The sequence below is a fragment of the Myxocyprinus asiaticus genome, chromosome 13 (assembly GCF_019703515.2).
Source record: "Myxocyprinus asiaticus isolate MX2 ecotype Aquarium Trade chromosome 13, UBuf_Myxa_2, whole genome shotgun sequence".
NCBI lineage: Eukaryota > Metazoa > Chordata > Actinopteri > Cypriniformes > Catostomidae > Myxocyprinus > Myxocyprinus asiaticus.
In genome coordinates, this window is record NC_059356.1 from 16,184,322 (window position 1) to 16,466,770 (window position 282,449).

General features: G+C 38.4%; 6 protein-coding genes across 14 annotated transcripts; 2 read left to right on the plus strand and 4 right to left on the minus strand.

Annotated features, from left to right (window-relative positions):
- Positions 1-1,446: 1,446 nt before the first annotated feature.
- LOC127449947 (non-receptor tyrosine-protein kinase TYK2-like) lies at positions 1,447-76,616 on the minus strand. The gene is made up of 24 exons (XM_051713589.1): positions 76,450-76,616; positions 73,382-73,575; positions 70,652-70,775; positions 70,410-70,548; positions 66,929-67,092; positions 65,768-66,146; positions 62,928-63,098; positions 62,375-62,532; positions 60,541-60,655; positions 57,254-57,437; positions 56,956-57,074; positions 55,294-55,461; positions 55,108-55,195; positions 41,607-41,734; positions 40,595-40,730; positions 30,557-30,708; positions 27,440-27,590; positions 26,713-26,807; positions 20,284-20,476; positions 19,325-19,443; positions 5,535-5,707; positions 5,029-5,146; positions 4,027-4,137; positions 1,447-3,918 (listed from the first exon to the last, which is right to left on the minus strand). The coding sequence occupies exons 2-24, from the start codon at positions 73,554-73,556 to the stop codon at positions 3,775-3,777; spliced, it is 3,504 nt and encodes a 1,167-aa protein (XP_051569549.1). The 5' UTR covers positions 73,557-73,575; positions 76,450-76,616; the 3' UTR covers positions 1,447-3,774.
- Positions 76,617-80,128: 3,512 nt separating this feature from the next.
- Positions 80,129-91,811, minus strand: LOC127449974 (hemicentin-1-like). Its single transcript, XM_051713643.1, has 6 exons — positions 91,699-91,811; positions 91,149-91,178; positions 90,638-90,904; positions 89,555-89,884; positions 86,844-87,095; positions 80,129-80,475 (listed from the first exon to the last, which is right to left on the minus strand). Exons 1-6 carry the CDS (start codon positions 91,745-91,747, stop codon positions 80,468-80,470), a joined length of 936 nt encoding a protein of 311 aa, XP_051569603.1. The 5' UTR covers positions 91,748-91,811; the 3' UTR covers positions 80,129-80,467.
- Positions 91,812-105,089: 13,278 nt separating this feature from the next.
- Positions 105,090-118,141, plus strand: LOC127449979 (cell death-inducing p53-target protein 1-like). Of its 4 annotated transcripts, none has more exons than XM_051713648.1 (6): positions 105,090-105,284; positions 107,005-107,077; positions 107,525-107,658; positions 110,278-110,430; positions 110,909-111,176; positions 115,636-118,141. In XM_051713648.1, the coding sequence occupies exons 3-6, from the start codon at positions 107,574-107,576 to the stop codon at positions 115,745-115,747; spliced, it is 618 nt and encodes a 205-aa protein (XP_051569608.1). In that variant the 5' UTR covers positions 105,090-105,284; positions 107,005-107,077; positions 107,525-107,573; the 3' UTR covers positions 115,748-118,141. The 4 variants fall into 4 exon arrangements, with proteins under 4 accessions (XP_051569608.1, XP_051569610.1, XP_051569607.1 ...); XM_051713650.1 differs by having other exon boundaries at positions 105,091-105,284; positions 110,278-110,385; XM_051713647.1 differs by having other exon boundaries at positions 105,094-105,284; positions 110,275-110,430.
- Position 118,142: 1 nt separating this feature from the next.
- On the minus strand, positions 118,143-124,793 carry polr3k (polymerase (RNA) III (DNA directed) polypeptide K). Its single transcript, XM_051713664.1, has 3 exons — positions 124,542-124,793; positions 121,848-121,935; positions 118,143-118,632 (listed from the first exon to the last, which is right to left on the minus strand). Exons 1-3 carry the CDS (start codon positions 124,650-124,652, stop codon positions 118,505-118,507), a joined length of 327 nt encoding a protein of 108 aa, XP_051569624.1. The 5' UTR covers positions 124,653-124,793; the 3' UTR covers positions 118,143-118,504.
- A 214-nt stretch (positions 124,794-125,007) lies between these two features.
- snrnp25 (small nuclear ribonucleoprotein 25) lies at positions 125,008-129,024 on the plus strand. The gene is made up of 5 exons (XM_051713653.1): positions 125,008-125,412; positions 125,585-125,675; positions 128,142-128,247; positions 128,345-128,419; positions 128,854-129,024. The coding sequence occupies exons 1-5, from the start codon at positions 125,203-125,205 to the stop codon at positions 128,945-128,947; spliced, it is 576 nt and encodes a 191-aa protein (XP_051569613.1). The 5' UTR covers positions 125,008-125,202; the 3' UTR covers positions 128,948-129,024.
- A 5,077-nt stretch (positions 129,025-134,101) lies between these two features.
- On the minus strand, positions 134,102-190,245 carry LOC127449949 (myocardin-related transcription factor B-like). Of its 6 annotated transcripts, none has more exons than XM_051713593.1 (17): positions 190,108-190,245; positions 175,844-175,927; positions 167,005-167,247; positions 156,255-156,320; positions 152,704-152,759; positions 152,388-152,463; positions 152,121-152,282; positions 151,647-151,825; positions 151,218-151,355; positions 147,839-148,080; positions 146,890-147,049; positions 143,611-144,327; positions 142,863-142,991; positions 140,571-140,720; positions 138,675-138,791; positions 138,334-138,394; positions 134,102-138,216 (listed from the first exon to the last, which is right to left on the minus strand). In XM_051713593.1, exons 3-17 carry the CDS (start codon positions 167,156-167,158, stop codon positions 137,759-137,761), a joined length of 2,865 nt encoding a protein of 954 aa, XP_051569553.1. In that variant the 5' UTR covers positions 167,159-167,247; positions 175,844-175,927; positions 190,108-190,245; the 3' UTR covers positions 134,102-137,758. The 6 variants fall into 6 exon arrangements, with proteins under 6 accessions (XP_051569553.1, XP_051569551.1, XP_051569555.1 ...); XM_051713591.1 differs by having other exon boundaries at positions 138,675-138,809; XM_051713595.1 differs by lacking the exon at positions 142,863-142,991 and having other exon boundaries at positions 138,675-138,809.
- Positions 190,246-282,449: the final 92,204 nt, after the last annotated feature.

Consider the following 282,449-nt stretch of genomic DNA (forward strand, 5'->3'; position numbering starts at 1 on the left):
TCGCTACATTTTCACATTACAAATAAAAAAGAAAAAAAGAAAAGAAAATAACACCTTAAAGGGATAGTTCACCCAAAAATGTAAATTCTCTCATCATTTACTCACCCTCATGCCAACCCAGATCTGTAAGACTTTCTTTCTTCTGCTGAACACAAATGAAGATTTTTAGAAGAATATTTCAGCTCTGTAGGTCTACACAGTGCAAGTAAATGATAACCAGAATTTTGAAGCTCCAAAAAGCACATAAAGGAAACATAAAATTAATCCATATGACTCCAGTGTTTTACACCATGTCTTCAGAAGTGACATGATAGGTGTGGGTAGGAAAAACAACATTTACATATTTTTTACTATAAATCTTCACTTTTACTTTCAGAATGTGAAAATAGAGATTTAGAGTAAAAAAGGAATTAAATATTGTTCTGTTTCTCACCCAAACATATAATATAGCTTCAGAAGACATGGATTAAAAACCTGGAGCTGTATGGATTGTTTTTATGCTGCCTTTATGTGCTTTTTGGAGCTGCAAAGTTCTGGTCACCATTCACTTGCATTGTATGGACCTACAGAGCTGAAATATTATTGTACAAATCTTCGAGTTCAGCAGAAGAAAGTCAGTCATACACATCTGGGATTGCATGAGGGTGAGTAAATGAGAGAATTTACATTTTTGGGTGAACTATCCCTATAAGGTGTGTTTTTTGTTTTTTTTATGTGAAAATGTAGCGACATCTGCTGGATATTTTGAAAAAGACAGCTAAATGAATCTGTTTTCAGATATATTACTCTCTGAATTTGTTTTGTGCAATGTTTGTCAGATACAATAGTAGACTTCTCCCTAGACTCTCATAAATGTTGCACTTACTTGACCTTTGACTGAGCATTAACTCACTGACAATCAGTTCCTTATCCAAACACATTGACCAAGCGAAAGAATGTATTTCTAGATTTAGAAATGTTATTTCTAAAGGGATATCATACTTCCGTCTCTACTGGAGACCAAAAGTTCTTAATTATTTAAACACACCAACTTACTGCATTTATGCAGATCTCGCATATAGTTTAAACATAAATATATGGCTGCATAAATATTTTTAGTGTGGAAAAATGATCCTGTCTGTTGCAGTCAAGGCTGTGGTGCATAAAATTCATATTTTAGATGAGCTTGTAAAGATGATTAGGGATGTGTATATATTTTTTTCGTCCTACATGCCAATCAAATAAATTGATATGTAATGAAGAGCTATAGTCTTTAAAAGACGAGTAGGGAAGTATTTCATATCTTACTGACACTCTGGAGTATCAAGTAGATTGTATGACTCATATTTTGCACAGTATATACCGTACAACATTAATAATTAAGTAAAAAACACTATAAACTTTATTCAAAATTATAATTTTTAAGTATACAGTAGAATGTATTTAAAAATAAAATATTTAAATTTTTTAGAACAAGGGTCCCTCACAAGGGGATCATCATATTTGGGCCTTCGAAAAGTAAAGTAAAAAAAATAAATAAAATAAAAAAATACACCTTGGTGTAAGCAACACAAAAGCCAAAATACAACTGTTGACTGTCTAGGCAAGGGCCTTCAGTTTAAGGTTCTAAACTCTATCCAGTTTAAGTTAAAAGTTTTAAAATACACATTTCACTTTATATTTTTTTCTTAATACCCTTCATGTAGACAGTTCATCCTTTCTGTCAATATTTTAATTTCTCACTTTTTTTTTTTTTTACAATACATACCATCTAGGTTGCCAGATTACAATAAAAGAGGCTTTTACGAATATCAAGGGTACAAGCTGTAAAAACAGTAGAATAATGGTCCCCAATAGATCCATGGATATATTTGTTGTGAAAGTCTTGTGGGTTCTGCTGTCTTTAAAATGAGTTTTGCCTAGCTGGTCATCCAATGAAGACCTGGCCTAAAGTGACAGGTTTTGCATGTTTTCAATGTTAATTCTTTTTGAAATTATAAAAAAAAGAATAGGCAATATAGTCAGTACCCACATCATATAAATTGCAAAATGCTTACATTCACTAAAACCACAATCACAAATCTAGTATAAAGTTCAGATACATTCAGAGATTGTATTTTGGTATACACTTTCAATATTTATGTTTATTAAAAGAGTTTATATAGGTACATTCAGTGAGACATTAAGGCAAGGCATTTCACACGAGGAGTGCAAAAGCCCATTAAACTTGACTGAAGAATTGCACATTTTACAAAAAGAAGAAAATAAATATAAAAAATCTGACTAAAAGTCATATTTTAAGGCCTTCCAGGATACAGCCTGTCACAGCCTTTGGTTTTACTCCCAATTTTTATCAGCAGGTCTGGGGAATGAGGACGTAAACTCGAAAGCATCTAAACACACCTGAGAGTATTTACATTACACTATATGTTACACTGATTAAGGAATGAATTAGGTCCAGGACCAGGCATTCTTTGGTTATTATGTAGCTGATGTGTGTAATTTTGTTAAATTCTCATATCCCAGCTTCATATGCAGAGTCAACTATAAGTAAGCCATTTGTAGGTTGATTACATGTAAAATTGAAACACTGTGCAGCAATCAAAACATTCTTTATGTTTGTTTTCAGCCCGTACTTCCCGACACATTAACACTGGCTCAAATAATGGCGGGAATGTTTTTGGAATCTTTTTGAAAATTGATTATTTTTGCCATTCTGTTTGGTGATGCCAGTGACACAGAAATTACACACTTCAGCTTTCAAGAGTACTTCAGGTCACAGTTACCCCTTGTCTACAGACAGAGTGCCAGTGCTGGTGCAAGAGCCCTATCCGGAATCATTCCACACTTTTCTACTGAAGACAACGTGATTTGGGGCCAAAAATTATCTCTGCAGCAGCCCCTCAAACTTGCAGGTTTTGAACCAGTAAGTCAAAAGCTGTGTATGATTGTGGGCAGGTTATGCAGTAAGAGTTACGCCATCGTTCCGCTCTTAAGTCAGTGGAAATGTGGGCCGGTTTCTGGGAAAGGTTCACACTGCTCTACAAAGGCAAAACACAGTAACTAGACCAACACTGAAAGCAAGAACATTTTTCTGTTCTGAAAAATTCTCTGAATTTCTCTGAATGAGCAGTGTGCGCACGTGGCTGGAATTATTTGCCGTAAGGTGGCAACACTCACAATCGAGCCTTTGCTTTCACGAAGAAGCGCTAGATGTTATCACTGCTAAACAACAGGAGACGAAGCTGGAAACAACAATAGTGGATGTGCACGTCAAGTGCGCATGTGTGAGGAAGTCAGGAGACACCTGCATTTGTATAACTTGAGATCTTTATGGGTCTAAATTCCTGAAGAGAAATAGTCCAGTGTCTCATAGCAGTCATAGCGCGCATGCACCAACTGCCTTTGTCAAATGCACACAGGCAAACAAAGTATACTTTGAAAGGCTGAGCATTAGACTGTACACAGACGCTAAGCGTTGGTGTCAAAACCGAAGAATACTTTGGCATAAGAGACCCAATTTAGGTCATAATTCAATTTTGACAAAATGTGTAGTTACTGTGTTTTGCCGTTGTGCAGCAGCACAGATCCAATGGCCGAGCACTGGCTTCGTCACAAACACTGGTCTGGTTTTTGTGGAAAAGTAGTATGTGGGTTCGCTCTTAACTCAAACATACAAAAACATCCTCTTCTCGAAAAGCATGCCCTTGTGACATTATCAGCCATGTGAGGCCAAACTCAAAGTGAAATGTTGTGGTTAGAGGCTGTGTGAACAGCACAGAGAGCAAAAGCAGGTCAGCGATGGTTGATCTGAGTGAGCTGCACAGAGGGTTGCTGTTCGTATGTTCGTCGGATGTCCTCCAAAGACTCAACCAGGGATTTGAAGGATGGACGCTGCCCAGGGTTAAAGTCCCAGCAATGCTCCATCAGTAAATAAATCTGCAATTCAGGATTCAAGCAATGAAGAAGCGATGGGTAGTTCAGACAAGCATGAAAGAATATTTGTGCAGTGTTTATAAATGTTTGTGCCGCTTGGTTTCACACTACCTCACGAGGACAGTCTCGAGGGCAGGGCAGTCTTCTGTTTTTCTCTAGTAGAGTAATAAGTTTAACCACAGTCATCTGCCCTTGGACCATTCCCATCATCTCAAAAAATTTCTATGTAAAACAAAGTCATACACTTATCTATTCAAGAGACATTGTAACATTAAACGAATAGTTCACCCAAAAATAAAAATTCTGGCATAATTTAGGCTACTCATCTACATGTCGTTGCAAACCTACGACTTCGTTTCTGTGGGACACAAAAGGAGATTTCTCTTTTCCACATAGTGAAAGCAAATAGCTGTCAAGCTCTAAAAATGTAAAAAACAAGCAAACATAAAGGTAGTCCATATGACTTGCATGCTGTATTTTAGTTCCTCTCAGCTTTGTGAGAGGAACTAAAATTTATGTTGTTACTCACCGAAAATCTTTCCCTTCATCGTAGCTCTCAGATCTCATTTGTTTTTGCATATATTCATATGTGATGCATCAAGACACATCAGTGATGCCAAATGGCATTGGTTCTTACATGTTCTGACCAATCGCAACTCGTCAAGTTTGACACAAATGTGTGAATTAAATTTAAGAGCTATGGCAGAGCAATGTAAAAGATTTTCAGTGAATAATAACTTACATTTCAGTCTGTTCCTTACACAAAGCTATTGTATGGCTTCAAAAAACTTGTTTGGAGCACAAGTCATATGGACTACTTTTATGGTGCTTTTTTGTCCTTGTTGTTTGCTTTATTACTATAAACTATAGACAAGAACAGCCTGGGCATTTTACCTAACGTTTTTGTGTTCCACAGAAGACAGAATGTCATGGAACAACATGAGGGTGAGTAAATGACAATTTTCACTAATTATCCTTTTAATGAAATGGCTTCAAAGTTCATAACCAATTGCTATCAATTCTTATGTGTGAAACCTATTTAATGAGAAAAAAATATAAACATTACAAGCCAATGTTCTTGCAAAAAAAATAAAAAAATAAACTGAGACTTACCGAAGGAGGGCTTTGGCGATGGTTGCAGTAGGTCAAAATCTCATAAAGGGCCACAGCAAAGGACCAAACATCAGAGGCAAAGGAAAACTTGCCCTCCTTTAAGCACTCTATAGCATACCTAAAAACCAAAGGCATAAATTGGTTAGGTATAACTTCTCTTGTTGTGAACCGAGAGATGCTGTAGATTTAATTCTCTAAAGATGAACAAGTCCAAAGATAATTTATGTTTGGGAACAAAGGTTTTTTGTTATGAAATAATTTTATTTTCCATGGAATCATTCAATTTTACTAATGCTCTCTGAGACGATCGATATCAAACAGACTGATGCTTTTATTGAGAAACACCACACTAATGTCTAATGATGTTATATTACCCTAAATCCATTAACAGACAGGATAAGGATCCAATTTTATCGATGGAAGCACACTCCAGCACAAGAACAGGATATTATCACCATTACAGAAACATTAACCATCTCCCCAAGCCTCCAGCAATTAAAGCTTACCAGAACACAGGGCTGTCTCCATCCTCCCGAACACGATAGTAGATCTCCCCTTCAGGAATGTACTTTGTCAGGCCAAAGTCACCAATTTTGACCACACCTTCATTCTCCACCAAAACATTTCGTGCTGCCAAATCTCGGTGGACGTACCGTTTGGAGTGCAGATAGTCCATCCCCTTTGGTTACAAAAGACAGATTGAACAGAGGGACCATTAGGCTTTGTTTACACATCAATCTGATTTTAAGGACTGACTGTCTGCACTATGATTTTGCAAGTGGTGAAATCTGATCTGTTTGTTTAGACAGTGTGGTCACCATCTGCTAAATCTATATCAGTTGCCATTGTAATGACTTAATGCCAAGAGATACAGTTGTGTTCAAAAGTTTGCATACCCTGGCAGAAATTGTGAAATTTTGGCATTGATTTTGAAAATAAGACTGATCATGCAAAAATGTTTTATTTAAGGATAGTGATCATATGAAGCCATTTATTATCACATAGTTGTTTGACTCCTTTTTAAATTATAATGATAACAGAAATCACCCAAATGGCCCTGATCAAAAGTTTACATATCCTTGAATGTTTGGCCTTGTTACAGACACACAAGGTGACACACACAGGTTTAAATGGCAAGTAAAGGTTAATTTCCTGTGGCTTTTTAAATTGCAATTAGTGTCTGTGTATAAATAGTCAATGAGTTTGTTAGCTCTCACGTGGATGCACTGAGCAAGCTAGATACTGAGCCATGGGGAGCAGAAAAGAACTGTCAAAAGACCTGCGTAACAAGGTAATGGAACTTTATAAATGTGGAAAAGGATATAAAAAGATATCTAAAGCCTTGAAAATGCCAGTCAGAACTGTTCAATCACTTATTAAGAAGTGGAAAATTCAGGGATCTCTTGATACCAAGCCAAAGTTAGGTAGACCAAGAAAGATTTCAGCCACAACTGCCAGAAGAATTGTTCGGGATACAAAGAAAAACCCACAGGTAACCTCAGGAGAAATACAGGCTGCCAGAAAGAAGCCTTTACTGCACCAATGCTACAAAAAAGCCCGGTTACAATATGCCCGACAACACCTTGACACGCCTCACAGCTTCTGGCACACTGTAATTTGGAGTGACAAGACCAAAATAGAGATTTATGGTCATAACCATCAGCGCTACGTTTGGAGAGGGGTCAACAAGGCCTATAGTGAAAAGAATACCATCCCCACTGTGAAGCATGGTGGTGGCTCACTGATGTTTTGGGGGTGTGTGAGCTCTAAAGGCACGGGGAATCTTGTGAAAACTGATGGCAAGATGAATGCAGCATGTTATCAGAAAATACTGGCAGACAATTTGCATTCTTCTGCACAAAAGCTGCGCATGGGACGCTCTTGGACTTTCCAGCATGACAATGACCCTAAGCACAAGGCCAAGTTGATCCTCCAGTGGTTACAGCAGAAAAAGTTGAAGGTTCTGGAGTGGCCATCACAGTGTCCTGACCTTAATATCATCAAGCCTCTCTGGGGAGATCTCAAACATGCGGTTCATGCAAGATGACCAAAGACTTTGCATGACCTGGCCAAGACGAATGGGCAGCTATACCACCTGCAAGAATTTGGGGCCTCATAGACAACTATTTCAAAAGACTGCACGCTGTCATTGATGCTAAAGGGGGCAATACACAGTATTAAGAACTAAGGGTATGCTGACTTTTGAACAGGAGTCATTTCATTTTTTTTTTGTTGCCATGTTTTGTTTTATGATTGTGCCATTCTGTTATAACCTACAGTTGAATATGAATCCCATAAGAAATAAAAGAAATGTGTTTTGCCTGCTCACTCATGTTTTCTTTAAAAATGGTACATATATTACCAATTCTCCAAGGATATGCAAACCTTTGAGCACAACTGTATAAGAGATTGGCAGTCATTGCGAAAAGAGAGACGGAAAACGTCTCGGTTACGTACGTAACCTCAGTTCCCTGAGACGAAAGGAACGAGACCTTGTATTTATTAATGCATATGGGGAGTGCCTTCTTGATATTAACAATTTTTATTGATTCCATTCAACAAATTAAATAAACGTCGCAGAAAATTCGGAATCAAATTATGTACAATGAAACCTTTCCCCCGAACACCCCCATCCGACACAAACACTAATAACATAAATATTAAAAAAAAAAAAAAAAAAAAAACACGCACACACAATAAATAAATAAATAAAAAGCATATTTGAAAAAAACAATCAAATTGCACACACATTTTTAAAACTAGAGATCCCTCTCCACTACCCCTCCCCGAAAGCCTTCAGGGGCAAAGTGAAAGCCAAGTGCCCAATACATCACATATAAGACTCTGAACTTTCAACCAGAACTCCTGGATCTCAACACACCACCAAAAGACATGAGTTATGTCTCCAACCTCTGATTGACATCGCCAGCAGGTGGGTGTGTCTTTAAGACCAAGCCTATACAATCTGGAGGGGGTCCAATAAAATCTATGTAAAATCTTAAATTGCATAAGGCGAACCCTTGCATCTCAAGATACAGACTTTACATTTTTTAGGATCCTAGCCCACACCCCCTCCTCCAATGTCAAGTTTAGATCTTTCTCCCATAATATTTTGACATAATTCAGACTCTGAATTAGCAGTAAGTAATACACTGATGCCTCATGATCCGAACTGGGGGGGAGGGGGTGCGTGCCACTCCCAAAAACAGTGCAGAGTAGGTGGCGCAGCTGTAAATACTTATAAAACTGAAATCTGGGAATGCCAAAATGTTGAACCAAATTTTCAAAAGGTCTCAATACTCCACTCTCATATAGGTCACCAAGTTTATTAACCCCCCTCACAATCCAATCTGACCAACAGAAAGGGGACTTATTAATACATAGTTTAGGGTTCAGCCATATGCTCGAGGCTATGTTTAAATAAATATTTAACACTCTGGACACTTTTATCCATATCGAGTGCAAATGCAAAATAACGGGATGCGACCTCTCCGGCTAGTTAAATCGAAAGGCTTTGCAGTGGCGAGATAGGGATAAAAACTTCCTTTTCAATACAAAACCAGGGAGGGGCTCTCTCAGGTGGAAGCGACCAATGAGCCAAATGTCTAAGACCGAATGAATAATAATAAAACAAAATCTTGGGTAGGCCTAACCCACCTTTGTCAATCGGCCTATGTAACTTATTGAAATTTAACCTGGGACGCTTACCATTCCAAATGAAGGACTTCGCTATGTTATCAAATTGCTTGAAATAAGAGAGGGGGACATCTACAGGGAGAGACTGTAGCAGGTAGCTGAATTTTGGAATACAATTCATTTTAATAACATTAACCTTCCCAATCATCGATAAATGTAATGAAGCCCACCTGTCCACATCATTCGAAAACCTTTTTATTAAGGGATCAAAATGGGAAGACAAATTTGCTGGGAATAAAATTCCCAAATACTTAATTCCCTGTTTGGGCCACTGGAAGGCACCTGGCTGGAAGGCCGTTACTGGCCGTTAGACCAATTGACTTTGTATCCTGAGAACTTGGAAAAGGAGGTAATAATTCTGTGGAGGCAAGGCATAGATCTAGTTGGGTTGGAGATGAATAATAAAATAATATCTGCTTAAAGCAGAAGCTTATACGCCACACCTCTGCGCAATCACCCCTGGAAAATCATCCTCCTTTCTTATCGTGGCTGCTAATGGTTTCAGACAGAACAATAATGGGGAAAGAGGGCAACCCTGCCGGGTGCCCCTATCCAGAGTAAAATAATCTGAAATTAATCTGTTTGTTTGTACCACCGCTACAGGGTGTCTATAAAGTAACTTAATCCAAACAATAAATGTACTCCCGAACCCATACATTTGGCTGTACTTGCCTGTAGGCAAGGCCTTAATTACCTCATCAAGCTCCTCCAAGGTTATCTCAGAATCAAGAGAATTTTTTTGCTCAGTCGTCAGTTTAGGAAGATCTAATGGTTCCACAAAGTTCCTAATATCTTCATCAGTAGATGAAGACATGGAACTATAGAGATCAAAGTAGAATTCTTTAAAAGCATTATTAATATCAATGGCCGAGGTAAATATTTCACCAACCGCAGATTTCACCAAGGGAATGGTAGAAAAAGACTCTCTCTGCTTTATATATCTAGCCAAAAGTTTTCCTGCTTTGTCCCCCGACTCAAAGTATGACTGTCTTGCCCTGAATAACCAAAACTCCACTTTCTGTGACAAAATAGTATTATATCTATATTTCAATCGGGTCAATTCTCTGAGGCCATCAGATGACATACAGCGCTTCAGCTCTGCTTCTTAAGTGCTCTGCACTTTTAATATTTCCTTCCAACTCCACGAGTTCTTGTGCTTTGGATTTTTTGGTGAATGAGGCATACTGAATGACCCGACCCCTAAGAACCGCCTTAAGTGCCTCCCAAGCCACGCCCACAGAGGATACTGAGGACCAGTTGGTCTTCATATAAACATTGATTTCAGTCTTTAGCATTTGTTGGAAATCAGGATTTTGCAAAAGGGACACATTAAGGTGGCAACTATATGATTTCTTTTACTCTGTATATGGCAAGACCTCTAAACTCACCAGGGCATGATCTGAGACTAAGATATTTCCAATTGAGCAATCAACAACAGATGAAATGAGGGATTTTGATATAAAAAACATTTTTCTCTAGTATAAATCTTATGGACTGATGAAAAATAATGTATAGTCCCTACCAGATGGGTTCAAAAGTCTCCAAATATCTGTAAGACCAAGATTTTTACACATCCTGTGAAGCGTCAATGTTGCTCTAGGGGGTTTACACACTTTTGCTTCACTATGATCAAGGATTGAGTCCATCAAAAGATTAAAGTCTCCTCCCAATATTATATCATGGGGGTACCAGCGGTTTGCAGCATCCCTTCAAGATCTATAAAAAAGCCCTGATCATCAGCGTTAGGTGTGTAAATAATAGCCAAAATCAACAATTGCCCCTGAATTTCAGCTAAAACAATTGTAGTTGTTTATTAATCAATATACTGACTCCCTTGCGCTTAATTGAGCCAGCACTAAAGAAAACATGTCCACCCCATATCTTCCCAAATTTTTCAGCTTCCTGCGGGGAAAGATGTGTTTCTTGAAGAAACACTTTATCATATTTCATACGTTTTTATGGGGTGCCCCAACCCATTCACATTCCATGTGGAGAGAGATAGTACACTCATATTAACATTTGACATTTTGATATAGTAGAAAAAATAAATTGCGTGTCAAAAACAAAATTATACAGACCACATTCCCCATTAGTGAAACAATCAAAGCCCGAACTTTCCCCCCGAACAAAACAAACAGAAAAAAGAACAATGTGCACATTAACCCCGCGCACGAAAGCGCCAACCGGCGACAATCCCTCCAAACTCAAAAGGTCCATGAACGCCCATGAGCCCCCACGACAACTTTGCCATCGGATTGCTCAATTTTGCCTCACAAATTTGTGAGGCAAAATTACATAACAGAAAATACTTTGTAAAATAAACCCCAGCCAATAGGAAGAATGAACACAAAGAACATGTAGATTAATTCACAGAACTGTCTCAAAGGTGTGATCTTCCACAAAACAAATTCCAGCTGATATAAAACCGTTCAGATTCCTCGGACAGACAAACGAATGTTCAGTGAGCCAGCTGTTATGAGTTCAGTGGATGACGTGATCATTCCAATGTCCCGTTAAAATACTCAAAACAAACTCCAGCCAGCAGGAGGAATAAGCACAAAGAACGAACCCACAGCTGTTCCAAAGGAATGTTATTCAATAGAACAAGCTCCACCCGCTAGCCGGAACCAATACAAAAGAAACAAAACCGGCATCCCGGTTCCTCGGATGGTCGAGTCAATTCACTCGGAGGCTGGATAAAGTATATACCATGACTTACACAATCCGTCAACTTTATAAAAGACATCCTTTGTGTGAGCATGTAGATATTTTGCAGTCATCCATAGTGTCCACTCTCAAACTGGCCGGGAACTTCAATGCAAAGTAATCTTTCGTCAATGCAAAAGTTTTTTTAAGGAAAAATGTTATTCACAAAACAAACTCCAGCTGCTTGGCGGAGCCAAAGCAAAAAGAAACCAAAATGACACCCAGCTTCCTCAAAAGCCAGAGTAAGTACAGCGAGTCGACCCACTCACATGAGAAACACCCAAAGGTTTACTCACCCATTGATTCTATAAAAGACATTGCCTGATTGGGACATGTAAATACTTTGCGACCGTCCTTCGTTTCTATTCTCAGTTTGGCCGGAAACTTCAGAGCAAAAGTGATCCTTCGCCGATGTAAGAGTTTCTTACATTCCTTGAACTGATCGCATTTCTCTCGTCGAACTCGCAAAGTCCGGGGACAAGAAAATATTATGGTTCTTCCAAGAAAGCTTCCCTTTGCTCCTCGCCTGGCGCAACACAAGATCTTTATCGGATGATCTCAGAAATTTGGCCAGAATCGATAGGGGCCTTTCTCCCTCAGCAAATCTGTGAGCTCGCTCGATTTCCAGTTTATGGCCTGTTATGTCGAGCAGACTCGGGAAAAGCTCATCTAGGAATTTCACCATATCTTTGCCCTCCTCATGCTCAGGAATTCCAACAATTCGAATGTTATTCCTGCGGCTTCTATTCTCAAGATCTTCAAGCTTTTCAAGGAGATGTTCCAAATCAACTTTGGTCGTGGGCGGATTAGAGAATTTTATTTCCATCGCTGTAATCGATCAACGTATTACAGCGAGATCCTCCAAGTCAGCAAGAACCTTTGTCAGCATCACTGACATGTTGGACAACTGACGCTGGATCACCTCTCCCACCACGCCATCCAAATAGAGTCCCCGGTCTGTAGGCCTGTCGGAGCTTTCATCCTGAACACATAAGTGTCTTTTAATGTCTCTAGAGCCCGAGGATTTCGACTTCTTTGCCATGTTTTGCCTCAAAGAGCAAATGTGTAACTGGATGTATCGAATTTCACCAGATTATAACATGAAAATAATAAAAAATTTAGCAAAGTCCACAGAGCTCGTCGCTCACACGTCTGCGTCTTGCATGGCGTCACGTGACCCCGGGAGTGCCTTCTTACACAACCTAGTTGAAACCTCTCTACAATAACGGCAATATTCTAATATTGGCTATGGTGTTTGAGCCCTGCCTGTTTTGGCACGAAGCCGTCCGCTATAAAAACAGGTGCACAAACACCATTTCCTCAGAATTTCTGACTGAGAACAAAGAGCGCACCGCTTGTGCCTTATTGAGTCTTGTAGTGCAGCTAGGGTTTGCAATGTCTCGTTCCCTTCATCTCAGGGAACCGAGGTTACAAACATAACCAAGATGTTCCCTTAGGACTCAGTACACTTGACATTATATTTATTAACGCATATGGGGAACAGAATCCCATCACGCCGCACTACACAACATAACCTCCCAGAAAGGAAGCGTGATGCCGCAGTCTCGTGGGATGGCAACCGACATAAGTATGCCGCAGTGAGTGACCCTCGTGTTGGGCCAGGAGGGGAGCACTCAGAAGGAATATATGAACTATAGGCATATATTATTAACTCCTTCACTAACCCAGTCGGGAAGGGTGTTTATTTATAATGTAAGTGCTGAATGCAGGCAGTTGTGTAAAAAGATGGGGAGCTCGTCCTTAAAGGGAGGAGCGTAAGTGTATGTTTGGCCAATGAAATAGCAAGCGCTCTAAATATAGAGGACTTGTGAAGAGAGAGACATTACCTCTAGGTTGTAAAACCTTGCGAATGTGTTTTGAGAAGACCATCCTGCTGCAAAACATATGTCTTAAAAGGACACACCATTCGTCCATGCCCATGAGGAGGCCATGCCTCTAGTTGAGTGTGCTTTTACACCAATTGGGCAAGTCTTACCCTGTGACTCATAAGCCAGGGCAATAGCATCGACAATTCAGTGAGAAGGTCTTTGCTTGAAGACGGACATTCCTTTCATGCGTCCTCCATAGCATACAAAGAGCTGATCAGACAGTCTGAAGTGGCGTGTATGCTCAACATAGGCATGTAGCGCCTGCACAGGGCATAAGAAATGCAATAATTGTTCCTCATCCGAATTAAATGGAGGAGGGAAGAAGCCCTGAAGGTGAACTCCCTGCACTCTGAAGGGCATGGTTAGGACCTTAGCCTTTTCTGGGTTTGACAGTGGCTTTGAAAGACCAGGGCCAAACTCCAGACATTAACTTTCAATAGATAGTGCATGCAGGTCACGACCCATTTTACTGAGGTCAGAGCCAGCAGTAGTGCAGTCTTAAGTCCAAAGGCTCGAAGGGGGGCCCTGCGAGAGCTTTTAGGACTAAAGTTAAGTCCCAAGTCAGGACTGTAGCTGGCCGAGGTTGGTTTAATCATCTTGCTCATTTAAGGAACTTTATGATTAAATCATGCTTGCCTATAGTGGCACCAGCTTCATGTGCGTGATATGCAGATTAGCGCCCAGAGCTGTACATCAGCCGTAAGCTCTCCTTAAGGGAGACAAAGTACAGCACCGTGGAGAAGGAGTGTCTGGCCATCAAGTGAGCGGTCTTCACTCTCCGGTACTACCTGCTGGGGCGGGCCTTCACCCTCTGCTCGGATCACACCCCACTCCAATGGCTCCACCGCATGAAGGATACCAACGTGTGGATCACCCAGTGGTATCTGGCTCTCCAGCCTTTTAAATTCAAGGTGATCCACAGACCAGGGACGCTGAGGCTCCCCGGCCTGAGTCGGGCGGTGGGGGTATGTGGCAGCGGGGGCATGGTCAAGCACCCGTCCCGAGAGAGAGAAAGCGGTAAGGGCTCATACACCTGAGCAAAATTATGCCTAACACCTGTTTCTAATTCCAGTGAGCATGGGGAGAGCGGCATAAAAGCAGCCACACAACCAGCAGACGAGAGAGAGCCTGGGTCCAGAAAGTTATTATTGTGAAGCTGAAGAGATTATTATTGTGAAACTAAGAATTTATTTTTGTGAAGCTAAGAATTTATTATTGTGAAGCTGAAGAGATTAATGTGTGAAGCTGTGAGCGCTGAAGTGTGGTCATTAAAATCCTTACCTGTGAGTGGAGCAACCTGCCTCCCATGTCCTCCTTATCAACGCCTTCACAAATCATTTCCTTGTCCTCTCGGACTTTGCATATGACAGAGTGAATCAGGCACACCCTGGGAAACGCATGTTTGCGTTTCGCCGGCCATTTGTTGGCCATTGCGTCCGCTCCCAGTGGGGCTTGGGACTTTGAGTACCAGAGGGAACAGTGGGTATTCCCCACTGAGGCAAATAGATAGATTTCTGCTTTGCCGAATATTTCCAAATCCTCAGTACAGTTTGAGAATTAAGTCTCCATTTGCCCGGTATCACCCTTTGGTGTGACAATAGGTCCACGCCGTAATTCAGGCGGCCTGAGACATATGTTGCTCTCAGGGAGAGGAGATGACGCATCAGTCTCAGCAGCGGCAGTGAATGAATTCCACCATGGCAGTTTATATATGCCACAACTCTCATGTTGTCTGAGCGAACCAGGACATGACAGTTCGCCATTTCTGACTGAAAAGCCTTTAAGTCTAGGAATACAGCCGATAGCTATAGGCGGTTGATGTGCCACACTTTCTTCGCACCTGTCCAGGTGCCAAAAGTCGGGTGTCCATCGCACACCACACCCCAACCTGTGTTGGAAGCATCCATAGTCACCACTTTCTGCCAGACAATCTGCCCCAGTGTGACACCTCGCTGGTAAAAGGCAGGAGCTGTCCAAGGTGCTAAAGCAGCTATACGGCAGCGGGATATAGTGATGTGCATGCGCCCCTGGTGCCAAGCATTTCGTGGCACACGGCGCTTGAGCCAGCACTGAAGATGTCTCATGTGTAAGAGACCTAATGGAATGATAAATGCTGCTGCCATAAACCCCAATGCTGTTTGAAACAGCTTCAGTGGAAGTGTTCTCCCCAGTTTAAACTGAGACAGACACTGTAGAATGGCCTGAACGCACGTGAGCCCGCTCGTGGAGTTGAGGCGGACTCCCAAAAGGGAGATTTGTTGGCTGGGGGAGAGCATGCTCTCCGCCCAGTTCACATTGAGGCCCAAGCGGTTTAGATGTTGAAGCAGTAAGTCTCTGTGCTGGCATAACAGCCTCTGATTGTGCCAGTAACAGCCAATTGTCGAGGTAGTTCAAGATGCGCATGCTGCTCAGTTTCAGAGGGGCGAGAACCGCATCGATGCACTCTGTGAACGTGTGAGGGCCAGAGACAGTCCGAAGGGCAGGACTTTGAATTGATACACTGTTTCCTCTAATGTGAATCTCAAAAACATTCTGTGATGTCGTACAATTTGGATATGAAAGTACGCATCCTTCAAATCTATTGATGCAAACCAATTGTGTGGGCGTACATGCGATAAGATCTGTTTCTGAGTAATCATTTTGAATGGGCGCTTTGTGAGTGCGCAATTCAAATGTCTCAGATCCAGGATCGGCCGAAGCCCACCATCTTTCTTTGGGACAAGAAAATAATGGCTGTAAAACCCTTTTTGGGCTGGACAATTTGGCACAACCTCTATCTTGGTTTTCACGAGGAGTTTGTGTATTTCGGCTCGTAACACGGCTCGTCTTCGGACGAAACCGTGGAAGACAGAACGCCATTGAAACGGGGTGGCCAGCGTGCAAATTGGATCATATAACCACGTTCGATAGTTTTTTGCACCAATTCTGAAATACCCGTTAGGGCTCCCCACGCGTCTGCGTAACGGGAGAGAGGACAATTTGGTTTGCTCACCGAATGATATAATGCGTCGCTCACCTTAGGGAAGCGGTCGCGCATAATGTGTGGGCTTTGAAGAGGAAAAGGAAGTGGGCTCTGCTTTCCACTTCAAAGGGCTGTGTCCGTCAGGAGTGCTTTTGCTGTGCAGGTTGGGGTTTGTTCCGCCGGCACGATGTGGGCACTGATACGGCTGCTTCCGTTTGGGCCACGGCTTGCATGGCCACACCAGTGGCGGCAGGTGCTGGTGCTGAGGCAGCAGGTATGGACCTTTTAGTCGGGTGCTGGCTCAAAACAGAGCTAGGGCAGACTGGCTGTGATGTACTCTGTTTTGACATAAAGTGTTTCATAGTCTGTGATTGCTGCTGAGTCGCAACGTAATGCTCAGCAAATGTATTCACAGGGCTGCCAAATAGGCTGGCTGGAGACACTGGGGCATCCAGCAGAGTGGCTTTTTCCCTATCACTAATTTCTGTGAGGGTCAGCCATACATGTCGATCCAGAACTGCCAGGTTGCCCATGGACTTGCCGATGGCCTGCGCAGTGACATTCGTGGCACACAGCGCTAAGTCTGTAGTGGTGTGGAGCTCTTTGAATGTCTCTGGATCGAAGCCTTGCTTGTCCAATTGCTTGAGGAGCTTGCCTTGAAATACCTGGAGCACCGCCATTGCGTGGAGTGCTGATCCAGCTTGTCCTGCCATTGAGTAAGCTTTTCCAGCCAGTGCGGACGATTGTCGACACGGCTTGGAAGGTTGTATGGGGCGTGATTTCCATGCCCTGTTACTCGGTGGGCAGAGGGTGTGCCGCTACCGCCTCCTCCACAGGGGGTAGTTGAGCATAACCGTTTTCTTCCCCATGATCCACATTAGAGAGGATGCTGTCACTGCGCGAGCGTGCTGAGAAGGGCGCGCGCCAGGACTTTATTTCGTTATGAACTAAATAAATATATACACTACTGGTCAAAAGTTTTGAAATTTTTCTCATGATCTTAAAAATATTTTGACCTGAAGGCGTATGCTTAAATGTTTGAAATTAGTTTTGTAGGCAAAAATATAATTGTGCCACCATATTCATTTATTTCATTATAAAACTAAAATTTAATATTAAAAAAAAAAAAAAAGTTTTTGAAATTGATGACTTGGACCAAATAATAAAGAAAAGCAGCCAATAAGTGCCCAACATAGATGGGAACTCCTTCAATACTGTTTAAAAAGCAACCCAGGGTGATACCTCAAGAAGTTGGTTGAGAAAATGTCAAGAGTACATGTCTGCAAATTCTAGGAAAAGGGTGACTACTTTGAAGATGCTAAAATATAACACAGTTTTGATTTATTTTGGATTTTGTTTAGTCACAACATAATTCCCATAGTTCCATTTATGTTATTCCATAGTTTTGATGACTTTACTATTATTATAAAATGTGAAAAAAAATTATAATAAAGAATGAGTAAGTGTTTCAAAACTTTTGACCAGTAGTATATTTATATTTGACACAATATACAATACACTATATGCAATTGCTTTGTAAGGATACACAACACCTGCGGAAGCGCTACAGGGAATCAGGATGCTGAGGCTTGTTCCTCAGAGAAGTGTCAAGCGGCGAGGTGGAGTGACGTTCGCCAGAGCACTGCAGGGGAGCAGAGAGTCTTCTCGTTGCCGTGAAGATTCCGACTTGTGTATATCGACGGCGAAGGGTAGAGGGCTTCTAGACAAGAGATGATCACTGTCTTGAAGGAAGAAATTATGAGGAAATGGTGTTTGTGCACCAGTTTTTATAGTGGACAGCTTCGCACCAAAACAGGCAGGGCTCAAACACCATAGTCAGTATTAGAATATTGGCATTATTGTTGAGAGGTTTCAACTAGGTTGTGTAAGAAAACACTCCCCATATGCTTTAATAAACGCAATGTCAAATGTACTGAGTCGTAAGGGAACTAAAATATTTAATTAGTACTTATTTATATTTTGTCTGTGTCCATCATGGCATCAAGCCCACAGTGCTGAACTCAAGAGGTGCAGAGACAACATTGGCATCAGAGACATTACTGTATGTCCGAAACCGCTCACTCGTTCTTTCACGACAAAGAGAGTGTGAATGAAACAGCTGTAGACAATACTTTGCTTTGTGTATGATGTCCCAAATGATGAAAAAAAAAAAAAAAACTGCTTGAAATCCAACCTGAAATGCACTCAAAAAGTTAAAAACAATTTTTTTTGTAAAAATGTGGTTGTATCCCCACATTTAATTGTCAAACAAAAAAATACACACTACAAGTGAATGGATTTAAAGGGATAGCCCACCCAAAAATGAAAATTCTCTCATCATTTACTCACCCTCATGCCATCCTAGATGTGTATGACTTTGTTTTCTTCTGCTGTTAGTCCTTACAATTCAAGTGAATGGTGTTCAGAACTTTGTAGCTCCGAAAATCACAAAGGAAACATTAAAGTAGTCCATATGACTCCAGTGTTTAAATACATATCTTCAGAATATAAGCGATATAATAGGTGTGGGTGAGAAACAGATAAAAATGTAAGTCCTTTTTTTTTACTATACATCTCTACTTTCACTTTTACATCTGAAAGTCACATGTGGTGCCTGTTTAGTTTCACTTTCACAGTGGAGGTTTAGGGTAATGTTTCTCAACCACATTTATTATATCGCTTCTGAAGATATGGATTTAAGCACTGGAGTCTTATGGATTAATTCTGTTTCCTTTATGTGATTTTTTGGAGCTACAAAGGTCTGATCATCATTCACTTGCATTGTATGGACCTACAAAGCTGAAATAGTCTTCTAAAAATCTTCGTTTGTGTTCAGCAGATGAAAGAAAGTCATAAACATCTGGGATGGCATGAGGGTAAATGATGAGAGAATTTTCATTTTTGGGAGAACTATCCCTTTAATTCAGATACATCAAGAATCAGATTAGCGCTGTTTGAACAAAGCCTTCGTTTTTCTTTATTAGCTTCAATACGAGGTTTGATGGTAATTTTTGATGGGTCTAAACTGCTCATAAATACTCACCATACAGATCTGCTGAGCAAACAATAGACTTTTTGCGATTCCAAGCCGATGTTTAGGTAGATACTCTCTGAGGCTTCCCAGCGGAAGATACTCCATGATTAACTGAATTACCTGTCCACCTAATGCAACACAACACAAAACAATGAGTGTGGCAATCATCCTTAAAACTAAGTCCTGTTTTGGATAAGTGGAATTTTAAAACCTCATGAAATTGCATTACTCTTCCCTGTATTGACGAATTTCCTACTGAAACAAGAAGTTAGAGCAGGACATACCATTTAAAGGTGCACTCAGTAATTTTTTGAAGTATATTACATTGGCTTAAACTGACACCTAGTGGTGTGGATGCTGTATCATTCAAACACAGTAGTTTTCAATTACCAATGCCATTGTAGAAATTCACTATGCACAGTAACCCATGATTAATTTACTCCATGAATGAAAGTGTCCAATAACAAGACGGAGTGGTATTCAGCTGGTCATGTGATGCTAACATGGCTGCCCCCATGAGGCGCCCCTGCTCCATGTAGAATAAAAGAGCTTTTATAAGGTTACTGATGACTGAACTCTTCATCTCACGAGTGGTCATGATTTCATACATATGTTTCAATATTATTATTCATTTCTTTAGAAGTAAAACTTTTGTATCTTTAAGTATCAGATATCCTTTAGTGTATGTCACAGCGGTAAACTATAATTTGATACTTGTTATGGAAGCAGGTGGTATTTATAATTTAGGAGGAGGGGACATTCTCATTCTACAGAGCATTTTTGGTCCGACTTTCTGGCAGAGAAAGACTGTATGTTTTAAATGTGTATGTCTGCAACTTTTCTGTTTTTAAAGAGTACACTAGCATACAGTTGGACTCAAAGCTAGCAGACATGGACTATAAGCCACAGAAGCTCAATTTTTATTTTATGGGTTCTTTAAAATACAGGCTACACACAGCTCTGCTTACCCAGTTCAGTACAACAGCCCTTGTACTTGACTATATTGTTGTGGTAAAGTGATTTGAGTATTTCAATCTCCTTCAACCAGGAATCATGGAGGTTACTGCCACTCTCTTGTTTCAAGGCCTTCACTGCCACGTATTCTCCTGTTCCATCATTGTCTGGGTCATACACGTACAGCATCACCTTTCCAAAATGTCCCTGAAAGCAGGTCACATACATCACATGAAATTGACCTATAAGGGTGTTTCTTCAACTTCAGGTAATTTCATGTCCCAATGGTTGATTTTTGAAACTAACAGATTTAAACTTTTTTTCTGTTTTATTATATGAAGGTCACATTAAAACAGTCTTACATATTTTGTACCATATCTTCATTTATTTTTGGTTTGAAAATATTTTCTACCTTTTTTCTAAAAAAAAAAAAAAAGGTAAATATCACTTGGGCGTCATTTCCAATCAAGCTGCAATTTTGCCAAATTATATACAAAGTTTGAAAGAAGTATTATTTAATTGTGTGCATTTAGGATACATTAAATTATAGCTACGAAATTAGGGACTAGGGATGCAACGATCCAATACCTGGATCAGTATCGGCTCTGATACTGAGGTTTTTGACTGGATTGGGTATCGTCCCATGAGCCCAATCTAAATCCAATACCACGTGTTAGTAATGGTCGTGACCATCAAGCTCAAAAAATGACATAAAACCTTTAAAAGACCTTAAAATACCAAGTTCATATGACTTGTGCATTTTATTCAAAGTATCATGAAGACATGTTTAATAAATAAATAAACAGTCTGCATGTGCAGCGTGCTTCACTGAATGAGCACTGCTCCGTTGACACACTCACAGCACGGGTGAAACTTGTGATGTGCTGCTATTTTGTAGCTTTCAGAACAGTGCGCAATATGTGGGAGCTAAACATGAAATCCATTTCCGATGTAGATGCTCGATAATTTGCTTCTTACATCCAGTAAGAAGGGTGCCGGAGGAGCATTTCACCAGATTTTGAATGAAAAGCGAATTAAACTCCTGTGAACAGGCTTACAAACAAACACTCAAAACTCTTCCTGGAGTGTTACACCAAAATAAAAGCCAGAGGGGTTTAAAGTTAAGAAATAATGACTGAAATATATTATATTTGTATAATACATTTTAGACTCTCAAACATTACTTTTGCAAATAGAAAAGATTAGAATAGAAGAACAGGGAGCCCTGCAAGAGATGGCATTGCCCCCACAGAGCCCCCACTGAACATCGTGTCAGTCTGAGATTACATGAAGAGACAGAAGCAATTGAGACAGCCTAAATATATAGAAGAACTGTGGCGAATTCTCCAAGAAGTTTGTTACAACCTATCTGTCAACAACCAAGAAAAACTGTGTCCAGGTGTACCTAGGAGAAATGGTGCTGTTTTAAAGGCAAAGGTGGTCACACCGAATATTGATTTAGCTTTTTTTATGTTTACTGGATGTAAGGGGGTTCAGTGGAAAGTAGGAGGCGAGAAGCAAGATTTCCTGGTTCAGGTAGGAGTTTAATTATTCACGTTAACGCTCACAGCTTCACAGTCCACAGCTTTACAATCAAACATTCATTTAACATTTCACGTCAACAATATGGCGTCATGGCCTTTCTTGCACCAGTCTCTCTTTCACCGCGTCTACTGGCGGTGTGGCTCTTTTATGTCGCTCTTCCCGTGCTCACTGAAATTAGAGACAGGTGTTAGACATAATTTAGCTCAGGTGTAAGCGCCCTTACCGCTTTCTCTCTCTCCGGAGAGATGCTTGACCACGCCCCCGCTGCCACATATCCCCACCGCCTGACTCAGGCCGGGGCGGCATCCGGCCTGTCTACCACTCCCCCCCCATTCCTGGAGAGGAAGTCGGCGACAGCCATCTGCGCCCCGGTCTGTGGACCAGCTTGAACTTAAACGGCTGAAGAGCCAGATACCAACGGGTGATCCGCGCATTGCTTTCTTTCATGCGGTGGAGCCACTGGAGCGGGGCGTGATCGGAACAGAGGGTGAAGGCCCGCCCCAACAGGTAGTATCAGAGAGTGAGGACCGCCCACTTGATGGCGAGACACTCCTTTTCCAGCACCGGGCGCTCCTCCACCACCTGCGAGAGCATTGCCCCCAGCCCTCTGTCTGAAGCATCTGTCTGTAAAACAAAAGGGAGAGAGAAGTCAGGTGAATGTAAAAGCGGCCCCCCGCAAAGTGCAGCTTTAACTTGCGTGAACGTCCGCTGACACTGCTCCGTCCACTGGACCGGGTCTGGAGCTCCCATTTTAGTGAGATCAGTCAGCGGGCTGGTGACGTCCGAATAATTAAGCACGAACCTTCTATAATAGCCAGCCAGCCCCAGGAACTGTCTCACCCCCTTTTTGGTCTTGGGCCTTGGGCAGGTCGCAATCGCCGCTGTCTTTTCAATTTGGGGACGCACCTGCATGTGGCCCAAGTGGAACCCCAGATACCGTACCTCCACCCGCCCAATCGTGCACTTCTTTGGGTTTGCTGTGAGTCCCGCTCGGCGCAGCGATCTCAGAACTGCCCTCAGATGTTGCATGTGCCGCTGCCAATCATTGCTGTAAATTATGCTGTCATCTAAATAGGCAGCGGCGTAAGCTGAATGCGGTCTGAGGATTCGGTCCATGAGCCGCTGAAACGTAGCCGGGGCTCCAAACAAACCGAACGGAAGTGTCACAAACTGGTGTAAACCAAACGGTGTGGAGAAGGTGGTTTTTTCACGGTAAATTAGTGTCAAGGGGATCTGCCAATAACCCTTCGTCAAATCCAATGTCGAATAAAATCGAGCAGTGCCCAACCGATCGAGCAACTCATCAACGCGAGGCATTGGATATGCATCAAATTTAGACACCACGTTGACTTTCCTATAATCCACACAGAACCGTACAGACCCGTCGCTCTTAGGCACTACAACAACTGGGCTGGACCAATCGCTGTGGGATTCTTCTATTACCCCCATATCAAGCATTGCATCTAATTCTTCCTGAATGATTTTCTTCTTGTGTTTGGGTAATCGGTAGGGGCGGCTATGTACCACGACCCGCGGCTCGGTCTTGATGTGGTGGTGAATGAGGTTTGTACGCCCCGGTAGAGGGGAGAACACATCCGCAAACTCCTGTTGCAACCTAGCAACCTCCACGAGTTGACTCGGTGAGAGGTGGTCTCCGCAAGTGACCGGGGTGAACTGTTTATGTTTTGAACTCACCTCCAGTCCGAGCTCCGCCTTCTCGGGAACTACCGTAGCCAACATCATAGGGACTGCCTCCCTCCACAATTTCAGGAGATTGAGGTAGTATATTTGACGTGTGCCTCCTCTATCGGTTCGTTTAACCTCATAATCGAGATCTCCCACTCGTCATGTGACCTCAAAGGGTCCTTGCCACTTGGTGAGTAATTTAGAGCTCGATGTGGGAAGCAATACAAGCACTTTATCTCCCGGTGCAAATTCCCTTAGCTGAGTTCCCCTGTCATACAGTTGGCGCTGTCGTTCTTGGGCTTGGAGCAAATTCTCCTGTGTTAGCTGTCCCAAAGTGTGGAGTTTTGCACTAAGATCAAGAACGTACTGAATTTCATTTTTACTGTTTGAAGGTCCCTCCTCCCAGGCCTCTCGCAATACATCAAGCACACCGCGTGGGCGTCGCCCATACAGCAGCTCAAATGGGGAGAAGCCAGTGGAGGCTTGTGGGACCTCTCGTACTGCAAATAACAGGGGGTCGAGCCATTTATCCTAATTTCTAGCATCGTCGTGCACGAACTTACGAATCATGTTTTTGAGGGTTTTATTAAATCGTTCCACCAGGCCATCCATTTGAGGATGGTACACGCTGGTGCGAATTGATTTAATACTCAACAATTCGTACAGCTCACGTAGTGTCCGTGACATAAACGTTGTGCCCTGATCGGTGAGGATTTCTTTCGGAATCCCCACCTGGGAGATTATTTTGAAGAGTGCCTCCGCAACACTGCGTGCTGAGATGTTGCGAAGAGGCACTGCTTCCAGATATCGCGTTGCATAGTCCACTAGGACCAATACAAAGCGATGTCCGCGTGCTGATCGTTCTAATGGCCCGACGAGGTCCATTCCAATTCTCTCAAAGGGGACCTCGATCAACGGAAGAGGGCGCAATGGCGCTTTTGGGGTGGCCGGTGGGTTAACCAGCTGGCATTCGCGGCATGCCGCACACCACCTGCGGACATCGCCGCTAATGCCCGGCCAATAGAAGCGGGCTATTAGACGGTTCAGTGTTTTCCTTTCTCCTAAGTGACCCGCCATGGGATTATAATGAGCCACCTGGAATACCATTTCCCGACAGCTCCGTGGAATCAAAAGTTGGGTTGTATCCTCTTTAGTCTGAGCATCCTGTGAAACTCTATACAATCGCTCATTTATAATCGCAAAATAGGGGTATGAAAGGGCAACGTCAGGCTGGAGTCATTGACCATCGATGACTCTCACTTGGTCGAAGGCGGGTTTCGTCTCGTGACTGCTCCAAAGGGAAATCCCCCTCAGGGAATTCCCTGAGAAGGAGAGGGGGATGAGACAGGGGGAAACACATGGGGAGGGGAGAGCGAGTAGGAGGGCTCTTCCGCCCTCGGGATCACCGCCATGTGGTCCTCCGCAAGCCGGACAGCTTCCTCCAGCGACGCCGGGAGGTGACACTGGACCCACTCCGCCGTCCCTTTCGGCAGTCGATGTATTAATTGCTCCAGTACCACCTGGTCGATGATCCCGTCGACGCTGCGGTCCCCTGCTAGCAACCATCTTCGGCAGGCATCGCAGAGCCGTTGGGTGAAGACAAACGGGCGGTCGGAGCTCTCCAGCTTCAGGCTCTGGAAGAGTTGACGACTTTCTTCCGGACTCCGACCAACCCGTTACAGGATGGCTTTCTTCAAGTCTCCGTAAGCCAGGAGGCTCGTCGCCGGCAGTTGTTGAGCCACGAGCTGGGCTTCCCCGGACAATAGTGGAATGAGTCGGGCCGCCCACTGGCCGAACGGCTATCCCCAGATCTAGGCGGTGCGTTCGAACAGGTCCAGGAACGCCTCAGAGTCGTCCGCCGTCCCCATCTTCTGTAACGCAGGCAGGGGTAACGGCGTGTGGGTGTCCGGGGTCGCGGCTGGGGTGCCTCCTGGCTGAGGAGGCTCCGGATCGCCTGTCGGTCCTCTGCTTGTGCGTGCATGAGCTCCACAAACCGGCGGTTTTGATCTTGCCGGAGCTCAAGCAGGGTTTGCTGGTGGTTCCGATGTAAGCCAGCGAGGGCTTGGAGGATCTCAGCCAACTGGGAGGACTCTACGGAGCGACTTCCGTCCATCTTCAAACCTTTTCCTGGGTTTCGGCACCAGTGTAAGGGGGTTCATTGGAAAGGAGGAGGCGAGAAGCAAGATTTCCTGGTTCAGGTAGGAGTTTAATTATTCACGTTAACCCTCACAGCTTCACAGTCCACAGCTTTACAATCAAACATTCATTTAACATTTCACGTCAACAACATCATGTGGCATCGTGGCCTTTCTCGCGCCAGTCTCTCTCTCACCGTGTCTACTGGCGGTGTGGCTCTTTTATGCCGCTCTCCCCGTGCTCACTGAAATTAGAGACAGGTGTTAGACATAATTTAGCTCAGGTGTAAGCGCCCTTACTGCTTTCTCTCTCTCCAGAGAGATGCTTGACCATGCCCCCGCTGCCACACTGGACTTTGTATGACATTAAGTGATAAATGAAAACTTATTTCATTATTTTTGAAGACATCCTCACTATGCAACATTTTTCACAAGTGCCTAAACCTTTTGCACAGTACTCATATATATATATATATATATATATATATATATATATATATATATATATATATATATATATATATAAATATGATTGTAATTTTTTACAAATTACAATTATATTTAAGTTGATTGGGTTCAACTTAACATAAAAGAGTATCACTTCCACACAGTAAGGTTTAGATATTCTAAACTGATAAAGGAAAATACAACACTGGTATCGGATCATGATCATTATCGTCCGATACTGAGATTTCAGGTATTGGAATCTGATCGGGAGAGAAAAAAAATGGTATCGTGCATCCCTAAATTTTTATTTCAAAAACATAACAATTGTCATTTCTATCACAGTCATTTCCAACACGGAATTCTATTAAACACAGTACAGGTTTTGAGATGTGCTAGCAATTAAATCTTCATGACCTTCTGAAAAAATTGCAAAAATGACAAATCTCCTGTGATGTATGTGCATACACTGCTGGACATTGTTAGTAGACAAGCTGAACTAGTGAGTGTGTTAAAATGACTTTACTTTCCAGAAATCCACAATGCTAAAAGTGCCTGAAGTTTAGAAACCCCCATAAATGAGACACATAGAGGCCTGAAGACAGTAATCTTTAGAATAAACTGTAAACTGACCTCTCCCAGGTCCCTGATCTTCTTAAGGTACCGTTTGTAAAAGATACTGGGGTCTCTGTCAGGAAGGGACTCACAATCCGAGGAGATGTCTGGATCTTTGATTGAAGAAAACAAAATCATTATCAATTGCTCAAATCAATTACAAAAATTACCATGATATTAAATGGTACTCTTTGAAGTACCTTGGAGTACCATGTAAATACATGGTAAAAACATGGAACATGAATATGGTAATATGAAATTAACATGGTATTAACTATACAGTAGATGCACTTATATTGAAATTTTGGTTGATTCAGAAGGTTATTTATTATGGCAAATAACCAAAATGATATTACAATACCCTTTTTTGTTATTTTAAAGTATCTAACTTCATGACATATTATCTAGATATCAAATGCTTCAAGACATCACAATGTAATGGTGTATGAAATAACCGTTTAGTACTTTTGTAACCTGGAATAAAATAAAATAAAAAGTTCTGTTTGAATAAATGAAGCCTGACATTTTATACATAAAAAATATTAGTACATTTTTTTGTAAGGAACAGAACAATGAGCAATAATTGACGGAATCACTCGTCTGGCTTAATTTTATTTGCCTCTGCATATTAAGTAAGGACAGAAGAAAATATTTTATCATTATTAAAAAAAAAAAACAACAACCCACATCACCTGTACAAAAAAGCACACAAACAAGCTTAATTAAACTGTGTTAAAGGACTCACTTTTTATCTGAATCTCTGTTAGTTCTCTTAGTATGGTCCGGAAGGAAGGTCTTGCTGCAGGGTCATACGTCAGACACATGCTGATAAAGCTTGCCAGCTCTTGAGATGAAGGCACTGCCAGGCGACTCTGAGTCTCATAAAATCGCTCTTTCTGTAAAGAGAGGGGAGTTTAGAAGACACTAGCAAGAGCAGGTTATACAGTATAAGAAATAATGTACAGTCAACCGGTCATTATTGAAAAACTGCTACTTACCAAATAAATAAATAAATGAAATATTGATTTGCATTAAAATGATGATTTGCAATTATTAAAATTATTTAAAAAAATGTTATTATATGAGAACAAAGAGAACGCATAGTCTCCAGAAACACAGATTTTTTTTTTTTTTAAATGACAACTTAGTTGAAATAAATAAATAAATGGACATGAAATATTGATTTGAGTTGAAATTATTTTATTAGCTTACTTACGGATATCAATTAGTGATCTGAGTGAACAGGAGCACATAAAGCAAGAAAGAAAGGTAACCCACAAAATACCTGGATGATCAGTGAAATATCACTTTGCTCTGGTTTCATAGTGCTCTGGTGTGCGATCATTATTTATAAATATTTGACTGCTGAATGCCACGATTGACCAATTAGAATTGAGCATTTAAAGAGTAGGGTATTGTATATTATAAAGCTTATGATATTTACTGTGACATTGATATCACCAGAGAGTCTGTGGAACTCATTCAGTCTTACCAAGAGCTGTGTTTTTGGCATTTTTCCTTTTATTCTGCTTTGTGAAAGACAATGCGATCTTGTCTTCTAGTCACCCAACTTAATGAAAATGTCTAGTTTTTATTAGAATCCTATACTGTGGTAATATTTCTTAAAGGGATAGTTCACCCAAAAATGAAAATTCATCATTTGCTCACCCTCATGCCATCCCAGATGTGTATGACTTTCATTCTTCTGCTGAACACAAATCAAGATGTTTAGAATATCTCAGCTTTGTTGGTCCTCATAACGCAAGTGAATGGGTGCCAACATTTTGAGCACATAAAGGCAGCATAAAAGTAATCCATACAACTCCAGTGTTTTAATCCATATCTTCAGAAGTGATATGATAGGTGTTGGTGTGAAACAGATCAATATTTAAGTATTTAAGTTAGTTTTTTGCTAGAAATTCTTCTCCCTGCCCAGTAGGGGGAGATATGCATGAAGAATGTGAAAACAGAAAAAGATGAATATGAAAGTGAAAGTTAAAGATTGACTGGGCAGGGAGGAGAATTTAAAGTAAAAAAGGACTTAAATATTGATCTGTTTCTCAGCCACACCTATCGTATCACTTCTGAAAAAATTTATTTAACCACTGGAGTCATATGGATTACTTTCATGCTGCCTTTATATGCTTTTTGGAGCTTAAAAATGTTGGCACCCATTTACTTGCATTGTATGGACCAAAAGAGCTGAAAAATTATTCTAAAAATCTTCATTTGAGTTCAGCAGAATGAAAGTCACACATCTGGGACGGCATGAGGGTAAATGATGAGTAAATGATGAGAGAATTTTCATTTTTGGGTGAACTATCCCTTTAAGTAAGGAAGCTATAAACCAGACATCTTATTTTTGCCTATTAAAATAATGTTAAGAATGGACTCTATGCACGGTCACTTCTGCGTTTTGCTTCAGGGGGCACACTTACATCCTGTGCAGTACCAGAAACTATTTCTCTCTACGCTGTCAAGACTACTCTACACACACTATTTACAGGAGTTTCTGCAGATGACATTGGACAATATCCATTGCACATTGAGACACAGAGCTGTTGCTCCACCCAGTAAAAAGGAGGAGGAGTTTAACAATGTGTATTTCAAGTTATCTCAACCACAATGAGGGTGAATATTCACAAGCCATCGACCAGCACTGGATTAGCAAGGTCCCTGTTTCCAGCTGTATTACTCATGTAATTATTCTGATTCATTTTGCTAGATAAAGTATATCCCTGTGATATTTTAAGTTAATGTAATATGACAATTGATGATACTCCAGCTTCACAGCAAATGCAACGATAATAGTGAATGATCATATATTTCTTAACATAGTGACCGTTACTTAAACCATACCATTTGTCTAATAGTGGTCAATATTAGTTTATTTTATTGTATTTATGCAGTATAATATAATTTTCACTTTCACTATAATGTACGTTAATAAATATCACTTCCTTTTTCTGAGAGATTTGTCATGTGCAGAGTTCTGCCGAACTGAAGAGAGCAGTGATGATGGACGATTGCATCGTGAGAAGTGAACTTTTATTCTCCTTTTATTCTTTCTTTTTGCAAAAAAGCAAAAAGGGACAATGACACAATAATTTGACAAAATAAATATAGATTCAATTGTGTTATTGTATCTTTCCTGTTATTTATGAATATTGTGGTGTAATATTACAGTTTATATGAATAAAAAACAAATATATCGAACTTCAACTATAATTTTTATTGTTGTTGTAGTTTTTTTTCAGAAGAATATGGTGCTTTACTTATGTGTAATCTCATGCTTTGACAGTACAATATATCAGTACTGTGTGTAGTGTTCTCAGTGATGTTTTGTCAAACAGCGGATGGCGCTGAAACCTCAGCTGAGCAACGGACTGTCCCTAACGTCATCTGGTGTTTGTTTGTGCTCTCTTTGATATGAATCGCTTGTGTTGTTTGTATTTCTCACTTGTAAATCGCTGTACAATTGCTAAATGTAAATACTTTACACACAGAGGAAGCCATACACAATGGTAAAGCACTGCTCAGCCGTTCTGCAAGCTTTAAATCTTTTTTAAACATACTGGACCTCATTACTGAGATGATTTTTTATACTTTTACTAAATAAATTCACATTTGTTGTGATCAGTCGTTTTATTTTAGAAAGAAGAGTAGTTTGCTGCAACTCTCATGACACCTTCGCTATGGCTGAATATGATACCAGAAGTTCCTTATAGCCCTGAGATTTTACCAAAAATACCATTTAGAATTTTCTATCAATGTTCCTAAATTTCAGTTACTGCTGCAAAATTGTCGGTTAACTCAACCTCTCATTGAGAGTGCACAGTGTCAAAGGTGAAATTAGCAGTACCTCAGTCAGTGTGCTGCCACTGATGGGAAGATCTCCATTGTTGCAGATTTCAAGCAGAGTGGCTCCAAAGCTCCACTGGTCAGCAGCACTTCCTATACGAGCTCCATCGGCAATACACTCAGGAGCAATCCATGGGATGCGCTCCACACGTTCTTCACATTAAACACAAACATAACACAAAACTAGATTCTTATATGTGCAGAAAAGGTTCTCACACAAAATTAACAATTTCATCAGATTCTCAACAGGTGCATTCACACATAAATTTGTTCTTACTCTCATTATAATATTGATAAATTATAGTTGGTATAGTTAGTAATTAGCATAATACATGCCAAACCCTTATCCACTACAGCACTCTCACCTGAGAGTAAACGTATCAAGATCTTCGAGTAAAGCCAAGTGTGCCACCTCATGTGATGCATTTTTATGTACATGTGATCGGCTAAATTTTTATGCAGAATCTTACCTATTTTTATTACTTGAAACTAAATCAGACTTATTGTAAAAGTCATTACATTTTTCAATTCTTAGTAATTAAATTTTTTATAATAATAAGAACAATAATAATAATAATATAGCTGCAAGCAGCAATTCAGGGGCCAAGCACATCAACCATTATTAGGCACATCAATGGCAAAAAATAAGTAATTAAAGCAATCTGGTCATGATTTTAGGTAAAATGGTTGAAAAAACTTGAATATTATCAATTGCAATGGGACATAAAGGCTTATTACTTTTGACCAACAGGTGGCGCTGTCACCAAATTGGTGGTCAAGGTGCGGTCATGATGACACAAATCTCCATGTCAATACGCCAAAGCGTTGTCGAGATAGAGCCTGAAAACCATTCTGGCACCATGCCATCAAATTCATTGTTGTGTTAAACGAAAACAGTTTGGTCTATCAACATGAAATCCATAACTTTTTGTTGGCATGATCTGAAGGTAGTCTGATTCGATTTTGGTTCAAATTTGACATGGTTGTCATAACACACACCAAGTTTGGTGTGAACACGCTAAAGCGTTGCAGAGATATATCCTCATGTCCAATTTGCCGTGCTCTACGAATTTGTTCACGTGTTATTCGAGAACCGTTTGACTAATCAACTTGAATTGGTCTGAAGATGATTTGATTACATTTTCATGCAAATCGGACAAACAGTCTAGGAGGAGTTAGAAAAAGTAGGTTTTTCGAAAAAGTCCAAATGGCGGAAAATTTTAAAGACGGTTTTTTTTATTCTAGCACTTACGATTCAAAAGTTATTAGCCGCTTGCTTGTATAAAAATCAGATCATGATGCTAGGGTGTTGTGGGTGGTTGCCAGGGCATTGCTATGGTGTTCTGGTTTTTAGTGCACTATCTGGCTGCTGGAGTGTTTTGGGTGGTTGCAAGCTTGTTGCTTACTTAAGACAAAAAGCCCACTCCTAAAGGCCCGTTCGCACATGCAGCAACTTCTAGCGAAAAAGCGACCTGATCACATTAATTTTCAATGAGAGCTGTGACTTCTGGAGACACAAGCGACAGCGACCTCTGGAGACTAGACGTATCTGATAACTTCAGAGAGTTTAGAAAAGATTAACTTGAGTGATTTTGACAGTGACAACCAATAGAAGTGAAGACGCGTCAGTGGAGCTCACCTCATGTCGAGTGAAGGAAAGACAGAGAAGTTTCTGAGAGTGATTTCACTGTTCTATATGATTTGTCTGTAACCATATACATGGATATAATAAAAACTGGTGCGTGGAAAAGAAACTGTCGGCAGTCTGAGTGAGTTTAATTCATACATTGATAGATCATTCATCTGGTTAATGATATAATGCACTGAGCACTGCTGCAGATATGGTGAAATTCCTAGAAGAGTTATTCCCGAGTCTGCTCAACAAAACAGGCCATAAGCTGGAAATCAAGCATGCTCACAGAGTTCTGGCTCAGAGATCCGCTGAGGGAGACAGGACCCAATCAATTCTGGCCAAATTTCTGAGATCATCCGATAAAGATCTCGTGTTACGCGAGGAGTAAATGAAGGCTTTCTTGGAAGAACCACAGCATTTTCTTGTGCACAGACTTCGATTTCGACAAGAGAGAAATGTGATCGATTCAAGGAATGCAAGAAACTCTTACATCAACGGAAGGTCGCTTTTGCACTGATGTTCCCAACCAAATTGAGAATAGATACTAAGGATGGCCGCAAAATATTTACATGCCCACAGCAAGCGATGTCCTTCATAAAGTCAATGGAATGAGTAGGTCATTGTGTGATACTCTCTATGCAGCTGAGTGGGCCTGACTCACTGGACACTCCGAGGAAACTGAGGGCCTCCTTTGATTCTTTTTGTGCTGGTTCCACCTAGTGGCTGAAGTTTGCTTTGTGGAATAACACTCCTTCGGGACAGTTTGTGGACGAATCTGCACGTTTTTTGTGCTTATGCCTCCTATTGGTTGGAGTTTGTTCTGTGGAATATTTCTTGCAAAATATTGGAGTGATTAAGGCATCTGTTGCTCTCATGTAACAGCCAAGTGGGCCTGACTCACTGAACATTCACTTGACTATACAAGGAAACTGGGTGCCTTTTATTTGTTTCTTTTTGTGCTGGTTCCGCCTTGTGGCTGGAGTTTGTTTTGTGGAGGAACACACCTTCGGAACAGTTAAGTGGATGATTCTACATGTTCTTTGTGCTTATGCCTCCTATTGGCTGGAGATTCTTTTATAGATTATTTTCTGTTGTGTAATTCTGTCTCACAAAATTTGTATAGAAGCACCTGACTTGAGCAATCCGATGTCAAAGTTGTCGCGGGGGCTCTTATAGGCGAACATGGACTGTTTGAGTTTAGAGGGATGGACGCCAGTTGGCGCTGTTGTGCGTGGGGTTAATACACACGTTTTTCTTTTTTTTTTTTCGGGGGGAAGTTCGGGGTTTGATTGTTGCACTAATGTTGGAATGTGGTTGTTATAATTTTATTTTTGACAATCTATTTTTTCTAATATGTCAAAATGTCAAATGTTAATATGAGTGGATTTTCTCTCTCCACGTGGAATGTAAATGGGTTTGGGCACCCTATAAAAAAAGAAAGATTATTTATTTTCTTAAATGTAAGAAATATGATATAGTGTTTCTTCAAGAAAAACATCTTTCCCCGCAGGAAGCTGGAAAATTTGGAAAGATATGGGGTGGACATGTTTTCTTTAGTGCTGGCTCAAGTAAGAGCAGGGGAGTCATTACATTGATAAGTAAGCATCAACAATTCAAATGTCTCAAACAGATTAAAGATAAATTAGGGGTAGCTCGGCGAGTATTGTCGCTGACTACAACCCCTGGAGTCGCAAGTTTGAATCCAGGGTGTGCTGAGTGACTCCAGCCAGGTCTCCTAAGCAACCAAATTGGCCAGGTTGCTAGGGAGGGTAGAGTCACGTGGGGTAACCTCCTCATGGTCGCGATTATTGGTTCTCGCTCTCAAAGGGGCGCATGGTAAGTTGTGCGTGGATCGTGGAGAGTAGCATGAGCCTCCTGTGCTGTGAGTCTCTGCGGTGTCATGCACAACGAGCCACATGATAAGATGCGCGGATTGACTGTCTCAGAAGCAGAGGCAACGGAGTCTTGTCCTCCGCCACCTGGATTGAGGTGAGTAACCGTGCCACCACGAGGACCTACTAAGTAGTGGGAATTGGGCATTCCAAACTGGAAGTAAAGGGGATATAATTAGGCAGGGTTATTATTGTTTTAGCAGAAATTCAGGGGCAAATGTTAATTTTGGCTAATATTTACGCACCTAACACTGATGATCAGGGCTTTTTTTATACATCTTGAAGGGATGTTGCAAGCCGCTGGCACCCCTCATGATATAATATTGGGAGGAGACTTTAATCTTTTGATGGACTCAGTCCTTGATCATAGTGAAACAAAAGTGTGTAAGCCCCCTAGAGCAATAGTGACGCTTCACAGGATGTGTAAAAATCTTGGTCTTACAGATATTTGGAGACTTTTGAACCCATCTGGTAGGGACTATACATTTTATTCATCAGTCCATAAGATTTATTTTAGAATCAATTTTTTTATATATCTAAGCCCCTCATTTCATCTGTTGTTGACTGTTCAATTGGAAACATTTTAGTCTCAGATCACACCCTGGTGTGTTTAGAGGTGTTGCCACATATGGAGAAAAAGAAATCATACAGTTGGCACTTTACTGTATCCCTTTTGCAAATACCTGAATTACAACAAATGCTAAAGGCTGAAATCAATGTCTATATGGAGACCAACCGGTCCTCAGTATCCTCTGTGAGGTGTGGTGCATAAGCTTTTGCTTTACGTAGATGATATTTTATTATTCGTCTCATTAGATCTATGCCTTACCTCCATAGAATTATTAATTCCTTTTCTAAGTTCTCAGGATACAGAGTCAATTGGTCTAAATCCGAAGCATTGGCTCTGACAGCATACTGCCTGGTAACGGCTTTCCAGCCGAGCACCTTCCAGTGGCCCAAACAGGGCATTAAGTATTTGGGCATTTTATTCCCAGCAAATTTGATTTATTTAGAGTTAATTTTGACACCTTAATAAAAAGGTATTCGAGGCAGATACTCTGGGAGAGGAGATTACAACTTTTGGAAAAGGTCATGAGGCATCAGTGTATTACTCCCTGCTAATTCAAAGTCTGGGAGACAGAGCTTTAACTTCTATCAAGAGATTATGGGAGAAAGATTTAAACTTGGTATTGGAGGAGGAAGTGTGGGCTAGGATTCTAAAAAATGTCAAGTCTGCATCTAGAGATGCAAGGGTGCACCTTATGCAATTCAAGATCTTACATAGATTCTACTGGACCCCCTCTAGATTGTATAGGCTTGGTCTTAAAGACACACCCACCTGCAGGTGATGCCAATCAGAAAATGGAGACACAAGCCATGTTTTTTGGGGGTGTGTCAAGATCCAAGAATTATGGTTGAAGATTCAGAGTTTTATATGTGACGTTTTGGGCACTCAAATTTCATTTTGCCCCAGACTCTGTATTTTGGGTAATGGGGCGGTCATAACTTTGGGGGATAAACACATAAAAAAATTGGGTTCTGACCAGCATTATGATTAGCAGGCAAATTATTTTAAGGGGATGGAAATCGGATGGAGCGCCCTCATTTCCGGAGTGGTGTGTGGAGATGGGGAGGGTGGCTGCTTTCGAGAAGGGGTCAAGCAGAAGGCTGTGCGGTTAGAATTTGTTTGATAGGAAATGGGGCAAGTGCTTGGTATTTTTGGGGGACTCTCAAGGAAGGGCTGTGGAAAGAGTAGTTTAGTTTTAATTATACAGGTGCTTCTCAAATTAGAATGTCGTGGAAAAGTTCATTTATTTCAGTAATTCAACTCAAATTGTGAAACTCGTGTATTAAATAAATTCAATGCACACAGACTGAAGTAGTTTAAGTCTTTGGTTCTTTTAATTGTGATGATTTTGGCTCACATTTAACAAAAACCCACCAATTCACTATCTCAACAAATTAGAATATGGTGACATGCCAATCAGCTAATCAACTCAAAACACCTGCAAAGTTTTCCTGAGCCTTCAAAATGGTCTCTCAGTTTGGTTCACTAGGCTACACAATCTGCTGATCTGACAGTTGTCCAGAAGACAATCACTGACACCCTTCACAAGGAGGGTAAGCCACAAACATTCATTGCCAAAGAAGCTGGCTGTTCACAGAGTGCTGTATCCAAGCATGTTAACAGAAAGTTGAGTGGAAGGAAAAAGTGTGGAAGAAAAAGATGAACAACCAACCGAGAGAACCGCAGCCTTATGAGGATTGTCAAGCAAAATCGATTCAAGAATTTGGGTGAACTTCACAAGGAATGGACTGAGGCTGGGGTCAAGGCATCAAGAGCCACCACACACAGACGTGTCAAGGAATTTGGCTACAGTTGTCGTATTCCTCTTGTTAAGCCACTCCTGAACCACAGACAATGTCAGAGGCGTCTTACCTGGGCTAAGGAGAAGAAGAACTGGACTGTTGCCCAGTGGTCCAAAGTCCTCTTTTCAGATGAGAGCAAGTTTTGTATTTCATTTGGAAACCAAGGTCCCAGAGTCTGGAGGAAGGGTGGAGAAGCTCATAGCCCAAGTTGCTTGAAGTCCAGTGTTAAGTTTCCACAGTCTGTGATGATTTGGGGTGCAATGTCATCTGCTGGTGTTGGTCCATTGTGTTTTTTGAAAACCAAAGTCACTGCACCCGTTTACCAAGAAATTTTGGAGCACTTCATGCTTCCTTCTGCTGACCAGCTTTTTAAAGATGCTGATTTCATTTTCCAGCAGGATTTGGCACCTGCCCACACTGCCAAAAGCACCAAAAGTTGGTTAAATGACCATGGTGTTGGTGTGCTTGACTGGCCAGCAAACTCACCAGACCTGAACCCCATAGAGAATCTATGGGGTATTGTCAAGAGGAAAATGAGAAACAAGAGACCAAAAAATGCAGATGAGCTGAAGGCCACTGTCAAAGAAACCTGGGCTTCCATACCACCTCAGCAGTGCCACAAACTGATCACCTCCATGCCACGCCGAATTGAGGCTGTAATTAAAGCAAAATGAGCCCCTACCAAATATTGAGTACATATACAGTAAATTAACATACTTTCCAGAAGGCCAACAATTCACTAAAACATTTTTTTTATTGGTCTTATGATGTACTCTAATTTTTTGAGATAGTGAATTGGTGGGTTTTTGTTAAATGTGAGCCAAAATCATCACAATTAAAAGAATCAAAGACTTAAACTACTTCAGTCTGTGTGCACTGAATTTATTTAATACACGAGTTTCACAATTTGAGTTGAATTACTGAAATAAATGAACTTTTCCATGACATTCTAATTTATTGAGATGCACCTGTATATGATCATTATATTTTCTTTTTTGTTTTCTTTTTTTTGTGTGCGTGTGTGTATTCTTATTTGTGACCACAGGGGTGTTCTTTGGGGGTCAGGGTGGGGCTGGTGACTGGGGAGGGGTAATAGTGGGGGTTAAATGTTGATTCAATGTTTATATGTTCATGAATCGATAAAAATTTGTAATTGAAGAGTATTAATGAAGCAAAGTTTAGCAGTGGCGCATCAAATTATGAGCACCACTGCTGAAATTTTGTTCATTAGTATTCTTGACGCAATGTAACACTTGCAAGGTCTGTTCAGATAGGGTCACGGACAGTAAAGAACGAACAATGCCATGGTTCTCCCTCCATAGAAAAATTTTCGGCGGCCTCCCAAGCAAACAGACAGAAGTGTAACCAACGTGGTCTTTTTCAAAATATTTGACAGTCGAAGCAAATTTTATTATAATCCTGGGTTCGGCGATATACATGCTAAGTATGCTTCTCATCTGCAACATGCGCTCTGACTGTATCTCTGAGGCACACACATCGGGCGTGTGGGCTTCCCTCGATATCGCGAAGCAGACCACAAAACTGATGCGACCCATTTGAATTCTAGTGAGAATTTTCTAGTTTTCCAGCTGCAGTGGTCCTACCATCTGTGTAGAGAAGCAGTAATCGAGATTCAGACCAGGCTATGTTTTTCCAGTCTTTAACTGTCCAGTTTTGGTGAGCCTGTGCCCACTGCAGCCTCAGCTTTCTGTTTTTGGCTGACTGAAGTGGAACTCAACGTGGTCTTCTTCAAAATTTTGGACAGCCGAGGCAACTTTTATGGTAATCTTGGATTCTGCGCTTTATACACGGCAGTATGCTTCTCATCTACAACATATGCTCTGACTGTATCTCTGACATGCACGCATTGGACACGCCGGCTTCCCTCGATAATGCGGCACAGACCACAAAACTGATGCAACCCATTTGAATTCTAGTGAGAATTTTCTAGTTTGAAGCGCTATAGAGGACGTCAAACCTCTCAAACAGTAAATGCTCCAACATGCTAAACAGCACTGAGGAGGAAAAGAGCAACACTGTGCTATACGTCAAAATAAAGGATTTTTAAATAACACATCATCATCCTTACAAAAATGTATCATGATTTTACAGTAGTAACAGTAACTGTGATATGTTGACAAAAATGTTAAAGTTTAATTTTAAATAATCTATTTGGTAGACTCAATTAGACCTTATTTTTATTACAACTGTGGCAGTTAAAGTTTCTAAATGCGTTTATGCAACTATTTTTCCATAACAAATACTGGCATTTATTATTATTATTATTTTAGAAAGACTAGCTACAATGAGTCAAGCACAGTAATAAGGAACCATCCATGGTCTTACCTGTGCTTAATTGAGATTGAGCTTTAAAGTCTGGATCTCTAAGATTTATGGACAAATTATGGACAAAGTTTTCCTCCTGTTTAATATACACTCAGTGAACACTTTATTAGGTACATCTGTACATCTACTTATTCATATGATTATCAAATCAACCAATCATGTGGCAGCAGTGTAAAGCATAAAATAATGCAGATATGGGTCAGGAGCTTCAGTTAATGTTCACATCAACCATCAGAAAGGTGAAAAATGTGATCTCATTGATTTTGACCATGGCATGATTGTTGGTGCCAGACAGGCTGGTTTGAGTATTTCTGTAACTGCTCATCGGCAGTTAGGCTACGGTAACTAAGATAACCCCTCTGTACAATTGTAGTGAGCAGAATAGCATCTCAGAATGCACAACATGTCGAATCTTGAGGCAGATGGGCTATAACAGCAGATCACCACGTCGGGTTCCACTTCTGTCAGCCAAAACAGAAAGCTGAAGCTGCAGTGGGCCTACCATCAGTGTACCTCAGCACAAATCCAGATTTTTCAGACCAGGCAATGTTTTGTCCGGTTTTGGTGAACCTGTGCCCACTGCAGCCTCAGCTTTCTGTTCTTGGCTGACAGAATTGGAACCTTCTGCTGTAGCCCATCCGCCTCATGGTTAGACATGTTGTGCATTCTGAGATGCTATTCTGCTCACTACAATTGTACAGAGTGGTTATCTTAGTTACCGTAGCCTAACTGCCTATAAGCAGTTACAGAATAGTCAAACTAGCCCGTCTGGCGCCAACAATCATGCCATGGTCAAAATCAATGAGATCACATTTTTCACCTTTCTGATGGTTGATGTGAACATTAACTGAAGCTCCTGACCCGTATCTGCATTATTTTATACTTTACACTGCTGCGACACGATTGGCTGATTAGATAATTGCATGAATAACTAGATGTACAGATGTACCTAATAAAGTGGTCACTGAGTGCATGTTCTGTTTGAATGATGTTTGATATCAGGAAATAAACCAGACAATAAATATAATAAGCTCATAAATAAATAGGCTCACAGATTTTTAAAAGGGGGAGAGAAAACTTCCTGTATATTTTGTTGTTGACATAAACAACAAAAATAATGGCACTTGATACATGCCCTTATCCTTGAAAACTATTAACAAAACTATGCAAAATGAAAGAAAATGCCACCCAAGCTGCATTAAATACAAGTTATGTTTTTTACTGTGTTGAGTCACGACTTAAGGTCCCATGTAAAATCTGAGTGCCAAAGCAAAACCAGTTGAGAACCACTGGTTTAGTGATTCAGTAGTGCTGACAGTTGTTATATGCGTCTGTTCTGTTATCTGGGCTTCCAGAGCCCTAGAAGTGTCAAAAGTTCCCAGTAAATAAACACACACATGACTAAGCGAACATGAATAACCCATCTATAATGACTCTAAGGTCGTTTTTAGCTATTCCTCCACCGATGCACATAAATATGGGTCTGGCATTGTGGGCTCGTGGACATGCGCACAACAGCACAGCTACTAAAACAAATGTAGGGGAATTCTGGTCATCTACCTCAGTGCTGTAAATATCATCATTCTGACATTAATAAATGTGCTTGACAAGAGGAAGTGAGCATCACCAAGGGAAGTGGTGTTAGAGCTTAGCTTCCTGTTCTATCAACCATGAGAGAATCTGATGAAGTAAACAGTAGTGATGAGCAGAGCGATGTAAATAGAGAAATGGCACAGATACAGGATGTACATGTACTTTTTCTACAGAACATGTGAATAACAACATAATTCTTGGTTACCTCCACGAGACAGAGCTGTCAGTGCAATGCCTGGGTCACTCAGCTTCACAAAGGGAGACATGCCCTCCTCCAAACCCTTCCTCACCACCAGGATATTCTTGCCACAGACATTTCCGTGGACCAAACGCTTTGTCTCCTGCAAAGAAAAAGGTGAAGAATGGGTGAATCTCATGAAGAAATGTAAAGAAACAGCGCTTTTTTTTTCCACATAATTTTGGACATTTAAAAAGCATGCTGACATCTATTTCCTTTTTCTGCATGAAGAAAATGAAGCATTTTGCTTTTAGGATTATTCAAATATTTTGCATTGTGACATTATTTGCATTACAATACAATATATTTTCCACTAAAATTCTCATTACTGTAATGCAATAATTAAATTCATTTTGTCAAGACACTTTTTTATTGAAATCAACATAAATTAAACCCAGAACAACAAAAACTACCATGATGTATACTCACAATTCAACTTTACAAATTTACTTTAAATAACACCCTTTAAAATAACTTTTATAGTCTTTTGCATTACAGTAATAAGAAATGGAGGGTAGGATGTGCTACTACACTGACATGAAAATAATGTCAAAAGTAGTCTTAAAATTGGCTATATTTCCATCATGCAAACTATAATTTTGTAATTTTTTTCTTTTGATTTTTTGGGGGAAATATGACCCAGATCTTTGAGTTTTCATGCGATTCACCAGACACTAAGGGGCCCGTTCAGACCGAACAAGTTTTTGCTTCCATCTGAGCTGTTTTTAATTATGTTTCTACGTAAACCTGTGATAGACAGATGTCTTTGTTGCAGTGTCTCGACAGGGTCACCACGTTCATTTAAACCATGTCAAGTTAAAAAGAACTTTAAAAACTATTTGTTGTGCTGCATCTAGCTTTTTTTAGTGCAATAACACATTCGGTCTGAATGGCCCCTAATCATATAGAATGAGAGCTCTATCAATAGGCAATCACTGACGTAAACTGTTTTACATCTCATTTTGAATTCATCACTCACAAGATAGCAAAGAGCGCTGGCAAGCTGTTTAGCAACTGTAAATTTCCACTGTGCAGTGACACGGGCCTTCTCTTTGTGCAGGAACACATCTAATGGGCCGAACTCCACAAACTCCTCCACCATGATGTCTGCTCAGATAAAACAGTACAGACAACAGATACAGTAAGGTTAAAAAATCCACTTGTGAAAATGTCTGTTTTGCATTTTTCTAATTGAATACAATGCTTCATTTTTTTCATTACAAATCATCCTGACAATTTTAATGAAAAGTTGAATTAAGGTCCTGCTTCGGACGCATCTGCTTACTGCTCCGTGCTTTGCTCCCTTGCTTTTGCATTTTAATCTAAAATTTTCATATCAGAAGTTCAGCACAGTGCTCAAAGCTACATAATTTGGCACCCACTCTACAACCAGAGACTTCTGGGACTGATATTTTACTACAAAAAGGGAGTTTTTCTGTGAAAGAGGTCTACCAGCCTCCTACAACTGGCAGCTTACATTCCTGAAAAGGGACAACACAGCTGCCTTCACACAGACAGACGAGAAAGAAAATACCTCCTTTCAGATCAAACTCCAGTTGCTGCACAAACTGCCATAGACTTCTACAAAAAGTCACAGTTCTTGTAACAAAACTACTTGCTGTATTGCCAACTTTGACGGAATACACAGGAGAGTGTCACCGTGGACTCCCTCAGCCTACAGCCGGTGAGTCCTGTGTATCAAATGTTTCTCGACAGGCTATACTGAGCTTGGAAAACCCAGCAAAACAGATGGCAAAAGTGATTGGTGAAAGTGAGAGCAAAAACCAATGGCATAAACAGGGAGTTAGACCCAAAGGTACTCGACCCCCACCCCATCACAACAACTATTATATTATTTACTAGAAGTATAAAAATTATCTCAGTGAGTTCCAATAAGAATGGCCAGGTACTGTTGTCCTTTTGTGTCAGGCTTCGGTGTACAAAGTGTTTCGATTACATTTACATCCAGCGATTGCACAGCAATTTACAAGTGAGAAATACAACAATACAAACAATTCAAATAAAAAAATGGCACAAACAAACTCCATAAAATGAAGTTAGGGAGACAGTCTGTTGCTCAGCTGAAGTTTTAGCGCCATCCGCAGGATTAAACATCACAGAGAACACCAGAAAGTTTAAACAGAAGCCTACTGATTTTTTATAAATTATTATAATTTCCCACTATAGTCAAAGCATGAGTAAAGCACCATATTTTTAAGAAGAAAAATAAACAGTTGAGGACTGATTAATTTGTTTTTATTTGTTACTATAATATCACACTATTGTTTATAATTAAACTAGAGGAATCATACAATAACACAATTTAATCATTCTTTAATCTTTAAAATTATGTCATTGTTAACTGTCACTTTTTGCTTTTCTGCAAATAAAAGGAAGGAAGAATAAAGTAGACCTATTCCTACAGCTCTCTCCCTTTCAGCAGCAGACAGGACACGATTTATATTTACATAAAGGACAGTTACACTGAAAAAATATATATATACTACATAAATACAATGAAATCATTTAGACCACATGGTATGGTCAGGGCCGTAGCAAGGTAATCTGGGCCTACAACCACTTGCTGCATTCCTTGAGCAACAGATGTAAATAAGGAACTTATGAACATTCTGATGAACCATAAGACTGTGAATCGAGTTATTATCCATGTGGGGAAAAATGATATTCAGAAAGAGCAGTCAGAACTCCTTAAGAGGGATTTCAATGAACTCTTTGAAACTGTTGGGAGATTAAAATTTCAGTCGTTCATCAGTGGACCACTCCCAGCCCAAGGAAAAAATATGTTTTCTCAGTTGCTAATTCTTAACACTTGGCTGCACAAAAACTGCAACATGAGAGGACTGGACTACATTGATAAATTCAATCTCTTCTGAAGTCAAAGAGAACTGTTTAAATCAGATGGCCTTCACCCAAACAAACTTGGTGCAAAAGTGCTAAAGGACAATATCTACTTCTCCCTCCATCCATCTGCAATGTGCACAAATCCACTCAACCTGGATGGCACACAAACACCACTGTAGTGTCTGGATAACCACAGGATCGCACTTCAGCACCTGGATGGACATTTGATCGACAAATCCCTCAATAACACAGTGAAGACATAACATGGGGCTGAGCCCCACACACAGAGCATACTACAGTCAGACTGTGACGACTTAAAACTGCTCCAAGATACAGGACCCAAGGACGATTTCCAGGGGAAAAGCCAAGGAAGCCAAGATAACAACAACATACATCAGCCTCCAGAAACACCAGATCCACAGTCTCTGTCACCACACACATTCTCCCTCTCGTCAACATCCCCACTTCTGAGCTTCTCTGAGAAAATGGATAAACTAGTGTATGCTGGTAGAAAGCTCTCCCACTCCATTGCTGCGAGCCCCCAGATACCAACCAAAAAACGGTGGGCCCCTCTACCACCAAAGCCTGCAGGCCCAGCTCACCCTCCCTCAGAGAGAGCTCTCCAGTCACTGCCACAACGCAAGGGTACATCTCATTGTCCTTCTGCTCTCGATGAACAACAAATAACTGATAACAGCTCTAATTGATGTGTATCGGGTCCCCGCTACGGTAGCAACAACACTCACAAATGTTTACAGAACAAGCTGGAGCCCGCTGTGCCAGTAGCTTTTTAAATATCTGTTATGTTAGACGACGTGACGCCATGCGAGAAGCAGACGTGTGAAATACGAGCTCTGCGCACTTTGCTGTTTTTTTTAATTATTTTCATGTTATAACCAGTGAGATTCGATACACCCAGTTACATATTTGTTCTTTGAGGTAAACATGGCAAAGAAGTCAAAATCCTCCGGCTCTGGAGACATTAAAAGACACTTACATGCTCAAGATGAAACCTCTGGTGGCCCTGCAAGCCGGGGACTCGATTTGGACAACACGTCGGGAGATGAAATTCAGCGACAACTGTCCAACATCTCGGTGATGCTGACGAAGGTTGTTGCTGACTTGGAGGATCTCGCTGTAATACATCAATCAATTACGGCGATTGAAGGAAAGTTCTCTGAGTTGACTACAAGAGTGACAGAAGTTGAGAAACGAATCGATTATCTGGAATCATCCGAAAGGGACTTATCCATTAATCCGCCTGCAACCAAAACAGTCGTGGAAAAAGAAACTGGAAGATTTGGAAAATAGGAGCCGAAGGAATAACATACGAATTGTTGAAATTCCTGAGCATGAAGAAGGCAGAGATATGGTGAAATTCCTTGATGAGCTCTTCCTGAGTCTGCTCGACATAACAGGCCATAAATTGGAAATCGAGCGAGCTCACAGAGTCCCTGCTCGCAGATCTGCTGAGGGAGACAGGCCCCGATCAATTCTGGCCAAACTTCTGAGATCATCCGATAAAGATCTCGTGTTGCACGAGGCGAGGAGCAAAGGAAAGCTTTCTTGGAAGAACCACAATATTTTCTTGTTTCCGGACTTTGCGAATGCGACGAGAGAAACGCGATCGGTTCAAGGAATGTAAGAAACTCTTACATCAACGGAAGATCGCTTTTGCACTGATGTTTCCGGCCAATCTGAGAATAGAAACGAAGGATGGTCGCAGGGTATTTACGTGTCCAAAGCAAGCACTGTCTTTTATAAAAACAATGGATGAGTAAGCCATTTGGGGTTTTTCATGTAGCTCCAGAGTGGATTAACTCGCTGTACTTACTCTGGCTGTCCGAGGAAGCTGGGCGCCATTTTTGTTTCTTTTTGCGTTGGCTCCGCCTAGCGGCTGGAGTTTGTTTTGTGGCATGACTCCTTCAAGAAACTTTTGCATAGATGGATGACGCTTTTACAATGAAGTTCCTGGCCAGATTGAGAATGGATATGGAAGAATGACTGCAAAATATCTTCATGCCTACACAAAGGATGTCTTTTATAAAGTTGACAGACTGTGTAAGTCATGGTGTATTTTGTTTATGCAGCCTCCGAGTGAATAATACACACTTGATCATTCGAGGAACCGGGATGCCTGTTGTTTTTTTTTATTGCTGGTTCCGCCTAGTTGCCGGAGCTTGTTTTGTGGAATAACACTGCTTCGGTACAGGTATGGATCTGTTCGTTCTTTGTGCTTATGCCTCCTGTTGGCTGGAGTTTGTTTTTGTGGAGTATTTTCACGGGACATTTTGGAATTATTACGTCATCTGCTGTACTCATAAACAGCCGGCTCACTGAACAATTGTTTGTCTGTCTGAATAAACTGAATGGCTTTATATCAGCTGGAGTGGAGGAACACACCTTCAAGACTAGTTCAAGTTCTATGAATGAATCTACATGTTCTTTGTGTTTATTCTGCCTATTGGCTGGGGTATACAGTATTTTCTGTTATGTAATTTTGCCTCACAAAATTTGTGCAGAAGCACCTGACTTGAGCATTCCGATGGCAAAGTTGTCGAAGGGGTTCTCGCATGCGTACATGGACTCTTTGTGTTTTGAGGGATTGACGCCGGTTGGCGCTGTCGTGCGCACGTTTTTCTTTTTTCTGTTTGTTTTGTTCGGGGGGAAGTTCGGGGTTTGATTATTGCATTAATGGGGAATGTGGTCTGTATAATCTTGTTTTTGACACACTATTTATTTTTTCTATTAAATCAAAATGTCAAATGTTATTATGAGTAGGTTATCTCTCTCCACATGAAATGTCAATGGGTTGGGGCACCTCATAAAAAGAAGGAAAGTTATTTCTTTTCTTAAGTGTAAAACATATGATATAGTGTTTCTTCAAGAAACGCATCTTTCCCCGCAGGAAGCTGAAAAAATTGGGAAGATATGGGGTGGACATGTTTTCTTTAGCGCTGGCTCAAGTAAGAGCAGAGGGGTCATTATACTGATAAATAAACATCTACAATTCAAATTTCTCAAACAGATTAAAGATAAAATAGGAAGAGTCATTATTGTTTTAGCAGAAATTCAGGGGTAAAGGTTGATTTTGGCTAATATTTACGCACCTAACGCTGATGATCAGGGCTTTTTTATAGATCTTGAAGGGATGTTGCAAGCCGCTGGCACCCCTCATGATATAATTTTGGGAGGAGACTTTAATCTTTTGATGGACTCAGTCCTTGATCATAGTGAAGCAAAAGTGTGTAAGCCCCCAAGAGCAACAGTGACGCTTCACAGGATGTGTACAAATCTTGGTCTTGCAGATATTTGGAGACTTCTGAACCCATCTGGTAGGGACTATAAAAATTTTTTCATCAGTCCGTAAGATTTATTAAAGAATAGATTTTTTTTTGTTATATCTAAGTCCCTCATTTCATCTGTTGTCGATTGCTCAATTGGAAACAATTTAGTCTCAGATCACGCCCTGGTGAGTTTAGAGATGTTGCCACATACGGAGAAAAAGAAATAATACAGCTGGCTCTTTAATATATCCCTTTTGCAAAATCCTGATTTCCAACAAATGTTAAAGGCTGAAATCAATGTTTATATGGAGACCAACTGGTCCTCAGTATCCTCTGTGGGCATGGCTTGGGAGGCACTTAAGGCGGTTCTTAGGGGTCGGATCATACAGCATGCCTCATTCACCAAAAAATCCAAAGCACGAGAACTCGTGGAGTTGGAAGAGAACATTAAAAGTGCAGAGGCAGAGCTGAAGAGCCAAATGTCGTCTAATGGCCTCAGAAAATTGACCAGTTTGAAATACAGATATAATACTATTTTGTCGCGGAAAGTGGAGTTTTGGTTATTCAGGGAAAGACAGTCATACTTTGAGTTGGGAGACAAAGTAGGGAAGCTTTTGGCTAGATTTATAAAGCAGAGAGAGTCTTTTTCTATCATTCCCTCAGTGAAATTTGCTGGTGGTGAAAATTTTACCTCGGCCATTGATATTAATAATACTTTTAAAGAATTCTATCTTGATCTTTATAGTTCCACATCTTCGTCTTCTGATGAAGATATTAGAAACTTTGTGGAACCATTAGAACTCCCTAAATTAACAACTGAGCAAAAAAATAATCTTGAATCTGAGATGACCTTGGAGGAGCTTGATGTGGAATTTTTTAGATCTTACACCACAGAACTGGCTCCACTTTTGTTAGAAGTTAATACAGAATCATTAAAGAATGGAAAGCTTCCGCCAACCATGACACAAGCCCGGATCAGTCTGATTCTTAAAAAGGACAAAGATCCAAGCGAGTGTAAAAGTTACCGTCCAATTTCCCTGATCCAGCTAGATGTAAAAATTCTGGCAAAAATTCTGGCTAACCGATTAAGTAAAGTTAAGACATCTCTTATACATATAGATCAGGTGGGGTTTATTCGGGGCCGCAGCTCTTCTGATAACATCAAGCATCTAATCAATATCATGTGGTCAGTGGTGAATGATCAGACTCCGGTCGCTGCCATCTCACTTGATGCCAAAAAGGCGTTTGATATGGTAGAATTGGATTATCTTTTTAAGATGCTGGAAATATACGGGTTCGGAAATACTTTTATTGGATGGATTAAGTTAATTTATAGACACCCAGTAGCGGCAGTACAAACAAATGGATTAATTTCAGATTATTTTACTCTGAATAGGGGCACCCGACAGGGTTGCCCTCTTTCCCCATTATTGTTCTGTCTAGCCCTGGAACCATTAGCAGCCGTGATAAGGAAGATGATTTTCCAGGGGTGGTGGCAGGAGGTGTGGCGCATAAGATTTTTACTTTACGCAGATGATATTTTATTATTCGTCTCTGACCCCACTAGATCTATGCCTTGCCTCCACAGAATTATTAATTCCTTTTCTAAATTTTCGGGATACAGAGTTAATTGGTCTAAATCCGAAGCTTTGGCTCTGACAGTGTACTGCCCAGTAACGGCTTTTCAACCGGGCTCCTTTCAATGGCCCAAACAGGGCATTAAGTACTTGGGCATTTTATTCCCAGCAAAATTATGTGATTTAGTCAGAGTTAATTTTGACCCTTTAATAAAAAGGTTTTCAAGTGATCTGAGTAGGTGGGCTTCATTAAATTTATGATGATTGGAAAGGTTAATGTTATTAAAATGAATTGTATTCCAAAATTCAACTACCTACTACAATCTCTCCCTGTAGATGTCCCCCTCTCTTATTTCAAGCAATCTGATAGTATAGCGAAGTCCTTCATTTGGAATGGAAAGCGTCCCAGGTTACATTTCAACAAGTTACATAGACCGATTGACAAAGGTGGGCTAGGCCTACCCAAGATTTTGTTTTATTATTATGCATTCGGTCTCAGACATTTAGCTCATTGGCCACTTCCACCTGAGAGAGCCCCTCCCTGGTTTGGAATTGAACAGAAGGTTATTGCCCCTATTTTACTATTACAAAGCCTTTCTATTAAACTAATTGGAGAAGTTAAGTCGCACCCCGTTATCTCGCATCTGCACATGCTATGGTCAAAAGTGTCCAAAGTGTTCAATTCAGACATTTATTTAAATGTTGCCTCGAGCACATGACTAAACCCAAAGTTGCATATTGCTTTGTACTGGTCGGAGTGGATTGTGAGGGGTGTTAATACACTCGGTGACCTACATGAGAGTGGTGGGTTGAGATCGTTTGAAAATTTGGTCCAACATTTCAGGATTCCTAGATTTCAGTTCTTCAGGTACTTACAGCTGCGCCACCTGCTCTGTACCATTTTTGGGAGTAGCATACACCCCACTAAAAGGGCAGAAACTCTAGAAGTGGTGATAACTGCTTTTGGAAAAGGTCATGAGGCATCAGTGTATTACTCCCTGTTAATTCAGAGTCTGGGGGATGGAGCTTCAACTTCTCTCAAGAGATTATGGGAGAAAGATTTAAATTAGAGATATAAAAAGAGGAGGGAGTGTGGGCTAGGATTCTTAAAAACGTCAAGTCTGCATCTAGAGATGCAAGGGTGCACCTTATGCAATTTAAGATTCTACATAGATTTTATTGGACCCCTTCTAAATTGTATAGGCTTGGTCTTAAGGACACACCCACCTGCTGGCGATGCCATTTAGAAGATGGAGACACCACCCATGTTTTTTGGGGGTGTCTTAAGATACAGGAGTTCTGGCTGAGGGTCCAGAATTTTATGGCCGATGTATTGGGTACTCGGATCTCCTTTTGCCCCAGGCTCTGTATTTTGGGTGACGGGGCGGTCATTGATGTAGGAGATAAGTACAAGAAGAATTGGATCCTGGCCGGTGTTATGGTGGGCAGACAGGTTATCCTTAGAGGATGGAAGTCAGCTGGAGCCCCCTCGTTTCGTGAGTGGTGCAAGGAGATGGGCAGCGTAGCAGCTTGGGAAGAGTTGTCATATAGAAGGCAAGGCAACATGGATATGTTCATCAGGAGGTGGGGCAGCTATCTGGCCTTTTTGGAGGGCTCTCGGGGAGGGAGATGTGTTGTTTTAAATGTGTATGTTGTAGCATTTTTGTTTTTGAACATATACTTTTTTAAATGTATTTCTAAATATTTTCTTCCGTTTTATTGTTTGTTTGTGTGTCTTTGTCAATTGTATTTGACCACTGGGGTATCTGTTTGTGTTGGGTGGTGGGGTGGTTAATATTCGGGAGGAAGGATTGTAAATAATATAATGTGATTCCAAATATTCTGTTATTTTTTTAAATATATATATATATATATATATATATATATATATATATATATATATATATATATATATATGTTATATGGAATCAATAAAAACTTTTAATAAAAAAAAAGATGTCTTTCAATGCAAGTAAGTGTCACTTGATCTTTTAATATCTAAGAACATTTCGTCCACTATTATGAAGGACATTGCGCTATCTGACCATTTCTGTATTTTCTTTGAAATATTGATTTCTCCAGCCACTCAAGTTAGATCTGTCTCTGTCAAAGAGGTACATAAATATTGTGCAATTTATCAAGTTTATATCTTTGAAACCGAGTATATCCGCAGACTGCTCCTGTAAAGGTCCGGATGAGCACTAGCAGGCGTAAAGCACCTTGGAGAAACACAACAGCATTGAAAAACATGAAAAGAAAATGCAGGAAAACAGAACTAATGTGGCAGAAAACACAACTTGAAGTCCAATATAATATCTATAAAGACAGCCTTCATGCTTTCAATTTGGAATTAGGCACAGCTAGGCAGACCTTCTTCTCAAACATGATTAACAACAATATAAACAACACCCGCACTCTTTTTGCTACTGTAGAGAGGCTAACAAACCCCCCAACACAGGTTGCCTGTGAAATGCTCTCTGACAGAAAATGCAATGAGTTTGCATCTTTTTTCATGAAGAACATAAATTATATTAGAATGACGATCAGCTCGTCCTCATGTTGTGCAGAGGTCAGACAGCACCCACCACAAAAAATAAATAAATCAGAAATTAGTCACTATGTCTGATTTTAAGGAAATTGATGGCAAAACCCTGGAAGAAATAGTACAGCATCTTAAAACTTCAACCTGCTGTCTTGACACACTCCCCACAACATTTTTAAAAAATGTGTTTAACTGTCTGGAAAAAGATCTGTTAGAAATAGTAAATGCGTCACTCAGGCACAATTCTGAAGTCCCTGAAAACTGAAGTTGTCAAGCCCCTTCTTAAAAAGAACAACCAAGATAATTCAATATTGAACAACTACAGACCAATTTCAAAAAAGAAATTTCAAACCTTTCATAGGCAAAATCATTGAAAAGGTTGTTTTCAATCAGCTGAACAAATTCTTAATCTCGAATGACTACTTGGACAATTTACAGTCTGGTTTCCGACCGCATCATAGCACAGAGAAGGTGCTCATAAAGATCCTAAATGATATTCGGCTAAATACTGATTCAGGCAAAATATCAGTGCTGGTATTATTAGATCTCAGTGCTGCTTTTGACACTGTTGACCACAACATTCTCCTAGACAGATTGAAAAACTCGGTAGGGCTCTCAGGGATGGCCCTCAGCTGATTCAGGTCATATCTAGAAGGTAGGGGTTACTATGTGAACATAGCCAACTATGAATCTGAGTGGACATCCATGACATGCGGAGTCCCACAAAGCTCAATTCTTGCACCGCTTGTGTTCAACCTGTATATGCTCCCACTAGGCCAAATTATGAAATAGAACCAAACTGCATACCATAGATATGCAGACGATACCCAGATCCATCTAGCCTTATCGCCAAATGACTAAAGACCCATAGAATCTCTGTGCCAGTGCACTGATGAAATTAACAGTTGGGTGTGCCAAAACTTCCTTCAGTTAAACAATGACAAGACAGAGGTCATTGTAATTGGCAACAAAGGTGAAATTCCAAACGTGAATACATACCTTGACTCCAAGGGTCTTAAGACAAAAAATCAAGTAAGAAATCTTGGTGTCATTTTGGAGTCAGACCTTAGTTTCAGTACTCACATCAAAGCAATAAGTAAATCAGCCTACTATCATCTAAAACATATAGCCAGAATTAGATGTTTTGTATCCAGTCAAGACTTAGAGAAACTTGCTCATGCATTCATTACCAGTAGGGTAGACTACTGCAATGGACTCCTAACTGGCCTTCCCAAAAATACCATTAGACACCTGCAGCTCATTCAGAATGCCGCTGCCAGGATTCTCACCTGAACCAAAAAAATCAGAACATATTACTCCAGTCCTCAGGTCTTTACACTGGCTTCCAGTTACATTCAGAATTGATTTTAGGGGGCCTGGGTAGCTCAGCGAGTAAAGACGCTGACTACCACCCCTGGAGCTTGCGAGTTCGAATCCCAGGGCCTGCTGAGTGACTCCAGCCTGGTCTCCTAAGCAACCAAGCTGGCCCGGTTGCTAGGTAGGGTACAGTCACATGGGGTAACCTCCTCGTGGTCGCCATAATGTGGTTCGCTCTCGGTGGGTCGTGTGGTGAGTTGTGCGTGTATGCCGCGGTGAATGGCATGAAGCCTCCACACGCGCTATGTCTCCGCGGTAATGTGCTCAACAAGCCACGTGATAAGATGTGCGGGTTGACGGTCACAGACGCAGACGCAACTGAGATTCGTCCTCTGCCACCTGGATTGAGGCAAGTCACTACGCCACCACGAGGACTTAGAGCGCATTGGGAATTGGGCATTCCAAATTGGGGAGAAAAAAAAAGAATTGATTTTAAAGTACTATTACTCGTTTATAAATCACTCAATAGCCTAGGACCTAAATACATTTCAGATATGCTTGTTGAATATAAACCTAACAGACCTCTCCGATCATTAGGATCAAGTCAGTTAGACATACAGAGGGTTCACTCAAAAAAAGGTGAGACAGCGTTTAGCTATTATGCCACCCACAGCTGGAACCAGCTTCCAGAAGAGGTTAGATTTGCCCCAACAGTAGCCACATTTAAATCCAGACTGAAAACACATCTGTTTAGCTGTGCATTTTCTGACTGAGCATTGTGCTGCACTTATTGATTTCACTGACTCATTTTGCTTTCATCTTTCTTTCATTTTAATTATTCTATTTTATTCTTTTTATTTTATTTTTATATAACTTTTTTTCAATGTGTGTGTAAACCATTTTTGGTTATCCTCTGTTTGATCAGGGAAGGTTAACAACAGTTACGGATGGTGTTAATAACTTAGTTATCCTCTGTTTAATCAGGGAAGGTTAACAACAATTGAAGTGTGTGTTAACAATTTTTGGTTATCCTTTGATAAGGGAAGGTTAACAACAGTTACGGATGGTGTTAACAATTTAATATTCTTTTTCTTATTCATTTTAATCACTTTAAAAGAAATTCACATTTACTTTAATACTTTTTATTCTTATTTCATGTTCTTAATTGGTTTTTATTTTTTATGTATCTTGAATTTTCTTTAAAATATATATGTAAAGCATTTTGAATTGCCATTGTGTATGAAATGTGCTATATAAATAGACTTGCCTTGCCTAACTGAAAAATGTATGCAAATTTCAGAATTTCTTGGTACTTGGTATGTCCCCCTCTTGCTTTAATGACAGAATGCACTCGAGATGGCATGTAATCCACAAGTTTGTGCAAACCTGATGATCCATATTATCAAGCATGATTTGAGAATATTCCAAAGACCTTCTCATGTGCTTTAATGAATGCAAAGAAATCTGACTGTTCGGGGCCTGGGTAGCTCAGCGAGTACTGATGCTGACTACCACCCCTGGAGTTGCGAGTTCGAATCCAGGGTGTGCTGAGTGACTCCAGCCAGGTCTCCTAAGCAACCAAATTGGCCCGGTTGCAGGGAGGGTAGAGTCACATGGGGTAACCTCCTCATGGTTGCTTTAATGTGTGGTTCTCACTCTCAGTGGGGCGCATGGTGAGTTGTGCGTGGATGCTGCGGAGAATAGCGTGGGCCTCCACACGCGCTATGTTTCCACGGTAACACGCTCAACAAGCCACGTGATAAGATGTGCGGATTGACGGTCTCAATCGCGGAAGCAACTGAGATTCGTCCTTATCCACCCGGATTGAAGTGGGTCACTATGCCACCATGAGGACTTAGAGCGCATTGGAAATTGGACATTCCAAATTGGGGAGAAAATCAAAAACAAAAAATAAATAAATCTGACTTTCATATAAAGGAGATAACATGCTCAATTTCACAAATTTGGTTAAAGGGATAGTTTGCCCAAAAATTAAAATTCTCTCATCATTTATTCACCCTCATGCCACGCCAGATGTGTATGACTTACTTTCTTCTGCTGAACACAAACAAAGATTTTTAGAAGAATATTTCAGCTCTGTAGGTCCATACAATGCAAGTAAATGGTGACCAGAACTTTGAAGCTCCACAAATTACATAAAGGAAACATAGAAGTAATCCATAAGACTCCAGTTGTTAAATCCATATCTTCAGGAGTGATATAATAGGTGCGGGTGAGAAACAGATACAAATTTAAGTCCTTTTTTACTCTAAATCTCCACTTTCACTTTTACATCTGAAAGTCACATGTAGTGCCTGTTTAGTTTCACTTTCACATCTGAAAGTGAAAGTTAAAGAAAAAATTCAAAATTGCTCGGTTTCTCACCCACACCTATTATATCGCTTCTGAAGATATGGATTTAAACACTGGAGTCATATGGATTACTTTTGTTTCCTTTATGTGCTTTTTTGGAGATTCAAAGTTCTTTTCACCATTCACTTGTATTGTATGGACCAACAAAGCTGACATACTTTTCTAAAAATCTTTGTTTGTGTTCTGCTGAAGAAAGTCAGTCATACACATCTGGGATGGCATGAGGGTGAGAACTTTCATTTTTGGGGTGAACTATCCCTTTAAATCATTAGTGACCTAGTAATAGTGCAGAATATTTCTATTTCTTTAGCATTTTACATTATAATATTTCTTGTTTTAATTTTTTTCCCCGTAAATAAACTAAAACCTGTTTTATTTCTAGGCTTAAATTAGATTTTAAATCCCAGATTTTAAATACAGTTTGTTTGCATTAAAAAGAAGCTCAACATTAAACAGTCCCAAACAGCTTTTGATGACACTTTTGGCCTTTAAAGAGGAAGGAAAAAAGGGCACGGCACTCACTCTCAGATCCTTTCACTGAAACTCCATGCACAAAGACCAGATGACAGTGCGACACCTGACTCATGAGACTGGCTGTCTCAAAGAACGCCTAAAGGCAAATACAAAACAAAGGGAATGAGATAACATCTGTGCTTTAGCAGTTTTTACTGGCACATTAAGTCCATAGATAACAGCCATGGCTCTTACTAGCGCTATATCCTTGTGACTCTGGTCAAGAATTTTGAGAACAACTCGGATGCCTTTCTTGTCGCTGTGATTATTGTTCGACTCGTCATCATCATCCTCTGTTGTGCCGTAAACCTTCAGCCGACCTGCATAAATGTTAGTCCTTGTGCCACGTCCCAGGTGCTGCTCCTGTATCCATGAAAACAAGAGGTCAAGATTTGGCTTGTTAGAATTGTCCAATTAGCCTTGGTGCAGCAGATACCTTAACTACCCAATTTTGTAGCCAATAAGTATCTCTCTTCATTGACATTAAAAAAGTAGCCATGTATACTGATGACATTTTTTGTTGTTGCAAGGAACATATAAATTGCAAATATTTCATTATGTTACACTTTAAACCCTAATAAGTTGACTTTACTCAATTGAACTGAGTAAACTCGTTCACTCAACTGAATTGAGTAAACTCGTTCACTCAACTGAATTGAGTAATGGCATCTCCGAAACTTGTGTAATTAAGTCACTTAGTGTTCATATAGTATGAACTTAACTATTTAAGGAAACTAGATGCAAGCAGACAACTCAGATTTGCTATTTAAATATGGTTGTTTCTACTTAAAAATTATAGCTGCATTGACTTACTGTAGATCATACAATAACACAGCTTAAATAAAGAAGATTAGAACTAATTATAGGTCAATCATTAAATAAACATATTTCTCCATAGAAACGCATATATGCCTGTACTTCAGTTGCACATGCATAAGATAAAGAGATAGTGTTAACATTGTTCAACTTGACCAAACACAGATCACCCAAATGGTGTCATCACACGAAACAACTATTTGCAACAAAACACCAAAAATAATACTACAAATCTGAATTCTTAATAACAACTATTTCAATGCCACCTTTAGTTCCCATTGACCAAGGAAACACAATTAAAAAATTCAAGCACAAAGGACTATGGGTATTCCCTATAGCCTCAATTTTGTACTCAATAGTTTGAGTTATTAACACTCAAAATCTAAAGTCTATAGATTTTTAAGATAAATAAGTTCAAAGAACACAACTATTTGAGTTATGAGCCCAAAACTTGACATTTCAAGTAATGTTTATTTAAGACAACTAGATTTTTCCAATAATGACAACAGTAGCATTCACAATTTGGAGTTGCTGTTTAACCAGTGGCAAAAAAATATATATTTTGAGGGCTCTTAAAAGAATTAAATTGACGTATTTTTCCCTGTCTGCTACTCTGATGTCAAAATTCAGGATAGTCGCTAATGAAGGGCTTGGTACTGTGGGTATTCTTGTGGTGACATTAGCCAATCACTGTTATCATGATATCATTTCCCATGACTTAATTGGCTCAAAAAAACGGAATGTGGAACTGAGTGCCAATAAGCCAAGTACTTCCACCGAGCAACTGCCAATGAGGAATGCTAACAGATCACTTTCTCAAGGTATTATGCACCTACTTACACAAAAACTATGAATGTCAACACATTTGGAAAATGATGAACTACATGTCTGGTACTGAGAGAAGTTATTTCTATTTCATTTTATTAGTGCAACCAATGTGTTGAAGTGGAATGCATTAAAACATTCCTCTTATCGAGATGGTTCAGTCTTGTAGTATTCAGCTCATGGAGATAAAGGTGTGACTACTGTACAATCTCTTACCTTTACAATCTCCTTGTCTTTAATCTGGTGGAACCTCAGTTGACTGAGGTTGAAGTTTTCAGACAAAGGTTCAACACTACTTTTGGCACCCTTTCTCATTACGAGTAGGTTTGAGAGCTCTGCAATACAACCATAAAAACGTTAGCAGGATTAGTCATGAAATGATAAGAATCGTGTCGATTTCAGTGGAATTTTTCCTAATCTGAGACACAGTCCTGGGTGACTCAGAGGGTTCATAGTAAAGTCTGCCAAACAGAACACACACACACACACACACACACACACACACATTAAATACCTCCTGGTCTGGGCAGGCAACACTTCTTCACAGTGAAACTGTCTTCACCAGACTTCAGCACAAAGGACTTTAAGCTGTAGGTGAGCTGTTTTATGCTTGAGAACTCTTGGTCCCAGCCCTCGAGTTTGAACACAGAGCCCCTCTGTATGATTCCGAACTGTTTGTGAATTGGACTTTCTCCATCCTGCAATTACGTTAAGAAATATGATTCAGTCATTGAACCACTAATTACTTATCAGATATCTTAAGTCATGTGTTGAAAATCTTGAATAATCGATAATGTAATAAATTATTATAATTACTATAAATTGTTACATTTTCTAAAGAAAATGTAAGTGGCACTTGGCTGTGCAAAACTTAGCACCATAAAGCCAGGGTGTTGGTATGCAGTTGCTTTAGTGTTATGGGTGGCTGCTAGGTGGTTGCTTACTGGCCCAAGTCAAAAGAGCCCACCCCTAAAGGCCCAGGTATACTTCATTTTTGCATGTTCCGGATCGGTTCACACCTGGTCGACCGCGTTGCCTTTGTGAGTATACTCTTCTGACCACGAGCTAATACGAACTCATTTGATGCATGCCCACTACAACTTCTTTGTTATACTCTTTTAGTAGAGTCAATGGCTGGCGCATGCACTGAAGATGTGCACAAACGATGACCGCGTCTGCGAGTCGAGAAAATCTGGCCATGTGGAATGGATTATGATGAAATTAACATCACGCATACTATGCGCAGATCTATCCACAACACGGACGCGCGAAGTATACTTTGGCCTTAATTATCTATGACATTCCATTCCCATGTCTATGGAATTTTCATGCTCGTTTTATTATCCGGCAGGTAAAAATTGTAAATCTGATCGCTTTTGTTATTTTATAAGTTACTGGACATTTAATGGTAAGTAAGGGGTTTTGAAAAATATGAGCAATAGTAATAGCAATAATTTGCCTTAGAAAGCACCACTAATAATAATCAGGAGCGGCTTCACTAAACAGTTGCTCCACTTATGCGTGTGGTATTTTGGTGCAAAAAACTGTGTCTTATTCAGTAACCAACCACAATCTAGTTTAATAAGATGCAGTCAGTGCTTATATTGTGCTGCATCTCTTGAGTATGTAAATGAAGTCATTGTCATTCCTTTCCGCAAAAACACGCCTCCTTTTCTTGTAAATAAGATTCATTATGGATTGCACTTCATTCACAAAAATTGCCTGCCATAATTTACATTGTGCTTTTACTGCTAGATGAAAGCAGGTGGTAAAATTAATTTTATTTAAAAGAGATGTTTGCGTACATTTCCTATCGATCATTTCCTATTGATGTGAAACTCCGGGCTCTGGGCTTAAACAGCTCGCTGTGCAGCTGGATCCTGGACTTCCTGTCAGGCAGACGCCAGGTGGTTAGAATGGGCAGCAACATCTCCTCATCACTGATCCTCAACGCTGGAGCCCCGTAGGGCTGTGTTCTCAGCCCACTCCTGTATTCCCTGTACACACGACTGTGTGGTAACACATAGCTCCAATGCCATCATTAAGTTTGCTGATGATACGACGTGGTACTCTGATCACTGACAATGATGAAACAGCCTACAGAGAGGAGGTGCACACTCTGACACGCTGGTGTCAGGAGCACAACCTCTCCCTCAACGTCAGTAAGACCAAGGAGCTTGTGGTGAACTTTAGGAGAAAAGAAAGAGAACACAGTCCCATCACCATCAATGGAGCACCGGTGGAGAGAGTCAGCAGCTTCAAGTTCCTGGGTGTCCACATCACTGCGGAACTCACATGGTCTGTCCACACTGAAGCCATTGTGAAGAAGGCTCACCAGCGCCTCTTCTTCCTGAGACAGCTGAGGAAGTTTGGAATGAACCACCACATTCTCACACGGTTCTACACCAGCACTGTAGAGAGCATCCTGACTGGCTGCATCACCACCCGGTACGGCAATAGCACCGCCCACAAACACAAAGCTCTGCAAAGGGTGGTGCGAACTGCCAGACACATCATCGGAGGTGAGATTCCCTCACTCCAGGACATATATACCAGGCGGTGTGTGTGAAAAAAGCTTGGAGGATCATCAGAGACTCCAGCCACCCCAGCCATGGGCTGCTCTCACTGCTACCATCAGGCAGGCGGTATCGCAGCATCATGACCCGCACCAGCCGACTCCATGACAGCTTCTTCCTCCAAGCAATCAGACTTTTGAATTCCTGATCTCTCACGATCAATATACATCAGCACTGCACTTTATTAATCTCACACTGGACTGTCATAAATTATATTCTCTCTTAACAACACACTGGCAACTGACTATCAACCGACAGCCTGAATGTCAATACAACACTATACAACCTTACTGCACATTTATATATTATTTTTATTGTATACTGTGTATTCTATATTGTGTGTATTGTATACTGTACATTGTATATTATTATTTGTATATTGTGTTGTGTGTAATTGTGTATATTAGATATGTAAATTGTGTTGTGTAAATCTGATGTTTATTTTTAATTGGTATACATCTCATCACTGTCATGACTGCTATGTTGCTCAGAACTGCACCCAAGACTTTCACCCACTGTTGCACTTGTGTATATGGTTGAGTGACAATAAAGTGATTTGATTTGATCAAATCAGCAGTAATTCATCAAATAATGATCAAATGATGGAAGGGCTTCAGATGTCTGTGGTAGGGATCGCTCCTCGCAGAGTATGCATGATGCAATTTTGTCATCAGCACAATCAGCAAAGATTTTCTTGACACGCTGACAGTACTCGTCAGTGCATTCAGATTCGCTCTTTGAAAGGCAACTCGGCCGACCGGGCGCAATCCGAACCGGTACATAAAAAAACCAAGTATACCTGGGCCTGAAGAGCATTTTTTTCCTGGCATATATCCAGATGTGTGGTGTAGTCCAGCACACTTTTGGCATGTTAAACAGATGATAGTTATCTGAATTACAGCAGTCAGTGTTGCCAAGGTATGTCAGATATGGTGGTCTGCTGCATCCTCAGTTATATAGCGCTCAAAATCGCCCTGCACGCTTGGAATTGCAAGTGCTAGTTGCGTTCAGCAGCAATATTGTAGATGTGTTTGCGCCGTTGCCTGATCTACATAATTATTTTAATGAATGGGATGCTAAACCACTGCAGACAGCGCATGCAAACAACCAGTGCTTTTGCAAGCCCAATTCATTCTTAGTGAATTTCCCCCTCAATGTAAAAATACCCAGTTCTTCGATTCATCAAATGGAACAGTTGTAAAAGCAGTTTAAAGTTGACCAGTACCTGATTCTTACTCAGAGCTGCAAGGATTAGACGATGGTAATCCAAAACACTCCAGCGCACAATAAACGCTCCCTCCTCTGCTTCTTTCTTTAGTTTCTGGAGAACAAACTCATCCCTAGGGGCAGGATAAAAAAAAAAAAAACTCAGCAAAAAAAGAAACGTCCCTTTTTCAGGACACTGTATTTTAAAGATAATTTTGTAAAAATCCAAATAACTTTACAGATCTTTATTGTAAAGGGTTTAAACAATCTTTTCCATGCTTGTTTAATGAACAATAAACAATTAATGAACATGCACCTGTGGAACAGTCATTAAGACAGTAACAGCTTACAGATGGTAGGCAATTAATGTCACAGTTATAAAAACTTAGGACACTAAAGAGACCTTTCTACTGACTCTGAAAAACACCAAAAGAAAGATGCCCAGGGTCCCTGCTCTTCTGCGTGAATGTGCCTTAGGCATGCTGCATGGAGGCATGAGGACTGCAGATGTGGCCAGGCAATAAATTGCAATATCCGTACTGTGAGATGCCAAAGACAGTGCTACAGGGAGACAGGAAGGACAGCTGATCGTCCTTGCAGTGGCAGACCACGTGTAACAACACCTGCACAGGATCGGTACATCCGAATATCACACCTGCGGGACAGGTACAGGATGGCAACAACAACTGCCTGAGTTACACCAGGAATGCACAATCCCTCCATCAGTGCTCACACTGTCCGCAATAGACTGAGAGAGGCTGGACTGAGGGCTTGTAGGCCTGTTGTAAGGCAGGTCCTTACCAGACATCACCGGCAACAACATCGCCTATGGGCACAAACCCACCTTCACTGGACCAGACAGCACTGGCAAAAAGTGCTCTTCACTGACAAGTCGCGGTTTTGTCTCACCAGGGGTGATGGTCAGACTCGCATTTATCGTCGAAGGAATGAGCGTTACACCGAGGCGTGTACTCTGAAGTGGGATCGATTTGGAGGTGGAGGGTCCGTCATGGTCTGGGGCGGTGTGTCACAGCATAATCGGACTAAGCTTGTTGTCATTGCAGGCAATCTCAACGCTGTGCGTTACAGAGAAGAATCCTCCTCCTTCATGTGGTACCCTTCCTGCAGGCTCATCTTGACATGACCCTCCAGCATGACAATGCCACCAGCCATCCTGCTCGTTCTGTGCGTGATTTCCTGCAAGACAGGAATGTCAGTGTTCTGCCATGGCCAGCGACGAGCCTGGATCTCAATCCCATTGAGCACATCTGGGACCTGTTGGATCGGAGGGTGAGGGCTAGAGCCATTCCCCCCAGAAATGTCCGGAAGTTGCAGAAATTGTAAGTGCCTTGGTGGAAGAGTGGGGTAACATCTCACAGCGAGAACTGGCAAATCTGGTGCAGTCCATGAGGAGAAGATGCACTGCAGTAGTTAATGCAGATGGCCACACCAGTTACTGACTGTTACTTTTGATTTGACCCCCCCTTTGTTCAGGGACACATTATTCCATTTCTGTTAGTCACATGTCTTTGAAACTTGTTCAGTTTATGTTTTAGTTGTTGAATCTTTTTATGTTCATACAAATATTTACACAAGTTAAGTTTGCTGAAAATAAAAGCAGTTGAAAGTGAGAGGATGTTTCTTTTTTTACTGAGTTTATATATATATATATATATATATATACACACACACACACACACACACACAGACACACACAGACACACACAGACACACACAGACACACACAGACACACACACAGACACACACACAGACACACACACAGACACACACACCAATAAGAATGGAAGAACACCACGTGGCTGCACTGATTGTGGAAACGTGAGTTACGTACAGTATGGGACCATGTAGGCCATTGGTCTCACTGAGAACCACTCTGGGCGGAGCCACCTCATGACACAGATAATGATGTGCATCAGCTGTAAGGCGGAAATATCCATCAAGCAGTGAAACCAGAGAGCGAGCCTCTAGGCTGGAGCCCAAACGCATGTCCTGTAACACAAATAGGTGTAGCAGGGACGCATATCACACACAATGCAAAAGATGAAATCTAACTTTAACAAGCATTTTAAGGGTTCTGCACCAACGGCCATCTTTTTCCAGCATTTAAGTTTATGAATTTATAGCCACTATGGACTTAGTTTATAGCAGCATAATTTCCAGAATTAAAAATAATACATAAATACATTAATTGTTGTAAATTGTTTATTTTTGCAAAGAAAAGAAACTTAAAGAAAATATAGTATAAAAATAAGTATATTTTTTGAACACGTACAAATGTAGCTAAAAAATAACATTTGTAATTTTTTATTCTGGGAACAATGTAAATGTTGCCAGGGCAAGTAAAAATCTTAACTACTGAAGGAGCCCTGATTCCAGTTTCTTACCATTGACATGTTGTCTTGGCGACTGATACAGATGTTGACACCCGTGATGGCAATATGAGAGATCTCAGGGAAGTCGCAGAAGGAGTTCCAACTGTCTATTTCCTGCTCGCCATGAGTCTGTGCATCTCTGCTCTGGTTATGATTGTAGTCTTTCTCCATGTAGTTATTCTCCTAAGAGTGTACAATGACATTAAATTGAGAAGAAAATACGGACGTTTAAGACTAAGCTACACTTTGGTGACTTGTTAAAAAGCATTAAGCACATTTCTCATGTTTTTTATCACAAGATCTATTAGATAAACTATTATCTAGAACTTTCGAAATTAACGCATTAACGCCTGCGATGCATTTAAAACGTGTAACACTTAATTTTACTTAATAGCTATTGACTCATTACTGATTTGACATTAGATTCTGACATTTCATTCAGCTCTGCGTGAGTTCTGAACACTGGTTGGAATGGGTGGAACATTTGCCATATGTGTGGGGTCATTACACTGATGCACACATCACAAACACACACAAGAGTGATTCTGTGTCAATGATCAAGTGATGGAGAAAAGAGCTCTTAACTGTATTTTTTGTACAAAACAAACCAAGATGTGTACCAAACCTGTATTCAGATAATGCATCATTTACCTGTGCAGTGCCAGCACTAAAAGCAAAACAAGACACTCTCTGCAAGCACTTTTTATGTGGAGTTCAAAACAGTGCGAATCATGTGAATGTAACTATACAATTGCTGTAGCAAAGTGGATAGCCACAATTAATATTGTGGAGGATGAGGGTTTAAGAGATTAAATGCCCATTGCAATGAATGCTTAACCTAGTATTTTTATCAATTAGTCAACCTGCCACTTAGACTTTGGAAAACATTTAATGTTATTTGAATCGGTGCCATTTTAGTGCATTTCTGTCTTTATATTGTGGAATACTTTGTTTGGAAAATGTCAATAAAAAATAGGGCTGTCAGTAGATAATTTTTTTTAATCGTGATTAATCTCATACTTTTCATAGTTAATCGTGATTAATCTCAGATTTTAGTAAGTACACATTTTTAAAGTAGTAAAATTTTACTCTATATACTTATTTCATTCATTACGCATTTATTGTTCTTTGGAAAGACCAACACAATAGAACAAAACAATACAGTATGTAACAAAAATTCTTTATTACCATTTTCCAAACTCCACAGTATAAAGTATTCAAGTAACATTTCCCAAAGTCTAACTGGGATGTTGACTGATTGAAAGAACTAGTATTCATTGCAATGCACATTAAGCCCTCATTTAATATTAATCAGTCGGCAGGCTGTCTTTTCACTTTAGATATGGAATGCACATGATTTGTGTCAGGGCATCAAGCGCCACGTTGAACTCCATATGAAAAGCGCGTCTTGTTCTGCTTTTAGTGCTGGCACATCCATTATAAAGATAATTCATCCGAACTCTCCGGTGATCATTAGCTGACACTTCAAAAGCTCAGCGGCAACAGGTACAAAGTTTAAATTATATAAAATTTGAGAAAAACTAGCTGCACGGTGGGCTTGTAGAACTGACATGCTTATGTGGTAAAATGCTGACTTAAAAAAGACGTGTGAAGGACTTCAGTGAAGTCCCGTGAAATCCCTTAAGCATTAGTTTTGTAAGAGGTTCTTTCTCCAGCACTTGATCATTGGCACGGACTCACTGTTGTGTGTTTGTTTGAAGTGTGTATATGAGTGTAATGTCCCAATTAAACACATCGCAAAGGCCCCACCCTCTAACAGTGTTTACAACTCACACAGAGCTGAATAAAATGTCAGAATCTAATGTCAAATCAGTATATGCCTTAATCGTGATTAAGAAAAATTAACGCATTAAATATTTTAAATCGCATTAATTAATGCTGACAGCACTAATAAAAAATTATAGTTACATTTTGTTTTCTTTTCTCCCTCTCTACATATATATAGTATATATATAGAGAGAGTCAAATTTAAGCACTTTAGAAATCAGCGAATAATCGCGATTAACTATGAAAAATGATGCGATTAATCGTGGTTAAATATTTGAATCGACTGACAGCACTACTATTTTCTAACATGAAATTCACCTAGCATTAAAACTAGCTACTTTACATATCCAATGTCTGTTTTCACCCCCTTGAAACAGTGATTTTGGTCTGTCCCACCTAGGAGGTCTTTGCCTTCTCAAACAATTAAAATCATTTAACATATGTTACTAAATGTAACTAAATTAGACTACATTTGCAAGCCTGTTAGTCATTCTGGCATTTTTCATTTAATTTTGATATTTATTTCATGTTAATTGCTAGTTATTTCTTAAATGTTCATTATCTAACATAAAATTAACTTTTAATGAAAAGTAGCTAATTTTACATATCAAACATCTGTATACCCCCCATAAAATGGTGATTTTGTCCTGTCCCACCTCAGAGGTCTTGAGCTTTTTGAGTGTTTAACAACTTAAATTACAAAACGATGTTGTATGTACAGCTTATTTAGGCTACATTTGTAATCCTGTTATTCATTTTGGCAATTTAGTCCACTGATTTTATTTAATGTTTATTGCTAGAAAAATAAAAAAAAGAAAAAAAGAAAAAATAAATTTAAACCATATTGTCCCAAACATTGATAACAGGGATGCAAAAATTGTAAACCACATATAAATTTAATAGAAAATAAAACGCCGACAATTGACAATGAACATTTTCTGAAGGTTAAGCACCTTTCACTGACCATTTGTTGGAGAAAAACGTTTCAGGCCATATTATGAACCCTTTTCATGGAAAGTGCAATTAAAATAGAAGAAGGTCAAATATCAACAGCATTAACTTACCCTTTGTGCTGGTAACTTCCTCCAAAGTATGCCTGTTGACCCAGACACCCTAATCTCATGAGTAGGTTCACTGTTCACGATTCCCTCAGTGGAACTTTGTGTTCGGGAGGCAATGAGATACGACCCACTGCCATCTCCATCAGATCTCACATCAAGATGGAACACAGGGAATGCCTCAATGCCAAAATGTGGTGCCAGGCGCTCCAGGGTGGACAAATATTTGTACATGACCTCTTGGGATCCTAGCTTCCCCATTCCTACTGTGTGCTGCTGGAAGCTGCGCACAAAGTTTGCGAACACGCGGCGAATACGGAACCTTGTCAGGAAGTTGTCACGGGCAATGTGTTGGAAGAGAGACCGAGGGATGCAACGGAGGAAGCTGAAAGATGGAATATCATGCACAAAACTGTCAAAGTGCTTGATGGAAAAACCTTTTATATGTTTTAATGGCTATTAACATTATTAAAAATTATATAAAATTGCACATTTTAAAATGCATTTGATTTATGTACTTATTAATACATTTTTTAAAGGAGATTTATTTTTATATTGCTAAGTTTAAATCACAATTTAAGTTACCTTTATAATCTAGACGACAGATTTAGCCAACATGAAACAGCATTTACAATGCATCTCATTTCAGTAAGTAGAGGTTGACCGATAGTGGATTTTGCTGACACCGATATTTAAGGTGATGGTAAAGGCCGATAACCGATTAATCGTCTGATAGTTTTTCAAAACTGACTTATAGAATGTCAGAAAATGTCTTATTCTTTCTTTCCTTTGACAAGCACAGACAAAGAGTCAAAAATGCCAGATGCAGTTTATTGTTCAACCAAAATCCCACTAATAACTTGAAAAAATGAAGATTTGGTGAATAACATGGGACTATTAAGTATAAACAAGCTTGAAATACACCAGAGACTCTTATTTTGAAATTACAAAATTATGAAAAAACTATAATCAATTATCTGCACAGATTTTTGCAGATAACGATAGTTCCAAAAAGCAACTATCGGCACCAACTAATCGTTTTAAACGGAGTGTTTGGGGAAACCTGATTGAAAATAGTTACAATGGCTCAGAAATGACAAACTTCACCTTTAAAAACATTGCTATTTTAATTCTGCTCTTAACAATGAAGGAAGCTGAAGCTTGCACCTGGTCTGCCTGGCCACATCCTGTAGAGAAGAGCCAGTCTGCAGGGCGGTATGAGAGAGGTGAAGCACAGCCATACCCAGACACTCATTCTTAAAGTGACCAATCTCTTCCTCTCCCCTCACCGCATCCAAACATGCCAAATCATTCACAAAATCATGTTTAGCCTGGTAAAAGAACAAACACATACATTGTAAAAGGCTTTAAAAGATTGTCTTCCTGCCTTTTAATACATCTGGACAGTTCAAGTAAGTTTGGAATTGGTCAGAACATTAAAGCTGTTGTGTGTCATTTTTTCTATGTTAAAATACTTTCTCCTACACCAGCTTAATATGCAGAGACAACTATAAATAAACCATTTGTAGATTGATATCTCTGTAAAGTGTAAACAATGTTGCTCTATCACACTTTCTAAATTGCTCTATTTGTTTTGAGCAGCCTGGCCAGCCTGACACAGCAACAATGGTTCAACCAATTGCGTGAGTTTGGGATGGGACTATCTGTTTTTTCAAACAATGGCAGACAGAGGGTGTATTTGGAAAGCTGTTTGAAAACCATGTTTATTTTTGCAATTCTGTTTGGTGATGTCGTGACAATTAAATAACTGTCTGATCGCAGTTATTTGATCTAACCGAGGTTATTGTGCCCTTCAAATTCCAATCACATTTTTATGCCCAAATAAGGGAATTTTAAGCAAATATTTAAATGCCATCAATGGCGCGTTTGTGTCATTCTGTTGAACTCCGAGCGTCACTGAGCCACACCGTGGATGTCAACCAGAGCAGCTCCTGTCCAGGAGAGCGCGTGAAGCGCTTCTCAACGCTCTGATGTGCGCGCTGATATAAACTAACAAATATGAACTTTGATAGTGAACGCAATGTGCTCCGGCTTCACTTTAGACGATTGTCGAACGTTACTGGTCATTGCAGGTTATCACTGTGGAGTGATAAAATGATTAAACGAAATCTCAAAGGTTTTGATTCATGAGAAATATTAGGGCTGATGGGTTTAATCAAAGAGCATTAAAATGGGGGGCCTGGGTAGCTCAGCGAGTATTGACGCTGACTACCATCCCTGGAGTCGCAAGTTCGAATCCAGGGCATGCTAAGTGATTCCAGCCAGGTCCCCTAAGCAACCAAATTGGCCCGGTTGCTAGGGAGGGTAGAGTCACATGGGGTAACCTCCTCATGGTCACTATAATGTGTGGTTCTCGCTCTCAGTGGGGCACGTGGTGAGTTGTGCGTGGATGCCGCGGAGAATAGCGTGAAGCCTCCACACGCGCTGTCTCCGTGGTAACACGCTCAACAAGCCACGTGATAAGATGCGAGGATTGATGGTCTCAGACACAGAGGCAACTGAGATTCATTCTCCGCCACCTGGATTGAGGCGAGTCACTATGCCACCACGAGGACTTAGAGCGCATTGGGAATTGGGCATTCCAAACTGAAAAAAAAAAAAAGAGCATTAAAATAACGTGTAAAAGCGAAGAAATTAGGACAGAATTTGTTTTACTATTACTAATATAAATATAATAATAATAAATAAACTAATATTTTAAAAGTATAATATAAAATACATATGCATTCCAAAAACAACAGTGTAAATGTAAATCTGACCAAAACTAAAGCTGATGAAATAAGAGACATATTTTAAGAATTTAGAAATATTTTTATATTTTAAACATTATTTTTCATGTCATAAGTTTTTAAAGCCTTAAAGGGAAATCATATATCCCTATTTTATTGTTTAAGTTATATATTTGAAGTTAAATAAGTAAAAATGACTTCTTAAGGTGTATGAAGTACACATGCACCTTAAGAAATATGACAATTTATATAACAATTAATCATGAAAACCCTAAAACAGAAAATTAATTGTCACAATAGCAATTATTTGTTAGACAATTAATCGTCAGCCAAATTTCATAATCGTGACAGCCCTAGGTGATGCTAGTGGCACAGAAATTCACATTTCCAAAATGTATGCTTTTTAATATTGTCATGGGAAAACTGTGTTTTTCAAAACTTTATGATACAATTTTGTATTGACCTCTGCCATTTTGCTAGTTTCTGAAGTTTGTCTTTCGATGCATACCAAAGTTTGGTGAATTTTGACCAATGAATTTGTATAGCTAACAACATTTAGAGTATCAAGTGTCACTAATTTCATATTTGTTATAAACAAAAGTCCTAAAGCGTGATATTATTTCATGTTGCCCATATTAGTTGCAGGGTCCGAAGTAATTTTGTTCACTTAAAAGGATAGTTCACCCAAAAATGAGAATTCTCTTATTATTTACTCACCCTCATGCCATCCCAGATGTGTATGACTTTCTTTCATCTGCTGAACACAAACAAAGATTTTTAGAAGTATTTCTCAGCTCTGTAGGTCCATACAATGCAAGTGAATGGGTGCCAAAATTTTGAAGCTCCAAAATCCACATAAGGGCAAAATAAAAGTACTCCAGATGACTCTGGAGGTTTAATCCACATTTTCAGAAGCGATACGATAGGTGTGAGTGAAAACAGATAAATATTTAAGTCCTTCTTTACTATAAATTGTCCTCCCTGCTCAGTCAGTCTCCACTTTCACATTCTCCTTGTGTTTTTGGTGATTCATATTTTACATGCATATCGCCACCTACTGGGCAGGGAGGAGAATTTATGATAAAAAATGACTTAAACATTGATCTGTTTCTCATCCACATCTATCATATCATGTCTGAACACATGAATTAAACCACTGAAGTCATATGGATTATTTTTATGCTCCCTTTATATGGTTTTTTTGAGCTACAAAGGTCTGATTCCCATTCACTTGCATTGTATGCACCTACAGAGCTGAAATATTTTTCTAAAAATCTTCATTTGTGTTCTGCAGAAGAAAAAGTCATACACATCTGGTATGCCAGGAGGGTGAGTAAATCATGAGAGAATTTTCAAGTTTGGGTGAACTTTCCTTTTACAGTATAATGTGACAGCAACTTAAGACAATGGCTGTGTCTCGTTTGGAAGGCTAGTAATTATACATATTATATACTCTGCACCCATCTACTCAGGTACTTCAACTTGGGAATTAACATTCCTTGCATTTGAAAATCATATTTACGTGCAAATTGGCATCATTTTTTTAGACATTTCCGTTGAAACAAAAAATTGTGGGTTGCGAGTGCCCACGAAGGATACACCTCATGCATCCTCCGAATACCCATGAAAGAAGGTCACATTCGAAGGCTGCATTTGAAGTGTCCTACTCGCTTTTCTGAAACGAGACAGCCTCGATGACGTATGTGGCCGACAAATGCGACCTCCGGAGGACGCATCCTTCCAAACGAGACACAGCCAATGATTAATGATTCAGTTGCATAATGCACAACAGAGGTTGATTAAAGCTGCTGAAATGTTTTTCATGACCTCTACAAACTAGAATTAAATATCTGAAAGGCAGAGAAGCTGTAGCATTTCAATATAATTTTGAAAATCACCTGAGCAAAGAGGTACTCCAGTGAGGTCATCTCCAGCAAGGGATACGTCACCTGCTCTTGCCCAATAACAGTCCGCAATGCATAGCGTATCACTGTCGGTTCCTTTTCACCTAAACCATGCCAGTTACGAAAGTAAAATCTACAAAACAATATAAATCTGTTAATACATGAATCACACAATAAAAGTTCAAATTATTTCAAAGGTGAAGCATCTATCCATGCACACACGCACATACTCTCACCTCATACGAAAATGTAGCAACAGGCCTGACTGGTTTTCCATGTTAAATTTGTGATTTGGGCTGTACCAACACGAGGATGCAGGATCATAGAGCGCAAACAAGGCATGGCACACTGGAGTGATACCTGAGGGAGGAAAACACTTAAAATTACTGACAAAGAAAAACAAAAACAAAGTTTTTACAGACACTGGCACTAGTGGTTGATCGATTTATTGCCAAGGCCTATACATTGGCCAATGTTTGGTATTTCAATCATGTTTCATTCTGTCTCTCCTTAGCAGTTCCCTGTAACTTTTACCTGTCTTGTCTAATGATAAAAAATTACAAATTGTGCAAAACTCTGCTGCACGTACTCTCACACATAACAAGAAATCAACTCACATCACTCCTATCCTTCACACACTGCACTGGCTCCCAATTGCCTATCGCATACAGTTCAAAATTCTTGTTTTAGTCTTTAAGGCCTTTAATGGATTAGCACCCTCATATTTGATAGCACTAATACATCCTTATGTTCTCGTCCACACTCTTAGATCTAGTGCAGGAAACTTGCTTGTCATACCTAAGTTCAGACTATCTACTATCGGTGGTAGGGCTTTCAATGTTACTGCACCAAAGCTTTGGAACCAATTGCCCCAAAACCTTTGTGAATCTACATCGCTCCAGACCTTTGAGAATTAAAAACTCATTTATTTAAACTATGTTTTTCTATCTGATTGATCCTCATACAGCTGTTATCTCTGTATTATATTGTACATGTCTCCATGTTCAAGTTTTGATATGCCTGATAGATTGCTTGCTTACTTGCTTGCTTAAAAACTACTTTGTATGTTGATGTCTCTTTTTGCCTATAATTTGTAAAGCATCCTTGGGTTCTTGATGGTGCTATATAAATAAAAATATTATTAAAAAGGCATATAATAATTCAAATGTATATTATATACCATCTCCAATTAAATGGCAACTGAATATCTTTAAAAGATTTAATTCCAGCATCTCACAAAACTAGAGCAAATCCAGCAATTTTTGTTGAGAGCTCATAGATTCATAGATTACTCTGAAGCATGCACTGTATTAGCCTGAATCAAAACGGTGTCACAAAAGACTCACGAATGTTGTGTGACAATCGATCCATGACAAAAGCAGGCAGTGATAACTGGAAGCAGTCAGGAGATTGTTGCTCTCGCTAGATCCACATGAGAGAGCAAATTCAAAGCGAACCATATGTGCTATATGCAATTTAAGTATCATATTCACTTTGCACTGTACAATTAGTTTGATCTGCCCTTTTGTGAGAGAATGCGATTGCTAATGCTCACATTCCATCCAATGTTACTGGATTACTGTGTGCACTTGTTATTTCCTTCTTCCTTTTATTAATTTGTTCTAACAATTTATTTTTGTACATGGGACGACTAAAGAGAAAAATGTTTTTATATATTTTTACAGATTTATTTTCTATTTTTACAAAGTTAAAGTTCTGTGAGAAGTAGGGTAAAACATTTTTAATTGAATTCTTTGCAATTTTATGAAGATGCAACTTACATATATAAAAGGGAGAGCTTTCAGGGGCCCAGCCATGGATGGGGGCCCAAGAGAGATAGTTCAACACCCCCGATAGTGCTATGAAATCCGTAGATCGCCCACCGGAGATCATGCACGTTTATTACCTGCTACAAATACCGCCACTCACCAGTGTTATTATAGTTAATTAAAACTAACTAAAATAATTTTTAACTAAAATAAACTTAAATGATTGGGAAAAAAAACTGAAACTAAACTAAAATACTTTTTCATAACTCCAAAACTAACTAAAATAAAATATATTTTTATATACTGGGGTGAATATGGGCAAAGTGGGACACTTTTTGGAAATGTTACATTTCTTGACACCTTGAATTATGCTCCAAACGCCACGTAACCTAACATTATACCTTTAAAGAAAGCTTAGGATGTCTTCTACCTGAAGAAATATTCAATACTGGGATGTAGAACCTTTGAAGACCCTCTTTTGACCAAATACCAGATTTTTTAAGCAGTACTGGTAAAGTGGGACAGATGAAAAATTATTATGTATGCTTATACGATCTTCTTTGAAGTGTTTATAAAGTGAGCTGGACAACTTGGGTCGTGTTTCTTCCACTTCAAAATTTCTCTATCACTTTTTAAACAAGTTATCATGCAAAAGCATTTTTCACTACTGTAAAGTGACGTCACTGATGGAGCTTCTCTGTGTTCGCCGCACCAACTAGCCTAATCAATAATGAAATTAATTGTCAATGATTTTCATTATCGATTTTATCGATTAGTTGCAGCACTACTACAACCTGCATTCAATAAACATGAAAATGCCACTTGATAGCTATAACACTAGACAGCCCTGAGAAATGTAACATTGTTAACAATGGTTAAATGATATCAGTTACTGCATTAACTTTGGCAGCCCTAACACACTAGATCTAAAACTACAAAATCTACTGAAACTAAAAAACTGAGAAAAAAAATAGAACAGTCATTCAGAGTAAAAACTAACAAGAATAAAACTACACTGAAAGGACAAACTGAAAATAAAATAATAAAAAATACATTTAAAAGTTAGTTTAGTATAGTAATAATAGGTTTACTACTATATAATATAACCCTAATATCATCACTATAGCATAGTAATTATTAAAATGTTACTAATTAATATTACTCTAAAAAATAACCCTGGCAGGCAACCAAACCTACCCACAGCCTTGGCTGCATTAATGGTGAGGTCCTCAGCTGTCACTTCGCCCTCATGGTAAGACAGGCAGCGCTCGCCTTCTTTGGTCCAGAACAGAAACACATGGATGCCAGGACCCTCACACTGTCCTGTGGACGTCCCTGCTTTGGATCTTCTCGAACGTCCTCGTCTAGACATTCTCCATTGAGTCTAGCACCTATCATCATGTCTTGAAGGGTTAGTTCACTCACATATGACTTTCTTTCCTCCAAGTAATGCAAGTGGTGAAATTATTATTTTTTCATTCAATGAAAGTGAAAGGAAACCGAAACTGTCAGGCCCTAACATTCTGCCCAACATCTCCTTTTGTGCTCACTAGAAGAAAGTCATACACATTTTGTATGAGCTGTAAATGATGACATAATTATCCATTTTGGGTGAACACACCCTTAAACAAGGGGGTTTCCATTCATCAGCCTACCACAATTGACTTTTTAAAATTGTATAGGCAGTAGCAGCTTTAACCACCAAGCAAACCATGCAATTGCGTGGGGCCCCAGACGTCGGAGGGGCCTCCGCACCAGTAGGAAAGCTATGCAAAAACTGCTTGAGGGGTGATATGTTATTCTGGGTACACACGCGAATACGCTGTTGTCAGCGCTCTCAGAACGGTTCACATTAGAAGGCGCCGGGTTCGGGACAGGTCAGTTTCTCAAGTAGGGTTCGGGTTTGTAATTTATGAAAAAATGTAAAGGCTGTCCGAACTTGTTTCACCCATGTGCTCTCACTCACAGATACGCGCGAACGGATGAGTTAGGGGTCGTTCACACCGAACGTGTTTTTGCGTGCGTCTGCTCTGTTTTTTCATTGTTTTCCTGTGTAAACGTGTGGGATGAACTTCCTTGACTGCTGCACCGTGTCTCGCTGTTTCTTCAATGTCTGACACAGGACAGGCACATTTTTAGTGGTGTCAATTTAATAAGTGCAAAAATGCATGCCGAGACACCTGCGTTCTGTTTCATTTGTTGCGCTGTGTCTAGATTGTCTTTTGCGCAGGTGTCACAAAGATGTAACGTTTTGAACAAGCTCAGGTTGCAAAGAGGTGAATGTGACAATGTTTAAAGTCAGCATAAAATGAAAAATTCACCCTATTTTCTAAATGCATGTCACTGATCTTATTGTGAACGATTCATCTATGTTTTATTTTTTTGACCTCGTAATCTTTAATCAAAATGTAATAACTCGATCTTCTGGTGAAACGACAGACTTCTCTCTGGTGACGTACGCAGGACTTAATCCGCTTAAACCCCGCCCCTTTCTTATAAATACCACAACCTTGCGTAGCATCCATGTTGAAGATGGAAAGGTGTATTTTCGTCTGTTTTCCTTCAAAACTATTGTTCCTTAACCCAAACTTCCTTGGTTACGGGTCAGCTGATTTGAATTTACATTTCGAATGAGGAGGAATAACGGCGAATTTGCGGTTGTGCTCGAGACATTTCATGCCTGAATTACTGAGGTGATCTCTAATGAATACAACGCTTCGGTTGCCTCTGGAGTTTATTTATATTTTTGAATGGACAGCGCGAGTAAGTATTTATTTCCTTTATATTTAGTGTATTGTGATTTAAAACGTTAAAATATAGTTCTCTTTTACTCACACGTTTTTCAACGGCTACAGCCTCTTCGTAAGCAAAGACCGCGATGTGCTCGTGCGTTTATGTTGTCAGTTTGATCATAAATGTGTTGAGATCGCTGCTCAATTTCGCCGATAACCATCTCTGACTCGAGCAGCACGGTGGTAGGGGTGTGTGTGTCCACTGCAAACTCGCATTCAGATCTACCTCCGTTCCGCTATGCAACGCCCATATTTTAACAATCCAATCAACAACCAATGGATAAACTAAAATCCCCGGAAATACATCACAATACGGAAGTCCGTCGCAACTTCCGTTTAATCCCGACTTGAACATTATTTCAGATTGTTCTGCAACAAGCAAAGTTTCAGCGCTTGATGAATGGCAATGTTTTTGTTTGTTTGTTTGTTTATTTCATATGCTCTAGTGTGCTGAGGGGCCGCCGTGCCTATGTTTACTGTTACAGTACTGTTACGAATATTGCCTACGATGTTTACATAAAATACAGACTCAGCATCAGAATATAAGCACCACGTGAAAGTAAAAAAGAAAGGAATATATTACTATTGTACACAACAAATTCTCAAAGTAATAATAATAATAATAATAATAATACAGTATTATAATAACAAACTGGACAACAATAAATAATTGTTGGGATATAATATTAATAAATAACAACTGAATTCCAAAATGTTACTGAGCAAAGTAATAGGTTTTACACACCCGGTTATCAAAAAATAAAATTAATTAATAAAAAAATAAAATTTCTAAAATATATTGCTTTTTTTAATCACTGTATTGTGGAAAAACTGGAAAACATGCATTAATTATCTTTAAATATATTTTTATTTCATTAAATATTTTGAATGTACTTGGCTTCAACAGCTGATAGGATGAATTTAAAATTATGAATAAAAATACATTTTATGTCTTTTTTTTTTTTTTTTAAGCAACCGGGTCGGTCTGTTGCTTGGGGCCTCAGAAATCGTAAACCCGCCCCTGTGTATAGACTACCTCAGGATAATTAATATATCAATATGACACTTTCTATATGTTTCGGAGAACTGGCGTGACAGCTCTGCTCATAAACAATACACTATGATATGATAGTGCACATCAGTACTGTTGTCAATAATATGGCATGCTGTTCCGCTGTAATGGCCGAGGTTGGCAATTCTCAGAACACTGTGCACAACTTTCCAAAATGAACACATCAGGTCACCAATGGCCCACCAATAACACTATTTAAACCTCATACTGTGTGTACCGCCATAGTACACAGGAGCAAAGTAACGACAAAACTTGCTTCTATACAAAAAAAAACAAAAACAAAAAACAAACAAAAAAAAACAAATACATGTAAGATACTTCCTGTTTCACAAACAGCCCTGCTGGGCAACAACCTGATCTCATGTCAAGATGAAAAACATCGTTAAAAAGTAATTATTTACCTGAAGACAGATGAATGACGGTGTTTATCTCAGACAATGTTGAGTTATCTTGTTATTTCAGGATTTACATCTCTAAACATTTACACTGCAGACATTGCGTGTTTTCGCAGTCTTCGCTACGTGCACTGTGGCAAGAAAACAGCATCTGAAAGGCCGTGTCTCAAGAACTAGTGAGCTGCCTACTAAGACATTATTTTGAGCACCGCAGGCGCGTTACAAACACTGTCTCGTTAGGAAGCTCACAAGTGTTTGAGACGCAACCAAAGTGTTTTCGTTCATAGAGCTCTTCAAATTAAGAGTTCCTGCAGACCGTAGGATTCAGCATATTTTACTCTAAATACATACATTTTCCACTGTTTTAGTTAACAACTTTTTTAAATAAATAAATTAAAGCTAAATAAAATACATAAAATCTTCATTTTGAACTTTTAAATTAATAATCTGAATTTGTTCAAAAATACAAACGTCTAATGTTTACTGAATGTTATGCAAGATAAAAATAAATAAATAATACATAAAATAAAATTGTAAAGTTAAATAAGATTTAATTAGCCTAATTCCGCACTTGATATCAAACTAGTACCTTAAATTAACAATCACATTTTGTTCTTAGACACAAACATATATTGTTTATACTGAGTAAAATATTTGTTGAGTTGCAATGTGCAGTAATTGCCAGCAAACAAAGGATCTCAATAAACTGATTGCTTGTAAATTACAAATCAATAAAACATGTAATAAATAAATCAAATGATTAATGTTTAACATGAATTCCATGTGTTAACAATAATATTAATTTGCTATTTAATTTATTAAAATGAAAAAAAAAAGATTTACAAAGGTTGATGATGCTACATAATGTTTAATAAATATACAGCATGTGGCCAATATTAATGAATCAACATGAATTGTTACATGCATTCGCATTCATTACAGATCAATCAATATCAGTATACATCTAGTATATATATATATATATATATATATATATATATATATATATATATAAAGTTTTAGGCACTTGTGAAAAATGTTGCATAGTGAGGATGTCTTCAAAATAATGAAATAAATAGTTTTCATTTATCACTTAATGTCATACAAAGTCCAGTAAACATAAAAGAGCTAAATCAATATTCAGTGTGACCACCTTTGCGTTTAAAACAGCCCCAATTCTCCTAGGTACACCTGGGCACATTTTGTCTTGGTTGTTGGCAGATAAGATGTTCCAAGCTTCTTGGAGAATTCACCACAGTTCTTCTATCTATTTAGGCTGTCTCAGTTGCTTCTGTCTCTGTATATATTCTCAGACTGACATGATGTTCAGTGGGGGGCTCTGTGGGGGCCATGATATCTGTTGCAGGGCTCCCTGTTCTTCTATTCTAATCTGTTCTATTTGCAAAAGTAATGTTTGAGAGTCTAACATTTATATTTCCTATTGACACACTAAAGCTGAAGATATAAATAACCATCTTAAGACAAATGCTTTTGTGAAACATCTTAAGTGTTTCACACTTAAGAGAGAGCGAGAGCTGCAGTAGAGGGGAAGAATTTTAATGAATAATGACCTAAATTTCAGTCTGTTCTTCCCACAATGCTATTGTATGGCTTTATAAAACTTAGAATATAGCACACTATGTTTATGGTGCTATTATACTGTTCTTACTATACCTGACAGCCATAAGAAGAGATGGATAAAGATTTATTATTTATCTTTTTTAATTTTTTAATTCTCAAAATTCCCAGAACCTAATGAAACCTGTTAGTATATATTTGTGTAGGGGAATAAAAAAAAGATTTTCCACTGTTGTTCCAAACCTATATGATGTTATTTTGGTCTGCGGCACATGAAAGCCACAGAACAAAGCTCCAGCCATACAATGACAGTTCAAAATGACCACAACTGTCAAGCTCCAAATAAGACACTGCAAAAGTATCTTATAAGTAATCCAGATTCACTGGTCTCCAAACATTCTGAGGTAATAGTACAATAGCTTTGTGTGACAAACAGCCTGACAATTAAGTCATTGTCACTGATAATCTTCCACTAAAGAAGCATGCATCATAGGATGCTTCTCATTTCTTTTCCTTGCTTCCTTTCCTTGCATCCTTGCTCCACCCTCTTAGAAAATGAGGAAAGGATGCAATGAAAGGAAACAAGGATGAAAGAATCAAAGCAAGATGTATTTGTAAAATGAAATGTCCTGCTCGCTCACGATCATTTCAGAGCGTCCTCTTTGCACAGCTGCATTATCTCGGAGCGCTTGACATTAAGTTGTTGTAACTTGATAAATGGATAGTTTCATAATAAAACCTAATAATTTAAGGTGCTCTTTTAAAGGATGTGTTGTGTAAATTATGTTTAGTTTTTTTTTTTAAACGCAAAGGTGAAACATGAATTAAAACTGTTGTGTCAGATGTGAAAGGAGAGGAGAATGTATGCGTGTGTCAGGTGCTTCTATAAAACAAGTCTCCCTCAAAGGATTAAGATTAACAAATGTTGTCACTGGACATTTAATATACTATGGTAAGAGCTACATAAGTAAATTTACTTTTAATATATAACAGTATAACAGCATACTGGGTTGAAACAACATGAAGGTAAGTAAATAATGACAGATTTTTGGGGTGAATTGCCTTTAAATCACTGAAGGACACCCACCAGAATGAGAAAGTAGACAAACAAGCAAGCACTCATTGAACGCAAGTGGCGCTATAGGTAAATACACTGATTGGACAAGGTTAAAATATAAGTTATGGAAATAAACCTGAAGGCGATACAAGATATATTTTCCCATGCATAAATGTTCCCACGACGTGACAGATATCACACTTGAGAAAAGAGAATGAGAAAACACACTTGACTTTGTGACAGCTCTATGTAAGTTACCTGAAGTAAACAGGTAGGTTTCTAAGTTTAGAAAGCATTCTGTCACTGGACTGAACAAAATGAAGGCAACAGTTTTCCATGTAAGAATTTATATTATTATTATTATTAATACTACTTCTACTACTACTACTACTACTACTACTACTAATAATAATAATAATAATTATTATTATTATTATTATTAATAATAATTCATAATAATAATAATATTCCACCTATCAAGGCCATCAAGGTGAAGTGTCCTTTCTGCAGTAGTATTTTAAAGTTGACCTTTTGCTCCCTTTGGTTGCAAAGTTCCCAATAATAAACTCACCAGTTAACAGGTCTGAGTCACTTTTCTTTTCCTCAAAGCTCTGGAAATCTGACATTTCATTTATCAAAAAGTTTTGATGCATGATCAGAAAGCTACAGTATCTGTTAAGTACAATATGTTATAAATGTATAATAATTCTTATTAAATTATGATTATTTAATAATTCTTATTAAATAATACAATTTCCACAAATTTATTTTTAGGTCTAACACTAAAAACCCTTTGATATTTGTCTGGATAAAGCCATTTCTGTGTAAAAGTCCAAAACATTAACTGATACATAAAACATCATTCCAAAGAGTAGCTAAACACAAAGCCATTCAAAATTAAACTCACTAAGGAAACAAAACACACAAGTAGCAGGTAATAACATCACAGCATAGGACATTAAATTACACAGATATGTTTTATTGGACATTGAGAATTCTTTTTTTTTTTTTTTTTTTTTACGACTTTAACTTGTATTTATAATATTAATTTATTATTTGGTGAGTAAATATCTGTAAAAAATACATTAAAATGTCACATTAAATGCCATAACAATGTGTCTTGGAACACACACATATGCAGTTAAAATAATCTTGCACAGAATATTAATTACACAAACTAAGATAACTGATTTTACACATGAAAAACATTCAGGTTTGACTCTCATATTTAACAAGTCATACCCCGTGAAAAAAGAGAGTCCCCTAAAATGAAACATGTCAATGTAAGACATTCTACAGCCAAACAGATTTTGAACTCTCGTGTCCAGAAAGTCCTGAGCGTACCTTCTAGATCTATGTGTCTTCGAAACATTCTCAAGGTTTCTGGACTTAAACACCTGTAAAACAGTGAATGGCAGATTAAATGAAATTAAGTTAAATTAAATTAAATGAAGGCTGCTATCTTGAAATTGTCTTGATGTTACTGCAGGGACTAGAAACACATATTTGAATACTTCTTATATGTAATGTAGACTCTGTCTACTTATGGAAAGTTTTTAAACCTTTTTTTTTTTTTTTTGATTTCCTGTTTGTGCTTCTATATTTGTGCAATCTTAATTAGTCTATCACACCCATCCTTTTTCTGTTATTTCCATGACAGAATTGCATTTGAAATTCTTGCATTCACCTCCTTCTGCAACAATCATGAGACATGTTTTATAGCTGGCCTTGCAACCCAGAGTGGTGAAACTTTAAAAAAAAAAAAACTACATTAGTACATTGAACATTATTATTGTGAATAAATTTATACTGAAGATATATATTTAAAATAGACAAATAGCCTCTGCCTATATATATATATATATATATACTGGATAGATAGATAGATAGACAGACAGACAGAGAGACAGACAGACTGACAGACTGACTGACTACCGGTCAAAAGTTTTGAAACACCTGACTGAAATGTTTCTCGTGATCTTAAAAATCTTTTGATCTGAAAGCATATACTTAAATGTTTTAAATTAGTTTTGTAGACAAAAATATAATTGTGCCACCATATTCATTTATTTCATTATAAAACTAAAATTTAATAAAAAAAAATAAAAAAACGTTTTTGAAATTGATGACTTGGACCAAATAATAAAGAAAAGCAGCCAATAAGTGCCCAACATAGATGGGAACTCCTTCAATACTGTTTAAAAAGCATCCCAGGGTGATACCCCAAGAAGTTGGTTGAGAAAATATCAAGAGTACATGTCTGCAAATTCTAGGCAAAGGGTGACTACTTTGAAGATGCTAAAATATAACACAGTTTTGATTTATTTTGGATTTTGTTTAGTCACAACATAATTCCCATAGTTCCATTTATGTTATTCCATAGTTTTGATGACTTTACTATTATTCTAAAATGTGAAGAAAAAACAAATTATAATAAAGAATGAGTGTTTCAAAACTTTTGACCGGTAGTGTAGATAGATAGATAGATATATAGAGTCCAGAGATGGCAGTTCAGCCTTGGCATAAAGAGTACAATGGTGAGTTTGATAACCACATCCCGTACCACATAAAACGTAAGGCACTATGAAGAAGGGTGTCTAGCTTGTTTAAATATTGCACTGCATATACAATAAATCACCATAGTCAAGAATGGATAAAAATGTTGCAGACACCAGGTACTTTCTAGCACTGACAGAAAATGAAGATTTATTTCTGAGTTTCAAAACAATGTGATCAATATGGGACTTGAATGACAACTGACTGTCTTGTACAATGGCCAGGTATTTATAATTTACAACAGGTTCAGTTTTGGTGCCTTGAAAACCTACAATATCTGCAAGGTTTGATGATACATCTTTTGTATTTTAAAAAATCATTAATTAATTAAATTTAGTTTTATCTGCATTTAGAACCAATTTGAGTTTATATAATCATGACTGGACTAAATCAAAAGCAGACTGTAGATATTGTAATGCCTGTGAAGTGTAAGATGCACAAATGTAAATAATTGTATCATCAGCATAAAGATGATACTTAGCATTTTGTATGTTTTCACAAATATATATATATATATAGAGAGAGAGAGAGAGAGAGAGAGAGAGAGATAAAATTGGACCTAAAAGTGACCCTTGAGGAACTCCCTTGACAACAGGTAACAAAGATGAATTTGAGACATCTATCTGCACACACTGGGATCAGTCAGAAAAAATAATTGGCAAACCAACCAACAGCTTGATTGGATAGCCCAATACTATGAAGCCTCTTTTACAAGATGCAGTGATCAACTATGTCAAAAACCTTAGAGAGGTCAAGGAAAATGGCTGTGCAAGAATTTGTATTATCTATAACTTTAATGGCAGCAGTGACAGTACTGTTTTGTTTTCTAAAACCTGACTGAAAATTAAACAAAATACAATTTATTTCCAATAAGTACTTCAGTTGTTCAATTATTAATTTTTCTAAGAAGAATCCCCACCTTTAAAGTGTGGGAGACCCAAGGCAGATTTCCAGATTTTTGGAATAGTATTTTTAGTAAAAGAGATTAAAATGATAAGCCAAAAATTCTGCAATAAAATCACCAGTGAGTTTTAGGTAGTATGGGTCATGATAATCAGGGCATGCAGACTTTTTATGATCAAGTTGACTCAGGGCTGTCAGATCTTGCTATCTTGCTGTCAGACACAGTAAATGGGACAAATTCAAATGGATGAGTGCTAAAAATTGTATGCAACATCTTCAGATTGTTCTAATGGGCAAGGGTGGAGCTAGAGGGTCACCACCATGGACCGAAGCCTGGCAACCCCACTCGTAATTGCTGTTTTGATCATCTTTTGTCTTGGGCACAATTTCCCTCCGTCTGACGACTTCTGTGCCACCACAGACTGATCGCTAGCCCCTGCCCAGCCACCCATGTGAAAAACTCCTGGCTCCGCCACTGCTAATGGGGCAACAATATTTTCACAGTCATAGGACTGGGAGTAAAAGAGAGAACTTTAAAGTATAAAATGCTCATTTAAAATGTCCAAAATAGGCGACTTCTCAGTTAAAGTTTGATTCCCTTTAGTGGTATATTTAGGAATTTTGGTACCGTTTTCGACAGAAGACAATGACTTAATCATTTTCCAAAATTTTGTTGGATTATTTAAGTTTCTTGATGTTTCAGAAAGAAAAAACTCTGAGCTTTTTTAACATGAGATGAACAGAAATTACACAACTTCCTAAAAAGAACCCAGTCAGTCTCTGCCTTGGTTTTTCTGGCTTTAGCCCAGGCCGCATTTTTTTCTTGCAGTAAGTCGGTCATCTCTGTGGAAAACCATGGGATGTTTCAGGCCTGTACTGTATGTTTATGAACTGGGGCATGTTTGTTAACTAAATTAATACATCCACTGTGGAAAAAGTTCCATGCTGTTTCCATGCTATATAACAGCCTTTAATGTTTTTGTACAGTCATGGGAATAAGAAAGTACACCCTCCTTTAATTCTATGGTTTTACGGATCAGGACATAATAAAAATCATCTGGTCCTTAGCAGGTCTTAAAATTAGGTAAATACAACCTCAGATGAACAACAACACATGACATATTACACCGTGTCATGATTTATTTAACAAAAATAAAGCCAAAATGGAGAATCCATGTGTGAAAAACTAAGTACACCCTTACTGTTTCCATAGGAATTAAGAGGCTAAGTAGTAGCCAGGTGCTGCTAATCAAATGCCCTTGATTAATTGATCATCAGCAAGTGTGACTACCTCTATAAAAGCTGCAGTTTTAGCAGTTTGCTGGTCTGGAGCATTCAGGTGTGTGTTAACACAATGCCAAGGAGGAAAGACATCAGCAATGATCTTAGAGAAGCAATTGTTGCTGCCCATCAATCTGGGAAGGGTTATAAGGCCATTTCAAACAATTTAAAGTCCATCATTCTACAGTGAGAAAGATTATTCACAAGTGGAAAACATTCAAGACAGTTGCCAATCTTCCCAGGAGTGGATGTCCCAGCAAATTCACCCCAAGGTCTGACCGTGCAATGCTCAGAGAAATTGCAAAAAAACCCAAGAGTTACATCTCAGACTCTACAGGCCTCAGTTAGCATGTTAAATGTTAAAGTTCATGACAGTACAATTAGAAATAATTTTTTATTTTTTTTTATTTTTCCCCTTTATTTTTCTCCCAATTTGGAATGCCCAATTCCCAATGTGCTTTAAGTCCTCGTGGTCACATAGTGATTCGCGTCAGTCCGAGTGGCGGAGGACGAATCCCAGTTGCCTCTGCGACTGTCAACCCACGCATCTTGTCACGTGGCTTGCTGAGCGCGTTGCCACGGAGACATAGCGCGTGTGGAGGCTTCACGCCATCCACTGCAGCAACCACGCTCAACTCACCACGCGCCCCACCGAGAACAAACCACATTATAGCGACCACAGGGAGTTTACCCCATGTGACTCTACCCTCCCTAGCAACTGGGCCAATCTGGCTGCTTAGGAGACCTGGCTGGAGTCACTCAGCACACCCTGGGATTCAAACTAGCGAGCTAGCGAACTCCAGGGGTGGTAGCCAGTGTATTACCACTGAGCTACCCAGGCCCCGAACAAGTCAGAAAATCAGGACTCGAGTCAAGTCTTGAGCTCCGATCCCTCCAGTATACGGACAGCAAGCCAAATATGTTTACTGCTTCAACACAACATTACATTAACATACGAACTACTGATCACAGTGTGCTGCTCTGTGGCAGGGAATCAACACCTTAAAAGCTCATCTTGGCTTAGAAATCACTTCTTGCATATGATGACTCATGAAGCATGCTTAAAGGTGCACTCAATAATTTTTTTCCCCATTAAAAAAGTTTTACTCCTAAAGAAATGAATTGTAATTTTGAAACATATGTATAAAATCATGACCACTTACATGAAATGAGGACTCTAGTCATATCAGTAACCTTATAAAAGCTGTTTTATTCTACATGGGGCAGAGGCACCTTCATGGGGGCAGCCATTTTAAAATCACACGACCAGCCGAATACTACTCGCTTCATCTCAGTAACCGTCGTGTTATTGGAAACTTTCACTCTTGGATTAATCATGGCTGATTGTGAATAGTGAATTTCTACAATGGCATCTGTAACTGAAAACTATTGATTTTGAATGATGCTGCATCCACACCACTAGGTTTCACTGTAAGTCCAAGTTGATATGAGCAAAAAGTTACTGAGTGCACCATTAACAGGCATGGCTGATTAATATTACAACAATTTCTGTTGTGCAAAAGTGATCATGGCCAGTTCTTGCAAGTTGCATCAGAAGAGCTACCACCACACGTACTCTTTGAATTCAGAATTACAGGAATTCCTGTTTTTGTTTTACATGATAGAGCATTAAAGAGCGAGTTCACCAAACCCTGCATAATTTTCTTGGTTTTGTTGAATTTTGTTTGAATATTTTATAGGACAGTTGAGGGAGACAGGAAACTGAGGAAGAGAGGCAGGGCCACATCAAAGTACTCCGGGGCCCCAGGGCTTACAGTTTTTGCTGGGCCCAGACAGTCCGATGCGGAATATTGTTACTCTATGACCATGCGCTACTCGGACACATTTCGCTGTTGCGCACCATCTCTGGAGTTTGGAAGCTTGTTCTGAAGCTTGGCAGTAAAAATCCCTGTCCTCTGTCATTGTATGGAAAACCGCAGCTCGGACATTCTGTAAAATTCTTCCTTTTGTGTTCCAACCAAGAAAGAAAGTCACACAGGTTTGAAAAGACCTGAGGCTGTGTAAATGATAACAGAATTTTCATTTTTGGGTGAACTATCCTTTTCAAAAAGTTAATTTGTTTTACTTTTGAGATTTGATAGGAGTTGGTGGAAAGCTGTAGAAGAAGTGTTAAATCTTGTCTTATCTGGTTTTAGGAGGATCTATTAGTACATTGAGGCGATTAGACTCTAAAAGCTGATCATGCATAATCTCATTGGATGGTACTATGATGTTACTATGTTATTGGATCATAAATGTAAAATAATTACAATATTCTTTAATTTAGTTTAGCTTTTTATGCATCAGGAATACAATTTCCCATAGCATCTAATACATGTTTTTATCTTGAAATGGACCATACTTGGTCCGGCATTTCGAATATCTGATTCGAATAGTTTGCGCTAAAGGAGATATCGTGACATACTGTATCTTTGCAAGCAAGCATCCTGTAGTTACAGGAATTCCTATTCTTGTTGTGCAAAAACACTAGACTTCTCTTGAGCTTATTTTAACCTTAGCAAACTCATTAATTTCAAAAGCTTTAAAGGTGCTGTAAGCGATTTATTTTCATGAAAAGGTATGCAATAACTTTTCCTACTCCCTTAAAGATATTTATGAAAGAAGTGTATTGAAATATCTCACCGGTCTCTGTGACAGCTTTAGACTCTGTAAACAGCAAACAAAAATGTGTCCACAGTCTGCGGTCACTGACACTTTCTGCCTGTCAGTCATTTTACACGTTCTCATAGTGTTGTAGTTATAGCGAATTATTGAGGCTTTTTACATCAATTTTATGCCATGTTGTTCATGACAGTTGTCAGTTGAGGGTGCTATTTTGCTGCTGTTGTTGTTAACAACAGTTTCTGCTCTTAATAAAGCTCATTTGGTATCTTTTGGAGTGCTGGGATTTGGGAAGAGGCTAGTTCAACGGCTCAGTCTGGTGGAAGTAGAAAGGCTAAAATCACTTCCAAAAAAAATAAAAAATCAAGTGTTAGACCATGCTTTATGTTTTTAAAAATCTCACCTTTGGATTTGTGCTTGATGACAAACTGTTTGCTCTTTTTCCCCAGGATATTGGACGCAGTGCATGTATAGACCCCTGGGCCCAATGATGCAGCTGTCAAAACTGGGTGATTATCAACATTCTCCTGAATGTTTGAGGAGCTCCAGGTATATACGGGAGGAGGGTTGCCAACTGCAATACAGTTCAGCCTCTTGTCACCATCCTCACTGATATCCAGTATCTCCTCTTCTGGACTGGGGAATTCAGGGGGGTCTGATTAAAAAAATAAAGAAATAAAATATATCATGAATCACTTCAACATGCATTCAACCAGAATCTAAAAATACAACCCCCTAGGTTTATAAAGTGTCAGTCTCAGATAAGAACCGTCCCCATCAGACATTTTCGCAGTTTCAATTCACCTTTCCCTCTAGCGCTGCTGATAGAACAAGACACAGATTCTTGTCTCGTGGAAACCAGGAAGTAATCACATTCCAATACACAATGGTAAGCGTGATTTGGAGGTTGAAATTTTGCTCTAAAATTACATTCTTACTCCACTGACAGTTAAGTTTAGGTTTAGGATTTGGATCAGGGACTAGGGTTGTTAGGGTTGACTGCACTGTAATTTTTTTAATATATATATCTAGTTGTATCAAGGTGCTTTTTTGAGTTGACACAACTAAATTGTCCAGTCAACTGTACATGTTAAGTTGTGATTCCATTCATACTTAAGTTGAATCAACAAGTGTTTTTGTCATCTCAACTTGCTTAACAAAGTTGTCTGAACAAAGACTTGCCAGCTCCCAGCATGCATTGCACAATGAATAAATAATGAGGTTAGTGTTGTAGGCATATTCTTTTTGTGCTATTTGCAGACTTTATTTGTGCTGCTGTTGTTGTTTTTGTCATTACTGTTGATTGGTAATTGTGTGGTGATTTTAAGAGCTCATCTGTTACTTTATGATGTTTGTTGATTGTCACCATTATTGAGGTTTGTGTGTCAAGTGTTAAAATCTATGTGCCTCCTAATCAAACTAGTGTGTGTGTAGCCTGTGTTTCTTAAGAAGACACCATTCTACAGTGCAGAACTTGCAGGGTTTACATAACAATTACAATTAGGTTCATTGAACATTAACTTTACAGCGACAGGCCTTAAAGTTCCGTAAATGAAAGTGAAATTGTTATAACTACATCCAATTTAAGTTCAGCTAATTAAACTGATTAAAGGAATGTTCCAGGTTCAAAACAATTTAAGCTCAGTGTTGATTACCACAAAAATCTATTTTGACTCATCCCTCCTTTTCTTTAAAAAAAGTAAAAATCTGGGTTACAGTGAGGCACTTACAATGGAAGTGAATGGGCCAGTTAACGTTAAAATACTCACTGTAATACTCACAAGACACAAACAATATGCGTGTAAACATGATTTTAGTGTGATAAAACATTTACTAACCTTTTCTCTGTAAAGTTATAGCCAATTTTACAACTTCATTGCCATGACAATGTAATGTCAACAAACCCTAAAACCCTAAAATGACTGTAAAATGACGATTTAACAACCTTACAGCTCAAATAATACACACGATTTAACAGATGAATTAATGTAAGTGCTTTTATAAAATTATGAGCTTCAAATTTCTGCCATTAAACCCTCCAAAAATGGGTCCCATTCACTTCCATTGTAAGTGCCTCACTGTATCATAGATTTTTGCTTTTCTTTTTTTAAAGAAAAGGAGGGACAAAACTGCCACAAATGCTGTCGATTGAGCTTAACTTGTACTGAACCCGGAATATTCCTTTAAGTTTAGCTAAATAAACTTTTCATAACTACATTCAATCAGTTCAGATTACATTTTAATTTGTGAGTCAGTTTAAATCAGATAAGCTCAAAAAAGCCTTTGCAAAAAAGGCACTAAATATAATGAGTTGAAACAACAAAGCAATTTTTAGTGTGTATAACATCATTTACAACTAAACTTACAACTCGCATTTGGCGCCACTCTGTGGACATTTCACCTCAACAACACTTCCAGCTTCAGCAACTAGGGGGCAGTAATCTCGAATTTTAGGAAGCAGAGACCAGCAGCAGAACTTTGAGCTCCTGTCGCCGAATTCATAAGTTCGATTAATCTGTTATGTCTGTGACTCGTGAAACAGAAATACTTTTCATGTGTGCTTTAGTGTACTTACATTCTCTACGCATTTCCCACTATTTCTGTGTGTTTTCTGTGCAATCGTTTGCAGAGACTGCCCCGCCATTATTGTAATTGTTTTTTTTTATAGCAATATTCTGATGACTATAACAAACTGTAACAAATCATCTTATTAGAAAAAAATCTGACAAGCAAGAAAACAGTGTTTACATGGGGGTATGAAATCATTAGGTTTTCCTCTGGTTTTGACGTCAAAATGTAAACGGGAAAGCTCACAGCAATTATGACATTGGATAAGTTGTTTTAGCTTAGTTTTTATCTTAAACAGTTTATGATATTTCCTCACTAAAAGAACACAGGTAAACTCATTAAAATGATCTTACGTGTAAATGGGCTTTTACGCATAATCTGTATAAGATCATGAATGTAAACTCCCTCATTGCTCATCACTTTATATGTCAGTCAGATGGCTCAGGTATTTGGCCAGAATGACTGCACATAACCTATGAAGGGCTTATCTTTGGTGGCAACAAAATGTTTGTACTGTAGCATTGGATATCATCTTTATTCACTTACACTGAGCAGCAATGTTGAAAGCTTCAGACTGCACTGTAGGAGGAGGTTGAGGTCCTTCTGCTCCCAGTTCTAGCTCTGCTTCACACCTGTACTGAACTGCATCATCAGCTCTGTTTGGGACAATTAGCAAGGTGGAGGACACCTGGGCTGGTGTAACAGCTGATACCTCTGAGAATGAGTGCTTGTACACTTCATTTTGTCCTCTGTACCATCTTAAAACAAGGTACTGAACAGGTGCAACGTTCTGCACCTCACACAGGAGCTGGTACTCTCTGCCCTCCACCACTGGGCTGGTGTGATTCAATCTTATGGAGACACTGTCTGGTTCCTCTGCATGAAGATAATAGCAAATCTAAACAATGAAATGTAATAACCTGAAATATTTCCAAATATTATACTGACGGCATTTCACATTTTTCAGTTAGCCTGCTGAAAAGTAACAGCTTGGAGCAGCTTAAATTTCGAGATTGTCTTAACTTAATACAAGCTGGTATAGGCTTGTTATTGTTGCAGGTACACCAGTTTGACCAGATTAGCCATTTTAAAGACCAGTTGGTCACCTGCATTAAAGGAAGTTATTCACTGATAATTTTCTCCTTCACCAGAACTCTCCAATCTCATCTCCAATACTTGTGTTGAATTAAAAAATGGCACCCTGAGACTCATTATGCCAGGTCTGATGTGACACACACTTAATGCTACTGGTTCCTGTGTGTCATGTGACCTATCACACAACATGCCAAGTAAAAAAAAAAAAAGAGATCTGAAAGCTATAACAGAGAGGAAGATTATCAGCAAATAATGACTTAAATTCCAGTCTGTTCCTTACACAAAGCTGTCATATGGCTTCTGAAGACTTGGAATATAGCACATGAGTCATATAATGTACTTTATTGTATTTTAATAGTGTTTTTTTTTTTTTTTTTTTTTTAGCTTGGCAGTTTAAATCACTGTCCACTTTTCTTTTATGGAAAAGAGCAGCTTGGACATTCTGCCTACAAAATAAATTATACTAGATTAAAATTATATTGGGGTAAGTAAATGATGGGTGAATAAGATGAAGGTGGTCATTTACACACTTACTGTACTGAACAAGGTTTAGTTTTTCTTCACACTGCCTGGGTGCAGTGAAAAATACGGCATAGCAGATTGGCTCCTCAATCCAGTCAGTCAAACTGTCCACCCGCCACTGAACACTGAGGTCATGCTGTGTGTGTGACGCTCCAGTAATCGATTCCCATCCTAGCACACGCACTGGACGGGAGGCAACACAGCTGACCGACACTGGATCCCCAAATTTCACCACTACTCTTGGGGGAAAGATCTCCAGGGAGCAACTGTCCCCTAACACTGGAGAATTTGTGCATCATAATCAAAAACATCAAAATATCATCAAAATTACACCCAATAAACGCACTAATACTGTATGTAAACAGCATTTAAATGTTCATGTGTTGTAAGGTAAACCATTACTAGAATGTTATGCAGTCTAATTAAAAATGTAGGCCTAAATAATATTATTGAATTATTGTGACTCCTTTCCTTTAAAAGCATAGTTCACCAAGAAATGAAAAATTTGTCATTATTTACTCACCTTTGTTTTGTTCCAAACCCATATGACTTTCTTTTCATGGAAAACAAAAGGAGATGTTATTCAGAATGACAGCCTCTGTCACCATTCACTTAAATTAAATGGAAATAACATGCAATGTAAGTGAATGGTGACTGAGACTTACATAAAGTACTTCTCCTTTGTTTTGTTTTTTGTATTGATTTTTTGTTACAAGGAAGGAAAAAAAGTCTTGTTTGGAAGAAGATGAGTAAATGTTGACATAATTTAAATTTTTACATTTTGCATAAACTATCCTTGTAATGCAAACATTCTTAGGTTCAGAAACCACAAGTGCATACACTTATTGACTGCCAAAAATGTCTTAAACATGCAAGACTATTCTAAATCAGTTATTATAAACTGCCAAAAACTATTAAAAAATATTTAGATTTAGATTTATATATATATATTATAATCCTTGAACAATTATGCACTACAAAAGTTTAAAAAATATAAGCTGCCATTATTTTATACTCTTAGCTCAACCTAAAATACTTTAAAACATTGTTATTCGCACTCTGCAATGACTTACCTATTCCAATAATTAACAAGCCATGAAAACATAAAATAATATTTTTCATTTTGTTCAAAATGGTTAAAATCTGTTTTAGTCCAGGCACAAAGGGAAAAGGAATTCCGATGCGGTCCTGCTTGGCAACTTAAAACAGTGAACTGTGACTACTAACTAAAGCCTTCCCTTGTATTGAAGGGGCTGGAGGGGGGATTGAAGTACTGGGCCTCATTAGAATCAGCTCTCCCTCTCCTTGAATTTAATATGTCTCATTCAAGTGTGCATAGTTTTTATCAGATCAAATGAGTGTAGTATATTTAAGACAGAAATGGGATTGATTTTCAATGGAAAATTTGAAAACTAGAACATCTCTTTAATTTGATCTTTTTTTTTTTTTTTTTTCTTATCTAATTTGCAACTTATTTATCTTTAAAGTCACCAAAAAGCCTTTTGCATTTGTATAAAATAGCAGTCTCATGTTAATTCTGTGAGTGGATCAAAATGCTTGTTCATATGCATGAGAGCACGAGTTAGCTGTTTTAATTCTGTCAATTTCTTTTCACATCTAAACCTACATTTACTTTATAATTAATTCTAATAAGTTGTTTACAATTATTTTTTTTAGTAGCTTAATGGTTAATCCCATTAAGTGAATTTAACTAATGTTTTAATTCACGGTCAAGAGCTACGAGTTCCGGCAAGCTGTCTTAAAATGCTTCACTGCAGCGAGGTTGCTATGTCAACACTTTGTGCTCAGTCACATTTCTGGCAGACTAAAGTCCCACAGGTCACTGTGTTAAACACATACACAAAAGAAACACTAGACTTCATTTGAAAAGCATAAGACATACAGTACTGTAATATTTATGTGTTCTTCAAAAGTCTAGTTGTTTTCTGCACATTAACTTCTTATTACAGTTATACAATGCAGTTCTTCTGTGACTAGGATTCATGACAGAATCCTGTTGCTATCCAGATGCTGGTTAGAGACTGAAACAAAATTGATTAGGGATATAAACAAAAACGAAAATGCCACAGTTATCAGATAAAAACTGAACAACATTTTTTATATCGTCTGACAAAATGTGAGTGGTGCTTGCCCATAATAAAGTTGCTGCCATGATGCTAGCACTGGCGTTGCCACAGGTGGGCCTGGGTGGGCCGTTGCCACCCAGCCATTGTCTTATAACCCAATTCCACCAACAGCCAAAAGCTTTCTGGCCTCGAACCATGAATGGCTAACATCAGAGGCTGTTGGGCTGAATAATATCAGCATCTAAGCTTTCAAAACAACAGCTAAAAAAACAAACAGATCTTTCTCATTATAATGAAGCTATTTACACACCCGATGCGGCGATGATAGTTGACGGGCATCCCATATTTTGCAGTGGCTCCAACCACTTAATTTTCTCCATCTAATGAAATATTTGTTAAAAATGTAATTTTTGTGAATTGATTGCTATGAATTGTATTGATTAGGCTATGTATTTTAATAACTTCTAACCTGTTCATCAAAACCAGATCGAGTTGACTTATCGATGCTAACTTATCGATGCTTGACCAGATCGATGCTGAATTAAATATTCTTTCAAAACTCTTCAAAACTTTACAACTCTAAACTGCATCCACTTTATTTTTTAAGTTAAAATAATGTTAATGATGTTTAATGACGAAAATAATGTTGATGAGTGATCATATGTATGAATTGATTATGAATTTTATTCATTATAACTTCAATTCGTTGCATCAAAAGCATCTTGTGACGGCATAAACAAGCTACTTAAAGTTACTTAAATTATTTTGGATGATAAATTATGCTCTCAGAAAAATGTTTAAACTCCAGCCTCTTTTTTTTCCCCATACGACGAAAACAAAATTATGTTATTTGCTTTGAGTTTTTTGTCATAACTAAGAGTCATCTGTCTCCCATTTAAATGAGAGTAGAGTTGTGACGCAGTGACATCAAAAAAAAAAAAAAAAAAAAAAAAACAGTAATAAGCAGTAAAGCAGTAAAAATGCCCATTTACGTAATTTTTATCTATCATTTTCATCTGTCCAAAGACATGCCAGCAAATTAGGAAAAAATAAAATACCAAAATTGGTCCATTCTATGGTTAAAATGTTCATTCTGTTTTTAAATTTTCAAAAATGTCAAGGGTCAATCCCTCAAATCCCCATTTAATAATTAATATCTCTGCTTAGCCACAATGCCTCCTAAGGTTCCACATGTAAAATAAAAAAAATAAAAAATGTCTGAATGTACTCAGACACCAATATTGTTAAATGATCTTTCAATATTCTTAGCAAGCTCAGTGGTGATTAACAGTTCTACACATACTGTACTAACACTTGTGTTGTATAACACCTGTGTTATATGACTTTTGGAATCTGCACCCAGTTGTCATAGTTACCATTGTGCTAACCAATATCAGAGACTATTTATTTATGAGAGACGGGCCACTTATAAATATATGGCCATAAAATGAATAAGAGAAATTGGAATGCCCAACCAGAAGCTCTGAGCGCCCAACTGTCAACGGATGTAGAAAGGAAGTCCCGCCTTAAAGGTAAAAGAGCCAATCACCTTTTAGATACAGACATTACCTGTCATTCAACTTGAGAACGCACATGCGCATTAGCTATACAAGCCGGGAAAAGTTTGCTTTTTAGCATAATATGAGGTAAAGAAGCACAATTCATGATACCAGTGTTGTCAGATTTTACTGCTGATTTGAAATATGTTGTTTAAACGTAAGCTTGTCAAGCAGTGTTGGAGATTTCGGTGTTCCCCCATTCAAGTCGATTGGAGCTGCACTGGCATGACTGGAAATAGTCTCCCAAGAGCATTACGAAGATGGCCGACAGTGGACTGACTTGCTAGAAAGACTTTGGCAATATTCACTGACCTCAACAAACTCAAACTGAGCAATTTCAGATTTTGACAATTCACAAAGCAATGCAAATACATATTTAAAGGAAGAAACTTTTCTCACATTAACACATTTTAATAATATTAAATTATTACAGGCTGACAAGCTAAACAAATAAACTTTGAATGTTTATGTTATAAATAATAACTGATTTACTAAAGCATTTCCTTTCAAATAAATAAATCAGTTAATGAACAAGAGAGGAAAGGAGAAAAGACATGAACACAACTTTCAGGAGTGCACTGCTTTTGCGCATGGTTCCGAGCGCAGTTCATTCTTAGTGAATTCTCCCCTTAGTATTTCTTTTGGAGAAGTGTGTACTTTTTCATTTTTAAAATACTTCTACACTCGGTATTGCAATTTGTTGCGATTTCCCAACGTGCATCCGCTTTTACATCTGTGATTTTTACACAATCCCACTGCTCAGGAACCACAAACACCTTTTCAGCAAACAACTGCGGTAAGTCATGGCACTATCACGTCATCATTACTTGCACTGCATGCCATATGTTTAGCGGATAGCTTTGTTATGTGTTTGCCTGTTTTTAGAGTAGTTTGAGTGTTAATGGTGAGTGTGGAGTGGGGAGATCAGGGGCCTGTATCATGAAGCTAGTTGAACTAACTCTGGGTGTCATGACTGGATTCAAGTTGACAAAACCAATCCAATCCAATGAGGCTTAACTGATCCTGATTAAAGGATTAGTTCACGTGCACGTGCACATTGATAAGTGACATTAGCAGCAACAACCAATCGAATGAAACATGGACAGCGAGAGAGAAAGAGAGAGAGAGAGAGAGAGAGAATGCAGTGAATGCACTAAAAGAGAAAGCTAGAAGAGCATTCTACGTTATTAAGGTCAAATTTACCCAAATAGACATTTCTGTTACAATTTTGTGTAAAATCTTTGATAGTATTATTATGTCTATTGCTCTGTACTGGTGTGAGGTTTGGGGTCCACATTGTCTGGCAGATTGCTCTAGATGGGACAAACACCCCATAGAATCCCTGCATGCAGAATTCTGTATGAACATTCTAAGAGTTCAGAGAAGAACACCTACTAATGCATCCCGGGCCGAACTAGGCAGATACCCCCTAATTATATATATTGAAAAACGATCCCTCAAATTTTGGACACACCTAAATTCAAGGTCCCTTAACACACTGCAACATGAAGCCCATAAAACCCAAGAGTTGAAGCCTAAAACCAGTCCCCTTTGTCAGCTGGCTCTGAAACTCACAAACCCATTAACAACTAAAAAACACCAATTTCAGACCAGCACTGCTGAAGAAAACCAAATCAGAATAAACCAAATCATATAAAAAAGCACAAATTCATATTTGGACCACTGGGAAAATTAAAGTAAAAACCAAAGAAAATTGGAATGTTATCAGACCCTAAACAGAAAGTATAATCTGGCAGAATATCTCCACACGGTAAGAGATCCAAAACAGAGACAGATCCTCACCAAATACAGACTCAGTGATCACAGTCTGGCCATAGAAAAAGGCAGACACAGACAAACATGGCTTCCAAAGGAAGAACGAGTCTGTGCTCACTGTTACACTGGTGAGGTCGAGACAGAGACACACTTTCTCCTTCACTGTAAGAAATTTACAGAGGTGATAGAGACATACTTTGACAAACTCTCAAACCTCATGCCACAGTTTTCCAGTTCAGCAGAAACAGATCAAATGCAGGTGTTACTGGGAGAGGATAATCATGCATCAGTTGCAGCAAAATTCATTTTTGAAGTGCACACCCTCAGAAATGAATCACTGCCTTAATGTACTTCGGTCACAGTATTTGTTTATGTTCATAATGCCTTGTTAAATGCTATATTTTTTTATTATTGTATATTATTGTAATTAATTGTATATTGTATAGTGTATATTGCTATTATAATTTTTATTTTATTTTATTCATTACCTGGCACCTTATTTTAATTCTATTTTTATTGTTATTTTTTACTGTTTTATTATTTTATTTGTCTTGTCATTATCTGTTTTGTGTATTAATGCTTTGGCAATTTTGTATGTAAACACAATCATGCTAATAAAGTAATTGAATTGAAAAATCAAAAATCATCATAAAGAATTAAAACACATGCACAAGGGATCACTGTACAATTAAGAAACAAATGTATGACATTTACACAGGCTGCTGTAAAAGCTCAATAGGACAGTGATTGAAATATAAAACAGCTGATATATCAATGTGTAAGTTAATTTATATACTGTAAGTCCATAACAAGAACACACAGGTTTATTAATTTTAAAAGCATAAAATAATATGATTTAAAATATAAAAGCTTTAATATCCATTTAAATTGAAAAGCTGAATATCTTTTAATGCTATTACAAATTAATTAATATTGGCTACTATTGAATAATTATAAAGTGAGCACTCGGAATACTCTATGCAATAATGAGACGTATTTGTACGTATTTGCTTTTGTTTTTTTTTTAAAGAAGTATTCTGTGGACCGTCACATTGAACCTCATGTGAAATACTGTATTTTCATCTCTAGTCCATGAAAGAAGGGGTTAGGGCCACCCATGGTATCATGAATTCATGCCTTTCTATAGCCATCCTGAATGATTAAACTTTTAATATAAAATTGATAATTATTGGCATGTATTATTAATCAATCTTAATAGCTGTTCATAGAAAGCCTAATATTATATTATGCTTATATTTTCATAGATATTTAATATTTTATAGCTAGAGTAGGTACATGAAAACCAATTATAGACTCCATCTGCTGAAAATCTATATTTAAATAATTTATCATGAAGAGTGGATTTTGTGGATTTCTGATATTTTTTTTGTCTGTGATATTTTTTCTCACAGCTGATTAGTTCAATATCTGTTAGCAATCTGTTACCCAGTACAAAACCTTCTACATCTAATCATTGCCAGCAGATTTGCTGATGAGCAGGCAGAGCATAAAGCCTGTGTTTTGAGCATAGCAGGGAGAGTAGATTTTGAGTTAGTGGAAGGCTGCTCTCCTCACATTTTACTCTCTTTAATTCTTCTCAGTCCTTGTTTCCTTCCTCTTTGAGGAAAATTGTTCATCTCCTTCTGTTTCTTATTGAGTTGTTTCTTTTCTTTGAGGTAAATTGTTTGCCTCCTTTCCTTTTGAATTTTCTCTCAGATAGCACACGTACATCTCCGAGATGTCTGTTTTAGATCTTTTAATCTCGGAAGCATCGCATTCAAATTTACATCTGCTAAACATCTTAAAAAGATCAGATTTACAAACTTTCTAAACCATAAATGTCTCAAAGACATCTGCTGAATGTCCTATTGACATCAGAGAGGAAACCTTTTTGCAGATGTGCAAACAACCTAAAATGTGATATAAACACACACACAAAATAGATGTCTGGGTGATGTATGTATGCTATCAGGGCTCTTAGCTGTTGGTTTCCCCCCTGAGGGAAATCAATGGTCTCTCTCTTTATTGTTTTCAAAGTTGTAGTTTTATTTGGACTCTTTAGTGGCTGTCACAAAAGCATGACACCTTTTAGAAAAATGCTTTGTGTTCATTTCTGAGTTTAGTTAATGTTACATTTCCTCCACCCCCCCCCCCTTTGACCTATTAGAGCGGCCACTGTACTGGACGTAACAGCTTAATCCGTCAGCAGTGAGGGTTTCACATGTGATAAATGTGTGGAATTGGCTAGGCTGAAAGAGAAGGTTGATGAGTTAGAGACGCATCGAACGCTAGTTGAGGTCAGCCTGGTTATCGCGGTGATGGAATATATTGAAGATTATTGTCACTGAATGGCTGGATGTCTGAGTGGTGTCTGGAAAACAGCATAGGATTTATAGACAATTGGCTTAAGTTTTTGGGGTTTACATAACCTGCTAAAAAAAGACAGACTCTATCCCTCCACTGGAGATGCCGCTCTCTTCTCTAGAAATTTGGCTCATAGTCTTAATATTGAGTGTTTTACAAACTGGGGCCTTGGGAGATTTGAACTTGGGAAAGAAATTTGAACTTGGTATTGGAGGAAGGGGAGTGGAAAAGAATAATAACAATAAAAAACATGTTAGAACTATGTCTAGGGATGCAAGGGGGGATTGTTTCTACTGGACTCCCTCTAGATTGTATAGGCTTAGTCTAAATGACACATCTAGCTGCTGGCGATGTCAGTTGGAGGACTGAGACATAGCCCATGCTCTGTGGTTCTGTGCCAAGATTCAAGAATTCTGGGTAAGAGTCCAGAATTTGATATGTGAGGCAATAGATACTCAAATTTCATTCTGCCCTAGACTATGTATATTGGGTGATGGGGCGGTTCTTATTGTAGGTGACAAATATACAAAAAGCTGAGTCCAAACTAGTGTTATGACTAACAGACAGATAATTGGATGATGGAAGTCAATTGGCGCTCCCTCATTTCAAGAATGGTACACCGAATTGGGCAGGGTAGTGGCATTCCAAAAGATGACATGAAATAAACTCCATAAAATATAACATAGAACACACCAATGTACATTACAGATATAAAAAAAAAATTAAAAAAAATAAGAAGAAACATAACTATTTCCATAAAATATAATAAAATGTGATCTGGGAACGCCCAATTATTGTTTTTCACCATAATTTTAGCAATAGTTTACCATAAGAGTATATGTATACTCTTGTTAAACATAATATATATTTTTACCATTTATTATATAGTAAAATCATACTTTTACATCTAAAAACATTTTTACAATATTTTCTGTAAAATTACATTTACTGTCTTATTAATATATTGTAATTTTTACTGTAAATGTTAACGTAACTACCTGTTAACCAATTGACGTTTTTTTACTGTAGCATTTTTACATCGTTTTCTGATAAATTACAGACATTTTTATGGTAATAGAAATCCCCCAACCACACTGTAAAATCTAATTAGTTAACTTTACTTAAAAAAGCATGTAAACTGATTGCCTTAAAAAAATCTAAGTAAAATATACTTATTTGGCAGTAAATGTACTTATTTGGCTCAAGTAAAGTGAACTAGGAATAGTCCAATTTACTTGAAAAAAATAAGTATAATTACTTGATTTTATAAAGGCAATTGTTTTCCTCACTTTTTTTAAGTAAAGTCAACTTATTACATTTTACAGTGCAGTTTCAGTAATTCAAAATATATATATATATATATATTTGTTGTCCCAAACCAAATGGGTTAAGTAAACGTACACATCTAAGACCCTGTTTACACCTGGCATTAAGTTGTGTTTTGGGTGATCCAATCACATGTGGTCAGCGTTAAATACAGGTCTAAATGTTTTGTGATCAGATCACAAAAACAACATACGAATGTGGTCAAAAACGCATGTGACTACATCGCACTTGAGGTGTAAATGCCAATCCATCCTGAATGCGTCCAGGGGACAGCATAAGTGCCACCCCTCACCTGTCAATCAACTGCGGCGCTAAAAACAAGAATTTAAACATGGCTGGTTACGAGCGGCTTTAAAAGGAAATAACAATCCAATCAGAAAATTGGAAAAAGCAGAGACACACACAAGCATGAGAACTTCACAGATCTTCTTCAGTGTGTCTGATATCAATATCCATAAAAATAAAAATTACACTGAAAGAAATATTTTTTTCTGAACATAATTTTACAGACATATCAGGTTAAAATAACATTTTCACATGTGAAAATCATGATATTTTCCTTTTTTTCAGTAACATATCAGTTAAGTAACAGGGAAACTGTAAATTTGTGTGAATAAATGTATTTTAGGGGAATTTAACACTTATAAATCACTAGCTCGCCTCTGAAGGAGGAAGCGGGAGCCGGGTAAACAATCCAGCGTAAGTCTCTTTATTGAAACACTTTTCAGTGTAACACAAAACATTGGCTTTGCAGCATGACATAAATGCACACACATAAACACTGCTGTGTGTGTCTCTCTCTCCCCTCCGGCGGTCTGGACTGCCCTTTTATCCCTCTCCAGCTCTAACTGCAATAATAATTCCCCACAGGTGTCAGTCCTTACCGTTCTTCCTCTCCTGGCCTCTCTCTCAACAGACATCACTCGGCCATGCCCCTATCACCACAAACACTTTAACTGAAAAATGTGGAATGGATGTTAATTTGTATTTTCTCTTGTGCAGTTACATTTAGATTGATTTTAAAGTACTATTACTAGTTTATAAATCACTCAATGGCCTAGGACCCTTATACATTGCAGATATGCTTGTTGAATATAAACCTAATATAGACCTTTCAGATCATGCAGTTACTGTAGAAATAAAGGTTTACTTAAAACAAGGTGAGACATTGTTTAGCTATTATGCCACCCGCAACGGGAGCCAGCTTTCTGAAGAGGTCGGATGTGCTCCAAAAGTAGCCACATTAAAATCCAAACTGAACACATCTGTTTAACTGTGCATTTATTGATTGAGCACTCTGCTGCACTGATTACACTGTCTCATCTTGTAATAATATATCTGTATTCTTTTTTCTTTCCTTTTATTGATTTTAAAACATTTCTAAATCAAAATGTATGACTGTTATGTACTTTTATTTTCTCTCTCTCTCTTTATCATTTCTATGTAAGGCACTTTGAATTACCATTGTACAAAATTTGATATATAAATACATTTTACTTGCCTAGCCTCATCTTGATTAAAAATATACATATTTTTAGTTAATTCTATAATTAATTACCATTAGTTACGATTAAATATTTTGGTTAATTGATTCAATTAAGGTTCAATTCATTTAATGATATAAATTGACCACTCGTGTTTTATATAGGCTAAGGGTTGGGGAGTAATGGAATACATGTAACGGGATTACGTATTTAAAATACGTTTTTTTTTTACAAAATATAAGTAACTGTATTCCACTACAGTTACAATTTAAATCATTGGTAATTAGAATACAGTTACATTCAAAAAGTATTTTGATTACTGAAGAGATTACTTTGCATTTTATTGTCATTTGTTTCATTTAATATTTAGTCCTTTCAGACGGAAAACATTTATACATATAAATGATGCGATCCAAAGTGCATTTGAACAGCAGTGAAACACTTTCTTATGATGTGTTACATTCATACGAGCAGACGGAGAAGTAAGTTTGAAGTACGTTTGGAGCAGAAGAAATAGAAATAAACCTTGTGTAAATTGTCAGCTTTATGCTAAGATAAAATGCTATTTCTAGACATTTTACATGCACGTTACTAGGCACGATCATATTTTTTTTATTATAATTTCTTTTTTTTCTAGTAAGACCTTTGATATTAGGGAAAAAATCGTATTCTTGATGATAATTTTTGTATTGTTTTCCTGTAAAAATATCAAAAAATCTTTAAAACAAGATCAATTTGATTTATATTGTTTTAGAAACAACACTGCATAAGATATTTAGGTTTTTCAGAGAATGTATTTTTAACGTGTATTTTGTCTTACTGTACTGGCAGAGTTTTTATAGTCAAAACAAGTGAAAAAATCTACCAGTGCTGAAGAAGTAATCCAAAGTATATAGAATACGTTACTGACCTTGAGTAATCTAACGAAATACGTTACAAATTACATTTTACAGCATGTATTCTGTAATCTGTAGTGGAATACATTTCAAAAGTAACCCTCCCAACCCTGTATAGGCTTAATTTGAAATAAAAAATTAATAAATATAAATAAATGCCCCTGGAATTATTTTTCAGGGGCATTTATTTATATTTATTAATTTTTATCAATTCTTTAAGTCTAGGTGTTTTAAATACTGTTATTACTTCAAATAATGCATTTTATTTTGAAAAGATGTCCGTGTGATAATGGCCCTTCAGTAGTGCAAAATTGTATTTGATATGTGGATGTTTAATGGTGCTAAAGGCGAGTGTCACGACTATTATTGCTTATACTTAGGGTTAAGGATTTTATCTAAAGTATTAAAGGTGTACTCAGTATTTTTTTATGGTTTACTAACTTCTAAAGATATGGAAAAAAAATATCTGAAGAATGTTACCATATATAGCTTTTATTGTGTGTAGTGCCCTCCAGTGTTAGTTACAGGACACAACAGAAGTCTACAGAAATACAAAAACTACACACCACAGGTAAGTGTTGATGCAACCATGCACGTTGCGAGATTGTAGCCTGGGATCTTATTAAATGGTTAGATGGACAGTAATTGTTTCTGGGCTCTACACATGCCATACTAGTCTGCCTTTGATAGGTGGCATATATGACTATCATTCATCTAGAAGTGACACTGTTTGGTGTTTGCAAGGTTTACAGGCATCCATTTATTAAAGCCACATCTTCTCAGACATCACAGAGAGAATGGTAGAGACTGGTTAGATTTGATTAAAGGTGTTATATCATGAGTTATCACAGTTTTCTTGATCGTTTGATATAAAAGAGCTTAATGTACTATGAAAAAATAAGTTCAGAATTCAAAACTTTTAGTTTTTGAACAATAATTGACCTTAAAGAGAACGCTGATCATAGCAGGCATTTTATGCTTTAGTTTATGAATTGTGGTGTAAAATTGAGCTTGCATATCTAGAAGAGTTTGCATTCACATACAGTATTTACTGTATGTTTCAGGCATTTGTCAGGCCTACATCCGATTTCTTTGCAGTTTCATCATAGCTATTGAATAATGGCTGCCATTACTAGACTGCCATCAATTCATTTAATGATGCCACTGTTGCTCTGTGTAGTTTGGGGCTAGAAAATTAGTTGACTGAATAGCATCAAAAATAAAAAGCTATAATTGATCATCCTGTATTTTAACAATTGCAATTCATATCAATTGATTAAATGCTAGGGCATTTCTAGCATAAACAAACAAACAAAAGCCTTTGACATTGACATTTATGAGGGATCATAAAACTCATTCAATATTCAACTTTGCATACATTTTTTTAAAGGCATAGTTCTTAGTACAAGTTAAACTCAATCGACAGTATTTGTGGCATAATATTGGTAGCCACAAAAATGTATTTCCATTCGTTCCTCTTTTTATTAAAAAAAGCAAAACTCTGGGTTACAGTGAGGCACTTACAATGGAAGTGAATGGGGCCAATCCGTAAACATTAAAATACTCACTGTTTCAAAAGTATAGCCAGACCTAATCAATATGCGTGTAAACATGATTTTAGTGTGATAAAATCACTTACTAACCTTTTTCTGTGTAAAGTTAGAGCCAATTTTACAACTTCATTGCCATGACGATGTAATGTCAACAAACCCTAAAATGTTAAAACAACTGTAAAAATGTCAATTTTTTTTACAATTTTACAGCTCAGAGAGTATGAGTGTTAGTAGAATAATTAATGTAAGTGCTTTCTTAAAATTATAAGTATCACATTTCTGACTGTAAACTCTCCAAAAATTGGCCCCATTCAATTCCATTGTAAGTACCTCCCTGAAACCTCTATTCTTTCTTTCTTTCTTTCTTGGGACGAGTGGAAATATATATATATATATATATATATATATATATATATATATATATATATATATATATATATATATATATATTTTTTTTTTTTGTTTTTTTTTTGGTAATCGACATTATGCCACAAATGCTGTCGATTGATCTTAATTTGTACAGAACCAGGAATAATCCTTTAAATATTGTGTACAAGCCTGTCTTCAGACTGACAAAGCCCTTCTGATAGAGAGCCTAGATTATGAGATGCTTCACAACGCTGAATAACCCGCTTTTGTGAGGAAACAGCTCATAGTTTCATGAATTAACCACCTTTACGCTAACCTTTAACATGTTTTACACTAAATAATCCTTTTGGAGTGAACTATGTGTGGAGTTTACTATGATAAAATTGCTGTTTTATAAGTGAAGCCACGGACGATTTTACGACCGGAAGGAGTCAGTTTACGGCTCTCTCAATTCATTTGTATAGCATCAGCAAACTGTCGTAAAATGCTAGTTGACCGTTACAGCCGTCATGCTCTCTACAATGATAGAACCGAGAAGGTTGATAGCTCAGTACTATAAGATCTCTGCAGACTGACTGAGTGTGACGCCAATTAATCATTTACGGTTATCGTCTCAGTAACCTGGCAACGAAAAAAACGACTATAAATAATTGATTTCCTGTGGGTTACAGTGGAATGGAAGTCCACTTTAATGCCAAAGACTTTTGAAGCTTTGAATGGAATAATGGAGTGGACGTTGTTATCAAAAACGTTTGACAACTTGGCCTTTCTCATAACACTGTTCTCCGTTACAAAACTCGCAAGATTATATTCGAAAAAATGTATATTCAACCATAAATCTACACCATTTACAGTGGTAATATTAGCTTCCAAAATCGAGTGAAAGGTGCAAAACATTCAACGCGACGTGAATTTACAAATCCTACTACAACGAAGGCCAAGAGAATGAATATTAATTACGAAATGATGACGTTGCTTGGTAAACTTCCTGGGGCGTCCACTCACGTCAGCTAATTAATATTCATAAGCCAAGCCTTCGCCATAGTAGCATAGGTAAAATGAGTCGCGGCATCCATATGGGACACGCACACCTCCCATCTTCCACGTTTACGTCAAATCATTCCAAGCAGCGGATGTTATAGGAAAAGTGGGGCTACTGGAGAGCCACAAACGTCAACGTATGAGCTAGAAACCCTTGAAAAGTTCTTCAGCCTGACATTTACTGTAACACCAGGGATCCAGAAGGTAATGGCGTGTTGCGTGCATCAACAGTGTTTCTGAAGCTGACTGTTGTTTTTGATTTAGTGCGTTGACATGATAGCGTAGCTAGAGCCATCAGTCTTTGACTCAGGCCTGTGTTTTCTCATCATTAACTGCACAAGTATGAAGCGTCGAGGAATTTTATTTGATATTTATGGTTCTATGGAAGTTACTACCTCTACCTGGTGCATTATTTTATACTAAAGACCGCATTGCATTGCCATGCTTTGCTAATGTTATGTAAATATGCCTAAACCACAGTGTTGGCTAGCAGGGGTTGTTGCAGATTTTACTGTAAACTTGCGTACTATATTTGGGGCCAGTGGGCGTATTTTTAGGTGTTCAACCTGGATAATTGTAACTGTCTGCATTCAAGATTAGCCACATGAGTTTATAGTATTAGTAGGAATCGTCTGGACCGTATTACATAGACTTTTAATCATGTGTCCTAAATGAAGATCTGAAAAATTCAAATTAGGATCTAAACTGATAAGATTATAGAGTTAGGGGCTGTTCACACCGAAATCGTCCTTGCGCTAAAAAACCGCTGGATGCATCGTCACGAATAGAGCAGAGAGACGCATGTTTACATCGAAAAACAACGTAGACGGATGCAATAACGTGTTCGGTGGAACAGCCCCTTGATGAGGGCAATAACTGATGGTACAAATGCAAGTTTGCATGCATCCCTTCTGTTATAGTGAGTCACAGACAGAAAAGTTTAGTAATAGTGAGAGCATTAAGGTTAGGAATGTCTTATGTAATCAGTGCAAGCGGGGATGAAACGCAGGTTGGATAATCGCTGGCCTCAGTTTGAGCGCATCATCTCCTCCACAACACTCCAGAAAAGACGAGAACGCACACCTCAAATGCCCTAATGGCACGCCAGCAATGCATTAAACATGTTGACGGCTAATGCATTGTGCACGGGGCCGTAGCTGGGTATTCTGGGGCCCCTGGCTGTATATTGCTTTTGCATATTTGTGGTTAGAGTAGCTTACAGTCAACGTTTCCTAAATGCTAAATAATACAGGACTGTGAATTGGTCTATGAGCTACCTTGACTACACAAACCAATAGACATAAGTCACACATGATATTTTTATGCTCCAGCTGTCACATCACGACCTGTTTACCTGAGTCAGGGGATGCATCTTTGACCCACTTCAGTCATTTTAATTAAAAGGAGCCTTATTGACTATCTGATTGTAAATATTTGAAGTGAGCATTAATAGAGCATTGTAATATTTATGTACGTATCTTCTTGTGCATATGTGCAGTTAAGTAATCCTATACTGTATGAGGGCAGTTTATTACAAGTTGTTAAAGAGGTTATATTCAATGCATATTCTATTCAGTTATTGCACCCAGTAAGACTATACTTAGATTTGGCTTCCAAATGAGCTACAATTTCCTCCATCACCTTGCTCCTGATTTGCATTTATTTTCCATACACTTTTATAATGTTTATTTTTTTAACATATGGACACTTATTTTACAGTGTTTGACATTGGGTTGGGATTTACCCTTGTATTTAAGTTTCCAAGAATACCGTGCTGTACCGTTGTGTTATTACTGTAAATATTATTGCTTCAACCTCTTAAGGACAAAAACTCAAACCAGAGATACTGAAGATAACACTTGCTGCTTAATTATGAACATCGCAAGAAGTTAACTTATTTTATTTTCATGTTTTGTGTCTCCAGATTGGTTTTCTAGCTGTTTTGGTGTTTGGTGCAACAAGAGGCTTGATTTGTTGGATCTACCTTGAACTGACAGGTGATTTGGTACCTAACCATTCGGGTTATTGAACAAACTGACATCTGTTAAGAGAATTCATATATTTTACTTAATATATGTCATATGTTTATTTTATAGTCTATACAGTTGACTCATTTAATGCACAGATATGTCAGCTATATCATCAAGGCCAATGTTTATAATTGCAACCATTAGAATTGGGATTTAGGCCTATATGCACTTGGGTTGCCCTACTGACATTTATTAGTCTGTAGTGCAAAGAAAAAGTGTACATATGAACAGATCATTTATGGTTATGGATGTTCTCTTCTTATTTGTGGGCTCAGGGGAATCGAGGCAGTGTGGGTCTGCAAATCAATGATAATTGGGTGTGCTTTAAATGCCTCGGCAACAGTAGTGAGAGGTAGTGCTATCAGATTACACTGTGTGGTTTTTGAACTGTCACTCCTGTTTGTCTTCCTGAAGGTAGTGCGAGCGGAGCTCCCTTGTCTGGCCCTCTTTCCAAAGAACCAACATGTCCAGTGACCCCCCTCCTCCCTACCCAGGGGGCCCCAGTGCCCCTCTTCTCGAGGAGAAAAATGGACAACCTCCTGTTTCAGGTAAATACCTAGATGTTTTCTCATCAGTTGATTTGATCCTTTTTAAACCTGCAGACAAACTCACAAAAAATGTAAATGCAGTGCATTGAAGAAGCCCTTCACCCTCAAAAGTTGTTCCAGGAAACCATGGAAACTTGAATGAAGGCACTTTCCTACTTTTTGAATTTATCATGGAACCAAAAAGAATGCATTGTATGTAGGAAGGCATTGCAAACCTTTGCCAGGACCAGAGAGAATTTGCAGAATTACATTTATGCACTCATTTTGGGGGAAAATGTTCAGAACTCTGTGGAATATATTTAAATATGGTAATATGTGTTAAACGGAGCTGAGAGTACTGTACTTTTAAGGGTAGCTGAAAGCATAACCACATAAGTCAAATATTTATATTTATTAATGTTTAATATGTGTACAAAGTGAAAGTGAATGTGTACAAAGAAATAAGTGAATTATGGAAGGCGGTATGAATAGACTCTGAATTAGGGCTGCACAAGTATGACAATAATCATAATAGTCAATTATTTCCCTCGATATTGTAATTGAGATTAATTCTGATGAATAGAATTTACACTACAATGCAAATTTTGGGTGGATTAACTGCAGGACATTCTTTATGTAGGCTACATATTCAAAACAAGCTGAAAACTGTGTTCCTGAATTCATTTATTGCTGTTGTAAACATCAGTAAATCAGCAGAGGACATGTGAGGCATCTATTTCTAAAACTAGAGACTCTGATGTACTTATCCTCTTGTTTAGTTGCACATCTGGCCTTCCACATCTCTTTCTGTCCTTGTTAAAGCCAGTTGTCCTTTGTCTTTGAAGACTAATGTATACCTTTGTATGAAATCTTCAGTTTTTTTGCCGTTTCAAGCATTGTATAGCCTTCATTCCTCAAAACATTGATTGACTGATGAGTTTCTAGAGAAAGCTGTTTCTTTTTTGCCATTTTTGACCTAATCTTGACCTTAAGACATGCCAGTCTATTGCATACTGTGGCAACTCAAAAACAAACACAAAGACAATGTTAAGCTTCATTTAAGGAACCAAATAGCCTTCAACTGTGTTTGATATAATGGCAAATGATTTTCTAGTACCAATTAGCAATTTAGCATGATTACTCAAGGATAAGGTGTTGGAGTGATGGCTGCTGGAAAAGGGGCCTGTCTAGATTTGATCAAAAATGACTTTTTTCAAATAGTGATAGTGCTATTTTTTTACATCAGTAATGTCCTGAATATATTTTGTGATCAGTTGAATGCCACTTTGGTGAATTAAAGTACCAATTTCCTTCCGAAACAGCAAAATCTGTACATTATTCCAAACTTTTGGCCGCCAGTGTGTATATATAAGTATACAGTACTGTGCAAAAGTTTTAGGCACTTGTGAAAAATATTTCATAGTGAGGATGTCTTCAGAAATAGTTTTCATTTATCAATTAACATCATACAAAGTCCAGTAAACATAAAAAAGCTAAATCAATATTTGGTGTGACCACCTTTGCCTTCAAAACAGCACCAATTCTCCTAGGTACACCTGGACACAGTTTTTCTTGGTTGTTGGCAAAATAGGATGTCCCAAGTGTCTTGAAGAACTTGCCACAGTTCTTCTATCTATTTAGGCTGTCTAAATTGCTTCTGTCTCTTCATGTAAACCCAGACTGACTCGATGTTGAGAGGCTTCTCCCTAGTTGAACATCAGCATTTAGTGTGATTCTGAAGCAAACCCCTCCATCACATATTTATTTTGGATTTAGCTTTCCATCTGAAACTGGAAATGTTTTTGCAGACTGTGTAGTAGATATAAATGTACGGTTGACAAAGGTGTTATTTAATCATTCCTGAGGCTATTCACTTAGTGCGATTGATTCTCTCTCTGTTATTATGAGGTTACACAAACCAGATAATTCCAAAATGCTGTCTGTCATGTTGACCGATAAAAGAAACGCAAGAAAGAAAACCATTTATGAAGCATCAAACATAATTGGCACATCAGTTTTCATATTAACCATTAGTGGTCGACCGATATGGGTTTTTTAATTGCAGATGCCGATATCCAGAGAGCAGGATGGCCAATAGGCCGATAAAATGCCGATATATCACACAATTTAATATAGTAAATAACATAAATAAAAAATTGCTAAATCACACACAATGGCACGTAACAACAAAACGAACCATGACTGGTCGTTTACATGTCTCAGTCGCTTCACATGCAAGCAGGCGATTCTCGGCTCCCTCAAGAAACAAATCGGCCAAATGGGAAAATTTATCGGCCGATGCGATATATCGGTCGACCACTATTAACCATCTTAACATACCTTCTCTCTCTCTCTCTCTCTCAGAAAGACAGAGAGATCCAACACTGTGAGAAAAAGTGGAGCGTTGCACACAGATATTTACATATATACTTTACACGGGATAGAAACATCTCTACCCTTTGACACTTTATACCATTGCAATGATGTATATTGCTATACCACCCAGCGGTAAATTTTTTTTGATTATTTATTCAGTTAATTGTGCAGCCCTAATCTCATTTGTCTTACAGAAGTCTAGCGGGTGGGAAACAGAAGTTCTGTCATTTCTTAACATTTTTCATCAAACTATTTCCTCAGCAGCTGCAGTAGTGACAGGACCTCCACAGAGACAGCCCCTACCTCCAGAATATGGACCTCCACCTTATGAAGCCACACTACAACCTGGCTTTGTTCCTCCACATGTCCCAGGTGAAGGTGCAATGCCTAAGCCTATGGCTATGTCTCATCCACATGGTGGGTCTGCTAACCAAACTGCATCTGAAGCTGAATCTTGAGCATTTCACACATGAACAGAGGAGAGTTACATTACCAATGCAAAGTTATATTAAAAACTTTAGCAGTCAGATTTTTGTGATGTATAAAATCTTGCCAATAGTTCATGCTGGAAAATGTTATTGTAATATAGGTTAAGGCAATAATACCATATAATGATACATTTTGGGGGAAAACAGCATTACCACTGGGACTTAACTGTAGGTATGGCTACCCTGTGCAATGAGATAGAAATCAAAAGTCTTGTCTTTTGTTGCAGTCATAGCTGGTTAGAACAAAAACTATTATAAACAGAAATGATTAATCGCTTCTTTGCGTTTGCACATTGCTCCTACAAAGGACTCATGTATTGTTTTTCTCATTATAGACAAGATGTTCCACTAGATACAATCTGTGTGTAGAAATTCGTTAACCTAAACTAAATTTCAATGCATTGCAGGTGGTTATTACCCTCCCTATGGGCACTATCCTCATCCAATGGCGGAGCACTACGCTCCAGGGCCCAGTCACTTTGCTCCTGGCCACACAGCCACTGTTATCACCCCTCCTGGTGCAGCCACTACTGTGACTGTTCTACAGGGGGAGATGTTCCAGTCAGCTCCAGTGCAAATGGTGTGTCCACACTGCCAGCAACCCATCATCACATGCATCAGCCACGACATCGGCCTCATGAATACCCTCTTCTGTCTCTTCTGCTTCTTTGTCGGGTAAGTGGACAGTACAGCACAATGGACTTGTTTACCTGGTATTAGCACCCATTTTGGGTGATCCGACCTCAAGTGGTCAGGTGAGACAGATTGCCTTATCAAATGTGTCTCTTGTGATTGGATTTCGAGAGGAGGGTCTCTGATTTCGTGACTACACACATCATTAACTAAATCAGTGTGTCACTGGATTTTTAAAGTGCTGAAATGGTTAAGAAGGCACATAAAGTAGTTCTTTATGTAGTAGTTCATAAAGTGGGTCTATTGCACCCAAATATACTTAAATTTTAATCACAAACACTACTGAGCAAAATGCTCTTTGTTATTTTAGTTGATAAACTGAACTTCGGATGTGCAAGCTTCACGTGATGCATGTCTCTGGTGATTTTGGGCATACTGAATAAGTTTTCTCAAGTCTTATGTAGGGATGCACCGATATGATACCTGGATTGGTATCGGCTCCAATACTGATGTTTTTACCCGGATCCGACGATCCCGATCCAAATTCAGTACCACATGTTATTTATGGTCGTTACCATCAAGCTCAAAGAATGACAAATAAGACACTTTAAAGCACCATTAAAGTAGTCAGTTTGACTCGTGCATTTTGTTCAAAGACTCTTGAAGACATATGATAGCTTTGTGAATTGCAAAAGGCTGTGTTTAATAAATAAATACACAGTCTGCATGCACAGCATGCTTCCCTTAACGAGTATGTGATATGTGAGCGCTCCACACAAACTTCATCTCAGATGTATTTGTTCGCTTATAACATGCATTGAGAATGGCACCGGATGCACATTTCACCAGATGTTAAATGAAAAGCAAATTAAACCACTGTGAACAAGCCGACAAACACTCTACTGGAGTCTTCCTGAAGCAGTCTGTCAAAATAAAAGCCAGAGTCAAAATAAAAGCTCTATGAAATTACAACGGAAATGCAGCACTAGTAATTGTAGCCCATTGTACAAAGGGGCCACAGTTTGTTCCTGGCAGGCAGCAGATGCCCTTACCCTGCCTCCATCCTAATCCTAAACACTGGAGTCTGTTAGGCAGAGTGGCCTGATAGGAACAATGTATGGCACCTTTTTCCTATCGTGGGAAAGGCATCACTCAGTAACAAAATAACATCATAAATTTATTATTATTATTATTATTATTATTACATTTGTAATTTAACAAATTATAAAAAAAAAATATTTAAGTTGACTGGGTTCCAAAAAATTACTATGTGATTGAAAATGAGCAAAAAAGAGAACTGAAACCATATAAAAGTCCAGAGAGAAGTTGAAAAAAAATTTGTAAAAGAGAAATGGCTTCTTGTCTTGACTTTCACTGGAATTACTGTTAATTTTGCTGCTGCATCCAGCAGACTGGTTAACAAAAACTACGTTTTTCTTAATAGGCTGCACATGTTGTTATGTAATAGTTTTTTTTTGTTTTTGTATAATGAAATAATGTGTAGTTATAGGTTTTTGTTTCTTTACACATAAAATAGTTCTCCCCATCAGTTCCACACAGTTAGTTATCGATATTTTAAATTCATTAAGAAAAAAACAATACTGAGAGTTCAGGTATCAGGTACAGTAGGAGAAAAAAATGATATTGGTTCAGCCCTAGTCTTGTGCATGCTTTTCCAAAATTTATGATTGAACGGTTGTTTTCTATTTAAGCCAGCAACGTTTATAACTGTTGTTTTTGTGGAATGGTTCATTTATAGGTGAGTAGATGTCAATTGCTGTAATCCAGGACAAATCACTAAATGTTTTTTGTCTATACTATTCGCACCTGTATTAATCACTGTCCACTTCACGTTAGAAATAGGGATGCATCGATTCCACTTTTTTCTTTTCCGATTCCGATATCTGAAATCTCAGTATCGGCCGATACCGATCCGATACAGTTTAGAATATCTTTACATTATTGTGTGGAACTAATTGGGGGTACTCTGTAACATAACTACACATTATTTCAGTATAAATGTATAGCTTATTAAGAAAAACTTAGTTATTAACTAGTCTACTGGATTGTGTAGCAGCAAAATTAACTGTAATTCTAGTCTAAGTGTTCAGTAGAAAAGAAGGCAGTTTTTTTGTGTGTGTGTGTGTGCGCCAGATACAAAAATGTTTCAATTTTGTATCTGGATATTAAAGGATTCAGATCTATTTTTTGTTCAGTTTAGTTGCAAATAATCAGTCCACTTTTCATTCACACAGTTATTTTTTGGAACCCATTTAACTTAAATATTGTTATAATTTGTAAACAAACAGTAATAATAATGTATTATTATTATTGACTTTTAGAATTTTAAATACAACAGTAATATTTCTCAGTCGTGCACCTTTAACTTTAAAACCCTCACGCTTTTATTTTGACATTCTGATCTCTCCAGGAAGTCCTGTATGTGTCTGTTTGTAGGCAAGTTCACAGTAGTTTAATTCGCTTATTCAAATTCTGGTAAAATGCATCTCCGGTGCCGTTCTAAATTCATATTATAAGTCAGGGTTCAGCAACCTTTTTGACATGGAGTGCCATTTTGTATTTTCCTGATCAATGGCTGTGCCCCCCGAGGTTTGAGTTCATTTGAGAACATTTTTCTATTTAGCATTTTTCTAATTTAATCATTTATTTTTCATTACATATGATATTATCAGCATAACAGTTCGAGTGAAAAATATGTGCAAAACCCGATGTCCTGATCCTGCATGTGAATTTTCACAGAGCATCTTGAGAAAGTGCTTTCATGAAAGAAATCCTGTCCTTTTGTACAAAATGAGTTAACACAGTTAATGTCACAAATTTGCTTATTTGATTACTGATCACGAAATTGTGGAATCTTAAATATTTCATATGTTCTAAATCACACAGGGGAGTAATCACTAGCATGCAAGCAACAGCGAGAGAGGAGCAGGCTATTTTATTTATAAGAAGTTTTTTGCACCTGCATTCCAATCTACATCTTGGTTGTCATCAGCTGAATGGGAGGCTAAACACTAAAGTGTGACGAGACTCGCGCTGCGCGTGCAAGCCATTCTCACATCACAAGCCAATCAACTATTTAGCCCTTTTTGGTGAATCGCACCTGCAAAATCCTAAAACTTTATTTCCAGGTTTAATTTATATTTTGAATAGACTCAGATTTCTGAACCCCACGATGTGGGTTTATGTTTTCTCTTTTAATCGTTTAATGTAATTTTGAGTGTGACGATGGTTTAAGGAGGGTGTACCTGTATGCTGGGTTGGAAATCTCAAGGATTAATAGTGGTGTTTTCCTTATTACATCACGTGTTGTTCTGAAAGCAAAAAGAAACAAATGAAACACGGAATGTCATCCACACAGCCTGACCGAAGCAAAGCGGGTGTGTTTACTCACACGATTAACCGAAAGTGAAGCGCTGCCGGCTCGTGAAGTGCGAATGGCTTGCATGTGCTGTACGAGTCTGTTGGATATGCTGCAGTCTCGTTACATTTTAACTTTTTGTTTAGCCTCCCATTCAGCTCAAGAAAACATGCTGCGTGATGATGAGGAAGAATTACATCAAGCTGTAGATTGGAATGCATGTGCGGAATTTCATTTGAATAAAATAGTCTTTTCCTCTCTCGCAGTTTCTGGCGTGCAAGTGATTATCCCTCCGCATGCCAATGCTGGCACGCATGCCATAGGTTGCCGACCCCTGTTATAAGTGAACCGAACTATTGAGCGTCTACATCTGAGATGTTGTTCATGAGTAGCGCTCAAATATTGCGCACTGCGTGAAGGCTAAAAAAATAGTATGTCAACAGAGCAGCGCCATTCACTAAAGCCTTGTTTATACTTCCACCTGGCACGGCAGCGCGCCGGGCCGCAGACTGCATGCGCACCTCCTTAAATTCTAGAGGCGTTTATACTTGACACGCTTGCCATTGTACTATTCTGTGAAATGACAGGGGGCAGCCCAGTGAAAATATGATCTGAATCAGCTGAAAGTAGTAGTGAGAAGTAATAGTTTGCCAGTCAGACACAACTACTTTAAACCTTTACAAGAATCTTTGTAATAAAAGCATCAAACTTCAATCTGGTTTTGATTTTATTCTATATTAAGGTACCAGACAAATACTTGTATCATGCCTTAAAAATGTACGAGTCATATGAACTACTTTAATGGTGTTTTTGTGGTTCTTTTATGTCATTTTTTGAGCTTGACAGTATCGAACATGACTAACACATAGTATAGGATTTGGATTAGGCTCGTGGAACGATACCCCATCCGTCTACAAATGTCAGTATCTGAGCCAATACCGATCCAGGTATCGGATCCAACACTGACCCAAAACTGATGTCAATACCAGGTGTAGAGACAATACGATCTAATATGCAGCCACATCATCAGTTTAAGGGAATTTGATCTCAGTGGCATCCTGTAAAATGAATGATTTCTAATGACTAATGCACGTGACTTAATATTTTTTTCTTCTTTTACAGTTGCGATCTAGGCTGTTGCTTGATCCCCTGTATGATTGACGACCTCAAGGATGTGACACATACTTGCCCGAACTGCAAGGGCTATATTTACACATACAAGCGCATATGCTAACAGTTTATCCAATACTCAACAATCAGGCTGTGACCTCACTCTAGTGGGTGTTGATGACCCTTTCATTTCCATCTGCTCTGTGTTAATTTTGCCCATAGTTTTAGCCAGCTCTGATTTTATATAACTATTGATTCTAACACTTAATGTACAGAGAACATGATATAATTACTGACAACTCTAAATGAAGCATAGAAGACAAGCAGTGATTGAAGAAGGCATTACGAATCAGTACATTTTATTTGCACAATGGTCTGGGTTACAGGGGCTTTTTTTTTTTTATTAAGCCAAGTGAATCAGTTTAGAAAAATATGTGAACATCGTAACTGTGACAAGCTCACGTGAACAATTCAGCTAAATGAAAACTAAATGAAGTTCACTTCAGGGTCAGTAATGTTTGAATTGTAGGAGATATATTATTTTATGCATTGTTATTTTAACATATTAAAATGGAAGTCTTTGATGGCTGAGTCTGGGAATAACGCTGTAAAATCCTGGAGTAATGTTGTTGATTTTACATGCGATAATCTTTCTCTATATTTGGCATCTTATGCAAATGTTATGGAGGAAACTTTCTTTCACTTTTGTATTTGGTTAATATATTTGTTGGCGAGGATTGTTACAAATTGTTGTGTAGATTTGTGTAATTTTAGATGAAGGGTTTCTTTTGCTAAGGGATGTGAATATCCATCTCACCCTTCTTGTAATAATTAACAGATATTAGATAGGTTTCATAAAGCTCATGGTGTAATAACACCATGCAGTTCATGTTAGGGTCATATTTGTGAAATTTGACCAATACACTTACTTTCTTTTTTGAACTTTGAATCAGAATGATAGCAAAGGTGCATCTTGAACCACCATACTAAATGTTTTGTGATGTCAGTAAACTACATGAAAACTGTTTGAGACTATATAAACTGATATCTAGTGTCCAGTCAAGTTACCAGTACTAAAATAAAATTGGTGTTAAAACATGTCTAAAATTAACATTTTCAAGATTCGTTTGTCACTGAAGACTCTTTAATTTGTCTTTTAATTATCTTTTACTTGTACATAGTAAAGGTGCTTTCTTCAAAGGAGGAGGATATTTCTGGTCAGGCTGTTCAAAGCTACTTTGCTGTTGGAATTCACCAGCATGATGAATCACGCTGCATGACATCACTGTAATCTTGCACAGAGCTCTGTTGGGCCATATGTCTCACTCAGTTCTCTGAGCTCAGCGTGCCACACTGGGCTTCATAATTCAGAGCAGATTAACCGTTCGCTTACTAATATTGTATGCAACAGGATTTAGGGGGTGATTGTCCTGTTCTTTCCTTTTTTGTGTGTGTGTGAAATTGTAATGTCTCTAGAGAGATTGTTTAATTTTCTTTGTCATCTCTAACTATGAATTGTTTCTTTTGTTAAATTGTTTGGATCACCCTAAAACTTAAATGACCGAGCGTGGTCAGTGCCATCAGCACTTGGCTTAGAATAACTGTTCTGATTGCAAAATACCATTTGTAAACATTACAGATCATTCTGTTCGGTCCTGATGTAATTTACTGTTGAGAAGTTACAGAAATCCAAGATACCATCATCAGCAGTGCTTAGACACAATATCTGAATATGGCATTAATTTATGCCATTTTTGTAAGATGATGTTGCAGATATTCTATAATGTTTCTCTGGTAGACAATCCGGCAACATTATAGTTGTTTAAGCGTCAAACTTTCCGTCTTTCCATTGTAGTATTCATCGTAAATTAAACAATTGTAGCGCTCTCTCTGTAAATGTGCATATAAACCTACTGTCTTGTTATATATGGTTATTTTCTCCAGATCTATAATTTAACTCTTTTCATAGTATTTGCACCTCTGCCATAATATGCATACCCAGGCATTACAAAAATAACTTGCTAACTTGTTAGGGCTTGGTTTCAATGTATCCAGTACTTGGGAATCCAAATCTCCTATTTGTTTGATTGAAAAATTACCTCATCCAACCCCATTTCATCTCATCCTGTGAGCCACAACCTGTATGTAATAAAGGATACCTCTTTGTCATCTACACATAACTTATTGGATGTCTATTTGAATATTGAGAATAATCTCCTGGCAATATGTATGCATGTTCATGGGGTATACTTGCACAACCCAGGCTGGCTCCCTTTAATCTATTAAGCTCTTGACTTCATAGGTCTGCAGGTAAATGCTTTATGAAGTGACTTGATGCTGTGCCAGACAGAGTAGACGTTAAGTTGTGTTACAGGAATGCAGAAACTGTAGATACATGCCTTGAGAATAGTCTGTGGCACAACACATGATGCCATGCTAAACTGAAGTCTCAAATGTGTATGTTAATCAAAACATATGGACTTGTGATTATTTGAACAAATAAAAAGGAAAAACCGTACCAGCTTTTGAGTGGTTATTTTATTACTCGCACAAAAAATGTTTCAGTCGCCAGGACAGACCAGCCTAGCTGTAAACTTGTTGCATTTATTGCATATAAATAAATGGAAACATCTATTAATGTTTAAATATACATACTAGTGAGTTATAATTAGTGAAAAGTAAGAAAGTAATGAGGCATCTGAGGTTCCTAATCCATATGTTGTCATAATCTAAACTTTTTAAATGCCTGGCTCCCCACTCCCTCCAAAAAAAAACAAAAACAAACAAAAACTAAATCTTATATGTGAAAACAGTGGGGTAGATTCTACTATGAGCATTTACTCTGAGCCTAAAACATAGTCCAAAATCTGAAGTCTCTGATTTAGTCTCTCCACCGATGCCCACATTGTGGATTGCAGCATTTGTAGAAAGTTGTCATAGGTTCATCGGCAGATCTAGTTTGTATCTGCATAAAGTAGGCTCTTGGGTGCTCACATTTTGGACAAGGTTCTAAAAAGAGAAGTAAGAATGTGCCTTATGTCTCAGAAATGAGCCAAGAAAGGTGATTAAAAGCCACCAGAAAGTGTTTGCAACATCTGAACACTGACAAACATATAGAAGTACAACCCCAATTCAGAAAAATTTGGGACAGTATGGAAAATGCGGTAACACTTTACAATAAGGTTCCATTCGTTAACATCATTAGGGCTTTTCCCTCTGGCGGTACTAAAGCCCATTTTAGGTACTTTTCCCCAGGCTTTCTGTCGCTTTTGCACCTAAGGAAGCTCCTACTCCGGGGTAGATACTTTTGGGTGTATAGGGGCTGTGGGAGGTGCTGTAGCCTGTGATTGGACAAAAACATTAAGAAAGGACAGAAGCTCCACAGCTAGGGTTGCCAACATTCTTCCAGCCAAATAAGGGACATTCCAGCTTTAAATACGGAAAAAAAAAAAATTCCAGCGGGGCTCCAGCATGAGACGCTGCACAAAGGTTAAAGAGGTCCACCTAAAGCTTGATGACAACATTGAAAACATTTGAAAAACAGGGCGGATGGACACCAAAACACATTCGGTGTGAACAGCCCCTAATATGCTTAAAATAAAAACCGCTTTAATACAACTGTCCAGGAAAAAAATAATTTCTATAAATCTTCACTTTTAATAAACACAACTTTTTGCCAAAAGAACGAAGCTGCAATTAATAAAGCAATTAAAAAAATAAAATAAAAATAATATTTTTCTGTCAAGCATTTTCTTCTCCATAATTAGAGGTCTGCAACCCGACCCGGGCCCAACGGGACCTGAGAACCCGACGGATTTCGGGCATGGTTTGGGTCAGATTTTCCAAGTAGGGGTTCGGGTTTGTAATTAATGAAAAAATAAACAGGCTTACCGATCTTGTTTCGCGCACGCGCTCTCACTCACAGACACACGTGAACGCATGAGTTAGGGGCCGTTCACACCGAATGTGTTTTTACGCACATCTGTTCAGTTTTCCAGTTGTTTAAACACATGCTGGACGAATGTCTTTAACATTTGCACCATGTCTCGCTTTTTCTTCAGCATCTCACATAGGACCGGCACTGTTTAAAAATCGCTGTCAAGTTAAAAAGAACTTCACATTGTCAAAAACGCATGTTGAGACACCTGCGCTCTGTTTCATTCTTTGCGCTCCATCTAGATTATTTTTAATGCAGTTGTCACAAAGATTCAACAATCAGTTGCATAGAGGGGACTGTTGCATTGTTTCGTATTATTCCAGATTGTTCTGCACCAGGTGAAGTTTCAGCACATAAACAGTAAGACAGTGTTTTCCCCTTCTGCTCTATTGTACAAAGGGGCTGCTGTGCCTTGTTAAAACTGTGTATGTTTACTGGTTCAGTACTGTTACAAATGTTGCCTATATGCTTACATAAAATACAGCCTATTGCAACAGTGCTCGCTAGGAAAACGAATTAGATAGTAAGCGATTTCGGGTTCGGGCTTAAAATCTGACGGTATCGTAGGGTTATAGGGTCTCGGGTACGGGTTGGGTTTCATTTTAAGGCCCATAATTAACTTTTTAACCAGCTTCCTGTTAAAAATTTGGGTCATCAATTTGTAGACAGTAGGCTATATGACTAATGTGTCAAAAATAGTATTTTATATTTAGTTTAATAAAAAGGTCATTTTTTATCACTAAAAAAATAATTTCTCCATTTATTTTCTTTAAAGTCTTAGTAACCATGCGTTATAACTGATTTTTATGGGAGAGAAAATGCTTAACATGAAATAGTGTATTTCTCCTTGGATTACAGTGTAGTTGTTTTGCCAATAAACAGTGTTTATCACAAGGGAAATGTAAAGAAAAATCTTTTTTTACTAAACTTGTACTGCATTGTACTTTAAAAAGTGCTGCAATTTTTCTCACTGTCATTTAGCTGAATCTCTCTTCCAGAACGAGTCCTGAAAATTGCAATGTAATGTCATGAATTACTAGTGCTTTTGAAATCACAATGGTGAGAAACAATTATCATGCACTCAAATGCTATCTGTTTGACAAAATTCTCCTGCTTCTGACTGAAAACACAACAGAAGGCGTGTGCTAATTTTCATTGATCTTTTTTGGTACAGTAATTTATGTTGAGTCATTATTGTAAAAGATTGTGTTGATAAATAGGTTTATAGTGCATTTTCAACATGTTGTCTGCTGAGTTCAGTGTGAGCTCTGTGGTTAAAGAGCGCTTTCACCACCTCGTCTCATCTCTCACTCCGGCTGCAGCACGTAGCACTGCACGCATCCAATTTAAACTGTAACCTGAAGACACAGGCTGTGTCCGAAAACTGGAAAATGCTGCCTTCGGAGGCTGTATAAGGATGGATGAAGGTAGGATGAAATAAGGTGTTTTTTTAAAACTGTTCAGAGAGTTCCATTCATCCAAAAACACTACTGTTTAAACCACTAACTGATGAGGCAGCTGACTACATTTTCTGATGCAGCCACAGTTCATTTAAAACAGCCCTAAACAAACAAGTGTAGCTCCGTATCCTGGCATCCTCCGTCAGTGTTATTGATTTTGTTGTTGTTGTTGTTGTTGCTATTGCTATTGAAATGCACATGCAAATAATGTCCGAATAAAATGGTCGATACTAGATGACATCACTACGATGGTACTTTGTGAATGCGAATGCAACAGGGGAAAATTCTCCACGGGTGTTCCGTTCCTCGTAAGAGTTCTCATCTAAAAAGTTACTGAGGGAAAAGTACCAGGACTGTAGGTGGTAAAGGGCCTATTAGTTAATGCATTAGGTATCATGAGCAAACAATTATTTGCATTTATTTACATTATGAAGCCCACAATACGGCAACGAAGGCGTCATACAATTGCGCAGCTGAAGACCTGCATAATGGATGAATGGGAGAAAATTCCACTTTTTAAACTTAACAAACTTGTGTCTTCAGTGCCCAAATACTTATTAAGTGATAATAGAAGAAATGGTGATGTTACACAGTGGTAAACACTCAACTGTCTTAATTTTTTTGAACTGTGTTGCAATCATCTAATTTGAAATGATGATTGCAACACGGTTAAATTCACAAGGTTAAACATCAAATAATGTGTTATTGTAGGGCTTTTGATTTAGCACAGGGTGAATAGAATCACTCCTTTTTGTTTTCATTAGAATTTTCCATACTGTACCAACTTTTTCGAAATTGGAGTTGTACTTGAATTATATTAGTTTTACCTGGTGTGGAGTCCACATTTTCCCAAGCAGCTGAGCCCCCGAGAACATCATCAACCTCTTTCAGTTTGGGGTACTTTCTATTATTTACCTGAGTAATCACAAGGTTTAACCACCAGTTAAATCAGTTTCTTGAATTGGCAACATTTGGAACATTCAATTTATTTCATGCGTTAACAATTTAATGTGTTTGAATCAAACACTCAGATTATTTCATGTGCATTTGAAAGAAACATTGACCACATGCACTTGAAATAGAATTGTGGTGGTGGGGGTGTGGTTGAGTGCCGGTTTGTGAATGGAGAGCGAGATCGGGAGATGAGAACGGTGCAAATTATCACCTGTAAATGATTATCCCTAACACCTGTTTCTCATTGCAGTGAGGGCGTGAGAGGGATTTAAGAGCGAGCCAGACGCTAGAGAGGGGAGAGAGAGTCAGACACGCAGCAGAGTGTTTGGGGTGTTTTGTGTTGTGCTGAAAAGCAATTTCTGTTATAATTCAAATAAAGCTCACGTGGATTGTTGAACCGGTCCCCGCTTCCTCCTCAGACAACAAACTTGTTACACTGGTGCTGAAACCTGGGAAACTTGGAGGAAGAGGTGCCACCATGGAGTCCTCACCGCTTGGCGAAGTCATCCGAGCCCTTGCCGACATGCAACAGACACACCATCAGGCCTTCCTGGCCAAGGAGCAGCACTTCCAGGAGCTTCTCCAGGCCCAAATGGAGGACCGGTGGGCATTGCAGAGCCTGATAACCCAGGAAAGGTCCTCTGCCGCGACCCCGGAGGCAGCGATGACCGTATCCCAAGTCATGCTGGCCAAAATGGGGCCCCAGGACAACCTGCTGGCATTCGTGGGGCTCTTCGAACAAACTGCTACTGCCTCCAGATGGCCGAAAGCCCAGTTGGCAATTCGGCTGCTACTGCTGCTGTCTGGGGAAGCCCAGCTCAGCAACTCCCCACTGACAACTGACTGAAGTATAACCTGAAAAAGGCTATCTTACAACGGGTCGACCGCACTCCAGAACAACACCGCCAGCATTTCGCTCCCTCATGCTCGGCCACCCGTTTGTCTATGCCCAGCTGCTCCTTGATGCCTGTCGGAAGTGGGTACTGGCCGGGAAGGAGTGCGACGCCGAAGCAGTGATCGATCTGATGGTGCTGGAGCAGTTCACCGCTTGACTGCCAAGGGGAACTGTGGAGTGGGTCCAGTGCCATCGCCTGGTGTCACTGGATGACGCGTCCAGCTGGCAAAGGATCATATAGTGGCCTATCCGGGGTCCGGCGAGCCCTTGTTATCATCTCTCTCTCTCTCTCTCTCTCTCCCCCTCCCGTCCTGTTCCCACTCCCTGGAAACAGGGAGTTCCCCCTCCCAAACCGGTTCCCCAGCTTTGGGGTTTGCTCAGCCTGCCTGTTTCCCCTGTCCCTCTCTGCTCTCACCCTCAAGTTGAAGAATCCGCTATTGCAGATGCAGGCGTAAAGTCTGGGCCGGTCTGCTAGAGCTGCGGGGAGCATGGGCATTTCCAGGACCGGTGCCCAGTGATGGAGGTGGGGACATTGGTCCAACCCGATTCGCCGCAGACCTCCCCTGGTCGAGCTGGAACGTACCGCATACCTGTGAGTATTAAGGGGGGTATATATTCGGGTTGCAACCAAACCTCCATCCACCAATGCTTGGTTCAAGACGAGGTTTTGGGTACAAGCGGCCGGGTGAAGGTGAGGTGTATGCACTGTGTTATTCACAATTACCGTGTAGTGACTGTCATTATTCAATTTCGGGGACAAAAGCATAATGTCGAGGCTGCGGTTAGTCCCCGCCTCACCCATCCACTAATCTTGGGTACGAATTGGCCAGCATTTACTACTTTATTGAGGAAAATATGCGTGGATGCGTCCTGTAACAAAATGTCTCTGTGTGTGGTTTGCGATTCACTGGCTGGGGAGGCGGAGCCGGGCCGGTCTATGTCAGAGCCGGTTTGTGAATGGAGAGCGAGTTCGGGAGATGAGAATGGCGCGAATTATCACCTGTCAATGATTATTCCTAACACCTGCAGTGAAGGTGTGAGAGGGATTTAAGAGTGAACCAGACGAAAGAGAGGGGAGAGAGAGTCGGACACACGCAGCAGAGTGTTCGGGGTGTTTTGTGTTGTGCTGAAAAACAGTTTCTGTTATAATCTAAATAAAGCTCACGTGGATTGTTGAACCGGTCCCCGCCTCATCCTTCTCAGACAATGAACTTGTTAAAAGAATGTACACATTATTAGATGTGTTTAAACAAGTGTTCACATTATTTTGTGTGTGGTCGAATTGAACGTTCACATTATTTTGTGTGTGGTCGAATTGAACGTTCACATTATTTTATGTGTTGAATGGAAGACTCAAATTATTTTGTGTTTGAATTAAACATTCACATTATTCAGTGTGTTTGAATCGAATGTTCACATTATTTCATGTGTTCAAAAAAAAAAACTTTCACATTATTAAACGTGTTTAAATCAAACATTCACATTATTCTGTATGTGGTCGAATCGAATTTGCATATTATTTCATGTGTGGTCGAATAGAACGTTCGCATTATTTCATGTAATAATACTTCATGTTCGATTCTAATACTCGGCATGCCCAAAAATACGTTGTTTAGGTCGGCGACTCAGTAAGTTTTGAGACCCAGGCATTAGTGTGTAACGATAACTTTACCTTCCTCGTGATGTTGTGCACATACGGGCATGTGTTACAAGCAAATCTGTAGCATCTTTGACCCTCCTCCACGATCAGAACATTCCCACACGTTGGACAAAATAGAAGCATTTTCCAGCTCACAATATATAATACTGTATATAAAAAAAGTGTTATTGTTTTATTTCTATTCAGCTCACATAAGTGGTCCCACACGTTCACGAGTCTATTTTCAACCGGAAACACGTGATTGTAAATGTGTCTAGCTGTCAAAGTCTCGACGTGAAACGATAAAAAAACAAACAAAAAAAAAACATATGCGAATAAACCTTGATAATAGTGAACAGGACAAGGTTAATGTACGCTATATTTGGAAAATGTCAAACAAAAATTAATGAAAAGTTTGGAATTATATAACTTATACTAGAACGATAAAGAGACGTATTTACAAAGCAAGCGGAACTAAATGGGAAGGAAGTCTCTGCACATCAAAGAATTGAGCCCACAGCGTCTTTGAAAAAAATATAAACATGTTGAAATGCACGCTTTATTTCGTTACGTGATGCTGTTTTACAGTGTTCACAAATGTGTCAACATTTCAATTTACACATATTGTTACCCTAAAGAAAAAGAAAAGGAAAAGGAAATCTGTTAAACCACTACTTGGGGTTTCATTCCGAAAATGGAAGAACTAAAGGAGGCAAATCTAAATAATGTCGATGAGACTGAGTTAGAGGAAAAAACGTATGTAGAAGATATTAAAAAAGAGGAGCAAGAAGAACAAGATGAAGAGGATGAAGAAGCATTGCCACACTCTGAATTTCTTGACATCTTTGAGGAAGGACTCGCTCTGATGGTGCAGGACCCATTACTGTGTGACCTGCCAATTCAGGTATCAAAGAAGAGTGTCATTCATTCATTCATTCATTCATTCATTCATTCATTTAGATGCTAGTGAAATTTGACAATGATTCAGAAAGTACAAAAATAAGATGCTATTCATCACAGCATGGTTTTGATCTTTTAAAAATCCTTAATGTCATTTTATCTTAAAAAATGTTCAGGTCACATTAGAGGAGGTGAACTCGCAGGTGGCTTTGGAGTATGGCCAGGCCATGACTGTTCGAGTTTGTAAGGCAGATGGAGAAGTCATGCGTGAGTTTTACTTTGAGTCAGTCTCAAATAATGTATCCCATGCTGTTCTTTTATACCAAACCACCTCCCTGTGATCCAGATCCAGTGAAGACTGACCAGTGTTGTGTTTAATGACCTGTACAACACTGCTTATTTGTCTTTTTCTTTAAATGTAAGATAACCGATTATGCAGAACCTATTTTCAATTATTGTTCTATTTCTGCTTCTATCAATCATGACTAACATCTAAAGATGAAAGCCTGCTTTATGAGTGTGCATAGTCCACAAATAATTTATTTAATCTGTTTTATTGGCAATATACACTTGCCCAAGTTTCTTTGTTTAATTAATGTAACTTGAACTCGGAATATTCCTTTAATACAAGTTAAGCTCAATCGACAGCATTTGTGGCACAATACTGATCACCACAAAAATGTATTTCGACTCATTCCTCCTTTTCTTTAAAAGAAGCAAAAATCTGAGTTACAATGGAAGTGAATGGGGCCAAGTTTTGAACATTAAAAAAAGTATAGCCACAAGACAAACATGATTTTAGTGTGATAACATCGCTTACTAACCTTTTCTGTGTAAAGTTATAGCCAATTTTACAACTTCGTTGCCACGACGATGTAATGTCAACAAACCCTAAAATGACTAAATATGACAATTTAAACAACTTTACAGCTCAGATTGTCAGGATCCTGCCACCTTTGTCAGTCTGGTTTATTGTGGTGACAGGATCCTGACATGTATGTTCTATGTCTCTGTGAGTGCACGGCATTGGTTGTTTTCCTGGCCATGTGCTCTTCTGTCTAGTCTGTATTTCATGTTCAGAGCATGGTGTCTGTATCCTGACTCTTCGGTGATGGCTTCATCGCCATGTGCTCTATTGTCTTGTCTTGGTGTTTGTTTGAGCACATGGCCAATGATGGCTTCATCACCATGTACTCTATTGTCTTGTCTTGGGGCAAGTTCAATTTCAAAACGGTGTGCACCGTTTTGCTACGGTTTCCGGGTTGAATTACATGTTTCCTCGAAACGGTGTGCAATGGGCTTTGAGGTACGTTTTCTCTGGTTTGGTGGGTGTGTCAGAGGTGTTACCCAGTCAGCAGTGACAGGTATATAAACCCCGCCGTATTAAAAAGGCAGTGCACACAATGGATCCAACTGAAGTCCTTTACAAATGTGTCCACTGCAGCTTGGTGTATGCAACAATTGAAGACTGTTTGTCATCCTGAAATGCGAGGCAAATGTTGGATCACCATAATTAGGAAACAGTTTCCACATATCCCTTCACTCAGTTGGGATGTTCTCTGCTATTCTGGACGGCAAGAGCAGTGACTGTAACATTGAGCGTATTTTGAAGTATTAAACACGTATTTAAACCAATTTCATCAGGCTCTGAAAATTCTTCGAAAAGAACACAAAGAATGGCCTTCTCAGCAGCCATAGTTGCAACGATTGCATAACACAACAGGGTGTTCAACACACCACCATTTCTGTTTAAATAAACGTTTTGCTACGTTTTGTCGGGGCTGAACATGCCCTTGGTGTTTGTTTGAGCACATGGCCAATGATGGCTTCATCGCCATGTGCTCTTCCTTTATGGTGTGTTGTGAGCACATGGTTCTTGTTAAGTTGTTTGCCATGTGCTCTTCTGTCTCTCGTCCTGACCTCGCCTCCTTGTTACCTCGTTATTAGTTAATTTGCTTCACGCTTTCCTTATTACCGTCCTTGTTTTCTTTCCTATTTAACCCCATTGTGTTTTTTTTTGTCTTGTGCCAGTTTGTTGTGGATGTTTCCCAGCTATAAGTGTTCTGTCTATGCCACTGGAGATTCCTGTTGTGCGCCCGGACATCGAGGCTCCCCTTCTCCAGCCCTGCCACCAAGTTCCTGTCTCGTTTTTCCCCTACGAGGTGGTTTCTGTTGTGTTTTTTTTATTTTTCATATTAATAAAGCCCATCTACTCTGCTTTTGAGTCCTCACCCTCTATCTCTCCAACCCAGCCTTGACAAAAATAATACATGAGTTTTAACAGAAGAATTCATGTATGTGCTTTTATAAAATAATAAGCTTCACATTCCTTTAAACCCTCCAAAAATTGGTCCCATTCACTTCCGTTGTAAGTGCCTCACTGTAACCTCGGTTTTTGCTTTTTTAAAGAGGATGGATGAGTTGAAAATGCTGTCGATTGAGCTTTACCTGTACTGAACCCAGAATATTCCTTTAAATGTTTAAGGCTGTTGAATCAAAGACTTTTCACAATTTGCCTTCCACTATATGAGTTCTTTCTTTTGTGTTATGTCAAACCTCATCTGTGAACTCGATATTAAAGAATGGTAACCAATGAAGTACAAAAGTGTAAAAATATCAGTCAAACCAATTATTGGTCCATCACTAATGTTTTATTCAAAGAGAATAGATTTGTTAACAGTTATGAATTATAGTTATGCACTTATCTATTATAATTGGAGCAAACCTCTGCAGCAATTGTGGTCGTGCAGTCTGCTACAGTGCTGGATCTGAAGAAGGCCATTCGCAGATATATGGAGCTTAAGCAACAGCGAGAGGGAGGTGTCAAGCACATCAGCTGGTGAGACTTTGAAAATGGCAGGTTTCTTTAAGTAGATGATAGGTTTCTTTATCTTTTCTTTTTTTGGCATGTGGCTAATTACCATTCTTTTGTCAAGGAAATACGTGTGGAGAACATTTCATCTGATCTTCAATGCAGAAAAATTAGAGGATGACAAAAGAAAGCTGAAAGAGTGAGTCCAAATCATTTATTCACTCTTGTAAAATAACAGAAAATATGTGGAAACTTTTGTTGATTTAGTGCACATTAGTCAACGTGAAATCAAAAATGACCCTATTGACTTAATACACATGCCTGAACTTTTGTTGCACAATTTATCGGTGTGCTAATGTCACCAAATTCCTCTTGTTTTTCAACCCCTCCCCTCCAACCACCTGACTCTGGAATGTAATGTACACTTTTCCTGACTCAGTCAGTTCCCTGTGTATAAAACCTGCCCTATATTCTTCTCATTGAATATCCAGTTTCCTCTGAAAGAGGTCAGATGACGGAAGTAAAATGGATTGTGAACACCATTTCATGTTGACTCTTTCATGACATGTGCTTTTGAATTATTATTATTACATTATGATGTGATAAGAAGGATTTTCTTTCTCATATTTTCAGCTACGGGATCAGGAACAGAGATGAAGTGACATTCTTGAAGAAACTGAGGAAGAAACGAGCAGGGGGAATTGCCGGTCCTCTTTTCAACAATTAAAAGACATTCAGTGGCTGTTACAATTGTTCAAGCAATTGTGCCAAAAATAAAATAAAATAAAAATGTTCAAGAATTTATTCCTATAGTGTTTATTACATTGCACAATATTCAGAGCACCTTTTATCAATACTGATAAATGGGCCTTTTGTTTTTTTTGGGGGGACAGAAACCCAATCTGTTACATTTGCAAAAATGCAAATGTGTGAAACTTAACTGAAAATTTTTTGTCATGTAACATACCCACTTCAGATCTGATCTAGCCTTTACTAGATCTGAATCATTCTAATTAAGTACAAATCTAATGACATATATTTACATAATATCTGTGGAATTTTATTCTAATTCTAATTTTTATTCTAATTGCATATAGAAATGTAGATATAGTGAAAATGCAGTGTTGGTTTTGATCGTGCAAATTTATTTTCTTTCCATGTGTTATTTGTTTTTATGGTTCTACCAGACCGGAGATAGCCCCAACTCCCACAATTTGCTGTGTCAGACCCTCTCCCTGACACTTGGCCCGCTACCTGAAGTTAGGAAAATATAGGCCACGTACTTTAAATATTGTAAACATGTTCCTCATACTGTAGCACTGCAATATGACTAGACTATTATTTCCTTATCACTACACTGTGTAAAGCAGACGGGTGAAAAGAAATGCACTGGCTACAGGAAACACAGGTTACTGCTCTTTATATCTCCTCTCCTTTGTACATTTATTAAAATGTTTTCTACTTGGAAACATGTATTCTTCTAATTATTGTCTGATACATTTTAAATCGTTGTGCATTTTTGCAGCAGGAAAGGACCAGACTGTACAATTCTCCATTATTCTTGTCAGGCTGCTCAGAAGGTTTTCATTTCTGTCCACAAACTCTTGTGATATCACACCAGAGAGGAGACAGCACAAAAGAATGGGGCTCTTAAAGGTTTAGGATCAAGTGAGCCTTGACTTTTCAGCCCTCAACATGCCTGGACAATCTCATGAGCAGGATCTGGCGAATATCTCAGAGGAGCTGAACCAGGTCTCCTTTCGCAGGCAGCAGATCACTGACAGATGCAATGTCCTGGCTTTGCTGATTGAATTCAAGCGAAGTAACGGCCGAAATGAGCAACGTCAGTAAAATAAAAGTTTCTTATAAACTAACATTTTGTCACATAAGCCAAACAAGCTGTGAAAGACATTTCGAGATAACAGATACATAAAAATGTTGAATATTTAGATTTCCTATTGTTATCGAAGTATAAACATGTTATAATAGTATTAATATATATGGGATAAACTGGTGTTACACTGTAGTTCTTGTGACCAACAGAGTATTCCCAAGAAAGTGCAGAAATGCAAGCACTTGACAATGAACTTAAAGTTCTCTCTGAGAGGAAGATGCAACTGTTGGCGAAGCAAGACAGACTAGGAGGAACTCAAAATTTAATAGGTGACTCTTTCGCAAATGAGATTTTATTTGGACAACCTTTAGCTTTACATGATTACACTTGGAAGTTGACCCTTTCAACTTATTTGACATATTTTACTGTACATGTTAATATATTTTTATACCTTTATTTCAGACACATCTGTATCATCTGGTGTAGTTTTTGTGGAGAGTCCACCTTCCTTTCCAGGTTAGTGAGTGTTTTAAAAAACAATTCCTGTGATGTATGATTTAAGCAATGTGACTCATTAAAATTTTTATTTAAGAAATAAAGTTCATTACAGACAAAATACAAATGCACCAAACTTCCTGGAAGTAGCTGATTTGTATGTTTATCTCAGCTCCGCAGGTTATCCTGGATGTTCAACAACTTCCTCGATTCCCATCCCATACACAGTGTCCATTCTGCCGCCAATATGTGACCACAGAGGTCACAACTGCTGCTGGAAGTGTTGCCTGTCTGGTGTGTCTTATTTCCATTGTTTTTGGGTGAGTTCAGTGCTGATTTATGATGTGTATAGGCACTTTCCACAAATAGGGTAGAAAATTGGGCCTGGAACTTTTTTTTACAACAAATGGGTGGGGAAATTAGGTGCAAAACCTTCAGAAAATGTTGATTGTCAACCTCAGAAAGTCAAAAAAAATATTATGAGGCATTTTATTTTTCATCGATTTTCTATAAGGTTTGCAATTTTTGTAACTTTGTCATCAAAATTGGTGACATGTCTAAATTTCTAGCAACATGTAATAAATAAACATCAAAATTAAATGGACAAAATGTATCAAATTAAAATATTAATAAAACAACTTCAGAATGGTTAACATGGTTGCAAGTACACACACACAAAAAAAAAAAAAAAAAAAAAAATATATATATATATATATATATAAATATTAGCCTATTTTTTTGGATTCATGCATTTTAATGTTCATCTAATTGAATTGTGTAATGTTAAAATGTTTTATAAAATTCAAAATATTTGTTTTTATTTTATTTAATTAAAGATTACTCAATTCAATTAGTTATAATTTTATAACATTAAAATGCGTAAATATTTAAAATGTTTTTTTTTTTTGTGTGTGCAAAAGGATTACAGATTTAGTCTGAATTAAGCTGTCACTTAATCGGCTTGCAATTTTGCAATAAAATGTCGGTTTAATGGTATGAGCAAATCTATATTTCCTATATTTTAAAGATAAATATATATTTGATAATTTTTTTGATGCAGTAACTTGAGTAACAGTGTTGCTTGAACAGCAAAATATTACATTTTTGGCAATTAAAATGAGTTAAAAATGAAAACTTTTTAGTACAATGAATTAAATATCAGTTCAATACATTGTTAAAATTATGACACTGTCATATGATTTTAGTTGTTGGATGCAGCCAAAAATCTCAAGACCTCAGGGTGGAACTGGCCTAAATCCCAATTTTAAGAGGGGAATACATTTGATGTGTTAAAAATAAGCTACTTTTCATGTTAATTTTATGTTAGATAATACAAAAGTGTACCATATTTACTCATTATTATCATATAATTTACTCATATTTGTCATATGAACTCCCATTTACTCATAACTGTCCTGTATTCTCTGTAAAAGTTGTTAAACATAATTGTTTCCAGAGAAATATATGATTTTCAGGATAGTTTTATGGTTTACAGATGATATATTAGTAATAATGTAACAGTTGTCTTTCTGATTCTTGTGTAGTTGTGTAGCTGGCTGCTGCTTGATCCCATTCTGTTTGGATTCCTTTAAAGATGTCATTCACAAGTGTCCAAAATGTCAGAGTAAAATACACACCTGCAAGAAGCTTTGAGGGGTGAAACTCTTGAAAACACAGCAGAAAGAATTAAACTGAAGCATCACCAGAACAGATGTGCTTAGCAGAAACTTTGTGCAGTTTATTTGATTTTTGTGACGTTTCTTTATTCCTACATGACCAGGAATTAATTCCACGACTTTCATGCAATTTTGCCATAATGTCACCACAAAGTTACACAGGGGATTACCCAATGTGGGAATTAACCTTTTGGTTACCAGCCCTTAACCGCCACAACACACCACCCTGAAAGGAATACAAGAATGTTTACAGGGTTCCTGTGGATCCTTAAAGTGTCGGTATAGTTTGATTTCCGAAAGAATTATTGAAAGGAGCCGGTCCTTTTGAGTCTACAGCCTAAAACATACGGTGCTTCCGGTATAGTCCAGTATGCAAGTAATCTTATACTGATGTGCAAATTAAGAATGTCCAGCTCAAAATTAAATAAGAACTGTTGAAGTCTCACAAACCTGAAGTACAACATTAGGCTAATAACAGTCTAAACTATCTGGAACTGTTACTATTTATTTAATGATGACCTGTGAGGCGTAAATCAAGCAGTGCAGTTACTGACTGATTGTTCATATGACAATGTATAATTAAAGATACAGGAGAGTTGTTGTAATGAGTGGAATTTTATAAAAGAATAAATCAATTAATGAAATATGCCATCACATTTCTTGTTGGTTTAGATTTGTTTATTTAAACCGTAAATTTGTTTATTTAAAATTGTTTATTTTAATGTATATAGTTAGGATCTATTGTTGGATTGTAATTATGTCTCTAAAAAGTCTGCAAACACACCTTTTACAAGAACTGTATTAAACTGATTTCTGATTTGTTATATCTGCTCTGTAGAAATCTGAAATGATCTCATCATTTGGTACAGATAGCAAAAGAATTGCATTTCTCTTTCCAAATAATTCTTTTAAAAACGGTACTAAAAGAATTACTGGAATTGTTACTGGAATCGTTAAGAGGAATTGGAACCGTTAAATTCCTTACGATTCCCATCCCTAGTTCCCGGTGTATTGCAAAGTTAATGTGCCTTTAAAAGTTCCACGCTATTAATCAAATCTGCCCCCACCAACCATAAAGTGCATCTGTAATTCAATTACATTTGAACTCTTGTAGTCTCTGTCTGGCCCTCCCCATTACGGGAAGGAAACACTAAGAATATTTAATATAGGCTACCAATTTTAAAAACTATTGGTCGATTAATTGCTTTTCTTTCAACACATTGTCGTATCAGCAAAATCCAATATTGGTCAAACTCTAATTTGTATTTATTTATATAATGGTACATAAACCAATTTTACTGTGATATATTTGTGGAAAACATGTCTTGAGTATTTTAAACTCCTGCCCTGTTATACTGATAAGCAATGTTGAATGTGTGCCCCTGCCTGTTTAATTAAGAGTCTGTGATACATTATGTATTTTGAGATTGTAAGGGTTTGTTTTGAATGGGGATACGGTATTCATTTAATTTGTTCAGGTCTTGGAAAAGGTCTTAAAAAGTCTTAAATTTGAATGTTGATTGTCTCACCCAAATCTTCTGGTTTGAACTTTAAGAACATTCAATGCAATCGTTTATCTGTGAGCTGAAAGAATGGGTGGAATATTTGAGCAAAACTTTCAGGGTTTACTGGAATGTAAAACGTGGGATCAAAACATCACCCTAAACAATGCGACTGTGAAATGGAATGAGAGTTCTTTGATTCAGTGGAATTCAAGATCTTGTTTTGGAGACCAGAGGAACAGCTGTGTAATCTGCCCCCATGATTTACAATCTTTCCTTTGAGAAAAATATAAAATTATTAAAAATGATTATATTATTAGTAGTTGGGTCTCGCTAGAGTTATAGAACTGGTGGTATGAGACAAGTACTTTTCAAATACAGAAACATTTTAATGATAAAAGGCTGTATATACAATACACATATGTACAAAGATAACCTCAAAACATTATTTACAGTTGCACAAATATGTATGTATAAAATATATGTAATGTAACAATATATAAATGGTGCAAAATATGAGTCATACAATCTACTTGATACTCCAAAGTGTCAGTAAGATATGAAATACTTCCCTACTCGTCTTTTAAAGACTATAGCTCTTCATTACATATCAATTTATTTGATTGGCATGTAGGACGAAAAAATATATACACATCCCTAATCATCTTTACAAGCTCATCTAAAATATGAATTTTATGCACCACAGCCTTGACTGCAACAGACAGGATCATTTTTCCACACTAAAAATATTTATGCAGCCATATATTTATGTTTAAACTATATGCGAGATCTGCATAAATGCAGTAAGTTGGTGTGTTTAAATAATTAAGAACTTTTGGTCTCCAGTAGAGACGGAAGTATGATATCCCTTTAGAAATAACATTTCTAAATCTAGAAATACATTCTTTCGCTTGGTCAATGTGTTTGGATAAGGAACTGATTGTCAGTGAGTTAATGCTCAGTCAAAGGTCAAGTAAGTGCAACATTTATGAGAGTCTAGGGAGAAGTCTACTATTGTATCTGACAAACATTGCACAAAACAAATTCAGAGAGTAATATATCTGAAAACAGATTCATTTAGCTGTCTTTTTCAAAATATCCAGCAGATGTCGCTACATTTTCACATAAAAAAAATAAAAAAATAAAACACACCTTATAGGGATAGTTCACCCAAAAATGTAAATTCTCTCATCATTTACTCACCCTCATGCAATCCCAGATCTGTATGACTGACTTTCTTCTGCTAAACTCGAAGATTTGTACAATAATATTTCAGCTCTGTAGGTCCATACAATGCAAGTGAATGGTGACCAGAACTTTGCAGCTCCAAAAAGCACATAAAGGCAGCATAAAAACAATCCATACAGCTCCAGGTTTTTAATCCATGTCTTCTGAAGCTATATTATATGTTTGGGTGAGAAACAGAACAATATTTAATTCCTTTTTTACTCTAAATCTCTATTTTCACATTCTGAAAGTAAAAGTGAAGATTTATAGTAAAAAAAATATGTAAATATTGTTTTTCCTACCCACACCTATCATGTCACTTCTTAAGACATGGTGTAAAACACTGGAGTCATATGGATTAATTTTATGTTTCCTTTATGTGCTTTTAGGAGCTTAAAATTCTGGTCTTCCATTCACTTGCATTGTATGGACCAACAGAGCTGAAATATTCTTCTAAAAATCTTCATTTGTGTTCAGCAGAAGAAAGAAAGTCTTTTACTGAAACAAATGTGGGATGTACTATAGTAAATAAGTGACACTATGACACTCCGATGTCATTCTAATCACATCTGGATATGGAAATTACACTGGGTTCTGTTTTGTGTCGGTTCCCTAGATAATACATGCAACAATGCCAGTTCAGCTGGTCTGTATGAGCGAAATCCTGTGCAGACTCACCTCTACTCGTTTGTGTGGTATGATTAAGACCCGTATAGGTCAAAGTTTGTGTGTGTCTCCCTGCCTCTAATTCTCTTGTGTCTCTTTGGCCCTGTGTCAGGTTTGGTAAACAAACTCACTCCCTCACCTTGTCCACACACCGGTTGCAAGTGATCTGACATGAATGAATTTGAATGTTTTACAAATTGAAGACAACAGGTTGCCATAGATTTCTCTTCTTTGTCTTGTGTGCCATTATTTAGCTGCCATAATTTAGAGTACCCTTAAGCAAAGGTTAACTGATGGTTTATCTAATGAGAGCCACTAGACAGGTTTATTCAGCGAAGGCGACGTAACATGGCTAACAATTACCATGGCACAACGTTTTCCTCACGAATGTCTGACATTTGAAAACTCTACACATAGTTAAATAAATAGTTAAGCCTAAAATGGAAATTCTGTCATTATTTACTCACCCTCATGTCGTTTCAAAATCATGACTTTTTCTGCAGATTACAAAAGGGGGTATTTCAAAGATTGTTACGATCAACGATTTCCATACAACAGCAGTTGATAGTGACTAACTTTAAAGCTTAAAAACCCACCCAGAGGTGTCATAAAAGCAGTTCATATTCCAAGTCCTCTGAAAGCATTTGGTCAATTTGTATGATGAATAGACCAAAATTTAAGTTGTTAGTCACTTTCAAATCACTGATCAACTCATGTATACAGAGCACAAATCAAATATGGCGACACGCAAGTAACATCAAACCTCATGTCACGAGATTCTCAAGAACCAATGAGAGTCAATGTTATTGACACAAAGTGTTGGGTGTAATCTGATTACAAAGTAATTAGTTACTGTAATCTACTTTTAAGTCAAAAAGTAGTGTAATGCATTACATTTTAAATTCTTGTAATCAGATTACAGTTACAGACTTTCAATTAAGGTAATTCTTTTTAAGTACATTATTTGAGTTACACATATTTCTAAAATAATATGTAAAATACATTTAAAATATGATTCATATGTACGTCTGTTTGCATTTCTGTGACAGCTGAAGGGTGTGCGACAACGAAGAGGAAATATAGCCATCAAAATCAAAACATTTCTGTGACGTGTTTTAGAAAGTAACTTCAAAATAATTAGTAATGTGATTACTTTTCAATTACATAATCATTCATAATGTGATTACAATTTAAGAGAAGTTATTAGTAATTTGACTTTTTGAGTAACTAACGCAACACTGTATAACATGTTGCCATATCTGATTTGGGCACTGCATAGATGACTCACTCTGTTAAACTGAGTTACTATCAGATGCTATTGTACTGAAATCAGTGATCACAACAATCTTTAAACTATCTCCTTTTGTGTTCCGCAGAAGACAGAAAGTCATATGGGTTTGGAACGATATTAAGAGGAGTAAATAATGAAAGAATCTTCCTTTTTGTGTAAACCATCCCTTTAACAAATTCTAAAACTAGTGTGTTTCTGGGCAATGTAAACAGTGAAGGCACACTAATGTACAGTATGTATAATCCTACCTTTCCCCAAAACTCAGTTCGAAGAAATTAAACCAGGAAAAATTCTAGAAAACAACATTAACATTTCTATATAATATAGCTAATGTTTTAAAGACTGCTTCGTAATATGAAAATCAGAAAGTCAAAACTGCCTAAATACATAGCTGAAAAATGTCCAAGTGTCTCTACATTCTTTTTCTGCCTTGAAAGAGATGTTGGTAATAATATACTGCCGCACACAGGCCTGCATTTATAGGCGCACACGAGAAAAGCTGATGCTAAGCTATCAGTGGTTGCTGTATGTTTAGATTGTGGTTTGGGCACAGTGGACCACTCCTGATTCAATGGTCCTCGTAAGATCACCAAAGTCTAACCCAGGAAACACAGAACGTTCCCCTAACTTTAGCATATGGTTCCTGTTTGGCTATTTTTTTGTGAACCAGTTCTTATTGTTTTTTATAACCAAAAACTAAAGTTCCCAGAACATTGCAGGGAGCACAATCAATCACCAAAGCCAGTTTTCAGTGTCTGTGCACTGTGCCTCGGTGCTAATGGTCCCTCAAGTTTCACATATATTTTCAGAACATTTTGATGCTCCATAATCTCCTTCCCATGTGTCCTCACTCCCAGTGTAACTGTAGATCAGATGAGTCCAAGAAATCAGAGGAGAAGACTGGAGCCGGAGAGGAGATACCAGCAGGTCCGGGCATCGTCAGGTTTAACCACTCCATGTTGTCCAGGGTGGTGTCCTGCAGATGGATTGCGTAGGTTGGTGTGTCGGTGAAGGTCAGGTCTGAAGTGTCCATTGGGGAGTTTGGCTCCAGCAGTTGGTTCTTCAGCTCCTCCATTAGTCGTAGGGTTCGTGGCTCAGCGTCTTCCAGCAGGGCCTCCAACTGGTTATCTGAGGCCAGGGCCACCATGCTGGGTGGAGGCACTTGGGGTTGGTTGGGCGTGCGGGCCACGTGTATCTGTGGGGGAGGGCGTGACAGCACCGTGTTGATGGGCAGGGTGGTGACGTTAGCAGTCACTGGGAGAAGTTTGTCCAGTAAGGGATCCTGCCTGGTCAGTGGAGAAATTTCTGTGCAAGTGGAAGATGGTTTTGTTACGGTTTACATATACAAATAAATTGCAGCTGAAAACAAAGTTGTATTCCATGTAAAAAGAGAACTCAATACAGCTTGTTTACTGTCCTCACCTCCACTCTCAATCAAAACGTCAAACAAATCGTCCATGTGCTGACTGGTAGCAGTGGGTACCTTTATGGAGGAATACAAAGTGTTTAAAAGGATTGCCTTGATTCACTCACCCTCATGTCCACTTTCTGTCTGCCATAAAAAGGAAGTCATACAGATTTTGATCAACATCAAATTGAGTAAATGATGACAGAATCTTCCTTTTTGGGTGAACTATCCCTTAAGGTTTCAAGATGATGGTGAAGTATGCAAAGCTGACGAGGCTTTGCTGTGTCACTTTATGGTGAAATATTTGCACATGTGAGCTGTAGCCCTCGCTGTGCACAATATATGTTTATATTACCTGCATTGTGGCTTGCTGGCTGCGGGTCTGTTTGACGGCTTCCTCATAGCGGGGCGGGTCTTTACTCTTTGGGCTGTGGTGATTGGGGAATGTGGATGGCTGGAGGATATAGTTGAGCTGACAGGGCGAGGGAGGCTGGTCAAAACACATACCATTTATGTATATACATATATAATTGGTAACACTTTGCAATAAAGTTCCATTCGTTAACATAAGTTAATGCATTAGGTAGCATGAACAAACAATTAACAATATTCTGTTTGCAGAATTTATTAAAGGAATAGTTCACCCAAAAATGAAAATTCTCTCATGATATAGTCACTCTCCTGGCATCTCAGATGTGTATGACTTTCTTTCTTCTGCAGAACACAAATGAAGATTTTTAGAAGAATATTTCAGTTCTGTAGGTCCATACAATGCAAGTGAATGGTGACCAGACCTTTGAAGCTACAAAAAGCACATAAAGGGAGCATAAAAGTAATCCATATGACTCCAGTGGTTAAATCTATGTACAGACACGATAGGTGTGGGTGAGAACCAGATCAATATATAAGTCCCTTTTTTACCATAAATTCTTCTCCCTGTCCAGTAGGAGGCAATATGCATGAAGAATGTGAATCACCAAAAACACAAGGAGAATGTGAAAGTGGAGATTGACTGAGAAGGGAGGAGAATTTGTAGTAAAAAAAGGACTTAAATATTGATCTATTTCTCACTCACACCTGTCATATAACTTCTGATTATAGTCATCTGGAGTACTTTTATTTTGCCCTTATGTGGATTTTGGAGCTTCAAAATTTTGGCACCCCTTCACTTGCATTGTATGGACCAACAGGCTGAGAAATACTTCTAAAAATCTTTCTAAAAAAAAAGTCATACACATCTGGGATGGCATGATGCTGAGTAAATGATAAAAATAATTTTCATTTTTAGGTGAACTATTCCTTTAATCTTTGTTAATGTTAGTTAATAAAAATACAATTGTTCATTGTTAGTTCATAGTGAATTAACTTATGTTAATAAATACAACTTTTGATTTAAAAAAATAAATTAGTATATGTTGAAATTAATATTAACCAAGATTAATAAATGCTGTAAAAGTATTGTTCATTGTTAGTTCATGTTAACAAATGGAACCTTATTGTAAAGTCTTACCATATCATTTTCAAACTGTGCATTCAGGTTGAGCAAATAATGTAATATATAAGCTATATCAGAGTCCTAGACAACAAAGAATATAAGTATATAAGAATATAAGATTTAGGCCATACTCTATGCAAGTACACAAATGTGAATGCTTTGACAATGCATTGCAAGCATGTGGTCCTATTTCTACAGTATATTACTGTGGTGGTTAGAGTTCCCTTTAATCAATTGACGTCAATTTGTATTGCCTCTTCCAATAGGGTTTTAGAATAGGGATTTTTGATTTAAGAGTGAAATAAGGTCTGTGGTGAACAATACTTGGAGAGTTTTAAATTTTGTTGTACTACATAAATTACACACAGTAATACTGTACTAGAACGCTGATTTTAAAGATGTTGTGCTTTTTAAATAAAAAGACACAAGTTGCTATCAAGTGTAACTCACATCCTTGTGAGTTTTAGGACTTAGGGTGCATTCCATTCAGAAGTGATCATCTCTATGCCCTATTCCCATCGAAAATGTTACCATTTACTGTGAGAGTTTTGGAGGACTGAAAGGTGAGGGGCTCAAAAATTAAATAACTCACCCTACTATGTCATTTGTATTGAAAATTCTGTTTGAAGCAATCATTTTGTGCTGCGTTATGAATAGTGTTTTGACATAATACCGAGCTTGCGTTCCTAAATATTTTTGCATTTGTATACTCACATAAAGAATGTTTTTGGCCATACAGAACAGAGTTTGGCTTACTTTGTTAATGGGTCCATTTGGAGTGTGTCTGGGTGAGACACTGGGTGAGTTATTGAGGAAGCACTGGGGCATCTCGGCCATAGGCTGGTGCTGGTGCTGGTTCTGCTTGTACTCAAACCCAGAAGAGGAGCTTCCACACAAGGGCAACACCTGTACACACATGCAGCAGAAGGCAGTATTAGGCCACTGCATATTGTTTCTAAGAATGTGTGTGTGGGGGGCCTGGGTAGCTCAGCGAGTAAAGACGCTGACTACCACTCCTGGAGTCGCGAGTTCGAATCCAGGGCATGCTGAGTGACTCCAGCCAGGTCTCCCAAGCAACCAAATTGGCCCGGTTGCAAGGGAGGGTAGAGTCACATGGGGTAACCTCCTCGTGGTCGCTATAATGTGGTTCTCGCTCTCGGTGGGGCGTGTGGCGAGTTGTGTGTGGATGCCGCGGAGAATAGCGTGAAGCCTTCACACGTGCTATGTCTCCGCAGTAACGCGCTCAACAAGCCACGTGATAAGATGTGCGGATTGACGTCTCAGACGCAAAGGCAACTGAGATTCGTCCTCCGCCACCCGGATTAAGGCGATTCACTACGCCACCATGAGGACTTAGAGTGCATTGGGAACTGGGCATTCCAAATTGGGGAGAAAAAAATAATACACAAGAATATGTGTGTAAAGAATATGGAGTGGTGGTGGCTTAGTGGGTTAAAGCACAGAACTGATAAGCAGAAGGTTGCCAGTTCGATCCCCATAGCCACCAGCATAGACCTTTTTCCATAGGTTGTAATGATGCATTTCCACCATATTTAACAGCGTAAATCTCGCAAAATGTTTTATATTATACATTTTTTAAATATTGAGTGTAAATTTATAACAACATTATGCTTTGTGCTATATTACCCATATATTAGTTTTAAAAAACGAATTACCACAGCTGCGAGGAGGTTTCTATTACAGCTGCTGAGAGATGACAGTAAATTTGGCATCTTCTCACATTTTACTGTCTAAATCCACCACTCTCTATTTTTTCCCTCTTCTGGAAAGTCATTCAAATGTAATAGAGGATTTTTTCTTTTGGTCTTGGAGCAAATGGGTAAGTGAAAATAATAATAGCTGTGATCTCCCATTCACTCCCATTCACCGCAGTTGAAGTTTACCCTGCAACTGCGTTCCAAAACCCGGAATGTGAAAAAGGTCTATGGTGTCCTTGAGCAAGGCACTTAACTCCAGGTTGCTCCAGGGGGATTGTCCATGTAATGTGCACTGTAAGTCACTTTGAAAAAAGCATCTGCCAAATGCAAAAATGTAATGTAAACGTATGCGTGTAAACAGCAGTCTCTTGTTCTTTGCCCAGGTTTCTTCCTTATTGATGAGTGATCTTTCTGTTTTTCTCTCTACTTTAGTCACATATTTATTCAGGTCTGCGTTTGATGTTGTTAAGAGGGTAATGTATCACCTGAACTCAACTGCTATTGCCTTGGCAACATCAGAGATAAGTACAGAACACACTGCAGGCCTTAGAGAGTTTTTCCATTTCAGCCTATGTGCCAAATCAGAGAGAAATGCATCTGGGCCTTGTCATCACAATAGTAAGCCGAATTAAATTTATTAAGTGCGGGTGGGAACACTGAGAGCGAGAGGAAAGGTTAAGATAAGATCTACTATATAAGCAACATAAAATATACATGCATAAAACATTTTAGACATATTCTAATAAAAACAATTTCTAATTCAAATATTCTAATTCCTGTTGTATTGCAATTTAAAATGTTATTGTTTGTGCTATGTGGTAGCTCTTTATTAGAATGAAGCATAATGCATATCCTAGTGACTTTATATGTTTACTGTGCAAAATCACATGGAAGAATTCCCTTAAATATCACTTGAGATTATAACTATTTTCCCTTTCAATTTTTTCAGTATTCTTTTATGTTGTAACTCCAAGCACTGCTATTTTAAACTAGATATTTACATTTCCTGAAGAAAATGGGTTGGGTGCTTTTGCATGCAAAACTCCTCGCTACAATGCTAAGGTGTTCTGGGTGGTTGCCATAGTGTTGCTATGCAGTTGCCAAGACGTTCTGAGTGGTTGTTATCAATTTGTTGTGCAGTTGCTAGTGTGTTTTGGGGGGGGGGTTGCTATTCCTACTGAACCAAAGTCAAAAGAGCCTAGCCCCAAATTTCTATGGTATTCTGGTGCCATATGGCTTGAGGCCCTGCTTTAATGTAAGACTAATAATGTAGAACAGTACATCCAATCATACAGTTTGGCCTGTGTTACCAACGAAGCTTTTTGCTCACTTGATTTGCAGACTGTGTCTGGTTTGAATGTTGTTCTGATGGATTGTTGGATGTCTGTGTTTGCAGCAATGGTGTTTGGATGAGGCTTTGAGCCAGATTGGGCACTGTTGCTTGGAGAATGGTCTGCGCCTAAAAGTATACAGACAAACTCCAAATAAGTTTCCTTAAAGGAATATTCTGCGTTTAATACAAGTTAAGCTCAATCGACAGCATTTGTGGAATTAATATTGATTACCACAAAAATCTGGATTACAGTGAGGCACTTACAATGGAAGTGAATGGGGCCGATTTTTTAATGTTAAAATACTCACTATTTCAGAAGTATAGCCACAAGACATAACATGCGTGTAAACATGATTTTGGTGTGATAAAATCACTTACAACCCTTTTCTGTGTGAAGTTATTTTATAATGGCAATGTAATGTCAACAAGCCCTAAAACCCTTTAAACAACTTTACAGCTCAAATAATACACAGGTTTTAACAGAAGAATTAATGTAAGTGCTTTATAAGCTTCTTATTCCTGCCTTTAAACCTTCCAAAAATTGGCCCCATTCACTTCCATTGCAAGTGCCTCCCTGTAACCTCGATTTGTTTTTGTTTTTTTAAGAAATGGAGGAACGAGTCAAAATAATTTTTTGTGGTAATCGAGATTTTGCCACAAATGCTGTCGATTGAGCTTAACTTGTATTGAACCCGGAATATTCCTTTAAGGAGACATTGTAAACAATCTAGATGTATCCAGAGACCTGTGTGGTGATGGAGTTGCTGGGCTGGCTGATGTTGGCAGGCAGTGAGATGGGCAGCAGGATCTGTGTGGCAGTTTGGGTGTTGATCAGGGCCTGCGTCTGGGGAACTTGCTGGGTGTTCATATAGAATTGCTTGACCGGGACTTGGTGCATCTGAGCATGTGGTTTTTCCTGTTTCACACCTGTAGTTTGTGGCAAGGGACTCTGCTCAGAGCCGCAGCTGGGGGCAGCACTGTTCTCCTCTTTGATCTGGACTGGTGATATGGGTTCTGGCTGCTGCCCTCTGCCCTGCTGGCTCCTCTTTTCCACCTCCAACTGCATTTTCAGCTCCTCCACCAGTCGCTGCTCCTGTTCCAGTTTACGCATCAACTCCTCAATCTGACGCTCCTTCTCATGGAGGCGTTGGTCTTTCTCTGACACCTTGATCTCCATGGCCACGTCTTCAGGTTTGGGTTTGATGGGTGAGTGGGTTGGAGATTTGGTCGTTCTGTCCCTGCTTTCCTCCATACTGACACTAGAGACCTCCAGCCTCTCTGGTGACATGGGAGGAGTTATGCTCATGCTGTCAGGTTGCAGAGAAGATTTGGAGATGTTGGTGTCCATGGCTGTAGCATGTTGAAGGCTCTCCTGGTAGGCTTTAAGCCTTTCTATGAGGTCTGTTTTTGTGCCTGACACAGGAAGTCCACGCAGCTTCAACTCCATCTTGAGTTCAGCCACCTAGAGGGCAAAGGAACAGCTCTACTTATGCTACTTACTGTAAATATTCCACAAGCCGGATATGAAAGTGAATCTTACGAAACATGTCAAGAAATGTCCAGGTCACGTTTTGTCCCAAAAACAAAAGAAAAATAGAAGAAATCATATTTTGCATAAATAAAATGTAGTCTATGGGGCCGTTCGCAAAGACCGCTTTTTTTTTGTATCAGATTTTTAAATTGTTTTCCAATGTAAAGATACTCTAGACCTACGTCTTTTACCTTAGTGCCGCATCTAGCTGTTTTTTCAACATTTTTCACAGGAGCACCATGTTTTTTAGATGCCATGTCAGGTTAAAAAGAACTAAAAAAAAAAACAAAACAAAAAAAACACCACCACCACCACATGCATTCTGTATTTGTTGTGTTGTGTCCTGCTTTTTTGTAAGAACACGTTTGGTCTGAATGGCTCCTTACATTTTGTTTTTTAACATTCTGACATTCTTATCAGGAAAATTAAGCATATTTTATTCCCCTATTTTCATTTCTATAATGCATCTAATATTGTTATCCTCATTATTTTTTAAAGGGGTCATGACATGAGGAATAAAATTTTAACACCCAAGACAACATTGTACTATAAAAACATACTGTAAGTTTCAGAACTCAAATCTTCCTCCTCACTGCAAAAATAGCATTTATTGAAATCAAGCTGCCACAATGACTCGTTCTTTACTTCCTCCACACTGTGATAGACATTTGCATCTTTCCGCCTCCACAACACATCAATGCCTACTTTACCTTATCACTTCTGTAGCCCTGCCCAGTAGCGGTGAGCAGTGAGACGGCAAGGAGAGAGCAGGTCAGTCAAGAGCAGAGAGCCAATTATAACAGTAGGCGTTTACTGTCAAGTCTTAAAGGAGAAGCAGCACCAAAACCAAGCATTTCTGACAGAGGGTCAGAATGAGGGTGGAAAATGATCATGTTTTACAAATACAAGTCTTCTGTTTTTTGTGCAAAAAAGAAAAAAAAAAAAAACCTCAAGGAACATATTAAAATAATACAAGAAAAAAGGCATGTCATGACCCATTTAACGATGATTCCCATTACTGAAATAGTAATTTTTACTGTATTAAAGTTATTAATTTTTTTTATTAATTAGAGCCGTTGAAATTATTGCATTAACAGTTTGAATTAAGTATCATTACATGCACAGTGCCAGCGCTCAAAGCAAAACAAGATGTTCTCTGCAGCACTTTCATGTTGAGTTCAAAGTGAATGCAACTTTGCAACTGCTGTAGCAAAGTGGATCGTCACGATTATTATTGTGGAGGATGAGGGTTTAAGAGATTTAATGCCCATTGCAATGATTACTCGACTTTTGAGAACTAGTCTTTCAATTTGTAGACCTCTTACTTTTTGTTTATTGTTACTTGAAGTGCTGCTATTTTAGTGCAATTCTATCTTTATACTGTTTGGAAAATGTTAATAAAACATTGTTACATATTGTTTTGTTTTCTTTCCTAAGAAGGAACTAAATGGATTTTGAGATCAGGCATTATATAGAGTAAAATTTCAGCACGTTCAAAATCTGCGATTAATCAAAATTACCTATGAAAAATCACGCAATAAATATTTTAATCGGCTGACAGCACTAAAATGAATGTTTAATTAATTAAAGGTGGTACAATTTTTTTTACAATGATGTATAAATACTCGTATATACATTTAAATAAATGTTACAGTAATGAGAATAAAGTTTGCTTAAATGTCCTGAAAACACTGAGCTTGTTTACTTGGACACTAAGCCGTTTATTGAGAGTAAGTTGCTCTTAAAAGTGGCATTTACATGCACTGTGTTAAGGGCTTACTTGTTACCCCCATATACTTGTGGTTCGGATAGTAAGCCGTTTTCTCCACATCATGTAATTTCCCCAAGATGTTTGTGTAAATAACGATCATGGCATCTGAAGAAGACATCACTGTTTTTTTGTCACTTTGGTTTATTTCCAATTGTTCCACAGTTGCTGCTGTGTTTTTTCATCACACCTACAGCCGCATTGCGCTGCTATAGTGGGGTTTCCATCTTATGTCATTCTTCAGGATTCTGCCAGTGCAGTTGAGCGCGAATGCAGATGCGAGGGACAGTAGTTGACATTTTAAACTGGTGTGTTTTAGTTGACTGTGTGTGTATACATGTGTGCGATTTTCCCCTTTCCCACTGTACTCCCCAGAATTTGTGCCATCTGACTTGTTGATATGATCTACAAATCTACATGGCGCAAGCTGATAGGTTCTTTGAACTTGCTATCTGTAAGCCAATTGGCTCACTCACATGTAATGTGTTAAGCCAATCGGCTCACATGGCGTAAGCTGAAAGGTCCCCAGACCTGAAATCTGTTAGCCAATCAACCTGAACTCTCTCTTTTTATCTCAAATTTAAATTGCTCTGATTTGCAGATAAGCCATTTTCACTGCAACGTGCTGCAAGAGTGTTTACTCTGAAACCCAACTCCACCCCAGCTTCACTTGGTAAAATGTGACCTGGACACCTCTTTGCAAGATTTACACATATATTACACACCTTCATCTCATCTAGGTTAGCAGGTAGAGCTCCTGGTTTACGAATGGTCAAGGTGTTGTTGGGACGTGAAGGGGCTGCGCTGGGCAGAGACACCACAATTGAAGTCGGGCTGTTGTTTAGGGTGACGTTAGGGCAGCTGTTCTGACTCTCAGCCACAAGCCTGCACAGGAGAATTCAGGATTTTAAATGCAATGAGAACTTCCTGTTCCCTCATCATTCACAATCAACAGCCCTTTCAAACAATAGAAGCAGAGGTATATCTTGCAGCCACAGGAGCCAAAATGGAAAAGAATGTGAGGAACTGCCATTCTACGACTTGGGTGATGACAGGTCTGTTAGACAAGATTAATAGGGGAAACCATGGTACTGAAAGGCTATCATTCTTAGTCCACAATGCCTGCATTCCTTTTTGAGTTGCGTACCTATCTTGAAAAGCAATCAGGCTGATACTAAATACTCTAAATGTCAGTTGACACTGATATATTCAAATCAAATGCAACTACTTCAATAGGTCTGTAACTCACTGAATGACTCTGTTGAAAAGACCAGCATTTCTATTGTTTTGAATCTCGGTTCCCACATGAGATGCTGGTGTTTTCACCTGGCCTTTTAACTAGCTTTACCAGCAAGATCATGCAGGTTGGCCTGCTTTTTTCAAGTGAAAACTTAAAGAACAGTACCAAACCAGCACAAACCAGCCAGAATCAGCATCTAAATTAATGTTGGTCTGAGCTGGTATCTTCAGCAGGGGATTCTGAACTAGTTCAGAAACTAAACTAACCTGCTTAAAACCAGCCAGAGCCATCATGGAAATTCATGCTAGTCTAAGTTCTAATTTTTCAGCAAGGGATTGTGAACTAGTTGAGGAACCACACTAATATTATATAAGGCAGGATGTGTTTTGCATGCATCCCTAAATGTAGCAAACTTTATTGGAAACATGACATACTTGAGGGGTGCCGGCAGTATTGCCTGGTAATTGTAGTGCTGTTGGCTAAGGATCTGGAGCTGCAGGAACTGCTGCTGTTGTTGAAGCAGCCGGGCATATGAAGAGTCCATTGGGGCTTCATTGGGTTCCTGCTTCTGGTCGGGCGGGATGTACTGGTGATATTTGAGCTTCTTAACCCGCGGTTTGGGTTCTTTACTCTTCTTGCTGCGGCTCTTGTCACTGGGTTGTTTGAACTGGCTCTGCTGCATGAAAAGGGGGAACAGGTACAAGAATTGAGCTGTTGAAGATTATTAAAGGCATCATCTGAAATCTCAAACTTTCTGACCAAAGCCACCCTGTCGGTGCCAACGCTGTGTTGTATTGATATATAACCAGTCTGTTTGCTTTGTGATTTCAGGTAGCTCCCATTATCTTCCCAACTAGCTTATTCTCTTGCTAAAGGATGTGCTAGCACTCATACAAAACCACAAAGTGAGAGAATTGTGGGCCAAACTGCAAGTTTGTAACTGCTGTGAACAAACATCTACCTAAAATGACAGGAAGAGGAAACAGGATGCATAGAGGGTACATGACCTTTATTGTTTTAAATTATTAAGAGTCACAGGATACATGTTGAATATGGTTTGGTTTCTGTGGAAGGGAGTTGAAAGCCATCAGGATGTAATAACACCATTTCAATCCAGCTTATGTGCACAGACTCCCAAAGTTCGTGCTCCTTTGCACAAGCTCCACAGGGAGACAGGGTCAGCAGTGACCCTCTGTCATGAAGTAAATATCTGGAGAATGCTTTGAAGGCATGGATTATGATAAATGCACAAGTTATTGCATGATTCTTGTTTCTTTGTCCCCAGCTTTAGTTTGTTCTTCTCCACATTATGAGTGTGAATATTTCATTTGACCCTTCAGTTGAAGACAGAAGTCAGCTGTTGGTACTTCTATCTCTACATCTGCTGCTCTTTTAAAACTTTTGGCCTAAGATACCCTGACAAGTCATTTTAAACAGGCTGTTTACGAAAACAAACCACATCTTTAGGGCTCTCTTATCTTTGCACTGTGGCATGTAAGCAGTACTATAGAGAGAATGGATAGAGTGCAAAAGGCTTAAGAGGCTAGATTATGTTTTGGCTTCTGCATTAATTGGAGGTCGACCGATAGTGGATTTTGCTGATACCAATAACTAAGGCAGTGGAAAAGGCTGATAATTGATTAATCAGCCAATAGTTTTGTTTAAATCTATTTACAGTATGTACTGTAATAATAAAAAATGTCTTTGACATTTCTTTTTGTGAAGGACACAGACACTGAATCTACAAGAGTCTAAAATGATCTATAATAACCAGATATAATGGTGCATAATGCCTTTTTTTTAATGCTTTAAAAAACCTTGAAATACACCAGGGACTCTTATTTTAAAATGATGGAGACTTGGCTGTGTTACAGTGCTAAATAAAATATTTAGAATTGTAATGGCCCTTGCCCTCACCCTCCGATCCAGCAGGTCCCAGACGTGCTCAATGGGATTGAGATCCGGGCTCTTCGCTGGCCATGGCAGAACACTGACATTCCTGTCTTGCAGGAACTCACGCACAGAACGAGCAGTATGGCTGGTGGCATTGTCATGCTGGAGGGTCATGTCAGGATGAGCCTGCAGGAAGGGTACCACGTGATGGAGGAGGATGTCCTCCCTGTAACACACAGCGTTGAGATTGCCTGCAATGACAACAAGCTCAGTCCAATGATGCTGTGACACACTGCCCCAGACCATGACGGATGCTCCACCGCCAAATCGATCCCGCTCCAGAGTATAGGCCTCGGTGTAACGCTCATTCCTTTGACGATAAACGCAAGTCCGACCATCACCCCTGGTGAGACAAAACCGCAACTCATCAGTGAAGAGCACCTTTTGCCAGTCCTGTCTGGTCTAGCGATGGTGGGTTTGTGCCCATAGGCGATGTTTTTGCCGGTGATGTCTGGTAAGGACCTGCCATACAACAAGCCTACAAGCCCTCAGTCCAGCCTCTCTCAGTCTATTGCAGACAGTCTGAGCTCTGATGGAGGGATTGTGTGTTCCTGGTGTAAATCGGGCAGTTGTTGTTGCCATCCTGTACCTGTCCCGCAGGTGTGATATTCGGATGTACCGATCCTGTGCAGGTGTTGTTACACGTGGTCTTTCACTGCGAGGACAATCAGCTGTCCTTCCTGTCTCCCTGTAGCGCTGTCTTAGGCATCTCACAGTTCAGACATTGCAATTTATTGCCCTGGCCACATCTGCAGTCCTCATGCCTCAGTGCAGCATGCCTAAGGCACGTTCACGCAGATGAGCAGGGACCCTGGGCATCTTTCTTTTGGTGTTTTTCAGAGTCAGTAGAAAGGTCTCTTTAGTGTCCTAAGTTTTTATAACTGTGACCTTAATTGCCTACCATCTGTAAGCTGTTACTGTCTTAATGACTGTTCCACAGGTGCATGTTCATTAATTGTTTATGGTTCATTAAACAAGCATGGAAAACATTGTTTGAACTATTTACAAAAAAGATCTGTAAAGTTATTTGGATTTTTACAAAATTATCTTTAAAATACAGTGTCCTGAAAAAGGGACATTTCTTTTTTTGCTGAGTTTATATATATATATATATATATATATATATATATACATATATACACACATATATATATATATATAAACTATCGACCTCTATCAGCATAGATTTTTGCCGATAACCGATAGTTCCAAAAAGCAATTATCGGCACCGATTAATCGGTGAAACGATATATCGGTCTTCCTCTACAATGAATACCCATGTTTGCATGTTTTATATAGGTAAAGTGAATCCTTTGACCCCACTAAATCCACCCTACTGAAAAGACCAGCATACCAGCAAGGTCACCAGCATATCTTGTGTTTTGGATGCTGGTTCCCAGCATGCTGTACATGTATGCTGGTGTTCCCACCAGGCATCTTAACTAGCTAAACCAGCAATACTTCGTTGGTCAAACAGCTTGACCAAAACAATTCTGCTGTTCAGCCAACCTCAACAGCTAAGGTTATGTGTGGTCCACCAGCTAGACCAGCATAAACCAGCTTGGACCAGCATGGAAATTCACACTGATCTAATTTCTTCACAGCTTATCTGTTGATTTCCTGTGTAACTCTCAGTGGATTTTTGTGAACCACTACAATATATGTTGAGAAATTACAAAGCATTCAATCTCAATGCATTATCGAAATGATCAGTTTCTCAGTCTGTGTGATGTACATTATCATCTAGTTTGAGCTGCTATTGAGAAATCAGCTGGTAATGAAGTGAGTCACTGATCATTATCTATGATGAGTAAACATGGGCAGGAAATGACATCAGTGTGGTTGGGACACATGGTTTACCTTCACAAGGGTGGGTCCGGGTTTAGTGGGAGTTGCAGCAGTGACTGGCTGAGTGGCAGTCATTACACGACTGTTTGCTTGATCTTCTACTGATGTTCTACTCAGGAAGTCTGTATACTGGGTTGTAGGTGGACAGAACTGAGATAAAATTAGATTAAAAACCATGAGGACAGGAAGAGAAATATAAATCTAACCAATGGCACAAGGCTGATTTCTGGATAGCTGCCAGATGTAAAATAGACACTCACTACTTAGCCCTTCTGGAAAGATGTTTCAGTGATAAATTGCTTCATATGCTTTAATGAAAGCAGTCTTTATATCAAACCTTTTTATCAACAGCTAACTGTAAATAATAGCACACTGAAGTTTCATGTACAATTATTAATCACTACACTGGATGTAAATGGAATGGCTTGTTCAGAGGCTGACCTGCAGGTTGGAGCCAGTCGGAGGCGATACAGAGGAAGCATCAGGCATTCTGGCCTCTATAGGGGACGATGCAGAGCCCTGAGACTCCTGACTAGCTGGTTGCTCTGGAGACAGAGCGTCACTACTGTCCTCATCAAAGTTATAAACGTCCAGTGTCTTTGGGTAGTTCACTTCTCCAACTACAGTATCAAGAAAAAAAGAAGAAGAAAAAACCCGCCCAGCAACAGTACAAAACCAAAATAGAACAAATCCAAAAAAAAAAAAAAGAAAAAAAACACAAAGCGATAAATAAAACAAAAACAATAAAAAAGCAAAAGTGAAGTGAAGCGAAACAAAACAAAATGCAAGGCAAAACAAAACAAGAAGAAAAAAACATTACAAAACAAAACAAAAACATTAAAAAGTCATGAAGTTAGAGATGTCATTTCTCTAATTGCTGTAAATCTGGTAAGCACATAAAAAGTCTTTATTTACCAATGATGGCCTCTTTGACACTTGAGTCAACAGGAAGTATGTTCTTCTCCACCAGTTCCAGTGGTCCAGGCCTCTGTGCAATCTTCTCATTGAGATCATCGGCTAGACGTGCCCTTTTGAGTTTCATCTGAGTGGCCTGCAAAGAAGGCTCCGCCTGGGTTTCTGAAAAACACAAACAATTGCAGAAAATATCAGCCACGTATCACATGCTGGTCACTAATTTTTAATGAACAAATGTGCTCTGACAATGCTAATTCAGCTGCTTACCTTGCAGGATGTGCATACGAACCAGTTCAGCACGGTCAGGTCTGCTGTGAATCTTATGCTTCAGGAAATTCTCAGTCTGTATATGGTGAAAAAAATTTAAACAATAAATACATTTTTGGCAGAACTTGAGTAAACACATCTCAGCATGCAATTATGGTCATTGCACATTCAATTATGCAACAATGCATCCAACTAATTAGTGATCCTTCCACAATCTTCCACATTCTAAAACTTGCATAGGACCACTGAAGTATCATTTGTTAGTTAACTAATGAAGAATGTAAAGTGTAAGAAGAAGAATATTTATTATTCTTACCCTTGCCCTCTCCAGACTTCTGACCTGCTCATGAAAAGCTGCAGGAGTCTTCAACGCTGGAAAGAGCAAATTAAAAACTTTCATTTATACAAGACAAGAGACATGACATCTTTATATAATATTTCATCTTTATCTAATACCTGTTTAGACATGTTTATCCAATACCTCAAAGATCAAGTAAAGCATTTAAAATTGCTGACATGATTCCAACAGCAGCACTCGGAAAACCTCTTTCAAAAATTTTGCAGTGGCATCTACAAAACATCTGCTTAAAGGAAACATTAAGCAGTAGTGTCCTGTGGGCCTATCTAAGATTAGCTTATTTGCTAAAGTTAATATAGAAAGTCAGCATTTTGACACACTTCAGAGAACCTGTGCTTAAAGAGATAGTTAAGCCAAAAATGAAAATTCTCTCATGATTTACTCACCCTCATGCCATCCCAGATGTGTTTGACTTTCTTTCTTCTGCAGAACACAAATTAAAATATTTAGAAGAATATTTAAGCTCTGTAGGTCATCACAATGCAAGTGAATGGGTGCTCCCTGGCCAGTAGGGGGTGATATGCAAGAAGGATGCGAATCACCAAAAACAGAAGGAGAATGAGAAAGTGAAAGTAAAGTGGAGATTGGCTGAGCACGGAGGAGAATTTATAGTAGAAAAGGACTTCAATATTAATCTGTTTTTCACCCACACCTATCAAATTGCTTCAGAAGACATGGATTAAACCACCAGAGTCATCTGGAGTACTTTTATTTTGCCCTTATGTGGATTTTGGAGCTTCAAAATTTTGGCAACCATTCACTTGCATTGTATGGACCTACAGAACTGAGAAATACTTCTAAAAATCTTCATTTGTGTTCAGCAGAAGAAAAAGTCATACACATCTAGGATGGCATGATGCTGAGTAAATTATGAGAGACTTTTCATTTTTGGGTGAACTATCCCTTTAAAGGGGTATTTTGCTCAAACATGAAAATGTATCCTCATATTGTTTCAAACTTTCCCTGTTTCAAAATTTCTTCCGTTGAACACAAAAGGAGATGATTATCAGAATGTTGGCCTCAATCACTATTCACTTTCATTGCATCTTTGTTCCATAAAATGAAAGTGAATTGTGACTGATGACTAAATGATGACAGAATTTTCATTTTTAGGTGAACTATCCCTTTAACGAATAAATACAACACAGAAACAATTCTGCTATGACTATTTCTGTGAGCGTTGAGTTGTCATCTACATAGTCAACAGGAAATAAGCTCTCTACTCATTCACATCCAGACAAAGGGGCTGTGTTTTGATTAGCCAAGATATATATTGATCAGTCTTCTTTGATTTGTCATATCACCAACCAAACCTTGCCTCTGAAACAGTCTGCTAACTACATGAAAACTAATATATAATCCTGACATTAATATAATAAAAGTGACAGTTGCACCAAAATTAAAACTGTCAATATTTACTTGTTATTGACTGAGGCTGTCTGTCCCTAACATTCTGCCTAAGGAAAGAAATAATGTCATGCAAGTTTGGAACAACACAAGAGTACATTTTATTTTTAAGAACAATCCCTTCAAAGAGTGCAATTATTGGTCTTTGTGAAAGAATCCGAGCCATTAGGCATTGACTATAAAGCCCAGGAGGCAACCACAGATCTTGCTGATAAAAAGTACAAGCTCAGTCGCTGACTCACTCTTGTTACTCTTGGAGCTTGGACCGTGACGTTAGGGGCCCTCTACAGACAGCGAGCACTGAGAGAGCAGGACAGCTCCCGCTGCTCCAGACAGACATAAGTCACACCATTGGTCTATCGCCACTTTCTTATCAGTTCGTATCCTCAACAGTCGCTTTCTTTTCTTAGAACTACTTTCCTTACCAACACTCATAACTTAGTCCATCACTCCACTGCCATCTACAAAAAACTGTACCTGTTGGCAAATGTGCTCCACTTGACTCAGAGTAAGCATTTGTGCTCTGCTTAAATGATGTAATTATGTGCAAAAGCAAGAATGTCCCTGCTGAATAAAATTAAATCAGCCAAAGATGGTTTGCTGGTCTTAGCTGGTTTGAACTGGTCTCCCAGTCTGGCCAAGCTGGTGCTACTGACCAGTCTGAACAGGTTTGGGGACCAGTAATTAAAGACCAGCCAAACAAAGGCTATCTTTTGGCTGTTTTTTTTTTTTTTTTCAGCAGGGGTGTGAGACTCTGTGTGAATGACTGTGGATAAAGTGTTAACCCTTGTATTGTGTTCATTCTGGGCTAACACATTTTGTGTTCCCGGTCAAAAATGACCAGCCCATTAAGATTTATAAATTATAACATTTATAAATCTCTCATATTGCATATCTTATCACACATTGCATTTTTTTTTTTTTTTTTTTGTAATTATTACTTTTTTTTTGTACTCCTTTTTTGAACATATTTAAAAATATATATATAAAAGTATAGTAAAGTATAGTTTATACTGGGCAAGTTGGGGGCACTCCTTGCTAAAAATAAATAAATACATAAATAAATACATAATAAATTAATAAGCCCTTGCTTGATCTTAATAGGTGTCTTAATAGGAAAAAATAGGTGTCATTTTAAAACTTAGAATCTGGACTTTACAATGCATAAAGTTAATCCAATTCCAGTTCTTAAACAATGCTTTTTAATTTGCTGGCAAATAAGATCTGTTTCATTCTCATCATTTGCAAATTAGTTTTCACAACAATTACAGTCAGAGTTGGTAAAACCATAAAAAAGATGAGAAAGCCATGTGTTATACATCGTTGGAAAGGGCTCAATTAGTAGAATGCAATGAGCAAATTTGTTTCACTCAGAGGCCAAACTGCAGTGAGTATTAATGTATGAAATTCCCACTGACACACAAAAGTATAATAAACAGGTGTGGCTTTTTGTCACGTTTTTCCTTATTAATTCCTGAAACATTCATATAATATAAACAATGACATATCGAAACTTACAGCAGACTATCCGATTTAAAAGAGCCCAAACACAACATAATATGCTAAGTAGATCTTGAAATATTCCTCAAAGAGTGTACATGAAAGGATGATGCACAAAAGGGTGCTTAACACACACTGTGTGTGTGTGTGTGCACATTTCAGAGGACTTTGTGTGTGCAAACACACATCCACATATGCGCTCATCTAAAGGATTGGCACTTAATATTTCTGTATGTTGTTGTCTAATCCATTCATTTCCAATGGCCATTCATTTTTGACTGGTAACACAAGTGTAACAAAGTGAAATAAACCAAAAAAAATTTAAATAAAACGGTCCAATTTTTTTTTGTATGTGTTTTCAGATACCATAATTAAACAAAGTTGAGGAATTTTATTCCAACTGGATTAAGTTAAAAAAAAAAAAAAAATCGTTAGGATGAAAAAAAAGACGGGAGCACAACATAAGGGTTAAATTAACAAGGAAACAGGACATTTGACTAAAAAGAAAGTCCACATCAGGTAGGCTAAATTTGTCTAAACATAACAGTTCAGACATTAATAGACAATTAACAATTCTGTTTCCATGAAGCATGCATACTCACGTGGCATGATGCCTTGCTCTGCCAGCTGCTCGCGTGTGCGCCTCTGCTGTAGTCTGAGCTGCAGCACTGTGGAGGAAACAAGAAACAGAAAGACTACAAATATAACATATGAGTTTCACACTTCAATTATTGCCCAAGACAGCACCAGATACAGTGTCTTGAGTGTGTCCCAAAAACCAAACACAAGATCCAGACCCAATCACTCATTATCAGGTTCTTCATCCAGGGTTTAATGGAATTAAATTAAATTCCCTCCAGGTCCCCTTCCACTGTAAAATCTAATCAGTTGACCTTACCTAGGTAAACATACTTATTTGGCTCAAGTAAAGTGAAATTAATTAAGTAATAATAACTAATTACAAGTAAACTTAACTCATCTGTGATTAAAGTATCATTGTTGTTATCTAATTATTTAAATTCAGTTATGGCATGTATTATACAGTATAGTATAAAGGGAAATTATGACTGGACTCTAGGTTAGCCATATGGCACATTTAATTCTCCTCAGTACTTCTTAGTGCACATTACTCTGCACTTTTATAAAGTACAGTTGAGTAGAGAAGAATGACTTAAATTTAACTGGCTCCAATCTCACCAGAAGTAACACTAATCACCCTAATGGTGACTTCACACGAATCACAACTATCAACCAGCTACAAAACAACAACAAAAGTCATAAGAATCAAAACTATATCCATTATTAAATAACAATTATTATTTTTCTACATAAGTTCCCTTGCTTTAACCAAAAATACATAATTTAATCAAGCATAAGGGCTTATGGGTATTCCACACAGCCACAGTTTTGTCCTTGATCATTTTGAGATAGTCATACTAGAAGCCAAAGTTTAAAGAACAAATATATTTAAGTTATGATTCCAAAATGTGACATTTTAAGTACTGTTTAATTAGGACCACTTAAATGTTTTATTAATGACAACTTTAGGGTTTAGAGAGTAGCGATAATGTAAAACTAGTAAGAAAAGTAAAAATTAAGTTTAAGTTGAGTAAACTATTTTGACATTGGGAGTGACCACAGCCAAACTCATTCCCTCCAAAATTCAGATCAGTATTCAAAATTCAATATTAAAAATAAAACTAATGGTTCTTTAATGGCTGAATCTTAAACTATTACCACTATCCAAAATATGTGGTTACAGCCTAAAATACTAAGTTAATTAACATTACTCTAAGTCTTAAGGGGGTCGCACACCGGACACGTTAGGCAGAAGACATTGCGCATTCTAAAATTCGAAACAATTGTTTTCTATGAAGCTACTCACACCGCCACCGCCGCTCAGCATCTGTCAGTGGCACCCAGCTATGACTCCGGAGGCTGCTCAAATTTCTGCCAAGCCACAGAGCGCAACTCGCATATTTTCCATTCAATTCGACCCAAATCATTATCAAAGGACATAGATTGCGTTGTTCATTCATAAAGAAGTGAAAACATTTTTTTTTGTGTGTACTCTTTGCCACCTGAACCGCATCGGCATACCCTGTGTTTGATACCTGTGCCGTGTCCTAGCCACGACGCGTCGTGGCGCTTCTCGTCCGGTGCGCGACCACCTTTACCCAAGTGTGCTACATTATTTCAACCCCTTCATAGTAAGTCCAGACTTCAAATCATTAAAAGAAACAACATTCCGACACAATTTGTGCTAACCCTGTTATATTAAAAATGTTTTGGGGTTGAACGCTTCAGGGTTACAAGATTTATGTGTTGGAATGTAACAGAAGTATCAGATGGAACAAAAGATCAATAGTACTGACCTTAAACGCAATCATACAACAGACTGCTGTTTATAAAGAGTGATCAACAACAGAAGAGCTTCCAAAGCACATAAGTGGGAAAATAATAAACAGTGCAGTGGTCCTATCAACTTATTACAATGATGTCATCTTAAGTCTTGGCTGAACCGTCTCCCTTGCATACACTGCCCATAAAAAGCAAGGTGCTTAGAGTTTAGCTTTGGATGAGGAAGCACCGATTCATTAAAACCCAAGAACCTCAAGAAGACTGTGAATGCCTGAGTGAAAGGCTGAAATGCGTTATGCACAGCCTATAACACCTTGGCCAGTGCTGAATGTTACTCTACCATCCCAATAAACTACAGATGGGGCTCAGTTTATACATTTATAAACAAGCATGCATGGACATGTTTGTTCAAGAGAATAACACGGCTCCTCTGCAAAAATATTTGAAAAGGACGATGACAGTTGATGGTGACAAATGGCACGGTGCAGTGTGGAACATCCATCCCTGCACCCCCTGTCCCAACCCTTCCGCCCATCAGCAGCACTGGGAGCAGAGAGTGACTCTGATTGGGTGCCGAATGAGGCCTAGCATACCCAGTTCTGCCGAGCTCCCAGGAGAGCGACCATTCTGTCTGACTCACCCCTGCTAAAATAAACCAAGCCGTTGTGAGAACAAGGCCTGAGAAACTGAAGATTTTATAAATGGCATGTGTGGAACACATTCTCCATCACAGATGGCAGCTGGGTAAAGACCCAGTACAGGAGTGAGTGTATGTTCAATGCCCCCCTGCCCCCCCCCCAAACCCAAAAGCTCAGAACACTCTGTCTCCGTGTTTTAGATTATGCATCTGCGCCAGGAGGTTCTGTAGTGGGTTTCAATATTAAAGCAGTAATCCATTGCCAATCAAAATCTGTGCGACCCGCAAGTGGGTTTTTCAAAACAAAGTGGCAAATGAAACCTGATGGAAGAGGGGCATTTTACTAGCAAACAAATAATACCATGATTTATCTTCATATCAGAACCTGTGGTACATGACATGCCTGCAGTCATCCCAATGTTTGTTGAGCTGATGTCAACCCTGATGTTCTTTGGTGAACCCTGGCTGACCTTGTATGATTCAAGCTGGCTCTAGAGCTCACCCTCAATCTTTACAATAAACAAAAGGCAGCTTAGATCGCTCTGGGTTTTACTTCTCTAAAACCCTCTCTCAAGATTCAATCTTAAGTCCCCAGACGTTTTGGTAACACACTTTACAATAAAGTTCTATACATGTAAGTTAATGCATTAAGTATCATAAACAAAAAATGAACATACATATACAGTAGGCTATATACTATATATAGCATTTATAAATCTTGGTTAAAGCAATTTTATAAATATTTAATCAATGCACTATTGTTTACTGTTAGTTCATTATGCATTTAAGGCTAGATTACACACAAATTTTATTTCTATCATTTACTTACACTCATGTCATTCCACTCACGTTCATTGTATGGAAATAAGATGCAATGAAAGTGAATGGTGACCGAGGCTGTTATTCTGCCTAATCTCCTTTTGTGTTCCACCGAAGAAAGTCTTATAGGTTTGGAACAACAAAAGGATTAGTAAATGAAGGCAGAATTTTCCTTTTTGGGTGAACCGACCCTTGTCATGACCCATGTTAATATATACAACTTTTAATGTTAACAATGTCGATAACACTATGCAGTAAGGTTTTATTTGTTAACATTAGTAAATGCTTGATGTATCATGAACTAACAAGGAACAATATATTTTTACAGCATTTGTTAATTTATGAAAATACAATTGCTCATTATTATTTTAAGTTAGTTTACAATGCATTAACTAATGTTACTATACAACTTTTCATTTAAAAAATGTATTAGTATGTTGAAGTAATTAAGATTAACCAAGATTAATTTGTGCTATAAAAATACTGTTCATCGTTAGTTCATGTTAACTAATGTTGTTAACTAATGGTAACAAATACAATACAACCTTACTGTAAAGTGTTACCAAATTCTCTTTAAAAAGTATGTACAAATTAACATTAACCAATATAAAATAAATGTTGTAAAAGTAGCTTATTAGTTCATGTTAAATCTTGTGTTAACATTTGCAATCTTATTGCAAAGTGTTACCAACTTCTTTGATAAGCCATCATAACCGGACATAAATTAAATGAATGGGCTTTGTTATGGCTACAGAGCTCCTTAACTCTGACTAAACAGGGACACTGACCTGTGCTTTGTTGACATTACTGTTAGGAAACATATTTTTACCAACTCCACCAATGACTGTATCTTCATAGCTGCTAGCAAAGACCGTGTATAATGTGAAGAGTCTAATGTACACTACCGTTCAAAAGTTTGGGGTCACTTGCCTGAAATGTTTCCCATGATCTTAAAAACCTATTGATCTGAAGGCATATGCTTAAATGTTTGAAATAAGTTTTGTAGACAAAAATATCTAGGCAAAGTGTGGCCACTTTGAAGATGATAAAATATAAGTTTTGATTTATTTTGGATTTTTTTTTTGTCACAACATAATTCCCATATTTTCATTTCTATTATTCCATAGTTGTGATGACTTTACTATTATTCTAAAATGTAAAAAATTAAAAGAAAGAAAGAATGAGTAAGTGACCCTAAACTTTTGAACGGTAGTGTATGTCGGCTCAGGTCTGAGATTTGATAAATGAATACACCCTTTGGTTTACAGCGATCAGAGACGGGCACTACCCCAACAACCAATAACTCATAGACAAAACTCTCATAACTTAAGCCATACATCAATAGTACTGAAGAATTCACTGATATCTTTTGTGTTCTTGAGTCTTAGTAAGTAAACCTGTAAAGAAGAGGTACTCCCATAAAGCATTAAAAGCAGATAAACACGATAAGGGTGCCAAACAATTAACTGAAGGATGAGGTAATGTTTGGGTGTGAGTTTGAATGAAAACCTGGATGTTATTAAACAAAATGTGATAAAACAGATCTCAAACAGCCAAAAGAACGTACATTTTTATAACCACCATCATTATTCTGATCTATAAACCATATAATCATTGCAATACACAAACTTTGGTACCCTGTTGTTCCCTTAAGGAGCTACTTCTACCTGATTTGACCCTTCAAAATAATTTTTATTGCCATTGGTGTAACCCAGTGTATTTAGGTTAATTCAGTCTTATTTAATAATACTTTGACTTGAATAAACCTAATAATTTATATTTTACCACATGAAGCAAGTTACCTGGCATAACATTTTTCACTGTGTGATGGAATTATGGCATAATTATACTGAGATCATGAGTAAGACAACATTTGTACACACTCAATATGATCTTCTCAACATGTGTTCCATTGATAATTACCAACTGCTCTTCCAGGTATTCCTTCACTCACATTTTGTTTCAACATCACTGTTGTAATGCAAATTCACATGCAAGCCACAATTTCTCTAAATCCACACAGGAATTTCAAAACGGATTCTAATGAATTAGATTTACCCCTGCAGACATTCAAGGTCTCCACCTCAAGGCAGGCCATGGAGCTGAGAGATGGATCAGACAGTGGCCGTGTCTGGAGTCCCATGGATTGCTGTGGGAAATGAGGACCAAGGCAAAACAGCAAGATCTGAAAGGAAAATTCCCAGCCTGGAGTTTGTTTCCAGCCCGTTCAGACAAGTTTCTTAACCAGCTCTATCATTAGACCGCTTGTGTGAGTGTTTATGGGTGTGTAGTACTCAGCGGAGTAAGCGAATGTGTGATTTCTCTGCAGCGGTTCAGCTCAGGCTCAGTCATTGGGTGAAAGGAGGGGCGGGACTAAAGCTTCTAGCTGTTAACCCTCAACAGCACCGATCACTGTATAAATACTATACTTCAAAAGCAAACTGCATTCTAGATAATAAAAAGGAGGAACATTATGGAAAAATATTCACATAAAACCTCAATTCCTCAATTCCTTCCTAAATTGCCATGCTTTTATTATGCACCATGAATTTGAATGTTTGTTTTTTTTGAGAAAAAAAAAAAAAAAGTCTGCAGCCCAGGCATATCTGTGTTTGTCTTTGTCACTCAATGTGGCTGTAAACAGATCATATCTAGGGGTTACAGATGGGATTTCACATTTCACTGTTTCCCACTGGAATTTCAACAATCTTCCTTTCTGATAGAGCACTGGGTGTCTCAAGGGATTCAGTGCAAAAAGTCATTAAATTTCAGCTTATCTACATTCAGTGCTCTCTTTCATAGTCACTAAAGTTTAATATTGCCAAGTAAAGAAATATTGAAACAAATCTCATCTGAATTGGTTGAAGTGATATCCGATGGAGACATGGCCGATTCTGAACATATGGGGACCTTTAGCAAAATACTACTTGGAGCCCCCCATCTGCCTCCAACATCCACATCCATTCTTTTTTCAGCTCCAGGCTGCGCTTCATGATGATGAAAAATCCTTTGAGAGTGCGTGTGCCATTCACATCTAGCTACAACTCTCTCCTTGCAGTTTCATTCTCCCTTCCCTCTCGTGCAACAAGGGGGCCCCCTTGAGCCATGACAGCTGCCCAAGTCTTACTGGCAGCTTTTAGTATATTCAAAAAAATACAAAAATGCCCTTGCGTTGCAGGGCTCCCAGTGGCTCGGGGGCCTGAAGTGGCCACTTATACCGCTTATAGCTAGAATTAATCATAACTGATTGTGATTAGTGAATTTCTACAATGGCATCGTTCACTAAAAACTATTGCATTTGAATGTTGTTGAATCCATGCCCCTAAATGTCAGTATAAGTACAAGACATCATAACCAAAAATGTACTGAAATGCACCTTAAAATCAGAGTAATTACTGACTACTGTACATGCACAGGGAGGCCCATTAAAGCCAAGCGAACACTACAAGAGTCATCAAGGTCGATCTGCATTGATAAGTTCCACTTTTAAAGGGTTTGTCATATGACATTTCTTATATGCAACACAAAAAGACAATGCACAATCAGAGAGAGTGTTGGCTGACTTTGTAGTCGCACCAGTGTGACCTCTAAAAAAAAATTGAATTAAAATGTTCACTTCGGTCTACCCATTTTTAAATATGTGGTTACATACTTGCCTTGTACCAGGAATGGGCACAAGTACTCTGAAATAACAGCAAAACCGATCATGAAAATAGTAGCTGCGTGAGCAAATTTTGTTTCCCCAACTTCTCTTTTGGATCAAAATCCAAGGACAACTACAGTATATAAAATTATTCCACAAAGTGCAATATTTTTAATTTGGTTGTTGTAGTCTGCTGCACCCTCCAAAGCCTACATAACCTCTTAGTGCACAACTTAACTGTGCTGTGCAATTTGCAATCAGCACCAATTTCTTGAACGTGCTTGCGCTGTTGCCTGATTTAAATAATTACTTCAGTGAAACAGGCGCTAAAACAGAAGTTACACTACAAATAATCATTATCCAGACTTGCAAAATCTCTGTCATGGTCCATTTTTATCCATCATGTTATTTTTATTTTCCAAATAAGTATATAGATGTATGTCATTCAATTACATTTTATATAGTCTTGATTAACTTTTCCATTAAAAAAGACAAATCAAAGGCAAAGACTGTTTTACCTGGGAGCAACTTACCAAACGTAGTAACTCAGCAAACATATATGGGATGTTATTGATGCTTTAACAGTAATAATTTAGGCCTATATCATATATCCATCCATATAGGAATTCGATAACCTGGATTTGGCAAAACAAGTTAACAAATTAAATGAAAAAATAAATAAAATAAAACAAAATACATAAAACATGCAAGTTCTATTTATTATTTTGCAGAGCTGGGGAATGTTACTTTAAAAGTCCACACAGGTGTGTATGCTATATATATATATATATATATATATATATATATATATATATATATATATATATATATAAAGTTAGTGTTTTTCTTTCATGTTGTTTAGCTGTCAAAACGAATTATCGGTCAATGTTTTTGAACTTCTGTAAATGACAAAATGTTAGATTCTGAAAGAATTTCTCCCTAAAAGTGTGAAAACAGTAAAGATAATCACTCAATGCCAGGAATCATCAGATAATCATCTATTTTATTAACAGAACTCATATGGATGCTGGGCCTTGAGACAAAAAAAAAAAAAAAAAAAAAAAAAAAAAAACAACAACAAAAAAAAAAAACTGTGAGATGCGACGCAACAGCCAAAGATCCAGACTGACCTCACAGTGAAATTCGGAAACAGTAGGTTGACTGCTTTTTAGATAAATTCGGTCTGTGCTTGCCGAAATTCACAACACTGCCCCCAGTGGCCAAAGCAGAAATTGTTGTTGGGCATATGGGCACCTGGAGCTCCATTTTCTGGGTGAAATGTCCACAGAGGTGCGCCAAAAGCTAGTTGTGAAGAGAGTTGTTTTCAGCTGTACAAGCAGTAATACAGTGAAGAAGAATGCATGTTTTATAAACTTTACTCCTAAATCTAACCATAAGGGGAGTAAAAATGTAATGTTAGAGGGAAGAATAGAATCAACATGGTGACTCATGATGATACAACGTGAGATCCAAACCTGGGTCTCCCAAGCTGCTGACATGACGTGCATCCACTCATCGCTGGAGCCGATGCATTGACAGTGAGTCGGCATAATGTGGCCGATCCTAGGGTACCAGAAGTATCGGGAACTACATGCTGAGCTCCCGTATGATCATGTTGCTGGATCATCCGTTTAGACCATCAAGATCAATACAATGCAAAATAATTTATATTGTTTTAGTACACAGGAATTACAGGCATCAAATATTTTTTTGAGGGCAGACAAACAGTGTAATTCCAGGGTTATGTTAAATATTGAAGTATCTGTGTGAGTCATAGTTTCAAGTCTATTTCAAGGCAACATGTCGGAGAAAACTGCTGATTAACACAAAACGTAATGACAAGAGAGTCGAGTAGTGGGAGCTGAAATACAAACATGCCTGATGGGGTCTCTGTTTGCTTCCCTAAATTAACCGGCAGGCCCGAGGACATGGTTACATTCTCAGGGGCAGGAATGTGTGCAGGGAGTGGGACATAAACTTGTGCTGTAGATGGACAGCTATCGCAGGGTAGTTGGACATGGTTCACCGCCAGACTGCCCACTGGACCAGCCCTTTTGTGCCTTCCCATTAGGGCTCATATACAGTAAAACATTTCCAGACTGAAGATTTGGCCACTATTGTGAGAGCCAGACAGAATAGGCATTGAAGGTGAAGGAAAGATGATAATATCACAGTGAACAGCAAGTCTTTACCCTCATGTTCTGTTGAGACTGACTTAACTGTTTTTATGTTTGGGATCCCAGACCCCAATGAGGTACGTATACAAACAATTACTGCATTATTGAAATGTATTTCTTATTTTCCCTTGAAAATGTTCTTCAGACCTAATCGAAACCCAGTAGGCAGGTTGTATTGAAGCTGTGTCCCTCTGTTTTATGACAGAGCAGATATAAACATTCAGAAATTTGAGTGCTTTTTTAACATAGTAACATTGTTTCTGTATGAGGTCAATTTGACCCTAGCAAAAACACATTGTAAAAAAAATAGGATAAATCAGAATAAACCTCTGAAATTTCTGTATCTCTCCAGTGTTTACAAAAGTCAGAGAATCTCAGTATGTACAATAATTAATGTTTTATACCCAAGGCCTCTGAGACCTCAAACAGAACACATTTTTCATGGATGACTTTTGACGCATGTGATCACTTTTAAAACATTATTTATAAACAGTTCTCATAAGATTGCAAAAAGTCATGAAGCATCAACATGATACATAAAAGGAATAGTTGACACGAGAACTTGAATTTTTTTAGCGCAAAACAGCGCAAGTTCTCATGTGTATATGCGAGCCACTGTGAACAAGTTTCTCTCATGCGTTCATGAACGTGAAACAGATGTTAAGATTTTCACTTAAGAAGGAATTAAATATCAGGTTGTTTCTCACCAACACCTATTGGATGCCTTTAGAAGGTTTGGAATATGATGCACGAGCCTCATAGTGATACCTTTTTAACTTTCTTAAGCTTTAAAGCAGGGACTAGAAACAGTTCAAGGAATGAACTTATTTTAGCGAGACAAGTTGGCAAGAATTATGGGATTGTTTTTCCTGACCAGGTCGCCTGCTTTTCTTGCGAGATCTGCCAACACTGCAAATGTTATATCACCCACATAATATTGTCATTTTAAAAACAATGTGCTTTTATTTTATTCTAATCGGTTACCAATTGGAAAGGAGGCCACAAAACACCAGGCCACAATGAAAAAAAAAAAAAAAAAAATTCTGCTTAGAACGAACCAATATAAAAATTAAAAAAAAAACATTTTGTTTCTAATCCATGCTTTGAAGTGAGGCACCATTACTGTCATTGTATTGAGAAGACAGGCCGTGACATTCATTAAAACATCTTCTTTTATATTCTACATAAGAAAGAAAGTAATATGGGTTTGGAGAGTAAATGATGACAGAATTTTCATGTTTGGATGAACTATTCCTATACATGTTAAATATACTTTTCAAGCCTAAATAATGGCATTGCAGTTTTGAGACCTCAAACAGAACACGAGGGTCAAGAATTCAATGCCATTTTTTCAGAACCGTAAAGTTGCATAGCAGCAACATAAGTGCGAGAAAAGACTCTTCTATATCTGAAACTTTCAGCAATTGTTTTTGACACAAAATCTATCACATTAGTTTACCAGTCGTGCACCCTAACATGAGCCAAGAACACTTTGGAAAAGACTTAAAGGGAGTGCTTAAGCCATGATTATATGTTGGCTTTCACTTGCAATTCCTGTGTAATTCCCCACATCTTACCACAAACAAATTACTCAACAGTCTGGCAGGCCTTATTTTCTCAGTGACAAATCGGGCAGAAGTTTAATGTATGACGAGGAAATAGGAGCCTGGGAGTGGAGTAGTGGCCTAAGAGCACGACCAAATGGGCCCACTCACCGTTCTTGCGCTCTTTAATGGGTGGAAGGCTCTGAGTGGGCAGCAGAGACAGTTCCTCCAAGTCATGGGTTACTGCTTCACTCCGTGGGCTCGGCACCAGGACCCCCAATGTGACCGAGGCCCCCTCCATTCCCAGACTCTCTAGGGACTCCATATCTCTTCAGGCGTAGGGAGAGGCGAGGGTCTCTTTCTGGAAACTATGACAGCAAGTGGGTGGGACTGGCAGAAACCTCTGATGGCAGTCTGCCAAAAAGAAACAAAAGGCTTTCAAGTGTTTTGCAGTCTTTATAAAAATTAGAAAGCTCTAATGGAGTTAAAGGTTGAAACTCCTGTCATAAAATACTTACCCTCATGTTGTTCCTACTCCTATCACTTTCTTACGTGGAACACAAAACATGAAGGCAAGCTTAGTGTATTCCATTGGAGAAAGATAGTCATATGGGTTTGGAACAACATGAGGGTGAGTAAATGATGACAGAATTTATTATCTAGTGGGTGAGCTATCCCTTTTAACAAACCTCAACAAGGCCAACAATGCAGCTCAGCGGTTCATGTATCGCTGACTCACATTGATCCCGAACAAATTATGGGATAAACCCACAAGAAAAGGATGAAAGCAGGAGATGGTAAACCCAAGAAATGCTCTTATTTCACAGAGCTTCCTCTAAATGAGAAATGTGACCTGTAAACCTCCTCAAACCTTTTACTATACACTCCCATGTATTTAATCAAATAAGTTTGACGGTCTTCCTGGTAAACCCTATAAAAACTCTTAAATCCTTATGGCTGATAAAAATTAAAAAAAGTGTACGTTCTATAAGTCTTGCTGTTGCTCCAATCCAAGACATGGTATATGGGAGTATATGCAGGCAGCAAGTCTGGGCCAGCTGTTTAATGTGTAATTCTGCTCCCTGTGCAATGTGATCTACATCATGGTACACCAAGAGGCTACTTAAGACAAGGATGTCTTTTAAATCTACACAGTCTAATTTAGCAATGTGCTGCACTAGAAAAATATATATGTTTACATAAATCAAAGACATGAAGATTTATGAAACAAACATTTTAAATGAACATAGGGCTCTATAAAGAACAAGGCAAACAAGATTCAAAACTTGTCACTGCAGGTTTATGATCAGACATACCGGGAAAATATATGTAACTATGCATTGGATGATTTAGACCAATCAAACATGCTGATTTCTTCCCATATAGCTTAAGCCTCATTCACACCGCCAGCGACTTTGTCAGTAGTCTCTGTACTGTGAAGTCGCTAGTAGGTGTTCCTTCTGATGTCACTTTAATGTTATTGGTGGACTGCACAACTGGCCATAGATTTAGAAAATCTGACCACAGATGAGATTTACTGCTGGTAAAACTAAGATATCATTCTAATTTGACAAGGAATCAGTTCTCTTGCCTCTAAAAATTGACATTCTGCAGGTGGGAGGGTTTTTTATAACCTGCAGCAGTGCTCGCTGCCTTATATCATTAATAACAATCAATCTATCAAAATATAAATCAAACCAACTCAGAAAGCTGATGGTATCTGACACGGTTTTCCACGGATAATTGTTTTATTATATCCATGCATGTGGTTACAAACAAATTATACTGAATGAGAAGAATCAGAAGGAGCTTTATTGCCATGTATGCCTACATGCACAAGGATTTTTTCATGGTGACAGAAGCTTCCAGTGCAAAGATAATACAAAAAAATATACATATACATACAAACATTTGAAATATACATATAAACATATATATGTAAACAGTGAAATATATAGAGGAAACTACAGTAGGGCAATAATGTTATTCAAATATGTTATATACAGATGTGCAAGGTGATTTAATGTATTGTGCAGAAGAGGTAGGATATGTCAAATAAATATAAATGGAATATAAATATGGATGAATAGTTGAATATGCACATGATTGTATTGCCACAATGGAGAGTATTAGGGGCAGTTTCAACTGTTCATATGGTGAATGGCCTGAGGGAAGAAACTGTTCTTGTGCCTGACTGTTCTGGTGCTTAGAGCTCTGTAGCGGCGGCCAGAGGGCAACAGTTCAAAAAGGTAGTGTGCTGGGTGAATGGGGTCCAAAGCGATTTTTCCAGCCCTTTTCCTCACTCTGGAGGTGTACAGTTCTTGGAGGGTGGGAATGTGAGTTCCAATAATCCACTCAGCAGTCTGGACTATCCTTTTAAGTCTTCTGATGTCTGACTTGGTAGCTGAACCAAATCAGACAGTTAATGAAGAGCAGAGGACAGACTCAATGACTGCCGAGTAGAACTGGATCAGCAGCACCTGTTGCAGCTTTAATTTCCTCAGCTGGTGAAGTACATCCTCTGCTGGGTCTTTTTCACAATGGAGGCAATGTGGGGGAGTAAGTCAGGCCGGATGGCTCCCTGGCCTGAGTCGGGCGATGGGGGTATGTATGTGTGTGTGGGGGGGGTGGGGGGGGTGGGGGGGGCGTGGCCAAGCAATGAGGGACAGCTGGGGGAGAATGATATCAATCAGCCGGGAGAGGGATAAAGTGGAGCCAGAGCTGCAGTTCGAGAGAGAGAGAGTGAGATGCATGAAGCCTGTCTGTGTATGTGTGTCTTTGTTTATACGTAGCTGGCTGAAAAGCAGTGCATGTTTTTGTTTTGTTATACACTGAAAAGTGTTTATTAAATGTCTGACGTGGATTGTTCACCCGGTCCCTGCTTTCTCCTTTCCACATTGAGAACCTGATTTGTCACACAGTGATGTGCTTCAGGTGGGCCAACACCAGTCTCTCAAATGACTTCATGACCACAGACATCAGGGCAACAGGTCTGTGGTCATTAAGTCCTGCAATCTTGGGTTTCTTTGGGGTAGGGATGATGGTGGAGCGTTTGAAGCAGCTGGGAACTTCACAGTGCTCCAGTGATGTGTTGAAGATCTGTGTGAAGATGGGGGCCAGCTGGTTGGTACAGGCTTTTAGACAAGTGGGTGAAACACAGTCTAGGCCCTGTGCTTTCCTTGTCTTTTGTTTCCAGAAGACTAGGCACACATCCTCTTCACAGATATTAAGTGCAGGTTGAATAGCAGGATGGGGGAGGAGGACGGTTGCAGGAGGTGTTGCTGTTTGTGTGAAGTGAAGGTCAAAGCTGGAATGGGGCATGAGACTGGGCTTTTCAAATCTACAGTAAAACACATTTGTCAGCCAGTTGTTGATTCTCTACAGTATTGGGGGTAATATCTTTCAGGCCACTCCGCACTGATGCAGGGTCGTTAGCTGAAAACTTGTTTTCCAGCTTTTCAGAGTAGCTTTTTTTAGCCGCTCTAATCTCCTTTGTCAGTGTGCTTTTGGCCTGATTAAACAAGATTTTATCCCCACTTCTGTAAGCATCCTCTTTGGCCTGACGAAGCTGCTGGAGTTTTGCTGTAAACCATGGTTTGTCATTGTTGTATGTTAAATAAGTCCTTAGTAGGAATGCACTTGTCCTCACAGAAACTGATATATGATGTCACAGTATCTGTGAGCTCGTCCAGGTCGGTTGCTGCAGCTTCAAAAACACTCCAATCAGTGCGGTCAAAACAGGCTTGTAGTTCCAGCTCTGCTTCATTTGTCCATCTCTTTATAGTCTTAACAATAGGTTTAGCTGATTTTAGTTTCTGTCTGTATGTTGGAAGATGATGAACCAGACAGTGATCAGAAAGTCCCAAAGCTGCTCTAGGAACAGAGAGATATGCATCCTTTAATGTAGTGTAACAGTGATCTAGTATATTTCTGTCTCTGGTTGGGCATGTAATGTGCTGTTTGTATTTGGGCAGTTCACGTGTGAGGTTTGCTTTGTTTAAATCCCCAAGAATAATAATAAGTCCAGGTGTTGTTGCTCCGAGTCTGTGATCTGATCAGTCAGCTGTTGCAGCGCTGTGCTCACACACGCTTGTGGAGGAATGCAAACACTCACCAGAATAAATGAGGCAAACTCCTGTGGCGAGTAGAAAGGCTTACAGTTGAGGAAGAGTGCTTCTACATTAGGGCAGCACATCTCCTTCAACACTGTTACATCTGTACACCAACTTGCACTGATGTAAAAGCATGTTCCACCACCACTCGTTTTCCCTGATAACTCCGCGATGTGATCAGCTCTGAACAGTTGAAAGCCTGGCAGATGTAATACGCTGTCCGGAATGGTTTCCGCCAGGTTTCCGTGAAGCACAGAGCAGCAGAGTTAGCAAAGTCCTTATTTGTACAGGTTAGGAGAAGTAGTTCGTCCGTTTTGTTAGGAAGAGAGCGAAGATTTACTAGATGTATGCTCAGCAGCGTGGTTTGGAAGCCACGTTGACGCAGCTTGACCAGCGCACCGACTCGCTTCCCTCGTTTGCATCTTCTCTGGTGAAACTGACATTACTAAACACAGGACAAACAAACAAAAACAGCAAAAGAACTGGAGAGCTCCACACCGAGGCGGCCATCCGTGGTGCCATCGTATGCTACTTAACAGTGAAATCCCTCAACATAACTTCTCGGTCTTGCCTGCACTAGACATCAGTATGTGACAGAAGACTGATGACATGATCTTCACTGTCTTTTCTCTCATTGGTTGTTGCTCCTGAATGTCACTCGTCATTTGCATAAAGTTAAACTTCTCAACTTTGTTGCGTTGCTTGCAATATGTTGTCACCAATGGTCTCTGTCGCTCGTGTTGCCTGAAGTTGCTGTGCTCTCATTGAAAATGAATGAGATCGTGTCTCTTTGTGAACAGGGCTTTACTTGCCCATATGGGTAAATGTCCATAACTAAAAACTAAGACACAGTACACAGTCATATGTAGCAATGTACTGCACCAATTTAGTAATGTCTAATTTAGCAATGTACTGCATTAATATATTTCAAGACTCAGACGCAGAGATGTATAAAACAAACTCCATAAAGTATAATGCACACAAGGTTCAAAATTTGTCACTTTCCAAATTATGAGCAACGTATTAGGAATATACAATATATGTAGTTTTGTGGGTGGTGTAGTAGACCAATCAAAAAGGGAGATACCTTCTCTCATAGCTTAGCTTACCCTCACGGTTTGTAAACTAAAAACTAAAATGGACACTAGTCTGTTGCTGTACAGTGCAATAAAACAAATAAACAGAATTTATAATAAAAAAGGACTTAAATATTGATCTGTTTCTCACCCACACCTATCATATCGATTCAGAAGACATGGATTAAACCACTGGAGTCTTATGGATTACTTTTATGCTGATTTATGTTATTTTTGGAGCTTCAGAATTTTGGCACCCATTCACTTGCATTGTATGGACAAAAAGAGCTAGGAAATTCTTCTAAAAATCTTCATTTGAGTTCAGAAGATGAAAAAAAAAAGTCATACACGTCTGGGATGGCAAAAGGTTGAGTAAATGATGAGAGAATTTTCATTTTTGGGTGAACTATCCCTTTAAGCTTCAGTGCCAGTGTTGTTCTAGCAATCACTCTTCTATGACTTTACAATGTAATAAAACATTGCTTTAAAGAAATTTCATTGGCTGTGGTTTTGACTATCAGTGGGGGACTTTTATATTTCTATAGTTTCCAAGTAAAAAGTTTCAAGGTTAAGAGAGCTACAACTGTCTAGCAAAAACATTGTTTTCAAATATTTTGGATATAGTAGCTGCAAAATATTTGGACAATAATGCCACATATTAAAATGTATAAATGTAAATCGCATTATGAAAGAAAACAATCAAACCAAGTGGCATTTATTTTAAAGAAAGGTAACAAGCACACTTTTCAAGCAAAACATTTCACAAACAGAAGTTTGTTGGTTCAAACCAGGGTCAGAAACTAAGGGGGGCTTGGGGCAAAAATGCACCAGCAAAAATGCCTCCAAACTTCAAAATGTGGGGGCAAAAATTGCAGTGTAGTAATTTCTTCTGTTTTTGTTATTTATTTTTAACATGTGACATAGTTCCTAATATTGTATGATAGTCCTCATATACTGTAACTCATATAAAACATTAGTTTATATTGATTTAATTCTTAGGGTAAGAGGTAGTAAATTCTCAATTTTGAGAATATGTATTTTGAATTGATTAAATTGACTTATTTAAAGGGATAGTTCCCCCAAAAATGAAAATTCTCATTATTTACTCACCCTCATGATATCCCAGGTGTGTATGACTTTTTTTTTCTTCACCAGAACTCATTTGAAGAAAATTTAAAAAATATCTCAGCAGGTCCTTAAAATGCAAGTGAATGGATTTCTCTTTTGAAGCTCCAAAATCACAGACAGTCGGCATAAACGTCATCCATACACCTTCAGTGGTTTAATTAATGTCTTCTAAAGCAATACGATCACTTTTGGTGTGAAAAAATATCAATATTTAAGTAAATTGTAACTCTAAATCATCGCTTCCGATAAGCTTCATGAGAGGGTGGAGTTCAAGCAGAGTTCTTGTGTGACGTATTCGTGTTGCCATGATACGGACGTACATATATTACACACTTTCATACCTCAAATGTGAATTTAAACCGTACTGAATTGCATACTTTTTTTTTTTTTTTTTATCATAAGGCGGCTTCCAAATTCACATTTGAGGTATGAAAGTGTGTAATATATGTTGTAGAGCAAAACGTCCACGTATCATCAAGTAATGTTAACCAGACCTTATTTTATTCATAAATCCAAAACACCCTTTATTAAACCCATAGTAAAATCCAGAGGGAACCCATGGCGAATTAGACTTCTGGGTTTGCATACAAACTGCTGTCACGGCTGAACAGCTCTATAGTTGTGACTGTTTATGTTTTAAATGGTTAGAAAAAAAAGTTGCCCTCAGAAAGGTAAACAATGCCCCTGAAAATCAAATCCAGGGGGGAAATGAGTGGTTCCAAAATGATAAACAGATGAAAGAGAGCTTAAATCTAAGTCTAACAAACAGTCTACTCCTTCACCACTGTTATCAGCATAGAATCAAAAGAGGATCCTGATAAGCAAAATATAGTCTATTAACAATTAATTTTAATATGTTGAGGTTACCTTTTGTTTGCTACACCAATGAACTCAAAGGACAAAGAAGGTTCTCTTAATTCAGAAGTGTTTAACTAAATTGAGAATGCTTTGTTGCACTATGTCTGTCTTGACACAGAAGTTTGGTTTTGTGTCCAGAAGGTTGCAATTCAAAGATGCAGTATAACTGTTGACAGATTGACTGACGGGAGCTGGGGCTACAGGTTTTCTGCAATGCAAATGCTACTGTCAAAGACAAATCCTACTCTTGGCTGCTTCTCCCCTCCATGCCAAGCCAAAGACAAAGAGGATCTGGCTTGGCAAAACCACAGTATCTGCTTATTCTGCCCTGAAAGAGACTTACTTCTGTCTGGAGAGCCTCACACACTATCAGAAATTATTTTCTCTTCATGGAAGGATGGAGCTTTGCCTCTGTTCAAAGTGATGGCTTGGACAAGTAAAAAGATTAAAGCTAGTGTGTAATTTGTTCTTCAGCTTTAAAAACTTTTAAATCAGCCATTTGAATTACCCTTTAGAAATGTAATCTTTTACCAATCAACAAACTGTAAGAAACCAAGCTGTCTTACAAAATCGCCAAGTATTACAAGTAATCAACTACAAAGCATTGTGAGACAAGCAACTGTTTTTGTCTTCAGAGAGGACTCTTGCTTCAGTGATACCTCAAACAACACCCACCATCTTCTCATGGTGATTTTCTCTCTGAAGGCTTGAGTTCTGCCGAGTTTATGGTGAGAACATGCAAAGGCACATCTCTATGGGCTCATGTATTTGTTTTGAAGTAACGCGTCTCACAACCACCTACTGTAAGAGACATTATGATGTTAACTTGGCACAAGTGGATCCTCAGCCTACTGTGTTTTTATCTGGAGAAGTCTACGTTCAGCATTAATAACCCTAAATAAGCCCTTATGGCATTCATACAATGATATAGTGGTGTAGAGGACTTCAGTGGTGTTGCTTGTGAAAGACTCAACCTCAATGCATTAAAACTCTGCATGGCTACTGTGCCATATTTTGATTAGTAGGCCAGAAACCTTGTTAACTAGTTTTTACGTGGAATCCCTCAGTAGATGGTGCTATAGTCCTCATTTGCTATAACAATGTAACAGCTAATGTATGCCTTTAAACTTTGCTTGGATTTATTTTTTTCTTGGACAAGAGTCCAAATTTTTTTTATTAAACACAAATATCATATAAAAAGCAAAATAAATAGAATGTAAAATATAATAAAATAAAAACCAAAGCATAATAATAATGAAAAAAATAAATAAAAAAAATAAATACAATTAAAATGGGAGCATAGAGGTAGTATAAAGACTTACTCGACAATCATGCAATAGGATAATAATAATACTTCATAAATAAATTCACCACTGCATATTTATCATAACTCACAGTTCAAATAATTAAATACTTGCTAAATGCAATGGACTAAGTGGAATCAAACCAATTCAATTTTGAATAGTTTACCCAAAAATGAAAAATCTGTCATCACCTTCATGTTAATTCAAACCAGACTTTCTTTCTTCTGTGGAACACAAAAGGCAATGTTAGGCAAAATGTTAACCTATTATATTATATTATTGCGATCCAAAAAAATTTAATGAAAGTGAATGGTGACTGAGACTGAACATTCTGCAACAACTCTTTTCGTGTTCCATGGATGAAAGAAAGTCAATGGTTTGGACCAACATAAGAGTGAGTAAATGATTAAAATTTTTGTGTGAACTATCCCTTTTGGTAAAAACAGCAGTTTAAAGAAAACTGTCCATTAAAGTTGATCCTCTGTTTTGCAATGCTATTAATAAAAGATCAACATCTGAGGGTGAGATTTACCTGTCAGAGGAGAAGAGGGCCAGGCAGGGGAAGGACACTCTGTGCCACTGTGCTCCTGTAGAAGTTCACTAGGTCATGGTGTCCCTGAAACACACAGCAATAGGCTGACATTAAACAAAAGAGAATGACAATGAACTACATAACCCTTTCATCAGCAGAGTTTTCCATAGGTGAAACCAGAACCATTCCCTCTGGCTGGCAAAACAGCATGTGAAGAGGACAAGGAAAGGGAAGGGCGGTTTGCATCTAATCAGTGCAGTTGCTGTGGAAACGGTAATCTGCTTGTGCGCTGATTAACAGCTAAACAATAGCTTGACAGATATTTATGGATGTGTGCCACTCCACAGAAGAGCCCATCAAGAAATATGGAAAACAAGCTCATGATAGTCTGCACTCAACACTCAAACACAGCCTCCGCAAACAAAGGAGACATTAATATTAATTAAAGCACAAACAAGACAAATATTCAGTCTCTTTTGCACATCTGAAATACTGTGGTTACTTTTTTATCTTTATTCACACCATTAGAAGTGTCCTTCAAACAGATTTTAAATATAAAAAGAAACACTGCATTTGTAAATTACAAATTAAGTTGCAAAATTTTTGAAGTTAAAAAAATCTGTTTGTCTAGACTTTATAGTCTAAATTTGGTCAATCCATTCGTATAACACCTTTCACAGTTCATTTGCTTGAACATGCGAGCCACTGTAAATGAGCTTCTCTACTAATAAACACGCAAAGTATGTCAAGATTTTAAATGAAAAATGACACTGTATATTTTGGGTTGTTTCTCACCAAAAACTATTGTATGCCCTCAGAAGACTTTGATGGACGAGTTGAATGGATCACTTTTATGACACATGACTAAAGTGAGTCACTATCAACTGCAATTGTATTGAAAAGATGGACCGAGATATTCATGAAAACATCTCCTTTTGTGTTCCGTATACAAAAGTAATTTAGGCTTGGGACACTTTTGGGTGAACTATCCCTTTAAACTGAAAATCATCTACCCACCCTGAAGTCGGTCACACTTGGGTTCTCTTCCACACTAAACAGAAACTAGTAGTCAGTCCTGTCTTTCACTTACATAAAGAATTGCCATGTAGTTAAAAAGTGTTTCTTTTGGGTCGTGGCTTCTCCGCCTATGGCAACAATGTGAGGAAGAAAAATAATATTCTATATATTTTTAGAAAGTAAAGTCTTAGGCCAGCTTCATCTTCACTATTGCTTTTGATTTCTATGACAAATGGCTAAAAATGTAATCCTAAATATGTGGACTAAAGAACTTCATGCTTTATTGAGATAAACAAGACATAAATAAATAAGACACTTTCTATGGAAAGCAGGGAAGGCAGTTAAAGTGACTCAGTGTGCACTGTGGTCTTGTTTTCTTTAGCAAATTAAAAACAACAGGCTGGTGAATGTCTTAACTGCAGCAGAAATACAACCCCCCTTGGCATGCTTTCTGCTCAAATTCTCTACTTTCAATCTTACTTAAGAGTTCAAATACTTTCTGTTGTTTTCTCACAAAGGATCACCAAGAAGTCCATCTCAGTCCAGCACGATTTCTAAAACTCAAACAGAATAATGTTTAAGATTTTGAAGAGGAAACTTCGGCCATGTGAGGACACTGTTGTACTGCCAGCTGCCAGTAAACTTGACTTGGTTTGGATGGCCAGTGCTAGTACTGCCACACCTCATCTGCTGTGGATGCATTGCGTTGAGATGCATTTACACTTCACCTAGAACAGGAAGTGGGAATGTGCATGATGGAGCACTCAGTGCAAACAATTGACCTTTCCCATGGTAGGCCAACTGTAGCTGTAGTGTGGGCACTCAAACACAAATCACACATTGTGATGGAATAATGGACTCTCAATTGTAACTGAAACTGAAACATAAATTGGCTAAATTGAAATGAAAGTGAATAGTGACTGAGGCTGTCAGTTCCATGGAAGAAAGTAAGTCATATAGATTTGGAACAATATAAGGGTGAATAAATTATGACACTTTTCATTTTTGGGTGAACTATCCCTTTAAGTCTCTAAACTGAGTTTGCCATGTTAAATGGAAAATATCCTTTGGGTCGATTTTTCAATTGTGTTTATTTGAGTAGTTAAAAGTTGTTCCATAAAGTCCAAACACGAATCCAAATGGTGTTTGGCTGACTTTATAATGGCCGTATTACAGCATTACTACACAATGAGCACTTCAACCCACACAAACACTGCATGACTCATCCACAGTAAACCAGAGGGGGTCCGCTGTGTTACTAAATATAGTTGTGAGACCAGCCAGAATAAGCATCTGGAATAAAACAGAAATCCCTCCAATGCTTTTCCATGTGTGTGCAGAGAACAGAGGCATCAGGAGTCAGCAAAAAAAAAAAAAAAAAAAAAAAAAACACTGTGTGACCCGCTTGAGTGAGGAAAGGAAAGAGAGGGGGAAAATTCCTTTACCATTCCCAAAAATGATCCCACATTGCAAACAACTTTCTCAGTAAGCCAGCTAATTCCCAAGTGGCCGTTCCTGAGCAGAGTGCACATGGCCTTTACCCCTCCCACTTGCCCTCAAACCATTGGCCCAGAGCAGGGAGTCCACAGAGATATTGTTAAACCATAAACCAAAATAGCCTGCTGTCAGCCAATTGGCATGCTGATGGGGCATGTTAGATTTAAATGTACAATCAATCCACAGAAAGATGCAGATTCACTTAAAGTCATGCTAAAAAATGTTTAATAACTGACTTCTCTGTTCCCACTAAACCATACAAATACATACAAATGTTAGTCAGACTGGAGGCGCCCCAGAATGAATCAGGCAGGGGAGAAGTGTGACGAGGAGGAGGGTGTGGCCGGGCCGTGATGGAGCACGGCTGGCATTGAATCAGCTGATCAGTGAGAGAGCGAGATAAAGGGCAGCTGGAGACGCTGGTTCGAGGGAGAGACGCGTGCGGCCATGCTGTATGCATGTCTGTGTTTGTTTATGTTTGTTTTATGTTGAGTTTTATCATTAAAATTTATGTTTACTGTTCAGCCGGTTCCCACCTCCTCCTTGCCTGTCCTTTACCTGTTACAGTTTTTAATAGCTATTTTCAGAACTACGGATGTCTATGATTCACTAGAGTGGGCCATTTTCATCAAGCCACAATGTGGCAAACAATTACCTAAACCTGTTGATCATTTCAAACAATGGCCAAAGTGATGAAATAAGCATTTTCATAGTGTTCTCCTTTATAACTGGGTAAACAGAAACATATCAACACCAGACACTAGTGCTACAGAGTTTCTATTCAGAGCCAACTTGACAATGGCTTCTACTAGAATAATAATAATAAATATAGCTGCAAGCAGCGATGATGAGCCCAAGCACCATGGGTCCATTTCCACTTGGTGGCTTTCAGAAAACAAAGCATGATGAACACAGCAACAACTCAACATTAATGTAAACTTAGACCCTAATCATACAATGAGTAATAGATATATGCCATCATTCCATTTTGACTACAACTTCACAAAATTTTCCATCAGCAGTGTTTAAACAATTTAAGCAATTTGGGTAAATGTAAGAGAACTTTTTCAAAGTCTGTTGTAAGTGCCACACTTCCTGCTGCCAGTTGGTGGTGCTATGACCGTGACCAACAGTAGCCACATCCATATGATTAGCCCTCCCTAAAAAAATATACAACTCAATTTTAATCTAAATCACACAATGCACGCGGAAGAAATGAGACTATTTTTGCCATTAATTTAGTGAATCGCCATGGCAACACCGTCCGATATTTAAAAATCTGTTCGCAATTTTTCATCTTCGATGTCTTGGCATAATGTTGTCTAAATGTGGTGACAGTCTCATGAATCACCATTCAGAGAATCTATCTATTTTTAATTGTAATTTACAATTAAATTTAATTGCTAACTGATTAATTTGACATTTTTGCTATAATTTAATATAATTCTTTATTGAAAAAAAATCTGTAGATCTAAAGATTATATTGTAATGAAGTTATTTACCATTTTTATTTATCCATAAATTGGCTTTAAATTAAATTAACAAATGTAATTCATGGCATTAGGTGTTAAGGTAGTTTAAGTAGATTTTAATATGAGCAAATTAGTCATTTAGGTTTGTAATTTCGTTGCAATTCTGTTGTTGCATTTTTTTCTCTGTGCACGGTCAAAATAAATGAAGTACATTAACTTTGAGTCTGCATTCGTTATTCATACGCACAATTATTTAAATAGCCTCTAAATTAATGTAGGACATAAATTAGTTTAGAATGCTATATGTTCGCCCATAGAATAATTATTCAAAGCATAAATTACCAACTGGTTACCAACAAACAACTATTTGTCACGGTTCCGGCATTTGTCATGTCTCAGGTGGAGACGGCACGCGATCAGCGTTTCCATGGGAACGGTGATCGATCTCGGGGAGATGCTGATCACAGCAATGATTTACTCGCCTGTTACCATCTGCTTCACTCTGATTGCACTCCCTACTTATTCCTTGTGTGTCACCTCATTATTTGCCCGTTTATGGTTAACTGTCATGTTAAATGTGCTCTCTCGTGTAGTTGGAGCATGCTCGTGTGTCTGTCATTTGCCCCCCCCGTAGAGGTGCGGTTACCTTCCTGCTTGCCGTCACCCTCGCCAGTTCTGTGCACAGTTCATGTGGAGGAGGATTCCTCGGTCTTTGCCTGCGTCTCGGGGACTATATCATCTGGTCTTTGCTTCGCAACACACCAACTTCAACGGATTCTCTTCGGATTGTTCCTGACTTCCACAAAGCACACTTATCATATGAACACACCCTTCACTAGCCCATTACGGCTTGCTGGATTTCAGCCTTCTGCAGCCGGCGCCAGGTGCGCCTTATCTTGACATTGAGAACTTTGTTAATAAAACCATTGAACCGTCATCTCTGCTTTTGTGTCCTTTGTCCCCTCCGTGACACTACTGAACCACGACCTTGCCACAACGTCATCATGACGGACTGGCACCGCTCCAAAGTTACACTGTGGCAATGAATACAGAAATGTCACTTTTCCGGTTGTCACAACGTAATCAGTTACATTGCCACAACTAAAGTTTGGTCATCAAATTATGGTATAGTTAGGAAATGGCCATGTAATTTGGCTAGCTGGAATTACAAAATGGCTGAATTTGCTGCTGCTTTTCTCAAATTTTGCAATGCAATTTTCTGCATTTTTTGGGGTAGTTTTGCAGTGAAAACTCACAAATCATCCTTATATACCTATGTAATTGTGTTACTTACATTTTAAATGCAATAACATGCAAATATTTTAGTGCATAATAACTGAATATGCAGTTAGCAACCAAAAAAAGAAATAATAAAATGCACGCAAAAATAAAATACATTTAAGTGAAAGTTGTGGGTGTTGAAATACCCTTAAAATACCCTTGTCTAGGCCTTCAGTGCGATTCATGCCATTAAGAAAACACAGTTTCACAATGAATAAGACGCTGTATGCCCATCATATATTACGTGGCAGTCAACTAATAATACCAATTGACATTTTAAAACACGTCCACGCACGAAAGCCAGAACCAAGGAGGTCTACTACAAAGAAAAAGCTCTCTAATAATATTTGCGATTTCAATTTTGTTTGCAATACACTTTGTTTCGTCAGGGTACACGGTTACTTTTCAAAACTTGATCCGACACTGAATGCTCCAGCAGCCTAATTTACATTTAGAAAACTCCTGATGTTGCTATAACAATGCAAAAAACACTTACCAATTTACCTGAAGTGAAAATGTGCAGTAACAAATAATAAAGACTAGGCAAGTGTGATCAAACTTTTCTACAGAGTTCTAGTCTAGTCACATTGAGTGTGTTTGTGTCCATCTGTGCTGTTTTATATATGATTTCAATGTAAACATGCGCTAGATAGATGTCTTTGACAGCTTGTTTGTGTTTTTAAATGCCATGTCAAGTTAAAAAGAACAAACTGTGAAACATCTCGAGTCAAGACACATACGTTTTGTGGCGCTGCATGTAATTTTAGTGCAAAAACAAATGCATTCACTCATGTGAACGCCATGTTGCATAAGAGGTTAAAGATTCTAATCCATCCATATAAAACTATATGTTTTAAATAAAGATTGCACCTCAGTTGATGTATATGAGTGGGGACACATTTGTTTGCATTTTTCTATGGGATTCGACTGGAAAAGAGCTCAAACTCAAACGCTTCAAACGTTTCCACACATGCTTGTAAGACGAAACTTCATTTGTTTACTTGTTGCCATATCAACACTGCGTAGATAAAAAAAAAAAAAAAAGATGGCACAACTCATGAACCCCCATGGCACAACAGAGCCATGAAACACTCGATTTATATAGGAAGAAAACACATTGCATGCCGGTGCTGCACATTAACAATCAGATCACCTGGTTGCCCCACACCTGAGAGAGAGAGAAAGACAAAACACACACAATCAATATGGGCCGAGAAGGCAATCACAATGGAGGTACATATTTCGCTTTTCTATTTCCTGGAAAAGAGCGCAAGCTGCAGAAAAACTGCTGACACTAAACGACATTGATAACAGCCAAAAACAAACATTTAGCATAAATTCAAAATAACACATTCCAGCGCCGGATCAGCAATCAAAACATACACAGATCAAATGAATCAAACACCATCTCAAGAACTGGAGATGTTTAACACATGAAATGAGAAATATAATTAACTGAAGAACGTAGTTACACATACTTCATATACATACCGTACGAAACAGGGATCCCTTCTAAACAGGACACTAAATATCTTCTGTTATTTTGGGAAGCATTCATGGAGCTTGGATGCCATCTGCTGGACATTTCTTGTAATTGCCACTCATTACATATACACATTATGACAGTTTTCTGTTCAGTTAATATTTTTACTATATTTTATTTATATAAAAATTAAGACGTTTATTAGCAATACATTTTAAAAACCAAGCTTACCAAATACCTCAAAACAGGTGAATATGCACAAAAATGAATGATGAGATTTAATGCATTGCCATGGCAACAGTATTTAAGATATCAAGAATCCCTTCAGAATTTTAAATCTGCACTGTCTTGACATTATTCTAAAATCTTTTGAAGCAATTCAGGTTAACATAATAGGGATATTTCAAAGTCTGTTAAAAGTGACATAATTCCTTCCGCCAGTTGGTGGCGCTATGGCCGTGACCCACAATATCCACATCAATGTGATCAGCCTGTAAGGACAAACATTTGGCTCAAATTTGATGTAAAATCACACCATGCATGCAGAAGATATGAGACATTTCCTTATTCCATTTTTTTGACGTTAATTTATCGCTTCGCCATTGCAACACCGTTCGATATATCAAAAATCCCTTTGCAATTTAGCATCGTCAATGTCTTGGCATGATGTTGCCCACATTTGGTACCTGTAACATGAAATCCCTGGGAGGAGTATATCAAATTCCTGAGCATGCATTTTTCAAACAATCCAAAATGGCCAACTTCCTTTTGGGCAGAGCTTATGACTGTCAATGCAAAAGTTGTCTGGCTTGATGAGATCTACATGTGTACAAAGCTTGGTGACTGTAGCTCAAAAGGGATGTGCTACAGAGTCCCTCGAACAGGCCCATGTTCTAGGTGGTGCTGCACAGCCCCCCCCCCACCCCCCCGCAAGTTTCCCACGCCCTAATGGCCAGCGACTCTGATGTGTGTGCAAACTTTCAAGAGTTTTCACGCATGTTATGTACCCCAAAAGTACTGAAAACCTTGATAATAATAATAATAATAATAATAATAATAATAAAAATAAAAATAATAATCCTTAGAAGAACCATCATTGCTCGGGCCCTAATAATTATAATAATAATAATAATAATGATAATAACCAGTTAGTAATTGTGTTCTCATAAACAATGACGAGCGTGATTTGGACGTTGCAATTTCATCTGAAAATAAATTTTTACTTAAAAAAAAAAAAAAAAAAAAAAAAAAAATATACATCACCCTGAAGAACCATTTTATATGAGCTAGTGAATGCAAAAGTTAATTAAAAATGGTGAAATACTTAAAGGGATAGTTCACCCAAAATTGTAACATCATTTTCTGAAACTGAGCATTCTGCCTAACATCTCCTTTTGTGTTCCATGGAAGACAAAGTCATATGGGTTTGGAACAACTTGAAGGTAAGTAAATGATGACAGAATATTCATTTTTGTATAACTAAAATTAAATTGTGACCAGTTACAGGATGTACTGCATACTGCTTTTTAACCATGGACATGTTATGTGTCACCTAATGCATCCTCTTTACACTCAGTTATATACTGATAGAGATATACTGACCTGACCAAAGGTGTCCTTTATGTAACATTATCGGAGAGTGGCATCCCACGCAAATTTGTAAACCATTTGAAAAGTTTAAATGTTTGGTTGGCGGTGCTGACTTACTAATTATGTTAACTTCCTGTGATCTAAAGACACCTGAATCTGGTTCAGCGGCATCAAAGCCTACAGTATGAGGTCACGGGCATCACAGTGGAATGTTATTATGCAGAAAAAAAAACCTGTTACTGTATTTGTCCTAATTCTAACCAGACATCCGTTTAAGATCTTTAAAAAATAAATAAATAAATAAAAAGGCCTGGATGATGTTTACTTTAACAGGAGAAAACAAGCAATTACCTCATTCTTGTTTGTGAACTTGGAACATTTCAAACTACAGTTTAAATGCTCAAAATAACATTTGCCCATTGATTACAGGTAACGATAACAATGTTGAAGCCTCAAACTTTCAGTCAAACAGGCAATGCAGCAGACTAAGAAAACAATGTCCAGACCACCAGGGAAACACCATGCTTACAATCATTATAAATACCAGGACCTCCAACTCTCCAAGTCCTGCTTGAGCACAGCTGTGGTTCAAAGGTCCTCTCTGCATACACACACACACACACACACACATCAATTGCAGACATATGGACATGGACTGCGGGATGGAAGGCAATTTAAAAACACAGGCAGTTCTTTTCAACATGGTCAGAATTCCTTTGATTTTGATTAATCAATAGGGAACACTCCTTGCCATTCATTCTTTCAGCACGTACTGGTTGAGGAAGGACTCATATGTGAAACATACTGTAGTGAACTGACACCTGGGGTGGGTAAGATTTAGTCAGTCATCATGCTTTATTTTAAGGTCCATGTCTAATGACATATGCATTAGGTATTCTATGATATATATTTTGGTAAGAAAATAAATATTTTTCAAAACACTCTAAAAATATATTTAGAAAAACCGAGAAAAAAAAAAAGATGTTCATATAAGCTGAGAAGCCCCAAAGCCTTAGGGGGGGACAAAAACCTGTGAACTTATGTTGGCAATTGATTCTATGCAGGCAAACTGGCACAGATACACAGAGTTAAAACACATGGCCCTGCCCTTTAAAAGCTGCGTTCAAATATTATTCTTAACTTTAACACACATGCACTATCTTGGACACCTCTGTCTGGTTTGCCTGGCACATTATAGTGAAGTTAATTAATATGAAAAGCTGCCAAAGTAATATCAAGAATAATCTGGTCCTTCCAGTCCTGGGTGCTTGTCAGTCTATTTAGAGACAACTTCTTTGGGAATTCAAATGTATTACAGTGTGCTGCAAACTGTTAAAAACAAAGTAACACAAGTATAGTGGCATTATAGGTCAGTGTACCACACCCCTTTGTGATTTACCATGTTCTTCGCTGAGCTCTTTGAAAAATAAATTACAAAATTAACTATTCTATATTGCAAGGAAAATTTACCTACGGTCCAGAAAATATTGAAGTAATAAAGCTATCAGTTTGAGGATTCCCTACCTGTGTCTTTGACTGCTGCAATGTAGAATAATTCCTCAGAATAACACTGGGAGTGTTTCAGGTACCATGCCTCCACACAAAGGCCAAAGGTCACTGCATGACAGCGTTCAAAAATGCTGCTTTGCAGACACACCCATTATGCCATGAATGTGTGCATAGTTAACAACATTTAAATTAACTAAATACCATTTCAGCAACAAATAGCTTCAAGACTACTTCAATCTGCACTCAATGCCCTCACAGCTGTTGAGTTGAAGCACAGAATATAGTTTAATTAAATTTTGTATTATCCAAGTCAACTACATCTATCTATCTATAGTATAATATATATATATATATATATATATATATATATATATATATATATATATATATAAAAGTGTCACATTCAGCCCCGTTATATTATTGCATACAACATTCCTAACCTGGCTGTTTAAAAAAAAAAAAAAAGAGCATTTCATTGTGCATAAAATAAACAAATAAAAAGTTTTAGTCGGTCCATATTCTCAAATGTTAAGTCAAAAGTAAAATGAGGGGGGAAACGCTTCAATATACAGTTCACATGGTGTTACACTTGCACTGATTCCTACTACTCCAGACTCAAGCTTCATAATAACAGCGAAATACCACATTGTTTTTATTCAGTACAGTTGTATGTAGAGTAGCAATATTCACAGAAAGCAGTGGCATTTGGTGGTGAAGCGGCTCAGACTATGAGCACAGGCCAGGGGCTGTTCAATCAGATGGAACACAACAGACTCGAACCGAATGCGTGAATCTCGAGACACATTTCCAAGTTGAACATCTTTCCTGAAAAAGCAATTAAACAACTCATTGCTTAATCTGAGAAATGCTTATAAGAGAGCAAGACGCAACTGCCAAAGACCTCCACCAACTGTAAGGGGCTGTTCACACTGAATGCTTTTGCAACCATATATTTGTTTTTTCTATGTAAACGTGTGCTAGATGAACATCTTTGTTTCCCTTTGTTTTTGTTTATTAAGCGTCTCGTGCAGGAACGCTGTTTTTTAGATGATGTGTCTAATTAAAAAGAACTTTAAAAGCATATTGAGACACCTGCTTTCTGTTAAACTGCATTTGTTGCGCTGTGTCTAGCCTTTTTTAGCGCAAGAATGTGATCGATCTGAAGTCAACGTATTACAGTGAGGATACAATTTTTTATTGAAATCAGATGCGTTTGATTTGTTTATACATTTCTCTCGGCTGCATGAAGATATTAATTTGCTTTCTCACGTCACTAGCTTTAAATATGCAACTTAGCTGGCTAACGAATGCATAAACGTGATCAGCTGGATATAAACTAATGCAAATAGATGGTAATAGATGGTAACAATCATGACATTTAAACATTTGGGTAGGACTTGCGTGTATTTTTGTCACATTGTTCTAACCACTTGAGGTTAGCTTTAATGTTAACGTCCTCTCAGCCTTGTCTGCAAACATACTGCTGTTCTCTACTAATGCAGCATCTTGTCAACAAATTAATTACTTTATAATTATATGTCAACATGTAGTGTACTGTATACACACCTTTACGTTGTTGATGTTTTAAATTTACATCTGAAGTGTTTCGCTCCATGCAGAGTGTAGGCATCAGTAAAGTGATAGTTTTTATCTCGCCTCTAGAGGCCACTTTCATACTGTATAACGACAGCAGATCCTTCCCAGCCGCTCCGCCACTGGACGCAACGGGAAAAACTATCAGTGTGGATTTTTGGTGATAACCGATAGTTCCAGAAATGTGTTAATCAGCACTGATAATCGGCCAAACTGATATATCGGTCGACCTCTAAAACTTACTATGAGAAACACTTTGAAAAGTTTATTGTGTCATATTGCTAAAAATTGTGTAAAGCTGCCAGTCTTCAATCCAAAGAAGAATTACAGACTTTATAAGCTATTATTTATAAATCATTTACTTATTTTAATTAATGCATAATTATTTAACTTGATAAACCCTTAACTACCTTCAAGAAAGTGTGATCAAGACACAGATTTTTGGACTTCAGTTCAGAGAACAATTACAATCGTTACTATATTTAAACTACTAATGCACAATTCTTAAATGTGATAAATAATTAAATACCCCAAACATAGTTTTGACTGTTTTAAAGACATCTTTTTTTATTATTTTTTTAAATTCAGCCTCCACATTTAGGGTACAACGGGGCTAAAGGCACCTCTTAAGGAAAATTAGCTTTTTTACTGGTCAAAATTTTTTATCAAGATATAAAAAATAACAATAATAATAATAATATATATATATATATATATATATATATATATATATATATATATATAAAATTTTTTATTTATTTATTTATTTTATTATTATTATTATTATTATTGAAAATTGATGGAGCAACATAATTTGTTTCGATTAAAATTCTGTTTGAAAAAAAAAAAAAAAAAAAGTGGTGATGTTGGCAGTGGTTCTCAAATTTATTTGGTCAGGACCCCCTTTGAAACAACAAAAACTTTTGCGGCCCCCTTTTCAAAAAGAAAAAAACCTAACCGAAAGTGATCAAAATTTATAAGATTAACAGCATTTTCTTTCATCGTCATATAAAAAAGTTAAAATATTATGAAAACTGAATGAAAAGTTACACTTCACAGAAAAAGAATCTGAATGAACATTTGTCACAATGCCAACATTGTTCTGTTATTTTGTGCATACTTCCTGTATTACATAAATACATAAAACATTTGAATTATGCCAATACACTTTCAAATCATACAAAAAACATAAGCAAAAATAAATAAATAAATAAAAGTGATACTGCTGCAGGAGCAACACCTGGGCATGAACACATTGCAAACCGAATCCTCCGTTCATCTGCATTTAAATAGCAGAACGTTTCTCTCAATGGCGACTTTTACACTGGATAGTTTTTTTTTTTAAAGATAATAATAATAGCAAGGATTCATACCTGTGAATGTTAATCCGCCTCAGTAATTATCTATAAAAGCATTTTTAAACTCCAGTAAACTTAATAAATAAACGACTGTGATTGTCCCATCCTGGCCAGCGCTGAGAAAAGTTACAGGTACCACGTGTCAGCGACAAGCCTGAGGGAGGAGAGGATGGTGATAGGCTGTCCAAGTTCCAAAAGTACCATACAAGTCGCCCTTCACTCTAGTGCCTTATATATAAATTCTTCTGAAGCCATTCGATAGTGTTGTGTGAGGGACCGACCAAAACATTAGTGTTAATTCATCATTCCCCCATTTGAAACTGGCGCGCGAGACATCTTTGTTTACATAAGCGCATATACAACGCACCTGACACTATTACATGCTTTGTGCAGTTCGAGCTGCGGTGCCTGCCAAAAGTTTAAACAAAATATCAACACGGTTCTCAAAGTGTGGGGAGCGCTTAGGGGGTTTAAACTGATATCGTGTAGATACCGGGCCAATAGTTATAGGGCACAATCTGCCAACTAATGCAAATAATTTTGAGACACCAAGACGCGTTTGTGAGTAACAAATTTAGAAGATGCTTACTCAAAATAACTACTACAGAAAATAAGTCAACCATTTCCTGTTAAATTCAAACACATTTGGCATTTTATTACATCTCAGGTATTCTATAAACAAACTAATCTCTATTATGATTGGATGAGTCCATGTGAACCCACTTTGAACATTTTTCATAACAAATCTATTCCCCCACTTAAGAAAAACAATGTGTTTAATAGGGGCCTTTAACCCCTGCAACAGGGGGGCTTTTTATCCCAAATACTATCCTTTCACTTATTGGACAGTTATTGAAATTTTTTTGATTTGAACAAAATTGAAAATGATAAATGAGTATTTTGTCTCTGTGTGTTAATTTCAGGGATTTTCATTAGCAACATAAAGTTGCTACATTTAAAAAAAATAAATAAAAATAAATTAATCAAACTGCCTCAAAATCAACCTTTAGAGACCACACGTAAAGATCTCATGGATTAGGAACATTTTCCAGTGTTTAGTGACAAACGTGTTTAGGAAAGTTATGTGGTTGTTTTTGTTACTATTTAGTGTTTTGGGAGAAAATAAAATCATTGGAGCTTTTTACCCCGCGGAGCTACCCCTAGTGTTAGTGTCACTCGTAAGGTACAACCCCTAAAATGTCTAAAGAGTTCTGAGACTCACAGGACAACGTTTCAGAAGCAAAAATGTACAAATGAACATTTAGCCTGTTATGTAAGAATGAAGTTTATGACTCATTCTTCTGGATTAGCCTATTGAGCAGGTATCCAATTCATAAACTGTCAAAGCACTTCTAATGTACTAGACAAACTACTGTGTTTCATTCAATCAACTGTCCGACAGTTGCATCTTATATTCAATACACAGGCAACAGGACATAACAGTCCGAGAGGAGGAAATCTTACCGTTGTTTTTGGCTTCCAAATCAGGTGAATTCACATAAAGGCCACATCTAGAATAAAATAAACTTCCGACAGGACATTTATTTTCTTTCTTCGCTGGAGTAGCAGTTAGTGTTGGAGAAAAATGGCCGCTCTTGTATGGCTGGACCCGATGATGTAATGAAGTTGTGTTAACTCTTCACAACACACTCCCAGCTGACACACCGCGTCCACACTGCGAAACAGGGAAGTCCATTATTCATTTACATTTTCATTTTGAGTAATCCTCAAAACAGTTTAGTCTAAATGACGAAAACACAACAATGTGAACAAAAAACAGAGGAATGCACATAATGGGAATAATATGCTGCTCCTGTAGGATTTATTAGTCACATACTTTCTTATCCGTGTAAGATCATGAACCCTAAAATTAAATGTTTATGATCAGTCCAAGAAGGCTATAAGCAAAAATGTAGGTGATAAACATAGACATTTTGGGGGGTAAACAACAACAACAACAACAACAACAACAACAACAAGAAAGAAAAACTGCTTATGTGATCATGAATTATGTCAAACAATATAACAATTAATAAAGATAGTGGTCTTTCATAAACTTTTTCTTTTGTATGATACTGCCATCTGGTGTGGGGAATTAGCTGGCAATTTTTATAGAAGTTTGCATAACATTAGAGATAAAGAACAGCCCTTGATATAGCCAAAAGCTTCAGTGACAGTAACACACTACTGGCTTTATGGGTGACCTTTTGTTTCAATAGTCATTTAGAAAATTGGAGATCACACAATCTGCAAACCAAACGAGAGCCAACATAACCGCAAACTAAACTGAGATAGTATGAGTCATGGGAAAGGTTGCACTTTTTCCCCTTTATCTCTCTCTCTACTCTTGTCTACTCCCACATAGTTGGATCTCAATGATCATATCCCACATTGCCCACACTTCCCTGCAGATGGAGGTGTGAAGCTTAATCACGGCCCAGTATAGTGTGTGGTTTGTGGCAGGGGGGTGTGCTGGGGGAGGTAGGCTGGAGGCTGGATGCCAGTCATATCTCAGAGAGTGCTGGCGTGAGATGTGACTCATTGTAGAGCTGTGTGTCTTTACATTCTGCTTCACACAAAGCAAGAGATGATTGGCAGGATGGAGCCCCAGCTGCCTGAGAGGCTTTGGGGCCCCAGTGGCTGTTTGGCTATTAATTTAGTGTAGAATCTGACTGTGCAACCACAAAGCAATCTGACTACAGAATAAAAATAAATCAACTTGACAATATAATGTATTTTATGGTATGAAAATATTTGAAGTCTCTCTCTCTCTCTCTCTCTCTCTCTCTCTCTCTCTCTCTCTCTCTCTCTCTCTCTATTTAATTTAGCTAAAAATGAACATTTTGTGCAGGAGTTATGGCAAGGTGGTCAGTGCATGTGAAATGTTTCATGATGGTGCTTATATGGGCGATGAGGGTTCAAATCCACTTACTGATCATATTCCCCCAATAGTTTCCTGTCTCCTCTCATACTTTCAATGAAATGGAAAAAGATTTAATAATAATAATAATAATACAAATCTTAATAATGTATTTTTGTAACCTATTAAAAGGAAAGTTTACACCCCCAAAAAATAAAATAAAGTTTTGTCATCATTCACTCATCCTCATGTTGTTCCAAACATATATGACTTTCTAGCCTCCATGGAACACAAAAGATGATGTTAATCAGAATGTTAGTCTCAGTCACCATTCACTTTCATTGCATTTTTTCTTTCAAAGAAAGTGAATGGAGAATGGAGACTGATTATCATCTTTTGTGTGCCACAAATTAAGTTCATCATACAGGTTTGGTACAACATGAGGGTGAATTAATGATGACAGAATTTCCATTTTGGGTGAACTATACCTTTTAATGCTGTATGTGAAAAGACTTAAAGGTGCACTCAATTATTTTTTCAACATTAAATCAAAGTTTTACTCATAAAGAAATTGATTGTAATTTTGAAACCTACTGTATGTATATAATCATAACGAGCCCTATGAGACGAGGGCTCTAGTCATATCAGTACCTTATAAATGCTGTTTTATTCTACATGGGGCAGGGGCACCCTCATGGGGGCTGCCATTTTAGAATCACATGACCAACTGAATACTACCCGCTTAATCTCAGCAACCAACCTGTTATTGGACACTTTCACTCAGGGATTAAATTAATCATGGCTGACTCTGAATAGTACATTTCTACAATGGCATCGGTAAATGAAAACTACTGCATTTAAAATGATAGTTCACCCATAAATGAAAATTCTCTCATAATTTACTCACCCTCATGCCATCCCAGATGTGTATGACTTTCTTTCTTCTGCAGAACACAAATGAAGATTTATAGAAGAATATTTCAGCTCTGTAGGTCCATACAATGCAAGTGAATGGTGTCCAAAACTTTGAAGCTCCAAAAAGCACATAAAGGCAGCATAAAAGTAATCCATAAGACTTTAGTGGTTTAATCCATATCTTCTGAAGTGATATGACAGGTGTGGATGAGAAACGGATCAATATTTAAGTCATTTATTTAATATAAATCTACACTTTTACTTTCATATTTTCATTTTTTTTCCTTACAAAAAGAGACCTTTTTTAATTCCAAGGCACACAGAGGTCTGTCAGTCTATTGGCTGAGGTTTTCGTATATTGAGGGTCTGCAAATTGACACATTTTAGAGCCTAAACAGAAAATGATTTGACTTCAGTTTTGTTTACCCTTACAAAAATTAACCATGGTTTCACTACAGTAACTATAGTTTAACCATGGTATTTAGTTAAACATTTACTACAATATTACTTTAGTAAAATCATTGTTAACAATTTTTATTTTTTTATTACTTATTAACAAAAATTACACACAATAATAAGAAATGTCACCTTTAGATATATTGTTATTTTAGCATGAATTTACTTCAGTAGCAGTGGTGTAGTAGTGTCTGAAGAGGTGGGCATACTTTGAATTTATGAAAGACCCCCCCCCTTAAAAAAAAAAAAAAAAAAAAGAAAACACATGCACCCAATCTCTAAAATTCATTTACAGTACAGTACATATACATATACAGTACATATGTAAAATGTGTAAGATTTTCTCCATTAAAAATAAATAAATAAATAAATGACTGTTGTAATTATAGTCCCACATGAACTTACAAAATGTATATCAGGGTAAGTTTCTTGCTGGCATGGTGTAGAGTACACTGCTAAGAACCATGATATGGTAACTTGATAAATATGTATTTAAATTAATAGGTGTCATTATTGTTCCTTTTATTAGGCTACTATGAAAATTGTTAATAATTTATTATTATTCTAACTAATAAACTAATTAATAATACACAATAGACTGTTAAGCACTGTAGCTAATATGAGTGTAGTAATGTTCATGTTAACATGTTATCTTGTATTAACACATATAGCCTACATAAAAATTAATGGTTATTTGTTTTATTTGTGTACTATTATGTGCTTTTCCGTGTATAGTGAAATTGTAACTTGGAAATATAAATTAAAATGATTTGATATTACGAGGAAAAAAGTACCAGAGATGAGTCGAGATGAGGCCTCAAAGTTGGAGATCAGCTGCAGAGATCTAGATAGCAGGAGTGTTAGTCTGACACCCAGATATTCATTAAGGTCTTTATACCCTCTTGAGACTGTGCCAGCAGTTTAAAAGCAGTTATGACTTATAGAAGTGTGAAAATTGTGTTATGAGTGGAAAGACTTTAGCCCCACTCATACATTTATTTATGCAAACGACCCGTAAATTTACCTATCTCAATGAAATATGAGGTCAGGTGTCTTGAAACATATCCTGTTGTTTACTAGGTCTATGTCTGTACTATGTCCGCACGTTTCTTAGAACAACACCAGACATAAACTATGCTCTCTCATTTCAGCTCTGAAGACTCATGAGGTCAAAAGGGTAACCAACAGGCCAAGAGGGTAACAAACTCATATATTATGTATACAAATGTATACATTTGGTCTCACGCATGTATTTAGTTCTCATGGGAACACTGGATACATCAGGCATCAAGCATGAATATAATGATAGTTATACAGTGAAGATATAAATTAATATAAAACTGAGTACATAAATGTGAATATATGAATATGATTGCATAGCTTCTGATTATAGTTGATTTCAAGCATAATATCAATAAGCAAAAATATAAAATATAGAAAAGACTCTAGCCACATGCATCAGACTCGGTATGAGTTTAGCTTGGAAAAGTGCGGGGGACAAAAATCACCTTTTTAAAGAGTTATGGTGGATCAGATTTGTATGGCTGTCTTGCCAGTGCCATCAGTTGTGCTCCCGCAGCTTTGTGCACGTTTAGAGAGACTCTCTGTACACTTAAAATTATATATAAATATATACAGTTCACTCAACGGTGCTGCGGCATTGCGTTAGCAGATTGAAAGTGCAAGGTCAAAAGACTACTCTGTGTTCTGGCGGCCATACGTATTATCACTTATTTTAGGTGGGCATATGAAAAATCCTAAGAAAGGTAGGTGGGCATACAACATATGCCTGCATATGCCCTAGACTACACTACTGTCCAGAAACTGTTTCTCTGATTTTCTATCAGTATTAACACATACTTTCACTTCTTTTATCTCTCACACAAACATATAACACTCACACATTCACTACTTATATCTGTTAAATAAACATATATGGTAACACTCTCGCAATTACTATTTTTACCTTTTACATAACCTCTCACATTACTGTACCTCTAATCGACTCCCTTCATGGACCTGCAAGGACAGGATTGTCATGCTTGGGAAGAGCCACACTCGGCCTTTAACAGCAGTGGTGATGAGGCATCATTAACTTATGACACGCTTCACGTCCTACTGTACTTCTTTTGAAGTTTTTGGGCTTTGTGGAGCATGTAGAGATTTGTCCAATGGCACACTGTCTTACATCTACTTCAAGTGGCCATGGGAGGGGAGAATGTCTGAAAACCGATGAGTCGAAAGTTGCTTCCACAAGTGAACTGTCCAATGGCATATTTAACTCAACTGGCAAAAGGATAAAGAAAAACATTTGGCAAAAGAACAAAGAATAGCAGTTGGCAAATTAATTTATAAAAGGAATTGGCAAAAGCTTTTCCTTTACTATGCCATATCGGGCATTCCTATTTCTCCAGTTCATTTTAATACAGGTGGCCCGTAAGCAATCCAATCTGTTTTGGGTGAGGACAGACCAAAATATAATTCCCTTTTCACTGTATGTCTTGCCATTGCAGTCTTTAGGCACAATCATGATTTCAAGCTCGATTACACTTCCTAGTGCTTGACACATGCACAGAGCAATAGATGGCACTATAGGAAGTGTTATCGAGCTTAAAATCATGATTGCCAAGGAGACTGCTGTCAAGATGTACAGTGATAAAGGAGTTACATTTTGGTCTGTTCTCACCCAAAACCAATTGGATTGCTTCAGATGACATTGATTAAACAAATGGTGTCATAAAGATTACTTTTATGCTGCATTTATTTGCTTTTTGGAGCGTTAAAGGTTTGGTCACCTTTCACTTGCATTGTATGGACCAACAGAGCTGAGATATTCTTCTAAAAACCTTCATTTGTGTTCAGCAGAAGAAAGAAAGTCATACACATCTGGGAGTAAATGATGAGAGAATTGTAATTTTTCTGGTGAACTATCCCTTTAACTTTTCTACAGACGGGTCTTGAACAGGACTCGCAGGTCCAAGATTGACCGCAACCCACCGCCATTCTTCGGTACGATGAAGTAAAGGCTGTAAAAACCTTTCTTCATCTCGGCTGGAGGGACAGGCTCTATCGCGCCCTTGCACAGAAGGGTCACGATCTCCGCACGCAAGGTGGCGGGCGCCTGGCGAACTGAATCGCATAGCCGAGTCGGATGGTCCTGGCCAACCACCGTGATGGGTTGGAAAGCGCTAGCCACGCGTCCAAGCTCTGGGCGAGGGGCACTAAAGAGACGATCGCGTTTAACGTACCTGTGGGTGGGGCCTTAAGGTAGGAGGGAGCAGGGGATGCCACGTCAAGGAGCCTCGCTTAATCTCGAACTCGTGGCTGCGCTGAGGGGACCCTCGAAGCACTTACCTTGCTCCATGTACCTGGCTTCGGGGGGGGGTGACGGGGGAAGAGGGACTTTTTGTCCATCCTCATAGTCCGTCACAACCACCTGGCCGTGGGTGTGAGTGTGGTGTGACCAGACATGCGAAGACGGGGGTGCTCAGTGCCCGGTTGCCATGATAACGGTGGTCGTAAACACTGGCCATGTGAACCAGGGAGTGAGGAAACTGCTCTTTTGAGAATGTGGGTACCATGGCCTTTTCAGGGTGCGGCGAACATAAAGAAAAGGAAACCAAGGATTTACCTCCCGGCCCTCCACCGGGGGATGGAGTGGTCTGGATACCAGCTCCAGGTTTGCAGCAGACATCTCACTCCCTGGGTTGTCCATCTCAGGGGCGCTTAGGAGCCTTCTGGGTCCTCATGCGGGCATCAGCTTCCTACGGGGGGCTCTATGCTGGGGCCGAGAACAGGGCTTGGGCTGAGGCGGAGCCGCCTGGGCTTTTGCCACCGCAGGGGGACGCCCTCGGCGAGCAGACGGGATACGGGATCTTGAGCCACGCTGGGGCAAGATGTGTATAGCCTCTGTTTGCTTCCTCACTGCCGAGAACTGCTGCGTGAAGTACTCGACGGTGTTGCCGAATAGGCCGATTTGGGAGATGGGGGCGTTGAGAAAGCGAACCTTGTCCACGTCCCTCATCTCGACCAGATTCAGCCACAGGTGGTGTTCCTGGACCATGAGGGTCCAGTCGAGTCCACGGCGTCTGACATCGCCAGTATGCTCTCTGATGCAGCGATCGAGAACTCATCCCGCTCCAGAGCTCAGAAAGGGCCCTGGGGCAAGCTGGTCTCCTCTCAGATCTCGCCGGGGGCAAACGAGTGTGCTGGGGAATGGGAGGTCCGCGGGGATTTACCCAGCGGAGCCGCGCCAATTGAAGCCCCCAAATCGCCTCTAGCGCCAGCCGGGCTGGCCTCGTACCCGGAGGTAAAATGCAAGGCCCGGGGGGCGGCTAGAGTGGCTTTCCCCCGGAAGAAGGAAAGCCGCGACCGCAACGTTTCCATGGTCATATTCTCGCAATGAGAACATTAAACATCCACGAACGCTGCCTCAGTGTGATCGCTGCCCAGATACGTGAGGCAGCGCCCGTGGCCGTCGGAAGCGGAGAGATAGCGACCGCATCCAGGAATCACACAAAGACGGAAAGGCATCTTTATAAAGACGCGTCTTTAAAAAGACGTTCAACATCAATGTGGGTGCTCTAATAGAGAAAATATACTCTTTAGCAGGAATATACACACTTTTAGCGCTGTCAAAGTGCCCAGGGGCGAAATCTGCACTTGTCATGCAGAAGGAGAGAAAGCCGCTGGAAATGCGCCGTATATCCAACAGCATACGCTTCTTAAGAGGTGAATGGAACAGCAGTAGTATTCAGCTCGCTGATAGTACATCCGCTCGGCTCCGAAGAAAAAATCTGAATGAATGGTTGCGAGCCAGCTCCTTTTATACCCATATGTCCGGGGGAGTGGCATGCAAATTCCACTCGCCAATTCTCATTAGTCTTTTCTCAAAGATCTGAGGTGTTTGGGGCTCCTAAGGGCGACCCTAGTGTCACTACATTGACACAATGTCGAGTGAGTGACAGAAGGGGAAATTGTGATGTTTTGACACTTTCAATTTACTAAAAATCTTTTTTTTTTATTGAAGATAACGTAAAATGTGCTTGTTTTATATTCATTATACGAGTTATATATAATTAGATAATTTAGTAATTTAGAGCTAAAACAATGTCTAAATACCATAAAATCCCCCCCCCCCAAAATGCACAAATTTAGTGTTTTTACTTTAGTAAAATGAGTGTTATTACATATCTTTAAAAACATGTGACTCACAAATGAACAGTCACAAGGGTTAATAATGTTTCAAAGATTTATCATTTCTTTCCTTATAGAAAAGAAACACAATGTATACATTAAGCACACGGTGGATTTGGGACATGCCGTCTGTTTGCAAAGTGTGGTGCTCAGTCTTGCTGGACAGAGTTACCATCAGAATTAAAAGTTAGTTTGTGATTGTCAAAGTTTTTTCTTGAACATTCAGGCTGAACTGGAGAAAGTTGTATGATAAACACAAATATTTGTATATTTTATTTATTATATGTTGATAAATGATAAATTATCAAATGACTTACTGGTCAAATGATACCATTTAAAGAATTATGAATACCATTTCATTTCTGCTATTATTCTTTCCTCAAAATATCAAGGTTTTTGGTTCAAATGAATATGAATGCATAAGGAAAGTGTAGATTTTTTTAAATGTCTGTATAAGCATGACTGCACTATTGAGATTTCCTCCACCAGAAGAGGGCAGTATTGCATTTATGTTTACGTATATCAAGGGCCTGCTGCCTTTTTTATGACATTATAAAATTAGACATTCTATTTTGATCCATTAAACCAAAACAAAATGATTTCTCAAGGAAAAATGCATGTCTCACCATGTCGGAACTAAAGAAAATCAAAGGGGGTTGTGGAGGCCCATTTTTTTCTGTGTTTTTAGAGGGAATTTGAAGTTGCATCTAAATTTTACCTTGTGGTCACGTCCTACTTAAGACAAGGCATTGACGCCAAATTATTCTGATTAGTCTGCCAAATTAAAGCTGGATCATGTGTTCTATTGATAAAGACAATAGAGTCGCAAAATATCAAATTATATAATACATTATCATATTGAGATTCACAAATGTATTCTGCTACAATGATCAAAGGTGAAATGTTCCATGAAGTGACTTCCTTTACAGTGGCCCAATTTTTCTGAACGTGGCCCCTGTTTCTAATGATAAAGATCTATGTAAATGAGCAGCAAAGTATACACAGGTGTGCGCACACATGCATACACTTCACTCAGTTGTAAATTTTTACTGATTGAAAAGCATATGTTGTATGACAGCTTGCATAAGAGGACAGAACATCAGAAAGTGGGTCTGATGGAGGTTTGGGGAGCTTTATTTGGTGTGTAATGAAACCCTTTTCAATTGATGGATGCTGAAAGCTGAACATCTGCATCTAATTAAGTACCCCTCCCATAATGACGTGTGTACAACGCCATTTATAGCTGAATGGATTGTGGCACCCATGCATTCTTACAGTGCAACAGTCCTGCCAGGCTTCAGAATTCATGCCACATCCTATAATGGCCCATAATGACATCTCATGATGGAGTAAAATGTCGCATTGACAATTGACATGCAGAAGGGTGTGTCACTTAGACCAACCAAACCGGAGGGTCCGTGGCCTGGTAGACCTTGCAAAGTGAGTGCAGAAATATGACCCAGCCTTTTTGTAGTGATTTACTAAAGCATAGATAATTTTGGCTTTATTAGCCTTGATTTCAAGGCTACAGTTTCATTTGGACTACAATACCAAACCGTGAAATCCTTCAAAGGGCAACCTGGCAAATTGTGTGAGATTAGTTCACATGCACGACTGACCAGTTTGGACTGACAGGAAAGCATAAGTGAGGTGTGGTGTTGTCAACTAAAAACAAATTTACATTGATAATTGTAATTTTTTTTCTTTTTTTTTAAGATGATGTAACAGCTGAAAAACAACCTCTCACGTAAATTTCTCTCTCTGATCCATGAAGTGGTTATGCGGAGGGCCCCAGACGGGGACTGCATTGATCTCTGTGATCTAACTGGGCTCTGCATGGTGTTCACCACAGTAGCAGAGCTGTGAAAGAGAATAAAGAATCAAACTGCACACCAGCTATGTCTCTTCATTCTCATACATTTTATGCATGAACTGTTTTATTTACAGCTGCTTTTATTATAACCACTGGTTATTTACAAACTAACTGACTTTATGCAATATAAAAAACAAGAAAACATGCTGCCTCAAATAATTATACAGTAGGCTACATCAGCCTGGCCTTAAGATTTTATCAATTTTTCAAAGCAAGAGGGCTTGAAGTCATGTTTTCTTGTTATATCATGTGTAAAATATTAAAATCTAAAATCTAAATGTCACAAGGGAACAAGTGGATTTTCTGATTTACCTTGAGGAGATAAAAAAAAAAACTTGATTAGTCAGTCTCCTTTATGACACTTCACAACTGAAGGCCATAGAAAGTTCATCACTGTTTTTTAAATGTTCAGGATAATTATACAGTATGTTATGAACCAAGTCACGGCCATAGTAGAACTATTTTCAGTATTTTTTTACAAAGCTCTTGTGTATCATTTAAATGAGTCCCAACAAGTAATATGATACATTTTATTATTCAACATTTTCAGTTCAGGTTTATCAAATATTATTCACAAGTATCAAATGTTACTTTACCTTCTTATATAAATATCAGTTTTAATTAGATATCTTCTCTCACAAATACAGTTGTGCTCAAAAGTTTGCATACCCTGGCAGAAATTGTGAAATGTTGGCACTGATTTTGAAAATCTTTTATTTAAGGACAGTGATCATATGAAGCCATTTATTATCACATAGTTGTTTGGCTCCTTTTTAAATCATAATGATAACAGAAATCACCCAAATGGCCCTGATCAAATGTTTACATACCCTTGAATGTTTGGCCTTGTTACAGACACACAAGGTGACACACACAGGTTTAAATGGCAATTAAAGGTTAATTTCCAACACCTGTGGCTTTTTCAATTGCAATTAGTGTCTGTGTATAAATAGTCAATGAGTTTGTTAGCTCTCACGTGGATGCACTGAGCAAGCTAGATACTGAGCCATGGGTAGCAGAAAAGAACTGTCAAAAGACCTGCGTAACAAGGTAATGGAACTTTATAAAGATGGAAAAGGATATAAAAAGATATCCAAAGCCTTGAAAATGCCAGTCAGTACTGTTCAATCACTTATTAAGAAGTGGAAAATTCAGGGATCTCTTGATACCAAGCCAAGGTCAGGTAGACCAAGAAAGATTTCAGCCACAACTGCCAGAAGAATTGTTCGGGATACATAGAAAAACCCACAGGTAACCTCAGGAGAAATAATGGCTACTCTGGAAAAAGACGGTGTGGTTGTTTCAAGGAGCACAATATGACAATACTTGAACAAAAATGAGCTGCATGGTCGAGTTGCCAGAAAGAAGCCTTTACTGCGCCAATGCCACAAAAAAGCCCGGTTACAATATGCCCGACAACACCTTGACACGCCTCACAGCTTCTGGCACACTGTAATTTGGAGTGACAAGACCAAAATAGAGATTTATGGTCACATGGGAATACCATCCCCACTGTGAAGCATGCTGGTGGCTCACTGATGTTTTGGGGGTGTGTGAGCTCTAAAGGCACGGGGAATCTTGTGAAAATTGATGGCAAGATGAATGCAGCATGTTATCAGAAAATACTGGCAGACAATTTGCATTATTCTGCACGAAAGCTGCGCATGGGACGCTCTTGGACTTTCCAGCACAACAATGACCCTAAGCACAAGGCCAAGTTGACCCTCCAGTGGTTACTGCAGAAAAAGGTGAAGGTTCTGGAGTGGCCATCACAGTATCCTGACCTTAATATCATCGAGCCACTCTGGGGCGATCTCAAATTTACGGTTCATGCAAGATGACCAAAGACTTTGCATGATCTGGAGGCATTTTGCCAAGACAAATGGGCAGCTATACCACCTGCAAGAATTTGGGGCCTCATAGACAACTATTACAAAAGACTGCACGCTGTCATTGATGCTAAAGGGGGCAATACACAGTATTAAGAACTAAGGGTATGCAGACTTTTGAACAGGGGTCATTTCATCTTTTTCTTTGTTGCCATGTTTTGTTTTATGATTGTGCCATTCTGTTATAACCTACAGTTGAATATGAATCCCATAAGAAATAAAAGAAATGTGTTTTGCCTGCTCATTCCTTTTCTTTAAAAATGGTACATATATTACCAATTCTCCAAGGGTATGCAAACTTTTGAGCACAATTGTATATCATAATGACAAATCAAACCAATGACAAATGAATGGCTCATAATGAATGAGCATGCCCACCCTGTCGCATGACAAGTCGTAATAATAATGCGAGATGGCGAAATCGTAATCACACGGGAAGGCGGCATGTTGTCTACGAGAGTTCCAGGGATTGACCACATTATGCTGACTCATTCATTATAATGTCCTATAATTTTTGCATCGGCTCCAGTTCACCTTCCCCTGTGACCCAACCGGTAGAGTGTTGCATCACCTCCAGTTCCGATTCCGGTGTTGGAACTAGGTAGTAATCACATTTGCATAATCAGTGACAAGCATGATTCAGAGTATTGCATTTTTCCCTCTAACATTACATTTTTTACTCCACTGATGGTTAGGTTTGTGGTTTGGGTTGGGGGGTACAGTTTATAAAATATGCATTCCTCCTGTACAGCTGAAAACTTGTTTCACAACTTGTTTTGGCGCCCCTCTGTGGACATTTCAAAATGGAGCTCGCGCACTTAGACCAAGCACAGACCAAGTTCAGCTAAAGAAAAGTCAACCTACAGTTTCCAATTTCACCGTGAAATCAGTCTGGAAATTGTACGGGTTGAATCGTACCAAATCGTATAGCTTTTACATCCACTGAGAAAAATAAACAAACCAATGAACAATGTTATTACAATTTTCCCTAAATCTAACCTAGAGTGACCAGACTTCCTGTTTTCAGGGGACAGTCCCGGTATTTGGTGGTCTGTCCCTGACTGGAGATGTCCCTGGAAATGTCCCCGTTTTTCCCGAGCTGCAAAACAGCCTGCATAGTGAATTATATTAAATGGCAAGAAGCTTTACCCAAGCAGCAAAGCCTACTGTGTGCTGTTTATTTTGACCAACAGAGGGGGCTGCTCGCTAGAGCAGCTTCAGTTTATTCGTCTTCCTTCACTGATTATGTAGTCGGGCCAGTTATGCCATTAAGAACTGGAACAGGCAATTGAAGAGAATTATCATCATTGTTATAAACTTAAAGGTAAGGCACATACTAGCTATTTATGTTATAAAGTTATATTGTTATGTATTTTATAACAGGTTCTGAATTCAGCGCGGGACTGTATTGAAAGTTTGGCCTTTATAATGTGGGAAGTTCCGCACAGAACGCACAAACTATAACATGCTGGTGAAAAGTAGTCAACAATTTTATCTTTGTATTGCACTGTAAAACCAATCAGTGTGATAATCTCTCAGTGTGATCAGTGTAATATTCACACACTAAAGGAAGCACCTTCTCACATATTTGCTCATTTGTTGTTTTAACGTACACCAGAAAAATAAATTTCAAAGAAGAATATGACATTAATAACATGGAAAAATAAATACAAATGTATAATAAAATATCTGCATAGAAATGTACAGTAATTCAATACATTACGGAATAGATTACATTCCGCCTGGCAGGGAAACAAGTGAGTGAAAAGGAGCACCATAATGCATAAGGTAGTAATTAAGAAAAACATGTCCACATGAGATTTGCAAACGTTAGGTAAAATAGTATTATAATTATTATTATTATCATTATTCTACAATATTGAATATCTTTGTGTCATATGATAAAATATGTTTTAGATGCTAAAGGTTTACATTCTTCACCGTATTCCATGAAATTATTAAGATGCTCAAAGGGCAGGACCCCTGTGCTGTGGAGTCAGCTGCAATAGTTCCTCATTGTTTAAACATGTTTGTTTAGTTCACTTTTATGCCACAATGTCATCTGTACAGCATAGAAAAGAATGAACTCATTAAAGATTAAACATGGCACAATGGCAATGCACTGATATAATGAAAATGTTTTTTGTTTTTTTTTTATAAATATTACACATTGATATTTACTATACATTTTTATTCAAATTATTATTTTATTTATTTTATTTTAATATCAAATTTTATTTTAAATGAAATAAAAAATTTAAGGCAACCAGATTACTTACTTTTTAAAGTTAAATCAGAATAATTTCTTACAGTGCATAGTTCAGCACATCACCACATTCACCATGGTCAAAATACATAAAATTTATACCAGGGCTCAGTTATGCCTTTGTCCCTAGTTTAGTGCTTTTAAATGTAAATTCTTCATCCTGAAAATGTTTCAATAATTGATGTTTATATAAACAAACCTAGCACCAGCAATATGTTATCAAGGCCCAGGGGGGTATTCCAGAGAGCAAGGTTAACCTACCAAGAAATAAACCCTGAACTCTAGGTTGATTAACCCAAACATTGCCTACTTGCGGTATTCCGGTTCCAGAACACCTGTGAAGAGTTAATTTAATCAACCTCCTATTGGTAACCTTGCCTGAGTTTGGAATGTCATACTCCCATACTACTCTTACTATTTCTGCCATAGACAGATATGGCAGAAATAGTAAATGTAGTATGAGTAGTATGCCATTCCGAACACAGCTCCTGAGTTAACGCGTGCACACGGTAAGTACAAAAAGGCATTAGAGTGTTCGACTGCATCTCGATTTGCTGATCGGCGAGATTTGCCGGTTGCAGTCGGGGGAGGAGTTGAAAAGAGAACCGTCAGGCCTGACACTTTCACTGCAGTCGCATGCTGAACCCACACCAGTCACGGAAGATCACGCGATGTTTGCTTTCTTTATTACAGACAAAGTGGAATTCAGATAGACAGATGCTTGAATTTTACACAAAATAATCAGACACATTATTCATTTGAAAGTTTTATGTGCTGCTTATACAGTGCCTGCTGTGTGCATAAGAAGAAAGTACAATAAAAGCCTGTATTATTTTAATACCAATAAAGCAGTCAGTATTTGTAATCATTTTGAATGTTTTTAAAGAATAAACATAATATTACTATGACAACATAATATGACGACCTACTGTTATAAAAACACAGATGTGTGAGAGTTTTTGCAGAACTGGATGTGTCAGAATAAACACCTTGGTAATGGCATACTAACATTCTACTCTTATTTCTGCCATAGACTGACAGCAGAAGTAGTAAGAGTTGTATGTCAAGTATGCCATGAAACACGTGAAACGGTTGTCGCGTTGTGAGTCTGGCCAATCGCAAATAAGCTGTGTCGTCATTCAGAGCTCGTGCAGCTGCTTTTTACAAACTATGGTGGCTGAGCCAGACGGCTGCCCTCGAATCGCTCTCGCGGTACTCTGATGGCATACGTCATGGTGACACGGCGATGGCACCGTTTCAAGTTGGACAACAATTCTAACCGACATGCACTGCTTCAAGTCTAGCACTGATCGGTCTGAGTATGTTCAGATAGTAAGTTGCTTAGGCTACTAACATACCCTGAAAGTTACTTAAATTTGTGGAACCGAAAGCTGAGGTTATCTACTTACCCAGGTAAGTCACTTAACCTGCTTTCTGGAATACCCCCCAGGCCATCAAAAATCTTTTGGTATGCTGTTGTTGCTGTAAGTGTAACAAACATGTCAACTTAGATTCTGCTTAAGTGACTGGGGCATTACAATCTGAGAAACATTGTTTGCAGGCTGGACCAGGGAGATATACAACTTGAGAAAGTAAATTTACACAGAGAGGAAAATGGGAGCCAAACACACAGACATCCTCCTTGCTGAGATGAAATAGTGCATTCAGTGTTTCAGTAGAGAAGAGAGTGAGAGAAAAAAAAAACTGCTGGAAAAATAAATTGCAAGGTCTGCCAGCATTGAGACAGATGGGGAATGTTTGAGGGTGCTGACAAACAGTGACAGTAGCTGTGCTTTGAAATGTAGTGCTGGTGTCACTGTCTCATTAAAACAACCCCAAGGAATCTAGTGTGATAAAATGTCTGCATGTTCTATAGAATGTTCAAATAAAAATAAAAAGTTGTGACTGATGTTCTCCGGGAATTAAAAATAAATGAATAAATAAATACACTCAGCATGCAGATACAGTAAAAACTGTCACAATTTACTCACCCTCATGTTTTTCTAAACCTGTATGATTTTCATTCTTCTGTGGAACACAAAAGATACAATGAAAGTAAATGAGGTTGTCAGTCCCTCAAATCCTCCTTGAAATCTCCTGTTGTATTCCAAGTGTAAAGCCAGTCATAAGGGTTTGGATGGACATGATTTTCATTTTCGGGTGATGGACATAATTTTCATTTTCGGGTGAAATATTTATTTTAGATCAATTTAAGGTGAAATAAGTGATATTTTTAAGGCAGATGCTATTTGCACCCTGGTGCAAATAATGATATATGCTATTTACACCCATATTTCAATACAAACATACAGTATATGGGCATCAATGCAGTGTGTTTATTGTACTAGTCCCACAGACACACTACATTAACCCCTACCCCTAAACCTAACCTTAGCCTTACTTTAGAAAAAATTACCTTGGTTTGATGCAATCTATACACAAGCGATGCTGAGCCATGGGAATAAGAGGAAGGGAAGGAGTGCGATCAACAGACCCTGCCTCCAGATCAAACCCTTCTCTGCACTCCTCGACATTCACTGTGAGCAAATCACTGCGATAAAATAAATATTCATATTCATTTTTATCTATTATTTTAAACAGTATTAAAGTAAATTTTAAGAAACAGGAAATCGGATTGGGGCGGATGGCGGTTTTGCAAGGGCTAGAAGCACGACGTTATGGTGCTTGAAGAGCGTGCCAAGACGGAGGTACAGCGAACAGGAGCGGATCTACTCAGATTTGCATCTGCTAAGACTCCAATCAGATTAATCACAAAATATCTTTCTCCGGTTTATTTCTGAGATCCCCAGTAATTTGCACTGTGCGTTTAATTACCTGGAATTTGAAAGAGAATGTTAAGATTTGTTCTGCGTGTAAGAACCTCCAGCAGGGCTGGTTCTAGACCATTTTGACAGGGGGGGCCAGTGTTATAACTTAAATGTCCCCTGTATACATATACAAATTTGTTTTGCTGTTTTAATATTTGCAGACATGCAATTTTTTTTTTTAAGACAACCAAAAATTCATCAAATTTGAGTAAAAATTTAACGTTTTAATTTTAAAATATATAAACAAACAGGCTCATGACAAATGTTTAAATACGTCAGTACATCCTAACATTCTGGTTTTACCCACAAACTTTAAGCCATGTTGCCATGCTGTTCTTTAGAATGACTAATGCAGTAAAATTCTTGGGTATAATTAAGACTTCATCAAGATTTTAGGTTAGAATTGAATCAGTAGGCTATAATCAGCATGTACAGGTCGTGTAAATGGCCACTATTTCCTTTAAGATTATTTTATGAATTTTTAAGCACATTTTTAAATTCACTAGTTCATTTGAAAAGGTCCATTGTAACAAGTGAATTTTTTTAATGCATGTACTGTATCTATCGTAGTTACTATGAGTTAAAAAAGTTGCATGCATCATAATTATAAGTGAACAATAAGATGCCTTTAATGTGTTTTTTAAATCATTGTTATGTTTGTCAGTGTCTATGTGCATTCCTTATTGAGTGCGCTTGGTGTGCACCTCTTATTAGAGAATGCTGTTGCAATATTAAGCTCAATTCTCCGTTATTATGCACATGTGTGCCTCTCCCTTTTGATTGGTGCGTGTTAAATATTTGATTGATAAATGGTGTTCATAAAGAGGACATTGTGTTTGTTATCTTCCCTGTAAACTATTTAGTGCTTCTCTTGCATTTCGTTTGCATAAGATGAAGAAGCAGCAGAATCTGCAGCTTTGTTCTCTCTCCCGGTGAGTTGCGTGTTTGCTTTTTATTCTTGCGCCTATAACCAACAGTACCAATATGAATCTGTATGCATTATTAAGTTGAAGTGCGCTGATGTGGTGAGCTTGGTGTATAAGAGCCTTTCTCACTGGAGGTAAGGCATTTATTTGGATCGCCCATGATCTCCAGTGCATTATGTGGTCAGGATCCTATCTACTGAATCTTAAATCCATCACTATTATTAACTGTGTATTAACAGGATGCGTACAATTTATCTAAGGAGCTGTCCTGATATAACCTGTCTTTCTCAAACAAAGTGCAGGGTTCTGGTGGAACGGTTTTGAGACACTGAACGAGCAGGCTGTAAATAGAAAGGCAGACCTTAGTCATTGTGATTGTATTTCAAAGTGAGTCAGAGACCAGACTTTCTCTCATATGCCCTCTAAGGCTTCCAGGATCTCAACTTATCTCAGGTATCATGCACCTAACCTCTTTAGCTGTTGAGTGTGTCTAATTGATTTTTTTTTTCCAGATTCAGGTTTTCATAGAAGTTGAATTTAAAATGAATGAATTAATAACCACAACAGTATGAAAATCTTAACATTATTATTCAGCAATTATAATTATACAACATTGTAGATACTGTAAATAAAATAATCTATTAGGCCTATATTATAAATAATTATAGAATTATATAAAATGACTATAATTGCATATAAATCACATATATTTTATTATTAGTTTCAAGCTATTATTGCTCCTTGCAGAGACTTCTGTATTCTGTTAAAACAGAGTGTGGTATTAGGTGGCTCATTCTGATGCTCGGCTTTTGAGAGTCATGCCTGCCTGGATAAGTGCCATCGACCTGTCCTGTGTGTCAGCATTATACCCTATCCACTCTCTTCCCTCTTCAACACTGCTGTCAGACTACACCTAAGGACACTCTTCTCACCTCTACTTGGCTCAGTCATAGTATTTTGTGAGATAGGCTGCCATCAGAGAGCTTTTTTAGACTTGGGTTAAAGCTGTGATGGACATGTACTCTTGTGAAGGAATGTGCCCTTGAAGGTGCCAGTTTCTTACTTTGTTTGCCTAGTGAAAAACATTCTGATTTTGGTTGTGAGTGCATTTTCAAAGGTTAAGTTTGAAAATACTGAATACTCATTAAAGACTGGACAAATTTGAAGCAAGAGAAATGCCTAATAAATACAAAACTGATATTGATTTCTTTGGAATTTGGGGTAATGAGGTGTTACCATACATCCTAAACCACATCTGAGTAACTAAGCTTTATCAGCCACAACACAAGGTTTATTTGAGACTTCATCAATGGTTCAATGCTAAATATATCGTTTTTTTGATACCGAAGATACTTTCTAAACCCAACGATGATCTCATCTATTAATTTTAATAGTGAGCTCATCAGTGGTCTCATTGGGAGACTATTAGGCTTGGAATCAATCCTCTTTCACACATCAATATTTAGATATTTTTCCTGATGATATAAATAAGGCTAGTCATTACACAGTAGTTTTTGTCACTTCATACATCTTTGAAAGTTGTCTCCACACAACTTTGGTAAAGTGTGAGCGGCAGGGTAACTTAAAGAGAGTTGCACACTAGACATGTCTGGCAGATGACATGGCTCGTTCTAAAATTAGAAACATTTATTTTCTATGAAGGTACGCAAACTGCCGTTCTGCGTCTGTCAGCCCAGCTAGCACAGATCACAGAGCGCAACTTAGTTCCATTAAATTGGACCAAATTATTATCAAAGGACAGATTATATACTCTAGCAAACACAGGATGTTATATTGTGTATACGGTATGGATCTTTCATATAGCCAACACAATTTATTTTCAAATAAAAGTATGGCATTTTGTAATTTGACAGCTTGAATGAACTCTATTTTAATATTCAGAGAAACTGTGCAATACATTTCTGTTCGTTCAGTTTGTGCAGTTGCACCAGTTTCATTGCACGTGTCCTTCAGTATTAAGTGCAGTAAATATTATATCAAACCAAAGGTATTACACCAGACTACATTAAGCGGAAGGCCAACTGACAGTGATTTGGAAAGCACGCATAGGCTTCTAATTTAAATGTCGGCTAATTTTAAAGGAATATTCCGGGTTCAATACAAGTTAAGCTCAATCGACAGCATTTGTGGCATAATATTGATTACCACAAAAAATGTTGACTTGCCCCTCTTATTTATAAAAAAAGAAAGAAAAAGAGGCAAAAATCTGTGTCTCAGTGAGGGACTTACAATGGAAGTGAATGGGGGCCAATTTTTGAACGTTAAGATACTCACTATTTCAAAAGTTTAGCCACGAGATATAAACAATATGCATGTAATCATGATTTTAGTGTGATAAAAATCACATGCTAACATTTTCTATGTAAAGACCAATTTTACAACATTGTTGCCATGACAATGTAATGTCAACAAACCCTAAAATGACTGTACAAATTATGATTTCACTGAGTGTTAACAGAAGAATTAATGTAAGTGCTTTTATCAAATTATAAGCTTCAAATTTCCGCTTTTAAACCCTCCAAAAACTGGCCCCATTCACTTCCATTGTAAGTGCCTCACTGTAACCTTGATTTTTGCTTTCTTTCTTTCTTTCTTTCTTTCTTTCTTTTCTTTTTTTAAAGAAAAATAGGTATTTTATGACATTCCTAATCCTTACTTGTTGAGATTAATTCTGTAAAGCAACCTTGGGTTTTAGAAAGGCGCTATATCAATAAAACGTATTATCTAAATGCAGCCATTAGAGACACATGATGAAAATGATTAAATGAGCACAACCAAAGTAACAGGTTTCTGAGTCCTTTCATATGGGCCGATCCTTAAACAGACAGTACCTGTCTATATTGCAGTATGGTTCTGCTAATAAGACGGCATGTGTCAATCATTTATTATATTCCATTGCCTCTGTCCCTGGGGTGAGAGAGAGTGTGGGTAACTCCAGCTGAGACCAGTATTTCCAGCCGTCACTTCTCTATCATGCTTAACGTAGAATTTTCAATTCTGGCACGACCCTGCTGCAACGGTGATGGGTTTTAGGCCAATATAAATGAAAATTGTGTTGTCATTCCTAGAATATACATTGTGTAATGGTGGTATGCAAGCTATGCTCTAAATTTGTATTCCTAGTTGCATGTTTACATTTTGTAGATATGCTGGGTTTAATAATGCCAGATACACAGAACTATTTTTGTATACTCTGGTGTTACACTGGTTGCCCCAATGTCTTGAATATTCACATTTCACTTGCTGCTGTGTGAAAATGAAAAGTGCAAATAAAATCCTGAAGCCCTGAAGTGTTTATTGTCGTGACTGGTAGCAGTGCCAGGAAAAGGCATATCCATCAAATTTTATGAAGTTCAAATCTTACTAATTTCTTATTCTTAAAACAGAAGTTTCTAAGTAGAGTCCTCATATCATATTGTTGTCATTACAGGGCTCCAGACTTTTTTTTTTGTATATGATGGCGGAGCCATTTAGGAAACATTTAGAAGTTTTTAGCTGCCAAATTACACACATGCTTGATTTACCCATGAATTGGTTGATAGTTAAAAAATTAATAATCAAAAATAAAATAATTTTAAATTGTAAACAATTATGACTTTATTCGCATCAGGACTTTATTTTGAAATGTATGCTCTCCCACATACTCTTACAAACAGATAAAAGGAAATAAACTCTTACAATAATTTTACAAAAAAGACATTGTTAAAACGTCATTTGTCTGAAAATCGGACATCATGGCTCATGCTTTGTTGCGTGCAGTTAGCTCATTTCAATAGAGTGAAAAGTGATGTAAGACACGCTCTTATGATGTCATTTTTTATAATATTTTTTGCATTAACAACCATTTTAGTCACAGTCTGGAGCCCCGCATCAGATAAATACAATAGTAATAATTAGATTTATATATTATTTATTTATAATAATAAGACAAGCAGCCTAGTGCCAATTTGAAGCCCAGCATATGAATAGCTAGTGATGTTTTTCACCTGCTTTCTCAACTCACAAGAGTATTATCCTTCTGAGATACACTTCACCATGAGCTTTTAAAACAAAGAACATCTCTGACATTGCCAGAAACCAGAAGCATGTGTTGAGCGCCACATTCCCGCCCAACCCTGCTGACTAGAAATCAATTCATATTCAGTCCTCATTCTCAGTGCTGTAAGAATGCCTGAAAGTTGGCTCTGGGATGAAACAAGAGGATGCTTTACATGTTTATTGTAATGAGACCAGATGAATCACAATTCTATCACCAGTTCCTGAAGCACAATTAAGCCACTGAAACTGTGTCAGAGTCAACAGTGCTAGATTAGTTGCACATCAACAGAAGTCAGCATCAGAAGTCATTTGGCTCTGCTGCTACAAGGCATATACCTTGTTTAGTCTTCTAATAGTGTCTTTGTGCAGAACAGCTCAAGGGGAATGCAGGTATTGTATTTGTGACAAATCTTTGCTTTAGTTGTTTGACAAACTGGTTCTGTACTGATGATCACACTCTTGAGTTCATGATCATGACTTGTAAACATTTCATAGTGTTGTAAAAGCAAATTTTAAGTATTGCCAAAGTCATTTCCACAATAATAATAATAATAATAATAATAATAACTGTAAATGTACATTTACTCATTTATATATATATATATATATATATATTTTCTTTTTCTTTTTTTTTTCAGTAATTTATTTTTGCATTTCCATTTGGTGCCACTAGTGGCTTGTGGCGCTAGTAGAAAGTCTAGTGGAAATGTTTTGAAAGTGCCACAGAGGGGGGACTTCACTAAGAATGAATTCCTGGTAAAAGCGCCAGTAATTTGCACACAAGCTGTATTTAACCACTGGTTACTGTTCATTACAGGCCAACACATTTATTGCTCTAGATCAAATTTGACCCAGATAGGGTAATCATATATTGAATTTATTTTTTAATTTTTATAAATGAAATTAATTTCAATAAATTCATTATATTAAACGTTTGCATTTCATCTTGAATTTGATCGTATTTAGATGTAATTTGATGGGCTATGGTGATACATTGATTTATATGGGCCCAGTCTCTCTAATCCAATGTTGAAAAACTTGGTTTCGAGATGTATTTCACAAGTTATGAATTTGGATACAGTATATACTTGGACATTATCAAAGACTATTATTTGTCAAATTTTAGCTTTAAGCCTTGTTTTGAAGTGTCAATTTTTGCAATAATGCAACATCATGCTTATTAATATATTTTTAGTCATATTGTTTATTTCAGACATCAAAATTCAATAACTCAATAGAGTAAATGAATAAAAACAGCAATAAACAGATATGAACAGCAGTGAACATGATAACTAATCTATACTAATATACAGGTGCATCTCAATAAATTAGAATGTCGTGGAAAAGTTCATTTATTTCAGTAATTCAACTCAAATTGTGAAACTCGTGTATTAAATAAATTCAATGCACACAGACTGAAGTAGTTTAAGTCTTTGGTTCTTTTAATTGTGATGATTTTGGCTCACATTTAACAAAAACCCACCAATTCACTATCTCAAAAAATTAGAATATGGTGACATGCCAATCAGCTAATCAACTCAAAACACCTGCAAAGGTTTCCTGAGCCTTCAAAATGGTCTCTCAGTTTGGTTCACTAGGCTACACAATCATGGGGAAGACTGCTGATCTGACAGTTGTCCAGAAGACAATCATTGACACCCTTCACAAGGAGGGTAAGCCACAAACATTCATTGCCAAAGAAGCTGGCTGTTCACAGAGTGCTGTATCCAAGCATGTAAACAGAAAGTTGAGTGGAAGGAAAAAGTGTGGAAGAAAAAGATGCACAACCAACCGAGAGAACCGCAGTCTTATGAGGATTGTCAAGCAAAATCGATTCAAGAATTTGGGTGAACTTCATAAGGAATGGACTGAGGCTGGGGTTAAGGCATCAACCACACACAGACATGTCAAGGAATTTGGCTACAGTTGTCGTATTCCTCTTGTTAAGCCACTCCTGAACCACAGACAACATCAGAGGCGTCTTACCTGGGCTATGGAGAAGAAGAACTGGACTGTTGCCGAGTGTTCCAAAGTCCTCTTTTCAGATGAGAGCAAGTTTTGTATTTCATTTGGAAACCAAGGTCCTAGAGTCTGGAGGAAGGGTGGAGAAGCTCATAGCCCAAGTTGCTTGAAGTCCAGTGTTAAGTTTCCACAGTCTGTGATGATTTGGGGTGCAATGTCATCTGCTGGTGTTGGTCCATTGTGTTTTTTGAAAACCAAAGTCACTGCACCCGTTTACCAAGAAATTTTGGAGCACTTCATGCTTCCTTCTGCTGACCAGCTTTTTAAAGATGCTGATTTCATTTTCCAGCAGGATTTGGCACCTGCCCACACTGCCAAAAGCACCAAAAGTTGGTTAAATGACCATGGTGTTGGTGTGCTTGACTGGCCAGCAAACTCACCAGACCTGAACCCCATAGAGAATCTATGGGGTATTGTCAAGAGGAAAATGAGAAACAAGAGACCAAAAAATTCAGATGAGCTGAAGGCCACTGTCAAAGAAACCTGGGCTTCCATACCACCTCAGCAGTGCCACAAACTGATCACCTCCATGCCATGCCGAATTGAGGCAGTAATTAAAGCAAAAGGAGCCCCTACCAAGTATTGAGTACATATACAGTAAATGAACATACTTTCCAGAAGGCCAACAATTCACTAAAAATGTTATGATGTATTCTAATTTTTTGAGATAGTGAATTGGTGGGTTTTTGTTAAATGTGAGCAAAATCATCACAATTAAAAGAACCAAAGACTTAAACTACTTCAGTCTGTGTGCATTGAATTTATTTAATACACGAGTTTCACAATTTGAGTTGAATTACTGAAATAAATGAACTTTTCCATGACATTCTAATTTATTGAGATGCACCTGTATATGATACCTCTCTACTAATTTGCTTTCAGTGCCCTCTGACATCCTTTGAATGCCCTGGTTGAGACAAGCAGCTGCAGGTCAGAGATCTCTAAATGGGGGTGGAATCTCCAATAGGGCGTGGCTTCTCCAGAATGGGGTGGGGTTTCTCCAAATGGGGGCAGCACCTCCACAGACAGCTCCTTTTTGGAGCTCTGTTGCAGCTATACAGTACTCATCAAATCAAGTCCAGTTTTTTTCGTGTGTGTTCAGATGGCAGGTGGAGGAAAAGTCATCAAGTCTTGTACAGCTCTGATGAAGGAAACCATTTTTATTTTTAAAAAGAAATGTCAAATGGGTCAAAAAAGACCGAACAGTAACCGAGGGTTAAATAAAATTTCTTTTTCCGGCGGCTTTCCTCTGGCGGTAATAGCAAAAAAATTTGTGAATGGAGTGCAATCTATACTGAGCCTAATTTACATAGAAAGGAGGCATATTTGCTTGGAAAGGCTCTAACTTACTACTTGAAATACTCAAGACGCAGCCCAATTTCAGTGGTTAGTGAATAAAATGCAGGTTTTTGCACTGAAATACGATGCACAAAAGTGGTGCAACTATTTAGTGAATTCGCCCCTTAATGTTTACTGTTGAAATCAACCTACAAATGGCTTACTTATAGTTGACACTGCATATTAAACTAGGATAGGAAACATACTTTTAGCATGATAAAGTGTAATATGTCAGGTCAAATGGGGCATCTCACAATGGACTATCTTAATAGGCACCTCTCACTAATGGTCATCTAGGCTGTTTTTCAGCTGTAGTCATGACAACTACTTTTTTCTCCTCTTGCATTCTGAGGGTGCCAAAGAACGATACAAAAGAAAAAAGTGGCTTGTCAGCCCATCTGCAGCCACCCCACATCCAATTCCTCTCATCGCAAACAACTTCAATTTTGGCAATTTTATGAAAAGAAAGAAAGAAAAAAAAGCATTAGAAACAGCTTGCAGCTCCTCTATTTTTTTAAAAATTAACAGATTTTTTGGAGCACATTAAAACAGCAATGACCCTCTATAGAGTTAGCTATGGTGGATGGTGATTGATACATTTGCTAATGTAAGTTCTATAAGAAAATAAATGCATATTGTGAATATATATGTAATTTAGAATTATAGAAATATAATGTAATAAAATTAAATATTCTGATGCATAAACCAATTTAAGTAAGAAAGTCAATTTAAGAGAAAAGTTTTTAAGAGAAAGTCAATTTACTTTGACTTACATTGACAGACCAAAAAAGCCAGTTCTGTTCTTAGAGGGTTGCTAACAACAGGGAAAAATAATTATATATATATATATATATATATATATATATATATATATATATATAATGAAAATAATGAAATTAAACTAAGCATATAAATAATGCATGGTTAAGATAACAAAATATGTAGGTTTATCAACTTCAAAATGGAAGAGAAAATACTTCCCATAATTTTTGATGACTTGTGCACAGAAAACCTCTATGGTATTTTAGTAAAAATGCATCTGCCACTTGGTACTGCAGAAGCTGGCCAAACTAGGCAGATATGGACAGGTTGCTTGACATGCTGTCATCATTGAAAACCATTAACAAAACTATACAAGCAGAACAGACTAAATAAATCTGAGATCACTTGAATTGAGGATAAACGTGTTGTATGCTATAAATTAATAGCTTAATAAATAAATAAGAGTAATACATTTCAATGTTTGATTTTAAAGATATATTGTTTTTATTGATTATAATTTTTTCATACTGTGTTGGGTCGACACTTGATGTCCAATGTAATATTTGAGTTCTGAAGCAAAACCAGTTAAAAACCACTATTGTAGATAACACTTATCTTTGACAATTACCAGGCCCATCACCAAGCGATGGCTTTACATATTGTTGCCTGCAACTATACCTGTGACATTAGCAAAACAACAGTCTAACCCTTTGAAAACAATGTTGAGCATAATGTTGTTCTCAAAGAGCCTGCTACTCAGAATAACAAAAGATTATTGCAGAGGCTCTCCACTCATTTTGCCATGTGGGTTGAACACCCACTCCTGTCCAAAAAGAGTCATACATGCTGAACTCGCACCCCTCAGCAGCAAACACAACAGTTGACGCAGCAACACATTTGTCAGTGTTCAACATAGCACTGTCATGCATTCCAACTTCCAATGTACCACTTTGTAAATGTTTAAAAAAAAAAAAAAAGACATAGTAAAGCCATCACAGCACGAACATCAACATCAGGAAGATATTAAAGACAAAAAATAAATAAACGAATAATTGAAAATCTTATGGCCGGTTCCAGGATTTTTTTACAGGGGGGCAGGGCAGGGGCAGGGTCTGTGGTGGCTGTGTTATATCATCCGGGATGTCCTAAGGTCCAATGGGGGGGCCAGGCTTCTGACCGGGGGAGCCAGAACATAAACATACCTTTAAGTGTAACTTATTGCTTGTTTCGCCATCCAACAATTTAAATTTCCTTTCAAAATGCAGATAGATGTGTTCATGGCCTCAGAGGCAAGTGTTGTTGAATATGTATAGCTAATATACTGTGTTTTTGATTAAAAAAATTAAATAAAATCATGCCTACAAATACTGAATATGAAAAAACATTCACAACTTCAAAACTAAAAATTCTATACAATTCTACTGTGACAGACTGAGCTTTATAATTAAACAGAGAACCAACCAATTATTTAAATTGTATTCTAGAACAGATTTATAGTGTGATACCTTGTGCGTATTTACATCTACATTCGTCTTTGTTGATTTACTTCAATTATTTAATTTAACTTTATTGAACATTAATAGATGACACACTATGATTTTTATATAGTTGGTAAATAAATAGCATAGGGCAAATATTGCCCCTTTTATAAAAAAAGCGAATAGACACAGAGGATAAATTCACATTATGTGATAAGTGAAGTTTTAAATAGGACTGATCAATTAAAAGGGCAGCAGTCCAGGCTTTTATATTTAAGACAGTGGCATATAAATCAAAGCTTTAACAGCTGTCATTATGTCAGAGAAGGTGGTTTAAAATGGGTACATATTAGAGAGAACAATGGAGACTTGATGCATTCAATCACCCAAAGGCTCTAGAAAGGTTGAATTAGCATGAAATATAAAGGAATCCTGTTTTTTATTTATTTATTTTTTTTTAAGTGCATTAACTGCAAGATGGAGTAGCTCCCTCTTTGTATAAAGAGGGAGCTACTCCACAATGGTGGGAATTCACATATGACCCACTAGGCTAACACATGAGAGAGAGAAAGAGAGAGAGTAAACTAATGTAATGAAAAGTTCAACACATGTTCCATATTTTTTTTTTTTTACAGTGGGTGCACCAGGCCCGGAGAACGGCACCACTGCACATGGTAGTGAGTTTAAAAACATGTTAATCTGCTTTGCGATCCAGATTGCCTCATTGCTTTATAGTCTGTTATTATAGTGCTGTTGTGGAACTTGTTGACTTTGTCGAGGTAGAATTTGTCTGTAGAGTCAAATATGGTACAAAAGTATCTTTCTACATTTGCATCTACCAGAATAATTTCAGAGCAAGAAAAGTATGTCAATGAGAGCTATGCCAATCTGTGATGCAGTGCAGTCTTGTAGCATATGACCGCATTACCATTAATAGTAATGATGCAAATGACATGTAATCAAGCCATCATTATTATACAGGCTGAAGCTATTTCAATTCAGACATCACAAATGCCAATTGGTCTACAATAAATATGTCCTTCCAAATAACCAATGGCATAAATCTTAGTAACATTCTCTCTGTGCTATTACCATTAAGATCTGGACTGGATTTTCACCACAGTAGAACTGTTCAGTTATCATTTGTAGGCCAACCCTGAAGGCATCATTACCTGAGTAGATTTTCCAACCCAGTTACATGACAAGTCACAATACTTAGTATGAGATGGCAAAATCTTAAATCACACGAGTTGGCTAATGCAAAAACGTACAACTTTTACTTCCATTGAGAAAAATGAAAGAACAATTTTATTATGATATTTCCTATGTTCAACCCCGAAACCAAACTTAAACCTAAACATTAAGTGTAACCCCACTTATCCAAACCCTAAACATAATTTTTTTTAAATGTTTTAAACCACACTTGTCGCTGTCCTATGAGTTACTTTGAATTTCATTCCATTTTAATTCTACTTCTTTAGATACCTCAGTTCAAATTCAGGAATTGATTTGCAATTTCAAATGCATAAATTCAATTCCGAATGGCAAACAACCTTGTTTCAGACTATATTTTTAGTTATTTTACTGAGTATATTGAGGTGGATATATAGCCACTCTGTGTGCATGAATGTCATTGCCTGTCATTTTTTGTCAAGAGCCCTTCGGCTATCAATCTAACAACTACCAGGTTTCTGGGAACAAAAATGTTTTTTCTAACTAACCCTGAAATTATAAAAAGTGCTCCCAAAGACAGAAAAAACACTCCAGAGAAAAAAATAAAAATAAAAAAATTGTAGGGTCCTCAGGCCTTTTGTGTGAAAATGGAAAAACTAAAAGAGGTAAAGATTTTAGATTGACCCATAAACGGTCATGTTGAATTTTGTGTCTCTAATGGTTGAGAGTTCTTAATCTTAACATATTAGTAGGCTTAAAAGAGAACCCATTAAGGCTTTGAATGAGAAATGTAATGAGATAATGTAACATTTTGCTAGGTGTCTTCAAATTAGCTGTTTTTTTATTCCCCCTGCATTTATGTTGGATATAAATGCATACGCATGCTTTCTGTGTTTCCTCAATTAACTTGAGAAAAATCTAATTTACAACATTACAAATATCTATAAAAACAAATACCTTTTAAGGGATATCCTGAATAAAACGGATATACTGATGAATTGTTTGGTCAAGTGCTTTCGAATTTAAAGGTGATGTAATTTTTTCAATGTTACAATAATTTCTTCTATCCCAGCTTAATGTGGATAGACTGCTATAAGTAAGCCAATTGTAGGTTTATTACCCCAAAAAGTGTAAACTCTATGACACTATCAAAACTGTTTGAGCATTACAACCAGCTTGACACAGAAGCTTTGGCTCAGCCAACGGTCTAAGTTTGGGACAGGACTATCTGCTTGTTTGACCAGTAGAAGATGGGGGAGTGTTCTTGAAACCTGTTTAAAATATGATTTTTGCAATTCATTTTGGTAGTGGTGCAGAAATTACTTAACCATTTATGTTTTGAGCTGGGAACACTTTACAATAAGGTTCCATTCATTAACATTAGTTACTGTTAACATTAGTTAAGTATTATGAACAAACAATGAACAATATATATATTTTTTACAGCATTCATAAATCTTTATGTTAGTACTAAAAGCACAAATGTTCATTGTTAGTTCATGTTAGTTCAGAGTGCATTAACTGACGTTAACAAATACAACTTTTGATTTTTTAAAAATGTATTAATATATGTTGAAATGAATATTAACCAAGATTAATAAATGCTGTAAATGTATTGTTCATTGTTAATTCATGCTAACTAATGTTGTTAACTAATGTTATCAAATTAAACTTATTGCAAAATGTTACCTTTGAGCTTAATAAGTACAAATTGGTAGATGAAATGGGTCCACATAAATACTGTTTTTTTGTTTTTGTTTTGTTTTTTCAATGTTGATCAGTTTTGAGTTAAAGCATTTTAAACCATTTCAAAATGAAATTTCAGGAAAAGTTTGAATGAAGTCATTGGGTCAGATAGCTTTGAATGCTCTGTCCAAAATTGGCCATTATTATTATGAAAAGTCAAAGCCTCACTCTAAAAAACAACACAAACATAATAAAACTTCTGGATGAAGAAATATGAACCATAAATGCCTCATCTGAAACTGAGCCAAAGAGAAGAGCATCCAATGAAGCCATTGAAATAGAAGAAACTATTTCACAAGAGAGAAATCTAATGTGAATAGGTGATCATGGGTGAGAGCAATTCCAGTACCGCCTGTGATAAGAGACACCAGCAAGTGAACCGAAACGTCTGCCTTCAGGGCTTAAAAAGTCTATGAAATCAAAATTGGAGTTTTGTGGCTTTTAGTCCCTGTCTGTTAGCTTTGAGGACATAATATACAATAGCATATGTCTAAACATAAACAAAATTCACTTTTAGCACATACACACATTTAAAATTATTAAATGTAAGGCAAAGAGAAGATGCACCTTCTGCATCAGGCTTATGAAACATATTGCTTTTGTCAGAGGAACTGATCTTACACTGCAAAATTAAATGTGATGCTTTCATTACACTGAGAAAATTAACTCAGTGGGGCTATTTGAGTTTCATATCCCAATATCCCCGCTCAACATCAGCAATCTGGTACCATATTGCAAGAGCAGCAGTGTTTGAGGAAATGTCCAAAAGGAACAGGTTTTTCACCACAAGTTTTCTGATTGATGTGTGATTTGGGTGCAAAAAGGCAGAGTTGGCTCCTTGTGAGAGACCAAATCCATCAATGTCTCCTGCCGGTAATATAATCTGTCACGAAGCAAAAGTCCTGCAAAGGGTTTGGGAAGCTCTGTGCTGAATAGCAGGTGTCAAGCAGCCAGTCCTTTTCCTGTGAGTCCTGCATGTTGGCAGAAAAGACAGGTCCATTGTCACAGTCTGAGAAGCCTGAAAGGTCAGATAATGTGAGCAGCTAAAGTGAAGTATAGTAATAGGGGCAGAGAGCAGAGGAAGATGAAGTAATTTCTCGAAGTGAAGAAATCAGGAGCCATATAAAGAGACAAATAAAGATGACAAGTTTTGGGTGAACACCACTGAGAGCAAGGAAAGGGCTAGAAGGAATCACAGCATGTGGCTCTGCTAAAGTGACACAACATGAGACATTTTTAGAGAGAATTGCAATAGAGGTGGGAGAGAGATGTGATGTGATAGAGACAGTGTGAGGGCCCGTCTCCACTGCTCAGGGATGTGGGTAATTCCAGTTATGCAGTACATTTTCAAGTCACCATCAAATGTCTTAATATAACAGAAAATATTAATTAAGCTCACAGTTTTGAATGATTAAAATAATATTAGTTATTTCAGTATATACAGTATATTTTATTATACAGTTCATTATATTATATTATATCAGAACAACACAAAGGTATAGTTCACCCAAAAATGAAAATTCTCTCATTTACTCACCCTCATGCCATCCCAATCCAAGTGAATGGGTGCCAAAAATTTGACGCTCCAAAAAGCACTTAAAGGCAGCATAAATGTAATCCATACGACTCCAGTGTTTTAATCCATATCTTCAGAAGTGATGTGATAGGTGTGGGTGAGAAACAGATAAATATTTAAGTCCTTTTTTTGCTAGAAATATTGAACCCTGGTTGTATGGTATGTCTTGACGGGAAAGGAGGAATGTCTTGATGGGAGAGCAAGAACGAAAGGCAATCGAAATGATCCAGTGTCCAGCTGCGGGGGGTGGCAGGGAGACATCCCTGACTGCCGCCCCACCACCAGGAGATGTTCTGCAATTAATGGGGCGAAACATCCGTGATAGGTGGCTCCAAGCTGATGACCCCATAGCTGGACAACTGAAAGCACTGGCAGAGGTGCGGCAGGCAGTAATGCCCAGCAGGTTTAGACATCTTCCTGTGCATCTGAGTGAATAATTTTTTTCCCAACTGAATAGACTATACTAAATTGACCAAATATACTTTAAAAATACTTTTGAGTGTAACTGTATTCTGATTACCAACGATTAAAACTGTAACTGTAGTTGAATACAGTTACTAATGTTTTGTATTTTGAAAACTTGTTGCGCGAATTCCGTTACTTCCCAACCTTGTTTGTAATATCCCTAACAAAAGGGTCCTTAATGACATCATCATCCAGGAAGTGTCTTTATTTTTGGTGGGAAACAAACAGCACAAACATCAGTATTAGCAATGGATTTAATGAATTCTATGGTTTTGTGGCATAAGTTGCTTTGTCTCATTCCAAATTTTCCATGCTGTTTGATAAAATAACAGAAATTGATATCATATTATCAAAATTTGTTTAAAATAATATCAAAATAAACTATACATTAATTGAGGTAAAGACTGAATCCCTCACTGAGCAATAGCTAATGCTTAATTTCCATTCAGTTAGACATTCTGTTAATTGACTTCCAATTTGGTAAATAATCAAGCTATTAATGAGAAAGGTTTGCTGAACTTGACCAGAGCATATTTCTGAAAGTCTGGTATACCTAACAGGGAATGTTCCAGCAACTTTGGCTAACGTTATGTAAAGGTTGTTACATTGGAACATCCTTATGATGTTATTGGTATTCGATAATGTTTGCACAATGTCCAGAGAGAGTGAAAACTCAAAAAGAAGTTGGCAAATTATGTTTCTAGTAAGTTTTCACGTTTTCAAGAATGTTATGCTCACTTAAATAACGTTCTACTCATGTTAAGAAAAGTGGACATTTTCACATTCGCACAACCACAATGTAACATTTTGAATATTTTTAAAAGCATATACTTGTTTGCTGGGGCCCTTTTATAGAAGTGCTTAAAACAGGCAAAGAGTTTTTTAAATAATTACAGAGCTAAAAGGTACTGCCAAACAGGAATGAGCCATGTACAATTCAGATATGTGAGAAGTGACAGCTTGAGGATGCACAGGAGGTGGAAAAAGGGCGAGGGGCCAAATCCTTGATTGATGTGCCTATCAGCCTGGGTTGTGTTTTGCTCGGGATAAGGCAGGATTAGCATTCAAGTCTTTCAGCAGGAATGCTGGAAGTTCTGGTACTGTAAACTCAAAAACTAAAGGTGTTGACTGACTTCATCACATGCACCACCCAATTCCCTGTGGGCTTGCTGATCCTGCTCAACGCAGCCACCAAAAACTCGATATGCATGAGCGATGTTAAGGTGGAGAAACACAGGAATTGTGGGTATTACAGATTATTGGCTGAATGTCAACAGCAAGGGATTTACAATGTGTGGAAGTCAGACAATGCAAAAATTCAAGCTTAAGCATTAGTGAGTTGACTGCACCAAACCCCCCCCCCCCAACAACAAAACTTTAATTTGTTTCTAAATAATAAATAAAAAAATATGTTTAGCTTTAAGCCGTCCTTTACCAAACCACATTGGTGTCTGCTTTTGAAATATAGCGCAATACACATTTTTGCAGTTAAACATAATTAAAACACCATTGCAGCATCTTAATCAAAAGTAGATTGAAATAATCACTTGATAGGGCTCCAAGGCCTCTTATAGAGCACACAATATGTTTGTTGAACATGGCAAAGCCGATATCAATGGTTCCAGCCCAGCCATCAAACAAGAACAAAATTCCTGGAACTGATTTTGATGATTTAAAAATAAACAAATTTGCAGTGACTAAGAGGTTGATGTTGAAACAATATTTATTAGAGACCTTTAAGTCAATCTGATTTAAGACAGGAATGATGCACTGCCAATTGACAGTATGAATAAAGGAATAACAGGCTATGTTGAATAGGAATTGTGTGCTGGATTTTAAAGGGTAGGTGGACCTTGAGTGGTGGGATTTGTTTATAGTTTGTGACACTGGCTGATTTGTAGTTGAAGTCTCAGATTGTGACATAGACATGCACACATACTTGTGTTCAGACACTTTTCGCGCTGCACTTTTCTGTTATTTGTATTTCATCTCCCAGAAACAAAGATCAGAAGAGTAAAAGGCCGTTACTTGTGAAAACACCTCATCAATCCAAATTACTGACACATGGAATAAACTATATATTCACTAATTCACTAATTCTTCAGATAAAGGACAAAACATGTCCTACATACAATTCATCTTTATGTTAAAAATTAAGAAATTCATAATAATAAAAATACTGAAAAAGTTAAATCTAAAGGAAATGTATATGCTCAGGGCATTTATTCCTTATATTTTTAAATAATTTAATTTAGATTTACTTTTTTATTTTTTTATTTTGTTTTATAAAAGCAAAGTTCGTCAAGACAAACATTGAATATTGGCTTGAGATTTGAAAAAAAGCCTTTAAGTATGAAGGTAATTTAGGCCTTCTCTAGTTTCAACACTTGGTCAGTATGAAATGAGCTTTAAGTTGAAGGTTACGAGTCTTGTGTCATTTGAAACAGAGTGACTATTTGCACTAGGTGTATATAGCACCTGCTACATAGCGGTAGCGGTAGAAGACAACTGTGTCACTAGTGTCGCTGCAGTGGTGTGGGGTGTAACACTGGTCAATTCTGCCATTTGTCCCACTTTTCCCCATCCTGTTTCCTGTCTCCACTCTTAATATTTCCTTTAGTACTACTTATAATAATCCATTAAAATTAATATAAAGTTTGATTTCCTTGCAGTGATTTGGTCACGGTGAAGGTCGAGGAGTTGAGAGAAAGGTTTGATCTGGGTAAAATTAACCATAGTTTTATTATAGTAATATTGTAGTAACCATGTTTGTTTTTGGCGGAAGCCATAGTTTTAATACAATTAACTATGGTGTTACTACAGTAATTTGGTGTTAATTAAGTAACCATATTTAATTTTGTGGTTTCTATGATTTTACTACAAAATACCATGATCATACTCTGGTCAGGGCTGCCGTTTAATTCTTGGGCCCGGTACAAAATGCATTCAGCAGGCCCCCCTCCAGTCAGTTGTTCGGACAGTGTGGACAGACAGTGTGGACAGTTATTCCATCAACGTGCGAAACCCCGGCGGCTTTCGCTGTTGCGCACTGTCTCTGTGTTTATATCCGCATCTCCCGCTGAACGCGTTTAGATGCGCTCTACAATATGGAACAGCTTTTATGTGCCCCACCCGTGGGGCGTGGCTTGGCAGAGTCAATGGAAAGTGGGGCCCTGAGAGGCTCGAGGGGTGGAGCCATGGAAGGCGGGTCCGTGAGAGACTTGAGGGGCAACACCAGGGAACTTGGTGCCCGGAGAGTAGCCAACGGCTCGAAGGACCATGGTGGAGCCGGAGGTTCAGAGAACCGAGGTAGCGCCCAAGGCTTAGAGGACCGAGGTGGAGCTGGGGGATCGGAGGACAGAGGCGGAGCTGGTGGGACTGAGGACCAAGGCAGAGCCGTAGGGAAGGAGGTCCCTGGTGGAGCCACAGGCTCGGATTGACGAAGCGTAGCTGTGGGATTGGAGAGCTCAGGCAGAGCCAGGTGACCGACTGACCAAGGCGGAGTTGGAGGGACGAGGGACCCCGGAGAAGCCGATTGGCCGAAGGACCACAGTGGAGCCGAAGGCACATAGAGCCAAGGTGAAACTGAGGGCTCAGAGAACCAAGGTGGAGTCCAGGGCTCGGAGGGTCTAGGCGAATTCAGAGGATCGGAAGTTCCCCTTGTCTGATCCTGAGGAAGCGTCCATAACGTGGCATGGAGCAGGCTCAGGTGTGGCTGTAACATTACATGGAGCAGGCTCAGGCTTTGCTGTGACATGGCATGGAGCAGGCTCAGGCGTTGCTGTGACATGGCATGGAGCAGGCTGAGGCGTTGCTGTGACATGGCATGGAGCAGGCTGAGGCGTTGCTGTGACATGGCATGGAGCAGGCTGAGGCGTTGCTGTGACATGACATGGAGCAGGCTCAGGCGTGGCTGTGACATGGCATGAAGCAGATTGAGGATCTGGGGCAAAAGATGGCGCTAGCTCAGTGACCATGACGAGGAACTCTGGCTTGGCGGCCATGACGTGGAACTCTGGCTCGGCGGCCATGACGTGGAACTCTGGCTTGGCATCTGCCTCCCCCACATTGAACGTGGAACCAATAATCTGCAGGGCGAGGTTGATATATTGAGCCAGGCTGTGGGTACTCTGATCGCCTGGCGTCAGCAAAGAGAGACTCAATCAGTCCAAAATGAAAAATGTCTTTGAGGGCAACCTCATTAAAGTCCACCTGGCATGCCAGAGCGCAAAAGTTCTCCATGTAATCCTCCAGAGGACGATTCCCCTGATGTAGGCATAGGAGTTGGATTATTGTGTTAATTTTTGTCGGTCATGTATTCTGTAACAATGTTGCTGGCACTGGCAATGACAAAGACGATGACGATGAAGTAAAGAACCCAAGTGCAAATTTATTCCAACTCGTGATATCCAAAACACTAACTACAAACATGAATGAAACAAACTTAAACTTGACTTGACATAAGCTTGACTTTGACATAAACTTGAATTCACAACCAAAGTACCTGACAATGGACAGTGGAAAACATGAGGTTTAAATACATGAACATGTGAGAATACATGACAAGGATAACCAATAAACACAAATAACTCTAAACAAGATAACAAGACAATCAACCAATGAAAACAAAACACATGAACATGGAGGGAAACATGAAATCACATGACAAGGGAACCACATGACATGAAACAGGAACTAGAATTTCAAAATAAAAGACATGAAAAACATGACCCAACAAAATACACATGACAGGGATAAAGGTGCCCCGAATTATGCCGCCCTGCCCATTGCTCGCAAGATCGCGATGGGAAAGGTGCCCCAACTTGTTCATGACAGGCTACTCAGCCTTAAAGGCTTTATATGGTTAGGATTATGGGTGTTCATAATGCATTCTTACATTCTGAACAAACATAAGCACCATGACACAGAATTGCCTCAGTGGTCTTGAGAAAATTAGTATCAACCATGTGATTGCTGGGCAGATATGACAAAGTCATTGATGATTATACATCAATGAAAATTAGGAGTGGAGGGTTACATTTTTAATTAGGGATTAAATGTAATAGCATAAACAGCAATCTAAAAGTAGTCTGCTATTTTCTTTATTTATTGACTCTATAATTTAATTGTGCAATTTAATTTATGTACATATAATTTTAATATATATAGTTAAAATGTTAATATAATTTGCCATTTATATATATATAGGGTTGGGGAGTAATGAAATACAAGTAACGGGAATACGTATTTAAAATACAAAATTATAAGTAACTGTATTCCACTACAGTTACAATTTAAATCATTGGTATTTAGAATACAGTTACATTCAAAAAGTATTTTGATTACTGAAGAGATTACTTTGCATGTTATTGTCATTTGTTTCATTTAATATTTAGTCCTTTCAGATGGAAAAATGTGTACATATAAATGATGCGATCCAAAGTGCATTTGAACAGGGGTGAAACACTTTCTTATGATGTGTTATATTCATACGAGCAGACAGAGATGCAAGTTTGAAGTAAGTTTGGAGCATAAGAAATAGAAATAAACCTTGTGTAAATTGTCAGCTTTACGCTAAGCTAAAATGCTATTTCTAGCCATTTTACATGCATGTTACCAGGCACGATCATATTTTTTTATCAAGAAAATTCATGTTGGATCATAATTTCTTTTTTCTAGTAAGAACTTTGATATTAGGGCAAAAATCATATTCTTGATAATAATTTTTGTATTGTTTTCCTGTAAAAATATCTAAAAATCCTTAAAACAAGATCAGTTTAATTTATCTTGTTTTAGAAACAACACTACATAAGATATTTTGGTTTTTCAGAGAATGTATTTTTAACATGTGTATTTTGTCTTACTGTACTGGCAGAGTTTTTATAGTCAAAACAAGTAAAAAAATCTACCAGTGCTGAAGAAGTAATCCAAAGTATTTAGAATACATTACTGACCTTGAGTAATCTAACGAAATTTACAAATTACATTTTACAGCATGTATTCTGTAATCTGTAGTGGAATACATTTAAAAAGTAACCCTCCCAACCCTCCCTGTCCACTGCTGAAAGTGTCTACAATGGGCACGTGGACCATGGACCATGGAGCAATGGAAGGATGTAGCCTGGTCTGATGAATCCCGTTTTCTTTTAGATCATGTGGATGGCCGGGTGCATGTGTGTCATTTACCTGGGGAAGAGATGGCAGTGTGATGCTCTGGGAAAAATTCTGCTGGGAAACTTTGGATCCTGGCATTCATGTAGATGTTACTTTGATACGTACCACCTACTTAAAGATTGTTGCAGACCACGTACACCCCTTTATGGCAATGGTATTCCCTGAAGGCAGTGGCCTCTTTCAGCAGGATAATGCACACTGCCACACTGCAAAAATTGTTCAGGAATGGTTTGAGGAACATGACAAAGAGTTCAAGGTGTTGACTTGGTCTCCACTTCCCCAGATCTCAGTCCGATTGAGCACCTGTGGGATGTGCTGGACCAACAAGTCCAATCCATGGAGGCCCCACCTCGCAACTTACAGGACTTAAAGTATCTGCTGCTAACGTCTTGGTGCCAGATACCACAGGACACCTTCAGAGGTCTTGTGGAGTCCATGCCTTGATGGGTCAGAGCTGTTTTGGTGGCACGAGGGGAACCTACACGATATTAGGCAGGTGGTTTTAATGTTAAAACCAGCTGCCTAATATTGTGTAGGTCCCCCTCGTGCCACCAAAACAGAGCCAACTGAGATGCACATTCTGAGATGATATTCTTCTCATCCCAATTGTTCAGAGCAGTTATCTGAGTTACCGTAGACTTAGTCCATTTGAAACAGTCTGGCCATTCTCTGTTGACCTCTGTCATCAACAAGACATTTTCACCTGCACAACTGCCCCTCGCTGGATGTTTTTTGTTTTTGGCACCATTCTGGGTAAATTCTAGAGACTGTTTTGTGTGAAAATCCCAGGAGATCAATAGTTACAGAAATACTCAAATCAGCCCACCTGGCACCAACAATCATCCATGCGATTATCTAATCAGTCAATCATGTGGCAGCAGTGCAGTGCATAAATCATGCAGATATGGGTCAGGAGCATCTGTTAATGTTCACATCAACCATCAGAATGGAGAAAAAATGTGATCTCAGTGATTTGGAGCATGGCATGATTGTTGGTGCCAGATGGGCTGGTTTGGGTATTTCTGTAACTGCTGATCTCCTGGGATTTTCACGCACAATAGTCTCTAGAATTTACTCTGAATGGTGCCAAAAACAAAAAACATCCAATGAGCGGCAGTTCTGCAGATGGAAATGCCTTGTTGATGAGAGAGGTCAACAGAGAATGGCCAGACTGGTTCTAACTGACAAAGCCATAAGGTAACTCAGATAACCACTCTGAGCAATTGTGATGAGAAGAATATTATCTCAGAATGCTATTCTGAGATGCGGGTTGGCGCTGTTTTGGCAGCACGAGGGTGACCTACACAATATTAGACAGGTGGTTTTAACATTGTGGCTGATTGGTGTGTGTGTGTGTGTGTGTGTGTGTGTGTATATATATACACTCACCCTCTTGCCATTCCAGAAACATGTATTTCTTTCTTTTTCAGAATACAAATGAATATTTTTAGAGGAACAATGTATGTAATGCCTTTTATGTAATTAATAAAATCTTAAAATCAACCCTAAAATGAACTGGTAACCAATGCAAAGAAGCTAAAACTGGAGGAAAATGATTTGAAGACATACTTCATGTCAAAAGTCTAGCTGCAGCATTTTGCACTGTTTGTAGCAGTGCTTAGGTGCGTTGATTTAAAGTTGAAAACAGGGCATTGCAATAATCAAGGCGAGATTAAATAAAAGCTTGTATAAGCTTCTCTGTGTCCCTAAAACTCAAGACATGTCTAACCTTGGAAATGTTCCAAAACTGATAAAAACAAGACTGAATGAACTTCCTGACATCAAAATAGACGTCCAAAATTTTCACTACCTGCTGAATATTTAAAAAAAAATCATGACAAATTATAACCTCTGTTTTATCAGTATTTAACTGAAGAAAATTACATGCCATCCAATTTTTTATATCTGATATGCACTCTTGAAAAACATTTACACTAGATAGATCACTGGGTTTCAGTGATAAGAATAACTGTAGGTCATCTGCATAGCAATGAAAATTAATGTTGTATTTTCAAATCACAGAAACAAGCGGTAGCATATATAGTGAAAGCAATATTGGCCCTAACAGGGACCCTTGCAGAACACCACAGTTAATTGTTGAAGAGGAGGACATCTCATCTGTGGGGTGTTAGGACCCACACAGACCACAGGGTGAGCACCCCCTGCTGGCCTCACAAACACCTCTTCCAGCAGCAACCTTAGTTTTCCCCAGATCTCCCATCCAGGTACTGACCAGGCTCAACCCTGTTTAGCTTCATTGGGCAACTGGTCTAGCGCTAATATGCAGTTCTAGTAGCATTAATCTTATTGTACAGGAGTAAGAGATCCTTCATCTGCTCAAAGTGAACATGAAGTTTAGTTGATATCCAAGCACATTCTGCCTTCCTACACTTCCTCCTTAAAATGCGAATATCATCGTTTATCCAAGGGGATTTATTAACTTCTGATCTAGTTTTTGTTTTGACAGGGGAAATTGAGTCTATTATTGACAGACACAAATAGTTGAAATCTTTTAACTGATCTGTTGTGCTGGCTTTATGAGTCCAGTTATCAGAAGAAGCACACAAATTGATGAAAATCTATCTAAAATTTCTGGAGTTATAGTATAATCTGCCACAGAAGTGTCCTCTATTATCAGGTTACTTGGAACTAACCCAAGATTAAACACCAGATCTAACATATGACCTGGATTATGCATTGGACCAGATACATGCTGCTCCAAATTAAAAGGCTGTATAATGTTTAAAAAATTGCTAACCACAGGATCATCAGCCCTGTCTATATGAAAACTAAAATCCCCAACAATAATCAAACAATTAAAACCAAATCAGAGAGCAGTTCTAAGAATTTATCCCTAAAATTGGTATAATAATTTGGAGGATGTCATATCACACAAAAAAGTATAGGCTCTTTTCCTGATATTTTAAACTGAAGAACGTCAAAGGAAGAAATAACACAAACACTTTGCTCAGTACAAAAATAAATAAATAAATAAATAAATAAATAAAAATCCAGTGCAGTTTGAAACAATGTCAGTAATACAAGCTGTGCACCACTCGGATAACCAGTCATTGAGTGCGAACAGTCTGCTAAAAAAAAAAAAGTTCACGGCTTCTTTTTATTTTTTCTTGTTGAATATCTTATTTCACTTGGAAATCTGTCACAATACTGAAGAAAAATGGCTTGCGATTTGCAAATGTTATTTTATGTTGACATATCAGTCACTATGAAAATCAAAGTTAATATTTTCTGTATATTGGTAAATGAGAAATCTTGACCGTGAGCGAGGGCTGAAGAACTTTAATTATAGTCACTGTATCATCAAAAACATTCAAATTATTTTCTCCACTCTCTCAGTAATGGGTTCACAGAGTTTACATGTTCAAAAGGCTTGTCAACACAAGGGCGGACATGTCATACACCGAGTATCTGAGATTGAATTAGACTAGACCCAGATCCTTGGAGCAGATGACAGTTAATGTTTAATAAATAGAGGAAGACTGAGAGGGTGGATCAATTCATAGCTTGTACTCACGGAAGGCATCTGTTCTCAAGATCACCTCTACAATCAAACATAATTAACATTGCTGAGGTGGATCTCCATATAGACTGCATGTCATCAATCAAAATTTAATGAATTGAAGTGCTTTCATGAAATACATGATGCTTCATAACACAGTCCAGTTCTCAGCTAGCTTTGCGCATCTTAATGAAAATTCTGTCATTATTTCTGATATTCACTCTCAAATCATTTAAACCTGCATGACCTTCTTTCTTCCACTGAACACAAAAGGAGTTTAGCGGGATAAAAAAGCACTATAACAATAGTCCATAACTCTTGTGCACTGTATTGTATATAAGTCTTAGCTTTGTGTGAGTAATAGATGTATGTCTTTAAATAAATGTATGTCTTTATTCACTGAAATCCCTTCCGCTGTTGTTTCAAATCTCATTTACACTCCTATATATTCAGATTTTCCTGTTGCAATCATCACAGGACACCAATAGCATTTGGAATAATAAACGTCAAACCTTATGGAAAATTGTGGTATAAATAAAGATAAACTGTTATTTATACTGAATATATAGGTTCATGGTAAAAAAAAAAAATATATGTATACAGTACCTGTTGTTTCTTCTTGAAGGTATCATTACTCCACTGATCATTCTGCTTGAACTGCATGCTAAATGATCATTAATAAGCCCTTTATACTTCATCATTATCCAGAGGCTTTCTACTGGTTTTCAAAACCCTCTTTCATCTCTTCATTTAGGACTTGTTCACAGCTTTGAGGTGCAGGAAGTGTGCAAGCCTTAGTTTTTTCGACAACATCCTCAGGGAGAGATTACAGTCTCTTACACAAGGATCAGAATCCTGAATGGAAGAGTAGGATAATATCTGCATAGTAAGAGCAGGTTTCACACAGGAATATACTTCAGAGTCATGCCATTAGAATCAAAACACCTTGAACACACAATGAAGTGCTGATGCTCAGTCTTGGATATGTGATGGTTGGATGAGCTTTTTTCCCCCCTTAAATGTTGGTTAACATTTCTCTTGTTTTCAGAAAGAAAACATTATAAATATAATTTTTGCTATTGGAATCAGGCTTTGTGACATTGTCAGGAATATCTAAACAAACACAATAAAATAAAATTTTCATTTTTATTTTTTTATCACATGAGTATTTGTATGTATTTTTATGTAAAGTGTGGTTCTAGCACATGTACATTTGCTTACATTTGCATTAGACACTAAAGCGTTACAATATTGACGTACACTCAAAAAATATGTAACCTATTTTTTAAGATTTACACATGATAGATTTATTTTAATTTCACAACAAAATTCCATCAATTTGAATTACATTAATAACATTTTAAATATTTTGTGTTTTTTTATTTTATTTTGTTAAAGACTACTCAATTAAATTTGTTGGAATTTTGTTATGAAATTGAAAACAAATTATTTTTTTTTTTTTTCAGTGAATTGATGGCATCAAAAATGTAATCATTTTACATACTAACAGCTTTAGAGACATACAAATGTTTATGAATCCTTACTGAATCTGTGAATATTGTATTCATTCAACCTAATTGGACATTATGGGTTCTATTTTTTTTATTTTTGAGTCACTGCAAAAGGGAAAGTTGAAGAAGTTGGATAGGGTAAAATGTTTGGATTGGTATTTGTTTTTTTTTTAATAATGTTTTTTATTTTGTTATTTTGAATATATTTTCGTTTCGTTTGAAGTGTAATTTTAATGTAGCAATATTTTTGGTTTTATTTCTTTGTTTCAGTGAATCAATAAAATTTTTCAAAATTATAATAAACCATAAGAAATAAAGAGACTATGTAAATGGTCACAGATGGTGCAGTAACTGGAGAAGAACCTCAGAATTAAATTGCACTTGACCCAGCCCATTAGTGCTTTCCACAAGCAATTTCGCCAAACCCACCTGCGCCAAGACTTAGCGCATGCTTGCACGAAAATACAAAAACGTCATGGCCATGCCCATTGAATTTGCACTTATGACTTAAAACAATAGGGCCCTGTAACAGTTTCATTCTTTTGGGATTTCTAGTGCCGTATTCAACTTGTTTCAAATGATTATATCAGTTTAACCAAGACCAAACTTTAAAATTAAGAATAAATGAATACAAATTCTGCAATCATTTAATCATCATTTAACCGTTTAATATTTGTATTGTTTGCCATGGGAAACAAAATGAGGTATTCATAATATGCTGTAGTTAAAAAAAAACTAAAAAAAGACCATAAAATACACAACAAAATCACCATAATACAATCATCAAAGTAATCCATTCAATTTATGGGCTTTAATCCAAGTCTTCAGAAGCCATATGATAGATCTATGTGAGGAATCTACCCAAATTTAAGTATTTATTCAATGATATTCATCTCCATCTGCCATAGTGCCTGTAACAGTCAAATCCCGCACTTATTTAAAGATTCAAAACTTGTTACCCCAAGAAGTGTTGCGACACAGGTTTTACGGCAGTGATGTCAAATGCTTGTTGATACATGTGCTTTCGGTCAAGCCAAAAGGTAAGGGAAGCACATTTGAGCCGATGCAAAAATGTCTGATGGGAGATGCGCTTCTCAGTGAGTTGGAAAGATGTGGCTAGTGTTGGGTTCGAGTTTTTAAACAATCAAGGGCCGAGTCGGACTCAAGACCGAGTCCATAACAGACCGAGTCCGAGATGAGCCCAAATGAATCTGTTCGTGAATCTGAATTAAAATTGTAACCGTAAACTCAACTAAGAAAACAGTTTGTCAATATAAATGTAACAAAAAACCTCTATTGCATTTTATATATACATTTTATGTGTAGGATTATCCACGAACAAAGCCATCAAATGAACACAACACCACATTCCACAGATCAGAGAGATCACCCACCAAGCCATTACAGAGCCATAAAAATGAATCCATGGCGCCTAAATTGCTGAAGGAGACCATCTCTCCCATGCCTGCTTAATCTCAAACTAGGGTTTGTAATGACAGAGCTGACCAATAAAGAAAACCCTTCTTTTTTCCACAGACTTAAACTCTCTGTGAGACCAAATGGCCAAGTAACACCTTGTGAACTTAATTCATAAATCCGCGGCCATATCAGGAAACGGAGACTCGTGAAGACAGTCCTAAGGCCCGAAATCAACATAGACCTAACACAGTGACATTTGTTCCTCCCCTGGGACACCTCCTCTCCCCATCTGCACATTCCAAAGACATTCTCTCTTAGCTCAGCAGAGACCGCATGGACCCACAATGTATACAAAACCTAGCCTTGCTAGATTATCCTGAAAATGACTCTATGACCTGTGATCACTTTTATAACTGACAAATTAATGATTATAGCCTGATGTACCTTTTAAAATATATGTAGTGATTTTTAATCACTAATAACTGACACATCGATGATTATAATCTTTAATATTGTATGATTCATCTCATTCTACTAAGAATGGTAACTATTCAAGGCTTAAATTGATAATATACCCCGACAATCAGGTTCTCATAATGTGTAATGTATTATCCATGTTGTAAAACCAATTAATTAACCAGTATGATTTGTAACCAGGGATTTTCATGTTTTGTTACTTACATGTGTAATATTCATGAAAGCATGTCACATTTACTATGTAAATGCTTGCTTGTTTACGTAGAGAATGTTGATGACAACGGATGTCATGTCTCTTGCACTGTTTTCAAGATATAAAAGTTCATGAGTAAACATGCACTATTTTTGAGTGGGAGTTGAAAGGATCCTTCACACAAAGGACTGTAAATCAACTTTGAAAAGGACAGACCAGTTGACCATGTGACTCTGAAAAGTCACTTCTGATTGGCTCAGGACACCTTTGGGGTGTGGCCAATTTCAGTTCAAATTTCCCTACCACAGAAAAACTCTCTCTTCTCTCTTCTTCTCTTTTTGGAACTCGTCTCTTGGTCCTGTCTCTTGGTCTCCTCTCTTCTTCAGCTCTCTTGAGCTCCGCAGCCTCCGTGCCATGTAGAGTCCAAGGAAAACTTGGGACTCGTAGTCCCGAGGAAGCCTCTCACTCTCTGCTCTACGGTTCACACACCCAACAGGAGTCAAAGCCCACCTCATCATCCATCCAGACAATAACTATCCGTGATAATTACAGAGTCCAAGACATCGACAGAACAAACTTTCTTCAAATGCCAAAGAATCAAGCAACACAAGGAAACGCAACACAAGGAAACGCAACGACATGCAAGTACATCTCCAGACTTTTGCTCAAAGTGCTGGTGTATTAGTTAAATACTTTGGGTAATCTGATTGAAAATCCATTTAGACTCAAAGAAGGATAAATGGTTCTTAAGCATTGTCAACAGACTACATACATTTTCTCTGTATTGATCATTTATTTCACATTCTGTTACTACTCACTGACCTGTTTCATGTTGTATGTGTTAGATTAGTGTATGTTTAGAATAGCAATAATGTTTGTCTGTATTCAAAGATAATTTGACTATTTATCAAAATATACCACAATCTCATCCCTGTTTTTAAAAGGTTTAGCTTCAAAGCTATACCTAAATATGTGTGATATTATTTTCAATAAGCCATGAGAATTACTCCAATAAGTGAATTAATCATAATTCCCTTATTAAAGCTAATTCCTTACAATAGAAATTGTGAGTGGATACAACGAGACGTTGTATTATGATTTTAATGATAGAGAATTTTATTTAGAAAAATAATCGAGTTATTTTTCATTTATCTTGCTTATAATGATTGTCGAATGCGACTAATTCCATTATAAATTTTAATGTAACACCATCAGATATAAATAAAAAATCTTTGTCATCTTTTGCCCTTGCTACAGTTTATAGATCACCCAGGCCTTATTCTTATTTCCTTTGTGAATTTGCAAATTTTCTATCAAATCTAGTAGTTACTGTAGATAGAGCTTTAATTATTGGTGACTTCAACATTCACTTAGATAATGAAAAAACACATTGGGATTAGCATTTATCAATATTCTCAACTCGCTTGGAGTCAGACAAAATGTGACAGGACCAAGTCATATTTAATTCTGTCATATGGAGTTGTGTTGATACTATTGAGTTGATACTCAGATCATTACCTCTTCTTATTAAAGCTAATTCCTTACAATAGAAATTGTGAGCGGATACAACGAGACGTTGTATTACGATTTTAATGGTGGAGAATTTTATTCAGAAAATAATCTAGTTATTTTTCATTTATCTTCATTTAATGATTGTCGAATGCGACTAATTCCATTTCCTTACATAATGATGTAGACTAAGGACAGTTTAAATTAATTCCTAGCTCACACATACTGTTTTCCTACATATGATTAGTATCCTGCTGAACAGACTTCAAAGTGGTTTCAGAAGGAAAGCATATGCTTTAGGTGTATGAGGACAAAACTGTCCTTCAAAACACTTCTTATTGCTTGTTATTCCCGTTGCTGCTGGTGCTTAGCTCGAGTCTGTGTTTGTAGACTGCTAGCTTTTTTAAGCATCCCTCATCTATCTGATTTCAGCTTTTAATCTTTACAATCTGCCATTTTTCAGCACGCATCAGGTTTCCCCCACATTATTCTCTTATCACGATTCAACTGTGTGCATTTGTTACACACAGTATCTCATCTGATCTCAAAGCACTGCTTATCAAGAACAGCCTTAACAACAAACAATTGCGTGAGGGATTCACATCAATCTCAAACCCTTGCCGCTCAGGAACAACCAACAACAACAAATAATTGCAGTAAGTCATGGCATCCGCTCATATTTTTGCTTTCTGCATTACATGCCACATGTTTACTATAACTTCTTCCGCCAGCAGTGAGGGATTCACATGTGATAAATGTAAGGAATTAGTCAGGCTGACGGAGAAGTATAATGAGTTAGAGACCCACATCCGAAGGCTAGTGGAGGTCAGTGAGAAAGAGAAGCCAGTAGATACTGTTTCGGATGCATATAGTACAGCGAGCAACACACACACTTTGGTTCCGGCTCTAGAGCCCCCGCAGCAAGGCGTTTGGGTGATGTCTCAGTGGCACACTCGCTCAGCAAAGCGACACCACTCTCCCGTTCCTGTTAGGGCTTCCAATCGATTCTCCCCACTCAGTGATGCACCCACTGAGAATCATGTTGAAAAAGTCTTGGTCATAAGTGATTCAATTTAAGGAATGTGGAAATAGAGACTCCAGCCACCATCGTTCAATGCATTTCAGGTGCCAGAGCATCTGACATCAGATCAAATTTACAAGTGCTGGCTAATGCTAAATGTAGATTTTCTAAAATTGTTATTCATGTTGGCACTAATGATGTCCGGCTTCGCCAGTCGGAGATCACTAGAGATAATGTTAAAGAGGTGTGTGAACTTGCAAAAACGATGTCAGAGACTGTAATATGCTCTGGCTCCCTTCCTGCTCATCATGGTGATGAGGTTTATAGTAGATTAGTGTCACTGAATGGCTGGATGTCTGAGTGGTGTCTGGAGAATAGCACAGGATTTATAGACAATTGGAAGAGTTTCTGGGGTAGACCTGACCTGCTAAAGAGACGGGCTCCATTACTCCAGGGAAGATGCCACTCTCCTCTCTAGAAATTTGGCTCATAGTCTTAATAGTGATAGTATTTGACTAACTGGGGCCCAGGTCAGGAAGCAGGCAAACTGGCTAATCTGAACGACTGCTTGCTGCCTTGAGACGTCACATAAACTACAACACATAGAGACTGTATCACCTAGATATCATATAGAGACTAATTCTGTTCGCTGAACTACCAAACACAAACCCCTATCTAAATAATTTAGAAAAAATATGATTAAGGTCAAACTTGAAAAAAAAAAAAGAATTGAAGATAAACATCATATAAAGATAGGGCTGCTAAACATTAGATCTCTTTCAACCAAAGCACTAATTGTAAATGAAATTAATAGAGATCATAGTTTGGATGTGCTATGTTAGACTGAAACCTGGCTTAAACCGGATGAATATATTAGTTTAAATGAATTTACTCCCCCAGGTTATTGTTATAAAAATTTGCCTCATCTGAAAGGTCGAGGAGGAGAAGTTGCTACAATTTACAGTGATGTTTTTGATGTTACTCAGAGGACAGGATATAATTTAAAGTCTTTTAAACTAATATTGCTTAATGTAACACCATCAGATATAAATAAAAAATCTCTGTCATCTTTTGCCCTTGCTACAGTTTATAGATCACCCAGGCCTTATTCTGATTTCCTTGGTGAATTTGCAAGTTTTCTATCAAATCTAGTAGTTACTGTAGATAGAGCTTTAATTATTGGTGACTTCAACATTCACATAGATAATGAAAAAACACATTGGGATTAGCATTTATCAATATTCTCAACTCGCTTGGAGTCAGACAAAATGTGACAGGACCAATTCATCACCATAATCATAGGCTAGATTTAATTCTGTCATATGGAGTTGTGTTGATACTATTGAGTTGATACTCATATCATTACCTCTTCTCTTGTATGCTGTGATCAGCTAATGTTACTCAATCTACACCACACTATCGTTCAGGTAGAACAATTCTTTTGACCACTAAATATAGCTTCACTAATAATCTTCCAGATCTATCCCATACACTCAGTAAGCCCCAAAGTCTAGAAGAACTTGAAGAAATAACAGAAAATATAAATACAGTCTTCTCTAGCACTCTTGATAGTGTTGCCCCCCTTCGATTAAAGAAAATTAAAGAAAAGGGAGTTGCGTGGTGCCGTGCGAGGTTCGGACGTGTGAACGGCGAGCTCTGCACACTTTGCTAGTTTTTAATACTTTTTGTGTCACAGACCGGTGAGATTCAATACACCCTGTTCCATAACTGTTCTATGAAGACAATATGTCAAAGAATTCAAAATCCTCGGGCTCTGGAGACATTAAAAGACACTTACATGCTCAAGCTGATACCCCTGACAGGGCCGCAGACCGGGGACTCAGTTTGGATGGTGCAGTGGGAGAGATTCAGCGTCAACTGCCGAGCATGTCGGCAATGCTGGTGAAGGTTGTTGACTTGGAGGATCTTGCTGTAATACGTTGTTCGATCACTGCCATGGAGATGAATTGGTTGCAAGAGTCGGGGATGTCGGATCGATTATCTGGAGTCATCGGAGAGGGAATTAGCTGCTAACCCACTAGCAACCAAGACAGACTTGGAGTGCGTTTGGGAAAAGTTGGAAGACCTTGAGAATCGTAACCATAGTCTTAACTGTTGGAATTCCTGAGAACGAAGAAGGCCAAGAAATGGTGAAATTCCTAGATGAGCTTTTCCCTAGTCTGCTCAACATAACAGGCCATAAACTGGAAATCGAGTGAGCTCACAGAGTTCTGGCTTGGCGATTCGATGAGGGAGACAGGCCCAATCAATTCTGGCCAAATTTCTGAGATAATCCGATAAATATCTTGTGTTACACGAGGCAAGGAGTAAAGGAAGGCTTTCTTGGAAGAACCACAGCATTTTCTTGTTCCCAGACTTTGCGAATTCGACAAGAGAGAAATGTGATTGATTCAAGGAATGCAATAAACTCTTACATCAATGGAAGGTCGCTTTTGCACTGATGTTCCCGGCCAAATTGTGAATAGATACTAAGGATGGCCGCAATGCAGCCGAGTGGCCCTAACTCACTGAACATTCACTTGACTGTCCGAGGAAACTGGGCGCCTTCTTTGTTTCTTTTTGTGTTGGTTCCACCTAGTGGCTGGAGTTTGTTTTGTGGAATTACAATCTTTCGGGACAGTTTGTGGATGTATCTGCATGTTCTTTGTGCTTATGCCTCCTATTGGATGGAGTTTGTTTTGTGGAATATTTCTTGCAAATCATTAGAGTGATTAGGGCATGTATTACACTCATGTAACAGCCGGCTCACTGAACATTCATTTGACTGCCTGAGGAAACTGAATGGCATTTTATTTTTTTGTGCTGGTTCCACTAGTGGCTGGAGTTTGTTTTGTGGAGGAACACACCTTCGGGAGAGTTATGTGGATGAATCTACATGTTCTTTGTGCTTATGCCTCATATTGGCTGGAGTTTGTTTTACAGATTATTTTCTGTTGTGTAATTCTGTCTCACAAAATTTGTATAGAAGCACGGGACTCTAGCAATCTGACATCAAAAGTGTTGCGGGGGCTCTCGTAAGCGTACATGGACTGTATGAGTTTAGAGGAATGGACGCCAGTTGGCGCTGTCATGCGCGGGATTAATGTGCACATTTTTCTTTTTTCTGTTTTTTTTTTGTTCTGGGGGAAGTTCGGGGTTTGTTTGTTGATCTAATGTTGGAATGTGGTCTTTATAATTTTGTTTTTGACACACAATCTATTTTTTCTAATATGTCAAGATGTCAAATGTAAATATGAGTGGATTGTCTCTCTCCATGTGGAATGTGAATAGGTTGGGGCACCCCATAAAAAGAAATTTCTTTTCTTAAGCGTAAGAAATATGATATAGTGTTTCTTCAAGAAACACATCTCTCCCCGCAGGAAGCTGAAAAATGTGGGAAGATATGGGGTGGACATGTTTTCTTTAATGCTGGCTCAAGTAAGAGCAGGGGAGTCATTACATTGATAAGTAAGCATCTACAATTCAAATGTCTCAAACAGATTAAAGATAAATTAGGAAGAGTCATTATTGTTTTAGCAGAAATTCAGGGGCAAATGTTGATTTTGGCTAATATTTACACATCTAACGCTGATGATCAGGATTTTTTATAGATCTTAAAGGGATGTTGCATGCCGCTGGCACCCCTCATGATATAATATTGGGAGGAGACTAATCTTTTGATGGACTCAGTCCTTGATCATAGTGAAGCAAAAGTATGTAAGCCCCCTAGAGCAACAGTGACGCTTCACAGGATGTGTAAAAATCTTGGTCTTACAGATATTTGGAGACTTTTGAACCCATCTGGTAGGGACTATCCATTTTTTTCATCAGTCCACAAGATTTATTCTAAAATATATATATATATTTTTTATATCTAAATCCCTCATTTCATCTGTTGATTGTTCAATTGGAAACATTTTAGTCTCAGATCATGCCCTGTTGGGTTTAGAGGTGTTGCCACATATGGAGAAAAGGAAATCATATAGTTGGTGTTTTAATGTATCCGTTTTGCAAAATCCTGAATTCCAACAAATGCTAAAGGCTGAAATCAGTGTCTATATGGAGACCAACTGAACCTCAGTATCCTCTGTGGGTGTGGCTTGGGAAGCACTTAAGGCGGTTCTTAGGGGTCAGATCATACAGTATGCCTCATTCATTAAAAAAATCCAAAGCACAGGTAATTCGTAGAGTTGGAAGGGAATATTAAAAGTGCAGAGGCAGAGCTGAAGCACTGAATGTTGTCTGATAGCCTCAGAAAATTGAATCAGATTGAAATATAGATATAATACTATTTTGTTGCGGAAGGTGGAGTTTTGGATATTCAGGGCAAGACAGTCATATTTTGAGATGAGGGATAAAGCAGGGAAGCTTTTGGCTAGATATATAAAGCAGAAAGTGTCTTTTTCTACCATTCCCTCAGTGAAATCTGCTGGTGGTGAAATATTTACCTCAGCCATTGATATTAATAATGCTTTTAAAAAATTCTATCTTGATTCCTATAGTTCCACGTCTTCGTCTACTGATGAAGACATTAGAAATTTCGTGGAACCATTAGAACACTTTAAATTGACGAATGAGCAAAAAAATTCTCTTGATTCTGAGATAACCTTGGAGGTGCTTGGCGAGGTAATTAAGGCCTTGCCAACAGGCAAGGCTCCGAGGCCAGATGGTTTTGCCACTGAATTTTTTAGATTTTATGTTGCAGAACTGGCTCCAATTTTGTTAGAAGTTTATACGGAATCATTAAAGAATGGAAAGCTTCTGCGAACCATGACACAAGCTGGGATCAGTCTGATTCTTAAAAAGGACAAAGATCCAAGCGAGTGTAAGAGTTACCATCCAATTTCCCTGATCCAGCTAGATGTTAAAATATTGTCAAAAATTCTGGCTAACTGATTAAGTAAAGTTATGACATCTCTTACACATACAGATCAGGTGGGGTTTATTCGGGGCCGCAGCTCTTAGGCGTTTCATCAATATTATGTGGGCAGTGGTGAATGATCAGACTCCGGACGCGGTCATCTCACTTGATGCCGAAAAGGCATTTGATATGGTAGAATGGGATTATCTTTTTAAGATTTTGGAAATATACGGGTTCGGGAATACTTTTATTGGATGGATTAAGTTACTTTATAGACACCTGGTAGCGGCAGTACAAACAAATGGATTAATTTCAGATTATTTTACTCTGGATAGGGGCACCCAGCAGGGTTGCCCTCTTTCCCCATTATTGTTCTGTCTTGCCCTGGAACCATTAGCAGCTGCGATAAGAAGGGAAGATGATTTTCCAGGGGTGGTGGCGGGAGGTGTGGTGCATAAGCTTTTGCTTTACGCAGTTGATATTTTATTATATGTCTCTGACCCCATTAAATCTATGCTTTGCCTCCATACAATTATTAATTCCTTTTCTAAGTTCTCAGGATACAGAGTCAATTGGTCTAAATCCGAAGCTTTGGCTCTGACAGCATACTGCCCAGTAACGGCTTTCCAGCCGGGCGCCTTCCAGTGGCCCAAACAGGGCATTAAGTATTTGGCCATTTTATTCCCACAAATTTGTCTGATTTAGCTAGAGTTAATTTTGACCCCTTAATAAAAAGGTTTTCGAGCGATGTGGGCAGGTGGGCTTCATTACATTTATCTATGATTGGGAAGGTTAATGTTATTAAAATGAATTGTGTTCCAAAATTTAATTACCTGTTACAATCTCTCCCTGTAGATGTCCACCTCTCTTATTTCAAGCAATTTGATAGCATAGCGAAGTCCTTCATTTGGAATGGTAAGCATCCTAGATTACATTTCAATAAGTTACATAGGCTGAATGACAAACATGGGCTAGGCCTACCCAAGATTTTTGTTTTATTATTATGCATTTGGTCTCAGACATTTGGCTCATTGGTCGCTTCCACCTGAGAGAGCCCCTCCCTGGTTTTGTATTGAACAGGAAATTCTTGCCCCTATTTTGCCATCGCAAAGCCTTTCTATCAAACTACTTGGAGAAGTTAAGTTATGCCCTGTTATCTCGCATTTGCACTCAGTGTTTAATTCAGACATTTATTTAAATGTTGCCTCAAGCATATGGCTGAACCCTAAATTATGTATTAATAAGTCCCCTTTCTGCTGGTCAGAGTGGATGGTTACTACACTCAGTGACCTATATGAGAGTGGAGTGTTGAGATCTTTTGAAAATTTGCTTCAACATTTTGGGATTCCCAGATCTCAGTCCTATAGGTATTTACAGCTGTGCCACCTGCTCTGTATTGTTTTTGGGAGTAGCACACACCACCCTAAAGCAGCAGATACTCTGGGAGAGGTGATTACTGCTTTTGGAAAAGGTCATGAGGCATCAGTGTATTACTCCCTGCTGATTCAGAGTCTGGGGGATGGAGCTTCAACTTCTCTCAAGAGATTATGGGAGAAAGATTTAAATTTGGTATTGGAGGAGGGAATGTGGACTAGGATTCTAAAGAATGTCAAGTCTGCATCTGGAGATGCAAGGGTTCGCCTTATGCAATTCAAGATTTTACATAGATTCTATTGGACCCCCTCTAGATTGTATAGGCTTGGTCATAAAGACACACCCAGCTGCTGGCGATGCCAATCAGAAGATGGAGACACAACCCATGTTTTTTGGGGGTGTGTTAAGATCTAAGAATTTTGGTTGAAGGTTCAGAGTTTTATTTGTGACGTTTTGGGCACTCAAATTTCATTCTGCCCCAGACTCTGTATTTTGGGCGATGGGGAGGTCATAAATTTGGGGGATAAACACATAAAAAATTGGGTTCTGAACAGCGTTATGATCGGCAGGCAAATTATTTTAAGGGGATGGAAGTTGGATGGAGTGCCCTCATTTTCAGAGTGGTGTGCGGAGATGGGGAGCGTGGCTGCTTTCGAGGAGATGTCAAGCAAGGCTGGGGGTTCAGAATTTGTTTGACAGGAAGTGGGGCAATTACTTGGTGTTTTTGGGGGACTCTCGGGGAGGGGCTGTGGAGAGATATGTTTAGTTTTAATTATATATGATTATTATAATTTTTTTTTCCTGTTTTTGTTTTGTTTTTGTTTTTTTGTGTATCTATTTGTGACCACAGGGGTGTTCGTTGGGGGTTAGGGTGGGGTTGGTGATTGGGGAGGAGGAGGGGTATTAGGGGGGGTTAAATGTTAAATGTTGATTCAGTGTATATATGTTGTGTTTTTTATTTTGTAATATGTTTATGAATCAATAAAAATGTTAATTGGAAAAAAAGAAAATTAAAGAAAAAGGCCCCGCACCATGGTACAATGATCACACTCATGATCTCAAGAGAGCAGCTCGGAAAATGGAGCGCAAGTGGAAGAATACAAAATTAGAGGTATTTCACGGTGCATGGAAGCTACAGACAGGCACTAAAAGCTGCCAGGTCAGCATATTTTAGCAAACTCATAGAAAATAACCACAACAATCCTAGGTGTTTATTCAGTACTGTGGCAAAATTTGTTAGGAATAAAGCCTCAACTAAACCAGATATTCCGTCGCAGCACATTAATAATGACTTCATGAATTTCTTTACTGATATAATTTAAATAATCAGAAATAAAATTGGAATTATGCAATCATCTATCACAGTACCTCAGAAAACAGTGTCTCATAATTTTCCTCATGTGCAACTTCAATCCTTCGCTGTCATAGGTCATGAAGAGACAACAAAATGTATCTAAACATCAAAAGCCACAATACGTACATTAGATCCAATACAAACTAAGCTCTTAAAAGAGGTATTCCCTGTAATCTCAGAACCTCTTCTTAATTTTATTAACTCCTCGCTATCCTTAGGACATTGTGGCAGGGCAGAGGGCAGGGCCAGGTCGTGATTCTGCACACCCAGCCCCGAATTAGGCTGATTAAGCCCAAGAGGGATAAGGCCGACTTGAGATGGCAGTGCGACAGAGAGAGAGAGAGAGTTATGGACAGCTGTGTGTGTTTGTCTTTTTGGTTAAGTTCATTATTAAAATATTATTTATATTGCCAAGCTTGTTCTCGCCTCCTCCTTTCCATTGAATGTGTTACAGACATGTCCCAAGAAACTTTAAAATGGCAGTTATCAAACCGCTTATTAAGAAGCCACAACTTGATCCTGGAGAATTGGTTAATTATAGACCGATTTCAAATCTCCCGTTTATGTCGAAAATACTAGAAAAGGTTGTGTCGTCCCAATTATGTTCATTTCTACAGATAAATAGTATATATATGAAAAATTTCAGTCAGGATTTAGGCCACACCACAGTACAGAAATTTCACTTATCAGAGTTACTAATTACTTGCTCTAATCATCTGATCGTAGCTGCATTTCTCTTCTAGTCTTTTAAATCTTAGTGCTGCCTTCGACACGATAGATCATGATATTCTCTTGAATAGGCTAAAGAATTATGTTGGCATTTGTGAACTTGCATTAGCATGATTTAGGTCCTATTTAGCAGACTGCTACCACTTTGTCTGTGTAAATGAGAAATTGTCAAATCAAACAAAAGTTAAGTATGGAGTGCCACAGGGATCAGTTTTAGGGCCTCTGCTTTTCTCCTTATATATGCTTCCTCTGAGAGATATTATCCACTGGCGATTTCTCAGGGCCAACAAAGCCTTCTCTGCTGGCTTAACATGTCAAATAAATAAATATTTTTCATCCTTTCCCCTCAATCACCTTTTTGCCTATGTATTTTTAATTGCTTTCCACTTAATTAATCTACAAACAAATAGAGAAAAACAAAAAGTTTATCCAGTCAGAATTTATTCCTTGATGCTTACAAGCAAAGTGTGACAACTGTTTCACAAATCACATGCCCGAAGTGGCGCATGAGTCTGAGCTCCACCCCCTCAGGCCTTCAGAATTTCTTCAGAATCCCTCAACAGTGCAACTGAATGAGCAACTATAGTCAGATTGTCAGATTCATCAGCCAATTAGATTGATTTATTTGTTCTTTGTGGATGTGATCTTTAGGATATGTCCCGGTTGAGGCCTTCTAGCTGGCCTTGAGTGACGCAATCATGCTTTAAGTGATGTACATAATTCAAGAGCGAAAAGCGCAAGATCAAGCTGTCTGACGAGTCAGCTGTCATCAATGTTGGTATTGCCATTGAGAAAGAGATCCTTATTGATTTAAAAACACGAGATGTTCTGCATGACCGTGTGATTGCTTAATTTATTAAACAGGAAAGGAGGGCTGATTTTCACTTCAATTAAACTGGTAAGTGCCTTTTGCATTGTTATAGCAACATCAGGAGTTTTCTAAGTGTAAATTAGGCTATTGGAGCATTCAGTGTCGGATCAAGTTTTGAAAAGAGGTGCTGCATTCCATTCAACTCGGAAAGTCGGATTTTACAACTACCTACTAGGAAAAGTGCAATGGAATGCATATTGAAGTCAGAATTACAACTTGTAGGCTCGTGCAGAAATTCTTAATTCCGATTTCGCCGAGATGATGTCACACAAACATGTCGACACTCAGGGAGATATACAAAGTAATCGATAAACATTCACTTTATTAAGTAATATTGATAAATGAGTTCGTTTCTACATTGCATGATATTAAAGCTTGTTTGACAAACCAAATCAAAATCAAATAAAATCACTTTTATTGTCACACAACCATATACACAAGTGCAATAGTGGGTGAAAGTCTTGGGTGCAGTTCCGAGCAACATAGCAGTCATAACAGTGATGAGACATATGCCAATTTACAATAAATATCCGATTTTCACAACACAATATAAAAATAATAATATACAATGTACAGTATACAATACACACAATATAATACACATACACGCTATAGAATACACATTATACAATAAAAATAGTATATATAGTATATATAAAATATACAGTAGGTTGTATTGTACTGTATTGACATTCAGGCTGTCGGCTGATAGTCAGTTGCCAGTGTGTTGTTAAGAGAGAATATAATTTATGACAGTCCAGTGTGAGATAATAAGATGAATAAAGTGCAGTGCTGATGCATATTGAGGTCCATTGAGAGATCAAGAGTTCAAAAGTCTGATTGCTTGAGGGAAGTCGGCTGGTGTGGGTCCTGATGCTGCGATACCGCCTGCCTGATGGTAGCAGTGAGAGCAGCCCATGGCTCGGGTGGCTGGAGTCTCTGATGATCCTCTGAGCTTTTTTCACACACCGCCTGGTATATATGTCCTGGAGGGAGGGAAGCTCAACTCCGATGATGTGTCTGGCAGTTCACCCCACCCTTTGCAGGGCTTTGCGGTTGTGGGCGGTGCTATTGCCGTACCAGGCAGTGATGCAGCCAATCAGGATGCTCTCCACAGTGCAGGTGTAGAACCATGTGAGGATGTGGCGGTTCATTCCAAACTTCCTCAGCCATCTCAGGAAGAAGAGGCGCTGATGAGCCTTTTTCACAATGGCCTCAGTGTGGACGGACCATGTGAGTTCCTCAGTGATGTGGACACCGAGGAACTTGATGCTACTGACTCTCTCTACCGGTGCTCCATTGATGATGATGGGACTGTGCTCTCTGTCTTTTCTCCTGAAGTCCACCACAAGCTCCTTTGTCTTGCTGACGTTGAGGGAGAGATTGTGCTCCTGACACCAGCGTGTCAGACTGTGCACCACCTCTCTGTAGGCTGTTTCATCATTGTCAGTGATCAGGACCTACCACCATCGTATCATCAGCAAACTTAATGATGGCATTAGTGCTATGTGTTGCCACACAGTCATGTGTGTACAGGGAATACAGGAGTGGGCTGAGAACACAACCCTGTGGGGCTCCAGTGTTGAGGGTCAGTGATGGGGAGATGTTGCTGCCCAATCTAACCACCTGGCGTCTGCTTGACAGGAAGTCCAGGATCCAGCTGCACAGCGAGCTGTTTAAACCCAGAGCCCAGAGTTTCACATCAAGCTTGGAGGGCACTATGGTGTTGAATGCTGAGCTGTACTCTACAAACAGCATTCTCGCATAAGTGTTACTTTTTTCAAGGTGGGAGAGAGCAGTGTGTAGTGTAGATGCAATGGCATCATCAGTGGAGTGGTTGTTGCGGTAAGCAAACTGCAGTGGGTCCATTGAGGGAGGCAGCACAGAGCAGATGTAATCTCTGATTAGTCTCTCAAAGCATTTGCTGATGATGGGGGTCAGAGCAACAGGGCGCCAGTCATTTAAGCAAGTGATTTTGGATTGCTTTGGTACAGGCACAATGATGGACATTTTGAAGCATGTGGGGACCACAGACAAGGAGAGGGAAAGGTTAAAAATGTCCGTGAAAACACCAGCTAGTTGGTTCACGCATGCTCTGATGATGCAGCCCGGAATGCCATCTGGACCTGCGTCTTTAAGGATATTCACCTGTTGGAATGATTGGATTACATCCGCTACAGAGACGAAGAATGAACTAACCTCTGTAGCTTCAGCCGCGAGAGCTCTCTCCGTGAAGGCAGTATTATTTCCCTCAAAATGAGCATACAATTATTGAGCTCATCCGGGAGAGAGGCAGTGGTGTTCACGGCAGAGTTTTTATTCCCTTTAAAGTCCGTGATGATATTAATACCCTGCCACATGCTTCTAGAGTTGGTGGTGTTAAACTGTCCTTCAATCTTGTCCCTGTACTGGCGTTTGGCTGCTCTGATAGTTTTGCGGAGTGCATAACTGGCTTGTTTATGCTCCTCCACATTCCCGGAATTAAAAGAGGAGGTCCACGCATCAAGTGCTGGGCGAACATCGCTATTTATCCATGGCTTCTGGTTGGGGTCGATCCGTATTGTTTTGGTCGGAACAACATCCTCTACACACTTTCTGATGAAACACGTTACGCTATCAGCGTAAACATCGATGTCATCATCAGAGGTGGGCCGGAACATCTCCCAATCCGTGTGATCAAAACAGTCTTGTAGCGTAGAATCTGATTGGTCTGACCAGCACTGGATCGTTCTGAGGGTGGGCATCCTGTAAGCGGGCAGAATCAGAATGGAAGAGTGGTGCGATTTGCCAAATGGTGGGCGGGGGAGGGATTTGTAGCCATCCCGGAAGGGAGAGTAGCAATGGTCCAAAACCTGGTCCCCTCTTCTGTTGAAACTGATGTGTTGGTGGTATTTTGGTGCAATTGATTTGAAATTGGCTTAGTCCCCGTCACAATGAACGCGGCCTCAGGGTGCACGGTTTCCTGCTTGCTTATACTCCCATACGGTTCCTTGAGTGCCCGGTCAGTGTCGGCTTGTGGCGGGATGTACACAGCAGAGATAATGACAGCTGTGAATTCCCTCGGTAGCCAGAATGGTTGAAACAGAAGCATAAGAAATTCCAGATCAGGAGAGAAGAAAGACTTGATAGAATGTACGTTCCTCTGATCACACCAGGATTTGTTGATCAGAAAAACATACACCATCACCTCTGCTTTTACCTGAGAGGTCTTTCGCTCTGTCCGCTTGGTGCATGGAGAACACCGCGGGTTCAATGGCTGAATCTGGAATCTCAGCAGACATCCAAGTTTCCGTAAGGCAGATAATGCAGCAGTCCCTCGTCTCTCATTGGAAAGAGATCTGCGCTCTCAGAACTTGTTGTCCTGAGACTGAACATTTGCCAGTAGAATACTGGGTAGCGGGAGTCGATTTTCACGACGTCTTACTCTGATGAGAACGCCGGCTCTGCTTCCCCTTTTCCTTCTGTGTTTCCGTGGCTGGGCTGCCCAGACAAAGGGCTGTGCTGCCGTGTTTGTAAACAGCGGGTCGGCATTGAGGAATTTGAAGTCCGGTTTATGGTGTGCAATTGCAAAAGTGTTTGCCTGTCATAGACAATAAGGCAGACAACATCCAAGACAAAAAACATAAGAATTGTAAACAAAACAAACAAAAAACTGCAATTTTGTGTCGGAGCCCGCAGTGCAGCAGCCATACCTGGTGCCATCTTGAGTCCACTACGCCTGCAGAAATGCCTGCAGAAACAGGTGTATAAAACATTATAATCTCTTTTGATAATCGTACACCTGAAGCACAAATGCTAGCGCTGCAGCATTGTTTATCAGTTGGGTTGCTAGGAGACATCTCTAATGAGTGTCAAACCCCTGCTAAGCTAACAGGAGCGTTGCAGTTCCGAATATCGGGGAATGGAATACATTTATGGTCGGAGATATCAAGTAGGAATATCCCACATCCAACTTGAATGGAACGCAGCATAACTGTGTACCCTGATGAAGCAAAATGTATTGCAAGCAACATTTAAATCACAAATATTATAGATAGATTTTTCCAGGTATTACAGACCTCCTTGGTAGATTCATATGTAAAAATTATGATTTTTGAATGTCTGTTCGGGAGACGTTCATTTCACAAAACAGTCATGCTGCAGTTAAAATGAGGCTTGCTTGAGCACTAAGTGTAGTTTCAAGTTCTGGCTTTCGTGTGTGGATGTGTCAATTGGTATTACTGCGACATATGTATGATACCCAAAGGCATAGGGTGTCTTATTCATTGTGAAACTGTGTTTTCTTAATGGCATGAATCACACTGAAGGCTTTGACTTTAAATGCACTGCCCGCCACTGATATTATCAGGAATCATGGAATAAGTTTCCACTGTTATGCCGACGATCCCCAACTTTATATTTCTTCGAAACCCGACGAAATTTTACAATTCTCCAAATTAGCAGAGTGTATCAATGAAATCAAAAATTGGATGGCCAGAAATGTCCTTCTACTCAATTCCGACAAAACAGAGGTACCATTTATTGGACCAAAAACCTCTAAAAATAAGCTGCTAAAATATAATTTGACTCTCGATGGATGTACTGTTACATCGTCTTCAACAGCGAAGAATTTAGGTGTTATAATTGATACAAATATGTAATTTGAAAATCAAATTTCCAATGTTTGTAGAACAGCATTCTTCCACCTAAGAAATATTGCTAAATTACGACACATGCTCTCTGTTGCTGATGCCGAAAAGCGAATTCATGCGTTCATGACCTCAAGACTATATTATTGTAATGCATTACTGGGAGGATGTCCAGCAAGTTCAATAAATAAACTTCAATTGGTTCAAAATGCAGCAGCCAGAGTGCTGACTAGAACCAAGAAATATGATCATATTAGCCCCATTTTATCATAATTACATTGGCTACCTGTTAAATTTCATATTAATTTTAAAATTCTGTTAACTACATACAAAGCTTTGAATGGTCTAGCTCCACAGAACTTAAGTGACCTTCTACCATGCTATTTTCCATCACGTTCATTACAATCGCAAAACTCTGGCCTGTTAATATTTCCTAGAATATCAAAATCCACAAAAGGAGGTATATTCCTTCCTATATGGCTCCTAAACTATGGAATAGTCTCCCTAACACTGTTCGGGAGGCAGACACACTCACTGAGTTTAAGTCTAGACTAAAGACTCATCTATTTAGCCAGGCATACACCTAATTTATTTTTTAACACACAATTAGGCTGCTTTTGTTAAGTCTGCCAGAACCTGAAACATTGATCATGATCTATAACTATAATTGAATGGCATCTATGCTAATATTATTCTATTTGTTTCCATGTCTCAACCTCGGGACTCCTATCCTGAGGTCACCAGAACCGGCTGGATCCAGCTCCATTCCTGCTTGGTATCAGACTCCACTGCTACGTGTCTTTGAGTGATGATGACAAAATGCAGCCGGTGCCAGCCAGACATCACTTCAGTCTATTACGATGGACCTCAGTGGATGAACTGATGCCAACTCCAACCATAAGACATGGTATACTTTATATGCCATTGCCTGAACCTTGGACTTAGGATAGACCTCACAGAAATTACCGGCTGGTTGAAATACGAAGCACCTCACTGGTCTCGGCTTGCATCACCTTGTTCAAATGATGGACTACACTCTTAAAATGGAATACATAGACTATCAATAAATTGCCAACAAAAGCCTTCATCAGCCAGCTAACAAAGGACAATGCATCTATATGAACTTCTGCAGTTAATCCAGGATGAACTTCAAAGACATTAGTCATTAATCTTACAGTTCTTACAAAATCTTTGTTTAAACACTGGCCCTTAACACTTACTTAGTTTAATAATTTTAAACTATGACTTGCACTGCACATAAATAAGTAATACTGGCATTATATTCATGCTGTTAGCCAGAGGGAAACTGGCCCCCACAGTGAGCCTGGTTTCTCCCAAGGTTATTTTTCTCCATTAACCTTATGGAGTTTTGTGTTTCTTGCCACAGTCGTCTTCGGCTTGCTCACTGGGTTTCTAAATACTTATTAACTATTAATACTAAAAAATTATTTAATTACTTATTTTTATACACACTCCATAATTGTATCTAATCAAACCACACAATGATGACTCTAAGACTTTATTAGATATTACGATTTCATTTTCTGTTAATGCATGATTTTCTTGAAACGATGTGTGTTGTGAAAGGTGCTATAAAAATAAAAATGACGACTTGACTTGTTGACATTTCAGTTATTTGTTGCCTTTTCCCCTCCACTCAAACATAGACTAAAGAAAGTGAAAGCTGCGTTAGTCATTACAACCAGAGTTATTATTGTTTCGAATTTTAATTTAGTTTTTATTTCTACTTCATTTTCAATTTGTCAATTCAATTTAATTTAGTTTTATATAAAATTATCCCTATCTAAAGAAATAAGTCTATACTGAGATTTCTTTCTGAATCTTTTTTCTCGTTTAATTTAGTTTTATATAAAATTATCCCTATCTAAAGAAATAATAGTCTATACTGAGATTTCTTTCTGAATCTTTTTTCTCGTTTAATTTAGTTTTATATAAAATTATCCCTATCTAAAAAAATAATAGTCTATACTGAGATTTTTTCTGAATCTTTTTTCTCTATCTGCCAACTGATTTGGGAAATACAGTTCAGACAAATGAGTCAACACAGTAGTAATTAGCACTCGCAGAGAATTTACATCTCACGATTTGACTGCAAACGCTACATCCAAAAACACTGGAAAAGCCCACTGATAACAATAGGACCATGTCATCATGGACATGATTTTCTAGTTAATTTGCGGGAAAACGCACAACGCAGGGCAGTTCTGCGTGCTGCTTCTGTAGCTAAATCCCTGATGCGTCTGTGTGTGTCTCGCAGCTGCTGCCGCAGAAGATAATAAATTATAATAATTAATTTGCTTGAGTGGCAGCCGTGTTGGTTAGCTTCATACACAAACTCTGTCATCGAATAATACATTTATTTTATAGTCTATAATTAAATTATAAACAAAACATTTCACTGCCCAAAATATCCTAATATTTTATTGTGCATGGTTGAATGTTGTAAATGGTGGACAAATGCTGTAAAAGAATGTATTTTAAGCAGCTCATCAATGCATTGAATATAGTCAGTCAATAATAAATAGGTGCTGTTTATCTGTTTAGAGTTGCTGTCTGCTTTAGCAATTACGCTTTCCCCCCCGACTATTTAAAAAGTTACACAGTTAATTCATAAAGCTATTATGAACCAGTTCAAGCTGACAACACTGCGTGGACCACAAGAGACTACAGAAGCCTACATGTGTAGATACATTACGCCTAAAAAGACTTAATGTCCAATATTAATACTATTTATATGTATTTTTATTTCGCTATACTGTTTTTAGTAAACTGTAAGAGACATGATGTGGGTGACTTGACTCAGTGAAGTTCTTGATTTTAAGTTTTTAACTACGATGAAACTGTAATGCGAGCACTGTCTTGGCTGCACAAATGACACACGCAATTTTACCAGTTGTCAGGTCCCGTGTCATGTGAAATTGCCATGTTTAGTTTCTATTATATTGGATACATACCCATCTTTATATTTTCGTCGTGCCAGCCACCTCGGTAGTCGATGTTATACAGCAGTCTCTGTAGTAACATTCAAGTGTATTGGTTGACTGATGAGTGTGCCTGTGCACATGCGTTTGTGTTTGTGTGCGTATGTTTGCTTAAACACAGTGAAACAACTCTGGCTACATCTACGACTTAAGGGGCTAATACAGCTGCATGCAGACAGAGATGTGTTCATTAATTTCTGTTTTGTTATTTATTTATTTTATTTTTTTCATTGCATAACAGAGTCCGTGATAAGCCTAAGTCCATTAAAATTGGACTCTTGACTTGAGTCCAAGTCCGAGTTTAAACTCGAGTACCCCAATTCTAGATGTGGCCGATCACACTTTCCATGTGTTTTTATTTTTTAGATATTTTGTTGAAAAGTGGTTATGTGTAGGGTAGGGTAAAATGATCTGAAATCTCTGTAAAACACACACACACACAAAATATATTATACAAATAAATTTAAGTATACAGGATTCATAAATATTTTACATTTCTAATGCTTTAAATATGCCAAAATGTTTATGTTTTAGATGCTGTCAATACATCCAAATTGTACATTTCAGTGTCAGGTTTTCAGGTTTCAATGTTGGTAAAATTTGAACCAAGGATCACAGGTGGGAGCTGTTTGATTCTTAGGAAAAGAAAGGTTTTTTTCCTCATCATTACACAAAAATAACACATTTACCAATATAAATGAGCCAATACACCATATGGATAAGAAAATGGTTCCCGCCTTCCATTATTGCAGCTCAGTGGACCTGTTGAAAGACGAGCTCATAGATCTTTAAGGATCAATGGATTTGGAAGTCTCTGGAGGTCTCCTCCCAGATGTTCCTCCCGAATCGCTTGGCCAACAAAGCATTGAAGATGATGAAAGAATTCCTACTCTCTAGTGGATAATTTCTTACTTTACCCAAGGTTGCGTGTACCCTCAAGACATAGCCCACCTCTGATTGTCATCCATCTGTTGTTCAAACCTACAGAAGAGCTCTTAATCCTTACCAGCCACCTTCACTATGATCTATGTGACTGAATGCTGGGCTATGATCTATGTGACTGAATGCTGGGCTATGAATACCTGCTTATCAGCTCTGGACCATGCCTGTGTCCATGTAGTCATGCTTTGCAGTGCACCACCATGACAAAATAATCACGAACAGGGTTTTATACCTACATGTTCCAGCTTGGCACATTAATATGTACTATTTTGGTTTGAAATCCTTGCCACCTAAACAATTATGAAATGAAGAAAGCATTGCAGAAATATATATTCAGATTGGAAAAAGGATTGTGATTAAAGATGAAGTATTTTATTATTTTACCTCATGTTACTCTATCGATATTCTCACACAAGGAATCAATATTTTTAGTTAGTTATATTTTTTCACATAAATATGTTTTGGTAAAAAATAGATTGAGCACCACTCAAAGCAAGTGTGTTAAAAGATAAAACACACAAGATAATTAGGCCAACAAACCTATGAATCAAAAAACAGTATTGTTGGTCTATTTGACTAAAATGCGAACTCAGAATGCGTTAAGATTACATGTCTATAACTTATTTTTGTTATTTGTAAACTTGTCTGTACAGATCATTCGTACAGCTAAACAAGGGCTTTTAAGTAATGATAAACACACTGCAATCAAGGTGTTCTATTCCTTCACATCGTTCTTCTTTACAGAAACTGATGTGCCTAATGTATGCTCTATGCTACTTCTACAGGTCTATTAATGAAGTACTGTAAAGCAGTCCAGAAATTGTTGCACATAGCACCAAAGTCCAATGAAGATGAATGAGAAACAATTGAGTAAAAGATCACAATACATAACAGTTTTGAGTCGCAATACAGTAAACATAAAGAACTGCAATATTATCGCATCACTAAACTATATATTGCATTAACCACGCATCGGCAGGTCCCTGCTGATTCCTACCCCTAATGGTTATTGTGAATCAAGTTACCTAAAGAAAAAATATATCCCCAAGAAAATCCACAAAGCACTCCAACTTATTTAAAACATTTGACTTGTGGCCTTTTTACTCATCACTGACAAGTAAAACTTTATCTGAGTGACAGTAATTGTGAAATATTCCACCCTAACAATGCCTAATGAAACAGGCAAATATTGGCCAGCAGACACTGTATCCTATGGGTCCCACCAATCAGCTAGTAGTATGGGAAGATACGCTGAGTGTAATGAGAAAACACAAAGTGAAATATTCAAATACAAGTGACGTTTTGTGAGAGGAGTGAGTCTGGCCCCTTGGAACAGCCACTTGTAGAGCTAAACAAATGAGTCAGGAGATTATGGTTACCTCTGATACAGGAGAGCACAGACCATGCTGCAAAATCTCCATTCCTTCATCAGAATCAAAATGAGCTTTATTGGCAATTATGCTTACACACACAAGGAATTTGTCATGGTGACAAGCTTCCAGTGCAAAGAGAATGCAACCAAAGGGTTATTCATCCAGAGCCTTACAGATCCAACTGTGAGAACAGTTCTGCAGCCTGGAAATGTCTCCACAAAATTCAATCGAAGCTACTCTATTACACCCAATATATATTGCATTTCTTCTGATTTCTTTTGGAGAGCAGAGATGGGGGTGGATCTTGCAAATAATTTTGTGGTTTCATTTAAATCATTGGTTTACATTTGTGTATTTGGCAGACAGTTTTATCCAAAATGACTTACAGTGCATTCAATTTATACACACTTCCGGTGCGCTGCTCAGCTGCGCAGAGTATGGCAGAATGCTACGTTCGTGCTTTGTTTAAATGTTTGTTTAAATGTTGTCTAACTGGTTGTGTCTGAAAGAACTGTAAAGTGTGAGATGAGTGTCCTGAAAACTGTGCTTCTGATTCTGTGGATTATTGGCCTATGGACTATGTTTATCGGTGCAACATCCAGCTGCACACCTGAGTGGCAACATGGATGTGTGGTGAATAAAATCACGCCTCACATGTTCGTACAGCTGAGAGACTCTGCTGGAGCTACAATACAAGCTGACTCAGGAGTTGACAACAAGCAACGTCTGCTGTCTGATGTTGGATAACATCCACAAGAACTGATTAGAATTAAAAGGAAAAAGAAACGAGGAAGGAGATGTGGCATTCAGAAATGCCTACTGCGGAGATTCAATCGGCCACCCCTTCCATCTGTTGTTTTTACTAACCTGCGCTCACTGAGCAACCAAGTGGATGCAGTACACAAGGTACTGTAATGAATTTTGTGAGGCATCTTTGCTATGCTTCAGGGAAAGCTGGCTACGATCTACAATGTCTGATACTCTCTTTGAAGTCCCTGGATTCACCCTTGTGCGAGCAGACAGGGATGTAGACTTGAGAAAAACTAAGGGAGGTGGTATTTGCATGTACATAAATGACCTATGGTGCTGATTGCACTCAGTAAAATGTAAGATCTGTGATCCCATTGTAGAAATTCTCGGCATGACGTTAAGACCTTTCTTTTTGCCAAGAGAATTTGGGTGTATCTTGCTGTTTGTTGTATAGGTGCCGCCTAGCGGCAAAGCGTCACAGGCTGCTGGCACCATAGCTGACTGTGTTCATGAGCTACAGCTCAGTTACCCCGATGCACCAGCAATAGTGCTCGGGGACTTGAACCAGTGTCACTTGGAGACTGTGTTACCTAGGTTCAAACAGTATGTTAAAGACCAGACCAGAAAAAAAGATATTCTGGACAAGTGTTTTGTAAATGTTAAATGTGCTTACGTGTCTAAGTGTAGGCCACCCATACTAAATTCTGATCATAAATTTGTGCACATGATCCCAGTGTATAAGACCGAACTTAAGAGAAGTAAACCAGAAAAGAAAGCGATAAGAACATGGACTCCAACTTAACCTATTGTGACAGACAATGAAGTTTGCTTTACTAATGATCTAAACCCTTTTTTTTTTTTTTTACCAGATTTGAATCACTAGATAATTCTGTCAAGTGCACCGAAATACTTAAAAGTGTTATGCCTTCTACCTCAGACAGAATTGTCAACACTGTCGAAGATGTCAGGAATACATTTCAGTGTACAAATACCAAGAAAGCTGCTGGTCCAGATGAATGCAGCACTTTTCTTTTGAAGAACTTTGCAACTGAGTTGGCACCAGTGTGGAAACCAAACTTTCAGGCTTCTGTAGAAACACACACTGTCCCACTGTCATGGAAAACTTCACATATAAAATAATTATAATTGTTTTTGTTTCATAATTGTATTTATTTATCACATATTATACATACACAGTGAAATTCTTTTTTTTTTTCACATATCCTAGCTAAGCTGGGGTCAGAGTGCAGGGTCAGCCATGATATGGCACCCCTGGAGCAGATAGGGTCAAGGGCCTTGCTCAAGGGCCCAACAGTGGTATCTTGGCAGTGCTGGGGCTTGAACCCCCAACCTTCTGATCAGTAACCTAGAGCCTTAACCACTGAGCCACCACTGCCCTGCATAAAACCATTACCTAAAATTCCATATCCAAAAGAACATAAGTGTAACCCAGGTCAGAAAAAGACTGACTGGAAACTAATAAGAAATGCAATAATTGTAGTTTCAACCAAATGAACTAAAAAGATGCAATGATATGTAAATTCAAAGTCAATATGTTAAGTAAAACTGTATAAAAAATGCAAAAAACTAAAAGATAATTAAACATGAAAAGTTTGACATATATAGTACGTGACGTGGTTGTGTGTGATATCATCTAGACGGACTCACGGAAGCAAATAGAGTACATGCCACGTTTCGCACGGGGCAGGAGAGAGAGAAATCTATGAGTGGTGATTACCGATTTTGAAGCAGATGATAGCAGATTGGGAAGTCACCTCAAATCTGATATGAATATTAATTGATTGTGAAACCCCTGGATTTGGTCAGGTTCTTTGTTTCCCCTTAGTGTGTGTGTGATGATCAGATCGAAATCCTTCGAGAGTGAGATGGCAAGCCACCCAGTGATTTGACCTTGATTTGAAAGAAATGAAAGAAGGTTTTTACAGTACATCTTCAGCTTTAGTTCAGCGATACTTCTTCAAACCTCCAAGTGGGACAAAACATTCTATTCCTTTGGAATCTTCGCATTGGTAGGATTGAACTAACTACTGCATTACTTGACTATTGCACTTACATACATGGAAATTTACTTTGGGTACTTCTGAAGACATTAGTGCCAAACAAAAAAGGGATATTTTTCTAGAGACTGAATATCCTGTTTTTTCACCCTTAATTAAATACTAACATACAGTATGGAAGCATGGGTCAGTCAGCTCAAGAACGTGCTTGCACATTGGCTGAACCAGCCTGAAAAAATAGCCTTTTTAGCTAAAGAAGCACAATTTTATGATACCATTGTAGTCTGATTTGAAATATGTACTTTAATCGTAATCTTGACCAGCCATTTTTTTAGACTTCCCCATTCAGGTAGATACAGTAGGAGCTGTACTTTTATGCCGCTTGTATCCATAGAAATTAGCTGCCCGGGAGCGTTACCAAGATGACCGAGAGTGGACCGACTTGCCTTGAAAGGGACTTTATTGTACTGCCTGCTTGCCACAGCCTCATCTCTGCTGCTCTCTATGAAGCGTGTTGACAGTACAGCCACAGCTGAGTGCGATTTTTTGAGGTGTTTCATGCAACTGGCAGATGGTCTTGATGTAGACTCAGCTGGATAAAATGCATAAAATATATGCAAACATAAACATATAATTCAAGGTGTTCCTTTTTGATGTGGCTCTGATAATCATTAGGTATATATATATATATATATATATATATATATATATATATATATAAACCCAGCTAAGTTGATTTACTTAAGTCAACCTAAAGAACTAAAATATCAAACCCCGGCAGTTTAAACAGAACTTAAAATCCCAAGACAATCAAAGAGTTGGTTATTCCATTTTATTTAATGTATTTTTCTTTTATTGCACATACTTTATATTGTATTTTCATTTTTCTACACAAATCCAAATTTTATTTCAACACATGTCAGTACAAGTTATCTGATTGTCTGTGTGTGGTTTTTCTTTTATAATATCACTGCTGCTCTCCCTTACGAATTCTAGACACTGGTCTATTACCTAGGTGCCCTGAGGGTGTTGCAATTCCCCTAGCAAAAATAGAGAGCATCTGTTACATAAGGATTTTAGACCAGTAGCCCTTACCTCACTGATTATGAAATCTCTAGAAAGAATTCTGCTCCAATATCTTGTTAGTATAATAAAAGACAAACTCGACCCAAACCAGTTTGCTTATAAGCAAAGTTGTGGTACAGAAGACACTGTTGCTACTCTGGTTCATATAATTTCTAAATATTTAGACAAACAGCTATGCAAGAGCCCTTTAAGATTTTTCGTTGGCTTTAAACACAATACAAGCAGACATTTTGTTGTCAAAAATGGTACAGTGGGACCTGAATCCCTATTTGATTCATTGGTATGCCTCTTTTCTCACTAACAGAATTCAGATTGTAAAGGTGAACAAAACTATTTCATCTGCCATCATGACCAATGTTGGGGCCCCCCAGGGCTGTGTGAGTTCAGCCATGCTTTTCACTTTTTATATCGCCAATTGCCGTACAGATATACCAAATCAATACATTCTAAAGTATTCTGATGATACAGTTCTAATATATCTGTTAAGTAATTCAGCCAGCCTCGGGCTGCACCAGCATGGCGTGAACAAAGTGGTCGAGTTGAGTGATAATTATGCTCTTGAGATTAACACAAAGAAAACAGAAGAGACTGTATTTGGTTCACCATCTGACTCTCACAAAGTTCCCATTGCTATCCATAATGAAAAAAATCAAGCAGGTATTTTCATATAAATACTTGGGTGTAATGATAGACCATTTGTTATTCTGGAAAAAACACATTGAAATTGTCTGCAAAAGGACAAAGCAAAGAATTTATTTTCTCCACCGCCTTAGTTTTTGGGGCAAGTAGACAAATTCTACTTCTGTTTTTTACTTCTGTGATTATGAGGGTCTTACTGTATTGTAATACTACATGGTACAATTGTTTGTCCACTACTTTAAAGTCAAATCTGTTCCACCAAATAAGAATTTGCGCAAAGATTGTAGGCCAACCCCTTGAGAAAATTTATCAATAAACATATCATAGTAACATATTAAGGCTGGCCAAAAATATTGTATCTGATTCTAATCATGCCCTGAACAGTGAAAACATATTGTTACCATCAAACTGGAGTTACAAGGTTCCACGATTTAATAGGGTTAGACTGAAACACTCCTTTGTGCATCAGTCAATCCTAAAATTAAATATGGAGCTTAATCCCAGACCGAATGTACGTGGAGGGACTTGAATATTGTCTTTTGTGATTGTAATGTTATGTTACATGTATGTTTCTTTTTTTGTCATAATTTTTGTCTTCTCTGTGATGCTGTAAAAGGAATTACTGTGATGCAAGAAAAAATTCAGACTTGTCTAACAATAAAGTAATTATCATATCATGTGTTCCCTGAGAATCAAATCCCTGACCTTGGTGTTGTTACTGTCATGCGCTACCGGCTGATCTACAGGAACACAAGCTTCTTTAAACTGCATTGCATTCAAGCTATACATTTTACGTAGAGTTGGGTTATTCGAGTCCAACCAGTCACGTGCACAGACCTTAGCAGTGGCAGGGGCTGTTATGGACTGTGTCTTCAATCGACCTTGGCGTCCCTTTGGACTTAGCTTGATCTAGACAGGTTAAAGACCAAGGCACAGTTGCAAGAAACCTCTTTAGTTAAAACTCAATTATAATTAGGGCTGTCAATGGATTAAAAAATTAATAAAATTTGTTAAATGATGAATCATATATATCAATAATTACTGAGAAAGGCCCCCAAAGTAAGATCATTAAGTATATAGTATTTAAAATAGTTATAAACACAATACTTAATTTAAATTAAATGTAACTAATTCAGATCATTTAAATACATAATTAAGGGAGCCCACAAGTATAGCATTGATAAGACAGTACAAAAAGTGGCTTAATAAGTCTGTTTAGGCAGAGGTTATTTGCACTAAGTGTACAACAAAAAGTATCTTAAAAGTATCACTAAGTGCAAAAGTGTTAGATGCTATTTTTGCCCCGGTGCAAATAGTGGCAGATACTATTTTCACCCTTAATTAAATACTAACATACACTATGGGAGCATCCATGCAGCATGTTTGTAAGTTTAGAGTCTCATAGACACCCTACACCAACCCTTAAACCTAACCCTTACACCTAACCCTAACCCATACCTTACCTTACAAAAATTAACTATAAGTTTAACTATAATTAACAACAGTAACCAAAGTATAACTGTGGTACAACTGGCTCCCCCGCTAAGCCTGGATTCCCCCAAGGTTATTTTTCTCCATTAACAACATCTTATGGAGTTTTATCTTCCTTGCCACAGTCACTTTAGGATTACAGACATCGCCTGTCAGTCAACTCAAGAGCATGCTTGCACATTGGCTGGACCAGCCTGAAAAAATAGAGTTTTTAACTAAAGAAGTACAATTTATGATACCTTTGTAGTCAGATTTTACTGCTGATTTGAAATATGTTCTTTGATCGTACTCTTGACCAACCATTTTTTTTTTATTTCCCCATTCAGGTAGATACAGTAGGAGCTGTACTTTTATGCCGCTTGTATCCATATAAATTAGCTGCCCGGGAGCGTTACCAAGATGACTGTGAGTGGACTGACTTGCCTTGAAAGGAACTTTGCTGTACTGCCTGCTTGCCACAGCCTCATCTCTGCTGCTCTCGATGAAGTGTGTTGCCAGTACAGCCACAGCTGAGTGCTATTTTTGAGGTGTTTCTTGCAACTGGCAGATGGTCTTGACGTAGACTCAACTAAGGTGGATAAAATGCATAAAATATATGCAAAAATAAACATATAATTCAAGGTGTTCCTTTTTGATGTGGCTCTGATAATCATTAGGTCTGTGACACACATTTGAACTGCTGCAAGCCATTGGACAAATGCTCATCAAAGTGCAGCCATATTCCATGATTATAAGAAATCAAGGTGAAGACAATATCTCTGATGTACAATATGTATCAGTAAGGTCAATGCTCATATGTAATTATGAGTCATCTGTGAGAAAATATGTGATAAATTGAGTTCAGACTGGTAGCACTCTCCCGCAATTATTTAGAGTCTCACACGTTCCATCCAGAATAAATCATGTAGAGTGGGCTGGTTGAACGTGGTTAGCTACAACACAGTATCACACCTTTTCTCGTTTCTGTGTGTTTACAGTAAAATGCATCAGCTGCTTTGGGTGAAAGTACAACCTAAATTACTGTGTTGAATAACATGTCATGTTTCTGAATGATAATTAAGGGGTGGAGAGCTGAAGGGAAGTTATCACATTTGACATGAAAGCAACTGAGATTTATAAAAAGCTGACAAACACCGAATAATATTGTATACTGTCACAGTTCAGCCACTTATGTTGATTGTGTTTTTGTTGTCTTTTTGGCTGAGCTATGACGTGCCTGTTTAGTGTTTTGTCTAGTCAATTTGAGAATGCATGGCTCTCCCTTTTGGCGTTGTCATGCATTCTCTTGTCTTGTTGGTTACTGGCATGAGTGCATTGCTCTTTTGTCATCTTATGGCATGCACTTGTGTCAGTTGTTTCGTGTTTGTCTCTTGCAACCTCGGGCAGGCTTTGCATTGCACTCGCTTTGCGCTGAGCGTCCGGGTCACAATCCGTTGTCATGTTGTGTTGGGGTTCGGCCACTTCGGTCTTGGTGCCTGTTTATCTGTGGTCGAGCCCTCACACAGGCGGATGTTGCCTTTGTCTCTGGCGATAGGTGTTAGGCTCGTGTCATTCAGGTGTTTGTGTCTGTGAAAGCGCGTGGCTTTGTTTAGTTGTTTAGTTGTTCTTCCTTCAAACACCCCAATCCATGACAGAACAATCCAGCCACTATTGGACCCAGCAGAGTCGGGGGGAGATGGAAAAGCATTGAGCTTTTGGGACTTTGTGTATCACCTTCTCGAGTGCAGGGAGTCTGCACTCCCATTCCAGGAGGAGATTCCTCAGGAGGGCATTACCATCTTCCCACCCACAACAAGCCCAATCCCCAGTCCTCCTATGACCCGTAAACAGAGGAGGAGGAGGAAGACTGGGTTAGCTGCAGCCCCCCTGCCCGTTTTTGTGGCCGACTGCCAGGAGGCTGCAGTTCCCCTGCTGCTGGAGGCTGTTCCCCAGTTGCTGCCAGTGTTCCCAGCCATGGAGACCGCTCCCCATTCGCTGTCAGTGTTCCTGGCCATGGAGGCCGTTCCCCTGCTGCTGCCAGCATTCCCAGCCACAGAGGCCGTTCCCCTGCCGCTGCCAGCATTCCCAGCCACGGAGGCCACTCCCCATTTGCTGTCAGTGCTCCTGGCCACAGAGGCCATTCCCCTGCCGCTGCCAGCATTCCCAGCCACAGAGGCCGTTCCCCTGCCACTGCCAGTGTTCCCAGCCACGGAGGCCGTTCCCCTGCCACTGCTAGTGCTCATGGCCACAGAGGCCACTCCCCAGTCGCTGCCAGTGTTTCCGGCCATGGAGGCCGTTCCCCTGCTGCTGCCAGCACTCACGGAAATGGAGGCCGCTCCCCTGCCACGGCCAGCACTCCTGACCACAGAAGCCATTCCCCTGCTGCTGCCAGTGCTCACGGCTGGGTCGTGATCCGTTGTCATTTTGTGCTGGGGTTCGGCCACTTTGGTCTTGGTGCCTGTTTATCTGAGGCCGAGACCTTGCACAAATGCTGCCTTTGTCTCTGGCGACTGGCGCTCATGTCAAATTATGGAATTCAATGGTTTAACCTTAAATTAACAACAGTAAACTGCATTACTACCCAACAAAACGGTTGTGTGGTATATATTAAAACATCTTGTGATCTACAGTAATACACTTCTTTGATGACAAGCTTGTAATAAAAAATAAAAGAAGTACACACAAAAGCATCTGGTTATTTTAATGAAGCTACATCAGAGAATTGTCATGGTAAGAACTCTGAGGCAGAGGGATGGACTCAATCGCAGGGTTTATTGACAAGGGAATGGATAAGAGGTGAAACAAACAGGTGAGGTAATCCAAACACAGGTAATTAACAAAGTGCAGATGATCAGAAAACTCACAACAGTCTTTTGGTCCTTGTAGGAATCGTAACAAACAATGGGAGAGTCAAATCGCTGGAGGAATACATGGAGGATGAAACATACACCAAACTCAGACAATGGGAACAAATAACAGGGTAGGTAAACAAACTGGTAAGTATGAAGTAGCTAAGGAGTCCGATGTCTTAGGGTGTACATAGACGAGAACAGACAAATGACTGAGTGTGAGAGCGGGGTTTTTATGCAGTCCATGATAAGAGTACTGATGACGTGCAGGTGCATGTAATCAACTCAGGGGAGGGTGAGCACTGTGTGGAGTGAGGGAGAGGGAGCAGATTGTGGCATGAAAGAGGGAGTCCGGTGGATCCATGACAAGAATGAACTCAATATTTTTGATTAATGTAGCAAACCTTCACTTAGAAATGACAAAAAATTAATCAATCAAATAAATAAAATCTCTTCACATTTCTGTTAGTTACATAGGTAGACACAGTTATGACAAAACAGAATAATCACGAAATGAACAACACTGCAAAGTACTTGTTCTTTTTTTTCTTTTCTTTTTTTTTCTCCCATTTTTGGGATTTGGAATGCCCAATTCCCAGTTCTCTTGGTGGCGTATTGACTCGCCTCAATTAGGGTGGCGGAATACGAATCTCGGTTGCCTCTGCGTCTGAGACCATCAATCCGCACATCTTATTACGTGGCTTGTTGAGCACGTTACTGCAGAGACATAGCGCGTGTGGAGGCTTCACGCTATTCTCCATGGCATCCATGCACAACTCACCACGCGCCCCACCAAGAGTGAGAACCACATTATAGCGACCACGAGGAGTTTACCCCATTTGACTCTACCCTCCCTAGCAACCAGGCCAATTTGGTTGCTTAGGAGATCTGATTGGAGTCATTCAGCATGCCCTGGATTCAAACTCGTGACTCCAGGGGTGGTAGTCAGCATCTTTACTCGCTGAGCAACCCAGGCCCCAAATAACTTGTTCTTAATGTTTGCAAAATATAGTTCCATACAAGATATTTTCAAAACAATACTTGATCAAGGCAAGGCAAGGCAAGTTTAGTTATATAGCACATTTCATATATAGTGGTAATTCAAAGCGCTTTACATGGAAATGATAAAGAAAATAAAAGATGAATCACTAAAGAACACATAATTACACTCAACAATATACAAATAATAACATACACTGTACAGTATACAATACACACTATATAGACACATTATTCAATAAAAATAAAAAATAAAAATATATAAAAAAGTATATATAGTATATATAGAATGTACAGTATTGTACTGTATTGACATTCAGGCTGTCGGCTGATAGTCAGTTGTTAAGAGAGAATATAATATAATAATAATATAATTTATGACAGTCCGGTGTGAGATATAAGAGTAAGGTTAATAAAGTGCAGTGCTGATGTATTTGATCGTGGGAGATCAAGAGTTCAGAAGTCTGATTGCTTGGGGGAAGAAGCTATCATGGAGTCGGCTGGTGCGGGTCCTGATGCTGCGATACCGCCTACCTGATGGTAGTAGTGAGAACAGCCCATGGCTCGGGTGGCTGGAGTCTCTGATGATCCTCCGAGCTTTTTTCACACACCGTCTGGTATATATGTCCTGGAGGGAGGGAAGCTCAACTCCGATGATGTGTCTGGCAGTTCGCACCACCCTTTACAGTGCTTTGCGGTTGTGGGCGGTGCTATTGCCATACCAGGCGGAGATGCAGCCAGTCAGGATGCTCTCTACAGTGCAGGTGTAGAACCGTGTGAGGATGTGGCGGTTCATTCCAAACTTCCTCAGCCGTCTCAGGAAGAAGAGGCGCTGATGAGCCTTCTTCACAACGACTTCAGTGTGGATGGACCCTGTGAGTTCCTCAGTGATGTGGACACCCAGGAACTTGAAGCTGCTGACTCTCTCCACTGGTGCTCCATTGATGGTGATGGGACTGTGTTCTCTGTCTTTTCTTCTGAAGTCCACCACAAGCTCCTTTGTCTTACTGACGTTGAGGGAGAGGTTGTGCTCCTGACACCAGTGTGTCAGAGTGTGCACCTCCTCTCTGTAGGCTGTTTCATCATTGTCAGTGATCAGAGTACCACGTCGTATCATCAGCAAACTTAATGATGGCATTGGAGCTATGTGTTGCCACACAGTCATGTGTGTATAGGGAATACAGGAGTGGGCTGAGAACACAGCCCTGTGGGGCTCCAGTGTTGAGGGTCAGTGAGGAGGAGATGTTGCTGCCTATTCTAACCACCTGGCATCTGCTTGACAGGAAGTCCAGTATCCAGCTGCACAGCGAGCTGTTTAAGCCCAGAGCCCGGAGTTTCACATCAAGTTTGGAGGGCACTATGGTGTTGAATGCTGAGCTGTAGTCTACAAACAACATTCTCACATAAGTGTTCTTTTTTTCCAGGTGGGAGAGAGCAGTGTGTATTGTAGATGCAATGGCATCATCAGTGGAGCAGTTGTTGCGGTAAGTAAACTGCAGCGGGTCAAGAGAGAGAGGCAATACAGAGCAGATGTAATCTCTGATTAGTCTCTCAAAGCATTTGCTGATGATGGGGGTCAGAGCAACAGGAAGCCAGTCATTTAAGCAAGTTATTTTTGATTGTTTTGGAACAGGCACAATGGTGGATGTTTTAAAGCATGTGGGGACTACAGACAAAGAGAGGGAAAGGTTGAAAATGTCCATAAAAACACCAGCCAGCTGGTTCGCGCACGCTCCGATGACGCTGTCTGGGCCCGCGACTTTGCGGATATTCACCCGTCTGAAGGATCGGGTTACATCCACTACAGAGACGGAGAGTGAACTAACCTCTGTAGCTTCAGCCGCGAGAGCTCTCTCCACGAGGGTGGTGTTATTTCCCTCAAAACGAGCATAAAAAGTATTTAGCTCATCCGGGAGAGAGGCAGCGGTGTTCATGGCGGAGTTTTTATTCCCTTTAAAGTCCGTGATGATGTTAATTCCCTGCCACATGCTTCTAGAGTTGGTGGTGTTAAACTGTCCTTCAATCTTGCTCCTGTACTGGTGTTTTGCGGATTTGATAGTTTTTCGGAGGGCATAACTGGCTTGTTTATGCTCCTCCGCGTTCCCGGAATTAAAAGCGGAGGTCTGCACATTAAGTGCTGCGCGAACATCGCTATTAATCCAAGGTTTCTGATTCGGGTAGATCCGTATTGTTCTGGTCGGAACCACGTCCTCTACGCACGTTCTGATGAAACACATTACGCTATCAGCGTAAAGCTCGAAGTCGTCATCAGAGGCGGACCGGAACATCTCCCAGTCCGTGTGATCAAAACAGTCCTGTAGTGTAGAGTCTGATTGGTCCGACCAGCACTGGATCGTTCTGAGGGTGGGTGCTTCCTGTTTCAGTTTCTGCCTGTAAGCGGGCAGAAGCAGAATGGAAGAGTGATCCGATTTGCCAAATGGTGGGTGGGGGAGGGATTTGTAGCCATTCCGGAAGGGAGAGTAGTAATGGTCCAAAACCCGGTCCCCTCGTGTGTTAAAACTAATTTTGGTGCGACTGATTTTAAACTGGCTTTATTAAAGTCCCCGGTCACAATGAACGTGGCCTCAGGGTGCGCAGTTTCCTGCTCACTTATAATCCCATACAGTTGCTTGAGTGCCCGGTCTGTGTCGGCTTGTGGCGGGATGTACACAGCTGTGATAATGACCGCTGTGAATTCCCTCGGTAGCCAGAATGGTCAACACAGACGCATGAGAAATCGGCGGAAAGAGATCCGCGCTTTCAGCTCGCAGAGCTTGTTATCCAGAGACTGAACATTTGCCAGTAGAATGGTGGGTAGCGGGGGTCGATTTGCGTGGTGTCTTACTCTGATGAGAATGCCGGCTCTGTTTCCCCTTTTCCTTTTGCGTTTCCGCGGCCGTGCTGCCCAGACAAAGGGCTCCGCTTGCGTGTTTGTAAACAGCGGGTCGGCATTGAGAAATGTGAAGTCCGGTTTACGGTGTGAAATTGCTGAACCAATGTCCAAAAGTGTTTGTCTGTCGTAGACAATAAGGCAGACAACATCCAAGACAAAAAACATAAGAATTGTGAACAAAACAAACAAAACACTACTATGTTGTGTCGGAGCTCGCAACGCAGCTATTATATAGCCCCTACCTTTCTTGTTCAGGTGTTACCACCAGCTATTTAAATGAGTAAGAATAACAAATAAAAAGAAAGTTTTGACACTGAGTTTGGGCACCCCTTATCTAAGTAGTAGTACTGAATAAGTGCCCCAGGGATCCAAAGGTCGATTACCTCGTGATATTGAAGCAGCCACCCCCATGAACTTTAAAATCCACCTTCCTGAGGTCCTAATGTCTATCACCCCGTGATCTTGATACGACCACTGGCATAGTCTTTAACAACCCCCCTCCATTTTCATTCAGATGTTTCCACCAAATATTTAAATGAATAAAAATGGAAGAAAAAATAAAATGATAATGTTATGATATGCTGTTTTATGCTATTTTTTATGCTAAAAACCTTGATTACATTACAATTTTTGGTACTTTGCAGACCTAAAATAGTCCTTTGTATTTGTTTCTTATTTATTTGTAATGAATTATAAATCAAGAAATCCCAGTTTTATCCATAAGCGTATGAGGGCATTACTAGCTGTGCTGTTCCTGGCAGAAACATTAACATTAGAGTAACATTTAATGCCCCTCTCACCCTTCACCTAAAGTTTCATATTGAAGCACTATGAATTGTATTTCAATGAGACACTTCCAATCAGGAAATGCAATGAGAGAGAACTAATCAAAGTGCTGTTCATATTTTTGTTTCTTTTGAGGTTGAAATGTCAGGTTCACAACAGCAACAGCCATTATTACCTCCAAAACCAATAAATCTTTCTCTGAACACTACAATATATAATTTGTAAAATGCATAACACTAATAAAACTTCAGGCTGATTGTCAGATCCATTAAAACCTCTGTGAGAAGCAGTATTCAGATTCTCACAAAGAATAACCATCAAGACCATGTAGCCCAACAACCAAGGCCTACTTAGTCTGATTTCAAAGCTTATCAATCCACTGCTCTTACCACAGTGATGAAGTCCTAAAATCCAACCAGCTGGACAAAATCATGCCCAGTACACACAGTAATTCTACAGAACTCAGAGAGGAACCACTGCAATTCTAGGACTATAGGAAACTGCATAACTGTAGAAAGAACAAACAAGAACTAGACAGGGTGTTTAACTTGTGAATGATTATGAGAGAGAACAAGGTGTGCATGTAACTATAGAAACAAGTGTGATGATTGGAATCTCTGGTAATGGTATTGGAAAATGCTATGCATGAATGTGACTGAACCCTTCTTCATACACAGTAGATGACATTTGGGAATGAACTGCTCCAGTGTCAGTGTCTATGTCTGGTTGATCTGGAAATCATTGATGGGATATGGGTCCAAGAAGTGTTCTGCTGGTACCCATGACCGTTCATTGATAAAACTTTCATTTCACCCCTAAAATTCATTCAACTGAACACCGGAATGGGTCACATCCTGTGGTGGGGGATCTGACCTGGAACAAGTCTGATGAGAACCATGAACAATGATGGTGAAATAGCCAGAAAGCAGTTGCAAACCATAAGTAAATAGGTTAATGGGTTGCTTCAGTCTTTTAAAAGGATCAGGAATTCAAAGACTAGATAACCACATGATCTCATGAGAATTCTGCACAGGCTGAAGTGGGTTACAGGCCTTCTGGGTACAGACAGACCTGGTATCTGTTAGTCGTGGAAAGTCAAGTCTGTTGACATAAAGTCTAGTCATTTATAACAACATTATGGCTTACACTAGCAAAGAACTGCCCACTTAGACAGGAAGAGGCAATCTGACTGACAAGAGACTAACCAAAATTTATATTTTTATATGATGCATTCTAAAATAACAGACCAGCATGAAACAAACTGGTAGCTAATGTATTATTGTGCAAAGATAAAAATAGAATTATGTTTGTGGATATCTTCTTTACTTGCTACTAACTGCCTCAAACAAAAAAAAAAAAAAAAAAAAAAAAAATATTTGATGCATGAACGTTGCAAATTTTGGCAAATCAAATGACTATTTCTCCCTTGGAATTGCTTATTGTACCTGTAATGTTTATGGTGTCCTTTAAGTGTGAACTCTTATTTTGATGTTGTTGTTCATACACTCTTATTTTGAAGTCTTGTGTTTCCTGTCATTATGTTGCCCGGATGTGTTTGGTTAGTCAATTAGTTTCAGGTTTATTCAAGCCCTCTTGTTTCCTGTGTTCCTTGTCTAGTTTTGTCCACTTGTGGCTGTTTCACTGATGAGTGTGTTAGTTCTTGTTGCATCTTGGCATTGGTTCATTTAATGAAAGCTGCATTTGGATCCTCAACACCCCTCTCTCTGAGTCCTGTTGTTACAATAGCAGCTTAGAACCTTGCAAAACTAGCAAAACTTTCCCTATGTTTTCTCACCTCTCTCGCTCTCATCTGTTCCCTTCTGCTCTCTCTTCCGTTCTTCCATCCATCCTGTCTTCAGCTCTCACCTGCCATTCTCCAAAATGAAACCTCTCTCTTCAGAACTCAGTTAAGGGAGTTATCATAATTTTCTATCAATTCAGCACATATGGTCGATTTTTAATTTTTTTTCTACCGAAATCGACCCTCCAACTGCATGGAACTTAAAAAAAATTGAACCCAACAAAGGCCTTCTTGAACTGAACCAAGCCAAAGGACTTAAAAGAATTTCACACGCCAAGCAACACAAGTACACACCTCCTGACTTTCGCTGAAATCTGGTGCTTTAATATTGTTTGTGTAACCCGATCTCAAATCATGGCGTACTAAATGAAGTATTGGTGGTTTTAAAGCAAGGTCTATAGACTCCAAGTTCATTTTCCTGTTACAGATGTCCAGTCATTCTCTGTCAAAACTCATTCATTAACCTGTTCATGTTTGTCTGTGTGTTTAGTTTTGTAGTTTAAAGTTTGTATTCAAAGAGAAGTTGACTGTGGTATATTTTGATAAATAAAATTGTCATTTAAATTAAGATCTATGCTGTATGCTCAAACAATATTTCAACATATTTGTGATTATTTTCAATAGCCATGAGGATAGTATTATTTTAAAGAGTTAACAGATGTCACATCGACTCCACAGGTTGATCGGAAGTAAATATAATTTTTTTTTTTTTTAGAATTAAGCCTAATTCCCTTCATGAGCTAAATTCCTTGCATATAAATTATTAAAAAATACAACCAGCCTGTTGTATTACATTTAAAGGGGTCATGATATAAATGTTTGTTTTTTTTTTGTTTGTTTTTTTTGCACCAAAATGGTCAATTTAATAATATATGATCTTTTTTCACCCTGTCTTTGGCCCTCTGTCTGAAAGCTTGGTTTAAAGCTATCTGTCCCTTTAAGAATTCAATGTAAATGCCCACTGTACTGATTGGCTGACTTCATGCAGTCCCTCAAATACAGCCATATTAACTCAATCGAAAGAAAATTAAGAAATTTTATAATTTATAAAACTACATTTCAGGGTTAACACAATGTATAGCCAACACATTTCATCTGAAGGTATCAAAATATTCACTTAAGCACAGCAACTTTCAAACAGTCATGATATTTGAAACATTTATGAATGAAACCATTTACTCACGGGTCTTGTTGTGTTTAACTGACACATCTTTCAATAACAGTTCCTTTGCAAAGCTTGAATCATATTGTGATCGGTTCACAAACACTCCACGCTGTTATGAGCCGAAAACACACTAAATCCATGCTGAAATGTTCTGAATACGCAAACATCATATAATCCGTAGTGATGTTGGGTGCTTCATCTGGCTACAACAGGTCAAAGTAGAGATGCTGGTCTTCACATCTTACTTGTTTGTTTGAACTCAGAACTGCATGTGTTTCTCCCAGTCAGTGGCGGCAGCAGCTGAATGAGACACGTTTTTAAAAGTTGCACTTGTAGCGCTATTAAAACATGGCACACTTTGCCGGAAACGCATCAAAACAATCAAAGATGTCCATATAGTGCATGCTTTCAAAAGACCAAAAATGTAATATAGCACAGATGGGTGCAAAAACGGTCCAGGAATACTTCAAAACAACAAGAAACAGTGCAGCTGAATAAAACACAATGTAGGTCTCCTATACAGAGTTCGATCTTTATATGATATTGCGTATTTTAAATGCGGTGCAAGATGCATGATAACGGTCAAAGCTGTTGATCTAGTGCAGAAAAACAATTAAATCCAGATATGTACATGAAGGTGTCCAGTGTAAGTCCACCTGGCTGTAGATAAATCTCCCATGACAGGCCCATCTCTCTCCTCTTCACCTGTGTGACTGACTGTGCACACCAGTGGGTTGGGGCCAAGGGTGCAATGACAAAAAACAGGTGTTGATGTCTTTCTGGAGGCAGTCATATACAGATGTATTTGGTCCTTGTGACATTACAAGTTCCACAAATTCCAAACGAGCTGTTTCTAGAGCCTGGTTTAAATAAATGCTATTTTTCTATTAAGGAGGAAGTTTTGAGTTCTGGAACTTACAGTATGTATTTATAGCACAGTGACCACTTATGTCAAATGATCAAAGATTTGATTCACGTCATGACCCTTTTAATGGTTGAGATCAGATTTCCAATCTGCTCATTTGTCATTTATCTTGTATATATTTCCCTACATTATTTTGGTGGTTGAATGCGGCCAAGATTCTTAAACTAATTATTTACATATAAAATCCTAAATATTATCGGTGAAGATATGCAGGCAGTTTAATTTAAATTGTGAGCAGATTGCAAATCACTTAGTCTTTGTGTTGTATTTTAAATTTTAATTACACATGTCATTCCAAACCCATGTGATTTTCTTTCTTCTGTGGAAAACAAAAGCAAGTTTTGAAGAATGCTCATCCTGCTATTTTAAATACAAAGGACGTAAAAGTAGTCCTTATGACTTGTACGCTATTTTCCAATTCTTCTGAAGACAAACAGTAACTTTGTGTATGCAAAACAAATACAAAATTATGTTGTTATTATTTACTAAAATTAGTGCACTATAGCTCTCAAAGCTCATTTGCCCTTGCACATTTTCAAACAGGTTTGATGTCAATGATGCACAATTGTTTTGTTTTTTTATGTCTCATAACCAGTCGTGATGCACAATATTTGAATATTCTGAAGCGTAAATGAGCTATGGCGAAGGGTAAGAATTTGAGTGAATAATGAGATTTTGGTCTTTTCCTCACACAAAGCTATTATATGACTTTAGAAGTCTCTTCATAAGAATAATGCATGAGTCGTGACAAATGGTGCTGTTATGGTCCTTTTGTCTTTTTTATTTTTAACTTGACAAACCCTGTTGTCATTCTTTAAAATGTATTATTTTATGTCCCTGAAATAAAATGTTAATTTAGTAGGTGTCAATTTTTGTGAGAAGAAAACACAAGGGAACAATTTGGCTGGACTATCTCGTGTTTGTGTTCATGAAGAATTTAAATGCCAAGGATGCTCAAGGGAGAACTGTCACTGCACCTAGTCACTTTGGATATATATATATATATATATATATATATATATATATATATATATATATATATATATATATATATATGCATACATACATATACACACACACACAACTACTATTATATATATTTGTATTATCTTTGCATCTATGCCAATATCAAATAAAACAATTTTCTGAATTAGGATGCATCCAACAAATAAATCATGCAACTTGGTGAGCTTGGACAGTTGTTTCTGACACCATCCTCTCCCAATGTATTCCATCATTCCATTCTATCTTGTTTTCCTTGAAAATAGTGAAATTCAAATCAGCACGATCCCTCAGGTGAGGCAGTGGACTCATGCAGAGCAGGTATCACATTTCATTTTCTTTTTCAATTACCAGCAGAGTGGCAGTGGGCTGTGCCCTGGTGAGCAAACAGAGCAAGGCCAGCTCTGATGGTGAGCTTTGGCTGCTCAATCACAGTCCGATGGAGCAGATTAGCACTGGCAGCATGCCAGATGAAACACAGTAATGACTTCTCAAATGCTCCGACTACACCACGGAAATGGAGAAAGAAAATCAGACAACTTGTATACTTGTAAATAGGGAGAAACTTTGTCCATCGAGAATTGATTGGACTGTGAAAAGGGGGCGTAACATAACAGAATGAAGGTGGTTGGAGGGGAGTCGTTGAGAGGAATATGACGTTAGCCAAAATGGAAAGTAGTTTCAAAGATTACAAAGATAAAATTTTTTTATTTGGAATGACGTGCACTAACAAATGCACATAATAAGACCTGGAACTTGTATTAAGAAAGTAAACGTATTGGCTCATGTTGATTTTATGTTGATTTTATGCATAAAAAATTATTTAGATTGAAAACATTTAGTTTATATGTACATGACAATGATATCTTATAAAGCTGGCTACCCTAACTGGGATTGAGGTGTGAAGGGTAATGTTATTCAGTTATTTAACTGTTCATGCATATTGTTTGTTGTTGCGATAAGAGTAAAATAGCACATCAAATAAAAACCTTTGAATGGAATAATATTGGCATGAGAGACTGAAGGAAGGCTTGAACTGTGGCTCAGGTGCAATATATCAGCAGAGAGATTATTATCTAAATGAATTCCAAACAATATGCACAAGGCAAGAACTTCAGTGACAATCCTGAAAATAAAAATGAGATAGTCACCTAGTCCATTCAAACATTGAATTATTGCAAAGTCATCATTGGCAGTTTTCATGTTTTTTTTTTTGTTGTTTTTTTTTTTACATTGCGCAACAAAGATTTTACATTGCCATTTACACATGCCTTACACTGAAACATTCCCTTTTTGATTTTACAAAGTTTATCAGTTGCACGAAATTGCTTTCATCTGCTTTCAGCTATTATTTGTTTAACATGCATTGTTTTTAAGTTATAGCCATCCAGTAATACTAAGTAAACTGTAATGTGGATAATTACAAACATGTCTAATCATATTTATTCTATTTAGAAAAATGTATAAGTTATAACCTATGCTACCAAACATGCTCATATTCAATTTATTTTAATGCATTTCAGCATATACTGCAGATGTAATGGACAGTAAAAATTAGACTAACCCTTGTTGACCTTTATTCTCCTGGTCTGGGACACTGTTGGTGCTTGCACTTTTTTTTTTTTTATCCCCTTTTGTCCCCAATTTGGAATGCCCAATTCCCACTACTTAGTAGGTCCTTGTGGTAGCACGGTTACTCACCTCACTCTCGGTGGTGGAGGACAAGTCTCAGTTGCCTCTGCTTCTGAGACAGTCAATCCTCTCATCTTATCATGTGGCTCATTGTGCATGACACTGCGGAGACTCCCAGCATGTGGTGGCTCATGCTACTGTCTGCGATCCACACACAACTTTCCACGCACCCCATTGAGAGCGAGAACCACTTATCGCGACCACGAGGAGGTTACCCCATGTAACTCTACCCTCCCTAGCAACCGGGCCAATTTGGTTGCTTAGGAGACCTGGCTGGAGTCATTCAGCACACCCTGGATTTGAACTCGTGACTCCAGGGGTTGTGGTCAGTGTCAATACTTGTTGAGCTACCCAGGCCCCCGGTGCCTGCACTTTTAACTCTTACCTGCACTTGTAACTCTTACGTTCATTATGATAGAAATATCTTCAATTGCACAAGGTTTCACTTAGTGAGAAAGAACTCTATAGGCCCTTTCCCACCTACAGTCCTGGTACTTTTCCCTCAGTAACTTTCTAGATGAGAAATCTTATGAGGAACGGAACACCCGTGGAGAATTTTCTCCTGTTGCATTCGCACTCACAAAGCACCATCGCAGTGACGTCATCTAGTATCGACCATTTTTTCTGACGTTATTTGCACGAGTTTCAATAGCAACAACAACAAAATCAACAACACCAACAGAGGACGCCTGGATCGGAGCTACACTTGTTTGTTTAGGGCTGTTTTAAATGAACAGTGGCTGCATCAGAAAATGTAGGCAGCTGCCTTATCAGTTATTGGTTTAAACAATAGTGTTTTTGGATGAATGAACTCTCTGAATAGTTTAAAAAAACATCCATCCTTATATAGCCTCCGAAGGCAGCATTTCCCAGTTTTCGGACGTAGCCTGTGTCTTCAGGTTACAGCTTAAACTAGGTGCGTGAGCCGTGCATGTGGTGCTCCAAACTGCAGCCGGAGTGAAGAGATGAGACGAGGTGATGAAAGCGCTCTTTTTTTGTAATTAACATTTTTATTGATTCATATGCACATGACATTAAAAAACTCAACACATATATAAAGAATCAACATTTTACATTTAAACCCCCCTAATACAAGGTGAAAGCGCTCTTTAAACACGGAGCTCATGCTGAACTCAGTGGACAACACGTTGAAAATGCACTATTAACCTATTTATCAACACAATCTTTTACAATAAAGGCTTTTATGACTCAATAAAATGACTTTTATGATTTTTTATGACAAATTACTGTACTGAAACTCATTCACTAAAAAGACGTCTTGATGCAAGTTAACTATGCAGTAACAGGCACGCAATACTTCCCTCATGTAAGCTAGATTTAATGATGGTTTAGTGTATAATAAAATTACCCACTCTTGATAAACATCTGATTATTCATATCCATCATCCCAGGAAAAAAGTTGATGTAGTAATCCAGAAATCACTTTATTTTCTGTATAGTCACACAGTACAGATGCGATGAAAACTCAAAGTGTGTCCCCCTATGAAGTCACATACACACATACACACATGGGAAACGGGTGATTCTCTTTTGATATTTTGTTTGTTATATGTTACTTTTAAGGGAACTGTAAAATTAGCACAATCCTCTCAATAGCAGGCTAGCAGTTAGTTTGTTTACTATGGCGGCTGTGGAGCTCCTCTCCTTTCTCAATGCAGGGTTTTGTCCAATCACAGGCTGAGCACCTCCCACAGTCCCACAGTTCCTATTTGCCCCAAAAATGTCCCCTAAAATGGCTTTGAGGAACTACAGTTCCTTAGGTGCGAAAGCAACGAAAAGCACTACTCCAGGGAAAAAGTACCTACAACGGGCTTTAGTACTGCCAATGGAAAGGCCCTTATCTTCATGATAATAACTGTTAACATCACAACAAACACTAAATAGTGTACAAATGACAAATACACTGAAAAAGAAAGAAAAAGAAAAAACCTGACAAAATGTGCTTCATATGGTAAAATTTTAATTAACTGGTTTGATTTAGGTAAATATAATGTAACATATCTGAATCAACCTGAATACATTATTTTACATATTTTACATAAAAACAAATTTAAGGGTTAGATCAGGTAGAAATAGCTCTTTTTATTTTTTTACAGATTAGAACTGTCAACTACAACTCTTATTAATAATCAAGAACAATAATTTACATTCCCCCCTAAACCCCCATCCCTTTCCCAGGTATAAATTATTAAATATGCAGCACTTGCCTGGTTGCCCACTATAGCTAAGCAGGGTTGAGCCTGGCCAGTAACTGGATGGGAGACCTCTTGGGGAAAACTGTGGTTGCTGCTGGAAGAGGTATTAGGGAGGCCAGCAGGGGGTGCTTACCCTGTGGTCTGTGTGGGTCCTAATGCCCCAGTATAGTGATGGGGATACTATACTGTAAACAGGTACTGTCTTTTGGATGAGATGTTGAACCGAGGTCCTGACTCGCTGCGGTCATTAAAAATCCCAGGATGCTTCTCGTAAAGAGTAGGGGTGTAACCTCAGTGTCCTAGCCAAATTCCCCCCATTGTACCTTCTCAATCATGGCCTCCTAATAATCCCCATCCATTAATTGGCTCTATAACTCTGCTCTCTCCTCTGCACCAATAGCTGGTGTGTGGTGAGCGTACTGGTGCACTATGGCTGCTGTTGCATCATCCAGGTGGATGCTGTACAATGGTGGTGGTTGAGAAGATTCCTCCTAGACTATGTACAGCGCTTTGAGTGCCTAGAAAAGCGCTATATAAATGTAAGGAATTAATAAATATTCACATGCAAGAGCTTATGCCTACTTCCTCTAAAAACAATGTACAGATGTGCAAACATTTTTTTTTTCTGATCGAGTTTAATTAATCTATTTTTCAAAATTTATTTTAGTCAAATTATTTTGTATTAAATAGTAACACATGCTGCTTTAGTGTACATATCTGGGACGTGTGCTTGCTACAGTATGAGCACTAGGAGATCACATATTTATCATACTAAGGAAAATCTTTCATAGGAGCTATGTGCTTTGGCACGTCAAAAATCTTTGGTTTGTATACTAGAGGGGCCTTACAAGCTTTTTGAAACCTTCAAATACGGTTTGTTTTATCTTGAAAAGCCAGCTGCTAAAGCAAGGCTGGATGTGGGAATTGAGAAACAAATGCAATTTGCAGATTTATTTTCTCCTCTGTCACACAATCCCCTTCAATGTCAACTGTCATTTTCTGTGTGTGCATGCCTGCTCACTGCCTTTTTTTTTTTATAAACAACCAAAAATCCATTATTTTCACAAGGTCATGCAATTGAAAAAGGGTTATGTGCTTGGCATGTGAAAAACCTTTATATTGTGATCGTTATACATTTATAAGTTCAATTTCCAATAAATAAATAAATAAATAAATAAATAAATAAATAAATCAGGCCTTATTTTTCATTCTTTTTTTTTTTTTTTTTCAATATGCAGAGACAACTAATAAGTTTTCTTTCTTGTAGAGTATAATGATGTTGTGCTTTTAAAACAGTGCTGTTTCTTTAATTAGTCCATAATGTCAACTTCTGGCTCAGCCAATTTGGGCCTAGTGCTGCTTGTGACACAGAAATTATACACTTCTCCTTTAAAGGCCCCATGAAATGGCCTGACAAGAATGTCTGAAAAAAATGCATTTTCTGTGCTGATTTTGAAAAAAAAATCTGCAGAAAGGATTAAAGCATAATAAAATGTGTTACATGGAAATGAGAGTCCTATACTTATATTGGCACTGTAGCTGAAAACATCATGACATAAGCTAAAATATTTGATAAAAAGACATACATGGGGCGGGGAATGCCTAGAACTGTTATGAATGACAGATGTTACAATTCTGCCAGAATCTGGAGTTTTCTGGAGTTCTGTGTGCACAGATTCAGTCTGGGCCTGTATTTCCTATTGAAACGAAATTTGGGGCAGGACATATCGGAGGACTTGTCTCCCTCTTTTAATATAGGCAATTTACATCCCATCCATGAACCATGACTTACTATTTGATATTACTAGATGGTAACCGAGAAAGGGGCATTCTCATTCTAGACTGCACTTTATTGGACAAATATTTGGATACACCTGTGAGTGCAAGATGAGTCATCAATATTTCCCCTTCTGTCACTCACTCGACGTTGTGTTGATGAAGTGACACTAGGGGTTGCTCCTGGGAGCCCCAGACATCTCTGATCTTTGAGAAAAGGCCAATGAGAATTGGCGAGTGGAATTTGCATGCCGCTCCCCCGGACATACGGGTATAAAAGGAGCTGGAATGCAACCACTCATTCAGATTTCTTCTTCGGAGCCGAGTGGTTGTGTTCATTCAAGCTGAACTACTACTGGTCCATTCATCTCTCTTGCTCTCACGAGCTGTTGGTCTTATGGCGCATTACAGCGGTTCTACCCCTCTTGCATCGGCATTGTGCAGAGTACATCCCTGGGCGCTTCAACAGCGAGAAAAAAAATATATATTTTCTCTCTAAACGAGAATATTTCCAACTAAAAGAGTGGCACTCAAGAAAGCATCTTTTTCAAGATGTCTTTTTGTTTGTGTATCCTTCCTGGTTGCAGTTGCTATCTCTCCGCTTCTGACTGTCAGAGCCGGGATTTGAACTTGGGTCTCTGGCGCAAGAGTCTTAATTTCAACCACTGAGCCTGACAACCACAAAACAGAAAAAAGGATCCAAAAAAGGAGGAAAAAATAATCTCCAAAGAACTCAGGGAAAAAACACCAAAAAACAGCAAAAAATAAACACAGGGAAAAAACAATCCAAAAGGCTTTCTAGGTTTAGTACTTAGAACTAGAGCAGACTTACAGCAGCAACTGGCTAGGAACATCAATAACCAAGCAAAGGAACAAAAGGAAGTGATCAACTTAAATATACAGCCCAGAACGAGGCACATGTGAAAACAATAACACATGATAAAATGGCGGGA

Bases quoted from the DNA above. Each gene is read 5' to 3' on its own strand.
- LOC127449947 (XM_051713589.1), bottom strand. From the start codon at position 73,556: ATGTCTAGACGAGGACGTTCGAGAAGATCCAAAGCAGGGACGTCCACA. The intron at 70,549-70,651 runs GTGAGAGTATGT...ATTGTTTTGTAG, and splicing joins TTGCTACATTTTCGTATGAG to ATTTTACTTTCGTAACTGGC. The intron at 66,147-66,928 runs GTGCAAGCTTCA...TCCATCTTTCAG, and splicing joins GATGTGGCCAGGCAGACCAG to CTTCCTCCGTTGCATCCCTC.
- LOC127449974 (XM_051713643.1), bottom strand. From the start codon at position 91,747: ATGAAAAATATTATTTTATGTTTTCATGGCTTGTTAATTATTGGAATA. The intron at 91,179-91,698 runs GTAAGTCATTGC...TTCCATGAAAAG, and splicing joins CTTGTTAATTATTGGAATAG to AAAGTCATATGGGTTTGGAA. The intron at 87,096-89,554 runs GTAAGTGAATAA...TTTTTTAATCAG, and splicing joins TTTCAACATTGCTGCTCAGT to ACCCCCCTGAATTCCCCAGT.
- LOC127449979 (XM_051713647.1), top strand. From the start codon at position 107,574: ATGTCCAGTGACCCCCCTCCTCCCTACCCAGGGGGCCCCAGTGCCCCT. The intron at 107,659-110,274 runs GTAAATACCTAG...CTATTTCCTCAG, and splicing joins TGGACAACCTCCTGTTTCAG to CAGCTGCAGTAGTGACAGGA. The intron at 111,177-115,635 runs GTAAGTGGACAG...CTTCTTTTACAG, and splicing joins CTCTTCTGCTTCTTTGTCGG to TTGCGATCTAGGCTGTTGCT.
- polr3k (XM_051713664.1), bottom strand. From the start codon at position 124,652: ATGCTTCTATTTTGTCCAACGTGTGGGAATGTTCTGATCGTGGAGGAG. The intron at 121,936-124,541 runs GTAAAGTTATCG...GTGATTACTCAG, and splicing joins TGCACAACATCACGAGGAAG to GTAAATAATAGAAAGTACCC. The intron at 118,633-121,847 runs GTAAAACTAATA...TTCTCTTTTTAG, and splicing joins AAATGTGGACTCCACACCAG to AACCTTGTCCAAAATGTGAG.
- snrnp25 (XM_051713653.1), top strand. From the start codon at position 125,203: ATGGAAGAACTAAAGGAGGCAAATCTAAATAATGTCGATGAGACTGAG. The intron at 125,413-125,584 runs GTATCAAAGAAG...AAAAATGTTCAG, and splicing joins TGTGTGACCTGCCAATTCAG to GTCACATTAGAGGAGGTGAA. The intron at 128,248-128,344 runs GTGAGACTTTGA...TCTTTTGTCAAG, and splicing joins GGTGTCAAGCACATCAGCTG to GAAATACGTGTGGAGAACAT.
- LOC127449949 (XM_051713591.1), bottom strand. From the start codon at position 167,158: ATGGAGTCCCTAGAGAGTCTGGGAATGGAGGGGGCCTCGGTCACATTG. The intron at 147,050-147,838 runs GTATGTCATGTT...TCTCCTGTGCAG, and splicing joins ATACTGCCGGCACCCCTCAA to GCTTGTGGCTGAGAGTCAGA. The intron at 138,217-138,333 runs GTGAGGACAGTA...CCACTTGCACAG, and splicing joins CGTTTTGATTGAGAGTGGAG to AAATTTCTCCACTGACCAGG.